General features: G+C 42.2%; 5 protein-coding genes, 2 long non-coding RNA genes, 1 other non-coding gene and 1 pseudogene across 29 annotated transcripts; 5 read left to right on the top strand and 4 right to left on the bottom strand.

Annotated features, from left to right (window-relative positions):
* Window positions 1-2,051: 2,051 nt before the first annotated feature.
* LOC129850215 (eukaryotic translation initiation factor 4 gamma 3-like) lies at window positions 2,052-67,887 on the bottom strand. Of its 18 annotated transcripts, none has more exons than XM_055916731.1 (36): window positions 67,322-67,887; window positions 49,824-49,923; window positions 48,443-48,610; window positions 45,672-45,764; window positions 45,231-45,281; window positions 45,006-45,038; window positions 42,064-42,084; window positions 40,332-40,511; window positions 40,108-40,219; window positions 36,778-36,884; window positions 31,555-31,689; window positions 28,951-29,122; window positions 27,996-28,763; window positions 27,606-27,694; window positions 16,535-16,808; window positions 16,284-16,408; window positions 15,028-15,165; window positions 14,469-14,633; window positions 14,066-14,263; window positions 13,668-13,811; window positions 13,245-13,481; window positions 11,371-11,475; window positions 10,828-10,966; window positions 10,422-10,570; window positions 9,800-9,890; window positions 9,563-9,689; window positions 9,261-9,472; window positions 9,023-9,138; window positions 5,985-6,157; window positions 5,754-5,879; window positions 5,321-5,402; window positions 4,971-5,069; window positions 4,726-4,866; window positions 4,446-4,527; window positions 4,199-4,345; window positions 2,052-2,687 (listed from the first exon to the last, which is right to left on the bottom strand). In XM_055916731.1, the coding sequence occupies exons 1-36, from the start codon at window positions 67,480-67,482 to the stop codon at window positions 2,506-2,508; spliced, it is 5,442 nt and encodes a 1,813-aa protein (XP_055772706.1). In that variant the 5' UTR covers window positions 67,483-67,887; the 3' UTR covers window positions 2,052-2,505. The 18 variants fall into 18 exon arrangements, with proteins under 18 accessions (XP_055772706.1, XP_055772711.1, XP_055772708.1 ...); XM_055916736.1 differs by having other exon boundaries at window positions 14,469-14,630; XM_055916733.1 differs by having other exon boundaries at window positions 27,996-28,760.
* On the top strand, window positions 67,834-106,302 carry LOC129850398 (uncharacterized). Its single transcript, XR_008758791.1, has 4 exons — window positions 67,834-67,922; window positions 71,576-71,684; window positions 76,158-76,398; window positions 105,410-106,302. It is a non-coding gene; the product is annotated as an uncharacterized LOC129850398 (long non-coding RNA).
* On the bottom strand, window positions 69,763-121,277 carry LOC129850350 (endothelin-converting enzyme 1-like). 4 transcript variants are annotated; one of them, XM_055916822.1, is made up of 21 exons: window positions 121,069-121,277; window positions 102,655-102,811; window positions 95,034-95,150; window positions 94,657-94,740; window positions 89,460-89,598; window positions 81,683-81,895; window positions 80,465-80,589; window positions 80,083-80,229; window positions 79,629-79,694; window positions 76,225-76,413; window positions 75,173-75,315; window positions 74,843-74,957; window positions 73,413-73,523; window positions 73,207-73,305; window positions 72,847-72,924; window positions 72,535-72,638; window positions 72,119-72,229; window positions 71,833-71,900; window positions 71,234-71,424; window positions 70,907-71,002; window positions 69,763-70,727 (listed from the first exon to the last, which is right to left on the bottom strand). In XM_055916822.1, the coding sequence occupies exons 4-21, from the start codon at window positions 94,738-94,740 to the stop codon at window positions 70,551-70,553; spliced, it is 2,256 nt and encodes a 751-aa protein (XP_055772797.1). In that variant the 5' UTR covers window positions 95,034-95,150; window positions 102,655-102,811; window positions 121,069-121,277; the 3' UTR covers window positions 69,763-70,550. The 4 variants fall into 4 exon arrangements, with proteins under 4 accessions (XP_055772797.1, XP_055772790.1, XP_055772776.1 ...); XM_055916815.1 differs by lacking the exon at window positions 95,034-95,150; XM_055916801.1 differs by lacking the exons at window positions 95,034-95,150; window positions 102,655-102,811 and having other exon boundaries at window positions 94,657-94,878.
* LOC129851622 (U1 spliceosomal RNA) lies at window positions 71,515-71,693 on the bottom strand (annotated as a pseudogene).
* Window positions 121,278-123,326: 2,049 nt separating the features above from the next.
* LOC129850197 (alkaline phosphatase-like) lies at window positions 123,327-137,402 on the top strand. 2 transcript variants are annotated; one of them, XM_055916730.1, is made up of 13 exons: window positions 123,327-123,456; window positions 125,110-125,295; window positions 125,905-126,033; window positions 127,246-127,365; window positions 128,190-128,305; window positions 128,703-128,877; window positions 129,324-129,499; window positions 133,230-133,370; window positions 133,548-133,617; window positions 133,757-133,891; window positions 134,070-134,261; window positions 134,401-134,520; window positions 134,680-137,402. In XM_055916730.1, exons 3-13 carry the CDS (start codon window positions 125,964-125,966, stop codon window positions 134,943-134,945), a joined length of 1,581 nt encoding a protein of 526 aa, XP_055772705.1. In that variant the 5' UTR covers window positions 123,327-123,456; window positions 125,110-125,295; window positions 125,905-125,963; the 3' UTR covers window positions 134,946-137,402. The 2 variants fall into 2 exon arrangements, with proteins under 2 accessions (XP_055772705.1, XP_055772702.1); XM_055916727.1 differs by lacking the exon at window positions 125,110-125,295.
* trnat-ugu (transfer RNA threonine (anticodon UGU)) lies at window positions 129,794-129,866 on the top strand. Its single transcript has one exon. It is a non-coding gene; the product is annotated as a tRNA-Thr (tRNA).
* Window positions 137,403-158,556: 21,154 nt separating the features above from the next.
* LOC129850187 (alkaline phosphatase-like) lies at window positions 158,557-185,371 on the top strand. The gene is made up of 12 exons (XM_055916721.1): window positions 158,557-158,677; window positions 179,371-179,499; window positions 180,643-180,762; window positions 181,138-181,253; window positions 181,651-181,825; window positions 182,782-182,957; window positions 183,170-183,310; window positions 183,493-183,562; window positions 183,702-183,836; window positions 184,015-184,206; window positions 184,336-184,455; window positions 184,602-185,371. Exons 2-12 carry the CDS (start codon window positions 179,430-179,432, stop codon window positions 184,865-184,867), a joined length of 1,581 nt encoding a protein of 526 aa, XP_055772696.1. The 5' UTR covers window positions 158,557-158,677; window positions 179,371-179,429; the 3' UTR covers window positions 184,868-185,371.
* A 2,491-nt stretch (window positions 185,372-187,862) lies between these two features.
* LOC129834701 (uncharacterized) lies at window positions 187,863-189,255 on the top strand. Its single transcript, XR_008756293.1, has 2 exons — window positions 187,863-188,955; window positions 189,045-189,255. It is a non-coding gene; the product is annotated as an uncharacterized LOC129834701 (long non-coding RNA).
* Window positions 189,256-220,984: 31,729 nt separating this feature from the next.
* LOC129850176 (guanylin-like) lies at window positions 220,985-222,334 on the bottom strand. Its single transcript, XM_055916712.1, has 3 exons — window positions 222,192-222,334; window positions 221,667-221,865; window positions 220,985-221,434 (listed from the first exon to the last, which is right to left on the bottom strand). The coding sequence occupies exons 1-3, from the start codon at window positions 222,267-222,269 to the stop codon at window positions 221,376-221,378; spliced, it is 336 nt and encodes a 111-aa protein (XP_055772687.1). The 5' UTR covers window positions 222,270-222,334; the 3' UTR covers window positions 220,985-221,375.
* Between the last annotated feature and the right edge of the window lie 9,416 nt (window positions 222,335-231,750).

The raw sequence follows: 231,750 nt of genomic DNA, 5'->3' as shown, positions 1-231,750 counted from the left end.
TAGTCTCTCCAAGATTAGGCCATCCCATACCTGCAGCTACCAATGAAATCCTATCCATTAAGTATTTTGTTATCAAAGCTGTTTTGATAAAAGCTGGTCTTTGTCAGCTCCATTCTAGATTTCAAATACCATTACTGGTTTCCAGTCTGTCAAAATTAGAAATCATCTGAAATGTGATCAAAGGCAATGGTAGACACAGACTTGCATTTCTGCAGACTGTATGTGAATGCCCTTTGCAGAGGTTTCCTCTCATCCACTACAGTGGAGTGTAACTTCAGTAACTACATCTGAATCAGAGATCACATGAGCATTACATAGGAATGCTGGCAAATGTCATAAGGCTATTTAAGACATGCAAGATATGACTTGTCCTGCCACAATCATGCCCCATCTTACATCGTGTTTAGCTAGTTCATTACAATATTTCCTCACTCTAATACAGGGTATAAGATACGGTCAATCCCGTTGAGGAAAAGTTTGTCATTAATTCGCTTTTCAACCAAGTTGCATGAATGGAGAACTGGCAACTCTTATTAGAAAAGGTTCAATAATAGATGCTAATTGTTCTAGTTAACTTCATTGGTCCTCCAAGAGTTGCTTATATACACAAAAAGTATGGACACCCCTTCAAATGAATGGATTCTGTTTTTTCAGCCACACCATTTTCTGACAGGTGTATAAAAGAGTACACAGCCATGTAATCTCCATAGACAAACATTGGCAGTAGAACACCCTTCCTGAAGAGCTTAGTGACATTCAACGTGGCACTGTCATAGGACGCCACCTTTCCAACAAGTCAGTTCGTCAAATTTCTGCCCTGCTAGAGCTGCTCATCAACTGTAAGTGCTGTTATTGTGAAGTGGAAACGTCTAGGAGAAACAACGGCTCAGCCGCAAAGTGGTAGGCCACACAAGCTGCCTGCCGAATGCCAACTAAAGTTTGGTGGAGGAGGAATAATGGTCTGGGGCTGTTTTTCATGGTTCTGGCTCATTAGTTCCAGTGAAGGGAAATCTTAACACTACAGCATACCATGACATTCTAGACGATTCTGTGCTTACAACTTTGTGGCATACAGTTTGGGGAAGGCCGTTTCCTGTTTCTGCATGACAATGCCCACGTGCACAAAGCGAGGTCCATACAGAAATGGTTTCGGTGTGAGATCGGTGTGGAAGAACTTGACTGGCATGCACGGAGCCCTGACCTCAACCCCATCGAACACCTTTGGGATGAATTGGAACCTCGACTGCAAGCCAGGTCTAATCACCCAACATCAGTGATTAACCTCACTAATGCTCTTGTTGATGAATGGAAGCAAGTCCCTACAGCAATGTCTCAACATCTAGTGGAAAGCCTTCCCTCTTAGAAGAGTGGAGGCTGTTATAGCAACAAAGGGGGGCCCAACTCCATATTAATGCCCATGATTTTAGAATGAGATGCTCGACGAGCAGGTGTTCACATACTTTTGGTAATGTATCTTTTACAATTCCTATACTGTAGTCTCATTTTAGAGATGACACTTAACACAAAATTCACTTTCCACTTCAGACTGCAATGTTAAAACAAAGTTAAAAAAAATATCTTCTTGTAGTGCAAACATCACCACTCAACAAAATAACCACCATTGATTGCATTTGCTATGTTTTTTTAAATACCTTTTTTTGTCTTTAATGTATTTACAAGCTTTTAATTTGCTCTGTAGGTCTGAAGTATTACAAGCGCTTCATGTTCAGCAACCCTTGCATTTGCTTTTTAAACTTGCGTTTTGCTTATTTCATTTGAATGCATCTATTGTTCATTGTTGTTTATTTATGTTCATGTGATGTTCTTTTGTGGACTGATTTGCATTGCTTCTTGAATGCATACCGCTGCCTCTTGGGAAGTTTATGTACATATCACATAGATCAAGCCAAAGCAGAGGAGACACTTCCTGTGATTAATCACTGATAACCAGTGACGTCTTATGACGTTAGTTGTCCCTGTGCATTCACTCTCTGCCTTCCCCTACATTCCAAAATAACTTTTTACCCTGTTTTCAACCAAACAACATGGAATCCAGGGAGGCTATTTATTTCACAATTATTATTGTTATTATAATTAATATTGTTATTTCTATTCATCATCAATGTTCTCCTCATTGTGAGCATCTGCAAATGTTAGATAAACGTCCATATTTGCAGTCCTTAAAAAAATAATAAATTAAAGAGTCCGGAACCTATGTATCTTTTAGTCTCTTCTTAAAAAGTAACAAAAGAAAAGTAAGTTAAAATTTAAAACAAAAATATTTTCTATGTATAATACAGGTATTTAGTGCTTCCGCCATTAGAATTCAAACTCAAAATGGCGGCGTGTCTCAGAACCATACCGCAGAAAAAAATTCCAGCCGTATACATGTCATTCTGCCCGCACGCATTTTGTAGGTTTGTCCGTTTGTTCTGCTACGAGGATGCAGTTATTCTATGTAGCAACAGCTGTCCTGGAGGCTTGCAGCGGTCACCTGCTCCCTTGTTAATTATCCTCCGACTCTTCCTCGGCCTCCCTCAGCCAGGTGAAGAAAGCGGTTACAGACTTGAGAGCCACACCTTTGCCCAGCTGCTCTGCGGGGTCCTTGCTGGTCTCCCACTTGTAAAAAGCGTCCTCCGAGATGACGTCCTCGTCATAAAGACAGTCAAAGAACATCCGGAGCAGGTCTGGAGAGACAGAGACAAAAGGGATATAATAACCAAATCCCATGGCTTAAAGCTAGAATCCTTAATTGAATGTTTTGGTAAAAAGCTGAGGGATGGGCCTGGAGAAATGTAACCACTCAAATTCATAGACAGAGCAAGGACTAACCATCCATGATATCAACATTTGAGTGGTTAAATTCAAAGATTTAACCATGTTACATTCGCACCACCCGATGTCACAGGAAGGCCATAGAGATCATCAAGGACAACAACCACCCGAGCCACTGCCTGTTCACCCCGCTATCATCCAGAAGGCGAGGTCAGTACAGGTGCATCAAAGCAGGGACCGAGAGATTGAAAAACAGCTTCTATCTCAAGGCTATCAGACTGTTAAACAGCCACCACTAACATTTAGTGGCCGCTGCCAACATACTGACTCAACTCCAGCCACTTTAATAATGGGAATTGATGGAAATTATGTAAAAATGTATCACTAGCCACTTTAAACAATGCCACTTAATATGTTTACATACCCTACATTACTCATCTCATATATATATATACTCTACTGTATCATCCACTGCATCTTGCCATCTTTATGTAACACATGTATCACTAGCCACTTTAAACTATGCCACTTTATGATTACATACCCTACATTACTCATCTCATATGTATAGACTGTACACTATACCATCTACTGCATCTTGCCTATGCCGTTCCGTACCATCACTCATTCATATATCTTTATGTACATATTCTTTACACTTGTGTGTACAAGGTAGTAGTTGTGGAATTGTTAGGTTAGATTACTTGTTGGTTATTACTGCAGTCGGAACTAGAAGCACAAGCATTTCGCTACACTCGCATTAACATCTGCTAACCATGTGTATGTGACAAATAAAATTTGATTTGCATGGTTTACAAACATTGGAGTAAAACAAGCTTATTTCGGGTTCTGATGGGGTACAATAATTAAACTAAGCTCATGAGGGATTTATAAGATATATTATTAAAGAATAACATTTTATTTTAAATTTTTTATTTAACTAGGTAAATGGGTATATATATATCATTCATTTATAAGTCAAAAAATTGATGTAGCAACTAAGGATTCTAGCTTTAAATGAGTCTGTTTTCATAGTAAGTTCATGAAGACATTTTTATATAATAGCAATGGCTGCATGAAATAAAACCATAAAAGGATGTCTTCAGGGCGGCAGGTAGCCTAGCATATAGAGCGTAGGGTCAATAACAGAAAGGTTGCTGGTTCAGATACCTGAGCCGACAAGGTGAAAAATCTGTCGTTGGGCCCTTGAGAAAAGGCACGTAAGCCCAATTTGATCCAGGGGCGCCGTAAAACCAAACAATTTACGGCCCTGATCTGGTGTATGTGACAAAAAAACATTTTAGTTTTGTCAAGAATAAAAAAGTAAATGTAAAATGGTTCTGTGCAGGGCAGGAGACAGAACCGTGCTTATATCTCTATAGTGAATCTTCAGGTTTAACGTTCTAAGTGGGATGTTACTTACTAGGAGGCTGATCCAGTGTGACTATCAGCGCCTGAAGTGCATAAAGTGCTTGTAGCTGTCGCTCAGTGTCTGAGTTAAGGTACTTGAGTAATACAGGCAATCTCCTCTGAATGATGGCTACGTCCACTCGACAGGAAGTGTTTTCATCTACACAAGAAACAAAGATGGAGAAAATGATTGAACTGCTCTAGCTATATAATATATACAAAACAATGGACTGTCCCTAGCTAAAAGAATGACAGCTTACCTTTCACCGCTGCCTTACACACAGCAGTCATCAGAGCTCTCAGGAACGGAGACGAGCTCATCTGAGATTCATCTAGATTTGCCTGGGATGTGGCGGACAACAGTGGAGCACAAAGGAGCTCCGGTTAGACAAGGGAAAGCTGCACAATATCAGTGTCTTTATCTCTGACACTTCACTTGAAATATGTAACACTATGTATTTATAATCCAATATGTGTATGACAAAGCCTAATGTGGCTGTGCTGGGCTGTGTGGTGGGCTTTTAATGTTACAGTTCGTACCTCTACCCAGTCAAAGATCTGCTCATCACTGGCCATGTCCTCCAGCAGGAGTCTCTCCAGCTGCCGGTTGAGCACCTCGGGGGACAATTCCGTCGCAGAGAGGGCTGGGCTGGAGCACTCCGCCACAGTGAACTGGAGCTTCTGACAGGAGGAGGGGAGACGGAGAGGAGAGAAGGTTTAGATTGCTGTGAAACCGTTTGTTGGGATGCCTCCATGCCGTAATACAATGTGTCTCTCTCACTAACCTGCAGTGAGATGAAATCCTGGACGTCCTCTTCCTCTGGCAGGAAGTCACTCCAGCTGAGGCCCGACTTTCTCCACAAGGTGCCTACTTTCCTATGGCTCTGTGTGGGAGACAGACAGGACAACATGTCAGAACCCTGGCATCCAATAGTTAATGGGTTTGCTGACTTGATATGCACTTGGTAACTCACTTGCACCCCGACAAAGTCATGCTAAAATATCCAACAGCTATATTAACAAGATGCTATGTGAAATTCTCTCAGGTCAGAAGAGCTAAAGGGGTAAAACATTCTTTCAGAAATATTAGAGAAAAAAATAACTAGAGGAGTAAAACCCACACAATGTAACTTACCATTTGTTTGCATAGTATGTGCAGTATTTCAGAAAATAAGACCCCAGCTCTTCCAACAGGAAGTAAAGGTTTGCTTAATTCACTGTGGACAAAGAGAAAAGCATTAGATGTCTCCAGCGGTTCCATCCCACCCAACTGTTTTCCTTCATATCACAGTTTACAGAAAGCACGGAATGGAGGTGTGAGAGCCAACATCAACACTCCATAATGAAAGAACTGCGATAGCAACAAGCAGCAATCCTTGAGAGGGAACAAAATGGGGTACATTTTACTCATCTTGCAGACTATGTGAGATCTGAATAAATGTGGGTTGCATGTGGACTGATCTGATCATATAAGATCTGTTGATGCAATAGTAACACCCTCTTTATCCCCATAGCTTTACAGGGAGATAACAATACAATATTGTTGTGCTGTAGAGTAGCAGTGTTACCTAAAGAGCTCTCTCATAGAGAAGCCCCCATCTCTCAACACAGGGCTGAGCAGCTCAGCCAGATACAGCCAGATATGGGGAATGTCAATGGCCATGTCGTCCGCCAGTTCAAGGGTGTCAGCAAACCTGAAGGAAACACAGATATTCTGATGAGACAGCCATTTTAGTTACAGGACAGTTGTTCGATGACACAGCTTGAATGAGAGCAGACGGATATGTAGGCAGGCTGACCCTTTGAAGAACTGGGGCTTGGGCAGGGTGCCCTGCTGCACTAACTGGAAGAGAAGCTGGCCCATGTGGTCCCGTGTGATCTGACTGCGCTCAAGGGTGGACTCCACCCCCACACGAACAAACACATGTAGCTGAGAGGACAGGTCCAGCTCGTTCACACACTGCACAGCCTCCTACAGAGAATACAAACACACATCTTGGTGTTACAAACTTCCTGTAGAGAGTAAAATACAAAAGCATGCACATACAGTATGCAGCATTATTAAAGAAGACCGGGTACAGATTAAGCACCATCAAATGGAAAGAATATGACAAAAGAAAATCATTGTGACAAGTGAGCACATACAGTAACAGTCAAAAGTTTGTACACACCTACTCATTCCAGGGTTTCTTTATTTTTAAAAACTATTTTCTACATTGTAGAATAATATTGAAGACATCAAAACTATGTCTATGTCACATATGTCAAATAAATTACATTTCTTTGTATCAAAAATAATTGATAAAGAACTGGCCATTGCATTGTGTGCCTTTATGCAGATCCACAAAGAGAAGCTGAATACACTCTGTAAGCAAGTCAATAATGTAGGAATCATGTAGTAACCAAAAAAATGTTAAGCAAATCAAAATCTATTTTATATTTGAGATTCTTCAAAGTAGCCACCCTTTGCCTTTGACAGCTTTGCACACTCTTTCTGAGAGTTTGTGCAAACCCACAGTTTCAGCGCTGTCCGGGTGGCTGGTCTCAGACAATCCCGCAGTGAAGAAGCCGGATATGGAGATCCTGGGCTGGCATGGTTACATGTGGTCTGCGATTGTGAGGATGGTTAGACATACTGCCAAGTTCTCTAAAACGACGTTGGATGTAGCTTATGGTAGAGAAATTAACATTCAATTCTCTGGCTACAGCTTTGGTGGACATTCCTGCAGTCAGCATGCCAATTGCACGCTCCCTCAAAACTTGAATCATCCGTGGCATTGTGTTGTGTGACAAAACTGCACGTTAGAGTGACCTTTTATTGTTCCCAGCACAAGGTGCATCTGTGTAATAATTATGCTGTTTAATCAGCTTCTTGATATGCCACACTGGTCAGGTGGCTGGATTATCTTGGCAAAGGCGAAATGCTCACTACCAGGGATGTAAACAAATTTGTGCACAAAATTTGAGTGAAATAAGCTTTTTGTGCATTTTTTTATTTTTATGGATGCCAATTAGCTGCTGCAAAGGCAGCATCTACAATTCCCGATGTCCAGCAAAATTAAGGCAGTTATATAATTTTAAAAACTTTACAATACATTCATAACAGATTTCACAACACACTAAGTGTGTGCCTTCAGGTCCCTACTCCACTGCCACATATCTACAACACAAAATCTATGTGTACGTGTGTATAGTGCATATGTTATCATGTGTGTTTTCAAATATAATTATTTTAGTTTTTGAAATACTTAGGACTAACTTATTCCTTGCCACCCATTCTGAAACTAACTGCAGCTCTTTTAAGTGTTGCAGTCCTTTCAGTCGCCGTAGTAGCTGACGTGTATAGTGTTGAGTCATCCGCATACATAGACACACTGGCAAAGCCAGTGGCATGTTGTTAGTAAAGATTGAAAAAAGTAAGGGGCCTAGACAGTTGCCCTGAGAAATTCCTGATGTTATCTGTATTATGTTGGAGGCTTCCATTAAAGAACACCCTCTGTGTTTTGTTAGACAGTTAACTTGTAATCCACAATATAGCAGAGGGTGTAAAGCCAAAGCCATAGCAAGTTTTTACAGCAGCAGACTATGATCGATAATGCCAAAAGCCGCACTTAAGTTCAACAAAACACCCCCCCCCCCCCCCCCCCCCCCAATTTTTATCATAAATTTCTCTCAGCCAATCAGTAATTTGTGTAAGTGCTGTGCTTGTTGAGTGTCCTTCCCTATAAGCATGCTGAAATGCTGTTGTCAATTTGTTTACTGTAAAATAGCATTGTATCTGGTCAAACACCATTTTCCCCCAAACTTTATTAAGGGTTGGCAACAGGCTGATTGGTTGACTTGAGCCAGTAGAGGGCTTTACTATTCTTAGGTAGCAGAATGACTTTTGCTTCACTCCAGGCCAGAGGGCACACACTTTCTAGTAGGCTTCAAATGAAGATATGGCAAATAGGAGTGGTAATATCATCCGCTATTATCCATCCAAGTTGTCAGACCCTGGTGGCTTGTCATTGTTGATAGACAATTTTTTCACCTCTTCCACTCACACACTAATTATTTTCTTTCATAATTTGGTCAGATATACTTGGATGTGTAGTGTCAGTGTGTTTTGCTGGCATGTCCTGCCTAAGTTTGCTAATCTTGACAATGAAAAAAAGAATTATTAAAGTAGTTGGCAATATCAGTGGGTTTTGTGATGAATGAGCCATCTGATTCAATGAATGATGGAGCCGAGTTTGCCTTTTTTCACAAAATGTAATTTACTTCTCCAGACAAAGAGGACTCCATTGGAAAACTCATCTGGGACTAACTTCGTTAGCTTGATGGCTAACGTTAGCATCCATTACCATTTCTGGGATCTTTTAATTCAGCTCATGAAACCAACACTTTACATGTTGCATTTATATTTTTGTTCAGTATAAATAGATAAGCTAGCTATAGGCTTAGCCATGTAACAAGACTGCATAGCTAGATTGATTGTGTTGAGTTTCCCCAAGCAATTTACTTTTTTTCCCTCTCAAAATATTGGGTCAGTGAAACTGAAACAGTTCATCCCCTGAATGGATGGAGGCAGCAAAGAAATGTACTAGCTGTGATTTACAACCTGATAGCAATATTTAATAGACTATCTAGCGATTTTTTGGTGAATTGTATTAAGCATCCATTTAATTCTGCTAACAATGCCTTACTCTATGTAATGGAATTTTGAGTCAAATAAAACCTCTTATAAAGTTGGTTTTGAAGCATTAACTGCGAATTTGATATTTTAGACCGATATTATGATTATTTGTGTTTAAAGCAGTTCAAATGGTGTCAGTTTCACTTTAAATGACTGTACCTTATAGTCGTTGATGTGCAAGAACTCGTCAATGATAGCTTTGGACTTCCTCTCCATCTCCTCCTCAGAGAGGGCAGGTCTGTCTGGAGACTGGGCAACCACAGGCTCTGCTTTCACTGCAGGGGGAAACAACATTGTTACAAGAGTACTCCCCTGCTAGAGAGAGAGTGTGTGTGTATCCACTGACTCTGTGTGTTTAGTCATTGTATGTCTCTAGAACTGGGTTTTGTTGCCTTACCAGGCTCCCTGGCTCTGCTGCACTCTGGCTCAGTCTTGTCCTCGCTGACGCTGAGCCTCCTGATGCTCTCCAGCTCTCTGCGGGGCTCCTCGGGACTCAGGGCCGGGCTCGCCAGCAGCTCTTTGGCACTGACGCCTCGAACGAAGGAACCAGGCCGCAACGGGGCGGAGGTTGAGGGCTTCTCGCTTCGCTCTCTCCCTGCACTGCTTCGACTGAGGGAGGAAAAAACACACAACACAAATGTTTTGCCTCAAAATAAGATGACCAAACCCATTTTACAAGTTTCAAAATGTGATCATTACCTGCCCAAGGTTCTTCTAGTGTCATACTCTGGGTTTTGTGCAGGTGGGGTGGTGGGTTGAGATGGGGTGGACTGGAGTGCAGAATACCGGTTTAAACTGGCGCCACCACCACCAGCCCGGGATAATTCTGATGGGAGACAAGATGAAGCAGCAGACATTACATTTCAACCAGAACACAATTACAGCTAATTCAACTGGATCACCAATGTGTGTGTGAGACACGGTATGTCTCCTCACCGGAGTCACTGGCTTTGGCCCCTCCACTGCTGCCCTTCATCCAGTTGAGTGAGGCCCGTGGTCCTAGTTGGATCTTCTCATCCATCTGAGGCTAGACAGGATGATGACAGACAGAAACAGTTCACCTTCCAATACACATATCATGTGATCTGGGCCTACAATGCAATAATGACTACAATCTCTGAGAATGGAGAGCTGCCTCATTCATCATTGGTACTGACACACAGAGGACTGTCTGGGTTTCTAACATCTTTCCTCCAACAGGGGGTGCCATGCTCCAGTATGCAAGGCTTTGTGTGGTTGTACCACAACTATCCAGCACGTGGACATGTATTATTTCACCACTAGTACAATATCATGAGGACATGGATGTGTGCCACATAGAAGTATTAATGAAGAACCACAGGATTCCTATAAGTGAGAAAATAGCTGATGCGGTGTAATGTCTACAGTACAGCACTGTAGTGTTTCATCTACTAGTTGGCATTGTATGGCAGTTGGGAAGACCATGTACCTACTCAAGTGTAAAATAGAATACACTTAAACACCAGTGAACCTCCATGGTAAACCATCCAAAAGAGGAAGTAAAAAGTTGAGGTCTACAGGTGTTTTTGGGGCTGACCTTGGAGATCTTGGGGATCTTGGTGGGGTCGATGGTCCTGCTGTTCTTGGTCATGGGCACAGTGTTCCAGGTCTCCTCTCTCTGCTGCACACGCTGCTCCCTCTGCTGTTCTCTCTGCTGCTCTCTCTGCTGCTCTCTCTGCTGCTGCTCTGGAGGACAGAGGGAACACACGGGGGATGAGATGTTAATGGGTTTATTAAAAGACAACTCAAATAGTGACAACATCAACTCCTCATGCCCCAGGCTTGAGAGAATACAATGGGGTGAGTTGACAGGTGGGAGAGAGTAGGGGAGCCTTCTGTCCACTGTGGGCCACTGTAGCATCTCTGAGTCTGCAAGTTATGGGGAGGGGATTCCAGTGTGGCTGTAAGCCTTAAAGAGGATTTAGCCCATGGGCCTGGCTGACCTGGCCTTCTCTTGGTGTCTTTGGAGAGCAGCTGCTGGTGCACCTTCCTCTGCTCCTCCTGCTCTTCGATCTTGGCCTCTTTGTGGATCTGCTCGATGGTCTTGGGTCCCTGGTCAGCTCTCCTGGACACCCAGTTGTGCTGGAGAAAAAGAGCAGTGTTAGACCTACGCAAGGAGTTTCCTCAGAGAAACAATCTGGTGTTTTGAATTAGTGAACTGTGTACAACATAATTGGCCAACAGTCACATAGCCCCAATGGCACAGTAGTATTGTGTGGAGGGCTGTGCAGAATGTTTAATTCTATGCTCAAATCTCACTGATTAGAATCTCACCGATTGTTTTCTTCCTCAGATCTAATTATTGGTGTGCTCAGGGAGCCTGCGTGAAATGGAGGTACTGAAAATGAGCATTCTGATTCACTAATGGAAAATACATCCTCACCGAGCTGGGCAGAACACACAGGCAAATTTCAAGAATGCATGCATGCACAAATCCCCACCGCTCCCGCCCCACCAACACAGAGGGAGACGCACACACAACTTACCAATCGGAGATCTATCACGTCTTGCAGCATAAACCGTATCCGAGACGATGTCTTCCGCTCCTTGACAATTTTCTCCATCTGATTGAAATACTGATCCATGCGAGGCTATGACAAGAAAGAGAGAAATTAAGGGTCAATGCAAAGTGGTGTATTAATACAACATTTTCACGATTCACTCCAGTGGACAGCCAGACGCTCTCAATTAATTTCACTCCACTCCATTAAGCAATTCAATGTGCACTTTATTTCTTGGAACAATAATTTTGATATACACGGAACAAAAATATAAAACACAACATGCAATTTCAAAGATTTTACTGAGTTACAATTTGAAAACGTTGATCCAGAGCATCCCAAACATGCTCAATAATTGACATGTCTGGTGAGTATGCAGACCATGGAAGAACTGGGACATTTTCAGCTTCCAGGAATTGTGTACAGATCCTTGCGACATGTGGCTGTGGTTTATCATGCTGAAACATGTTATGGTGGCGGATGAATGGCAAGACAATGGGCCTCAGGATCTCATTGCATTCAAATTGCCATTGATAAAATTCAATCGTGTTCATTGTTCGTGGCTCATGCCTGCCCATACCCCCACCATCACCATGGAGCACCCCGTTCACAACATTGACATCAGCAAACTGCTTGCCCACATTACGCTGTCTGCCCAGTACAGTTGAAACCGGGATTCATCAGTGACGTGCACACTTCTCCAGCGTGCCAGTGGCAACCGAAGGTTAACATTTTCCCACTGAAGTCGGTTACGATGCCAAACTGCAGTCAGGTCAAGACCCTGGTGAGGACGACGAACACACAAATGAGCTTCCCTGAGACGGTTTCTGAAGGTTTGTGCAGAAATTCTTCAGTTGTGCAAACCCACAGTTTCATCAGCTGTCCGGGTTGCTGGTCTCAGACGATCCCGCAGGTAAAGAAGCCGGATGTGGCGGTCCTGGGCTGGCATGGTTACACGGGGTCTGCGGTTGTGAGGCCGTTCGGACGTACTGCCAAATTCTCTAAAATTATGTTGGGAGGTGGCTTATGGTAGAGAAATAAACATTCAATTATTTGGCAACAGCTCTGGTGGACATTCCTTCAGTCAGCATGTCAATTGCAATTGCATTGTTTTGTGAAAAAAACTGCACTTGTTAGTGGTCTTTTTTTGTGCACCTGTGTAATGATCATGCTTTAATCAGCTTCTTGATATGCCACACCTGTCAGGTGGATGGATTATCTTGGCAAAAGCTCACTAACATGGATGTAAACAAATTTGTGCACAAAAAAATAAGTTTTTTGTGCATATGGAACATTTCTGGGATCTTTAGACTTTACAGTGAAATACTTTACTTACGAGACCATTCCCAACAGTGCAGTTAAAAAGAGACATATATTTGCTAAATAAAAAATAAATAGTAACACAAAAACATTAACAAGACTATTTACAAGGAGAACCAGGGGTAATACAGTATGTACATATGGGTAGGGGTAAAAGTGACTAGGCAAATCAGGATATATAATAAACAGAGTGACAGCAGCGTATGTGAAGTGTGTAAGTGTGTTTGTGTGCGCCGTCAATATGGATGCGTGTGTGTTGCAGTGTCAGCGTAGTATGAGTGAGGACCACAGAGTCTTAAAACTCTGGCAGAGCCCAAAAGGGAGAACACTTCTGTACATGTCTAGGAGCCATTCCTTTGGCCAGCAGCAGGTTAAAACAGGCCAGAAAACAGCAGACAAGAGGGAACAGTGAGATGTCTTCAACCATGTCTCTTCACCCACATCCCTGCAGCCCTCAGAGGCATCCCCATACCACCAGCTGGAATTAATTTAAGCTCCCTCCTCTCCCCTGCCCTCTCCAGCCCATCCCTATGGCTCACCTTGGCCTTCTCAAAGTCCAGGTCTTTGCCAATGGTGGTGAGCAGCCTGCACAGGCACTCCAGCGATTCCTCGTCATGGTTCTTCAGCAGCTTGACCACACAGTCGTGCATGATGGCCTCTGTCAGCATCTTGAGTTTGAACAGCTCCCCGATGAACCTGATATTTCCTATGGAGCGCCGGCGGGCCTTGTCCTTGGCCTCCTCCAGCTCCAACCGTAGTCTCTCTTGATCACTGGACTGGAAAGGAGATGGAGAGTAGATTGTCAGACCTAACAGCAAACCCCACATTAACTATTCAACTAACATCAGTAACTGACTGGATCCCATAGAGTTCTCTGCTCTGTATTCCCCTACTAGGGACAGTAGGTGACAGACCGGTTGGTGATCTGGGTAGTGTGTGTTTGTGTCAGGTGATCTGGGTACCTGTGCAGAGTCGAGCTCCTTCTGTTTCCTCTCAAACACCACGTCGTCCACCTTGTCCCGCTCAAACTCCTTCTGACAGCGGTTGAGCAGAAGCTTACGGAAGTTCACTGTGGTGTTGGGTTTGTCCGTCATGGGCACTTTGAGCTGGAGAGCAACCGAGATAAGTAACAATTTGCTTAGAGGGGAAGAAATATGGGGGAAACACTGAATTGAACGGGAGATGGTGTCGAAAGAGTGAAAAGGTGGGCAGAAATATACATTTAGGGACATTTTGCTGAATGTGTATGAGGCTTTAGAGGACCCATGCATATACAGATTATGTTTTGATGTTGGCTAGCAGCATTCAGAGGAACCACAAGTAATCATGTCTGAACGATAAAGAACTGAGCATAACATACCGTGGTGAGGCAGCGGCACATGTTCCCGTAGGCCACAGAGAAGCCGGGCTCATCGATGGCCTTCTCAAAGACCAGGTCGATGACGCCTTTGAGGCGCTCCTCCGTGTCGATGGTAAGGTCCGTCACCTGCTTCATCAGCTGGTTGAACATCTGAGGCGTCAGTTTGTTGAGGATGCTGCGCACCTTCCGGAAGAGCTCCTGACACGGCAACAACATCATCATTTATTGAGGTGAACATTCATTCACTCACACTTCATCTCCGGTCTCTTGACAACTCCTTGATCACAACATTTCTTTCCTGTGTGGAGCGACTGCTGAAGAAACTCATAATATCTTGTAGTTGAGTAGGGTGTGTGTTTTTGACTGTGTGGTTGTGTCTGATGAAAGGTTGGGCTCATCCTACCTGTGTTGTAATGACCTCAGGGTCGTCTGATGACCCCGCCTTCTTCATGCCAGGTTTCCAGGCGTTCTCGGCCTTCTTCAGCTGCACCTCGTCGTTTGCCGACACGTTCAGGATAATCTTCCTGGGCGGGGGCCGCCGGGCACCGCCCCCCATGTTCATCATCTGCTGGAGGACAGAGAGGAGACAGCACAACTCGTCACTTCTGCAGTTCACTACCAACAAAACACAATATCGCCAAGACTCCTCAGATAAGGGATTGGGTTGTGCGCTGATGTTCAATTTACGACTTTCATTGAATGAGCACGACTTTGGGAAATGGCTCATCTTTAGCAAACCAACAAGAGCTGCAAATAATTCCCCATGATTAATTTATCTCACTATGATACCAGCCCAACAATCTTGTTTGTTACCATACCAGAAGACTATGGGGGAAATTAAAGGCACAAGGTAATATTCTGTGAGTGCGTGTGAGAGAAAGATGAGAAACACAAAGACAAGAGACATTATTTGAGAGAAAGAAGGGTGTTGTGTTGGTGTCAGGTGGAGGAGTAGTAATTACGTGTGTGTGACTCACTGCAGCGCCGCCGCGTCCTCCACTCATCTGCCTGCCAAAGTCAGCGAAGGCAGGTGTGAAGTCAGGGCCACGAGAGATCACCCTGGATTCCACCACCCGTGATGGCAGCTTGTTTTGGTTTATCTGCAGACACACAGGGAGCGAGATGGTGAGCTGACAGACCAGCAGGGGGAGCAGTGATTCTCTAACACTGTGGGCCTAGCCATAGAGGAAAAGCAGTGGCTGTATAATCCAAATCAAATAATGTTTCACTGTCACATACCTCGGATAGGTGCAATAATGAATATGATAATATAATGATCAATATGGTGAAACCACTACCAAGCCCATCAGAGGGAAAGGTAGGGTTACTACCATATTGCATATACCCATCAACTCTTTCAGATCTACATGAAGTGCCTGAGGTAGGGGCTGGGAGTTGTTTCTGGCCTACCACTGGGGAGAAAGACTGGCCAGACCCCCCTCCCTTAGGTCTATCCCACTGGTTTTTACTGAGCCGTGGTGGATTCTCAATAACAGTCCTAGATCACCACCAACTTTGTATGTTGTTTTGTGTTTCAGCTATGCTTTCGATAAATTATGTTTAAACACATTTTGTGACTGGCACAGAGAGTGAAGTCGGAACCAGATGTGGAAGGAAGACTGAGGGGAACATTATGGGGGAATGGAAGGGGGAGAACAACTACAGCTCTCTCAGCTGTCCTTGACTTCCCTTAGTACACTCCTCTAGCGAACATTTTCTCAGGGAGAAAAATATGACTCCTGGGACTGTACATCAATCATTGCCAGTCTTAATGCTCCCTTTCTGGGGCTGAATTATCAACACTGCCAAGTGTGACATAATGGCAATGTGATTTTAATCAAAACAGGATGTCTATGGGCTAGCCATTATAGGCTCCAACAGTATGTAGCTTATGTGGAGACGAGGGAGATTCATTTACCAGAAGCCTATCATTTCATGAATGACTATTAAACAATAGCTGAAAAAAACCTATACATCTGGTCTTGTGCTTACTAAAAGAATCACATACGGCTACTCATACTATTTGTTCGATATAAATAAATAATCCCTGTACTTGCTTTTGAAAAGGGCTTTTCTTTCAACTTACTTTGCTAACATCTTACACTATCAATTTATAGTCCTGAATATTTACTGAACCACTGTGGGGTTTAGGGGCTTGCTCACAACTCATTCTGTCCACTAGGCTGAAGCTATGCTCAGACCACTCACACACACACACCTTGTCCAGAACTACGTCACTGATCTGAGGTAGCCCGTCTGGCTTCTGTGTACAGGCAGCCATGAACTGGAAGCCCAGCAGGAAGTCCCGGTTGTACTGGCGCTTCCCGTTGGTCTCCGGCAGATCTAAGGAAACAACGAGAGGAAGAAAACAGCCCTGCTCATCTCATACTGTGCAAAGATTGTATGACTTGATTGTGAAAACGAAGTGAAAAACACAAATGAAACTGAGGCTAATAACTGCCCTCATACCTTCCTGGAAGAGGTCTGGGGGTGCTCCTGTAGAGCCCTCCTTGTCCCCAGGGGTGGCCCCACTGTCACTGCTCTCTGTCTCCGAGGTGTGCCCAGCCCCGTTCCTCATGGGCTCCAGCTCAGCCTCCCCATTTTCCTCTGGGGCAGGGGGCTTCTCCTCTGCCTCCATGGCTGGAGGTGCTGCTGAGGGTGGGGGCGGGCTGCTGCTACTATGGGGCCTGGCGGGCTGCAGGGCCTGGTCTCCAGCAGCCTCCTCCACAGGCTTGAGCTCGTCCTGGGGGAGGCAAGGGAGGTAGAGGGGGTGAGATAGAAAGACAGAGTGGACTTCACACAGGGGGTTTGGAACACTGATCATGATGGATAACTCCTTGCCGAGTCTTAGCTCTTCATTATAATCAGAGGGATAAAATCAACACTATGCATGCCAGTCTCTCTTGGCTAAGAGTTGAGGAACGACTGACTGCATCACTTCTGTTTTTTGTAAAGAAACATTAATGTGTTGGAAATCCCAAATTGTTTCCATAGTCAACTTACTCCCCCCCCCCCCCAACAGGGGTCTTTTCATTGTCCCCAGGTCAGAATCAAATTAAAGGAAATGTACAGTATTATACAGAGCCATGATTGAATGGAACCTCCATCTCATATAGCACAACTGAACATGAAACCTGGTTAAAAAACAAAGCAACACCTCACAGAACAACGCCTCTCCCCCATGTGGCCTACTTTTTGTGTGCATGTATTAACATGTATGTGTAACTGATCGATGTACACCCGGCTGTGTGTGTGGAGCGGAGCTGGAACGTGCCCAATTTGACTGGAGCGCGGAGCGAGTTTCCCAAAGGCTGGGGTGTCAGCCTTCTCACCTGCTCCAATTTCGCTCCAGTAGCACTTACTTCACGAGCTCAGGACATGCCCGGCCCAGCATGCATTTGTAGTCTACTTGCGTGCTGCTATAGCCCCTTGCTATAGCTACTGTCATGGAGTTTAAAGAAACTGAAACGACGCACGTGCAAAATCAAAGTGACTTACAAAGATGAGGATTGTAGCAAAGTATTAAAAACAAAAAAAAATCTGATCTCTTAAAAGTTTCTCTTTAATGTTCATTCTATTATCTACACAATAGGCTATCATTGATTTTGGCCCAATATGCCTGACATATTACCTCTTTCAATGAGAGGTTGGAAAGAGATGTGGAGCGTCAGAACGTTGTGTAAGCACTGCTCCGTGAGCGACGAGCGGGATAATCACTCACACACGTTTTTAAATGTGTGTAAATCGTTATTTTGTCTGTAATGTATTTTTTGATGCATGCTGAACCCCAGTAAGACTAGCTGTCGCCATTGGCGGCAGCTAATGGGGATTATAATAAAAATCAACAAAATCAGACGATAACACTTCAAATCATTAATAACATCTAATGTTATTTATAGGGTTGCACATTTTGGGGAATATTCAGAGGTGGAAACTTTTTGTGGGAACTAACAGGAATATATGCAAATGAATATAAATACCATTTAAATGCAGATGTTTTTTGCATTGGATATATTTACCAAATCAAATGGAGACAGAAGCAAACCTTTTACCTTATAAGTAGAAATAATTGCTAATGATTAAATCCTTCCAATAGAAATAAAAAAAGCTGTTTAGTCACGAATTGAACCTTAATTAAATGAGTTGACTCTTCACATGGGATGATTTCACTGAACAATAAAAGGGAATATTGAATGATCCCCAATGATCCATCGCATCTCCCAAAAACATTTAACATACATCTGCAATACGATATTCTAGAAAGTAAAGCTATGGTTGTCTTCCTCTCAGACTTCCATGTCTTCTCCCTGGACCTCCTCAATGTCTACCTCTTGAACATCAAACTCTGAGACCTCATCTTCACTGTCACTTTCCAACCTTGTTGAGGATGGCTCGTTGTTAGGCTCAAAAAGCCTCAAATTTGCCCGGATGGCCACCAATTTTTCAACCCTTCTATTGGTCAGCCTGTTCCGTGCTTTGGTCTGTGTGTTCCCAAACAAGGGCCAGGTGCCTACTGAGGTGGCTGATGTTGGTAGGATTTGGAGGATGATTGAGGCAACAGGGGAAAGAGCCTCAGCTTCACAAAGTCCCTTCCACCAGGTGGCTGATAAGATGTGTTGGCACGACTGCCATATTGCATCTCCATCCCAAAGCACTTGGAAGTGTACATCGCCAGACTGCCAAGAACCTTGCCCTCGTTCATGCCAAGGTGGTGAGACATTGTAGTGATGACACCATAGGCCTTGTTGATCTCTGCACCAGACAGGATGCTCTTGCCAGCATACTTGGGGTCCAACATGTACGCTGCAACGTGTATGGGCTTCAGGCAGAAGTCTTCATGCTTTTTGATGTATTTCAGAACTGCAGTTTCCTCTGCTTGGAGCAAAGGTGAAGTGGGCAGGGCAGTATGGAGTCGGAACATCAGACAGGATGGCATTGTCTCCCGCAATCCGTGCAATGGCTACTGCTATAGGTTTCAGGCTGCTTACCACTCTCTCCCAAAATACATCATCCAATAGGATCCTCTTGATGGGGCTGTCCATATAGGCAGACTGTGATATGGCCATTTATTGGAGAGACTCCTCCCCCTCCAGGAGACTGTGAAACATGATGACAACACCACCCCAACGGGTGGTGCTCTTATTCTTCTCACTTTGCTTGGTGAGGTAGATTGCTGCTTTAACTTGATGACCCTTCACATACCTAACCATTTCCTTGGCTCTCTTGTAGAGTGTGTCCATTGTTTTCAGTGCCATGATGTTTTTGAGGAGCAGATTCAATGCATGAGCAGCACAGCCAATGGGTGTGATGTGAGGGTAGGACTCCTCCACTTTAGACCAAACAGCCTTCATGTTCGCAGCATTGTCTGTCACCAGTGCAAATACCTTCTGTGGTCCAAGGTCATTGATGACTGCCTTCAGCTCATGTGCAATGTAGAGACCGGTGTGTCTGTTGTTCCTTGTGTCTGTGCTCTTGTAGAATACTGGTTGAGGGGTGGAGATGTAGTTAATTATTCCTTGTCCATGAACATTCGACCACCCATCAGAGATGATTGCAATACAGTCTGGTTTCTCTATGACTTGGTTGACCTTCACTTGAACTCTGTTGAACTCTACATCCAGCAAATTAGTAGAGGGGGGTATGCTGGGTGAAGAACATTCAGAAATCTCTTCCAATACACATTGCCTGTGAGCATCAGAGGTGAACCAGTTGCATACACAGCTCGAGCAAGACATTCATCAGCATTTCTCTGACTACGTTCCTCCATTGAGTCAAAAAAACTTCTGATTCCAGGAGGACCATGAGCTGTTGCTATCGATAAGGTGTCTGATTCATCATTTTCACCTCGAATAGAAGTAGAGGGACTTTTGTCAGAGGTTGCTTGTTGTGAGCGCTGAGGGAACTTTATGCACTTGGCCAGATGATTCTGCATCTTTGTTGCATTCTTCACATATGATTTGGCACAGTATTTGCAAATGTACACAGCTTTTCCTTCTACATTAGCAGCAGTGAAATATATCTCCACACATCAGATAGTGCCCATGGCATTTTCCTGTAAAGATTAGGAAAAAATTTGTAAAAAAACAAACAAATATAAGGATAAATAGTTAAGCAGTTAGATTAAACAACTCCTTTGTAAGATAAATGTTTTAAAATTAAACGTGTATGGAAACAGGTGAATTAACACTCCTCAGTTAGCAGGCTCAAGCAAGCTAAAACCCACATGGTAGCAAGAACTAACTAGCAGAAATTGTTAACACGTTAGAGATGATTTAAACACACTTTGCTGTAGGCTACTATTTACTAGTTAACAATAAATCATGTATGTCATATAAAATATATTCACCCCACCCAGTATTATATTCAAAACTTACCAGAAAGCATGTAGTCCTTGGCTCAGACAGTGTAGTAGTGTGGGCTCAATAGCATCTCATTAGAGTGCAAGATCTTGAGAATCAGCTGTACATGTGATGGAAGAGTGCACTGTGCATGCAAAGGGTTGAAATTCCATTGAATTGGGGATAGTTTAACCAAAATATGCCACAAGACCTAGAATTGCCTTGTGTATCCCACAAAAAAGGTTCACTGTAATAAGCTAACATTTTTTGACGAATTTAAGCAAAATTCCCAAAATTCCAAGGCTTAACTTCCTATGGAAAATTTCAGGGGAAAAGGAAATTTACCGGAAAGTTTGACCCTTTGCTACCCTAGTTATTTGTAACATGTGCTGAATACAACAGGTGTAGACCTTACAGTGAAATGCTTAATTACAAGCTCATAACACTTATTTTTCTTGAAACGACATTGTTGTTTCAGTAAAAAATAAATATAACAAATAGTTAGAGCAGCAGTAAAATAACAGTAGCGAGGTTACAGGGGATTTTTTTTTTTTTTTTTTTTTTTTACCTTTATTTAACTAGCCAAGTCAGTTAAGAACAAATTCTTATTTTCAATGACGGCCTAGGAACAGTGGGTTAACTGCCTGTTCAGGGGCAGAACGACAGATTTGTACCTTGTCAGCTCGGGGATTTGAACTTGCAACCTTCCGGTTACTAGTCCAACGCTCTAACCACTAGGCTACGCTGCCGGATACTGCCGGATACTGGTACAGAGTCAATGTGGGGGGCACAGGTCAGTCGAGGTAATTAAGGTAATATGTAAATCTGGGTAAAGTTAAAATGACTTTGCATAGATAATAACCAGAGAGTAGCAGCAGTGTAAAAGAGGGGGTGGGGACAATGCAAATAGTCTGGATAGCCATTTGATTAGCTGTTCAGGAGTCTTATGGCTTGGGGGTAGATGTTGTTAAGTCTTTTAGACCTAGATTTGGCGCTCCAGTACCGCTTGCCATGCGGTAGCAGAGAGAACAGTCTATGACTAGGGTGGCTGGAGTCTGACAATTGTTTGTGCCTACCTCTGACACCGCCTGGTGTAGAGGTCCTGGATGGCAGGAAGCTTGGCCCCAGTGATGTACTGGGCCGTTCGCACTACCCTCTGTAGTGCCTTGCAGTCGGAGGCCAAGCAGTTGCCATACCAGGCAGTAATGCAACCAGTCAAGATGCTCTCGATGGTGCAGCTGTAGAACCTTTTAAGGATCTGAGGACACATGCCAAATCTTTTCAGTCTGCTGATGGGGAATAGGCTTTGTCGTGCCCTGTTCATGACTGTCTTTGTCTGTTTGGACCATGATAGTTTGTTGGTGATGTGGACACCAAGGAACTTGAAGCTCTCAACGTGCTCCACTACATCACTGTGGATGAGAAAGGGGGCGTGCTCGGTCCTCCTTTCCCTGTTATCCACAATCGATCTCTTGGTCTTGATCACGTTGAGGCAGAGGTTGTTATCCTGGCGCCACACGGCCAGGTCTCTGACCTCTTCCTTATAGGCTGTGTCATCTTTGTCGGCCTACCACTGTTGTGTTGTCCGCAAACTTGATGGTGTTGGAGTCGTGCCTGGCCATGCAGTCATGAGTGAACAGACAGTACAAGAGGGGACTGAGCGCACACCGCTGAGGGGCCCCCGTGTTGAGGATCAGTGTGGCACATGTGTTGTTACCTACCGTCAGGAAGTTCAGGACCCAGTTGCAGAGGGAGGTGTTTAGTCCCAGGGTCCTTAGTTTAGTGATGAGCTTTAAGGGAACTATGGTGTTGAACGCTGAGCTATAGTCAATGAATAGCATTCTCACGTAGGCGTTCCTTTTGTCCAGGTGGGAAAGGGCACTATGGAGTGCAATAGAGATTGTGTCATCTGTGGATCTGTTGGGGCGGAATGCAAATTTTGGAATAATGGTGTTGTGAGCCATGACCAGCCTTTCAAAGCATTTCATGGCTACAGACGTGAGTACTATGGGTCGGTAGTCATTTAGGCAGGTTACCTTAGTGTTCTTGGGCACAGGGACAATGGTGGTCTGCTTGAAACATGTTGTATTACAGACTCGGTCAGGGACAGGTTGAAAATGTCAGTGAAGACACTTGCCAGTTGGTCTACGCATGCTTGGAGTACACGTCCTGTTAATCCGTAGGGCCACGTGAATGTTGACCTGTTTAATTTCTTATGGCTGGGGGCAGTATTGAGTAGCTTGGATGAATAAGGTGCCCAGAGAAAACTGCCTGCTACTCAGCCCCAGAAGCTCAGATATGCATATTATTAGTATATTTGGATAGAAAACACTCTGAAGTTTCTAAAACTGTTTGAATGATGTCTGTGAGTATAAGAGAACTCATATGGCAGGCAAAAACCTGAGAAAAAGGTTTGAGGTTTGTAGTTTTTCAACTCATTGCCCATCAAATATAGTGTGATATTGGTCATATTGCACTTCCTAAGGCTTCCACTAGATGTTAACTTCTTATGGCTGCAGCCCGACGCCGGTACACTTATGACAACAGCCAGCTCAAGTGGAGGACGCGAAATTCAAAATATATATTTTTTTCAATATTTAACTTTCACACATTAACAAGTCCAATACAGCATATGAAAAGGTACACATCTTGTGAATCCATCCAACATGTCCGATTTTTAAAATGTTTTACAGGGAAGACACAGTATGTAAATCTATTAGCTAACCACGTTAGCAAAAGACACCACTTTTTTTTACTCCAACAGTTTTTTACTCCATCAGTAGCTATCACAAATTCGACCAAATAAAGATATAAATAGCCACTAACCAAGAAACAACTTCATCAGATGACAGTCTGATAACATATTTATTGTATAGCATATGTTTTGTTAGAAAAATGTGCATATTTCAGGTATAAATCATAGTTTACATTGCAGCTACAGTCAGAAATTGCACCGAAAGCAGCCATAATAATTACAGGCACCAACGTCAAATACCTAATTACTCATCATAAAACATTTCTGAAAAATACATAGTGTACAGCAAATGAAAGACAGGCATCTTGTGATTCCAGCCAATATTTCCGATTTATTAAGTGTTTTACAGCGGAAAAAAAATGTAGCGTTATATTAGCTTAGCACAATAGCCAGAAACACTTGGGCGCCGGCGACTACGACAGATATATGAAATAACATCATAAATTGGGTCTTACTTTTGCTGATCTTTCATCAGAATGTTGGACAAGGTGTCCTTTGTCCAGAACAGTCGTTGTTTGGATTCAGAACGGACACTTTCCCTCTTCATTTAGCAAGCGCGCTAGCCGGGTGGCACGACACTCTCCATGTCAACAAACGGAAGAGAACGGAACACGGCAAAACTCCCGAAGAAATTTCAATAATCTGATGAAACCATATTGAAAAAACATACTTTACGATGATATGGTGACATGTATCCAATAAAATCAAAGCCTGAGATTGTAGTCGCCTATAACGGCAGCTAAACAAAAGGCAATTCCACTATCCAGCCCGCGCACTTCAGAGTACCGAAAATGGTGGACACGTCATTCCAAGATGATGTGTTCCAACTCAGACCAAGATAATCAACTAATTTCTTCTCTCACAGCCTCTTGACACCCAGAGGAAGGTGTATGACGTGCATGTATACTAATAAGTATTGTGCCCATTTATAGGCAGGAAGAAGAACAGAGCATCGATTTCAGACTTTCCACTTCCGGGTCAGGAAATGTGCTGCAGAATGAGTTCTGTTTCACTCAGAGAAATAATTCAAACGGTTTTAGAAACTAGAGAGTGTTTTCTATCCAATAGTAATAATAATATGCATATTGTACGAGCAAGAATTGAGTACGAGGCCGTTTGAAATGGGCACATTTTATCTGGCTACTCAATACTGCCCCTTGCAGCCCAAACAGGTTAACAGTCTTTAGAACCTTGTTTGATGCCTCTACTGTGAAGGAGGGGGGAATGAGGGCTCTTTGAGTCAGGGGTCTGGCAGAGTGCCATGAGCTGACCATGCGCGTTCACGTGAGAGTTAGCTTGCGTTCCAATTCATTTCTGAAGACAAAAGAATTCTCCGGTTGAAACATTATTGAAGATTTATGATAAAAACATCCTAAAGATTGATTCTATACTTCATTTGACATGTTTCTACGAACTGTAACAGAACTTTTGGACTTTGTCTGCTCGCACCTCATGAATTTGGATTACTGGGCTAAACGCGCAAACAAAAAGGAGGTATTTGGACATAAATGATGTACTTTATCGAACAAATCAAACATTTGTGGAACTGGGATTTCTGGGAGTGCAGTCTGATGAAGATCAAAGGTAAGGCAATATTTATAACGCTATTTCTGACTTTTGTTGACTCCAACATGGTTTTGTTGTCTGAGCGCTGTACTCAGATTATTGCATGGTTTGCTTTTTCCGTAAAGTAAAAAAGAAATATCGGACACAGCAGTTGCATTAAGGAGAAGTATACAGTAATCCCTCGTTTATCGCGGGGGTTACGTTCCGAAAATGACCCGCGATAAGTGAAATCCGCGAAATAGATTTTTTTTTTTTTTTTTTACAATTAGCAACTATTACATGTATACAAATACAGTGACTCACGTGTAGGCCGTTTCACTGCTCTTCAGACTGGGCCGCTGCATCCTGACTGCGCTCTGCAGTGTTCTCTTCTTCTGAAGCCCGCGGTGCAGGTGTGTTTGTTCGGGAGAAGAACATAGTGATAGGCAGCTGTTGTCGCTCTTTTTTCTTCTTTGCAAAAAGATCCTTGTACACCGACATGCCACCATCGATTACGTTGGAGAACTGTAATGAACGGCTCATCAAAGGGTCCCATTCCTCAGCTACTCGCTTAAGTTCAGTGGCCATTCGCACCATGGTTGCTAAGCGACCAAGCGTTAGTCCTTCCTCCTCATCTCTCGTGTCCTCTTCTCCCTCTTCTCTTTCATCGTCGCTTTGTGGCTTTGTCATTTCTGCCAGCTCTGCATCGGTCAGCGGCTGTGCGTCTCCATCAATCAGGGCGTTTATGTCATCCGGACTCATGTCATTAAAGCCGTCTCCTCCAATCTGTTTAGCCAGATTCACAGCTGTTTCTACGGCAGAGTGGTGGACCTCGTCAAGCGAGCCTCCGGTTGCGTTTTGCACTGCCTCTGGCCATAGTTTTTTCCAGCAGGCCTTCAGAGTTTCCGTTTTCATTTCCTGAATGGCCCTCTGAATGTTTTGGAGACACGATGCGATGGTGTATCCACGCCAGTAGTCCTTCAGTGAGAAATCTTGATCCGAGTCCATAGCGTCAACAAGATGTTGCAGGGTGTTGCGCGTATAGAGAGCCTTGAAAGCACGGATGACTCCTTGGTCCATGGGCTGAATCAGGGATGTAGTGTTTGGTGGCAGAAATTCGATTTGCACACCATCATATGCCAAATCATTACCGTGACCTCCGGCGTTGTCAAGGAGCAGAAGCACTTTAAAGTTCAGTCCCTTTCCTCTCAAATAACACTTGACCTCCGGGATGAAACAGTTTTTGAACCAATCCAGATTGAGCGCTTTTGTTATCCAAGCCTTTGCATTGTACATCCAGTAAACAGGCAAATCATCCTTATTTTTGTTTTTCAGCGCCCTGGGATTTTTAGACCTGTAAATCAGCCCCGGTTTAATCATGAAACCTGCGGCATTTCCGCACATAGCCAGGGTCAAACGGTCTTTGTGAACTTTAAATCCTGGGGCTTTGGCTTCTTCCTGCATGATGAAGGTGCGGGAGGGCATTCGTTTCCAAAATAAGGCAGTCTCATCCATGTTAAAAACTTGTTCGGGCTTATATCCCCCCTCAATGATCGCCTTGAATTTATTGTTCACGAAGGCTTCTGCCTCAGCGGTATCCGCAGACGCCATCTCACCGTGCAGACAAACATTTTTAAGTCCAAAGCGTTTCTTAAACTTTTCAAACCAGCCCTGGCTTGCATTAAATGCGCTTGGCACTTTGTCAGCAGCACTTGCTGGGGGCCTGGCATCCTCTCCCACTGTGTCAGCAGCACTTGCTGAGGGCCCGGCATCCTCTCCCTCTTCCCCGTCACTGACAGCAAAGTTTTCATACAGCATTCTCGCTTTTGTGCAGATAACGTTTGTATCCAGGGTTATGTTTTTTTTCCTGCAGTCATTAATCCACAGAGCTAATGCCGTCTCCATCCGTACCATGGTCTTGTTGCGGACAGTTACAACCCTTTTTGCATTCGTATTAAAATTGACTGCTGCTGTCGTCCTTATGTTTTTTTCCTCCTTCTTTATGTAACGAACGGAAGATTCATTGATTCCGTAATGGCGAGCAACGGCTGCATAGCTTTTACCTTCCCTTAGCATGTCCAGAAGTTTAACTTTATCTGAGATAGGTAGCATCTTCCTCCGTTTGGGCCCATCCGCAGGTGCTTTTGTCGGTCCAGGCCGTTTCGTCGACATTATGGGTTTAGGAGATGTTCGAAATTACAAGATAATTTGGCCAACTTAATGTAAATTTGCCAAGCTGTTTTATGTACGTACACATAACTGCACGAGACGACAAAATGATAGCACAATTCGTAGCATGTTTTGATACAAGAAGCGGGAGTGAGTTTTTAGCGAATCAGAATGCAGAGCACAATGCACCAAAAAAAAAAAAAAATGCATTATGAAAATCCGCGAAATAGCGAATCCGCGATAAGTGAACCGCGAAGTGGCGAGGGATCACTGTATCTCTAATTCTGTGCATAACACTTGTATATTATATTAAAGTTTATGATGACTATTTCTGTAAATTGATGTGGCTCTCTGCAAAATCACTGGATGTTTTGGAAGCAAAACATTACTGAACGTAACGCGCCAATGTAAACAGATTTTTGGATATAAATATGAACTTTATCGAACAAAACAGCTGATGCGCTCATACATGCTTCAGTGTTGCTTGCCTCAAAGAGAGCATAGAAGTAATTTAGCTCGTCTGGTAGGCTTGTGTCACTGTGTAGCTCGCGGCTGTGCTTCCTTTTGTAGTCTAATAGTTTGCAAGCCCTGCCACATCTGACGAGCGTTAGAGCCGGTGTAGTACGATTCAATCTTAGTGCTGTATTGACACTTTGCCTGTTTGATGGTTTGTCTGAAGGCATAGCAGGATGTGCACCCCCACATAGAGTGAATAGAAAGCATCATTGCTTACCTCAGTCTCCCTCTGTGATGCATCTCCAACAGGACTCCCTTCATTTGGTTTCTTCCAGGTCTTTGGTGTAGCAGAAGCAGTCTGACATACTGCAGAGAAAACAGCAGCAAATACATTTTGAAGTCAGCTATAGGCTGGGGATTTACCCCAAATTGCTTCCATTAAATATCAATGACTACACTTATTATACTAGCAGAAAAGTGGCCTTCTCCCCAGAGTAAAAATTAAATCCAGGGTTTAGTGTAAACACTGTGCTGTTCTCAGCAGTCAGCATTGAGTTCAGTCTGGCTGATCCAAGTCTTGTCTATCAGCAACCTTTAACTGTTTATTTATAGTATACACACATAGGCATCCATGCTGTCATGTCTGTATCCATGGCTATGCACATACCTGTAGTGGGACTCTTTCTGAAAAGGGCTTGTAGCTGTGGTTCAAGCTTGCTGTTTGGTGTGATGAGAGTCTCTGTCCCTGCTTTGAAAGGGATGTCTTTAGTGTCAGAGAGCTTGCTGGTCTCTGCTGTGGCCTGCACTAGCGGCGGAAGGCCTGGGGGAGGCGCTGGAACAGCAGGCGCAGGGCTGGAGGTCAGAGTGACTGGCATTACAGTGATTGGTGCGATAGGGTCTATGACAGCAGGGGGCATCTCTGCCCTCACCTCACTGGGCACAGCCTCACTGCAGTCTTCTCTAGAGGCCGGGGCTGAAGCCTGGGGCTGGGTTGGGGATAGGGAGGGAGCAAGGGGGGCGGGCTCCTGAGACTGGGTGTCCATCTCAGCCCCAGTGTCAGCATGGCCATTCAAAGCCTTAGGGGTTAGGGCTGGTGAAGCAGCCAGGGTGCGTGGGGCTTCTGGAAGAAGTTCCTCTGTGTTTGAGGTCTGGGACTGAGTCGTGAGTGGCAGGTGCTTGGGGTCCGCTGCAGAGGAGGGAGGGGGAGCAGTGGGCTCCACGGCAGAGGGCTGCTCAATGGGGCCGGCAACAGGAAGAGGGGCCGGGATGGGGGAAACCACCACTGGGGCTGGGAAGGGAAGCTCTGGATCCAAGTGGGGAGAGGGAGCAGTTACAGGTGCACTGGCCTCTCGCCTTTCCAATGAAGGTTCTGATTGACCAAGCCCGGGAGAGGAAGACTTCTGGACAAGCGGCTCCAATTTTGGCTTATCATCTACTGGAAAAGAGAACGGATAACATAGACATTAAACACAAAAGAAAACACAATTCTTTGTGCCAATCTCTTAACTGAGTCAACATTCAGGTTCTAAAAAACGTTTTATTCCTCAGGCCGCTGCTCTCAAAGCAGGGATGTATTCTGCCTGAAGGATGGTGGGGTGAGGGCCGGGGGTAGAGGGTCAGACCTGGCCCTGGCTTGCTGGCTGCAGCCCCAGGCGTGAGCTGCTGCTGGGGGAGCTCCAGGCTGTAGGCTGAGTTGGCCTGGCCCTGGCCTTGCTCCGGAGTATGGCTGCCACCCGGCTGCTGCTGCGATTTGAGGTAGAAAATGTGAGGATAATGAGGGTGCGTCCATAAAAACTAGCAACACAGACAGACAAATAAGCACAAAAATAGAATTAAGCGGAAATAAGGATACCAGTGGTTATGGTTAGATACATTAGCCAAGGAAAAGACAGGGGGAGACAAGCAAGGAGACAGCAACCAAGGAAAGCAGGCAAAAGGGAGGAAAGGAGAAGAAGCAAAAAGAACGTGCAAGAGTAGGGGAGGTGGAGTGCGAATGACAGGGAAATTGAGGCACACAAGGTTAAACAAAGCAAAAGAAGGGAGAGTAAAAAGAAAATGGACAAAACACAGAGAGGAGAGAATGTTAAAGTCCAAGGAGAGGACAGGGAGGAAGTGTCACAAAAGCTTTCCCTCCACAGAATCCAGAACAAGAACTGTAACTTAAAGATAGCCTATTTCTATAGACGGGTTGGTTGTTTAACAACAACTGACTTGTACGCAACTATGGGGCAATACAGACGGGGTTGGCTTAAATTGTTGACAACATGTCAACTATAATTCGTTGACAACATTGTAAACTATAATGTTTATTAAGAATATAAATATATTTGCACAACGAGCACTTGTCTCAAATACATCGTGACAGTTATTGGTTGGCAAGCTAGCCAATTTGAGTCATATTAGTAGTATAGACGTGACATCAGTCAAAACACCTCAAAACAAGACATGGTATCAAGAACAAGATAAAACCTACGACTCCCCACATGTCAGCTTCTTGTCATTGTTGCTAGCTATCTGACCACCCAAAATCACAACACTCAGACTTCTCAGACTTCTGCCCCATTGAAGCGTGAGCATAGTTTGTGACGTTGTCAGCTAACCCATCTATTAAAATTCTCAGCAATGACTCATTTTGTTTGAATCAATGAAGTATAGAATCTTATTTTGGATTCATCATGGAGGGACAAAAAGCATAAACGATATGTTCCACAACAACATTTACTGCACAAGTGAGGGAGGAGATATAGTGATACATGCAGGTAGGTACTAATAATAGGTAATATATATATATATATTTTTTTTTTAATATATTTTTTTATTTATTAGACATGTGTGTAAGCCATATACAGTGGGGCAAAAAGTATTTAGTCAGCCATCAATTGTGCAAGTTCTCCCACTTAAAAAGATGAGAGGGGCCTGTAATTTTCATCATAGGTACACTTCAACAATGACAGACAAAATGAGAGAAAAAAATCCAGAAAATCACATTGTAGGATTTTTTATGAATTTATTTGCAAATTACGGTGGAAAATAAGTATTTGGTCAATAACAAAAGTTTATCTCAATACTTTGTTATATACCCTTTGTTGGCAATGACAGAGGTCAAACGTTTTCTGTAAGTCTTCACACACTGTTGCTGGTATTTTGGCCCATTCCTCCATGCAGATCTCCTCTAGAGCAGTGATGTTTTTGGGCTGTTGCTGGGCAACACGGACTTTCAACTCCCTCCAAAGATTTTCTATGGGGTTGAGATCTGGAGACTGGCTAGGCCACTCCAGGACCTTGAAATGCTTCTTACGAAGCCACTCCTTCGTTGCCCGGGCGGTGTGTTTGGGATCATTGTCATGCTGAAAGACCCAGCCACGTTTCATCTTCAATGCCCTTGCTGATGGAAGGTTTTCACTCAAAATCTCACGATACATTGCCCCATTCATTCTTTCCTTTACACGGATCAGTCGTCCTGGTCCCTTTGCAGAAAAACAGCCCCAAAGCATGATGACTTTTGTTATTGACCAAATACTTATTTTCCACCGTAATTTGCAAATAAATTCATAAAAAATCCTACAATGTGATTTTCTGGATTTTTTTTCCCTCATTTTGTTTGTCATGGTTGAAGTGTACCTATGATGAAAATTACAGGCCCCTCATCTTTTTAAGTGGGAGAACTTGCACAATTGGTGGCTGACTAAATACTTTTTTGCCCCACTGTATCTGTGTGTCAAAGATGACTATGATAACACATTTACTATGAACAACGAAAGTGTTTAGATCACTTTTGTAAAATAGCCATGGTTGTCTGTTACTCAAATTGGATAGCAAAGGTTGTGAAGGCGAGGCCAGATAAGGCCAGGTGAGTGTTTGGGCCTAGTTGCAGAGCAATGGGTGGGGGGCAGGGAGTAAGGGACAGTGGCTGAAGTCTGAGTGGCTGGCTGTGTCTAACGCAGCATGGCAGAGGATGGATTGCAAACACAGAAAATGTGCTGTGCCTGCATGCATGGCTCTGTCTGTCGTGGTGCCAAAGCCCTGGTGGCTTAATTGCCTGTTCCCTCCCAACACCAAGCAATTTGCCCATGGCACAGATTACACAGACATGGGTGACAGGCTAACAGCTCAGTGGGCCAGTGGCATACAATGGCAACCTGTGTGTGTGTGTGTGTGTGTGCGTGTCTGCGTGCGAGAGAAAATAAGCTGAATATCAGGCAGCATGAGAGAAGATGTGTCCTTACTTGCGGAGGGGTGGGGGTGGAGGAGGGCCGTCCGACAGGGGGGGTTGGATTTCGGCTCCCTGTGCCCCCTGCCATGATCTCCTCTGTGATGTCCCTGCCACCCTGGTTGGGATCCCGGATACGGATCTGGGAGGACAATGATACGAAAGGAGCGGCATCTCACTAAAGTGCCAGCGTTTCAGAGCAACCCTCACTCAGCCATTCAAAACAGTGAGTGTGTTGTGTACAGGAGTGCATCTGTGACCAAAAGTTTGACATTCTTATTCAGCTTGTACAAATGTAGAGAGAAAAAGCTTATCAGTATTTCAGCAGAGGCACTTGAAAGGGTTTCTGGCAAGATAATATATTTTCATGTGAGTCTTAACAAGTGGGTCATAAGAGTCCAAACGGAACAGCACTATATTTCTGAATACCTTAAAGTTTCCCACTGGCCCTGGATCAAAGGTTCTCTGGCAGAAGAATAAACACTAGAAGCGCAGAGGCAGTCATTTTGACAGCATATTAATTTAAAATTAAAATACCTCTGCCATTTTTAAAGTCATGCCACCTCTGCCCTGGACTTTTCCTAAATACGCTTATTTAACACATGTATGTTGTTAGAATTTCGATATCAATGTGTGTTATAAGAAGTTAAGAGGACAGATCATCCCTTCCCCTTGCCACCCCTCATTAACCAGCAGTCAGCCTGCACAGCCAATGATAGCTAGGGTTGCAAAGGGCTGGACATTTTCCATGGGAAGTTAAGCCTTGGAATTTCGGGAATTTTGCATAAACTCATCAAAAAAGTTATATTATAACAGTGAACCTTTTTTTGTGGGATACACAAGGAAATTCTAGGACTTGTGGCATATTTTGGTTAAACTATCCCCAATTCAATGGAATTTCAACCCTCTGCATGCACATTGCACTCTTCCATCACATGTACAGCTGATTCTCAAGATCTTGCACTCTAATGAGATGCTATTGAGCCCACACTACTACACTGTCTGAGCCAAGGACTACATGCTTTCTGGTAAGTTTTGAATACTGGGTGGGGTGAATATATTTTATATGACATACATTAATTTTTGTTAACTAGTAAATAGTAGCCTACAGAAAAGTGTGTTTAAATCATCTCTAACGTGTTAACAATTTCTGCTAGTTAGTTCTTGCTACCATGTGGGTTTTAGCTTGCTTGAGCCTGCTAACCGAGGAGTGTTAATTCACCTGTTTCCATACACGTTTAATTTTAAAACATTTATCTTACAAAGGAGTTGTTTAATCTAACTGCTTAACTATTTATCCTTATATTTGTTTGTTTTTTTACAAATTTTTTCCTAATCTTTACAGGAAAATGCCATGGGCACTATCTGATGTGTGGAGACATTTCACTGCTGCTAATGTAGAAGGAAAAGCTGTGTACATTTGCAAATACTGTGCCAAATCATATGTGAAGAATGCAACAAAGATGCAGAATCATCTGGCCAAGTGCATAAAGTTCCCTCAGCGCTCACAACAAGCAACCTCTGACAAAAGTCCCTCTACTTCTATTCGAGGTGAAAATGATGAATCAGACACCTTATCGATAGCAACAGCTCATGGTCCTCCTGGAATCAGAAGTTTTTTTGACTCAATGGAGGAACGTAGTCAGAGAAATGCTGATGAATGTCTTGCTCGAGCTGTGTATGCAACTGGTTCACCTCTGATGCTCACAGGCAATGTGTATTGGAAGAGATTTCTGAATGTTCTTCACCCAGCATACCCCCCTCTACTAATTTGCTGGATGTAGAGTTCAACAGAGTTCAAGTGAAGGTCAACCAAGTCATAGAGAAAGCAGAATGTATTGCAATCATCTCTGATGGGTGGACGAATGTTCATGGACAAGGAATAATTAACTACATCTCCACCCCTCAACCAGTATTCTACAAGAGCACAGACACAAGGGACAACAGACACACCGGTCTCTACATTGCACATGAGCTGAAGGCAGTCATCAATGACCTTGGACCACAGAATGTATTTGCACTGGTGACAGACAATGCTGCAAACATGAAGGCTGTTTGGTCTAAAGTGGAGGAGTCCTACCCTCACATCACACCCATTGGCTATGCTGCTCATGCATTGAATCTGCTCCTCAAAAACATCATGGCACTGAAAACAATGGACACACTCTACAAGAGAGCCAAGGAAATGGTTAGGTATGTGAAGGGTCATCAAGTTAAAGCAGCAATCTACCTCACCAAGCAAAGTGAGAAGAATAAGAGCACCACCCGTTGGGGTGGTGTTGTCATCATGTTTCACAGTCTCCTGGAGGGGGAGGAGTCTCTCCAATAAATGGCCATATCACAGTCTGCCGATATGGACAGCCCCATCAAGAGGATCCTATTGGATGATGTATTTTGGGAGAGAGTGGTAAGCAGCCTGAAACCTATAGCAGTAGCCATTGCACGGATTGCGGGAGACAATGCCATCCTGTCTGATGTTCCGACTCCATACTGCCCTGCCCACTTCACCTTTGCTCCAAGCAGAGGAAACTGCAGTTCTGAAATACATCAAAAAGCATGAAGACTTCTGCCTGAAGCCCATACACGTTGCAGCGTACACGTTGGACCCCAAGTATGCTGGCAAGAGCATCCTGTCTGGTGCAGAGATCAACAAGGCCTATGGTGTCATCACTACAATGTCTCACCACCTTGGCATGAACGAGGGCAAGGTTCTTGGCAGTCTGGCGATGTACACTTCCAAGCAAGTGCTTTGGGATGGAGATGCAATACGGCAGTCGTGCCAACACATCTCATCAGCCACCTGGTGGAAGGGACTTTGTGAAGCTGAGGCTCTTTCCCCTGTTGCCTCAACCATCCTCCAAATCCCACCAACATCAGCCACCTCAGTAGGCACCTGGTCCTTGTTTGGGAACACACAGACCAAACAGGCTGACCAATACAAGGGTTGAAAAATTGGTGGCCATCCGGGCAAATTTGAGGCTTTTTGAGCCTAACAACGAGCCATCCTCAACAAGGTTGGAAAGTGACAGTGAAGATGAGGTCTCAGAGTTTGATGTTCAAGAGGTGGACATTGAGGAGGTCCAGGGAGAAGACATGGAAGCCTGAGAGGAAGACATCAAAACTTTAGTTTAGTTTATCATTTTACAGATGTATGTTGAAAACCTTTTTTGGGTGATGCAATGGATCATTGGGGACCATTCAATATTCCCTTTCTTTTATTGTTCAGTGAAATCATCCCATGTGAAGAGTCAACTAATCCAAAATTAAATCTAGAATCTGCTTCCTCTTTCGCAACAAAGCCTCTTTCATTAATGCTGCCAAACATACCCTCGTAAAACTGACTATCCTACTGATCCTTGACCTCAGCGATGTAATTTACCAAATAGCCTCCAATACTCTACTCAGCAAACTGGATGCAGTCTATCACAGTGCCATCCGTTTTATCACCAAAGTCCCATATACTACCCACCACTGCGACCTGTATGCTCTTGTTGGCTGGCCCTCGCTACATATTCATTGCCAAACCCCCTGGCTCCAGGTCATCTATAAATCTTTGCTAGGAAAAGCCCCACCTTATCTCAGCTCACCATAGCAACACCCACCCGCAGCACACGCTCCAGCAGGTATAATTCACTGGTCATCCCCAAAGCCAACACTTCCTTTGGCCGCCTTTCCTTCCAGTTCTCTGCTGCCAATGACTGGAAAAAATTGCAAAAATCACTGAAGCTGGAGTCTTATATCTCCCTCTCTAACTTTAAGCATCAGCTGTCAGAGCAGCTTACCTGTCACTGTACACAGCCAATCTGTAAATAGCACACACAACTACCTCATCCCCATATTGTTATGTATCTTCTTGCTCTTTTGCACCCCAGTATCTCTACTTGCACATCATCATCTGCACATCTATCACTCTAGTGTAATGCTAAAATTGTAATTATTTTGCCTCCATGGCCTGTTTATTGCCTTACCTCCCTACATTTGCACACTGTACATAGATTTTTCTATTGTTGTATTGACTGTACGTTCGTTTGTGTACTCTTGTTTTTTTAATTGAAGTTCAATTCGTAATGAAATTGTTTCTTTTTTCCTATTGGAAGGATTTAATCATTTGCAATTATGTCTACTTATGATAAGATAAGTTATGTTTCTGTCTCCATATGACATGGTAAATATATCAAATGCAAAAAAAATCTACATTTAAATGGTATTAATATTAACTGGCATATATTTCTGTTAATTCCCATATATTCCCACGGAAAGTTTCCACCTCTGAATATTCCACTAAAATGTGCAACCCTAATGATGGCCACTCGAAACTACACCAACACCCCATTGAAACTAATTTCACATATAGAGTTAGCCTTAAGACAAGATTAAATTGACAATCATCAATTGTCAAACTGTATATGAAGCGCAGCTTGTAATTGACCGAGGCAGGGAAATGGAGCAACAAAAGTGACTTCTTCAAATCCTCCTAGTCACATGCAGGTAAGACATTTTGATTTCTATATAGTATCTGAAAAAGCAGATTCTGGAGGTTTCAACAATGTTTACCTTTGCCCAAAAAAAACTCAAATTTGAAGAGATGAGCGCCATTTCAAAATATTAAGAATAACAGCTATTCCAGGCGCTTCACGAATGAGCATGCAGCAGCAGACGGCCTACAGTAACAAACTAATCAAAATGATATTGTGTTCTTTGAAATAACCAAAACCTTTATAAACACAACCAAATTATTATTTTTTCGATGGCATATATGAAATGTATTTATTAATGTTAGAATGTTACAGTCAAAATGACTGCTAATAGGCTCAAAGTGGGGTCCCTCGAGGCCGAGCTCCCAAGCGTCAGAGCTAGATTAAGGCCTGGCATACATTTCAAACCAACCCTCCTTCCACACACAGAAACACTCTCCTGGCAGCCTTGATCTAAAATCAACCCGTCATCCCTCATATACTTTCTCTGTAAAATAATGAATGCGTTTTAAAATTTAACTCAAAAAGGCTGATGGATCCAGAAGTGTCTCTTATCAGAAACATCAGGGATCATTTCTCATATCCTCTCACAGTATGCATATGGAAATAGAAAAGCTGGTGTGTAACTGAGCAGATGGCATCTACTAGTGTGTGTATCTGTATGTGTATGCTTACATACATGGGGAGTGTATGATAGGAAAATGTTTGGTAGACCATGGCATATGTGTGTCTGTGTGGAGACGGCAGCGTGCTGAGATACTCACTGGTTTCTTCTCACGCTTGGCTGGTGGAGGTTGCTGCGGTGTAGGCACTATGATGGAGGGTGAGGGGGGGTACACCTGCTGTCCTGGATAGTATTGAGGTCCAGGAGCTTTGTCAGGGAGGACAAAGAAAAGGGTAAGCAGAGTACAGTATATATATATACACTGCTCAAAAAAATAAAGGGAACACTTAAACAACACAATGTAACTCCAAGTCAATCACACTTCTGTGAAATCAAACTGTCCACTTAGGAAGCAACACAAATGCACATTTGTGGCCTGCTGGAGGTCATTTTGCAGGGCGCTGGCAGTGCACCTCCTTGCACAAAGGCGGAGGTAGCGGTCCTGCTGCTGGGTTGTTGCCCTCCTACGGCCTCCTCCACGTCTCCTGATGTACTGGCCTGTCTCCTGGTAGCGCCTCCATGCTCTGGACACTACGCTGACAGACACAGCAAACCTTTTTGCCACAGCTCGCATTGATGCGCCATCCTGGATGAACTGCACTACCTGAGCCACTTGTGTGGGTTGTAGACTCCGTCTCATGCTACCCCTAGAGTGAGAGCACCGCCAGCATTCAAAAGTGACCAAAACATCAGCCAGGAAGCATAGGAACTGAGAAGTGGTCTGTGGTCACCACCTGCAGAATCACTCCTTTTTTGGGGGTGTCTTGCTAATTGCCTATAATTTCCACCTTTTGTCTATTCCATTTGCACAACAGCATGTGAAATGTATTGTCAATCAGTGTTGCTTCCTAAGTGGACAGTTTGATTTCACAGAAGTGTGATTGACTTGGAGTTACATTGTGTTGTTTAAGTGTTCCCTTTATTTTTTAAAGCAGTGAATATATGAGGTCGACCGATTAATCGGAATGGCCGGTATTTTTGGACACCGATTTGGACGTTTTTTCTTTTTACAGCTTTATATAATCTTTATTTAACTAGGCAAGTTATTTAAGAACACATTCTCATTTTAAATGACGGCCTAGGAATGGTGGGTTAACTGCATTGTTCAGGGGCAGAACAACCTTGTCAGCTCAGGGATTCAATCTTGCAACCTTACAGTTAACTAGTCCAACGCTCTAACCACCTGCTTTACATTGCACTCCACGAGGAGCCTGCCTGTTACGCGAATGCAGTAAGCCAAGGTAAGTTGCTAGCATTAAACTTATCTTATAAAAAACAATCAATCAATCATAATCACTAGTTAACTACACATGGTTGAGGATATTACTAGTTTATCTAGCCTGTCCTGCGTTGCATATAATCGATGCGGTGCGTATTCGTGAAAAAGGACTGTCGTTGCTCCAATGTGTACCTAACCATAAACATCAATGCCTTTCTTAAAATCAATACACAGAAGTATATATTTTTAAACCTGCATATTTAGCTAAAAGAAATACAGGTTAGCAGGCAATATTAACCAGGTGAAAGTGTGTCACTTCTCTTGCGTTCATTGCACGCAGAGTCAGTGTATATGCAACAGTTTGGGCCGCCTGGCTCATTGCGAACTAATTTGCCAGAATTTTACGTAATTATGACATAACATTGAAGGTTGTGCAATGTAACAGGAATATTTAGACTTATGGATGCCACCAGTTAGATAAAATACGTAACGGTTCTGTATTTCACTGAAAGAATAAACGTCTTGTTTTCGGAGATGATAGTTTCCGGATTCGACCATATTAATGACCTACGGCTCGTATTTCTGTATGTTATTATGTTATAACTAAGTCTATGATTTGATAGAGCAGTCTGCCTGAGCGGTGGTAGGCACCAACAGGCTCGTAAGCATTCATTCAAACAGCACTTTCGTGCGTTTGCCAGCAGCTGTTTATGACTTCAAGCCTATCAACTCCCGAGATTAGGCTGGTGTAACCGATGTAAATTGGCTAGTTAGTTAGCGGGGTGCGCGCTAATAGCATTTCAAACGTCACTCGCTCTGAGACTTGGAATGGTTGTTCCCCTTGCTCTGCATGGGTAACGCTGCTTCGAGAGTGGCTGTTGTCGATGTGTTCCTGGTTCAAGCCCAGGTAGGAGCGAGGAGAGGGACGGAAGCTATACTGTTACACTGGCAATACTAAAGTACCTATAAGAACATCCAATGGTCAAAGGTATATGAAATACAAATGGTAGAGAGAGAAATAGTCCTATAATTCCTATAATAACTACAACCTAAAACTTCTTACCTGGGAATATTGAAGACTCATGTTAAAAGGAACCACCAGCTTTCATATGTTCTCATGTTCTGAGCAAGGAGCTTAAACGTTAGCTTTCTTAAATGGCACATATTGCACTTTTACTTTCTTCTCCAACACTTTGTTTTTGCATTATTTAAACCAAATTGAACATGTTTCATTATTTATTTGAGGCTAAATTGATTTTATTGATGCATTAAGTTAAAATAAGTGTTCATTCAGTATTGTTGTAATTGTCATTATTACAACAAAAAAAAACAAGTTTTATTATTATTATTTTTTTTTTTTAATCCGTATCGGCTTTTTTGGTCCTCCAATAATTGGTATCGGCGTTGAAAAATCTAAAATCGGTCGACCTCATATATATATATATATATATATATATATATATATATATATATATATATATATATATATATATATATATATATACACACACACATACATACATACAGTATATCACAAAAGTGAGTACACCACTCACATTTTTGTAAATATTTGAGTATATCTTTCATGTGACAACACTGAAGAAATGACACTTTGCTACAATATAAAGTAGTGAGTGTACAGCTTGTATAACAGTGTAAATTTGCTGTCCCCTCAAAATAACTCAACACACAGCCATTAATGTCTAAACTACTGGCAACAAAAGTGAGTACACCCCTAAGTGAAAATGTCCAAATTGGGCCCAAAGTGTTGTTACATGAAAAGATATACTCAAATATTTACAAAAATGTGAGGGGTGTACTCACTTTTGTGATATATATATATACACACACAGTGGGGAGAACAAGTATTTGATACACTGCCGATTTTGCAGGTTTTCCTACTTACAAAGCATGTAGAGGTCTGTAATTTTTTATCATAGGTACACTTCAACTGTAAGACGGAATCTAAAACAAAAATCCAGAAAATCACATTGTATGATTTTTTTTTTAAAAACATGCAAAATCGGTAGTGTATCAAATACTTGTTCTCCCCACTGTATGTATGTATGTATGTATGTATGTATGTATGTATGTATGTATGTATGTATGTATACATACATACATACATACACATGTGCTTGGCTATATACACACACACACACACACACACACACACACACACACACACACACGTGCTTGGCTGAGACTTACCGTACTGAGCAGGGTACTCCCCTGGGCCAGGGCCAGGATAGAAGGTGCCAGACCCTGGCGGCTGCACTGAAAACTGCTGGGGCGGCCCCACATAGGGCGTACTGTGGCGATACTGCAGAGACGAACGGAGGGGATAGAATAGAACAAAAGGTTAAAGGCAGTGTGGGACAATAGGAGAGGAATGCCTACTGGAGAGTAGCAGCAGCCTGGTCAGTCAGTCTCACCTGTGGGATATAGTACTGGGCAGCCTGTGGGGAAGGGAAAGGCATGGGGGCCATCATCATCATGGTGGGCTGGTTGGGGGGGTACACCGCCGATGTGGGGTTCTGAGAGCAGGGCCGCATAGAGGGAGCGTTGGTGGGGATGGTTGGCCGCGCTGTCTGCATCTGAGCCCTCTGGAAAAACTGACACACACAAAGATAATAAATGTGGCAAAAGTTAGTCCCAGAGCAAGAGAGGATCCACAACTGTCCCAACAGCAGTGTTATCTCTTCATGCCTGTCCTGTGCGGTCTCATTTCAGCTTTGGGGATGCAGGGGCTCTGAGAGAATAGCCACTAAGGCCTAAGGGACAGAAAGCATCATCTCAGAGGACCAGGTGGATGGCACTTCCACTCCATCACTCTGTTCTGGTCTACAGAGAGAAACTGAAACAGTCAGAGCACATCTTTCCCCAGGCAGCATTAAACCCATAGCACACTCATAGGACTCCTGACCCCTCCAGCTGGGTTCACTCAGCCCTCTCATCAGAGAGATGGAGGTTGTGAAAGGTCTCAAAACACAGCGGTCTACCAGCCACCTCTGCCTCCAAACCTGCTGTGCTGTTACAACAGGGCTTTGGAGAGCACTGTGCCATGCTGCCAGAGTCCACCACCAACCAGGAACACCTGTACCTACTCGCCTATCTCCGCAGCCACACACACTGTTACACACCACAAATGCTGACTCTATATGCAACCAAATGGCCTTTACAATGCAGTGTCTACAACAGTCACATTTGGAAAGGGAAGTGCTCTAAGATAAATTGTTACTGTTTATGCTATAGCTAATGTAGACAAACTGGGGATACAGTGTATTATTGTTCTGTGTATAGATTGTGTTTACGATTTGGAGACAGCTCTTCACGCATCATAAAACACAGAATCATGAAAATGTTCTCATGACTGCAGAAGTTGTGCTGTTTGCAGGAGACTAAATATTACAATCAATGGGAGGCTCTGTGCTGCCAGGCTCTTTTGGGGGAACTCATAACATTTTATGCAGCAATCAACGTACTCTGGGCAAGATGAAAGACTCTTAACAACAGCTGTGGCCGACATCCTAACGACTAGAGCTCAAGTTTACCACACAGTTGACTCAACTTCCAATAATTCAGAGATTCAGGTACCCTGAAGTGTACACAAACTTCCTGTAAAATCAGGTTATTTTTATTGTAAAAAATTTGGGGGGACCACAAGTCCCATAGGGTGGCGCACAATTGGCCCAGCGTCTCTGGGTTAGGGGAGGGTTTGGCTGGGGGGGGCCTTTACTAGGCTCACGAGACAAGATCGTTATCATGAAATTGGGGAGAAGGTGGGTAAAAATTACAACAAATATAAATAAAATGGGGGGAGGAAGAGTTATCAGCTCTAAAAGGAAGAGTTAACAGTTCTAATATTCTGCATGCAGTTCAGCCAAACTAAGCAAAGATGAGGAAAGAAGAATGGATCAAAATGATAGAATTATTTAAAAAAGGCTTTGTTTGTTAAAGAAAAGACGACAGCATGAGAATGAGTGCGGTGGTCTTAGATTGTTATGTTGGGGGGGGGGGCGTTTTCTACTTGAAGTGAAGTAGTGAAGATAATGGCCACAGGAGGGCTCTGGGGTTAAAGGTTAAATGTTAGGACCAGTAGGTGGTAGGTAGGAGTGTTCCTCATGCCATGCATCTACAGAGAGTTATGATAAGAGTCATTATTACCTGGATGGGCCTGAATCCTCCCTTGAACATTGAAGCAAGAAAGAGAGAAAAGCCAATGGGAGACTGCACTGATGAGTGTGGAGCCCAACACAGCGGGCAATCATTCACAACACACACACGCACAAACCGCAACATTATGCAGCCGGTGGGCCCTTTTGCCAACTGGGTAGTTCTCAGTCCCAGTGAGGAGCCGACAGCAATGACTTAGTAACACAGACAGGGTGTGGAACGCTGCGAGCCAGGACCTACCCTCTGGAGTTATGTGACATCACAGAGGTCTTTCTATCTAGCTTCTACCATTCACCTAAACTCAGCCAGGCTCACCAGGTGTGACCGCAGTACTATTCCCAACACCACGGAGTGAAGACAGAGAGGGAGGCGGGAGTCCGAGTCAATCCTGATGGGAACGCTCCTTTTTCTTCCCTTTCAGTTTGCTTTGCTCTGGCAACATGCACGGTAGACCAACTAGGATTTTGCTCAAATTTAGCTGGCAGACATGAGCTTGTTGTTACTATCAGGGAGTGACAACAATGATAGCTCTGCTCATTTCTAACAGAGCACGATGACATGGCCTCAATTGTGCAAGTTAAATGTTAATGCAAGATGCAAAATGTTGATGCTAATATCTGACCATTCCATGGCTGAATTTGAACTCTTACTAGAATAACTGGAAGAAAACCGCTCACAGTAAACACCAGCTCAAAACCAATACTGATACAATTTACTTGGATGTCTCTAAAGTGGAGATAGAGGCTACAACTAATGTTGTCCAACCAAACAACAACTTTATGCTTATGTCTGACCTCTTGGTTTGCATTCTTAAAGAGCAATAAAGAGCAAACGACTGAAGTTCCTTTAGAAAAGAGAAATCAAGAGTAACACTGAGAAGTCCGAATGAGATCACTATGTAACCATTTTGTGTGTGGGGATTGCAATTTATATCAGAGACAAGGCCCATTTTCTCTGGCCGTATAATAGCCCTTTAGTTCTGCTTCATCTGCTTTCCGACTCCACTTCCGTGGCGGCACAAGAGAGGCCAGTGCCAGCACAGAGCAGAGCCAGTATGTGACAGGGCATGTACTGTGTACTCTGTGCCAGTAAACAGTTCAGATTCAGACACACTGAGCCTGACTGACATAGGAGGCTGACTATTAATAGTCTGTCAAAATGACCAACACAGAATGATCCAGAAGGTGAGAATGTTGGACAACAAGTTACGGACGGGGTGGGGGTGCGCCTGTCTGCCTGTGGGACCCAGTGTCTTTAAATGGCATCTGCTTCTCAGACAGGGAGACACCAGGAAGACTCTACGGGCTCCGTTTCTGTGCCCAGGATCACATAGTTATGCTCTCACACACACACACAATTCACAAACAAAACATGCAATCACATTCATATCAAGCATCTAAATCATCAGATAATCTAAAAATGCAGTTCAACCCTCTTTAAAAGGAGAAGAATCGAGTACATAAAGTATGCCAACGTCAGAAAACAGGACAAGATATTTCCAAAATGTTGGCGCAGTACCACACTTGTTGACACTAAGTCTGATCAACAGCTTGACTAGCAAGTCCACAACATGAGAAGAAAAGATAGTCATCACTATAGTATGGCAAACATCTAGCATCCTTGCTCGACTGGCAGAAAGGCAACAGTCTTCTTGGATATGCCTTTAAAAACAATGTGGCAAAAATCAAGAGAATGGTTGTTGACAAACACAATCAGACTGTTGCATGCCTGGGTGGAAGGCAGGCGGGAAGGGGAGCCATATATTCTCATTAACTTAGGGCAGTGTTTCCCAACTCCTGTCCTCAAGTACCCCTAACACTAGGGGTGTAACGGTTCACCAAAAACACGGTTCGGTACGTATTGCGGTTTTGGGGTGACGGTTCGGTTTCGGTACAGCGGGAAAATGAAATGCAAAAGTTACTGCAGTTAATTTTTGTTTATTTAAGAAAATACAACCTACTGTTATTCCTGATTCCATACATGATCATGAGTCATAATGCCTGATAAGAGCACAAATCAGGAATACCAACACTTTGTATTTTCACAATTACTCACCAACACTAAAATATAGTGGAATATGCATGTGAAATCAGGCAGTACCCGCTCTATATAAGCAAGTTAAACCCGAAGTTGTCAATGAATAAACATGGCTCAGATATTGTATAGGCCTATGCTATAATGTATTCTTACAAAAAGAAAAATATGCACACTTGTGTGGCACTCAAACGGGGAATGTCTGTAGCTCATTTCCCAGTCTGGGATAATGTGATGGGCTTTCATGGTTAAGTATCTCTGTGTAGCCCTGGAGGTCCATCCATCTGTAGTAAGTCAACACAGGGTGCGCATTGGCCAATTCATTGACAACTTTGGGTTTAGCTTGCTTATATAGAGCGGGTACTGCCTATTTTCTGAAATGGGTGCGAGAGGGTTTATAACATGGCTCGAGCACTTTCACGAAGTGTTGAAACCTCTATTCTTCTCAACCACGAGAAGGGGCGCATTTCCGTGGCCATAAACATACCTCTCTCTATTGTAATTCCTTTGGCCCGGTCTGAACCAGCTGAGAAGGGATGCTTGAATGCAGAGTTTTTTTGGGCATTTCTGTCTTTCTCCGGTGGTAGGAATATTGGGGTCACGTCGGCGTAAATGTGTCAAAATGTTTGAGGTGTTGCCAGCTGCATAGGCTATTCTCATTGCGCAGTGGCAACATACTCCATCGCCATTTGATCTACGTAATCTACTGGGAAGCCAAAATGTACTTGAGGAATGGAGTTGGGAAACACTGACTTAAGGGACACATCCTATATAAACAGGGCCTATTTCCACCGAGAGCAGAAGCTCTTTGCCAACCAATAACAGTAGTGTGGTAAAGTGCACGAAGCAGCTCTAGCTGAGGGAAAACAGACGAGGACAGACGAAATGGGGTAAGTTACCTGATGGTGGGTTGGTCGAGGGCCCGTCGCAAACTGATGGGGGAGAAGGTGTGAGGTCCGGCAGAAAGAGAGTGTGAGGCAGCGATGGCAAAGCAGAGAGGACAGTAACAAAGAGACAAGATGAACAATAAAGGGGAACACTGAGGCACGGTAATACAAAACCACAGAGAGCAGTAGAGCTGCCACGTTGTCATGTTTACTGCCATTAGAGGAGATGATGCAGACCTGGTGGTTCCACATGACAGGGGGGCTGGGGCTGGGGCTGGGCATGGATGACTACATTGAAAGTGCAGATAGAACAGTACAATACTTTAAGTATATCATCTTAAAGTCATTGGCACACTGAATAAATGCATTATGACAATCTAAAATTAGGTAACACAAAATGATTACAACATTTACAGGAATGATTATCAACAACTATTAGATAACTCAAAACTGGAAAGCATCTCAGACACAGCAGATGCCAGAGAGTGTGTAGAGGACTGCCTGACAGACACGTCATCAAGACTTATCATTATTGAACCCAGATCATGTCGATCACTACCTCAGACGACACCGTACCCCTCCAGGCCAATCAAAATGAAACATGATCTGTCTGGGTTTCCCAAAGCACACCAGTCATAATACATACAAATGACGCAGAGAGAGAGAACAGGCACTTACCGGGCGACTCTGCGGTTGCGTGTTCATTTGCTGCGTCTGAGGAGAGTACACTAGAGGTGCTGAGCCAGAATTCTGTCCAGTGGTGTATGGAGACTGTCATAGGGGAGAGACAGAGGGATGGATGTAGAAAAGAGAGGAAAGGAGAGGAGGACGTATTTAGGACAGAGAAAAAGGAAAGCGAGATGGAAAATGGTAGTTAAGAACAAGCTAAGAAGAGATTGGATGACTCATCAGTTTGGGCATTTTACCTGAGTTCACAATTATTTAGACCAACCAAACTGTTGCTCTCCTCAGCAATGGAGAATAACGGACAGTGCTAGCATGGTAAATCTATAGTAGTAGTCTAGTTAAACACTGAACAAGACCAATGTCATAGCCTATCTTGTACTTTCTGCAGGGGTTAGCCCTGAGAGCTAAATATGGGGATATCTTGTGCTAGACTACAGTCGTGGCCAAAGGTTTTGAGAATGACACAAATATTAATTTCCACAAAGTTTGCTGCTTCAGTGTCTTTAGATATTTTTGTCAGATGTTACTATGGAATACTGAAGTATAATTACAAGCATTTCATAGGTGTCAAAGGATTTTATTGACAATTACATGAAGTTGATGCAAAGAGTCAATATTTGCAGTGTTGACACTTCTTTTTCAAGACCTCTGCAATCCGCCCTGGCATGCTGTCAATTAACTTCTGGGCCACATTCTGACTGATGTCATCCCATTCTTGCATAATCATTGCTTGGAGTTTGTCAGAATTTGTGGGGTTTTCTTTGTCCACCCGCCTTGAGGATTGACCACAAGTTCTCAATGGGATTAAGGTCTGGCGAGTTTCCTGGCCATGGACCCAAAATATCAATGTTTTGTTCCCCAATGTTCTGTTTGTCACCAAACTGTTCCTGGATGGTTGGGAGAAGTTGTGTTGTGAAGTTGTGTTGTGTTGGTACCATTCTTTATTCATGGCTGTGTTCTTAGGCAAAATTGTGAGTGAGCCCACTCCCTTGGCTGAGAAGCAACCCCACACATGAATGGTCTCAGGATGCTTTACTGTTGGCATGACACAGGACTGATGGTAGCGCTCACCTTGTCTTCTCCGGACAAGCTTTTTTCCGGATGCCCCAAACAATCGTAAAATGGATTCATCAGAGAAAATGACTTTACCCCAGTCCTCAGCAGTCCAATCCCTGTACCTTTTGCAGAATATCAGTCTGATATTTTTCCTGGAGAGAAGTGGCTTCTTTGCTGCCCTTCTTGACACCAGGCCATCCTCCAAAAGTCTTCGCCTCACTGTGCGTGCAGATGCACTCACACCTGCCTGCTGCCATTCCTGAGCAAGCTCTGTACTGGTGGTGCCCCGATCCCGCAGCTGAATCAACTTTAGGAGACAGTCCTGGCGCTTGCTGGACTTTCTTGGGCACCCTGAAGCCTTCTTCACAGCAATTGAACCGCTCTCCTTGAAGTTCTTGATGATCCGATAAATGGTTGATTTTGGTGCAATCTAACTGGCAGCAATATCCTTGCCTGTGAAGCCCTTTTTGTGGAAAGCAATGATGATGGCACATGTTTCCTTGCAGGTAACCATGGTTGACAGAGGAAGAACAATGATTCCAAGTACAACCCTCCTTTTGAAGCTTCCAGTCTGTTATTCGAACTCAATCAGCATGACTGAGTGATCTCCAGCCTTGTCCCCGTCAACACTCACACCTGTGTTAACGAGAGAATCACTGACATGTCAGCTGGTCCTTTTGTGGCAGAGCTGAAATGCAATGTTTTTTGGGGGATTCAGTTAATTTGCATGGCAAAGAGGGTCTTTGCAATTAATTGCAATTCATCTGATCACTCTTCATAACATTCTGGAGTATATGCAAATTGCCATCATACAAACTGAGGCAGCAGACTTTGTGATAATGTATATTTGTGCCATTCTCAAAACTTTTGGCCACGACTGTACATCTCCAAGGAGCTTTTATAACACCAGCCCCTGTGTCGCATCACTACACGTGTGCATCGTAGGGAATTAAAGCAGCACTTCTTGCCCTTGTGAGTGGCTGGTGGTGTGGCTATGTAGCTGGGATAATTAGTTGTGCCACCGGCTGCAGACACTTATTAGGCCAGAGAGCAGCTCCTTCAGACCGAGGCAATGTGTGGGCTGGGGTGACCATGGTGAACACACAGGGTCATGGGAACCCTTTCAACACATACCTTCTGCAAAGGCTGACTCAGTCTGGAATTGCAAACAAGTGTGTGTGTGTGTGTGTACACATGTGTACACACACACACACACACACACACACACACACACACACACACACACACACACACACACAGTGTGCACCCGTGTGCACTTCCAAGCCAGTAGGAGAAACTAGCAAATCACAGCAAAGGCAATATAATTGACTTGCTGTCTCAGTGACAAATTGATGACCCCTTTAGCAGCCTCTTATGGAGAGCAGAGAAAATAAGAGAGCGCCGCAGCAGTCGAAGTTGCTGATGTCCTGTGGAATTCAGATCATTAAGACAAATGGTCTTCTCTTGGACTATTGACAAACAGTACAGAACATATAGAAAAAAAAAAAAAAAACACAACATCCGACCAATCAACAGGCACTCAGTGTATTTAATCAATTTAACTCACACAAGAAGCACGCCGCAACAGGCATTTTGATAAAGATGTTAGAGAGAGAAATACAGACAAACACAGAGGCAGGCAGACGGACGGACAGACCAATGGTCAGACGCAGAGAGGATGACGGCGGAGACTCGGCTACACTCACCACTCCACCTGCCTCCCAGCCCTTAGGGTAGCGATATGGGGTAGCTGTGGGTAATGATACCTGAGAGAGCGCCTGCGAGTGGGCATGTCCTGGCGGCGTGCCCGCCAAGTTAGGGTGTCCCTTTGTGTAGTCGTGAGCTGTGTAGGGAGGACCAGGGTGCCTCGGTACCTACAGCACACAGAGCAAGATAGAGGACATCAGATGATTCCAAAATGAAATGGAGTCACTGAAGACATAGGAAAATAGAGGGTATATGCTTGTGTGTGTGCTGAGTTAAATGATATCCGGTATATATTAGTGTGTTGAAGCGGTATAATTTTGGCAAAGATTCACCCAGGGATGTTCACAGTCACACACGCACAGGATTCCACAGGTCATTAGACCTGCTCAGGAATGTAAATAAGGTGCTACGGCAGGGATTAACTCCTGTGTCTTTGTGCAGAGGAGCAGACCTATACTGGACATGAAGTGTGTTGTGCCCTGCTGTGCAGAATCAGGCCCGGCCCTGGCTGTAGAGTGCTGCCCTCTCCCTTTGCAGGCAGTGTGCTTTGTGCTGTACCATCCCCATGCCCTGCCACTGTGATGTACTGTACTGTGAGCTGTAACCCACTGCAGGTGTTGCTGCTGCAGCAAGCCTGGCACAGCAGATAATGCAGGCAGCAGGCAGGCCGGCCGGCGCACCTCCGCTCCCCTGGGCTTTGTGGTGCCTACATCGCTGCTGCTTCTGCACAGGAACCTCTGTGCGGTAGAGGCAATACTATTCTGTTTGTTATACGACAACATCACTGTTTTTCCTCTTAACACTGGTTTACTCTCCCTAGCATCTCTCTGTGTGGCCCATTTCCGCTGGTTGACCCAGGATAAAGCAGCTAATCTGACTTCTGTTGCCAGAGGAGGAGTCTCTGCCAGTGACTGACTCCACTGACAGGCAATGTGACAGTCGGGGTGGGGGAGGGAGAGTCCAGAAAGCATCCCTCTCCTCAGCAGCAGAGCAGAGCCTTCCAGACTGCTAACAAACCCCAAGGGTGGTGAAGTGAGGGCAACACACACACACACACACACAGCAGGGGGTAGGTGGGTGATGATGCTGACGGTTATTATGAATCACTATGTTGCAGAGGTGACAGCTACATCTTTCCAGCTGCAGGCTGAGGTCAGGTTGAGAAGTGATCTCCCATCCGTTTCTGTCATACATTACACGCACACACACACCAGGCTTTCGTTTTCTAGATTTTATGTCAGAACTAAACAGACAGTGCATCAGACCTGTGAGATGTGGTTGAGGTATGCTTGTGAGGTTCACAACTAGTGTGTGTGGTATGAGCGTATGTGTCTGTGGTGCAGTAGGAATGTGTGTGTGTGGTGCAGGGTATGTACTCACGCTATAGATGGCAGCGACACCGGGCTGTGTGGGGAAGATGCGGTCATCCAGGGATGGCTGAACCCGAGAGAACCTGGGACGCGTCATATTAAGGAAAATTCTGAAAAAGTGTCAACTTAAGGCCAAAACGGGTAAAAGGTGGGGGCATCAACAACCTCTACAGCAGCAGGAGCAGCACACATTCACATGCTTTGGGACATTAATGCACTGTTTTAAACAGACTACGGCTAACAAATCTTGCAAAACCATTCAAGTCTTTCAATTCAAACATCGCAAGTTTATCACATCTTTGTTCTCTAGTTCCTTTAGCAGGTTTTTAGCCAATGTTTCCCCATCCCCGACACTGCTGGCCCCCCTCCCTAAAGCCTCATCTTCAAGAGTACACTGTGTACCTTTACCAGGGAGCATGTATGTGTCAAAGGGAAATCCCAACATGGATTTCCAAAACTCAAACTCTAGGAATGATCATGATCATGGCCCATTTCCATTTTACTCAAGGCACCAATTTCAAAGTTAATTTTAGAATCTATTACTAACTTTATAGGTCAATCATGACAGCTGAAAATAAATTCCTGAAATGTACTGTCTCACATCTAGGCCTAGTTTACTTAAACAGCCCCTTAACCAGGGACAGCCCGGTCTTTCTATTTCCTGATAGGGTTACCATGTGATCACGGGTCATGACTGATGTTAATCAGGTTGCATTCACTTTCACAGTATATTCTTATTGTGTATATATTTCCAACATCACTACTTTTTATTATTCATTTGTTAATATTTTGATCAAGTGTACTGCACTGCTGAGACCTTGCAAGTAAGCATTTCACTGTACTGTTTACACCCTGTATCCTGTGCATGTGACAAATAAACTTTGATTTCATCAATGACTGCTATGATGGAGTGATGAGGAGAATGAAAAGAGGGAGAGGGGAAATGCCAGACAGATAGAAGAGCTCAGTAACCTGCTCAGGCAGTTTGTTGGGTCTTAGAGGCACACACACTGGTCACATGATTTCAGGGAAATAGAACGCCTGGCTTTCTTCTTTCCCCTCTGACACTTTGTAGTCATTCCCCAAATCCCGCCCTCCTCCCCTCAATCCAGCTCCCCCTCTCTTTCCTTGCCTGCAGGGGCCCTAGTCTCCCCTGGCTTCCCGCCAAAACCAACACTCCTCTCAATACATTTTATAACAGTGGAACTGGAGACAGCAGCTACACAGCATAACGAGGGTCTGCTATAGGTTTCCACACTTAAAGCGCGCAGATCTACGCGTGTACTGGGTGGAGTCAGATTGTTTAGAGTAAATGTGCACCTTTTGGTAACATGATACCTCGCAGGTCCAGACTCCCAAATAGCAGCCTTCACAACAGGGCGACAGAGGTTCTCGTCGTCTTCTCATTTGTTATGAAAGCAAATTCAGAGTCTCTTGTCTTGTTAAAGTCTAAATCATGTTGCCAGATGCATCAATGGATCAATGTATTAACAACATAGCTTCTTTATTGAGGTAAAATGTACTTACTATGACTGATACCTGGTTGTCCCTCCTTGCTATTTTAAAGATGAATGCACTAACTAACTCGCTCTGGATAAGATCATCTGCTAAATGACTAAAATGTAAATGTCTTCCCTTGCTAGCAAGTTGGATAAACACTGCAAACTACGTAGCCTTTTAGTTTCCCATAATCTGGTGTATAATGAAATAATATGCCCTAGCAAATATTTTTATACTTGCCGATGTAACCTACAACATTATGCCAATTTGATAAGCTGCTTCAATGTATTCACTCTCATATTTAAAAATATAATGTAAAAAAGAGAAGAACAAATCTGTTTAAGTTTCCAAATAAACTAGAATAAATGTATCACTTCTAAACAATATACTTTTTGGGGGGATTCTAATAAGGCTACAATGTTGTTCGGCTTATTGTTTGAACAGTCGCTGAGATTATATTTGGTTATCAATGCAAAATAGGCTGCTTATTTAATGTCAATCTAAACCGAGACAGCAATCTTGAAATTGGAGGTTATTTTGAAGTTGATTAGCTTCCCACATCGGCATATTCTCACATGTGAAATAATCAGATTTAGAATGAAATAAAATGCCCTGGCAAATATTCGTATACTTGCCGGTGTAACCTACAACATTATGCCAATTTGGTATGCTGCTTCAACCTATTTAAAAACTAGAATGTCATCCTGTTTTGGTCACATAGAAAAAGCACATCTCACAGTTCTTTTTACCAATAGCCTGGAATAAATAGTTATTTCTTCTAAACAAAATACCTTTTGGGGGGATTCTAATATGGCTACAATGTTGTTTGATTTGTTTGAACAATCACTGAGATTATATTTACTTATCAATGCAAAATAGGTTACTTTGATGTATAGCCTATAGATCAGATTAAGGAACCAAGCAAGTTTAATTGCCTACGCAACCATGCCACCATGGCTATGCAAGGAATGATATGGCACGTGACATTTTTCTTGTGGTACCAGGTACAGAGAACGTCACAGCGCACAAGGAGCCGCCCCTGTTGTGACAAAAAACGACACTGCGCTACAGTCTCCGTAGGGTATTAATTAATAGCCCTTATGTGGAAGAGAAAATACAGTATAAAATTAAAATAAAACACTTGGAGCTACTAAATAAAGCCAAAACAAACAAAAAGAGTCTGAGTGGAGATCCCTACTGTGAGTGTGACTTCACTAACCTTTAACATGGGCAGAGTGATAGCTGTAGCCACAGTCTAGGGATAAAACAGACAGGAGTGAATCCTGATGCGGTGCGGTCTTGTGTGGTGTGTGAGGGGCTGGAGGGAAGGAGGTAGTGACAATAAGGGAATCTGATTCGCAGGCAGCAAGGACGTTTCCTCCAGGGGTCAGAGGTTAGCAGGCCACGCAACGGCAGATGGGAAAATGATCAGATGAGACGAGACAGCTGACACCACCAGGGATTTGGCTGGAGGGACCACATGACTCTTACTGGAATTACAATTTGATCTGATTCCTGCAATTGCTATGTAGTGAGGAATTGCCTAACCAAATCCCTTCGCATGTGCAAAGCAAGATTTTGTTAACACAAATATATATATTTACACCTTTATTTAACTAGGCATGTCAGTTAAGAACAAATTCTTATTTACAATGACGGCCTAGAAATAGTGGGTTAACTGCCTTGTTCAGGGGCAGAACGACAGATTTTTACCTTGTCAGCTCGGGGATTCGATCTAGCAACCTTTCGGTTACTGGTCCAACGCGCTAACCACTAGGCTACGAGCCCCACAATGATTCATTAACTAGTGTAAATCCATTGATGCATTCGGCAACATGTGGCTTAGACTTGAATCTAAAGGGCAACTGGAGGGGAAAGAAGATGGCGCCGATAGAGATGGCAGCTTCGCGTCAAGTCTTTAGGAAACTGTGCTGTATTTAGTTTTTTATGTTTTATTTCTTACCTTGTTAGCCCAGAAAACCTTAAGCGTTATTACATACAGCCGGGAAGAACTACTGGATATCAGAGAGACGTCAACTTACCAGCACTACGACCAGGAATACGACTTTCCCAAAGTGGATTCTTTATCTGCACCTCCCAGGGTATTTGAACTGATTTCAGAGGCTGACTCAAAACAACGCCGTCGGAGGAGAGGGTGCCAGAGCGGTCTTCTAGTGAGGCTTCAGATGTGCTCACACCACCCACCGCTTCTGAGTATATTACTCGCTAACGTCCAGTCCCTAGTTAACAAAGTAGACTAAATTAGTGCAAGAGTTGCTTTCAAAAGAGGTATCCGGGATTGTAACATACTCGGTCTCACGGAGACATGGCTAGCTGGGGACATGTTGTTGGAGTCCGTACAGCCAATGGGATTTTCAGTGCATCGCGCCAACAGGAACAAACATATCTCTCTGGTAAAAGGAGGGCGGGGGTGTATGGTTTCATGATTAACGACTCATGGTGTAATTGTAACGATACACAATAACGCAAGTCCTTTTGTTCACCTGACCTCAATCAAATGCCGACAGTATTTTCTACCAAGAGAACTCTCCTCGGTTATCGCTGCAGCCTTGTATATCCCCCCCGCAAGCGGATACGAAGAGGGCCATTAAGGAACTTCACTGGACTTTATGCAAACTGGAAACCATATATCCTGAGGCTGCATTTATTGTAGCTGGGGATTTTAACAAAGCTAATCTGAGAACAAGGCTACCTAAATTCTATTAGCATATCGATTGCAGTATACGAGCAACACGTTAGAGTAGCAGTGGTCGAGCTTCCGCGATGCATACAAGGCCCTCCCCCGTCCTCCTTTTGGAAAATCTGACCACGACTCAACTTTGTTGCTCCCCTCCTATAGGCAGAAACTAAAACAGAAAGGGCCTGTGCTTAAGTCTATCCAATGCATCAAGATTGCGTCGATCACGTGGACTGGGATATGCTCCGGGTAGCCTCAGAGAACAACATTGACGTATATGAAGACTAGGTGAGCGAGTTTATAAGGAAGTGTATAGGAGATGTTGTACTCCCTGTGGCTATTAAAACCTTCCCTAGACAGAAACCGTGGATTGATGGCAGTATTCGCGCAAAACTGAAAGCACGTACCACCGCATTTAATCATGGCAAGGCGACTAGAAAGATGGCCGAATACAAACAGTGTAGTTATTCCCGCCGTAAGGCAATCAAACAAGCAAAGCGTCAGTATAGAGACAAAGTGGAGTCGCAATTCAATGGCTCAAACACGAGACGTTCGTGGCAGGGTCTACAGACAATCACGGATTACAGAAAGATAACCAGCCCCATCGCAGACGACTTGCTCCCAGACCAATTAAACAACTTCTTTGAGTGCTTTGAGGACAACACAGTGCCACCGACATGGGCCTGCTACCAAAGACTGTGGGCTCTCCTCCGTGGCCGACGTGAGTAAAACCCCCATAGGGCTGCCGGCCCAGATGGCATCCCTAGCTGCGTCCTCAGAGCATGTGCAGACCAGCTGGCTGGTGTGTTTACGGACATAATCAATCCTTATGCCAGTCTGCTGTCCCCACACGCTTCAAGATGGCAACTATTGTTCCTGTTCCCAAGAAAGCTAAGGCAGCTGAACTAAATGACTAATCGCCCCATAGCACTCACTTCTGTCATCATGAAGTGCTTTGAGACTAGTCAAGGATCATATCACCTCCACCCTACCTGTCCCCCTAGACCCACTCCAATTTGCTTACCGCCCCAATAGGTTCACAGACGATGCAATCTCCATCACACTGGCCACTGCACTATCACATCTGGACAAGAGGAATACCTATGTAAGAATGCTGTTCATTGCCTACAGCTCAGCATTCAACAGCATAGTACCCTCCAAACTGATCATTAAACTTGAGACCCTGGGTCTAGACCCCCGCCCTATGCAATTGGGTTCTGGACTTCCTGACGGGCCACCCCCAGGTGGTGAAGGTAGGAAACAACATCTCCACTTTGCTGACCCTCAACACTGGGGCCCCACAAGAGTGAGTGCTCAGCCCTCTCCTGTACTCCCTGTTCACCCATGACTAGGTCTATGTGGAAAGCGGCATGAAGATAGAGTGTGGAGAGGGATGACTCAAGTAGCGGAGTAAACTATAAAAATGGACGTTACACACAGCGTATCACATTTAACAAACCAAACATTAAAATACCGTTATAGAAAGTAAAAACCCAAACCGGTCCGTGCATAAATACAGGTATATAGACAAATTTGGTATACCGCCCAGCCCTACCTCCAGGACACATACAACACATGATGTCACAGGAAGGCAAAAAAGATCAAGGAAAATAACCATCCGAGCCACTACCTGTTCACCCCACTATCATACAGAAGGCGAGGTCAGTACAGGTGCATCAAAGCTGGGACAGAGAGATAGAAGCTGTTTTTCAATCTCAAGGCCATCAGATTGTTAAACAGCCACCACTAGCACAGACAGGCGGCTGCCTACCTACAGACTTGATATCATTGGCCACTTAAATAAATGGAACACTAGTCACTTTAATAATGCCTCTTTAAGAATGTTTACATATCTCGCATTACTCATCTCATATGTATATACTGTATCCTTCACTATCTATTGCATCTTAGCCACTGTCACTGCTCATCCATATATTTTAGACATATATTCTCATTCCTTTCCTAGATTGTGTGTATTAGGTTTTGTTGTGGAATTGTTAGATAGATATTACCTGTTAGATACTGCTGCACTAACAGGTAATGTCTGATCTAGAAACATAAGCATTTCGCTCCACTCGCAATAACATCTGCTGACCATATGTATGTGACCAATAGAATTGGATTTGAACTGTTAAAAGGCCATATTGTTTTAGCAACCATATTTTGTTATACAAGCCCAATTCCACTGGGCCTTATAATTACATGCATAACCACATATTACTCAGAGGCACTAGCACTAGGCCTGTGATGGTCATTACATTTTAGATGACGGTTACTGGTCAGCCAAATGACTGCAGTCCCCGAAGACTTGCTTGCTACAACACCTTGCTTGTTTCAGCAAGGAGAAACAAGTTTCATCACGTTGTAAAGAGTTCATCCATGTTCACCCAAACAGACTCTGCCTAGAAGGCCAGCATCCCGGAGTAGCCTCTTCACTGTTGACATTGAGACGGGTGTTTTGCGGGTACTATTTAATGAACCCGCCAGTTGAGGTATTGTGAGGCGTCTGTTTCTCAAACCAGACTCTCTAATGTACTTGTCCTCTTGCTCAGTTGTGCACCGGGGCCTCCCACTCTTTCTATTCTGGTTAGAGCCAGTTCGCGCTGTTCTGTGAAGGGAGTAGTACACAGCATTGTACGAGATCTTCAGTTTCTTAGCAATTTCTCGCATGGAATAGCCTTTATTTCTCAGAACAAGAATAGCCTGACAAGTTTCAGAAGCAAGGTCTTTGTTTCTGGCCATTTTGAGCCTGTAATCAAACACACAAATGCTGATGCTCCAGATACTCAACTAGTCTAAAGAAGGCCAGTTGTATTGCTTCTTTTATCAGAACAGTTTTCAGCTGTGCTAACATAATTGCAAAAGGGTTTTCTAATGATCAATAAGCCTTTTAAAATGATAAACCTGGATTAGCTAAAACAATGTGCCATTGGAACACAGGAGTGATGGTTGCTGATAATGGGTCTCTGTACGCATACGTAGATATTCCATTAAAAATCAGCCATTCCAGCTACAATAGTCATTTACAACATTAATGTCTACTCTGTATTTCTGATCAATTTTATGTTATTTTAAAAAATTGACATTTTTTTTGTTGCTTTTCTTTCAAAAACAATGACATTTCTAAGTGACCCCAAACTTTTGAACGGTAGTGTTGCAGTTATGAGGGTTATTTTATTTTCATGACAGTCTTCATCCATAACCGTCAGTTACACGGTTAACTGTAATTGTGCCAGTCCTAACTGGCACCACCCATTCAACCCTGCAAGCACCAGCTACAGCCATGAGAGTTGCTGACCACACTAATTAGTAATTAGTCTTGAGCTTCATTTAGTTTCTGCAGCGAGAGCGGAGGAAAATATATGTCATCTATTAGAGTTACAAAAGGCCAAGGGATCAGATGAGAGAAAATTAATGTCTGTACAATTATGCACAGCCAGGTAATCAGCTCATTGCTACATGTGGCCAATAGGGACTGAATAACAAGTGAGCTTTAGCAACCTAGGCTACAACTTCATTAGAAAACATGTCATGTTTTGATGCAGCACACAGAACACAGTGAAAGTAAGGAAGGGAAACCCTGGTCTGCCCCAAACAATAACCTTTCTACATACATGTAAAACACTCTGATCTGTGAAGGGCATAGAAGGGCACCCATCACAGCTCAGTAGACACTGATGTTAACAAAAACCAACCCCTCTAAGTCACTCTGCTCCTTTGCCTCCTGCCAGGACAGCCCAGACCTGTAACCTAAACCCTACGCCCATCTCAAGTACAGGTTCAGGTTTCCAGGCTCTGATACAGATCATCAGGTTCTGCAAGTCTAGCAGTTCATTACCAATCATTTCGGGGCCACTGCTACAGGCACTCTATCCCGATCCCTATTTTGCCTTTGAACGTACAGTAGCCAAGACCCTCCACCGACCAGTCCCATTTAGAGCCAGCAACGGGGGGAAAGCCACTGTGTCCCTGTATCATCATGTAAAGCCAATTATGTGCGGAGTGTGTATGTAGGAAGGAGCGAGAGAGAACGAGAGAAAGGTGCTGATAGAATAAGAGAAAGGAAAGGGAGTAGTTCAGTGTTAGAAAGTCAAATAGGATTTTCTGCTGACTTGACGGTTCTGCAGACAAATTAGATCACCTAAAAAAAGTGTTTCTGTGAGAACATATTCAGGACAAAATCTCAAAATGACCTTCTGAATCACCAGACTACACAGAATGCCCAGAGAAAAAAGGAGTCACTTGCAAGAGTTAAGAATTCCTTACACTTTACAATGACAAGAATCAGACAATTACTTTTGTTATAGAATTGATATGCTAAGTTTATCTACTAGAGCATCTTCGCCTCTACCCATCTAATAGCATAGTGACTAACCCTGAGGCTCCCTCCCAGTCTGTAGTTGTATCAGCCTGGAGCTATAGCCTACCTGAGGCTGAGTGCACTGGGTTCAGAGTGGAAGAACAGGAAGTGACTGGAGACAGCCAAGATAGTGCAGACACAAAACCACCCCTTCACTGTGCTCCGTTGTCCCACCAGACCAGGTTCTCACAGCACTGAATAAACACAAGGTTCAAGACGCTGTCTGCTATGGCCTGGGACTGCCATCTCACTACAGTTACTACTGACAATGCATAGGAAGATAACTTAATCAGACAGCTTTAGCAGATCTTGGAGCAAGGTTCTTGAGAAAAATGTATGGTTGACTTGACTAATTTTAACAAGAAGTCTCCTGTGTTTAGTAAGAACCCTCAGAGGCATTTAGAAATTATACTGAGGTATTTAGAAATGTTCAATACCTTCAATTTGTTTGTTTGTGGTGCCCTAAAGCTCATGCTATGCATCTCAACATCAGGGCTCCAGCTATGCATTTGGTTGGCTAACTTCATAGCAAAGTGGTTAGCTTGCAAAATCAAGCTTCTTGGTTACAGCAAAGACAAATCAATCCCCTCCTGGATAAAGATCCCTGCTTCCCGAATTAGTTTAATGAGGCCCTCCCCCATTTGGAAAGAAATATAATTAATTTCATAATAATAAAATAATCTCAATCTACACACAGTACCCAATTAATGAAAAATAGAAAACAGGTTCAGCCATTTTTGCTAAATATTTATTTTTTTATTGTTAAAAAATAACAAAAACAGGGCCTCCCGGGTGGTGCAGTGGTCTAGAGCACTGCATCGCAGTGCTAACTGCGCCACCAGAGTCTCTGGGTTCGCCCCCAGGCTCTGTCGCAGCCGGCCGCGACCGGGAGGTCCGTGGGGCGACGCACAATTGGGCTAGCGTCGTCCGGGTAAGGGAGGGTTTGGCCGGTAGGGATTTCCTTGTCTCATCGCGCTCCAGCGACTCCTGTGGCGGGCTGGGCGCAGTGCGTGCTAACCAAGGGGGCCAGGTGCACGGTGTTTCCTCCGACACATTGGTGCGGCTGGCTTCCGGGTTGGAGGCGCGCTGTGTTAAAGAAGCAGTGCGGCTTGGTTGGGTTGTGCTTCGGAGGACGCATGACTTTCGACCTTCGTCTCTCCCGAGCCCGTACGGGAGTTGTAGCGATGAGACAAGATAGTAATTACTAGCGATTGGATACCACGAAAATTGGGGAGAAAAGGGGATAAAATTTAAAAAATAATAAAAAATAATAAAAAAAATAACAAAATAACAAAAACAGACTCGAAATTGAGCTCAGGTGCATCCTATTTCCAGTGATCATCCTTGAGATGTTTCTACAACTTAATTGGAGTCCACCTGTGGTTAATTCAATTGATTGGACATGATTTGGAAAAGACACACACCTGTCTATATAAAGGTCATACAGTTGACAGTGCATGTCAGAGCCAAAACCAAGCCATGAGGTTGAAGGAATTGTCCATAGAGCTCCGAGACAGGATTGTGTCGAGGCACAGATCTGGGAAAGTGTACCAAAACATTTCTGCAGCATTGAAGGTCCAAGAAAGCAGTGACCATCATTCTTAAATTGAAGAAGTTTGGAACCACCAAGACTCTTCCTAGAGCCGGCCTAACGGAGCAATAAGGGGAGAAGGGCCTTGGTCACCGAGGTGACCAAAAACCTGATGGTCACTCTGACAGAGCTCTAGAGTTCCTCTGTGGAGATGGGAGAACCTTCCAGAAGGACAACCATCTCTGAAGCACCCCACCAATCAGGCCTTATTGGTAAAGTGGCCAGACGGAAGTCACTCCTCAGAAAGGCACATAAGTCTGCTTGGAGTTTGACAAAAGGCACCTAAAGACTCTCAGACCATGAGAAACAAGGTTCTCTGGTCTGATGAAACCAAGATTGAACTATTTGACCTGAATGCGAAGCGTCGCATCTGGAGGACACCTAGCACCAACTGTACGGTGAAGCATTGTGGCAGCATCATGCTGTGGGGATGTTTTTCGGTGGCAGGGACTGGGAGATTAGTCAGGATCAAGTGAAAGATGAACGGAGCAAAGTACAGAGAGATCCTTGATAAAAACCTGCTCCAGAGCGCTCAGGACCTGACTGAGGCGAAGGTTCACCTTCCAACAGGACAACAACCAAGACAACACAGGTGTGGCTTTGAGACAAGTCTCTGAATGTTCTTGAGTGGCCCAGCCAGAGCCCGGACTCAAACATCTCTGGAGAGACTTGTAAATAGCTGTACAGTGATGCTCCCCATCCAACCTGACAGAGCTTGAGAGTCCACAAATATAGGTGCGCCAAGCTTGTAGCGTCATATCCAAAGGCTGAATACTTTACAAGAGAAATTATATACAGTTGAAGTCGGAAGTTTACATACACTTAGGTTGGAGTCAATAAAACTAGTTTTTCAACCACTCCACAAATTTCTTGTTAACAAACTATAGTTTTGGCAAGTCGGTTAGGACATCTACTTTGTGCATGACACAAGTCATTTTTACAGCAAATGTTTACAGACAGATAATTTCACTGTATCACAATTCCAGTGCGTCATAAGTTTACATACACTAAGTTGACTGTGCCTTTAAAGAGCTTGGAAAATTCCAGAAAATTATGCATGGCTTTAGAAGCTTCTGATAGGCTAATTGACATAATTTGAGTCAATCGGAGGTGTACCTATGCATGTATTTCAAGGCCTACCTTCAAAAATTGTAGACCTCCACAAGTCTGGTTCATCCTTGGGAGCAATTTTCCAAACGCCTGAAGGTACCACGTTCATCTGTACAAACGATAGTACGCAAGTATAAACACCATGGGACCACGCAGCCGTCATGCCGCTCAGGAAGGAGATGCGTTCTGTCTCCTAGAGATGAACGTACTTGTGCGAAAAGTGCAAATCAATCCCAGAACAACAGCAAAGGACCTTGTGAAGATGCTGGAGGAAACAGGTACAAAAGTATCTATCCACAGTAAAACAAGTCCTATATCTGCATAACCTGAAAGGCCGCTCAGCAAGGAAGAAGCCACTGCTCCAAAACCGCCACTGGGAATGTGATGAAAGAAATAAAAGCTGAAATAAATAATCCTCTAATATTATGACATTTCACATTCTTAAAATAAAGTGTTGATCCTAACTGACCTAAGACAGGGAATTTTTACTAGGATTAGATGTCAGGAATTGTGAAAAACTGAGTTTAAATGTATTTGGCTAAGGTGGGTGTGTATGTAAACTTCAACTGTACACCTTTACACACACAGAGAATTATAACGCAACACGCTAAATTTTTACTGATTTACAGTTCATAAGGAAATCCGTCAATTGGCAGTCCTTTAGGCTGTCGTAAATAAGAATTTGTTCTTAACTGACGTGCCTAGTTAAATTAAATAAATTCAAAAGTTTGGACACCTCATTCAAGGGTTTTTATTTTGACTATTTTCTACATTGTAGAAAAGATATCAAAAGTATGAAATAACACATAGGGAATCATGTAGTACCAAAAAAGCATTATTCAAAGTAGCCACCCACTTGGTAAACAGATGATCTCCGCACGCGTGGTTCCCATCATGAAGCATGGAGGTGTTTGTGTAATGGTGCTTTGCTGGTGACGCTGTCAGTGATTTATTTAGAATTCAAGGCACACTTAACTTCTCTAGAATAGGGGGCAGCATTTTCACATTTGGATGAAAAGCATACCCAAATTCAACTGCCAGCTACTCATCCCCAGAAGATAAGATATGCATATTATTAGTAGATTTGGATAGAAAACTCTTAAGTTTCTAAAACTGTTTGAATCATGTCTGTGAGTATAACAGAACTTATTTAGCATGCGAAACCCCGAGGACAAACCATTCAGATTCAGATTTGAGGTCACTCTCTTTTCAATGGGTTTTCATTGGGAATACAGATTTCTAATTGACCTTCTTGCAGTTCCTACCGCTTCCACTGGATGTCAACAGTCAACAGTCAACAGCCAACAGCCCAACAGCACAGACACAAACTAATGTTCTTATTTAAGCAACAATTAAGTACAAGCATATTAAGGTTGTAATATTGTGAAGAACAATCTAATGAATAATTGTATGTGATTCATAATGACATAGGCTACAGAAAACAAGGTTTAGACATACATTTTGGAGCACCATCTTAAATTTACCCATATTTCATTTGAGCGAACACCCTACACACTTTTGGGGCATTGAGTAATGGAAGTGAATGAGGGAAAAAATTATATCCCCACATTACACGTTAAAATAGCAAACTTGTAAACAATGCCACGATGTGCGGCATATGGATGCAGTGTAGAAAATGTGTATAAAATATACTTTTTGGTCTATACCGCTGTTGACAGTTTGAGCCATAGCAACATGTAAGCAAAGGTCCGTGTATGGTAGCTAATTTACATAAGGGTCTGAATACCTACATAAATAAGGTGTTGTTTACAGTTGAAGTCGGAAGTATACATACACCATAGCCAAGTACATTTAAACTCAGTTTCACATTCCCAGACATTTAATCCTAGTAACAATGACCTGTTATAGGTCAGTTAGGATCACCACTTTATTTTAAGTAAGTGAAATGTCAGAATAATAGTAGAGAATTATTTATTTGAGCTTTTATTTCTTTCATCACATTCCAAGTGGGTCAGAAGTTGACACACTCAATTAGTATTTGGTAGCATTGCCTTTAAATTGTTTAACTTGGGTCAAACATTTCGGTAGCCTTCCACAAGCTTCCCACAATAAGTTGGGTGAATTTTGGCCCATTCCTCCTGACAGAGCTGGTGTAACTGAGTCAGGTTTGTAGGCCTCCTTGCTCACACACGCTTTTTCAGTTCTGCCCACATATTTTCTATAGGATTGAGGTCAGGGCTTTGTGGTGGCCACTCCAATACCTGGGCTTTGTTGTCCTGAAGTTATTTTGCCACAACTTTGGAAGTATGCTTGGGGTCATTTTCCATTTGGAAGACCCATTTGCGACCAAGCTTTAACATCCTGACTGATGTCTTGAGATGTTGCTTCAATATATCCACATAATTTTCCATCCTCATGATGCCATCTATTTTGTGAAGTGCACCAGTCCCTCCTGCAGCAAAGCACCCCCACAACATGATGATGCCACCCCTGTGCTTCACAGTTGGGATGGTGTTCTTCGGCTTGCAAGTGCCCCCCTTTTTCCTATTTTTGTTTCATCAGACCAGAGAACATTTCTCCAAAAAGTACAATCTTTGTCCCCATGTGCAGTTGCAAACCGTAGTCTGGCTTTTCTATGGAGGTTTTGGAGCAGTGGCTTCTTCCTTGCTGAGTGGCCTTTCAGGTTAAGTCGATAGATGACTCGTTTTACTGTGCATATGATACTTTTGTAACTGTTTCCTCCAGCATCTTCACAATGTCCTTTGCTGTTGTTCTGGGATTGATTTGCACTTTTCGCACCAAAGTACATTCATCTCTAGGAGACAGAACGCGTCTCCTTCCTCAGCGGTATGACGGCTGCGTGGTCCCATGGTGTTCATACTTGTGTACTATCGTTTGTACAGATGAACGTGGTACCTTCAAGCGTTTGGAAATTGCTCCTAAGGATGAACCAGACTTGTAAAGGTCTACAATTTCTTTTTGAGGTCTTGGCTGATTTCTTTTGATTTTCCCATGATGTCAAGCAAAGAAACAGAGTTTGAAGGTAGTCCTTGAAAAACATCCACAGGTACACTTCCAATTGACTCAAATTATGTCAATTAGCCTATCAGAAGCTTCTAAAGCCATGACATAATTTTCTGGAATTTTCCAAGCTGTTTAAAGGCACAGTCAACTTAGTGTATGTAAACTTCTGAACCACTGGAATTGTGATACAGTGAATTATAAGTGAAATAATCTGTCTAAACAATTGTTGGAAAAAATTACTTGTGTCGTGCCCACAGTAGATGTCCTAACTGACTTACCAAAACTAGTTTGTTAACAAGAAATGTGTGGAGTGGTTGAAAAATGAGTTTTAATGATTCCAACCTAAGTATATGTAAACTTCCGACTTCATCTGTATATTTAATACATTTGCAAAAATATCTTTAAAAGTATTTTCACTTTGTCATTATGGGGTATTGTGTGTAGATTGAGGGGTAAAAAAAAAACAATTGAATCCATTTTAGAATAAGTCTAACGTAACAAAACGTAGAAAAAAATCAAGGGGTCTGAATTCTTTCCGAATGCAATGCAAATATTTTGCCTTGCCCATTCACTTCTGAATTGCACACATACACAATCCATTTCTAAATTGTCTTACTTAAATCCTTCTTTAACCGATCTCCTCCCCTTCATCTACACTGATAAAAGCAGATTTAACAAGCTGGTTAAAACCTGTTTTATTGCACTGATGTAGGTTGGGAAGCTATACCGTGGCACAGTTGTCCAGGTTAGTTATCATGGTGGTAGTAGATAGTCTCCAAGGGCATCCTCCTGACAAAGTCCCTTTACCTTTTTAGAGCGCCAAGCACAGAAATCCATTTCCCTGTGACCAGGCCAGCATGTTCATTCCAGTGTAGGTGTCCAACTTCTTCACCAGGTACTTTAAGCAGTTTACTTGTTTGTACATTTTTTGTCTGTCTGTTATTGTGATAAATTTGGCTGTGTCTCTGCTTTTGTGGGATGCCAAACAGCATTTCCTTGGTCTTGAGGGTGTAGGGAGAGCTTGTTATCAGCGAACTAAGACGTTTCCCTGTTGATGTCGTTTGACACTGCCTCCTTACACTCCCTGGTGTATTTGTTGAGTAGTATAGGATAGTCTCATCTGCAATTATGTATGCAGCATTTCTCCAGCACTGATGGAAAGTCATTTATGTAAATGCAGAACGGCAGGGATCCAAGCACATTCCCTTGTGGGACTCCACCACAGGTACCTGGGCTAATTGCGTGCTCTGCAGTTTGTACTGACTCCTCCCCGTAAGTATGATGTGAATCACTTGATTGCAGTGCTGTCAAAGCCTACTTTCACAGGCTTCCTCTGGAGTGTGGGGTGGTGTAGTGTCAAAAGCTTTCTCCATATCCAAGAAGAGCGCTGCTGTGACCTGGCTGTTACAAGCCGACCTGATGTCCTCCACAACCTTTTGCACTGCTGTAGATGTGTATCTTTCTAAAGCAGCGTTGATAGGCTGTAAATAGGCCGTTGAGTGAGAAATAGTTGGCCACCTGTGTCTGCACCAGCCTTTACAACACTTTGGAGACAGCACAAAGAACTGATACTGGATGGTAGTTGGCCACATCCGATCTATCCCGACTTGGTGTTATATAAGCTGTTTTCTATTGACATGTGATTTCCCCAGTTGAGATTAACAGGTTGAGGATATGAGTCAGCCGACTAGCTATCACTGTGGCAGAGTCCTTTAGAAGCCTGTAACGTTGTTAATGTTATTAAGAATGGATGAAGTGGTGATTAATGTCTAAAATGTAACTGTTCTTATGGGATTTTCTAATAGTCTTTTCACAACTTGAAGAAATGCCTTTCAATTGATTTTGTTATGTTTAAGTCACTCAGATAGCATAAGAACGGCATAAGCTATGGCAAAATGTGTAGAATTGCAGGAAATTTTCTTTAAAACTGGAAAATGTTCTCGGCCTCAAGGCTAAATGTGTAGAATTGCAGGAAATGTGCTTTCAAACAGCAACATTTTGTCCCTGCGGCCAAGAGGGCGTCCTCTAAAACTTCTGGTCGGAGGCTGCACCATCGAAGGTTAGACAGACTAGCCCTCTGAAAAACAATACTTCCATTATGACTGGACATTAGATCAAAATCATAATGTTTTAATCATAAAAAGCCACTAGATCCTAACTTTAAATGGCCGGATCAAATGAATTAAGACTCAAAGTTGATATTCACAAAGTTCATACAAATCAAGCAAGGCACGTTTGTTAGGAGATCCAATTTGGCAGAACAATTCCACTGGACAAGAGGTTTCTGAAGTGAGGAAATTGCTCTTGATCGATTTCTGTTAAAAAAATTAGATACCAGTGACTTGACATAGGCTTACTGAATGTCATTCATACAATCATGAAGCATGCATATCCCCAAATAAAATAGGAATACCGGGAAACCCATACTGGATCAAATTCATTACACTGTAACGTTACTGCAGTTGCTAACGTAGCCAACGTTACCAGCAAATATGTCTGTGGCGTCACTACCGTGTCAATATGGGTATACCGGTGTGGCACCGGTTGCCATCTACTGCCCGGTTTAACTACGGCCTAGCTAGCTAGCTAAATACCGACAGTTAGCATCCCTTTTATGGATACCGGGGAGAAGGCCCAACTTAGTTAGCTATGTTTCTAATGGACCCAGCTAGTTTACATTCACTCATACGAGGTAGCAATAATATAGTTTAGGATGATTAACTAGTAACGTTTTGATGCCTACAAAATCTAGTCCACCCAGACCCTCTTACAAAATACTGCCTGACCCGAATAAAATATTTCGCCAATATTTTAGCCGGATTAGCTAGTTATGAGTCTACAGCAGCTAATATGAAAGTGGCTGACTAGTTAGCTAGCTACCGGTAAACCGAACAAAGCCGGTGAGGTGGCCTTCTAGAGTTAGCTAGCTAACGTTACGCCAACTCGTGAAATTGTGTCTAACGTTAGTCGGCCCGCTTTTCTGATCCCCACATGCACAACAGTTAAAATGCATTAGCCAACACAATTATTTATCTGCAGTTTAGCGAATTTGACTAGCTAGCCATTTTAGCAGATTGTCAAACTATAGAAATGTTAGCTAGCTAAAGTAAGCTAACTAACTAGCAAGCTAAATGTCTCCTCCCTATTCTTCAAAACATCAGTCATTGACCCGCACCCAACCGCTCACCAATACGTTACCTAAATGTTTTTCCCCCGAATACCTGACCAAGAGATGGCAGGGGTATTCTTGTCAACGAAGGATACTGAGGCGGCAAGGTGTTCAGTTGAGAAGCGCCTGGGGCTCCCGACGGTAAAGACACCGAGGTCAGGGTAGCCCGCAGTTGGCTCGACGGAGACGGGCCAGTTGCAGGTCCACTTACTGCGACAGTGGCGGGTTTTGGGACTATTTTCGCCGGCAAACTCATTGCAAAAAAAGAAACCAAGGAAAACAATACACTAATAAATACTGATACAAAATATATCTAGCTTTCATAAATATAGCAAGCGTTGAATATGATTGAAACAGGCCGCAAATCCTTTAGCCGACACTAGGGCTAGCTAGCTATTATAGCAACTCAGATTAGCTTTTTTTCATGGAAAGTCGCTGTTCGGGTCTGTGGTGCTATTCATGGGGACGGTGGGAGGTTTGCCTCCCTTGCCCGCCCGGGACCTCTGCAGATCCGTTTCAGTTCTTCCGAACACTATCGCCGGCGTCTTTTCTCCTTCGATAATTTAACATTTGTTTTCAACGACTGATTTTTCTATATTCATTTTTCCACGGAGATGGGAGACTTCGTTAACATGGCGTTCCGGCCGCTTCCAGTCCGGTAGGACAGATGATTCGGCTATTCTCGTCCAATTACGAGTATGTACGTCTTAACTACAGCTATCGAAAATGACGCTTCATTTGTTGCATTCATGTGCCCAATTATCTATACTGACTGGCACATAGGCCTACATTCATGTATATTGAGTACTGCATTATTTTTGTTCTAAATAACTACGCTTTATATTTTTTTATAGAATGTATGTTATTTATTATTTTAACTGTAGTGGCTGTCTTGAAGTGTGTGTGTGTGTGTGTGTGTGTAAAATAAACTCTCTCCTGCTATATGTATGGGGTCATTCTCAAGAACCACTCACTCAATATATAAAAATGTAATCAGGTTCAAGTACAGTCGGTCTGCACACATAATGATGGACCGATGGTATTTACTGCCAAAAGGCAGAAGTGAAGTTTGTATTAGATCGCACAGTACTCGGTACTGTATTGTTTGTGTGCAGCGACATCTAGCGTTGATAACCACTATTAATTTACTTTTATTGTTTGGGAATACAACGGAGGCTCATCATTACGTTAAAGTTGTCGTTATGAAGCCTCAGATGGGCCCTCGAAATAGATGGGTCATACAAAATAATGGTTACAACATTTCTATGAGATAAGAACAATTAGAGAAGTAATGTCACAGAGAAGTCATGTCATGTATGACCAGACAGAACAGTAAAACTATTTTTGTTACGTGACTTGTTCAATGGTTAATATACTGAACAGAAATATAAACACAACATGCAACAATTTAAAAGATTTTACGGAGTAACAGTTCATAGAAGGAAATCAGTAAATTGAAATAAATAAATTAGGCCCTAATTTATGGATTCGACATGAGCAAAGGAATGGTCAAAGGAATGGCCAAGATAATCCATCCACCTGACAGGTGAGGCATATCTATTTTTTATTTAAATAGGCAAGTCAGTTAAGAACAAACAACATTAGGGCCTAATTTATTTATTTCAATTTACTGATTTCCTTCTATGAACTGTTACTCCGTAAAATCTTTTAAATTGTTGCATGTTGCGTTTATATTTCTGTTCAGTATATTAACCATTGAACAAGTCACGTAACAAAAATAGTTTTACCGTTCTGTCTGGTCATACATGACATTTATTACAGACATAAATACCCCACTCCCCTCAGACAATCCCACAGGTGAAGAAGCTGGATGTGGGGGTACTGGGCTGGCATGGTTACACGTGAGCTGCGGTTGTTGGATGTACTGCCAAATTCTCTAAAATGACATTGGAGGCAGCTTATGGTAGAGAAATTAACATCCAAATCTCTGGCAACAGCTCTGTTGGACATTCCTGCAGTCAGCATGCTCCCTCAAAACTTGGCATCTGTGGCATTGTTTGACAAAGCTGCACATTTTAGAGTGGCCTTTCATTGTCCCCAGCACAAGGTGCACCTGTGTAAAGACCATGCGGTTTAATCACCATCTTGGGGTGGCAGCGTAGACTAGTGGTTAGAGCATTGGACTAGAAACCGAAAGGTTGCAAGATTGAATCCCCGAGCTGACAAGGTACTGACAATCTGTCGTTCTGCCCCTGAACAAGGCAGTTAACCCGCTGTTCCTAGGCCGCCATTGAAAATAAGAATTTGTTCTTAACTGACTTGCCTATTTAAATAAAAAATAGATTTGCCTCAGCTGTCAGGTGGATGGATTATCTTGGCAAAGGAGAATTGCTAACTAACAGGGATGTAAACAAATGTATGCACAACATTTGAGGGAAAAGCTTTTTGTGCATATGGAATATTTCTGGGATCTTTTAATTCAGCTTGTAAAAAAAATGGGACCAACACTTTACATGCTGTGTTTATATTTTTGTTCAGTACTTGCGTAGTTAAATAAAGGTTAAACAGTACATCCTTGAGTTTCAGAATGCTCTGATTTAATATGTCACTTATATCAGGCATTTAGCAATTATGTGAGGGTCACTTCCTTACAACACCACTACTGCATAAACTGGAGACATTAACCCAAATCAGTGTTAGGTTTAGTTGATGCAGAAACAAGCTAGACCTACACATAGGGCTTATTGACCAGATCAATCATGTGCAATAATAAAAAATATGGCTTTTACAATCCACTTATGACAGTAACTTGTATTATACTGTAGATGTGATTGACCGTTTCCTCTGGATTATATCTCAATCCAAGTCCAGGAATTGCAACTCGTCATTTTCTTTTTCAGTCTAGAAATATACAATAACTGAAGACACAACACAGAGGTGGATTGATATAACTGATAAACAACAAATAAATATCACTATAATGCATATGACAACTTATTAAAATCTGATTGAGAGAAGTTCCCATTAGTTTTCACCTTTTTATAACCATTCCTTTGGTTTCCAGTGTTAAAATTGTCCCTCAATTAAGTGAACACGAAGGCCCATTTTCAGAGTTCCATTGGGGAAAGAGAGGCTGATTTCTATAACAAATCTTCTTTATGAAGAGAGTTGGGTCCGGCTCAACTTCCAGCTTCAGTCCTCATAAGGACACTGAGAAGGGTAGTGGGTAAGACAGTTGGATTTTCAGTGGTATCGAGACCAGTACTCTCCTTCCTTAGAGACTTTACCTCTGCATCTATTTTTGCTCCATGTCCCCAGTGTCCATTTTGCCACCTGCCAGACCTACCAATGTGTAGCTAGGCATCACCAAAGCTCACACTTGTGTTTAGGGTTCATGGGGGCATCTGCCTTGCAGCCAAAATGCTCGGAGAACTCATGGGAATTGGAGATGGTGCCAATAACTCGAAATCTCGACGGACTGTGTGGATCTGTGATGATGCCCTCATGCGAGCTTTCCGGAGTTCGAACTGAGCACCATACCTACACATAGCAGGAAGCACAGACACACATTATTAAGGACTTTAGAGTGAATAATCCTTCATTTACATTATCAATGTAATAGGTCATTCAAATTAATACATAATGTTATAGGGCAGGCATGCTCGAGAATGCATTACTAAATTTGCCACAGACATGGAGATACTGTAAGTGGCACAAACCTGGGCGAATCCAACAAAAAATAACTGATGATTAGTCATCCCCAGGGCGGGCAGAGTGGCCTCCTCTCCATTCTTTGTAATCCAGTTCACATAAGCCTTCAAAGCAGACAAGGATCATATTACAGGCAGCATGCATTTGTTCTCCATGGCGAGAGGATGTTTGAATATTTTTTTGAAGTATCTTTCTTGCCCTCAAACCTTCCAAATACTGCATCCCACATTGTTAATTCTGAAACGTCTGCACATTTACTGTATGTGTGCTTGTAAGTTGAATTGTCAAGTCTACTTTCCCCTTAGCCCACCCTAACACCTCCCCATCATACAAACTTTGTAGGCAGCCTTCAGGCCACCATTGTCAGCTATGTTCTCTCCCAAGGTGTGTTTTCCATTGAGGGCTTCCTTGTTGATGCTGTAGTTACTGTACTGCTCCACCATACACTGGGTCTGCTTCTTAAAGGCCTCCACAGACGAGTTCTTCCACCAGGAGCGGAGGTTCCCATCCTTGTCGTACTCCCTCCCTTTAACATAAAGCAAAATATGCTTCAGAACAGGAGACCTAATTTGAAATCATAATGTGCCATATTTTTGATTGGTGGGATGCTTACACTCACAGAAATTACAGCCTATAATATTTTTTTTTTGTCCCCCACCCCACCCCAACTTATGCAGTAGAGATTCCCACATCTGGGGAATTCGAGGGATCAGCTCGTCCAGAGTGCAATGACCGAACCTCGCCCTGGGTGAATCTCCTTCGTGATCAAGGTGTCTCCCCTGCCAGGTACTGTAAGTGTACAGCCTAGCTGTATTTCTAAAAAGAGTCTTAGTTTGTACCAAACTTCTATATTCACATAATTTTATTCTGAGTCTCCCATATAAAGTAACAAGAGTTAAGACACTACAATTTATATGAAAATACAAAGTCTTACCTTGGTCATCAAAAGCATGTGTCAACTCATGTCCCATAACTACACCAATCCCCCCAAAGTTCAGGGCCCTGGAAATGTGTTTAACAAAATATTTTCAAGTAAATAAAAGCATTTTATAACAAAGCAATTACATTCTGGGCTATGTGAAGACACCACACACACACATACTGTATACAATTCACACAAGTACAGCGTGCTCACACACAAATGTGGTGTACTTGTATTTTTTCCTGAGATGGGGCGGTATTAAGGAACTGAATAGGCTGAAAAGGGAAGAGGGACCTACTTTGGCCATGAGCGGCTATAAAAAGGAGCTTGAAGGATTCCTGCAGGGAGCACCATCTCATTCTTGGTAGGATTATAGTATGCATTCACTGTAGGAGGGGTCATGCTCCACCTGTATATGCAAGACAAAGTATATAAGACAGACATAGAACATAAGTCTGAGATGAGGGTGATAACCAGTCGTTGACTCTCCCCTATCCCCTTAGCTAGGCTGTTGACTAGAGATCAGTGTGAAAGCATTAGAACCCTAAGCTGCTCTCTTACACTATGTAGTGAGAGAAAAAGATCAGTTCGGCTGAGGGAAATTGGTTGCCAGGGAACGTTTCTGGGTGCCAGTACTATTCTACAGAGTCAGCAGAATGGGAATTTGTAACTGTCAGAGAATTTGACCTCCTCTTTGGAGAGGCGAGCACTCACTGATCTCTGTTGGGGGTTTTCCTTAGCTGGTCCGCAGTCACTCTGGCAGAGAAGTTGTAGTACTGCATGACATTTTGAAAATACAGGTCAGACACCACCTCAAACTGAGAGAGAGGGGAATCAGGTTAGAAGGCGAAAGAGGTTTACACACAAGCAATGCAAACAGGAGATACTGTAAGATTGGCAACCCTCCCCAGAACCAGGGTGTCTTACAATAAGACAACAATGAGTTGGGTCTTTTAATCAACATATGAGACATGGACTTCATAATATAGAAGTATGCATATTCAATGTAATTACATATTTACCTACATCATTGAACACTTTGTCAAGCTCCTTGGGGTCCATTATAAATTTTGGATATCCAACCATGTTGTAAATGGCTTCAGCCTATAACAAAGCAGATGAGGTGAATTGAGACATGCTTACACCAGATGGCCCTGCAGAGTTCTGTTTCACTAGCTGATGATAAAGCAATAAGGACTATGTTTTCTGTGTCCTGTCTGGCAATCTCTTATGGAATACAATGGAAATCCTATCGCTGCTACATACCTTATGTTAGTTATAAGGCAAGAAACTTTTCCAGAGTTGCTAATTTGTGTAATGACAAGTCCCTCACCCCAGCAGTGGAACACTTTCTACAAGTTAGTCAAAGCAACCCATCTCTCCCACCTTCTCTTTGGCTGCCTTTTTGGTCTCCTGATCCATCCAGTCCACATACTTCAGGCTGTCCTCAAATGCCCATTTGATCTCAGAGACCATATCTTCTGCCTGATAGAAATATAGAGAAAAGGAGAAAAGGAAAGGCTTGTCAAAATCTCACCATGGAGCAGTTCACAGTCTAGGTAGGTGTGTAGGCGATACCTTGAAACACTTACAATTGCCTTGCTGTCCTCAGCAAAAGTGGCTTTGACAAAGAGGGCCCCAAGAGCAAAGCCGAGGGCACTGTCTGTGTCGCTGACGCACAGCTTCCAGCGTGGGGTGCAGCTCTGAAACATCACACCAAGCACATGAGAACTATGACACCAAACCACCTACACACAAGATCACTGCACCACCTACACACAGGAGTAATGACACCACCTACACACAAGATAGCACTGTCTCTCAGACTTGAAAACACTGCATGATACTAACACAGTATCAACCCGGTCTAACTGTATTAGCTTTTAAAATGCTCCTCAAGCATGGAATAAGTAGTAAAGTGTTGGTTTTCCTTTTGAAGTAAACAATATTTCCTTGGAATCCATAACCTTGCTGCTATGCCTTGGAGTTGAAGCCAGGCCTTCATCAGAGTGTAGGGAGACAGCACGTTCCCCTCTAAAAGGGCTGACTTGTTTTTGTGAGACTCTCCAAGATTGGCAACAACAGGACAGCCCTCTCGCCTAACTTCCCCTCGATTACAGAGAATATTAGAATCAAATTGAGACTGCAGACAGAGGAAGGGGGAAAGGGAGAGGTCAGAGTGGAAACGGGTGAGTTAGAGAACAAGAGATATGAGTAGAGACAGGGAAAACAATGACAGTGAGTGAGGGGTAGAAAGGGAGGGGTGCTAAAAGTGTAGTTTAGAGGGTCTCAGGAATTGTGCACACACACACTCCCCAGGACAAGAATGCTCTTGGTATATTCTGACGGTGTGACTCCAGAGCAAAGCAAGGCGAACAGGATCTTTCTCAGATAAGGGTTTGGACAACAAGGATTCTGCTATGTGCCTAATGATGACAGTGACTCAGCTAAAGTATTTCTTATCAGCTCCTTGTTTAATTAAAGGGACACTTTGGGATTTTGGCAGAGACCCTTTATCTACTTCTCCAGAATCAGATTAACTCGTGGATACCATTTTTATGTCTCTGCGTGCAGTTTGAAGGAAGTTGCTGACTAGTGCTAGCACAATTGCTAACTAGCATTGCTTGTAGATAGACTTTGTCATTGCACTATGGGTAACACTAGTTGGCATTGGCTCACAAAATTACCTCCAACTTCATTCATACTGGACGAAGAGACATAAAATGGTAATCCACGAGTTCATCGGACTCTGGAGCAGTAGATAAAGGGCCTCTGTGATTTTGGCAAAGTGTCCCTTTAAGTTTGCCCCTAACAAGTGCACATCTCATTAAGTTTTATCTACGCCAATTTCTGTTTACAGCCACTAATTTATTTTTTTATCTGTGCTATAAGCAAGTATCACTTTACTTCTTGACTGAGGCAGCAGGAAAAGCCGGTCCCCCTTGAGTACCCTTATCTGTAGGTCTGTTGACAATTTCCCTGCCAGCTTACAGCCCTGATGTTTTCCCCATCTCTCTCTCACCTTCTTGGTTCCATACATGACTTCAAAGAAGCGCTGCTCAGCATCCTGGAACTTCTTGTCCAGGATGGACACCATCTTCCTCACCACCTTCATGATCATGTAGTTGTTCAGAACACTGCTCAAGTAGGAGTAGATTCATTCATTACACCATATTAACATTTCAGCAAAGGAAGCAAAAGGTTATATTCTATATGTAGTTTGCATAACATTTTATAATATCCCTATCCAATTGATATGAAATCACCCCAATGGTTACCTTAATTACAAAGCGTTGTCCATCAGCATTTAAATATGAATGAGTGGAAGGCAGGGCTTGGAAGTGATTCTAACCTCTTGTTAGTGCTTGCAATGAGGTCAGAGACCTTCTGGAGGTATTCCTTGGCATACACCACCACAGGCTCTGAGTCATTTAGAAGAACAGGAGCAAACACGTCTGTGAGGTAAGGCATCCAGTCCACCGCAGGAGCCAATGTCTACAGACACACACAGAAACAATGATACTGTCAACATCTACTCGTGCACAGATTTGTATATATATATATATATATATATATATTTTTTTTTTTTAAATCAGCAGGTATGAACAGAAAGTAGGAAGAAAGACCTTGGAGAAGCCACTGTTAAACCAAAAATGCAATCTATGCAAAATACACTTGTTGATTGAGACCGCCAGTGGTGGAAAAAGTACCCAATTGTCATACTTGAGTAAAAGTAAGCATACCTTAATAGAAAATGACTTAAGTGAAAGTCACCCAGTAAAATACTACTTGAGTAAAAGTATTTGGTTTTAAATATACATAAGTATCAAAAGTAAATGTAATTGCAAAAAGATACTTAAGTATCAAAAGTAAAACAATAAATCATTTCAAATTGCTTATATTAAGCAAACCAGATGGCACAATTTTCTTGTTTTTTAAATTTCTTTAAGGATAGCCTGGGGAACACTACAACACACAAACATAATTTACAAACGAAGCATGTGTGTTTAGTGAGTCCGCCAGATCAAAGGTGGTAGGGATGACCAGGGCTGTATTCTTGATAAGTGCGTGAATTGCACCATTTTCCTGTCCTGCTAAGCATTCAAAATGTAACAAGTACTTTTGGGTGTCAGGGAAAATGTATGGAATAAAAAGTACATTATTTTACTTAGGAATGTAGTGAAGTAAAAGTTGTCAAAAATATAAACAGTAAAGTAGATACACAAAATGACTTAAGTAAAAAATACTTTAAAAGTACTACTTAAGTACTTTACACCACTGGAGACAGCTCAATCTGGAAGTCATCTACTATATGTTTGTATCTGGTGATACTGCAGGTGGACATGGTGTTGATGTTTGGATCATCTGAAGTGGCAGAGAGATGCAAGTCGTTCTGGGACTGACCGCCAGATCCTTTGCCTGGATCTTGTGGTAAATTAGCTCCTCGTCCCTCCTCTCCTCCTGGGGTACGGTGATGTTGGCCAGGGTGGTCTCAAAGTCCACAATTTCCTGCATAAGCGATCTGGACGTCTCCTGTGAGCCCCCCAACAGGACCCCTAACTCCACCAGGAAGTCTAGGTATGCATTCAGATACTGCCAAGACCATGTAGGCAGCACAGAGGGAGAGATGTTGGTTAAATTCAATTAAAAACACAATCCAGGACTAGGAAAATACTATTACAAGCAGAGCATTATCCCTTGAGCTATACATTCTCTAGTATTTCTTCATTTTCTGTCCAAGTGGCATACTGTAGGGTTTGTACTGTCCCTTTGATTGTTTTCTATTCCTACTAACCAGGTTTCCATCCAACCTTTTTATGCGAGTAAAGTACATGTCAGATAATGGAAGCAGCAAATTTGTCGACAAAAAAAAAAAGTGGGATCTTTTAGTGTCTAAAATTATTTGTGAAAGATGGTGGTAGAAACACCTTTTATGTGTCAATATTGATATAATAACTATCATATCGAAGTAAACGTTGAGTCACGCAATGATATGATGTGTGGTTCTTCCACTACGACTCGGAAAAGCATGCCGTTTATTAGGCTACAGATTAAATAAGTAATGAAGGTGGTGAAAGTGCATGGTGATGAGCTTGATGCTCTTTTCCCAAAATTATTGTCTTATTCTAGTGACAGGATGATTGATTCTTGGCTGCTGTTTGACAAATAAATATTCTCGCTCTTTTGTCCATAATTTTCTCATCATATAGGCCCCTCAAACTGAACCTCGAAGCCAGATCCACTGCATTTTTTCGTTTTGCCCCTCTAATAAGGGACTGATTTAGACCTGGGACCCCAGATGGTGTGCAATTCATTATCAAGTAGAACAGATAACCAGCAGGCTCCAGAACTCGTAGGGTAAGAGTTGAATGCCCCTGATTTTGGCTATACTCGCACTGTATCTGCAAACTGTTGGCTAGAACGCAAGTGCCAAGACATTTGCTATATAAAACTTTTAGTGACAAAAAACAAAATCAGTAGAGTTGAAAATACAATGGAAACCCATTTAACTTAAAAAAAAAAAAAAAAAAAAATTCGGTACATGGAATTTAACCGCAAAAGTTATTTTTATGTGCACTCGCTCATCCCGGACAGCCTTTTATCAGCAACAAGTAAATTTGATGAAAATAACATTATTTATAACCACTACCGTTCAAAAGTTTGGGGTCACTTAGAAATGTCCTTGTTTTTTAAAAGAAAAGCTATTTTTTTGTCCATTAAAATAACATCAACTTGATTAGAACTACAGTGTAGAGATTGTTAATGTTGTAAATGACTATTGTAGCTGGAACGGCTGATTTTTAATGGAATATCTACATAGGCGTATAGAGGCCCATTATCAGCAACCATCACTCCTGTGTACCAATGGCACGTTGTGTTAGCTAATCCAAGTTAATAATTTTAGAAGGCTAATTGATCATTAGAAAACTGTTGTTCTGATTATTTAAGCTATAAAACTGGCCTTCTTTAGACTAGTATCTGGTGCATCAGCATTTGTGGGTTTGATTACAGGCTCAAAACGGACAGAAACAAAGACATTGCTTCTGAAACTCGTCAGTCTATTCTAACTCATTTTTCAACCACTCCACAAATTTCTTGTTAATTAACAAACTATAGTTTTGGCAAGTCGGTTAGAACATCTACTTGTGCATGACACTAGTCATTTTTCCAACAATTGTTTACAGACTAATTGACATGATTTGAGTCAATTGGAGGTGTACCTGTGGATGTATTTCAAGGCCTACCTTGAAAAATGGAAAAGGAAATCAGCCAATACCTCAGAAAACAAAATTGTAGACCTCCACAAGTCTGGTTCATCCTTGGAAGCAAATTCCAAACGCTTGAAGGTACCAAGTATAAACAGCATGGGACCACACAGCCGTCATACCGCTCAGGAAGGCGACGCGGTCGGTCTCCTAGAGATGAATGTATTTGTGCGAAAAGTGCAAATCAATCCTAGAACAGCAGCAAAGGACCTTGTGAAGATAATGGAGGATACAGGTACAAAAGTATCAATATCCACAGTAAAATGAGTCCTATATCGACATAACCTGAAAGGCCGCTCAGCAAGGAAGAAGCCACTGCTCCAAAACCGCCATAAAAAGCCAGACTACGGTTTGCAACTGCACATGGGGACAAAGATTGTACTTTTTGGAGAAATGTCCTCTGGTCTGATGAAACAAAAATAGAACTGTTTGGCCATAATGACCATCGTTATGTTTGGAGGAAAAAGGGGGATGCTTGCAAGCCGAAGAACACTATCCCAACCGTGAAGCACGGGGGTGGCAGCATCATATTATGGGGGTGCTTTGCTGCAGGAGGGTCTGGTGCACCTCACGAACTAGATGGCATCATGAGTCAGGAAAATTATGTGAATATATTGAAGCAACATCTCAAGACATCAGTCAGGAAGTTAAAGCTTGGTCGCAAATGGGTCTTCCAAATGGAAAATGACCCCAAGTATACTTCCAAAGTTGTGGCAAAATGGCTTCAGGGCAACAAAGTCAAGGTATTGGAGCATGTGCGAGCAAGGATGCCTACAAACCTGACTCAGTTACACCAGCTCTGTCAGGAGGAATGGGACAAAATTCACCCAACTTACTGTGGGAAGCTTGTGGAAGGCTACCCGAAACGTTTGACCCAATTTAAACAATTTAAAGGCAACGCTACCAAATCGAGTGTATGTAAACTTCTGACCCACTGGGAATGTGATGAAAGAAATAAAAGCTGAAATAAATCATTTTGACATTTCACATTCTTAAAATATAGTGGTGACCTAAGACAGGGAATTTTTACTAGGATTAAATGTCAGGAATTGTGAAAAACTGAGTTTAAATGTATTTGGCTAAGGTGTATGTAAACTTCCGACTTCAACTGTAGATATTCCATTCAAAATCTGCTGTTTCCAGCTACAATAGTCATTTACAACATTAACAATGTCTACACTGCATTTCTGATCAATTTGATGTTATTTTAAAATTGACCATTGTTTTTGCTTTTCTTTCAAAAACAAGTACATTTCTAAGTGACCTACAACTTTTGAACGGTAGTGTACATTTTAGAATATTCGCCTGCAAATCTGTCGCCACTGGATGGAAACCTAGCTACTGAAACAAATATCTAGCGAGATACATTTCTCAGAAGTACTGTGCCAATTTATGAAATTAATTTCCTAATTTAATCTGGCCTTTGTGTCAAGGCACTGATCTATTTTAAGTCCTCCCTTCCCCTGTCTTTAAATGCTACAATTTTTAAGCTCCTTCACCCAGTTAAACCCCTTGAGCCATAGTGCAGCCACCTGTCAGTACCTTTGCATTGGCAGTTTTGTTGAGGTAATAATCCCGAGAGGGGAGCCCCAGCCCAGATTGATCCACCTGTACAGTAGGTAAGAGGAACAGTGCATGACTACCAGCTCACACCCCATTGAAACATTTCAGTGCTCTGAGCAAAGTGAGCCTGGGTCTAGCTTTGAGAGTGTAGTATTGCAGGATCTACAGTATACTGCAGCTTCGATTAAACATACAATTTCTAACATCCCCTTAGAAAGAAAGAGCAGGTAAATGTGCACGTAAATCCTCTCTGATTAGATCTGGGGATAAGTGATGTTTGATGAATGTTCTACCAAATGTAAAGATGAATGTAAATCAACAGCTAAATAAGTGAGGAGAAGGCCTCTGGGAGTAGCTGGGCCTAGAGCCACTGTGTGGGCCTGAGGCCACAGTCTGAGCCTGGAGCCACTGGGGTGACTGGCTATCCTCTCACCTGGATAATATTGTGGTTGGAGCACTTGGAGTCTGTGCTGACAAACACAGTGAAGAAGGGGGAGCAATGGTAGTTGGCTGACACTGTGCGTAGAACCTCCTGGAAATTGTTTTTGTCCCAGGAGCCAGTTAGGGCCCATCCTCCTGTCTGTAAAATAATATGTATGATCTCCTTCAGAGAGAGGCTAACTTAACCTGAGAGTTCCTTAATATCAGGGCAATGGATACATCCAAGGATAAATTCAAATAATAAAAAAAAAAAAATGGGTTAACTATTTACATTAACTATGTCAAAGAACACGTTAGCACATCAAATGTGACATTATAGCTACATTGGGCCATGTTAGACGACTGGATGAGGATGCCTCGAGGAGTGAACTCACCTGATTGATGAGCTCCTGTAGAGGCTGAGCTCCTAACTCCTCGATCTTAGTCTCATTCATACATGCCTTGTAATACATCTGGGCATTCTCCTCAGCCTTGCTCAGCCCCTTCATGGTGGTATTCTCTGCCATATACAACATTTTACAGTTAAGTTTTCTCCAAACTTCTCTTACAATGACAGGATAACTGTTATTGGCTTTCGTTTTTCCATTTGTTTTGAGGTTGGACTTTAGAACGTATAGCTCATTATCACGTAGGGCGCACCGATTGGGGTCACCTTGTTATAGTCAGTATATGCTACACCTGTGCTGGTTGCCATCTTGTTAGTGGGAAGGTGTTTCACCTGTGCAGGCCCAGGTGCTATTTCAGAGTGGCTGGCCCAGTGCTCCATTTGTCTTGAGAGATGTGGATGGTTAACAGCTTAAGTTGGTGCTCCCTGTTTTGATTTCTAGACAAACAATCCTTTATCGGATCTTCCATGTTCGTTTTGCTTTCTGTCTTTAAGTTTAGTATGTTTGCCTCTTCTTGGGCAAATGTAGTGGGTGCTCATGGTGGGTGAATTTTAGGTTCCAGTTGTTGTTGCTAGTCATCTTTCAGTAGACACCCCTGTAAGTGTCTTTCAGATCCACACTGGTTTTGTTTTAGTTGTTGGTTAGTGACTCTTTGTTAGTTCACCCTTCTGTTTGAGCAAATTGTTTGGTTTTCTTGCTGGGGAACGTAACTATAACACACATGTAGAAAGAACACTGAGGCAATAAGGACTAAACTACCAGAAGCGGGCGAGCGGAGCAAGCAGAGCGAGGCAAGTGGAAAGGATGGGACATGCAGAGCAGTGACCATGCTAGCAGGATAGTTCATATCTCCAATCATCTTTGTTTATAGTGAGGTTGTTTCCATAAGTGGATAAATTGGTCTAATTTACCATGTACGGTAAAACCTTAAGCAACCTCTCCCCATTCAAATTAGCTAGAAAAAGGTGAATGACAATTTGTTATGTGTGACTACAGTGCCAACAATAAAATAGAGAAGCGTTCTAATTGAAAGTGTCAAAGTGGACAACCCATCCACCTGGCTTCGGTTGGGTCATTATAATTCAAAACGATGCATTCTAAACTAAATCACACGCCTCGCATGCTCGGCTATGGTGAGTGTAGGCCATAACTGTTTGAATGTATTTCTCTAGGTTGGTGAGCGGGGCAGCTAAGGAAGAATCTTACCTAGCAGGTGCTTCATGATGGCCATGTTGCGCTCCCATAGGTTGCTGAAGGGACCCCAACGGGACTTTCCCTCAGGGAGGGGGTTGTTCCTTACCCATCCCCCACAGGCAAAGCTGTAGAAGTCGTGGCAGGGGTCCACAGAACGGTCCAGGGCTCCAATCACAGCACTGGCCACAGTAATGCATGTCTCTGTCCGACACATACCCGGGTGAGCTGCCAACGGAGTGGGACAAGCAGCTAAACATACTGTATCAAATATATTTTACAGAAACTGCTACTTCAGCCTCAACAGTTAGACAACACTATCGCTTTGATTAAACAGCTAGTAAACTAGGGCCTCCCGGGTGGCGCAGTGGTCTAGGGCACTGCATCGCAGCGCCAGCTGCGCCACCAGAGTCTCTGTCGCAGCCGGCCGCGACCGGGAGGTCCGTGGGGCGACGCACAATTGGCCTAGCGTCATCCGGGTTAGGGAGGGTGTGGCCGGTAGGGATATCCTTGTCTCATCGCGCTCCAGCGACTCCAGTGGCGGGCCGGGCGCAGTGCGCGCTAACCAAGGGGGCCAGGTGCAGGTGTTTCCTCCGACACATTGGTGCGGCTGGCTTCTGGGTTGGAGGCGCGCTGTGTTAAGAAGCAGTGCGGCTTGGTTGGGTTGTGCTTCGGAGGACGCATGGCTTTCGACCTTCGTCTCTCCCGAACACGTACGGGAGTTGTAGCGATGAGACAAGATAGTAATTACTAGCGATTGGATACCACAAAAATTGGGGAGAAAGAGGGGTAAAATAAAAACAGCTAGTAAACATACTAAAAAAAGAAACGTTCCTTTTTCAGGACCCTGTCTTTCAAAGATAATTTGTAAAAATCCAAATAACTTCACAGATCTTAATTGTAAAGGGTTTAGACACTGTTTCCTATGCTTGTTCAATGAACCATAAACAATTAATGAACATGCACCTGTGGAACGTCATTAAGACACTAACGGCTTATAGAGGGGTAGACAATTAAGGTCACAGTTATGAAAACTTAGGGCACTAAAGGAGGCCTTTCTACTGACTCTGAAAAACACCAAAAGAAAGATGCCCAGGGTCCCTGCTCATCTGCGTGAACGTGCCTTAGGCATGCTGCAAGGAGGCATGAGGACTGCAAATGTGGCCAGGGCAATAAATTGTAATGTATATACTGTGAGACACCTAAAACAGAGCTACAGGGAGACAGGACAGACTGCTGATCATCCTCACAGTGGCAGACCACGTGTAACAACACCTGCACAGGATCTGTACATCCGATCATCACACCTGCGGGACAGGTACAGGATGGCAACAATTGCCAGAGTTACACCAGGAACGCACAATCCCTCCATCAGTGCTCAGACTGTCCCCAATAGGCTGAGAGAGGCTGGACTGAGGGCTTGTAGGCCTGTTGTAACGCAGGTCCACACCAGACATCACCGGCAACAACGTTGCCTATAGGCACAAACCCACCGTCGCTGGACCAGAAAGTACTGGCAAAAAGTGCTCTAAATTGACGAGTTGCGGTTTTGTCTCACCAGGGGGGATGGTTGGATTTGCGTTTATCATCGAAGGAATGAGAGTTACACCGAGGCCTGTACTCTGGAGTGGGATTGATTTGGAGGACAGGAATGCAAGATAGGAATGTCAGTGTTCTGCCATGGCCAGCGAAGAGCCCGGATCTCAATCCCATTTAGCACGTCTGGGACCTGTTGGATTGAAGGGTGAGGGCCATTCCCCCAAGAAATGTCTGGGAACTTGCAGGTGCCTTGGTGGAAGAGTGGGGTAACATCTCACAGCAAGAACTGGCAAATCTGGTGCAGTCCACGAGGAGGAGATGCACTGCAGTACTTAATGCAGCTGGTGGCCACACCAGATACTGACTGTCACTTTTGATTTTGACCACCCCTTTGTTCAGGGACACATTATTCCGCTTCTGTTAGTCACATGTCTGTGGAACTTGTTCCGTTTATGTCTCAGTTGTTGAATCTTGTTATGTTCATACAAGTATTTACACATGTTAAGTTTGCTGAAAATAATCGCAGTTGACGGTGAGAGGACGTTTCTTTTTTTGCTGAGTTTATATTTAAGGGCCCTTAAATAAATCCCCTAAAATATGAGATCAAAAAAAGCACATGGGTGTTTTCAGACCATCTGGAAACCATTGTTTTCTACAGGTAACTGCCAAAACATATAACCCCTGAGAAAAATTACTTCTCTATCTAAGCTCTAGAAATGAACAGTGAAAAATAGATAGATGGAGCTTCTATAGAGGAGAGAAGGGCTGCCCCTCGAGAGGTTGTGTCACAGACGAGGTCAGAGTCAGTCATTGTTCCAATGTATACAAAGGGTAGGTCTAATCCTGAATGCTGATTGGTTAAAACCGCATTCCAGCCGGTGTCTATTCCACAAATTACACCTAAATCTATGATGTAGAAATGCCCAGGGGTGCAACTTTGGTTTTAGAAGTGGGGGGACATACTGTGTATATACATTTGAAGTCAGAAGTTTACATACACTAAGGTTGGAGCCATTAAAAAACTTGTTTTTCAACCACTCCACAAAACAAACTATAGTTTTGGCAAGTCGGTTAGGACATCTACTTTGTGCATGACACAAGTCATTTTTACAACAATTGTTTACAGACAGATTATTTCACTTATAATTCACTGCATCACAATTCCAGTGGGTTAGAAGTTTACATACACTAAGTTGACTATGCCTTTAAACAGCTTGGAAAATTCCAGAAAATTATGTCATGGCTTTAGAAGCTTCTGTTAGGCAAATTGATATAATTTGAGTCAATTGGAGGTGTACCTGTGGATGTATTTCAAGGCCTACCTTTAAACTCAGTGCCTCTTTGCTTGACATCATGGGAAAATCAAAAGAAATCAGCCAAGACCTAAACAAGTCTGGTTCATCCTTGGGAGCAATTTCCAAATGCCTGAAGGTACCACGTTCAGCTGTACAAACAATAGCATGCAAGTATAAACACCATGGGACAATGCAGCCGTCAAACCGCTCAGGAAGGAGATGCATTCTGTCTCCTAGAGATGAACGTCCGCTCAGCAAGGAAGAAGCTGCTGCTTCAAAACCGCCATAAGAAAGCCAGACTACGGTTTGCAACTGCACATGGGGACAAAGATCGTACTTTTTGGAGAAATGTCCTCTGGTCTGATGAAACAAAAATAGAACTGTTTGGCCATAATGACCATCGTTATGTTTGGAGGAAAAAGAAGGATGCTTGCAAGCCGAAGAACACCATCCCAACCGTGAAGCACGGGGGTGGCAGCATCATGTTGTGGGGGTGCGTTGCTGCAGGAGGGACTGGTGCACCTCACGAAATTGATGGCATCATGAGGTAGGAAAATTATGTGAATATATTGAAGCAACATTTCAAGACATCAATCAGGAAGTATAAACTTGGTCGCAAATGGGTCTTCCAAATGGACAATGACCCCAAGCATACTTCCAAAGTTGTGGCAAAATGGCTTAAGGACAACAAAGTCAAGGTATTGGAGTGGCCATCACAAAGCCCTGACCTCAATCCCATAGAAAATGTGTGTGCAGAACTGAAAAAGCGTGTGTGAGCAAGGAGGCCTACAAACCTGACTCAGTTACACCAGCTCTGTCAGGAGGAATGGGCCAAAATTCACCCAACTTATTGTGGGAAGCTTGTGGAAGGCTACCCGAAATGTTTGACCCAAGTTACATAATTTAAAGGCAATGCTACCAAATGTAAACTTCTGATCCACTGGGAATGTGATGAAAGAAATAAAAGCTGAAATAAATAATTCTCTCTACTATTATTCTGACATTTCACATTCTTAAAGGAAAGTGGTGATCCTAACTGACCTAAGACAGGGAATATTTACTAGGATTAAATATTAAAGGATTAAAAAAAGGATTAAAAAACTGAGTTTAAATGTATTTGGCTAAGGTGTATGTAAACTTCCGACTTCAACTGTGTGTATATATATGTATATGTATATGTATATATATATACATATATATATACATATACATATACATATACACACACACACACACACACACACACACACACACACACACACACACACCAGAGTTATATACACCTTAGTTATATATATATACACCAGATAAGTTCATTAGAGTTAACTGCAGCTCAGATTGCAGCCCAAATAAATGCTTCACACAGTTCAAGTAACAGACACATCTCAACATCAACTGTTCAGAGGAGACTTCGTGAATCAGGCCTTCATGGTCGAATTGCTGCAAAGAAGCCACTACTAAAGGACACCAATAATAAAAAGAGACTCGCTTGTGCCAAGAAACACGAGCAATGGACATTAGACTGGTGGAAATCTGTCCTTTGGTCTGATGAGTCCAAATTAGAGATTTTGGGTTTCAACCGCCGTGTCTTTGTGAGACGCAGAGTAGATGAACAGATACGCCATCCCATCTGATTAGAGCGTAGTGGGATTATCATTTATTTTTCAACAGGACAATGACCCAACACACCTCCAGGCTTGGTAAGGGCTATTTGACCAGGAAGGAGAGTGATGGAGTGTTGCATCAGATGACCTGGCCTCCACAAATCACCCAACCTCCACCCAATTGAGATGGTTTGGGATGAGTTGAACCGCAGAGTGAAGGAAAAGATGTGGGAACTATGTGGGAACTCCTTCAAGACTGTTGGAAAAGAATTCCAGGTGAAGCTGGTTGAGAGAATGCCAAGAGTGTGCAAAGCTGTCATCAAGGCGAAGGGTGGATACTCTGAAGAATCTCAAATATATTTTGATTTGTTTAACACTTTTTTGGTTGCTACATGATTCCATGTGTGTTATTTCGTAGTTTTGATGTCTTCACTACTATTCTACAATGTAGAAATTAGTAAAAATAAAGAAAAACACTTGAATGAGTAGGTGTGTCCAAACTTTTGACTGGTACTGTATACAAATAACTATCAATAGAAAACAGGTAAAATTAAACGTAGTGCAGCTAGTTTGCTGTCTTTCCAGCTTCAGTTTATAGTGATTGTGTTAGCTGTGTTGTTGGCTAGCTCCTCTGAACAACAGTGTCCTGACGAGAGAGCACATTTTCTACGCCAGGCAAAATCGCGCATCATTAGCTCATTGTTATGATGTATCCAAATAAATGTCACTACTAAACATCTTAAACAAACACAAATGCAGCTACATTGTTGTTATTCTGGCTACAATGTTTGAAGTGACTAAGTTAGCTGTAGTTGGCTAGCTACTAAGCAAGGGATAAGAACATTGCCAGCCAGTATTGCAGTGGAACATTTAGAACGAATGACTGGGTCGCATCCATAGATACAGAACAAAAAGACTGAACGATTGGGTCGCGTCTTTCTGGCAACTGAACCGATAGAATGAATGACCAGCCGGCTAGGGTAGGATTAAATAGTATGAATACATTTATCAAAATAACATTCATGAAAATATGTAAATCATTATTTGAATATGTTGGTAACTAGTTGTATAAAAGTGATATTGTCCTCGAAGCCAGTGTTTGGAGGATATATTGGCACAGTTTGCCAACCCTCGACTTTATCACGGCCCTAACACCCGTGCCAATATCTTCCACACCAGCTTCTTTGGCGTTATCACTTAATTATCCCCATTCCAACAGCTGTTCCTGTTCTTGCTCCTGGCATCTACAGTGCATTCGGAAAGTATTCACACCCCTTGAATTTTTCAATATTTTGTTATGTTACAGCCTAATTCTAAAATGTATTCAATTGTTTTTTTCACCTCATCAATCTTGACACAATACCCCATAATGACAAAGCAAAACCAGTTATTTTTGATTTTTTTGCAAATGTATAAAATAAACACTTAAACTAATGACATTTACATAAGTATTCAGACCCTTTACTCAGTACTTTGTTGAAGCACCTTTGGCAGCGATTACAGCCTCGAGTCTGCTTGGGTATGATGCTACAAGCTTGGCATACCTGTATTTGGGGAGTTTCTCCCATTCGTCTCTGCAGATCCTCTCAATCTCTGTCAGGTTGGATGAGGAGCGTGGCTGCACAGCTATTTTCAGGTCTCTCCAGAGATTTTAGATCGGGTTCAAGTCCGGGCTCTGGCTGGGCCACTCAAGGACATTCAGAGACTTGTCCTGAAGCCACACCTACGTTGTCTTGGTTGTATGCTTAGGTTGTTGTCCTGTTGGAAGATGAACCTTCCCCTCAGTCTGAGGTTCTGAGCGCTCTGGAGCTGGTTTTCATCAAGGATCTCTCTGTACTTTGCTCCGTTCATCTTTCCCTCAATCCTGACAAGTCTCCCAGTCCCTGCCGCTGAAAAACATCCCCACAGCATGATGCTGCCACCACCATGCTTCACCGTAGGGTTGGCGCCAGGTCTCCTCCAGATGTGACGCTTGACATTCAGGCCAAAGAGTTAAATCTTGTTTTCATTAGACCAGAGAATCTTGTTTCTCATGGTCAGAGTCCTTTAGGTGCCTTTTGGCAAACTCCAAGCAGACTGTCATGTGCCTTTTACTGAGGAGTGGCTTCCGTCTGACCACTACCATAAAGGCCTGATTGGTAGAGTGCTTCAGAGATGGTTGTCCTTCTGGAAGTTTCTCCCATCTCCACAGAGAAACTCTGGAGCTCTGTCAGAGTGACCATCGGGTTCTAGGTCACCTCCCTGACCAAGGCCCTTCTCCCCCAATTGCTTGGTTTGGCCAAGCGGTCATCTCTCGGAAATGTCTTGGTGGTTCCAAATTTCTTCCATTTGAGAATGATGGAGGCCACTCTGTTCTTGGGGACCTTCAATGCTGCAGACATTTTTGGTACCCTTCCCCAGATCTGTGCCTTGACACAATCCTGTCTCAGAGCTCTATGGCCAATTCCTTTGACCTCATGGCTTGGTTTTTGCTCTGACATGCACTGTCAACTGTGGGACCTTATATAAACAGGTGTGTGCCTTTCCAAATCATGTCCAATCAATTGAATTAACCACAGGTGGATTCCAATCAAGTTGTAGAAACATCAAGGATGATCAATGGAAACAGGGTGCACCTGAGCTCAATTTCGAGTCTCATAGCAAAGGGTCTGAATACTTACGTAAATAAGGTATCTGGTTTTTATTTTTAATACAATTGCAAACATTTCTACAAACTTGTTTTCGCTTTGTCATTATGGGGTATTGTTTGTAGATTGATGAGGATTTTTTTTCATGTAATATACTTTAGAATAAGGCTGCAACGTGGATAACAGTATTTTTGTTAGAAAGTGCTCTGGAATTTGGGACTAGTTGCAAAAGCTGAGGGACAGCCCACGTCATTTGGCAACTCCCTCTGCGTTATTTCAGGAAAGGATGTGGAAAACATGTTTATATTTTTAGAGCGATAATAATTCATAACCCAAAGTCCAATTCGTCCATTCTCATTCTGTCTCATGTCTATGTTTAAGGCTGTTTATTTCGGATAATACGTTTTAGGTTTTTTAATCAACAATTAAAATTATAGCTGAATAAAAGGATTGGAAAGGTGAATGGTCTAGTAAAAGCACATTCTTGTGCCGATTCTTATAACAGACGACTGTGATTTGTCATGTGGGCTGATTGGTGGTTGAATATGAGCAAGTGGCATTTGGCTCCCTTTTCAAAATACAAGGAAATTAATACTGAGCTGAGAAAATGTGTACCTAAGAAAATGTTGGCAGATTATATGAACACAAAAGAGCAATCATAGGTTGTTTGGTCAACTCTTCTCAGGATTATTTACCTGAACCAGGCTTAATAATCTTAGCCACTCACTCTCTTTGTAGAAGATCCCAACAGCGATGAGAGAGAAGAACAAGGCAACAGACAGAGCACACACTAGGACCAACAGCCTCCGCTCAGTGTATGTCTTCTCAGCCCAACACCTGGGACCAGGACCATGTCGCAGTGCCACCTGTACACACACACACACACACACACACACACACACACACACACACACACACACACTGCAATGAGCACAGGGCACCACAGTGTCATCTCCATAGATACACATACACTGGTTATGTGAGTAAAGGTTACAGAGATTGGTACACAAGTCACCCTTAACCACAGTACTCAGGCAAACAAACCACTATGTTCTATGATCCGATGATGAATGGTATCCGCTGTCTGGTCAGAGATGATACACTCAATACCACAGAGGCATTGGGGCTAGTACTGTGTGAATGTTCTGGTTATGGTTGAAATGACTCGCATGGTTTTAATAACAGATTATATACCATATCACCTTTCAACACCCCTCTATATAAAGGTAATGTATTCATCTTTTGTCCATAATTTTCTAGTTCTTCAGAAGGTATCATTAAAATAAATGGTGCCACTGCCCCAGATAAGGGGAAGGCAGAGCACTAACCAAAATGGATGAACTAGGACATTGTCATGTTTTTTAACTGAAAGAGCCAGCAGTCGGAAAAATATAAACACAGACCCCACAGAAAACATGTCATTATTATCCAGGGGAAATTGTGAAAACAATTTTGCCTCGAGTTTCAGCTTGGTAATTAAGAAATGCAGCGGCCATGACTGAATCCAAACAAGAGTGGTCTTGGGGGGGGATGGTTTAATGTGGGTGTCTCTTGTGTGTGTGTGTTTGCATGTGTCAAGCGTTTGTACATTCACTCTGCCTAAACAGTAGAGTTACATGCTGACCAGACCGGACACGTCACGTTCGTCGCAAAATAAATTTAGAAATCCACGTTATTCAATTATTGCACCCACACTGCTCGCGCGCGCCAACAAGCGTCTGCGTCGCCAAGGGCTAAAATAGAACTAATTCCTATTTCTGACGCAGATCGCGCTGCAAGTCCTGCCTCTCCCATCTCCTCATTGGTTTATAGAAGCAGGTACCCACGTGCCATCTCCTCATTGGTTATACCCACGTGGGTGATTGAAAGACGAACTTTGTTGCCGGTTGTCGTGGTAATACAATGAAAGTTTAGATGCGATCACCATATAAGTTCAAAGATGAAAAAGCCTGGAAGGAGGAGAGATGACTAGAAACGATTCGGTTGGCCGTTTTATGTGTGGATTAATTGTCGGAGTAGAGGTCCTTGTGCATTTCAGGTAAAATAACAACTCAATGTTTATATCCCAGGACAAATTAGCTAGCAACAGCAAGCTAGCTAAATAGGAAAAATTAACATTAGTTTGCAAATGCAAGCTAACTAGCTACATTGCCATACATGTTTAATGCTTTTCGACCTGTCCCCAAATTAATGTCATTGGTTCAGAGTTTGTTTTGATATTTTAACCTGTGTCGTGATTGTGTTTGGTGTGGGGGGGAAAAATAAATGTATGCACGATAGCGCACGATGGCGCACGTGCGCAGCCGGTTTGGGTTCTGTGTTATTAGTCACTCACCCTTCTAGATAACTTAAAACAGTCTAACCAGGCCTTGTGTCTTGAAGTCACCGTTTAGCTTCAGTCAGCTGGTGCGCAACTGTGGTAATGTTGGTTTGACATTCGATAGCTTATCTCTGGGGGGGGGGGGGGGCAGTCAATAAATTACACTAAGTAGGCCTCCCGGGTGGCGCAGTGGTCTAGGGCACTGCATCGCAGTGCTAACTGCGCCACCAGAGTCTCTGGGTTCGCCCCCAGGCTCTGTCGCAGCCGGCTGCGACCGGGAGGTCCGTGGGGCGACGCACAATTGGGCTAGCGTCGTCCGGGTTAGGGAGGGTTTGGCCGGTAGGGATTTCCTTGTCTCATCGCGCTCCAGCGACTCCTGTGGCAGGCTGGGCGCAGTGCGCGCCAAGGGGGCCAGGTGCACGGTGTTTCCTCCGACACATTGGTGCGGCTGGCTTCCGGGTTGGAGGCGCACTGTGTTAAAGAAGCAGTGCGGCTTGGTTGGGTTGTGCCTCGGAGGACGCATGGCTTTCGACCTTCGTCTCTCCCGAGCCCGTACGGGAGTTGTAGCGATGAGACAAGATAGTAATTACTAGCGATTGGATACCATGAAAATTGGGGAGAAAAGGGGATACAATTTATTTAAAAAATAAAAAATAAAATAAAAATTACACTAAGTAAAAGGGACAATATTTTCATGCTGCACATTAAATGCGTTATATATTTCATTGAAATTTTGAGCTATTGACATTTTAAAATATTGTCCTATGTATATTGTGTAATTTACTGATGATCCCTAACTAGCCCCATAGGGATATCGAATGTCAAACCAAATTTACCATGGGCATTACGATAGCTCATGTGCAGCTCCTCTCCGAATTGATGATTACTTGGGTGCTGCCAGCTGTGGGCAGGATTGAAATAAACCCAATCCAAGGAAAACTGCTTTGGTACCCTTCATTCCGTGACATAACATTTTTTCCCCTATCTAGCAAATCTCCATTTTGGACAAGACTGACTTCATTACCGAAAGTCTCCTATTTGCACTTTGTAGTACATTTTTACACTAGAATAAATGTATCTGCCTGATAGAGATACCACATAGGCGTTTTCAAAACAAGATGTTTTACACACCCTGTGAAAACCAATTATCCCAGACCTGTTAAAAAATGTGATTATGTCCCATTAGCTAAGGCAAGAGTTCAAATGTCACACTGAATGTGAGCAGCTCTGGTGCCAAAGCTACAACAGGCTTTGTAATCCTCCAGACTTTGATTTTTACATTTACATTTTAGTCATTCAGCAGACAGAGGCAATTAGGTTTAAGTACCTTGCTCAAGGGCATGACGACAGATTTTTCCCCTAGTCGGGTCGGGTATTCGAACCAGCGACCTGTCGGTTACTGGCCCAACGCTCTTAACTGCTAGGCTACCTACCACCCCCACTTTCAGAGGTTTGGGTGTTAAAAAAAAACTTTCATCTGTATTTCTGTGTGCATTTGAGAAGCTACTTCTGCCAACTCAGTGTGGTTGAGGTCTGTGCTTTATCACAGACTCTCACAGTAAAAACCACTGCACAATGTGATGGTAGAAAAATAGTTTTGGAAATTAAACGTCAGAAACATACTTTATTTCTTCTCTTAGCCATGGGAAAATATGTTAGGAATGATCTGATTTCAGAGGAAGCTCAGATTCTCAGCAGAAGGAAAAGAGCTGGCTGAAGTAAAATGGAAACATTGAAACCATGAAAACAGAAATGATTTAGTGTAACAGACTTCTAGCCAGACATGTGTGAAGCCACTGACTCAGACAGCGCAGGTCCATTGTATAACCTGTTATGATTCTCAGTTACATAGTTAATGTTGTTGCAGCCTCTAAAAAGTTAGGCAACAATGTCTTCAAAGGACCTTTATCTAGTGATACCTTTGTCAACAGTCCACAGCAGGTGCAGCGTGTTGTTCTGCTTTCTCCTACTTAATCAGTTGTGGATAGTGGATATGCACTATATATACAAAAGTATGTGGACACCCCTTCAAATTAGTGGATTCGCTATTTCAGCCACACCCGTTGCTGACAGGTGTATAAAATCGAGCACACAGCCATGCAATCTCCATAGACAAACATTATCAGTAGAATGACCTTACTGAAGAACAGCCACACAAAAGCCTACGATCACCATGCGCAATGCCAAGCGTTGGCTGGAGTGGTGTAAAGCGTGCCGCCATTGGACTCTGGAGCAGTGGAAACGTGTTCTCTGGAGTGATGAATCACGCTTCACCATCTATCAGTCTGACGGACGAATCTAGGTTTGGCGGATGCCAGGAGAACGCTACATGCCCGAATGCATAGTGCCAACTGTAAAGTTTTGTTTTTCACTGTTCAGGCTCATTAGGTCCAGTGAAGGGAAAACGTAACGCTACAACGATTTTGTGCTTCCAACTTTGTGGCAACAGTTTGGGGGAAGGCCATTTCCTGTTTCAGCATGACAATGCGCCTGTGCACGAAGCGAGATCCATACAAAGATGGTTTGTCAAAATCGGTATGGAATAACTTTGAGCCTTGACCTCAACCCCATCGAACACCTTTGGGATGAATTGGAATGCCGACTGTGAGCCAGGCCTAATCGCCCAACATCAGTGTCTGACCTCACTAATGCTCTTGTGGCTGAATGGAAGCTAGTCCCCGCAGCAATGTTCCAACATCTGGTGGAGGTTGTTATAGCAGCAAAGAGGGACCAACTCCATGTTAATGCCCATGATTTTGGAATGAGTTGTTCAACAAGCAAGTGTCCACATACTTTTGGTCATGTAGTGTATCTCTGTTAAACATTTGTGATTATTGGTGACTTTATTTAGTGCAGGGGAGAAAGAAGAATCCTGCACAGGGATTCAGCGTTGTAAGCATTGAATTAGGAATTAAAATACTTTAATATGATTTCTATGGTTAGAAGACTGTTGTATCCGTAAGGTAGAAAGTAAGAATACAAATGGAATGTGTTTATATACTTACATCTGTGGGCTGAAAATCCTATCATAACAGTGCAGTTATCCACTTACCAGTGCAGGTACAGTGAACACATTGGTTTTCAATGTGATTAACTACAGTATTAATCTGACAGAGTTTGTATCAACAGAAAACCTAGGATACCACAAGCAGTGAGCTCCTCCTTGCCTGTCAAATAGTATAGAAACACATGCAACTTGAGACATCTGTTCTGTAGGATGGGCTCTGCAATTGATTATCCAAGCTTTTTGAAGCACCCAGAAATGCAGATACTGTATGGGCCTCTATAAAGGGTAGTTTGTTTAGTCTACGCATCAGGAGATAATAGTCTTTCTCCTCAAGTAGCTCTCTGTGTTAAATGTAGCACATGGCTGACAGAGAATAGCAGGCTCTCAGGAAATAACATGATGCTCAAAGTCCTCACAAAGATAATAGAAGAACTGGAATTTGATTAGCTCAATGCTAATGTATTTATTTGGAATGGAATGTAATTTGTCATACAATGCAAGCAGATCATAACATAACAGAAGCAGCTGAATGAGTGCATCTAGACAGACTAGACAGGGCTCGTCCATTATTTTTATACAAAGGAATAGTTGTCCTACCTGCATGGCAGGGGGGTAGATCTCATCCCTGTTGGAATCTACCAGGTCATCTTCGTTCAGAGTGGCCCTCTTGTACGTTGACATCTGAAAGGTCAAATGCAGAAAAGACTCCCTCAGTGCTTCCATGCTCCTTAAGGCCTTCTCCTCTCCTTTCCTTTCCTACAGTCAGGATGTGTGTGATGTTTACTCTTTAACAGTCTTTGGGAATCCTGGGTTTCCCCCCTAAGATCAGGGGAAGGAATATTAAATTCAGCGCCCCAGTATTTCCTACCCTCTTCTCACCACCTCCCTACCCCCTAACCCTCTACTCAACCACCCCCCATTACGTCATTCGGCTACTCCTGGGGTCTAATCTCGTGGGCGCCGTCAAAACTCACCACTTAAAAAGTCCTGTAAAGGTTTTCAAAGAAACAGCCCTTCCTCTCTAGCAACTATGTTGTTCTGCTCAGCCCTCCTTCAGTACACGCTCTCCTGGAGCTCCAATTTAGCCCAACCTAGTCAAACAAGAAACAAAACAGAGAGGGAACTCGCGAAAAACAGGAAGGAGCATTGACTTAATCGACTTATGTGACTGAGAGTGAGGGTGTGTGAGAGGGAGTGTGTGCATTCCACAGAGTGGTTTCATATAGATTTAGGGAGGAAACTTTTGTACGTTAGTTCCTTCCCACTCTCCTATCCATAGGACTTTCAAGACCAGAGGGTGGAGTCTGGATGGAAATGCCTTCCCACTGCATGCTTTCAGTTGTTGCCCGGGTTACCGTCACCCGATACGCATGACAGTCGATTGTTTCAAATCTTACCTTGTCTAACCCTCCACCCAGAAAGACATTGAGAAATCTTAATTTCTTAAAAAATTATGTTTTTACTGCTTGGGGAAAGGTTTGATATTGGAACTGACCTTGGTAATTAGGTAAACTGCTATAATTTAAAAGTGTAGTACTAGTTATTCTCCTGTATTCAATCTAATCCATGACACTTCCCCTAACTCAAGCTTAGTTACCTACACCTATAAATCATGTTAACAGCTATGCATCTTCAGACACCAAATAGGCAGCTGTAACTGCTACACCAGCCTACAGCAAAACTGCAGACTCCACTCCTACCAAACCAAACCCAGCTTTCTAGTACACGGACAGGGCCAGTCAAATCTACCGGCAGTATCACAAGGCCTGAACACCACAGCGGACAGCCACCAATGTTCTGTTAACCTCCACAAGGCCACTCATAAAACATGCCCACCAACGCCCACACTGATATACTTGGCTCTCCTTAACAAGGTCCTGCTCAATCCTATCATCACCCTGTGGAGAGACCATTCTGATGAGAGAGAGAGATGGAGGGAGACACACAGAGGTGATGAGAGGGATGAGAAAAAGACTGGGAGACGACTTCTGTAGCAACCACTTATTTTGAGTGGTTTTCAAGTACATTTTCAGACTAAAGTGAGCTTCAGTTCTCAGCATCATAATGCCTACTACTGTATGTGGAAGAAGATGGCGCTGCAGTGGATAACTGCCGTTTTACGGGCTCCTGACCAATTCTGCTATTTTGTGTGTTTTTACCCTCATCTTAACTTTTTTATTTTTGTATATTTCCACCATAATTTCTTATGACCGAAAATTACTTTGGACATCAGAACAGCGATCACTAACCTCGATTTGGATTAAGATTTCTACTTCAACAAGTCGGCAATATACTGCTCATTCCGGACCAAGCCCCTAATCCCCAGGACTTGAAAGAAGAAGAGACGGCGCAAGAGAGTTAAACAAGCGGGCTCCCTGAAGAACTGTAATATCCTATGTTTCTTGGAGTCTTGGCTGAACAAGGACATGGATAACATACTGTTTTTTCTATGCATCGTCATGACCAAACAGCAGCTTCGGGTAAGGTTAAGGGGAGGTGTGTGTCTCTTTGTTAACAACAGCTGGTGCTGATCTTTAATGTTAAGGAAGTCTCAAGGTTTTATTCGCCTGAGTTAGAATAAAGTGAGGGAAAAAAGTATTTGATCCCCTGCTGATTTTGTATGTTTGCCCACTGACAAAGAAATTATCAGTCTATAATTTTAATGGTAGGTTTATTTGAACAGTGAGAGACAGAATAACAACAAAAATATCCAGAAAAACGCATGTCAAAAATGTTATAAATTGATTTGCATTTTAATGAGGGAAATAGGCCACTCTAATTTTTACTAGCATGTCACATGGACAGCTAGAGGCGAAAATACTCTAGATCACCTTTACTCCACACACAGAAACGAAACGCAAATCTGATCACAACTCTATCCTCCTGATTCCTGCTCAAACAAGTGGTCTGATGAAGCAGATGCTAAGCTACAGGACTGTTTCACTAGCACAGACTGGAATATGTTCCGGGATTCATCCGATACATTAAGGAATGTACCACATCAGTCACCGTACTTCATTAATAAGTACATCGATGACGTCGTCCCCACAGTGACCGTATGTACATATCCCAACCAGAAGCCATGGATTACAGGCAACATCCGCACTGAGCTAAAGCTTAGAGCTGCCACTTTCAAGGAGTGGGACACTAATCTGGACGCTTATAAGAAATCCTGCTACGACCTCTGATGAGCCATCAAACTGTCAAAACAGGACTAAGATCGAATCCTACTATGCCTGTCGGATGTGGCAGGGCTTGCAAACTATCATGGATTACAAAGGGAAACCCAGCCGAGAACTATCCAGTGACACGAGCCTACCAGATGAGCTAATTTCTTTCTATGCTCGCTTCGAGACAAGCAGCACTGAACCATGCATGAGAGCACCACCTGTTCCAGATGACTGTGTAATCTCGCTCTCTGTAGCCAATGTGAGTAAGACTTGTAAACAGGTTTTTATTCACAAGGCTGTGTGGCCAGACGGATTACCAGAACGCATACTAAGAGCATCTTCCCTGAAATGTTCAACCTCTCCCTGACCCAGTCTGTAATACCCACGTTTCAAGCAGACCACCATAGTCTCTGTGCCCGAGAACGCCAAGGTAACCTGTCTAAATGACTATCGGTAGCCATGAAATGCTTTGAAAGGCTGGTCATGGCTCATATCAACACCATCATCCCAGACACCCTGGACCCACTCCAATTTGCATACTGCCCCAACAGATCCACAGATGACGCAATCTCTATTGCACTCCACACTGCCCTCTCCTACCTGGAAAAGAGGAACAACTACGTCAGAATGCTGCACCAAAGTGCCCTCCAAGCTCATCACTAAGCTTAGGACCCTGGGACTGAATACTTCCTTCTGCAACTGGATCTTGGACTTCCTGTTAGGCAACAACATATCCGGCATGCTGAACCTCAACACGGGGGCCCCTCAGGGGTGCGTGCTTAGTCCCCTCCTGTACTCCCTGTTCACCCATGACTGCATGGCCACACACGACTCAAACACATTTTAAGTTTGCTGACAACACAAAGGTGGTTGACCTGATCACCGACAATGATGAGACAGCCTATAGGGAGGAGGTCAGTGACCTGGCAGTGTGGTACCAGGACAACAACCTCTCTCTCAAATGTCAAAAAGACAAAGGAGCTGATCGTGGACTACAGGAAACGGAGGGCAGAGCATGCCCCCATCCACATCAGCAGGGCTGTAGTTGAGCGGGTCGAGATCTTCAAGTTACTCGGTGTCCACATCACTAAGGATCTATCATGGTCCACACACACTAACACAGTTGTGAAGAAGGCACAACACCTCTTCCCCCTCAGGAGGCTGAAAATATTTGTCATGGGCCCTCAGATCCTCAAAAAGTTCTACAGCTGCACCATTGAGAGCGTCTTGACTGGCTGCATCACCGCTTGGTATGGCAACTGCTTGGTGGTGTCAGAGGAAAGCCTGAAAAAGTGTCAAAGACTCCAGCCACCCAAGTCATAGACTGTTCTCTCTGGTACCGCACGGCAAGCGGTACCAATGCAGAAAGTCCGGAACCAACTGAACCCTGAACACCTTCTACCCCCAAGCCATAAGAAGGCTAAATAGTTAGTTAAATAGTAACCAATAGCTACCCGGAATATCTGCATTGACCCTTTTTGCACTAACTCTTTTGACATCACATACGCTGCTGCTACTGTTCATCATCTATCCTGTTGCCTAGTCACTTTATCTCTACCTATATTTACATATTTACCTCAATGACCTTGTACACCCTGCACATCGACTCGGTACTGGTACCCCATGTATGTAGCCAACTGTGTATTTATTCCCTATTTTTCAATAATTTCTTGTTCCTTCTCTCTGTATTGTTAGGAAGGGCCAGTAAGTAATAATTTCACTGTTAGTCTACACCTGTTTACGAAGCAGGTGACAAATACAATGGGATTTGATTTGCATAGCTGATGACTGAGATCCCAATGACATACATTTTCTTATCCTTTTCGGTTTTATATATGGCTGTCCATAAACCTCCTTGAATGGAGAGAATGCATTTTACACAAAAAAAACATCTGCAACTCTTCAGTCACAATCTACAATAAATACATGTTGTCAATGAGTTGAGGCACCACGTTACAGTACTAAGCCTAAATAAGCTGGGATAATCACTGGCACAAGCCCACCTAACGTACAGTCATTCCCAAGAGCACACACTCATATTTAGACACTATCCTGACTGCAGATGTGAATGTGTCTGCAGATGTGCCCGCATTCCCCCATGTTGCCACAGATTGCCTCAGTTAACACTGCATCAAAGGACCAATGGTGATGGGGTCTTCCGTTTCCTGCTGTTGAGAGTTGAAGGAGTGACTAATGTAAGGCTAGTCGGGGTTAAGGGGTTATTTTGTGAATCACCAGAATCACCTGTGTAAGTGTGTATCCTGTCAATAGGCTTTGTCAATGAGAACACCTCTATATTTCAGGAGTCGGATGCTACCAAGGCCACAGATAGTGGTAGTGTGAGATCATAGGCATTCCATAACATAATAATTACCGTAATTTCCGGACTATAAGCCGCTACTTTTTTCCCACGCTATGAACCTTGCGCTTTATACAATGACGCGGCTAATTTATGGATTTTTCCCGCTTTCACAAATTCATGCCGCCAAAAAACTGAGGACCGTCACATAATGTGAAGTAAATCGAGCGCGCTCAAACTTTCCATCATTCTGATTACGGTAGTCATTTTGTCACCCTCATCATGGCAAAGACACGGAGAAATGCATATGATGCAGCTTTCAATTTGAAGGCGATCGATCTGGCTGTTTGAAAAGGAAATAGAGCTTCTGCACGGGAGCTTGGCCTTAATGAGTCGATGATAAGACGTTGGAAACAGCAGCGTGAGAAACTGACTTAGTGCAAAAAGACATCAAAAGCTTTCAGAGGAAAAAAAAGCAGATGGCCCGAACTAGAAAATGGATTGGATGACAAGTGGGGAGAAATCCTTCACTAAGACGGGCCGCATGCGAAGAGCGACTTATGGTCAAGTCTGCCAGTGGGTCCTGACAGCGTGGAGCTGCTGCGTATTGAAGAGGGCAGCATAAGCTCAGCGGGGAATTTGCCTCCGGATGAAAGTGAGGAGAGCACAATGAAAACGATCCAACATCGGATGAAGCAATTCTGAGGCTATTCAACTCCGACACCAAAGGAGATGACTTCAGTGGTTTCAGTGCACAGGAGGAAGATAGTGACCAAGGACTTTCTTGGTAGGCTACTGTTTACTGCTATTTAAAAAAAAATATATATGTTACAAGCCTGTTTCGTTAAAGCCTATTTATTTTTGTTACAAGACGTGTTTCGTTAAAGCCTATTTATTTTTGTTACAAGCCGTGTTTCGTTTAAAGGCTGTGTAAAGTTAATTTGTTTCAATGTACCGGTAGGCACCTGCGGCTTAAAGACACGTGCGGCTTATTTATGTACAAAATACATTTTTTTTTTTAAATTCAGTGGGTACGGCTTATATTCAGGTGCGCTTAATAGTCCAGCAATTACGGTATATGAGATCCTAACAGGAAGAAAGGACATATTCACTCTGATTTCTTAAAGCCTGTCTGGGTTTGGTGCATAGAATGAAAGACAATGCTAGCTCACTGTTTTGCTGCACCCAAAGGTGATTATTGATTAACGTCCTGTGATACACAAACAACAGTTCAACTGACATGGTCTTTGTCAGGTAAATTAACCCCACATGACCCACAACAACCATATACAAGTGATCCCTTGGTCCCGTGGTGTTATTATTTGTTTATTACGATCCCCATTAGCTTTTGCAGAAGCTATTCTTCCTGGGGTCCACAAAAAACACAAAACATGACAAGTAACAAAACACTGGAGGACAAGGACAGTCACACAAATGTAAAATACAATGATATACAAAAAATAAGTAAAAAAATACAACAAAAAAATAGTGTTTGCTTTTGTTTGTCCCCTCATAGTCCCCCGGCGTTTCATGAGTTGTGTCACGGCTGTTGAAAGGAGAGGACCAAGGTGCAGCGTGGTGAGCTTACATTTTCTTTATTTTAATCAAAATGCCACCGAACAAAACAATAAACACTACAAAAACAAACCGTGAAGCTCAAAGGCTATGTGCCCTAAACAAAGTCAGCTTCCCACAAAGACAGATGGAAAAAAGGGATACCTAAGTATAGTTCTCAATCAGAGACAACGATAGACAGCTGCCTCTGTGTTTGGCCGGGTGTGGTTCTCAATCAAAGAAATACACAACATAGAACATAGAATACCCACCCCAACTCATGCCCTGACCAAACCAAAATAGAGACATATAAAGGATCTCTAAGGTCAGGGCGTGACAAGTTGTTGTTTGATCTGTTTTTAAAGGGTAATTTTGCTGTATGCTTGAGTAATTGAAGATGGGAGTTCCATGCGATCATGGCTCTGTATAAAACTGTGCATTGCCATGAATTTGTTTTGGACTTGGGGACTGTGAATGGTCCCCTGGTGGCATGTCTTGTGGGGTATGTATGGGTGTCTGAGCTGAATTTTATTTGATTGTGCAGACAATATGGAATTTTCATCACAGTAATATTTCTCATAAAAACTAGAAGAGAAGCAGGTAATCTCTCGTCAATCCTCAACCAGGAAAGACTGGGATGCATGCTGTTGATATTAGTTCTGTATGTGCAGTTAAGGGCAAGGTGTGCTGCTCTGTTTTGAGCCAGCTGCAGCTTTACTAGGTCTTTCTTTGTTGCACTTGATGTATTACCGGACAGTAAGACCAGAGACTGAACAACTAGTACAGTTGATTTGTGTCAAAAACGCAGAACATCTTTTTATAACAGACCACTCCCCATCTTCATAACAATTCCGTTTATTAATAATCGCCCATTCTGATACTGACTGTAACTCCTTATTTAGAATTTCAGAGAGCTCACTGGCTTTGGGTGCTGAAATTTAGAATCACCCACATACATAGTCATTCTAGCTTTGTGTAATATCAGTGGCAAATCTTTAGTAAAAACTGAGAATAGTAACGGCCCCACTGCCCTGAGAAACACAACACTGTACATATCTGATGTTAGAGAAGCTTCCATTGAAGAACACTCTCTGGGTTCTATTGGATAAATAACTCTCCAACCATGTGATTGCAGGTGATGTAAAGCCATCGCAAGGGAGTTTTTTTTTAAAACAATGTATTATCAATAACATCAAAGGATGCACTGAAATCTAACAATACAGCTCCAACTATCATCTTATTAACCATGGACTATTATTTCTCATGGTCTCATTGAGTAGGTCTGGGACATGACTCTACATAGTGTCTTTGCTTGTGTTCCTCCACAGCATGTGGGGATGTGTCTCGGAGCAGCAGATGGCTATGAGAGGTCAATATTCCAGGATTCTTGGAACATAGTGAAGCCATGGCTTCTGAGCATGGCTGTAAACCACAAGCATGCGTCAGTAATTCAACACTGATCCTGCAAACCAGAAAATTATGTGTGGCACAGGAGCATTCGCCAGGAATAACTACATATCAAATCAAATTGTATTTATCACATGCGCCAAATACAACAGGTGTAGACCTTACCATGAAATGCTTAGTTACAAGCCAAACCAACAATGTAGTTCAATAATGTCATGACGTGGCCCTCTTTGGGTATAGCGAGTGCCTTCGCCCTCTCTCCTCTCCTACACCCAGGTTCTGTTATCTCAGGTCGTAAATTCCTGGAGGAGACTCTCTCCCCCTGCAGAAAGAGACACATAGAGAAAACAAAGGAATTTATTCTACATCACAGAACTTGAGAACTGAACAATATCCATGTTTTGGAGAATGTGTAAACGGTCAGTGGAGAAGCCAGCTACGACCCGATCCGTTTTGTTTCATGTTCGTGACCTCATGAAAGACAACACAGCCACATTACCATAACTCTGTTTATACAGGAGCCTACGTTGAGGTTTGCGTCTAATTATTGTATAAAATAAATGAGTAAAGATTAAACTATTTGTGAAATGATGTGATGCTATGTTAAACCGTTAATGTGAGACAACTGTATTCCCTTTAAAGTTTAACTAAGTCATTGGCCCGCCCCCAGGAGCACAGACATGATCTGGCTCATGGGACAGCCCTTTTCTACTGTTACGAATAAAAACCCCACCTGAAGAAATCCTCGTCAGACCACGCGTACCTCGGTCAGCTGAGGGGGCGAAGGTTGAGTAGAGACCACAAAAACATCAGTATAAGCTAAGGTTGTAATGGTTGTTGAATTCCTAACCATACCACGTGGAGCATTGGCTACACGGGTGGAAATTGTTCAACTCTGAGACTATCGATCCCGACAGAATAAGAGCACATCTTTGATACTAATTACTATTCTGCAGCTAGAAATTATGTGAACCTGAGATGTGAAGACCGACAACCGCCGAAACATCTATTCTATAAGAACATTTCTGAATGGTACTCTGAAGTATCCATTCTAACCATGAAAGACTCCAGGGAAGCAGAGACGCTTGGATGAACTTTCCAACAGAAAGACGGAAGATTCCAACAGAGATCATGACGACACACTGAGCGTAAATATATATTGATTGCAATTATTCCCGAATGAATGAGCATTCATGTGCAAAGGATTAGCATTTCAATTAATATAATTATCAACTGTGTAGTGTCTCTGTCTTTCCCGCCCTTCTCAGTCCACACCTACTTCCCTTTGTCCACCGAGCTGTCATATCGGCTTAGCCCACTAGGGAACCTACCCTATCATTTCCTTGTAACCATATCTACTGTTTGTTTATGCGTTTCTGTGATTATTTACTTATTTAGTAAATAAATGATTAAGACAATTGGTGTATGGATGATTCATAGTAAAGGCTGGGTTCGTGCAGATAACCAACAATTTATGACGTTTGGAATGAGACTAACGTGAGGTAAAGAATAATTCATTAATTAGAAGACTAATTGATCAGATATTAAAATATCTGAAGAGTTATATTCCGAAAATTATATCTTTGTAATCTGAAGATTTTCCTTGGTGCCCCGACTTCCTGGTTAATTACATTTACATGATTAGTTTAATCACGTAATAATAATTACAGAGAATTGATTTGATAAAATAACAGTCTTCAATTTAATGATGCCAAAGACACGACAATATATAGAGGTAAGAAAATATTTACAAAATAAACTAAAGTAAAAAATTATAATAAATAAAAAAGTAACAATAAAATAACTTTAACCAGGCTATATACAGGCGGTACCGGTACAGAGTCAATGTGCGGGGGCACAGGTTAGTCAAGGTAATTTGTACATGTAGGTAGGGGTAACGTGACTATGCATAGATAATAAACAGAGAGTAGCAGCAGTGTAAAACCAAAGGTGACCATTTTGATTAATTGTTCAGCAGTCTTCCGGCTTGGGGGTAGAAGTTGTTAAGGAGCCTTTTGGTCCTAGACTTGGCCCTCTGGTTCCACTTGCAGTGCGGTAGCAGAGAGTTCAGTCTTATGACTTGGGTGACTTGAGTCTGACAATTTTTTGGGCCTTCCTCTGACACCGCCTAGTCATATACAGTGGCAAGAAAAAGTATGTGAACCCGTTGGAATTACCTGTATTTCTGCATAAATTGGTCATCAAATTTGATCTGATCTTCATCTAGGTCACAACAATAGACAAACACGGTCTGCTTAAACTAATAACACACAAATAATTATACGTTTTCATGTCTTTATTGAACACACTGTGTAAACATTCACATCAAGAGTGGGAAATTAGGGCCTCCCGGGTGGCGCAGTGGTCTAGGGCACTGCATCGCAGTGCTAACTGCGCCACCAGAGTCTCTGGGTTCGCGCCCAGGCTCTGTCGCAGCCGGCCGCGACCGGGAGGTCCGTGGGGCGACGCACAATTGGCATAGCGTCGTCCGGGGTAGGGAGGGTTTGGCCGGTAGGGATATCCTTGTCTCATCGCGCTCCAGCGACTCCTGTGGCGGGCCGGGCGCAGTGCGCGCCAACCAAGGGGGCCAGGTACACGGTGTTTCCTCCGACACATTGGTGTGGCTGGCTTCCGGGTTGGAGGCGCGCTGTGTTAAGAAGCAGTGCGGCTTGGTTGGGTTGTGCTTCGGAGGACGCATGGCTTTCGACCTTCGTCTCTCCCGAGCTCGTACGGGAGTGGTAGCGATGAGACAAGGTAGTAATTACTAGTGATTGGATACCACGAAAATTGGGGAGAAAATGGGATAAAAAAAAATATAAAAAAAGAGAGTGGGAAATTTATGTGAACCCTTGGTTTTAATAACTGGTTGACCCTCCTTTGGCAGCAATAACCTCAACCAAACTTTTTCTTGCCACTGTAGGTCCTGGATGGATGGAAGCTTGGTCCCACTGATGCCGAGCAGTTGCCATACCAGGCGGTGATGCAACCGGTCAGGATGCTCTCGATGGTGCAGCTGTAGAACTTTTTGAGGATCTGGGGACCCATGCAAAATCTTTTCAGTCTCCTGAGGGGGAAAGGTGTTGTTGTGCCTTTTTCACGGCTGTATTGGTGTGTTTGGACCATTATAGTTTATTGGTGATGTGGAGACAAAGGAACTTGAAACTCTCGACCCGCTCCGCATCATCTGACCACTTCCATATTGAGCGAGTCATTGGTACTTCCTGCTTTAATTTTAGCTTGTAAGCAGGAATCATGTGTAAGGGGAGCGTGTGTTTGTGCAAGTATTTGGGTATGTGTTTCTGGGATGTGGGCATGCATGGCTAGGACCACAATTTGCTAAGAATTCTAAGTTTCACAAGGCAAAATGTCTATGGATTATGACAGAAGATTATGCGGTTTTGTTCCACGGCTGACATTGGCATCTTGTTCATTTGGCGTAAACATAGCTATCCCTGGATTGCAAAAAACAAAGAAGATTATTCTCTCCATCTATTACATTAATTTCATGACTGACAAATGAGTAACAGATTTCCTTCAATCTCCTTAACCTTTTACACTCGTACCTGGGTTGGAAATGGCAAATCTGGGTACTGATAAGTGCTTTAATTGTATGGGTTTTGACTGACAGTTGTTCTGAACTTGAGCACAGCACGCAACAAGAAGTTGCCCCCATCCCTCCCACTAATTGGGCAACGTTTGAAAATGCTTTGTTGTCTGGAGTGAAGGAAATGCTGTAAATTAAGAGGACTCTGTATTTTGAAAGATGAGAAGTTGAGGATTATATTAAATACCGCTTTGATGTCATACAAGCAAGCCAAATACATGAGTCCAAATATGTGCTTCACATTTCCCAGTTAATCCGCTCACTCAAACCCTTGTCATTTTTCTGTCAGTTAAGAACACATTCTTATTTTCAATGACGGCCTAGGAACGGCAGAATGACAGATTTTTACCTTGTCAGCTCGGGGATTCGTTTTTGCAACCTTCCGGTTACTAGTCCAACGCTCTAACCACCTGCCTTACATTGCACTCCACGAGGAGCCTGCATGGCAGGCTGACTACCTGTTACGCGAGGGCAGCAAGAAGCCAAGGTAAGTTGCTAGCTAGCATTAAACTTATAAAAAACAATCAATCTTCACATAATCACTAGTTAAACTAGTAATATCATCAACCATGTGTAGTTATCTAGCGTGTCCTAAGTTGCATATAATCGATGCGGTGCCTGTTAATTTCTCATCGAATCACAGCCTACTTCGCCAAACAGGTGATGATTTAGCACTGTCGTTGCACCAAACCTAACCATAAATATCAATGCCTTTCTTTAAAATCAATACAAAAGTATATACCTGCATATTTAGTTAATATTACCTGCTAACATGAATTTCTTATAATTAGGGAAATTGTGTCACTTCTCTTGCGTTCCGTGCAAGCAGTCAGGGTATATGCAGCAGTTTGGGCCGCCTGGCTCGTTGCGAACTGTGTGAAGTCCATTTATTCCAAACAAAGACCGTAATTAATTTGCCAGAATTGTACATAATTATGACAAAACATTGAAGGTTGTACAATGTAACAGCAACATTTAGACTTAGGGATGCCACCCATTAGATAAAATACGGAACGGTTCTGTCACGGTTTTCTTCCTGGGATGAAGGAGAGGACCAAAATGCAGCGCGGCTAGTGTTCAACATGTTTAATAGACAAATAAACGGTAACACTACTAACAGGTAACAAAATAACAAAATGTGAAAAACGAGACAGCCCTATCTGGTGCAGACAAAACACAGAGACAGGAAACAATCACCCACCAAATCCCAACACAAAACAAGCCTCCTATATATGATTCTTAAATCAGGGACAACGATTGACAGCTGCCTCTGAGAACCATATTAGGCTGGACACAGAAACAGACAAACTAGACACACAACATAGAATTCCCACCCAGCTCACGTCCTGACCAGCACTAAACAAGCAAAACGCATAAGAACTCTGGTCAGGATGTTACAGGTTCCGTATTTGACTGAAAGAATAAACGTTTTGTTTTCGAAATAATAGTTTCCGGATTCGACCATATTAATGACCAAAGGCTCATTTTTCTGTGTGTTATTATGTTATAATTAAGTCTATGATTTAATATTTGATAGAGCAGTCTGACTGAGCGATGGTAGGCAGCAGCAGGCTCGTACGCATTCATTCAAACAGCCCTTTTGTGCGTTTTGCCAGCAGGTCTTCGCAATGCTTCAAGCATTGAGTTGTTTATGACTTCAAGCCTATCAACTCCTGAGATTAGGCTGGTGTAGCCGATGTGAAATGGCTAGCTAGTTAGCGGGGTGCGCGCTAATAGCGTTTCAATCGGTGACGCCACTCGCTCTGAGACTTGGAGTGGTTGTTCCCCTTGCTCTGCAAGGGCCGCGGCTTTTGTGGAGCGATGGGTAACGATGCTTCGAGGGTGGCTGTTGTCGATGTGTTCCTGGTTCGAGCGCAGGTAGGGGCGAGGAGAGTAACAGTAGCCATACTGTTACACTGGCAATACTAAAGTGCCTATAAGAACATCCAATAGTCAAAGGTATATGAAATACAAATGGTATAGAGAGAAGTAGTCCTATAATTCCTATAATAATTACAACCTAAAACTTCTTACCTGGGAATATTGAAGACTCATGTTAAAAGGAACCACCAGCTTTCATATGTTCTCATGTTTTGAGCAAGGAAATTAAACGTTAGCTGTTTTACATGGCACATATTGCACTTTTACTTTCTTCTCCAACACTTTGTTTTTGCATTATTTAAACCAAATTGAACGTTTCAGTATTTATTTGAGGCGAAATTGATTTTATTGATGTATTATATTAAGTTAAAATAAGTGTTCATTCAGTATTGTTGTAATTGTCATTATTAAAAATTAAATGTTAAATATTTTTCTTTTTTCTTTTTTTTCTTTAAAAAAAAAAATCGTCCGATTAATCGGTATCGGCTTTTTTTGGTCCTCCAATTATTATTATTTTATTTATTTTTATTTCATCTTTATTTAACCAGGTAGGCTAGTTGAGAACAAGTTCTCATTTGCAACTGCGACCTGGCCAAGATAAAGCATTGCAGTGTGAACAGACAACAACACAGAGTTACACATGGAGTAAGCAATAAACAAGTCAATAACATAGTAGAAAAAAAAAAGAGAATCTATATACAGTGTGTGCAAAAGGCATGAGGAGGTAGGCAATAAATAGGCCATAGGAGCGAATAATTACAATTTAGCAGATTAACACTGGAGTGATAAATCATCAGATGATCATGTGCAAGTAGAGATACTGGTGTGCAAAAGAGCAGAAAAGTAAATAAATAAAAACAGTATGGGGTGAGGTAGGTAAATTGGGTGGGCTATATACCAATGGACTATGTACAGCTGCAGCGATCGGTTAGCTGCTCAGATAGCAGATGTTTAAAGTTGTTGAGGGAGATAAGTCTCCAACTTCAGAGATTTTTGCAATTAGTTCCAGTCGCAGGCAGCAGAGAACTGGAAGGAAAGGCGGCCAAATTAGGTTTTGGCTTTAGGGATGATCAGTGAGATACACCTGCTGGAGCGCGTGCTACGGGTGGGTGTTGCCATCGTGACCAGTGAACTGAGATAAGGCGGCACTTTACCTAGCATAGCCTTGTAGATGACCTGGAGCCAGTGGGTCTGACGACGAACATGTAGCGAGGGACAGCCGACTAGAGCATACAGGTCGCAGTGGTGGGTGGTATAAGGTGCTTTAGTAACAAAACGGATGGCACTGTGATAAACTGCATCCAGTTTGCTGAGTAGAGTATTGGAAGCTATTTTGTAGATGACATCGCCGAAGTCGAGGATTGGTAGGATAGTCAGTTTTACTAGGGTAAGTTTGGCGGCGTGAGTGAAGGAGGCTTTGTTGCGAAATAGAAAGCCGACTAGATTTGATTTTGGATTGGAGATGTTTGATATGAGTCTGGAATGAGAGTTTGCAATCTAGCCAGACACCTAGGTACTTATAGATGTCCACATATTCTAGGTCGGAACCGTCCAGGGTGGTGATGCTAGTCGGGAGTGCGGGTGCAGGCAGCGAACGGTTGAAAAGCATGCATTTGTTTTTAGTAGCGTTTAAGAGCAGTTGGAGGCCACGGAAAGAGTGTTGTATGGCATTGAAGCTCGTTTGGAGGTTAGATAGCACAGTGTCCAAGGAATTGCCAGAAGTATACAGAATGGTGTCGTCTGCGTAGAGGTGGATCAGGGAATCGCCCGCAGCAAGAGCAACATCATTGATGTATACAGAGAAAAGAGTCGGCCCGAGAATTGAACCCTGTGGTACCCTCGTAGAGACTGCCAGAGGACCAGACAACATGCCCTCCGATTTGACACACTGAACTCTGTCTGCAAAGTAGTTGGTGAACCAGGCAAGGCAGTCATTAGAAAAACCGAGGCTACTGAGTCTGCCGATAAGAATGTGGTGATTGACAGAGTCGAAAGCCTTGGCCAGGTCGATGAAGACGGCTGCACAGTACTGTCTTTTAATCGATGGCGGTTATGATATCGCTTAGTACCTTGAGCGTGGCTGAGGTGCACCCGTGACCGGCTCGGAAACCGGATTGCACAGCGGAGAAGGTACGGTGGGATTCGAGATGGTCAGTGATCTGTTTGTTGACTTGGCTTTCGAAGACCTTAGATAGGCAGGGCAGGATGGATATAGGTCTGTAACAGTTTGGGTCCAGGGTGTCTCCCCCTTTGAAGAGGGGGATGACCGCGGCAGCTTTCCAATCCTTGGGGATCTCAGATGATACGAAGGAGAGGTTGAACAGGCTGGTAATAGTCAGTATCGGCGTTGAAAAATCATAAATCGGTCGACCTCTAGCACCTACCACACATTTTCCAGGAATATTCTTATGCTACTGAATGTATCCAGAGTACTTTCAGATTTCGGCCAACAAATGCGGCGATAAGTACAGTAAATGTAAAATGCGCATACAATTTCTACCAATCTGCATGCCAGTTATGGTTTCCATATGCACATTTTTGTGGAATAGTTTAATTTCATTTATTATAATCAAAATACTATTCAAATCTAAATAAAAATTATACAAACCTAAAACGTAACTTCTATTGCCATTGCCCACTATGTAAAAATAACCTATACAAAGCCAACAAATAAAAACATTGCAGTCTGCAAATAGAAAATATCCCGACAAAAATAAATATCCTATAAATCACATTGTCTACGCCTGGACTGTATGCTACAGTTTCCCATGCCAGTGAGCTCAGGACTGTAGGCTATTTTCGCAAAGGATAAGAAGCAGTGCTTGAATTGGGCAGGAGCTCACGTGAGCTGAGTACAAGCACCTTAAATGTTCTACTGCTTGAGCTCCTCTTCATCTTATAGAATATTAGCTCAAAAGTATTGTGAAGCTCCTGCACCTAAATATAAACACTACCAGCACCCAAAATGAGTACCGGAACCTATTTCAGTCGAAGTCAAGCACTGATTAGAAGTAATCAGGTAGGCCTATTTACCACTGGATCAGAGCATGACATTTTTTTAAATACATTGAGGAACTATTGTCATTCTCAATATATATAAAACAAATATTTTGTTTGCTTGCTCTTTGGGGTGAAGAAAACATTACTTTCAAAAGCTCATTAGTGGTGGTGCCCTAATCCAATCAGAAATACTATCAGATCTCCAAATGAGCACATTTATATGCCAACATTTGCACGCAGGCCAGGTAACCTATAAACCTACTTCTATGTGTAATCAGGTGTGCTTCCTTACTCAACATTGTATTTTGTTTGAAGTGCTCCTGACGAAGAATAAATTGACAAAAAAAACTCCTAAAAGGAAGAAAATAAACCAATACTTATTTCTCACAAGTGTAGCATAGGTTATGCACGTTGCAAACATTGTGTCCACTCTGACAAGAACGGTAAAAGACTGGAATGATAATATTTTTAATGCATTACCAGAAATGACCGTAACCAAACAAACATTGTAGATTAGAAGTTATAGTAATTAACGGTAAATGTACTACTGGTGATATATGTAATGTGGAATCGATAGACACTAACAATCAAACGCAAACAATTCACACAATGAAGTTATGAAACAATTAATGTGCACAAATTGATGGGAGAGAGAAGTGCATTGTGCATCTGGGCGTGGCATGGTCAATCTGACATCTGCATTGGCCATGCAGCATTTACGATGGTAGGGCCTCTGCAGAAGTCATGGCAATCATACTTCTTGCGATTCGCGGAGCAGTGCAGAGCTGTTCTGAAGGAAGTTGTCAAGAAAGTGAGTTTGTGTTTATACAGGATGTACCGCCCCCACCTGCTGTCACGGCATTGCGGTACAGAGCTCGATTTGGCCTCTGCATTTCTCTGGAGGAGCCGCAATTGCGTCACACACTCCATATGGAGCTTCCGACCACATTTCGGGTCAAGCATAAATTTGCTTTTAGTCTAGGCCTCCGCAATGTATTAGCTCAGTATTCACTGAGATGGGTGCACATTTACAGTACCAGTCAAAAGTTTGGACACACCTACTCATTCAAGGACTTTTCTTTATTTTTACTATTTTTTACATTGTAGAATAATAGTGAAGACATCAACACGTTGAAATAATGCCACAGGAAAGGAAGACCCAGAGTTACCCTTGCTGCAGAGGATACGTTAGTTACCAGCCTCAGAAATCTGAAATTAACTGTACATTAGATTGCAGCCCAAATAAATGCTTCAGAGTTCAAGTAACAGACACATCTCATAATCAACTGTTCAGAGAAGACTACATGAATCAGGCCTTTATGGTCAAATTGCTGCAAAGAAACCACTACTAAAGGACACCAATAATAAGAAAATACTTGCTTGGGCCAAGAAACACAAGCAATGTAGTTTAGACCGGTGGAAATTTGGCCTTTGGTCTGTTGAGTCCAAATTTTAGATGTTTGATCTCCGCATGTGTGGTTCCCACTGTGAAGCATGGAGGAGGTGTGATGGTGCTTTGCTGGTGACACTGTATGTGATTTATTTATAATTTAGGCACACTTAACCAGCATGGCTACCACAGCGATACACCAACCCATCTGGTTTGCGCTTAGTGGGACTATCATTTGTTTTTCAACATATAGGCCAATTCCCACAAGTGTAAAGGTTTAAAGTTTTCTTCTCTCCAAATGTATTAATCAAACACAGTGCGACTATGGCAAGAAATCTCTGTTGATCTTACTTACAAGTTAAGCATCATATCTGGAGATCATGATAATGTGCTGGACAAGAGTAGTGAGGGAAAATACCATTCAGTTCATATTTTATCTTACCAAGCTGTCCGAATGAGTTCTCCACACCTGTTCTAAGACCTGTAGGCCTATCTTTCCGGAGTTAACAGGGTTACAAGCAGGTCACAGAAACTGCAGCCTATAAGTGATCGTCCCTACATGTGAAGCCAGTTGAGAGATAGGTAGGCCTGTCCTACATATTTTATTAAACTACTGATGTTCCTTTACATAAGGAACTGAATTCCTGAAATGGCCAAGTCATTAATAAAAGTAATGTAGTAAGTCTCTAACTGTCACCTACCTATTCGAACCATAAAGTATGGAACCTTGGTTCATGGGATGCGGTATGTATGAAATGCAGTGATCTACTGCAGTTACAGTTGAAGTCGGAAGTTTATATAAACTTAGGTTGGAGTCATTAAAACTCGTTTTTCAACCACTCCACAAATTTCTTGTTAACAAACTATAGTTTTGGCAAGTCGGTTAGGACATCTACTTTGTGCATGACACAAGTCATTTTTACAACAATTGTTTACAGACAGATTATTTCACTGTATCACAATTCCAGTGGGTTAGAAGTTTACATACACTAAGTTGACTGTGCTTTTAAACAGCTTGGAAAATTCCAGAAAATTATGTCATGGCTTTAGAAGCTTCTGATAGGCTAATTGACATCATTTGAGTCAATTGGAGGTGTACCTGTGGATGTATTTCAAGGCCTACCTTCAAACTCAGTGCCTCTGCTTGACATCATGGGAAAATTAAAAGAAATCAGCCAAGACCACAGAAAAAAAATTGTAGACCTCCACAAGTCTGGTTCATCCTTGGGAGCAATTTCCAAATGCCTGAAGGTACCACGTTCATCTGTACAAACAATAGTACGCAAGTATAAATACCATGGGACCACGCAGCCGTCATGCCGCTCAGGAAGGAGACACGTTCTGTCTCCTAGAGATGAACGTACTTGTGCAAAAAGTGCAAATCAATCCCAGAACAACAGCAAAGGACCTTGATGAAGATGCTGGAGGAAACAGGTACAAAAGTATCGATATCCACAGTAAAATGAGTCCTATATCGACATAACCTGAAAGGCCGCTCAGCAAGGAAGAAGCCACTGCTCCAAAACAGCCATAAAAAATCCAGACTATGGTTTGCAACTGCACATTGGGACAAAGATTGTACTTTTTGGAGAAATGTCCTCTGGTCTGATGAAACAAAAAAATTGAACTGTTTGGCCATAATGACCATCATTATGTTTGGAGGAAAAAGGGGGAGGCTTGCAAGCCGAAGAACACCATCCCAAATGTGAAGGAGGCCTACAATCCTGACTCAGTTACACCAGCTCTGTCAGGAGGAATGGGTCAAAATTCATCAACTTATTGTGGGAAGCTTGTGGAAGTCTACCCAAAACATTTTACCCAAGTTAAACAATTTAAAGGCAATGCTACCAAATACTAATTGAGTGTATGTAAACTTCTGACCCACTGGGAATGTGATGAAATAAATAAAAGCTTAAATAAATAATTCTCTACTATTATTCTGACATTTCACATTCTTAAAATAAAGTGGTGACGCTAACTGACCTAAGTCAGGGAAGTTTTACTTGGATTAAATGTCAGGAATTGTGAAAAACTGAGTTTAAATGTATTTGGCTAAAGTGTATGTAAACTTCAGACTTCAACTGTAAATGTAATAAAAATGTGTTCCCTCCTTCTGTGAACCGTGACCCAAAAACCGAGGTACAGTATGTACCAAACTGTGGATTTAGTTAACCGTTACACTCCTAGAATGTAGGTTAATTAAACCGGGACTGGTGAACTTCACTGCATGTGCCCTACATTGCATGTAGACTTACTAGGAGTCTAATGAATGTGTTCTTAATATTTATCTATAATTGTCTTAACCTGCTTTTGTTTTAAACTCACAGAGCTACTCCGAGGGATCATGGGCCATAGCCTGTCCCTGCCACCTGTAGGTTGTCCAGAGTCAGTGAGCCACACTACAGTACTATATAGATACTGCCCCTCAGCAGTCAAACACATGTTAACCCTTTAGTGTACCCTAGGGGGAACCACTGTAGCCAGGAACATATTTAAAATATTCAAACATTACACCCACAAACACAGCCATGTAAATTGCTCCATTGGAATTTGACACAGTTGTCACAGCCAACCCACAACACAAACCAGTCCAACACATCACATAGGCCCAACATTAGGTCTAATGTTTTACTACCCCAGTCTTCTTGAAGGCCATAGATGAGACCAACTGCATTGCTGAAGACTGCAGCTCATGACCTATGACATCAAACAAGCCCTGGTGGTAAATGTCTTTCTCTGCCTGTTTCCTTTGGAAAAAAAACACCCTGATACTGTCAGGTACCGACTGAAAACAAATATCCTTATCAGCCGGCACCTCGCAATATGTGGGGGTTTTCTCCAACACAAGCTAAACATTCAAAACTATAGGATAACCCTTATTAGCCCAGAACATAAAATCAATACGACTTAGAGGTTCTGCAAATTCTGACACCCAGGTGCGTCCTCTCATACGCTATTCTCTTATATATATATATATATATATATATATATATATATATATATATATATATATATATATATATATATATATATATATATATATATATATATATACAAATAAATATATATGCACACACACAGTGTCCCCAACATCATTATCATCATAAAGATAATGCATTAAATCCCCAAATAATGACTCCAATAACAGCTTTAATGTCAGTAAATAACATTTTTAATGATTCAAGCATTAATAAAGCAATGATTGTAGAGTTAGTTAAACCTTTATAACACTTCAACCCCACCCATCCCCTATAAACCATCACAAAACTCCTGGATAATGTGATTCCCACATCTCTGTCAAAGGACACAATGAACTTGGTGTCCCTTCATGATTTTCATTACAGAACCCTTATGCAGTCATGTGTACAGTTAAACAATACTGTAGTTTAGTTTAGATATGATGTCAGGGACATAACCCTAAAATCGCCACACAAAAAAAAAACTTCCCACAAAAAGCAATAAAGTCTACTGCTCAATGAATGAGAGACATCATGTAGGCTACTTTCCAGGTTTTACATGAGAATACCTATGGAGAAATATTTGATCTGCATGATGTGAGATTTAAAGAGAAACTGACTCTAAAATACAACTTCGCATTTTGAAAGCCTGTGTGGCATTGATATGAGTCAGCAACATTTATTCTACTGTCAAAATTGACTACAAAGTGTAAATAGGTTAATTTTGGTCATAAAGTCAGTTGCATCCAAAACAGAGACTTGTGCTCGTGACTGCATCACAAAGTATACTGTATGAAGGTTGGGTTTGTATTAATCCTGTCCACATGCCCACAGCTGGCAGCACATAAGTAATCATACATTCTGATTGCAGCTGCACACGACCTAATCGTAATGCCTGTGGTAAATTTGGGTTACTTTGGATATCCCTATGGGGCTAGTTAGGAACCATCGGTAAATTACACAATGTATATGGGACAATGTAAAAATTCCAATAGCTCCAAATTTCAATGACTTAAAAAACCTCAAGCCAACTAGAAATTGTGGAAATGCATATACAAATATTGAAAGCATTTAATAAGAAAACAAGTGTGCAACATGAAAATATTGTCTCATTTACAGTACATTGGGCAATCTATTAACGGTCTGTAGCTAGCCCCGGAGATAGGCTATCCAAAGTCAAATACATTTTTCCACAGTTGCACACCAGCTGGCTGAAGCTAATTGGCTAAATAATTTGTCTAACTCTTCCCACCTGCGAACACTTACAAGAGACACCCACATCAAACCACACCCCGAAACCAACTCATGTTTGAATTCAACCATGGCTGTTAGCATTTCTTAATGAACCAAATCTAAAATGAGGCCAAATCAGGAAGTGCAGTTTGCCGTCGTGTGATTAGTGAAGATGCTGTGATGGAGGATATGGAGAGAAGGTTGGAGAAGTAACAGCTGCGCTTAAATGCAATCATTATGGTTGATAGTTCTGAGGATATGGGTTGGGAGAATGAGTGTCAAGGACAGTAACAGGAAAAAGAGAAACCATGCTACTGAAAGCAGTGATGCTTCTAGTGCAGAGAGTGTGAGGGTGAAGATGGGAAACGAGTAATGATGTGTTGGAGTGTAAAGTTGTGATGGTGTTTGATGTGACCACAGGGCCGCATCTACACCCTATCCTATTAACGTAAAGAAAGAAATAAACTCAGCAAAAAAAGAAACGTCCCTTTTTCAGGACCCTGTCTTTCAAAGATAATTCATACAAATCCAAATAACTTCACAGATGTTGTTTATGGTTCATTGAACAAGCATGGGATACAGAGTTTAAACCCTTTACAATGAACAAGAAGAACATGCACCTGTGGAATGGTCATTAAGACACTAACAGCTTACAGACGGTAGGCAATTAAGGTTATGAAAACTTCGGACACTAAAGAGGCCTTTCTACTGACTCTGAAAAACATCAAAAGATGCCCAGGGTCCCTGCTCATCTGCATGAACGTGCCTTTGGCATGCTGCAAGGAGGCATGAGGACTCCAGATGTGGCCCGGACAATAAATTGCAATGTCCGTACTTTGAGACGCCTAAGACAGTGCTACAGGGAGACAGGACAGACAGCTGTGTAACAACGTGTAACAACACTTGCACAGGATCGGTACATCCGAACATCACACCTGCAGGACAGGTACAGGATGGCAACAACAATTGCCCGAGTTACACCAGGAACACACAATCCCTCCATCAGTACTCAGACTGTCCCCAATAGTCTGAGAGAATGTAGGCATGTTGTAAGGCAGGTCCACACCAGACATCACTGGCAACAACGTCGCCTATGGGCACAATCCCACCGTCGCTGGACCAGACAGGACTGGCAAAAAGTGCTTTTCACTGACGAGTCGCGGTTTTGTCTCACCAGGGGTGATGGTCGGATTCACGTTTATCATCGAAGGAATAAGCGTTACACCGAGGTCTGTACTCTGGAGCGGGATTGATTTGGAGGGTCCGTCATGGTCTGGGGCAGTGTGTCACAGCATCACCGGACTGAGCTTGTTGTCATTGCAGGCAATCTCAACGCTGTGCGTTACAGGGAAGACATCCTCCTCCTTCATGTGGTACCCTTCCTGCAGGCTCATCCTGACATGACCCTCCAGCATGACAATGCCACCAGCCATACTGCTCGTTCTGTGCATGATTTCCTGCAAGACAGGAATGTCAGTGTTCTGCCATGGCCAGCGAAGAGCCCGGATCTCAATCCCATTGAGCACATCTGGGACATGTTGGATCGGAGGGTGAGGGCTAGGGCCATTCACCCCAGAAATTTCCAGAAACTTGCAGGTGCCTTGGTGGAAGAGTGGAGTAACATCTCACAGCAAGAACGGTGCAGTCCATGAGGAGGAGATGCACTGCAGTACTTAATGCAGCTGGTGGCCACACCAGATACTGACTGTTACTTTTGATTTTGACCCCCTTTTGTTCAGGGACACATTATTAAATTTCTGTTAGTCACATGTCTGTGGAACTTGTTCAGTTTATGTCTCAGTTGTTGAATCTTGTTATGTTCATACAAATATTTACACATGTTAAGTTTGCTGAAAATAAACACAGTTGACAGTGAGAGGAGTTTTCTTTTTTTGCTGAGTTTAGGTGAAGTAAAACTAGTCTGGTTCATTGGAAATGGTAGACTGATAATATTCTGTGGTCAGCAGCAGAAGATTCTTCAAATGGAAACTCTCAATCGGAAGAAGATCAATAGCCATGTCCATGGAGTGTATGCTATGTTGAGGAGAATCATTTCTGGGGTCCCACTATCTATGTCCAATAGACTATATTAAATAAAATGTGAAGGGAGGCATAGTGTTTGAGACCAAAAGTTTGATTTGTAGGAAAGAGCGTCAAAGTTTGAATATCCAAGAATTTATTCCATCCCCATCGTGGTGTTTTAAATGCCAAAGATTGGAACATGTAGCTGCTCACTGTAAAGAAAAGAAAAGTGTGGAGTGGGGGAATAATGTGAAGGCTAAGTGTTGTAATTGTGGGGTGGAACACAGTGCAACATTTGGTGGATGCCAGGTGCAGAGAGAGGCAGGAGAGGCCCAGAGATAAAGAATCATGATTTTTCATATGCAGAGGCTGTAAAACAGATTGGTAGAACTATAGGCGGACTGATGGAACTACCATGGTTTCTCCCGTAGTAAGTGGACCTAGTGTCAGAACTGGTGCTTCTACTAGTCCTGACATGGTTTTGAGGCCTGTTCAGAAATCTTGTTTCCACAAATGTGCTGTGTCAAAGGACACTTTTGCTAGTAAATAAAATTGACTTCATAGCTTTCATTGGAAAGGTTATCAACACGGCTTGGGTTATGGAAAACTGAAATGCCAGGTTGAAGATTATTGTGGATATGGCAACAGTTATTAGGAGTAACAGGTGTTACTGTTGACATGATTTTTGAAATGCTGGATAATTCTCAGGATGGATTGTCTCAGTATGATAGAGATAAATTTGAAAAGGTTGTATGGGGGCGTGAGCATAATGGTTAAGAGCGTTGGCCAGTAACCTAAAGGTTGCTGGTTCAAATCACCGAGCCAAGTAGGTGAACAATCTGTCGACATGCACTTAGCCTTAATTGCTCCTGTAAGTCACTCCGGATGAGAGTGTCTGCTAAATTACAAAAAATATTTAGAAATGGGGAGAGTTTGTTTGAAGTTAGTAGGGATTTATTTGTTTATTTATATTAAACGTTTGTTTGTGGACCGCCATTATACCATAGAAGTGCTGTCAAAGATTTTTTACAACTAACCCAAGATAGACCAGCGCCTCGTTTCCAATGGGAGCAAATTATTCATAGTAGGCAGAACCAAGCATGAGATAGTGAGATCCTATTGGCACGTCTAGCATGTATTTGCATATTTATGTCTGGGAACAGCTACTCTGGGAAGTGCGCATGTGCAATAACTTAATCTGCCCTTGCACTTCTTCTAAACAACACAGTTTGTCAAAATTTGTCAAAGGGTAAAGTCTACAAAATGAAATCCACTCTGTTTGTTACAGATTCTACTTTTGGAAACAGAAAACTGTATGCAGATCAAGTGTTTCATCTAAGAGAAAATGTGCAGAATGTTGGCCAAAATCCATCTCGCTGGGCTTCTTATCACCATATCTGGTAGTGAGTGGAAACGCCAACCGGCTGCTTCACATTTATACATCCATCTGTGGTGCAGTCGCTCTTTAAGGAGTGGCATATGGAAGCTTGTTTACACCTGGACATTACAGCTCAGGTAGATAACCTGTGTCTGTTGCTGCATGTAGGCCTAAGTTTACTGCCAAGAAACTCTCATGCTTACCCCTGGGCCCTAGGTAATGAATAACCACTATGCAAACAAGGATGGTGACAAGTACAAACTAGCCGAATAAACTCAACTCCACGATTTACCATGGTGTTGGGTGGCGACCAGTGTGGGTGAACTGCACAGGAGGTTGGTGGCACCTTAATTGATGAGGACGGGCTTGTGGTAATGGCTGGAGCTGGATTAAGTGGAATGGTATCAATAACATCAAACACATGGTTTGATGCCATTCCATTTGATCTGTTCCAGCCATTATTATGAGCAGTCCCCCACTCAGCAGATTCCAATGGTAGATTGGAGCTCAGACTTCACATTATGTGTTATATTTTTTAATAAAAAATGATGGATTTCAGCACCAAAAGAATAGCCCGCATTTACACATGACATAGTATTGTGTAAATGCAGCGTTTCTTGGGGCGCTGAAATCTGTAGTTTTATTTTATGTGACTTCAGAACTCCAGTCCGCCTACACTAGTCACTCCTCAACTCCATCATTAATCGTAGAGTTGAGTTCAGTCAGCTAGTAACAAACCAACTATGGATTTAACATTAGCCTATATATAAAAAAAAAATACAACGAAAGAGTGTGTTCAAGACATAAAAGGCTTATCTGCCCACATGATCATAATAAGGCAACAATTATTAAGTTAGGGAGTAGGCCTAAAATGCAGAGAATTACTAGTTTTGGTAATGCAGAACCAGTTGCCCCGGGAATTATGCTAAAGATATTACCTCATGTCATGATCGCAAACGTTAATAGAAATCGTAATTGCACACAATTTTTTGCGCACCGTGTAATCACACGTTGATGTTCCAAATGTAGATTTACAGCAACGACAGCCAATAAATTCAGTTCATAAACATAAGGTTTGTAATTAAGATACATTTGATATGGAACAGGTTCTTACCACCATTATTTCAGCTCACTCCGTCTACTCTATACGTTCCTCTCAGGTACCTTCAGCAGACAGCTGTTGGTGTGCCAGACGCAACAAATGAGTAACGAACTGTATTTTCGGTCATATAGTGCGAACATATAACGCGAAAGTATCACGTAAATATTGAGTTTCCACGCTGACCCTGAAATAACATGTCCAACCAACAGCAAAATGAGAAGGGACGGTTCACTATTATTCTAACCAATAGGATTTGAGAAATGGGTGGGTCTTAATAAAACATTTTTATTACCCTTTCTAAGAAAATTCCACACTTTGTGGTGCAATTAATGTACAAAAAGTTCTGAGGAAAAAAATGGTTGCACTTTACTAAGTATCCACAACAGTGGGCCTATGTATTTAAAGTACATGCTTGCCTAAACTATGTAGGTACAGCCAGGTACACATTGTTATATTTCCCTACTTAGGTTCTAACTGCTACCTGTTTTGGTTTATGCAATTGGCATGGATTTGCAAATAAACTATTCATACAGGAGATATTTAATTGATCTAAGGCAATAATTCTAGGGTGAGGGGTGGTTTAGCTGAAAATAATTTCAACGTGTTTATATAATACATAAACAATTGTCAAGGATTACAGCATTTAAGGATTAAGGAACATGTATTGTTGACTGGGCGTTTCTTTCCAGTCTTAACATGCAGAGCAATCACTTAAGGTGTGGAGATTAAAGAGAAGAAAACTGCAAAAAGCTTCTAAAGTAATCGAGTGCCTAATAGGATCAGAGGGATTATAATGCCCTCATTTTCACAGGTCCACAGGAAATATGTGAAAATTGGCCTCATGTGCTATGCTACTAGTCCTAGTGGTAATGTAGAAAGTAACAAATTCTTGGCTCTGGCTGGTCCAGTCTTTGTATTTATCCATTGCTATAATAGTATTGTATTTTTGCTTTAAAAAAAGGAATAAAACAAAAAGGAATAGGAATAGCAGAGGGACTCCGATTGTAACGGTTTTCTTCTGTGGACGAAGGAGAGGACCAAAGCGCAGCGTAGCCAATGTTCATCATGTTTAATAAAGACCATAAACGTGAACACTACAAAATACAAAAACGTGAAAACCGAAACAGTCCTATCTGGTGCAGACACAGAGACAGAAAACAACCACCCACAAAACCCAACACAAAACAGGCTACCTAAATATGGTTCCCAATCAGAGACAATGACTAATACCTGCCTCTGATTGAGAACCATATCAGGCCAAACATAGAAACAGGAAAACTAAACACACAACATAGAATGCCCACTCAGCTCACGTCCTGACCAACACTAAAACAACGAAAACACAAAAGAACTATGGTCAGAACGTGACGCCGATGGTGTTTTAACCTATACTAAATAGGCCTTCTATTATTCAGTTCAGTAAATCATTTTATCCAAGCAATTCATTGCTACTTAAACAGAAGATATGTATATTTTTCACATGAGCAAAGACCATGACAAATACTCTAAAATGTTGTAGCCTCCCTCCCTCACAACGAAAATTCAAGTCCTGCTATGTCTATTCCCTCTCAATTGACACATTGATGGCAGCGGTCAGATAATCCCAGTAGTGTAATTGTTTGCCTGTTCACACTGTGCATTTGTGTGTGGGATGCTTGGAGAGAAAGGGCAGGTAGTGTAGCTTTCCTGTATGAGAGATAGCCAATATAACGTTGTGTGAATAGTCACTGGTCTCTAGTGACATCTAAAGGATACAAAATTATGAACAAAAATCACTCAGGGTAAATTGGTGCATTATGCCGCGTTCGGGTGCTAGTCGGAACTAGAAAACTTCTGACTTGTTTAACTGGTTGTAGGAGCCTATACATGTGCTGCATTCAACCAGTTAGCAAGTCGGAAGTTTCCGAGTTTCCTATTTCCGACTGGCACATGAACGCGACATTAGGCAATCAAGGTTAATAAATAGCAATATACTAATAATAGTAAAGGTCAAAATTGTGCATTAAATTTGGCAAGCAACTGTATTCTTACACATTTATAAACGAGGCTATAAAGTAATGACAATGATAAGCTACTTATAAACCTATATATTAAGTATGTAGACCAATATGTTTCAGTTTAGTATTTCACATGCTGACAATGAACTCGACTGATTTAAGGTTTGAATTAAATATTTTGAGTAGTCTAAATGCAACAGTGAAACTGGTCAACAGGCGGCACTCACGATCCAGCTCTTCATGTTATGATGCCATTATTTATTGGGTGGTTTCTCGCCATCGTGGTGGGATATCAACCGCTATTCTCAGCCTTCAAAACAGAGCTGGTGCACAGGCGTATAAAAGTGCGACAGGATGACACAGACATAAGTGTTTTGCTAAAGAAGCTTAAATAGAACCCGAAGTAAGTGTATTCCTTTAACTATTTGTATTAATTGTCTATTTTTGGAATATCAATGGTTTATCGTGTGCAGGCTATTTAGAAAATATCAACATAAAATCTTGCAATTGGCTGCATTGTCAGGAAAATCGGTGCAATTAAACATGCCACTAGCACCACATGCGTATTATTTATCGCTTTCCATCTCTTTAAATTAAAGTAATATTACCCTATAAGTGTAGCTGTGGTAGAAGTTTTTGTGATTGCAGATTCTTGTAGGTAGAACTCGCAATCTTCCCAACTTTCCAACACGTGATTGAGCATCAATACAACAATAGCAGTACCCTCCATAAGGATGAAGTTTTTTTATTAAACCAATACTACACTAAATCACATAGCTAGGCCTATAGCCAGTTTCATTAATTTTGGTTGATATCCTATGCTGTTGGATGTTCATTTTGATTATAAAAATGTCAACTAGCAGTGAGTGCTCAGCTATAGTAATATTAATGTCAGAATTCACAACACAATAGTTCTCCAGAAAACAATTGTCAGAAGGTACCAATATAGCTGAAAAGGTGGAGAATACACTGACAGACAGACCGAATTATTGAAATATTTGTTTTATCAATACATTTGGATAGAGCATTCTGCAATTTACTCAATTTGGCTGACAATTAATGTATACACTGTGATGCACAATACCTAAATTGGTTGGATACGCTCACCTTTTACAGGTAAACAGAAAAAAATAGAACATATGGCAAGCCTTTGTTCTTTTCGGTTTTCTTCTTGTCAGTCATTGTTCCCTAGACATGGCCATTGTACCAGTGATGTAAAGCACATGGATAATCTTTCAAGTTGATTTGTGATTGAGTTGGCATTAATAGGGTGGAATGTTTAGCCTATGCTAAGGAGAGGATGATATCTCATCTACAATTGAGCACTTAAAATGTTTCCTGTAGGGGCGGCAGGTAGCCTAGTGGTTAGAGCATTGGGCCAGTAACCGAAGTTGCTAGATCGAATGCCCGAGCTGACAAGGTAAAAATCTGTCGTTCTGCCCCTGAACAACCCACTGTTCCTAGGCTGTCATTGTAGTTAAATAGAAGAATATGCCTTATCTCATGACAGAATTAAAAACTCATAGTAGTATGGTCTTATGGAGCCTTTATAAGCACAACAGGCATTCAATCTTATCAGCTCCTCAACAAGGCAATGGTTGTTTGGAGGGGAAAGAATGCCAGTGCTAGAAACATTTAAACATAAAAAATATCACCATAGATATCATGTGTACAGCATACCCTAGGATAAAGCCAAAACCCAGAGTTCTTGAAAGTAAAAGATTCAAACAGGCCTCCCATCCTTCTCCTCCCATTACATTTTGGATGGGCCAAGGTAATCTGTTTGGGGGAATGTGTCTGAGGTCAGTGTTTTCCCAGAATGGAGGAGCCTGTGTCACTAAGCCCAGAGCAAAAAAAGAGAGAAGGAAAGCAAAGAAATAAAGTCACACACTCTAATTATGATCCAAAACCCTGACCTCACGAACATTATTAAACCTAATCCCAGCTCCATTCAAACAGATCGAACCCTGTACAGGGACCCAGTTTTCATCTCTTAGCGGTCAGCTACAGAGCTGGCAGGTGAAACAGGAAACATCTGCCTCTGTTTTTGATACAGATTGGTATTCCAACCGGGATGCTTTTCTCCTTGACACCCCTCCTTTTCTCTGGCATTCTCCTGGTGCCCATCCTGGGACTGCTCTGCTTCTTCACCTGCAGGCTGGCTAGTCTGCTGCTGATTGGTGGGCCCGGCCACTTCTGAGCTTTACTTAGAGGATAGGCCTAGGCCTGCATCTGTGGCACGGTAAAACCTCTCCTCTCCTCAGACACCAGCCTAGCAGCTTTATGTGAGCTCAACTACAGCATATTGTATACTAATGCTGTAGGACTTGCGTTGTCTGTTTTAATAGCATAAAGTAACAAGGCTCATTTGCACACAGTTTCAAGACGTTATGAAATACCATTTTATTTCAAGCACATGTGTAACAATACATTTGCCAAACTCTCTTCTTTAGAAAACTGTAAACCTTGTTTAAAAAACATTTATATTGGCTTTGTTATGACTGTTAAATCTCTGTACTACGGCCCACAATCCCATTAACGCTCCCATTGAAGCGACCTTGACCACAGCACAGGGGAGAGACAGAGGTGGGACAGGGGTGGGTCAGGGGAGTGACAGGGGTGGGACGGCGTAGGAAAAGTGGAGGGACAGGGGTGGGGGGTGTAATAATAGATGAAGTCTGGCTGCTCAGGGCCCATGGGGCCGTGTTAGGACTACACTACAACAAAACCACTACTTATGTTCACTGTGAATGTCTAAGTTGAAACCTACCTACTTTCCACATCCTTTGCTGCACTTTAAATCAAACTCATCGTCAACTTTCATAAACACTGATTTCTCCTTATTTTACAGACTCCCTCTAGTTTGGGACGTGGTATGTGATAACACTACAGCGATAGAGCGAAAGCAGCATGAAGGTGACAATCCTGCTCATCTGCTCCTGTCTGGCCTGGGGAAGCCTGGGGAAGCCACAGTTTCCTGGTAATACACACACCTGTCAATAAATGTAATGTCTCTTAACAGCATCCAGCTGTTTGACTGAAATCCACCAGGAAGAGCTTAGAGGGGACACATACTAACACAGATCTATTTCGTTCTCTCTTCTCGCTGAAGTGTGCACTTGTTCACTCCCGTTCATATATTTGAAAGGAAAGGGACAGGTTTAGGAAATGTAGTGGAATGATCCTTTAGCACATGCTGAAACCAATCCAATGCTCCTATAATCCTTGAGGAGGAGTGAATGAGTGCACAATTCAGGAAGAAGGGTAGAAATTAAATTGGGCTTTGATTTATTGGAGATGTGACAAATGCAGAAGTCTTCAACTGCTCTTATTAATGAAGTTCCACTTCTCTGTTGTTTATGGCATCCTGTTTAGAATAACACGTTTTTTTAGAGTTATAACTGTCAGTCTATTGAACCCACTGAACAGAATTCACACTGCATTAACAATACGATGGCTAGTGAACCTCCATTTTCTCTGTTCTCTCTACAAAATGACCAGAATCATTTAGCTCCTGAAAGATTATGTACAAATCAGGAGAGGTTCACAAAATGGATTCAAAATGAATTCCAGATGTGTAATATTTGTCCCTAAACAGTTATAAGATTAGGTTCCTTCTTATCGTAACATCATTAATGTATGTGCTAGTGTATAATAGGCAACGTGATTTCAGAAATAAGATGCTTACGTGCTGGAGATGTCCAAGGTCATATGGTTGGCAGTGGCCGACCCTACAGAACATGTCATTATGAATACAGTACATGTGTATGTGCTTATGGTCATCCTGTTGGTCCCTGATATTATCGTCCATACTTGTTGATATTATTTGTCATGCTGAGACTTAAAACCAGTATAGAAATAAGTTACTCACAAAGGAACTTTGACATTGTCTGGCAGTAAAACATTAATTAGAAAAGTTATAACTAGGTTATGAAATACAAGTGAATAAGGAAGTGATTAATGCCAATGTTCTGTACATTACCTTGGAAATAATGGACAACGCATCTTTTCTGTGTTAATCAAGTTTTTGTCCATCAAAGAATGCTTCACAGGTTGAACCTCAACGTGTTTTCCATTTAATTGGGGCATATTCCGTCCCACTTGTCCCAGTACTTTCGCAGGTGTTACAGATCACTTCTGCTGGCCTCTTTCCCTCCTCATTTAAAACTAAAACCCTACCTCCGTGTTGCAGACCAAGAGAAAGATCCCCTGTTCTGGAACACATGGGCCCAGCGTACTTTGAAGAATGCCCTCACACTTCAGAAGCTCAATCAAAACACTGCAAAGAACCTCATCCTCTTCCTTGGTGATGGTAAGCCATGACTACAGGAGTCTTTTTCATTCCATGAGTATGTGCCATACTGTATGATGAAGTGAAGTCTTAACTCTATGAGCTTATGTGCAGCATACAGATGTAATATTTTTATACATTTCCAGATTATCTTTCCTAGTGGTTGTAGAAAACGAGTATTTTGATGATAAGTATATCCTCCTCATCAAACACAGTCGTTTCCATCAAAACATTCTGGAGGATTGACGTAATCCAGTCAGAAGTAAATAGTATTTTTCAGACTTTCTAAATCGAATGTTGAATATGGGAGCCATCGAGCATTAAACCAACATGCTTACAGTGCCAATGGATCACTTTGCTTCTGCTTAATATTATGTTATGTATTGACCCATTAAACTGTCCCCCCCCCAAAGGATCTTAACTGTTTATGTTTTACATGCAGCACCATACAATGTACCTTACTCTATCATGTATGACAACCATGCTTAAAACAATCATGCTGGATAAAGTGAAAGTGCACGTCAGTTCACATCCTCTACAAAAGCATCCATATTGATACCCATATAAAAACAAAGGGAAAATAGATAGTCATTTCTAAAAATACAAATTTTGTTGACTTGTGAAAAGGCAGATCTCAGGTAAAAGCTCTTTTGGCGGGGTTCTTTACCACCAAATGTAGAGTTGTCTGTTCAGTGGTAGAGCAGCTGCTGTGAAAAGTGACCACAGAGCCATGTTAACCAGATAGAAAACCAAAAGGTGTTAATGCATGAGATGGAAACGCTTTCTATCCCTTAAATAGAATCACACCATAACAGACCGAGCACTGCTTTGCTTTTGTTGTGTAGGAATGGGCATTCCCACAGTGACGGCAGCACGAATACTGAAGGGGCAGCTGAGCAGACAGAGCGGGGAAGAGACCCAGCTGGAGATGGACAAGTTCCCCTTTGTTGCGCTTTCCAAGGTCTGACCTGGTCTGTTATCATATAGAAAAGCTATAGAATAGCATGCATTATTGATCTGGAAGTAATGAATGGTTCACCAAGAGCAAGACCAATATACCTGGTCACATACTGTCTATGTCATACGATAATAATGTGTTATTATGTTACATACTTGGCAAGAAGCCACACATCATAGAACTGTCTTTATAGTTAAGGGAGCAGCACATTCCACACATGATTGATCATGTAGTAGTCTGTGTCAATAATTGTGTAAGAGTTTAGAATGTAAAAGAAATGACACAATCTGAGCGTTTCAGGGTGATGCTTGGAGGTGTGGATAACACCAACACGGAATGCAGAACAATGTCTCCTACTACAATTCTATATAATTCACACGTTACTGTCCTGTCTCTGCAGACATATAACACCAATGCCCAGGTGGCAGACAGTGCGGGTACGGCCACAGCATACCTCTGTGGGGTGAAGGCCAACGAGGGCACGGTGGGTGTGAGTGCAGCTGCCGTCCGTTCCCAGTGCAACACCACACAGGGCAACGAGGTCACCTCCATCCTCAGATGGGCCAAGGAAGCCGGTACTGTCTCATTATAACTCATGTTTTTTCACAGATCTATTAAGCCTTATTTGGCCAACCTGAGTTTAGCCGTAGAGACACACCATGATAACATTGTAATCGTAGGCATGCATGGATATCAATGGGGAGTTTATAGCTGCAGATGTATTTTCTCAAAGGCAGAGACTCCCTAGCAGGCCCCAATGACTTAGAGACATGGCAAGAATGAAAACAAGACTTCTGGAGTAGAGGTCAGGGGTCAGAGAGGATCAGGGATCCAACAAACAAGAAAATACATAAATAGTTTTCTCATATTTCTCAAATGACTGAAAAATGAATTGACACTCTGTTCAAGTTCAACTAGAATTAGCAGATTCTTTGGAGCTAATCGTTGTCTTCAGATCTGGCGGACTATTGCACAGAATCCTAGTAGCAGGTTCAAAAATGTTTGTGTGTTTGTTACCCAGGCAAGTCAGTGGGAATAGTCACGACAACGCGTGTGAACCATGCCACCCCCAGTGCGGCTTATGCCCACTGTGTTGACAGGGACTGGTACTCCGATGGAGAGATGCCCACTGAGGCAGTACAGGCGGGCTGCAAGGACATCGCCAGGCAGCTCTTTGAGAACATTCCTAACATTGATGTGAGTCACAGCATATACACAATATATACAAAAGTATGTGGACACTCCTTCAAATTAGTGGATTCGGCTATTTCAGCCACACCCGTTGCTTACAGGTGTATAAAATCGAGCACACAGGCATGCAATCTCCATAGACAAACATTGGCAGTAGAATGGCTTTACTGAAGAGCTCAGTGACTTTCAACGTGGCACCGTCATAGGAAGCAACCTTTCCAACAAGTCAGTTCATCAAATTTCTGCCCTGCCTAAGCTGCCACGGTAAACTGTAAGGGCTGTTACTGTGAAGTGGAAACGTCCCGTGTGGCTCAGTTGGTAGAGCATGGCGCTTGTAACGCCAGGGTTGTGGGTTCAATTCCCACGGGGGGACCAGGGTTCAATTCCCACGGGGGGACCAGGATGAATATGTATGAACTTTCCAATTTGTAAGTCGCTCTGGATAAGAGCGTCTGCTAAATGACTTAAATGTAAATGTAATGTCTCGGAGCAACAACAGCTCAGCCGCAAAGTGGTAGGCCCCACAAGCTCACAGAACGTGAGTGCTGAAGCACGTAGCGCGTAAACAATCATCTGTCCTCTGTTGCAAAACTCACTACTGTGTCCCAAAATGTCTCTGGAAGCAACGTCAGCATGATAACTGTTCGTCGCAATGCCAAGCGTCGGCTGGAGGGGTGTAAAGATTGCCGCCATTGGAAACTGGAGCAGTGGAAACACCTTACCTGGAATGATACATCACGCTTCTGGCAGTCAGACGGACGACTCTGGGTTTGGTAGATGCCAGGAGAACGCTACCTGCCCCAATGCACAGTGCCAACTGTAAAGTTTGGTGGAGGAGGAATAATTGTCTGGAGCTGTTTTTCTTAGTTCCAGTGAAGGGAAGTCTTAGCAATAAATTACATTATAGACGATTCTGTGCTTCCAACTTTGTGGCAACAACTTGGGGAAGGTACTTTCCTGTTTCAGCATGACAATGCCCCCGTGCACAAAGCGAGGTCCATACAGAAATGGTTTGTCGAGATCGGTGTAGAAGAACTTGACTGGCCTGCACAGAGCCCTGACCTCAACTCCATCAAACACCTTTGGGATGAATTGGAACGCAGACTGCGAGCCAGGCCTAATCACCCAACATCAGTGCCGACCTCACTAATGATCTTGTGGCTGAATGGAAGCAGGTCCCACCAGCAATGTTCCAACATCTTCACAGAAGAGTGGAGGCTGTTATAACAGCAAAGGGTGACCAACTCCATATTAATGCTATAATTTTGGAATGATATGTTCAACGAGCAGGTGTCCACATACTCTTGGTCATGTAGTGTATATAATATGGATCCTGATATTACAGAAAATATCCAGTAATCATGCTAAAAACAGAGCATTTTTATAAGCAACAGCTATTGTTGAAAACAATGATTGCTCTTTATTCTGTATACATTGTTCAGACAGTAATGTTGAGCAACTTGCACCTGTAATGTAACGACTCACAGATAATTCCTCTCCTCCTGCCATGGATTAAGGTTGCATGGCGGGAACCCGGTTACTGAGATTTATTGTGGATTTATTGCCCAAAACCACTCCCTTTTCCCAGGATAAATAAATTTGAAAAACCTGTAAATTATAATAAATTATTTATATGAACAGCATGGGGTGAAATGGAACTATTAAATTATATGCAATGTCTAAATCTGGCTTCTCTATGGCCTGAATACTTGTGTAAATGTCATATTTCAGTTTTAAATGTGTTATTAATTTGCAACAAAAAAAACTGCTTTTGCTTTGTCGTTTTGGGATATTGTGTGTAGATTGATTAGGGGATTAAACTATTTAATCCATTTTAGAACAAGGCTGTAAAAGTGAAGGAGTCGGAATACTTTCCGAATGCACTGTATATACAAGTCCTAGCCTTCTTGTTTCATGTAATACTTTCAATGCAGTGTTATACTTATATTTAGCTAATTAATGATGGGTAATGCATAATAAGCTTCTAATTTATAGCCTCTGTGTCTTGCACAATACGCACGCACCTGTGCTCCGCAGGCCTCTCTCCATAAACAAAGTTCCTTAGCTATTGGAGTCCCATGCAGGAAAAGCTACATTTACATTTTAGTCATTTAGCAGACGCTCTTATCCAGAGCGACTTACAGTAGAGTGCATACATTTTTATTACATTTTACATACTGAGACAAGGATATCCCTACCGGCCAAACCCTCCCTAACCCGGACGACGCTATGCCAATTGTGCGTCGCCCCACGGACCTCCCGGTTGCGGCCGGCTGCGACAGAGCCTGGGCGCGAACCCAGCCCAGCCTGGGCGCGAACCCAGAGACTCTGGTGGCGCAGCTAGCACTGCGATGCAGTGCCCTAGACCACTGCGCCACCCGGGAGCTAGACTAGAATAGCTTGTTAAACAACGTTCCTTAGCTCTTGGAGTCCCATGCAGGAAAAGCTAGACTAGAATAGCTTGTTAAACAACGTTCCTTAGCTCTTGGAGTCCCATGCAGGAAAAGCTAGACTAGACTAGCTTGCTAGACTTTATTTTTTTTTGCATTTCTTATACCAATAGACAATTCGAAGATTGATGCAAGCTCTTGTTTGCTGAATGTTAAATACAGCAGCCAGAATTCACGGGTAGTTTGAAAGAAGAGTGAACGCGGTAGGCTACAGCAGTTATTTATTCAGAACCATAACCATTCAATCTTTGTGATGAGAAGTGAAAGCTTTCTGCATCTAATTTTAGTCCTATATTATTCAAAGTTGTACTTAGAATGATGAAGTTAAGGACAACAAAATGTATTTAATTCAGCCTACCTGTTGAATGCGAGGAAGGAATGAAGCAACAAGAGAGAAAGAGGAGGTAGGCTAATAACATTAGGGGAAATACTTTGAAAGATACTGTATGCATCAGTCTACTAATTATATACAACAAACATATAAACGCAACATACAAGAATTTCAAAGATTTTGCTGAGTAACAGTTCATAATAAGGAAATCAGTCAATTGAAAATAATTCATTAGGCCCTAATCTGTGGATTTCACATGACTGGCAGGGGTGCAGCCATGGATGGGCCTGGGAGGGCATATTGTAGGCTCACCCACTTGACAGCCAGGCCTAGCCAATAAGAATTAGTTTTTACCCACAAAAGGGCTTTATTACAGACCCCCCCCCCCCCATACAATCCCACAGGTGAAGAAACCAGATGTGGAGGTCCCGGGCTGGTGTGGTTACACATCATGGTCTGCGGTTTTGAAGCCGGTTGGATGTACTGCCAAATTCTCTAAAGCGACGTTGGAGCCAGCTTATGGTGGAAAAATTAACATTAAATTATCTGGCAACAGGTCTGCAGTCAGCATGCCAATTGCACGCTCCCTTAAAACTTGAGACATCTGTGGCATTGGGTTGTGTGACAAAACTGCTCAGTTTAAAATGGCCTTTTATTGTTCCCAGCACAAGGTGCACTTGTGTAATGATCATGCTGTTTAATCAGCTTCTTGATATACCACCTCTGTCAGGTGGATGGATTATCTTGGCAAAGGAGAAATGCTCACTAACATGGATATAAACAAATTTGTGCTTTTGAGTGACACTTCTGGTTTTGGCGGGAAATACCGGGTTACCCGGTAAAAAAGTGATTTGTTCTCGGGATTGAACATTTGTAAAATACCGGGAAAATATTTCACCCTACCGGGGATGTCCATAGAGAAATCAAATGTTTTATCTCTGTGGTGGATGTCTAGGTGATTATGGGAGGAGGGAGGAAGTACATGTTCCCCAAAAACCAGTCAGATGTGGAGTATCCTGGAGAGAAGAAACACTTCGGTACGCGCATCGATAGAAGGAACTTGGTGGAGGAGTGGAATAACAGAATGAAAAACAAGGTCAGCTGCTCTATCTTAGTTCTTCTCTCACTCCTCTTCTACCATGTCTGCTGTTTCTTCCTTGTTCTTCTCTGTCTTCCTTTCTCTATTTTTCTTATCAACATTTGAATAGTTTTAGGTTGTCACAGGGTTAGATCAATGCCATATGATGTATTGTTTTATCTATTAAATAAACAGAACGCCCACTATGTATGGAACAAGAAGGAACTTTTATCGCTAAATCCTAATAGTGTGGATTACCTTTTGGGTGAGTTCTTTTTTTAAATAGTTTGCTCTTTATTGATTTCACGACCTGCCTGTTTCATATTTTGTATTCATGTTAACCACTGATCATCTTCTCTACCTATTTTGCAATATTTTAAACCCTGCTTCCTGTGTTAACACAGGTCTGTTTGAGCCTGGAGATCTTCCCTATGACCTGGAGAGAAACAATGAGACAGATCCTTCACTGACAGAGATGGTGGAGGTGGCCATCAAGATCCTAAAGAAAAACCCCAGCGGATTCTACCTGCTGGTGGAGGGTGATTGTTGTGTTACATTTACTCTGGCACCAGTAAATACTGTATCTGTTGCATAAGCTTAATAATGTATATCATGTTGAATGTGAAGTTTGTATAGCTGAGGCTGATTTGCCAGTGCTGATGCTAGATTTTCTCATCTGCCTGAGAGAGAGAGGTTAACCAGGCTGTGCGTTGGCAGGGGGGCGCATCGACCACGGACATCACGAGGGTAAAGCCAAGCAGGCCCTGCATGAGGCAGTGGAGATGGACCGGGCCATTGGCCACGCCGGCCTCATGACCAGCATATATGACACAATGACTGTCGTCACTGCTGACCATTCTCACATGTTCAACTTCGGAGGCTACACTCCAAGGGGGAACACAATTTTTGGTGAGCAGTGGATGATTTTGCAACAATGTATTGTACATTGTATGTGGCTACACTCAGTCATCAGTCACTTGGATGTCGTGGATGTTGTAATTAATGGTTTGTGATGGAGGTGGTTCATTATTTTCCTCTCTGTCTACAGGACTGGCTCCCATGTTGAGTGATGTGGACCAGAAGCCCTTCACTGCCATCTTATATGGGAACGGACCAGGGTTCAAAGTAGTCAATGGTCTGAGAGAGAACGTCTCCACCCTTGACTATGGTAAGTGAAATTTTATCATCAATGAAGTATTGTCATTTTGATAGTCACCTGTCATAGAGAACATCACTTGGTCTTTGGCATGCCAGAAAATCATCCATCTGATCTCTTTCTCCTTCCCTTTCCCTACCTCCACCCCTTCCCTTCCTTCTCTCTCTCCAGAGGAAAATAACTACAAGGCCCAGTCTGCAGTGCCGCTGAGTATGGAGACTCATGGAGGAGAGGATGTGGCTGTGTTTGCTAAGGGCCCTATGGCTCACCTGCTGCACGGTGTACACGAGCAGAACTACATTCCCCATGTCATGGCTTATGCTGCCTGCATTGGCCAGAACAGAGACCACTGCATGTCATCCAGTAGAGCCTCTAGTCTCAGCGCTGCTCTGCCCAGCCTGACAGCTCTCCTCACACTCATCCGCCTCCTCTGCTGACCTTTCACCCCAATCCCCCTCCTGCACTACCCCAACCCTCCTCTTAGTATACATGTATTACTCCCACACCTTTTTTATAATGTGGATATAATGCGGATTGGATTCTTCCTCTATTGTTGATTTTTTTTTATCATTCTGTACAGTTTAATGACTTTGGGACCAATGTAAGGGCATTTAAAAAGTGGAACCGACAGCGTTTTAACTACTTTGCAGCTATGGAACCGACAGACAATCATAATATCAGTCAACAATATCAAATTCCCAGTTAATCCTACAAAATCAACTTTATAAGAGATTTTAAAAATAGGTTCTATTTGACTCAACATTCCATGACGTACATTAAGGCATTGTTGGCAGAATAGATGGATGTAGTTCAAAGCATGATTAATATAATTCACCAATACATTTGGTGTAAATACATTATGTTGTAAATCACAACTGGCCTCCATTCGGGATGCACTGTTTCATTTTCAATGACTCAATATGTTGGACAAAAACTGACGAATGTAACTAAGGCAGGGAATGTCAATACAATCAAACTAGCAAGGGCAATGATCACAAGTCAGACATAATGTGGCTAATATGCTAGCGTATCTATTTATGTAGCTAGCTAAAAACACAGAGCCTAGCGTTAGCTAGATAGCTAGCTAGCTGCTAGGAGGACGTCATGAGTGAGTGAGGACGTTGGTGAGGACATTCACCGACTTTTCCCCCTCATATCATTTTTTTGGTGGCTACACAGCTAGAGATGCACGTGTCATTTGGTTAGCTAGAAATACATGTGAATCGCTTTGATTGGTAGCTATGCTGAATGCCTGTTATCCAGTTAGCATTTCTCTTGTGTTCGCAAATTCACTCTGGCTAGCCATCTACTCCGATTTCAGAGTGCTCCGAGTGTGCCAGAGCGCTGAATAACTGATCAATTTACGAACACGCAAGACCTGCTGAATATGACCGGTGTCAGTAACCGTAGGCAAAAAAAGTTATAGTTATTCACGAATGCTCTATATAACATGTAAACAGCCTAACCAGCTCTGCTCGGCGAGTAAAATTGTCAGTGAGGTGTTCTCTCATTTGTGTCTGGTAGTAGCTAGCTAGCAAGCTTATCAACTTTGGCCAGTTAGCTTGGGTGCTTGGTTGGGACAACGCATGCATTGGTAGGCAAGCTGTAGAAGGATGAGCAGGCTATTCCCAATCATTTATCAGTGCAATTTTGATGGCCAACAAGATAAAATATTTTAGAGGGTTGTTGTTGCTGTGCATATAGGGAAAGACACCCTACCTTTTTATGGTTGTTTGATCAATAGGACTGTAAAGTTCCCAAATGTAAGTGGACTCCTGTGGTATTTAGCTACATTTTTGCAGAAATCCATTCAAGTGTATTTTGTGGCTTTTGCAGAATGCGTTCTATCTAAAGTTGCGCTGTTGCAACTGCCTGTAAACACACAGTCCAGTTCAAAGTGAATGATGGCAGGCCCTTGTGGCAAATGGCTTGTTTGCATATAGGCCTACTGTACTTCTGATTGGCTATGGCGCACCGGTCTGCATAGACTCCGGTTCTGGATGAGACATGTTTTTATTAGGGTTTTATTTACTGCAGTGTTTATTATTTGTCCAAACACACGGCTGCTTCCCCACTCTATATTGCTACACTATTTTCACAAATACCTTAGTATATGTAATTCTCAAACATTCTAAGAATTTATGAAAACATGAAAATGGCCGTATCTAAGTCCTCACTTGTCATAAATTGTATAAAATAAGTTATTCTTCCTGTGGGTGCATATGGACATATTTTAATAAGATTTCATGTTGCTAAAATGCTGTCAGAATATTAGTAATGTTCAATCAGATTCAGTGTTAGGGAAAATAAGAGGATATCACTTTATTTCTATTGTAACATATAGGATAGGTTGTGTTATTTTACTTTGGTATTGATCACTATTCAGGTAACACCAAAACTATGTGAAGAATTCTGTCATATCAGTTGGTTTAAGAGAAGGGTATATCTCTGAATTTATATCAATCATTGTATGGGGTAAATAACCTCCCAGTATTAATGACAAAGCAATGTTGCTGCCCACCTATATATTTGTTGTCTGTCAATTCCATGACTGGATCAGGCAACTTTTCAAAGAAGCCAGTTCTTTTCCTAAATTAGAAACCTAATGTAACGTTCCCCTAGTTTTGAATAGGAATATATTAAAACAGTATATACAAACAGTAAACAGAATTTACTTCATAAGCTCCCATCAGATTCCCTAAACAATCGAGTAAATGTTACAATAAGGAAAGTAGATGCTATTTTGTATGTATGGTACAAACAAACAAACCAAAACAATTAATTCCATGTCCTTTGTACATACTTCCCGAAAGCACTGAATGAAAAGTCAACCCTTGTCAGAATTTCATAGAAATAAGTTAGCCAATAAAGGAAGTCCTGTTGGTTTCTGGAAATGTTGTGTTTACATTATTGGTGTGTTGACTGTAAATGGTAGATAATGTGTCAGTTTGCCAGGAATTGATTTTGGTTGCACTTTCAATAAGCATTATGGGTATGTTGTGTCTTTGGCATCATTAAACTGAAGACTTATTTATCAAATAACTCTGTAATTATTATTATGCGATTAAACTGATTAATCATGTAACTGTAATTAACTAGGAAGTCGGGGCACCAAGGAAAATATTCAGATTACAAAGATATAATTTTCCAAAAATAACTCCAGATATTTTCATATCTGTTCAATTCGTCTTCTTAATTAATGAATTATTTACTTTACCTCACGTTAGTCTCATTCTAAACGTCGTAAATTGTTGGTTATCTGCACGAACCTAGTCTTCACTATGAGTCATCCACACATCAATATTCTTAAATCATTTATTTATTACTAACTAAGTAATTCACAGAAATGCATAAACAAACAAACAAAGTAAATATGGTTACAAGAAATTATAGGAGAATGTGCCCTAGTGGGCTAAACCGGTATCGTGGCTTGGTGGACAAAAGGGGAAGTGGGGGTCAACTGAGATGAGACACTACAAAGTTGATAATTATAACAATTGAAATACTAATCCTTTGCACATGAACGCTCACTCATTCGGGAACAATTGCAATCAATATATATATCTACGCTCAGTGTGTCGTCTTGATCGCTGTTGAAAAGTTAGTTTCTGTTGGAGAGTTTCCGTTCTCTCTCTCTCTCTCTCTCTCTCTCTCTCTCTCTCTCTCTCTCTCTCTCTCTCTCTCTCTCTCTGTCTGTCTGTCTGTCTGTCTGTCTGTCTGTCTGTCTGTCTGTCTGTCTGTCTGTCTTGGTTAGAGGGGATAGTTCAGAGTGACATTCATTCATGGATGTTTCGGCGTTCAATGATACCGAATTCCTAGCTGCAGAATAGTAATTAATATCAAAGACTTGTTCTTATTCTGTCGGTATCGATAGTGTAAGAGTTTAACCACGTGCTATGGTTAAAAGATTCAGCAATGGTCTGCAACCTTTGTCCTCCCGTGATTGAGAGAAACATGGTCTAGTGATAATTTCTCAAAGTTGGGTTTTATTCGGAATTGCAGAAAAGGGCCTGTCCCAGGATGCCTGACCCTAACTGGTCTCATGGGCGGTCCTCTGATTTAGTTCAACTCAAAAGGGAATTCGAGTTTCCTTCATTAAACAGTCCAAAATCACATTACACAACTTTACAAACAGTATCATACTCACTCATTCATCTTATACAACAATTAGATGTAAACCTAATATCTGAGTCTATTATATAAACAGCGTTATGGTAATGTGGCCGCACCGTCTCCCATGAGCTTCCCCAAGTTGTAACAAACGGACCAGTTCATAGCTGGATTCTTCACCGATCTTTTATACCTTCTCCGGAACGTAAATGTTGTTCGGACCTCAAGTTTTGTGAGGTGGAAGAAATTCCTTTGTTCTCTATGAAACTTCACTCTATCTGTATACTGTGTGGCCATGAGGCAGGGTCTTCCCTAGGAATGTACGACCTCACTGACCACAGCAGCCTAGTTGTAGGGGGCAGGGAGAGGCAGGGAGACGGGGATGGGGTTTGCTGTACCCAAAGAGGGCAACGTCATGACAGGTACCATTTGGGATGGAATATATATTGGAACAGATGTGTCACCTCATTGAGGAATGTTTAATGCTACACAAATTAATTGGTTCCATTTTTCATATTGGAATTATTCAATACCTTGTCAAAAGGTATATTTGAACTATAAAAAAAATACCAAATAGTTGGTAGTGGGTTGAAAGAAGAAACAGAAAATGTAGAATAGCTGGAATGTTATGTTTAAACAAACCCATTCTCAGCATTTGATATATGTGGTTTGTGTGGAATGTGAATAGCACTTAGGTACTCACGGCTGGAGCATGAACATGGAGGATAAGCTAAGATGGTTATGAAATATAGTCCACACACGCTGGGGCATTCTTGATATTGGTGCTGCACATTTTGCCTGCTTGGACTCTGGACTCTGGGGGGTCTGTGTCTGGTGTCTTCCCCTTACAAACCAATCAAATTTGATTGGTCACATACACATGGTTAGCAGGTGTTAATGTGAGTGTGGCGAAATGCTTGTGCTTCTAGTTCCGACAGTGCAGTAATATCTAACAAGTAATCTAACAAATTCACAACGACTACCTAATACACACCAATGTAAAGGGATGAATATGTACGTACAATATATGTACATATAAATATATGGATGAGTGATGGCCGTACGGCATAGGCAAGATGCAGTAGATGGTATAGAATACAGTATATACATATGAGATGAGTAATGTAGCATATGTAGACATTATTAAAGTGACATTATTTAAAGTGACTAGTGATACCTTTATTAACTGACGCTAGGGGTCAGATTTCTTTGTATTTTTTAAATAACGTTTTCAAGGTAAACAGACTATTTCTCAGGTCCAGATCGTAGAATATGCATATCATTTACAGATTAGGATAGAAAACACAAAATATTGTCTGTGAGTATTACAAAACTGATTCTGCAGGCGAAAACCTGAGGAAATCTAACCCGGAAGTGATTTTTTTATTTTTAAATCTGTGTTTCCTGGCCCGTCTTTCTTCCATTTAAAGGGGTATCAACCAGATTCCTTTTCCAATGGCTTCCTCAGGCTGTGACCAGGCTTTAGACATAGTTTCAGGCTTTTATTTTGAAAAATGAGCGAGATTTTTCAAAACTAGTCAGGTGTCCTCTGATTAGTTCCTGCGCGCGAGAGGGTAGCTCTCCATTTTCTTTTTCTCTCTTATTGAATAGGTTACGGTCCGGTTGAAATATTATCGATTATGTTTGTTAAAAACAACCTGAGGATTGATTATAAAAAACATTTGACATGTTTCTACGACCATTACGGATACTTTTTGGAATTTTCGTCGAACGGAACGAGGCTTTGGTTTTCTGAACATAACGCGCAACCCAAATGGCGTTTTTTTGTTATAAAAGTAATATTTATCCAACAAAAAGAACATTTGTTGTGTAACTGGGAGTCCCGTGAGTGCAAACATCCGAAGATTAATTAATTAATCAATTAATAAGCGATTAATTGTATTGCTTTTCTGACTTTCGTGACCAAGCTAACCAAGCTAATATAAGGCTAACTGTTCTAGCAATGATTGATACACTCACAAAAGCTTAGATTGCTTTCGCTGCAAAGCATATTTTCAAAATCTGACACGATAGGTGGATTAACAACAAGCTACGCTGTGTTTTGGTATATTTCACTTGTGATTGCATGATTATAAATATTTTTAGTAATATTTTTGAATCTGATACGTTTGGGAATTTTCTTCTGCCTTTCAGGACTGGAACGAGGCTGTAGTTTTCTGAACATAACGCGCAACCCAAATAGCGTTTTTTTGTTATAAAAGTAATATTTATCGAACAAAAAGAACATTTATTGTGTAACTGGGAGTCTCGTGAGTGCAAACATCCGAAGGTTATCGAAGGTAAGCGATTCATTTTATTGCTTTTCTGACTTTTGTGACCATGCTAATTTGGGGCTAGCTGTTCTAGCATTGATTGATACACTCTCAAAAGCTTGGATTTCTTTCGTTGTAAAGCATATTTTCAAAATTTGACACGATAGGTGGATTAACAACAAGCTAAGCTGTGTTTTGGTATATTTTACTTGTGATTGCATGATTATAAATATTTTTAGTAATATTTTGCGCCCTGCATTTCAGCGGTTGTTTAGGAAAATGATCCCGTAAAAGGGATCCGTAGCGCAGAGAAGTTAAATCTATTTATAAAATGTATTTAAGTGGCAAGAGATTTGAGTCTGTATGTAGACATCAGCCACTCTATGTTAGTCATGGCTGTTTAACAGTCTGATGGCTGTGAGATAGAAGCTGTTTTTCTGTCTCTCTGTCCCAGCTTTGATGCACCTGTACTGACCTCGCCTTCTGGATGATAGCAGGGTGAACAGCAGTGGCTCAGGTGGTTGTTGTCCTTGATTATCTTTTTGGCTTTCCTGTGACATCGGATGCTGTAGGTGTCCTGGAGGGCAGGTAGTTTTCCCCCAGTGATGCGTTGTGCAGACCTTGCGGTTGTGGGCGGAGCAGTTGCCATACCAGGCGGTGATACAGCCCGACAGGATGCTCTCGATTGTGCATCTGTAAACGTTTGTGCGTGTTTTAGGTGACAAGCCATATTTCTTCAGCCTCCTGAGTTTGAAGAGGCGCTGTTGCACCTTCCTCACCACGCTGTCTGTGTGGGTGGACCATTTCAGTTGGTCTGTGATGTGTACGCCGTAGAACTTAAAACTTTCCACATTCTCCACTACTGTCCCGTCGATGTGGATGGGGGGCTCCCTCTGCTGTTTCCTGAAGTCCACGATCATCTCCTTTGTTTTGTTGACATTGAGTGAGAGGTTATTTTCCTGACACCACACTCCGAGGGCCCTCACTTCCTCCCTTGTAGGCTTTCTCGTAGTTGTTGGTAATCAAGCCTTCTCACTGCAGGAGAGGCTGTACTCTGATCATCTCATCTTCCACCAGCCAAGATAAGACAGCAATCTATCTGATGATATTTCTGTAATCTTATCTTATCTTTTGTTTGAATAATTGGGGGAATTTAACAGTTTTAAGATTTAAAAACACACTTTTAACTACCTCCCCTACTTAGTAATTTGCTTTTTTAAAGTACAGTAATAGAAAGTTTAGAATATATGGTTTCTTCTGTAATGCACATACGTAACTACTTTGCCTTGAGGCCAGGTTCACCAACTGTTTTCATTTCCTTCTCCATCTCAAACAAGGTTAATCATGAACCAACTAGGCTGATAGTAGAGTTGTTGGTTTTCTTTACATACTTTATACTGTACCTCCCCACCCATCACAGCACCAGTACTGTCTTCCCAACAGGAGAGGATCACTTTTCTCAGTTAGCACCAAAGGAGACCACAGCAATCCTGCAATCACAGTCCTTGGATTAATCCGGAATGTGAAATGTGGGTTTTGTATTCTCGAGAATGCATTCCAGAATTGTGATTGGATTCCTATTGTTTCCCTGACCACAACTCGATCTGGTAATAAGCATGTGATCTATCATCCAATCAGAAAGTTCCCCTCCCTGCTACTCCCTCTAAAATATCTGTTTCAACACCTCTTCTGGAAATCACTATTTTATTTGCTTTTTGTAAAGTCATTGGCATGGTACAAATATTATATTAGTTGTGGATTGTTCACCAGATGTTACATTTTATATTTTAATCATTTATCAGACACTCTTATGCAGAGCGACTTACGGTAGTGAGTTCATACATATTCATACCTTTTTCGTACTGGGTCCCCCATGGGAATCGAACACACAACCCTGGCGTTGCAAGCGCCATGGTCTACCAACTGAGGATGTGAAATGTGGGTTTTTGGATTCTCAAGAATACTTAGTGAGTCACTTTTGAGTTGTGGATTGTTTAAGCTCAGCCCTAATTTATGTGCTCTGTCACCTGGAGCTGAATGGCAAATGGTCCAGGGACACAAGGAAAGCACAAAGGACAATTCCCAAGGACTAGTCAGCCCTCCCACCTCTGAGGCGAAAAACTATCTCTGTTACAGTATCCAGAGGACTGACTATTGAATATGTGATACAATAACAGTGTCCATGTTTGGTATCTATCTGAAACTTGTTCACTGAAGATAACTCTGATGCTATCTATATGGAGGTATTATTTCTTTGCTAACTTGTATCTGTACAGGGTGAACTCTGAATTGCTCTATGCAAAGTGTTTTCTTGTCTTCTCAGGAATTCTTCTCTTATTTATGTTGGCTTCATCCCCCACACAAACCTTTTGATGCTGTGACACCCAGTGGAGATTGGGCCTTGGTGGTTAGGTTACACTGTAAACTGGTTATCGTTTGATTGGTCAATGGTCGTTGGTTTTGGTTGTGAAGGTTACACTTTCAGATGTTATAAATGGAATTACATGTCTTTTTCAAGAATACAAAACAATACATTTTATACTGACTTCCCACGCACACACATTCACACAACCATACGCACACACATACACACAAACATACGCACACACTGTCCTGCTACGCACACACTGTCTCACTACCCAGCCGACAGAGATTAGGGAGACCTTGTCCTTGAGACGTACTCCCCGTTCTCTCCCAAATCTCTAGTCAGGTCGGCACCGAGCTCAGACAGTCTGTGTTTATAATACCATACAGACATATTGTTTTACCCTAATTCTGACTAGGACTACACATTTATTGGTTATGATTTTATACATTCTAATCAATTCCATACAATTATATGTTTCAGGGCGGAATATTCTAATCATTCAATTAACAGATAATTCTCAACTAACACTAGGATAATGCTTTAATGTCAGTATTGCCAAAGTGTTATGCCTTGTGTGGTAATTCATTCATTTTACAATGTAATTAAATATCTGCTTTTGATATAGACAATTCTCAGAACAATTCTTGCTAGTCAACGTCAACTCATTTCCTAATGTTTCCTTGTATATTGTTATTTATCCTATGGAGTCAGATTTTTTATTTAATGGGCTAATTCGTATTAAGTCGTATTACGAGTCACCTGTGAGTTTTACCGTATATTATATACAGTACCAGTCAAAAGTTTGGACACACCTACTCATTCCAGGGTTTGTCTTTATTTTTTTTACTATTTTCTACATTGTAGAATAATAGTGAAGACATCAACACTATAAAATAACACATATGGAATCATGTAGTAAGCGAGTGTTAAACAAATCAAAATATATTTTATATTTGAGACTCTTCAAAGTAGCCACCCTTTGCCTTGATGACAGCTTTGTGCACCCTTGGCATTCTCTCAACCAGCTTCACAAGGTAGTCAAATGGAATGCATTTCAATAAACAGGTGTTCCTTGTTAAAAGTTAATTTGTGGAATTTCTTTCCTTCTTAATGCATTTGAGCCAATCAGTTGTGTTGTGACAAGGTAGGGGTGGTATACAGAAGATAGCCCTATTTGGGCTAAGACAAAGTCAAGTAAGCAAAGAGAAATGGCAGTCCATCAGTACTTTAAGACATGAAGGTCAGTCAATCCGGAAAATGTCAAGAACTTTGAACTTTTCTTCAAGTACAGTTGCAAAAACCATCAAGCGTTATGATGAAACTGGCTCTCATGAGGATCGCCACAGGAAAGGAAGACCCATAGTTACCTCTTCTGCAGAGGATAGGTTCATTCGAGTTAACTGCACCTCAGATTGCAGCCCAAATAAATGCTTCACATAGTTCAAGTAACAGACACATCTCAACATCAACTGTTCAGAGGAGACTGCGTGAATCAGGCCTTCATGGTCAAATTGCTCCAAAGAAACCACTACTAAAAGACACCAATAAGAATAAGAGACTTGCTTGGGCCAAGAAACACAAGCAATGAACATTAGACCAGTGGAAATCTGTCCTTTGGTATAATGATTCAAAATGTGAGATTTTTGCTTCCAATCGCCATGTCTTTGTGAAATGCAGAGTAGGTGAACAGATGATCTGCGCATGTGTAGTTCCCACCCTGAAACATGGAGTAGGAGGTGTGATGGTGTGGGGGTGCTTTTCTGGTGACACTGTCTGTGATTTATTTATATTTCAAGGCACACTTAACTAGCATGGCTACCACAGCCTTCTGCAGTGATACTCCATCTGATTTGTGCTATCATTTGTTTTTCACAGGACAATGACCAAAAACACACTTCCAGTCTGTGTAAGTGCTATTTGACTAAGAAGGAGAGTGATGGAGTGCTGCATCAGATGACCTGGCCTCCACAATCACCCGACCTCAACCCAATTGAGATGGTTTGGGATGAGTTGGACCGCAGAGTGAAGGAAAAGCAGCTAACAAGTGTTCAGCTTATGTGAGAACTCATTCAAGACTGTTGGAAAAGCATTCCAGGTGAAGCTGGTTGAGAGAATGCCAATAGTGTGCAAAGCTACCATCAAGGCAAAGGGTGGCTAATATATTTTGATTTGTTTAGCACTTTTTTGGTTACTACATGATTCCATATGTGTTATTTCATAGTTTTGATGTCTCACTATTATTCTACAATGTAGAAAATAGTACAACTTAATTAAAACCCTTGAATGAGTAGGTGTGTCCACACTTTTGACTGGTCCTGTACATATGAAATATCACCCCACTACAATTGTTCCCAAGATGTTCTCATGTCCTGCATGTAAAATGTGGGTTTTGGATTCTCAATAAATCTTTTTTATACACCTCTCCTGGAAATCAGAACTGTATTTGCTCTTTGGAAAGTCGTTGATGGTTAACATCTTATATAAGTTATCACTATTGAGTTGTGGATTGTTCACTAGAACAGTTGTTCACCAGTGGATTGTTCACTCCCAATCGTAAAGACAAGTAATTGTAAAATGTAACAGCCCCTGACCCTGCTTCACATCTCCAAGTCTGCCTTCTAGACATAAGCATGCCACACCCGATCAACTCCCTCTCACCCAGTTCAGTTTTAGCATGGTCTTTGAGAGTCCAGTTTTAGTATGGTCTTTGAGAGTTCAGTTTTATCATGTTTGAGATTTCAGTTTTAGTTAGGTGTTTGGGAGATGGAATAGTACACAGAGATACACCGGGTGAATAAGTGAAAGCCAGCCATTCACTAGGCAGCTACAGTAATCTAATAATTGCTGTTTATTATATCACAAAGCCATATTACTAAAGGGAATTGAACAAGTTCACATTGTTTATTTGAATGTAGGCCCTTTCGACCTCTGTCGGGATTGACAACTCATGTTTCTTATGAATAGGAAAGCTAATCCCTCTCCAGCCCTCTCTCTGTGTTGGTTTTTAATGAGTGTGGAAATACCGGAAAGCCCTGCCCCTCCTGTGCATAATTATTTCCATTTGGTTTCTTTTAATTCTCCTCCCTACAGCCTCCCTATTATGATAATTATTATAATTATGATAAATAAAGGCCTAAAATGCCCTGTGATGTTAGGAAACTGGAGCATCCAATTTTTTGAAGTCAAGAATGAAACCAAAACTTAGGTCACATTTAGAGAGAGGAAATGCGCAATCGGAGGAGGTAAAGCACATACTCAGCAAACCTACGTGGTTAATTACAAACACACTTTACACAATAAATAAAAAATGCAACTGCAGGGAAAAAATCGAATTAACTGTAACAAATATATGTATTTAGACGTGAGAGGTTGAAATGGGTTATTGTTTTTTTTTTTTTTTTAAACTAATGAAACACACTCAAAATAGTGAATAATCAGTGTTCTGAGTTTAAGGTCAATTCTGTCCCCAGTCCTAAGTCTTGCTGCCTCAGAGCATTCTCTTCAATAACATTGTAATCCACTGTCATTAATGTTTATTATATCTCAGCAAGATTAATATAGTAAAAGAAAACTGAAACAGAAATTCAAAATAAAATCTGAAAAACTTTCGTAAACAAAAATAACACAACTTTACTGAAAACTATTCTCTAAATATAGAGACCTGTTCCAAACGGACCCGAGGAAAACTAGATCCATTCTGTATAGACCTGGGTAGATCCAGACCCGGTCCGCGTGAGGGAAGTAGCAGAAAAGTAATTTTCTAAGCTACTTTATTAACCAGAGCTAATAAAGCGTGTGAGGCGGGAGAGAGGTACCACTCTAGCAGGTGGGGGAAGGGACGTATTGTGAGCTGGTGACATGGGGTGCAAGGAGGAGGGAGGGAGAGAGAGCAACCAACCAAGTCTACTCACGCTAAAGTAGACTAATAGCTGCCATGCCTAGGTTATTTATCATTAAATATGATTACGTTGTACCTGTCTTGGACTGCATCAAACCGGGAGAAGCTAGTTAATTAAACTAGCTAACGTTAGCTAGCTAGGCTAATTGAGGCTGCAGTGCATGGGCTTTCTCATCATACAGTTACAAATAACAACAACTCTATTCAGAATATTAAGTAGCAGCCTACTTACCTGTTGGCTCTTGGTCGTTATAGTCTATCCTTCTCCTTTAACTTTTCATTCCGTCCTTCTAATTCCATCTTCCATTGATTAGTTATCTCCTAACTTTTGCCACACATGGAGCGAGGCTCTATGACTGTAGCCTATTGCCACTTTGATGACTTATGATTGGCCAACAACAAGCTACATGCGCAGGAGAGAGAGAGAGGTCCTGAGCAGATGAGCTCCTGTCACGGATTCCTCCGGAACTTTCATTACGCACACCTGTCCCCTATTCCCACTGATTAGTACTTTTATAAGTGTGCTCTTTGGTTTCCATTGGGCTGTCGATTATTGTTACAATGTCCGCTAGTGCGTGTGAGTACCTGCGCTGTGTGTTTTGGGCTTTCGTTCCCTTGTGGATTGAGCAGATGATTACGGGTCTCGTCCCGTGTGATAATCATTGTGCGTGTGTGTTATTTATTCAAGGTACTCCTCGCTCTTTTGTTTGGGTTTCAACCTTGTGTTTTTGTTACGTGTTTGTTTGGTCTTCGTTCCCTTTGCCTTTTACACGGCACGCCGTAATTTTGGCTTAATAAAAAACCCTATTACGCATTCCTGCCGTCTGTTCTCCCGATGCTTCATGCCAATGTGACAGCTCCCACATTTTTCAGCATGTTTTTAAAAAAATAGATAGATTTATACATTGCTCAAAAAAATAAAGGGAACACTAAACTAACACATCCTAGATCTGAATGAATTAAATATTCTTATTAAATACTTTTTTCTTTACATAGTTGAATGTGCTGACAACAAAATCACACAAAAATTATCAATGTAAATCAAATTTATCAACCCATGGAGGTCTGGATTTGGAGTCACACTCAAAATTATAGTGGAAAACCACACTACAGGCTGATCCAACTTTGATGTAATGTCCTTAAAACAAGTCAAAATTAGGCTCAGTAGTGTGTGTGGCCTCCACGTGCCTGTATGACCTCCCTACAACGCCTGGGCATGCTCCTGATGAGGTGGCAGATGGTCTCCTCAGGGATCTCCTCCCAGACCTGGACTAAAGCATCCGCCAACTCCTGGACAGTCTGTGGTGCAACGTGGCGTTGGTGGATGGAGCGAGACATGATGTCCCACATGTGCTCAATTGGATTCAGGTCTGGGGAACGGGCGGGCCAGCCCATAGCATCAATGCCTTCCTCTTGCAGGAACTGCTGACATACTCCAGCCACATGAGGTCTAGCATTGTCTTGCATTATGAGGAACCCAGGGCCAACTGCACCAGCATATGGTCTCACAAGGGGTCTGAGAATCTCATCTCGGTACCTAATGGCAGTCAGGCTACCTCTGGCGAGCACATGAAGGGCTGTGCGGCCCCCCAAAGAAATGCCACCCCACACCATGACTGACCCACCGCTAAACCGGTCATGCTGGAGGATGTTGCAGGCAGCAGAACGTTCTCCACGGCGTCTCCAGACTCTGTCACGTCTGTCACATGTGCTTAGTGTGAACCTGCTTTCATCTGTGAAGAGCACAGGGCGCCAGTGGCGAATTTGCCAATCTTGGTGTTCTCTGGCAAATGCCAAACGTCCTGCACGGTGTTGGGCTGTAAGCACAACCCCCACCTGTGGACGTCGGGCCCTCATACCACCCTCATGGAGTCTGTTTATGACCGTTTGAGCAGACACATGCACATTTGTGGCCTGCTGGAGGTCATTTTGCAGGGCTCTGGCAGTGCTCCTTCTGCTCCTCCTTGCACAAAGGCGGAGGTAGCAGTCCTGCTGCTGGGTTGTTGCCCTCCTACGGCCTCCTCCACGTCTCCTGATGTACTGGCCTGTCTCCTTGCAGCGCCTCCATGCTCTGGACACTACGCTGACAGACACAGCAAACCTTCTTGCCACAGCTCGCATTGATGTGCCATCCTGGATGAGCTGCACTACCTGAGCCACTTGTGTGGGTTGTAGACTCCGTCTCATGCTACCACTAGAGTGAAAGCACCACCAGCATTCAAAAGTGACCAAAACATCAGCCAGGAAGCATAGGAACTGAGAAGTGGTCTGTGGTCACCACCTGCAGAACCACTCCTTTATTGGGGGTGTCTTGCTAATTGTCCATAATTTCCACCTTTTGTCTATTCCATTTGCACAACAGCATGTGAAATTTATTGTCAATCAGTGTTGCTTCCTAAGTGGACAGTTTGATTTCACAGAAGTGTGATTGACTTGGAGGTACATTGTGTTGTTTAAGTGTTCCCTTTATTTTTTTGAGCAGTGTAGTTAGAAAAACATAGATTTTTTGGGCAGAGACATATACAGGATGCTACCCTAAACAACATAACCTTCAACCTGATTTTGGACAGTATTACCTGGAATGCTTCCTACGCTCAAGGATTATTATTCCCAAACTATACAGCAAATGCTCTGGGAAACAAACAGAAACCTGAAAACACCATCCAACCTGGAGCTGAGTGAATCTGAAGCAATTGTTTTACTTTCAAAAGCCAATAAGAAAAATACGTTACAATGATATTTTAATTTAAAAGGACTGAATGCTAAAGCTACCAAGCTTGCTAGGACAAAGAGATACAATTTCAATTTGCACTGACGTGTGAAGCAAAAGGTATCGAAGCCTTTGAGTCCAACAAATGGCAGGCTACCCCACCCAAGTCCAGAGGCATTGAAGCCCCCTCCTGCTGTTCAAAGACTGACATTTTCTACAAGAAATTTGCCTCCAGAAATAAAAGCTTCTCCCAAGTGGGTGTGACACCTACTCCCGTTGCCTGCTGCACTGCTGCACTGCTGCTTGGATTCCACCTGGCGATCTGTTCATCGTCTGTTCCACAGGCACTGTTGGGGAGAGTGACTCTGAACTTACAATGGCTAGCCCAGAGTCGTTATTAACATAAATAATCAATAATATTTCAACCGGACGGTAAACTATTCAATACAAGAGAGAAATAAAATGCACTGTCGCACGCATGAACTAATCGAAGGACATCTGGCAGTCCACTGACGCGATGTGATAAATCTCGCTCATTTTTCAGAATAAAAGCTTGAAACTATGTCTAAAGACTGTTCACACCCTGTGGAAGCCATAGGAAAGGAATCTGGTTGATATACCTTTAAATGGAGGAAAGGCAGGCAATGGAACAGGGATTTTTCAAAATAAGAGTCACTTCCTGGTTGGATTTCCTCAGGTTTTCGCCTGCAAAATCAGTTCTGTTATACTCACAGACAATATTTTGACAGTTTTGGAAACTTTAGAGTGTTTTCTATCCTAATCTGCCAATTGTATGCATTTTCTAAAATCTGGGCCTGAGAAATAGGCCGTTTACTTTGGGAACGTTATTTTTCCAAACATAAAAATACTGCCCCTAGTATCAAGAGGTTTAACCGAGTCTCAGTAATGACCAACCCTTCTGGATTGGAGCTGTGAACGCACACTTTCAATTGATCCAGTTTAGGTAATAAGTTTCTAGTGTTAACGTGCAGAAAACCCAGCCTTTTACGAGAGCAGAAATCAGTGAAGCAGATATCAGAGCACAAGTCAAAATTGTGGCTAGCAACAGTAGATGGGCCAGGGTGTACACGCACATTTCCAGATATCATCATATCAATAGTAATACAATCAAGGCACGGCAGAGGACAGGGAGAGCTCTGTAACAATGTGCATCAGATGGCAACAATATCATATTGTACAGCAATTTCATCAGGTAACATGAATACAAAAGCCAGTGAGAGGTGGTTAGAATGGGATGGGAGGCCAAAAGTCTGTGTAACCAATAGAGTCAGAGTCCTGAGCGTGGGAACAAACAGTCTGTCCCACTGTTGGGTAAAGAAAGTTCATAGTCAACAAAGCATGCAGGAGTCATGAGGAAAAGAGCAAAATGCACAAGAAAAAATATATATTTAAGGAAGAGTGTTTTGAATAATGATGTTAACCTTTCTGGTTATAATCTTTTTCGGCAAGACAGATATTCCAAAGGTGGGGGTGTGGCAAACTTTACCAAGGATCACCTTCAGTGCTCGGTTATCTTCACGAAGTCTGTCCCCAAACAATTTGATTTGCTGGTTTTAAGTATTAAACTTTCAAATAGCTCTTTGTTGAATGTTGCTGGGTGCTATCATCCTCCGTCAGCACCGGCCTGTACCCTACCTGCCCTAAGCTCTCTCCTGGCCCTTACACTAAGTCTGAATTTGTCCTGCTAGGTGACCTAAACTGGGACATGCTTAAACCACCTGACCAAGTTCTAAAGCAATGGGACTCCCTAAATCTTTCTCAGATTATTACCAATCTCACAAGGTATGACTCCAAACATCCAGAAAAGGCTACTCTCCTCGATGTTATCCTCACAAATAATCCTGATAGGTATCAGCCTGGTGTTTTCTGTAATGACCTTAGTGATCACTGTTTTACAGCCTATGTTCGTCATGGCTGCTCAGTGAAACAACTTGATCTGATTTGTCATAAACCCTTGCTAAAAAACTCAGCCATGCCTCCTTGCCCTTCCAACATTTTCTCATCTCCCACCCCTTCTAATGCGACCTTCTAATGCGACTTCTAATGCGACTATTTATGACATCTGAATGTGCATCAGATGGCAACAATATCATATTGTACAGCAATTTCATCAGGTAACATGAATACAAAGCCAGTGAGAGGTGGTAATAATGGGATGGGAGGCCAAAAGTCTGTGTAACCAATAGAGCTCTTTCCCCCCTGCCCCGCTACAAAGTTTCTCCCTGCAGGAAGTCACTGAGTCCAAGGTGCTAAAGGAGCTCCTGAAACTTGACTCCAAAAAACCATCTGGGTCAGATGGTTTAGACCTTTTCTTCTTTAAGGTTGCTTCCCCCATCATCTCCGACCTTTTTAACCTGTTTCTCCTTTCTGGGGAGGTTCCCATTGCTTGGAAGGTAGCTATGGTTCGTCCTTCATTTAAAGGGCGAAATCAAGCTGATCCTAACTGTTATAGACCTATTTCTATTTTGCCCTGTTCATCAAATGTGTTGGAAAAACTTGTCAGTAATTAACTGACTGGCTTTCTTGATGTCTATAGTATTCTCTCTGGTATGTAATCTGGTTTCCGCTCAGGTTATGGATGTGTTACTGCAACCTTAAAGGTCCTCAATGATGTCACCATTGCCCTTGATTCTAAGCAATGTTGTGCTGCTATTTTTATTGACTTGGCCAAAGCTTTTGATACAGTAGACCATTCCATTCTTGTGTATTGGAGTAATGGTGTCTCTGAGGGGTCTTTGGCCTAGTTTGCTAACTACCTCTCTCAAAGAGTGCAGTGTATAAAGACAGACAATCTGCTGTCTCAGCCACTGCTTGTCACCAAGGGAGTACCCCAAGGTTCAAGCCTAGGCCACACGCTCTTCTCAATTTACATCAACAACCTAGCTCAGGCAGTAGGAAGCTCTCTCATCCATTTATATGCAGATGATACAGTCTTATACTCAGCTGGCCACTCCCCAGAGTCTGTGTTAAAGCTCTACAACAAAGCTTTCTTAGTGTCCAACAAGCTTTCTCTACCCCTAACCTTGTTCTGAACACCTCCAAAACAAAAGGTCATGTGGTTTGGTAAGAAGAATGCCCCTCTCCCCACAGGTGTGATTAGTACCTCTGAGTGTTTAGAGCTTGAGGTAGTCACTTCATACAAGCACTCGGGAGTATGGCTAGACGGTACACTGTCCTTCTCTCTGCACATATCAAAGCTGCAGGCTAAAGTTAAATCAAGACTTGGTTTCCTCTATTGTAATCGCTCATCTTTCACCCCAGCTGAAAAACTAACCCTGATTCAGATGACCATCCTACCCATGCTAGATTACGGAGACATCACATATAGATCGGCAGATAAGGGTGCTCTCGAGCGGCTAGATGTTCTTTACCATTCGGCCATCAGATTTGCCACCAATGCCCCTTATAGGACACATCACTGCACTCTATACTCCTCTGTAAACTGGTCATCTCTGTATATCCATCGCAAGACCCACTGGTTGATGCTTATTTATAAAACCCTCTTAGGCCTCACTCCCCCCTATCTGAGATATTTACTGCAACCCTCATCCTCCACATACAACACCTGTTCTGCCAGTCACATTCTGTTAAAGTTCCCCAGAACACACACATCCCTGGGTCGCTCGTCTTTTCAGTTCACTGCAGCTAGCAACTGGAATGAGCTGCAACAAACACTCAAACTAGACAGTTTTATCTCAATCTTCTTCATTCAAGGACTCAGTAATGGACACTCTTACTGACAGTTATGGCTGCTTTGCGTGATGTATTGTTGTCTCTACCGTCTTGCCCTTTGTGCTGTTGTCTATGCCCAATAATGTTTGTACCATGTTTTGTGCTGCTACCATGTTGTGTTGCTACCATGATGTGTTGTCACGTGTTGCTGCCTTGCTATGTTGTTGTTTTAGGTCTCTCTTTATGTAGTGTTGTGTTGTCTCTCTTGTCGTGATGTGTGTTTTGTCCTATATTTAGATTTGATTTTTACATTTTTAATCCCAGCCCCCGTCCCAGCAGGAGAACGTGTGCCTTTTGGTAGGCCGTTATTGTAAATAAGAATTTGTTCTTAACTGACTTGCCTAGTTAAATAAAGGTTAAATAATGCTCCACTCTTGTGAAAAGCAAGGTGGCAGCATAAATTATAAAATGTCTCTCTCTCTCTTTCTCTACTGCAGCAGTCGCATTAGGATCTGTACGGGCCCTTTCGGACAAGTCAGTTAAAATTACACATACCCGAGAACCGTGACAATCATATCAGATCCGACCCAGACCAGTGACATTATTTAGAATTCTGGATCTTGGGGATTCGGGTACAGGTGGATCCGTGAAGACCTCTAGTTGCAGCTGTTTTTATTAACCTTATTTGAAGGGGTTAGTCAGTGATACATGTTTAATATTGCATAAACATAACATGTCAAATGTACCATGACTTTGCTTGTTGTTTTTTCCTCTTTCTTTCGGTCAGACAAAGGAAAAGGTAGGCTACTTGATTCTTCTTACATCTACTACTAAAGTTTAAAAAGCATTGGATTAAATTAAAAAAAATTCACCTTTATTTAACCAGGTAGGCCAGTTGAGAACAAGTTCTCATTTACAACTGCGACCTGGCCAAGATAAAGCAAAGCAGTGCGACACAAACAACACAGAGTTACACGTGGGATAAACAAAAGTACAGTCAATAACACAATATAAAAATCTATATACAGTGTGTGCAAATGGAGTAAGGAGGTAAGGCAATAGATAGGCCATAGTAGCGAAGTAATTACAATGTAGCAAATTAACACTGGAGTGATAGATGTGCAGATGATGATGTGCAAGTAGAAATACTGGTGTGCAAAAGAGCAAAAAAGTAAATAAAAACAATATGGGGATGAGGTAGGTAGTTGGATGGCCTATTTACAGATGAGCTGTGTACAGCTGCAGTGATCGGTAAGCTGCTCAGATAGCTGATGCTTAGAGTTAGTGAGTCTCCAACTTCAGCGATTTTTGCAACTCGTTCCAGTCATTGGCAGCAGAGAACAGGAAGGATAGGCGGCCAAAGTAGGTGTTGGCTTTGGGAATGACCAGTGAGATATACCTGCTGGAACGTGTGCTACGGGTGGGTGTTGTTATGGTGACCAGTGTGCTGACATAAGGAGGAGCTTTACCTAGCAAAGACTTATAGATGACCTGGAGCCAGGGGGTCTGGCGACAAATATGTAGCGAGGGCCAGCCGACGAGAGCATACAGGTCGCAGTGGTGGGTGGTATATGGTGCTTTGATGACAAAATGGATGGGACTGTGAAAGACTGCATCCAGTTTGCTGAGTAGAGTGTTGGAGGCTATTTTTTTGTAAATGACATCACCAAAGTCGAGGATCGGTAGGATAGTCAGTTTTATGAGGGTATGTTTGGCAGCGTGAGTGAAGGAAGCTTTGTTGCGAAATTGGAAGCCAATTCTAGATTTGATTTTGGATTGGAGATGCTTAATTTGAGTCTGGAAGGAAAGTTTACAGTCTAGCCAGACACCTAGGTATTTGTAGTTGTCCACATATTCTAAGTCAGAACCATCCAGAGTAGTGATGCTAGTCGGGCGGGTGGGCGGGTGCGGGCAGCGATTGGTTGAAGAGTATGCACTTAGTTTTACTAACGTTTAAGAGCAGTTGGAGGCCACGGAAGGAGTGTTGTATGGCATTGAAGCTCGTTTGGAGGTTTGTTAACACAGTGTCCAAAGAAGGGCCAGATGTATACAGAATGGTGTCGTCTGCGTAGAGGTGGATCAAGGAATCACCCGCAGCAAGAGCGACATCATTGATATATACAGAGAAAAGAGTCGGCCCTCTAGATACTGACAGAGGTTCGGACAACAGGCCCTCCGATTTGACACACTGAACTCTATCTGAGAAGTAGTTGGTGAACCAGGCAATGCAGTCATTTGAGAAAGCAATGCTGTTGAGTCTGCCGATAAGAATACGGTGATTGACAGAATCGAAAGCCTTGGCCAGGTCGATGAAGACGGCTGCACAGTACAGTCTTTTATCGATTGCGGTTATGATATCGTTTAGTACCTTGAGCGTGGCTGAGGTGCACCCGTGAGCAGCTCGGAAACCGGATTGCACAGCGGAGAAGGTACGGTGGGATTCGAAATGGTCAGTGATCTGTTTGTTAACTTGGCTTTCGAAGACTTTAGAAAGGCAGGGCAGGATGGATATAGGTCTGTAACAGTTTGGGTCTAGAGTGTCACCCCCTTTGAAGAGGGGGGTGACCGCAGCAGCGTTCCAATCTTTAGGAATCTCTGACGATACGAAAGAGAGGTTGAACAGACTGGTAATAGGGGTTGCAACAATGGCGGTGGATCATTTTAGAAAGAGAGGGTCCAGATTGTCTAGCCCAGCTGATTTGTACGCATCCAGGTTTTGCAGCTCTTACAGGTCATCTGCTATCTGGATTTGGGTGAAGGAGAAGCTGGGGAGGTTTGGGCAAGTAGCTGCGGGGGGTGCGGAGCTGTTGGCCGGGGTTGGGTTGGTGTAAATATGAACAAGAGAGTAAACCTAACCAAACCTACATTCTGGTCATTGAGTTGTATTGTGTCCTCTAGTGACCAAAAGCCTGTATTAACATGGGCAGCGCCATTGAGGACTTTCACCATTTTGATTTAGTCAACTGGGCAGGGCTTCCAACTTCATTAGCTGATCCCTCCTGATGTCCGGTTGGAATGACCTGGTGACTCTTGGAGTTGTGACAGCCAGGTCATCAGGAGGGATACGCCAATTAATTTAACTTGTGAAGAAGAAAATTGACTATTTCAAGATAGCGCTGCCCATGCTCTCGCAGATGCCATCACGACACAGATACAGAGCACAGTAGATGGCAGCATGCACCTGAAATGTTTGTTTGCCGAACCGCCATTATACCATAGAAGAAGAAGACAAGCGCAGTCGCCCAAGAGGTGGCATTTGTTTACCTTGTTTACACCTTGCCATTACAACTCAGCTAGATAACATTAGATTACCTGTGTCTGCTGCTGTATTTAGGCCTATGTTTACTGCCAAGAAACTCTCATCCCTCAACCCTAGGTAATGAATAACCACTATATAAGCAAGGATGGTGACAAGTAACAAACATGCCAACTAAACTCAACTCCACGATTTACGATGGAGTTGAGCGGCGACCAGTGTGTGTGGACTGGAGCTCCGGCGGCACATAAAATATTTTTTTATCATCAAAAACTACAGATTTCAGCTCAACTCCATCGTGAATCGTGGAGTTGAGTTTAGTAGGCTTGTAACAAACCAACTATGGATTTAACATTAGCCTATAATTGTTTTTCTACAATGAAAGAGTGTGTTCAAGCCAATTGGTACAGTAGTTGGCTTTATCTGCCCACATGATCATAATAATAAGGCAAAAAGGAGGCCTAGGCTAGACTAAAGTGCAGGGAATTACTCGTTTTGGTAATGCATTAATTTATTCCGCACAGAGATGGTCCAATGGTCCAAATGTAGATGACTTCTTTACAGCAACAGCAGCCAACAAATTAAGTTAATAAAACACAGGCTAAGATACATTTTATACAGAACAGGTTTTTACCACCATTATTTTAGCTCACTCTGATTATGAAATCCTCTCATGTACCTTCTGGGACAGCTGTTGGTGTACCGGACACAACAAATTAGTGACATTAACTTGATTTTTCGGTCATATAGTGCGACCATAGACGGGTTAGTTGTAACAAAACCGACGTGTGCACAACTATGGGGCAAAACAGACAGGGTTGGCTTAGATTGTTGACAACATGCAAGCTATATTTCATAGCCAATGTTTATTGAAAAAAAAAACACATTTCCACAATGAGCTCTTGTCTCTCAAAAACGTTGTTACAGTTGTTGGTTAGCTAGCTAGCGAGTTTTATCATTTACATGAAATCAGTCAAAATACCTGAAAACAAGACATGGTATCAAGAACAAGATGAAACGAGCTACTTACGCTCCCCCAATGGCAGTTTCTTAGAATTTCTGCTAGCAATCTCGCCATCCATAATCACAACAGCACACTGACGTCTGCCCCATGGAAGCACGCACATCGTTTTAACCCATCCATACAATGCGAAAGTATCACTGTAAATATTGAGTTTCCAAAATGAGCCTTAAAATAACATTTCCTTCCAATAGCAGAATGAGAAGGGCCAGTTCTCTATCATTCTAACCAATATAATTTGAGAAAGGGGTGGGTCTTAATATGACATTCTGATGACCTTTTCTTAGAAAGTTCCACACTTTGTGGTGCAATTAATGTTCAAAAAGTTCTCCTGAGAAAAAAAGTACCTGGCTGTACCTACATGCCTAGGCTACATGTAGGTACAGCCAGGTACACATAGTTATATTGGCCTTACTTAGGTTACAACTGCTACCTGTTTTGGTGTATGCAATTTTCATGGATATAAATAAATAAATGAACTGTTCCTAATGGAGATAGATAACTCATCTAAAGCTATTATTCTAGGGTGAGGGGTGGTTTAGCTAAAATTTAATTGAATTTGTTTATATAATGAATACTCTATTTTCTCAAGTATTAAGGAATTTAAGGATTAAGGAACTTGCATTGTTGACTAGGTATTTCTTTACACTCTTAACATGCAGAGCAATCACTTATAGGCTGGTTTCTCGCCATTGTGTTGGGATACCGACCGCCCAGATAGAGCTGGTGCATATACTTATAAAAGGATTGTGAAGAGCGTCAGGAACAGACACATGAAAACGTGAATGTGCTTTATCAACGGACAGACGTGTTTTTGCTACAGAAGCTTAAGAACCCACAGTAAGTCTATTCCTTTAACTGTTTGCATTAATTAATTCTGTAATATTAGGCAATTTAAATGGTTTATTAATGGCATTGGTTGAAGCTCAATGTGAAATTAAAATCTCCATACCATCATACAGTATTTTAGCCAATATGACACTAATCTTGATTTGCAAATAAACTTGGTTGGAGGTACACAACACACTCCCCACCTCTTGTCATGAGCCGTCCGGCCATTACCGAGGATCACATACCAGAAAACAGGATCTTTAGCAATTTAATTTTCAGAGTATTTTCTGCATCGACCTAGCTCAAATTCTAGATGTCGGATTAAACTTAGACTATAACGTCCATAAAGTGACCAATGGATAAAAAAAATGTCAGATTGACAAAATTTGTAGGTGCAAAAGTTATTTAATGTATAATGTATCACTCTCACATGCTCATGTCTGACCATTAAGAACCAATGATGTGTTACCTTTTTGTAGCATCTGACAACGTTCACATCTTTTCAGCCGAAGCTGAGTTTTAAAACCAGGACAGCAACTCGGTTGCTCAGCAACTCAACAACACAAACAGCTCGCCGCCTGCACCAGCCAGGCAGCAGACAGGCAGCAGCCAGTCATGAAAAGTGGTTGAGGACTAACCTAGGCTACTATAGATAGCTATAGGTTGGCATTCAAAGAGGTGCATGCACACTGCCTTAGCCCAGGGCTAAGCAAGCGTTCACACTTGCACATTCTAAAGTGGGCTAGCACCAACCTTTGCCCAGGAATAGCTGGCACTCTTCCGGAGCAGGGTTAGCACTGACTTTTCAGGGCTAGCCCTGGAAACGTGGTGCCAAAATAGCTAGTGTGAACTGGGGGTCAAGAACACACATATCATTTTCACTGTCCAATCACAAAAGCTGCACTTACACTTTTTTGCTACATTGCTTTTGTCGAATATACCTTGGTCAATGGAAACCTGCCTAGTGACGAGGAAGAAACAGAGATCAACATTAGGAGTGTTTCCATAGACCCAGGTTTATTCGACAAAAGCAATGTCTCTAAAAAAAATCCTTGCAACATGTAATGGAAACAGCAAATATAGGAGGCTTTTTCTAAAGATCGACAATGTTTTTATCCGTGCGACAGAGGTGGATTTTTATTTTGTCAAACTTTCTTTACTGCGACAAATGATAAATGCCCAATAATTTTGAAGTTGATGTCACCGCGTACTTACTCACCTCATTTTCAAATGCTTTAAAACACAGAAGCCAAATGCAGAAACTATGGACACAACCAGAGAGGAAGAGAAAGAGAGAGGCCCAAATCTGTCTCCCTCCAGCAAGTGGCATTTTGTCCCGTTGTTTCGCCCACCAAGCAAGGAGTTTCTGTATGGAGATGGTGTTGATTTTGGTCAACAACAAAAATATATGGATTATTTGCTACATGAGGTTTAATTGATCTAACAGAAATTTCGTAATGCTTAAAGGCCATGTTGCAAGTTTAATTTGCCAATATAAATATAATATACAAACCTTGTAGATAGCAATAAAAAAAGGAAATCCCATGCTAAATAAAACAATTGTGAAGCACGTGCGCTAGTAAGAAATTATCCAGCCTGTGATTTTGCCTGTGACGTTCGTTCAGGTGAAGACTCTGGAACTGTTATCTGGTGAAGATGCCAGTTCTACAAACAAGTGTCTATTACTCCTTGAAGTCCTAAAATAAAACTAAAATTATCTGCTTGAAGGTAAGTGTCTCTTTTATATGTGTACATGCTTTTTATTGGTAAAAGGCATGAACTTGGCATTGCTAGCGGGCTTCTGACTTATTCATCCTCATTTACTAGCAACTGGCAAGCTGTGTCAGGCAGCTTTAGAAACGGGGAAAATTAATAGCTATATTTTCTAAACTCTCCATTTGATTGATAAAGTTGATACAAATGCCATTAGCTAGCTAGCTAGATTGAAACTGCTTGGGGAAAGTTAGCTAACGTTACTTAACTCCCACCATCAGTCTGAGTTCATCACCTTACCTAGCTTAAGTGGACTGTAGCTGTTTCTAGAAAATAACAACAATATTTGCTAGCTATAATACTGACATTTTTTGCCAAACTACTTGATTCACTGGTGACTGAAAAAGTTGGCAAGAAAAATACCCCTCACTGCAAATACGTTGTTGTTTTGGTATAATTTGGCTTAAATGATTGGGTTTGTGCACATTTACATGAGTGTTTCATTAGTTAACTAACCTACTGATTGACTGGCTAATTCTTATTCATGTTTTTAGTGTTGTTGCATTTCAGATGAAGAGGGAGATTATTCACTAGAAAGCAGCATGCAGACAGACCAGGGCCCGTATTCACAAAGCATCTCAGAGTAGGAGTACTGATTTTAGGATAAGTTTTGCATTTTATATCACATTGAATGATTACATTGACAAGTGGGAGCTGGTCCTAGATCACTATTCCTACTCTGAAAACACTTTGTGAATAAGGGCTCGGGAAGAAAGTTGTTGGCCAATACCTTGCACAGCAGTCTGTCACCACAGGACCCTAAATGTATTACAGTCAATACTTATGAACTGAACATTTGTATGTGAATTTCCATGTCAATGACACTAATAAAAGGATTGATTTGTTCCTCGACATGTGCAGTGAACATGGCTTTGGTGATGAAAGGTACAACATTTGTCATCTCCCTATCAGGACTGCATCCTGACACACATCTCAAGCTTCCTGACTGAATACTGGGGTCTTCAGTGGTTCCAGGAGCAAGGGCCTTACCTGGGAGTACAGCAACAGTCTCTCTGTCTCGCAGCCATTCTGTCAACATGTATTGTATGTAACCACTCAAATTCATAAAAACTGCTACGGACGCAAGCACCGACTTACAGTATATTCACTTTGTCCCATTCTTTAATCTTGTCTGGGATATATATTTTATTTGAGACACATGTATGATATACATTAATAAAAATGCATTCACTTTGGACATAAGACTTGCATTTATTTTAGACATTTTAAATCATAAGCTCTAAGTGTATTTTCTGTATGTTTAAGTTATCACAGAAGTTAGTAAAAAATGTGAAGACCAACATAACACACAAGCTATGAAAAAGTTAGTTTTGTAATCTTACAAAAAAAAAAGTTCTTTATAAAACAACTATTGCATTTGGTCATCCCCAAAATATGGCCATTGAAAGTCTACGGCTAGGGGTGACAAGTAGGCAGGTTTGTTGATGTCCATCTCTAGAGTTCCATTTCCTAGTAGACTCACATAGAAGAAAGGTGGATGGACACATGATAGTTTTGATTAAAGTCTGGGAGACTTTTACAGGGAGGAGAGAGCATGAGTTGGACTGAGTACAGTAAATCCAATCCAACCATTGGCCCTGGATAAAATGCTAGCATCACACAAGCAGACAGCCATAGTGAATGAGGTTTACATAGTGCATCAAGTATGAGTGGAGTTTACATCGCTGTGCCCTGGAGAGATCGCAGGTAGTTTGGCAGAAGGGTCTGAAAGCCCTTCGACCAGTCTGTCTCTGTAGCACCTGGAGAGAGATGGATAGAGGTAGTGAGTGTGCTTGAAAGAGAGAGCACTCACCCTTGACCTACCACTGGCCCCGGTCCTCCTGCCTAACTAACCCTCTTATCACAGTCTCTCTGACAGGGAGTTACTCCAGGAATAGAATGTATTATGGTGCATAGATAGGGCTTATACACTTCTTATATGAATGTAGTATTAGCTCTTGAAATGGTATAATGCAATGTAAAGGAAAAAATTACATCACAACTTCCTGGCACGGAGTGCTCCATGTTCCTGCTGATAGCAAGCCTCAACCTGGATGCATGATTGAAAATATAATGGCACCGGAGGGGATGGCTGCCGTTTTACGGGCTCCTAACCAACTATGCTATTTTGTGTTTTTTTTTCTCGCATTGTTTGTAACTTATTTTCTACATAATTCTTCTGCCACCATCGCCTATGACCGAAAAGAGGTTCTGGATATCAGAACAGCGATTACTCACCTTGAACTGGACCAAGATTTTTTCTTTAATGAATCCGACGGGAAATGCAAATCAATTTATAACATTTTTGACATGCGTTTTTCTGGATATTTTTGTTGTTATTCTATCTCTCACTGTTCAAATAAACCTACCATTAAAATTATAGACTGATCATTTCTTTGTCAGTGGGCAAACGGACAAAATCAGCAGGGGATCAAATACTTTTTTCCCTCACTGTATACCTGTGGATGTATTTCAAGGCCTACCTTCAAACTCAGTGCCTCTTTGCTTGACATCATGGGCAAATCAAAAGAAATCAGCCAATACCTCAGAAAAAAATTGTAGACCTCCACAAGTCTGGTTCATCCTTGGGAACAATTTCCAAATGCCTGAAGGTACCACGTTCATTTGTACAAACAATAGTACGCAAGTATAAACACCATGGGACCACACAACCGCCATACCGCTCAGGAAGGAGATGCGTTCTGTCTCCTACAGATGAACGTACTTTGGTGCGAAAAGTGCAAATCAATCCCAGAACAACAGCAAAGGACCTTGTGAAGATAATGATGGAAACAGGTACAAAAGTATTTTTATCCACAGTATATAGATTGACATGACCTATGAGTCCTATATTGACATGACCATAAAGGCCGCTCAGCAAGGAAGAAGCCACTGCTCCAAAACCGCCATAAAAAAGCCAGACTATGGTTTGCAATTGCACATGGGGACAAAGATGATACTTTTTGGAGAAATGGTCTCTGGTGTGATAAAACAGAAATGGAACTGTTTGGCCATAATGGCCATCATTATGTTTGGAGGAAAAAGGGGGAGGCTTGCAAGCCTAAGAACACCATCCCAACCGTGAAGCACTGGGGTGGCAGCATCATGTTGTGATGGTGCTTTGCTGCAGGAGGGACTAGTGCACTTCACAAAATAGATGGCATCATGAGGGAGGAAAATGATGTGCATATATTGAAGCAACATCTCAAGACATCAGTCAGGAAGTAAAAGCTTGTTCGCAAATGGGTCTTCCAAATGGACAATGACCCCAAGCATACTTCCAAAGTTGTGGAAAAATGGCTTAAGGACAACAAAGTCAAGGTATTGGAGTGGCCATCACAAAGCCCTGACCTCAATCCCATAGAAAATGTGTGTGCAGAATTGAAAAAGCGTGTGTGAGCAAGGAGGCCTACAAACCTGACTCAGTTACACCAGCTCTGTTAGGAGGAATGGGCCAAAATTCACCTAACTTATTGTGGGAAGCTTGTGGGTAGGCTACCCAAAATGTTTGACCCAAGTTAAACAATTTAAAGGCAATTCTACCAAATACTAATTGAGTGTATGGGAACTTGTGACGCACTGGGAATGTGATGAAAGAAATAAAAGCTGAAATAAATAATTCTCTACTATTATTCTGACATTTCACATTCTTAAAATAAAGTGGTGATCCTAACTGACATAATACAGGGAATTTTTACGAGGATTAAATGTCAGGAATTATGAAAAACGGAGTTTAAATGTATTTGGCTAAGGTATATGTAAACTTCCGACTTCAACTGTACGTCTGGTAAGATTAGGGGTGGGGGTGTGTGTCTTTTTGACAAGAACAGCTGGTGCTCAATGTCTAATATTAAGATCTCAAGGTATTGCTCACCTGAGGTAGAGTACCTCATGATAAACTCTAGACCACACTATCTACTGTTAGGTTCTTATTTTTCAGAGTAAATAACTCACGGACACTAGAGAAGCTTAACCAAGTGCATTTCTTCCCATAGGGTCGACACAGCTGTATTCAGACAACAAAACATTTCTCACCATCACAGTTATGTACATCCTACTGAATACACTCCTCCTTCTCTCCAATCCTTACATTTTATGGCTCTACAGGAAGATAATAAAGAGGGTAACAGGATACCAAACCTTTGTTACTCCCATAAGAGAATCTGTCCTCACCTCCTGACCTCAACCCCTCCTTCATCTAATCCACAGATGTCCATCTGTCTCCCCTGTTTCACACGTTGCTCTCCTCTCGTCCACCCAACACATTGCGACGCCATCTGTCTTTCTTCAGAGAACCATTAACTTCTGACATAAAACCCTGTCTCTTTCACTTCCTATCATTCATTTAATATCTCAATGATCAAAGTTTTGCCGATTCCAACAGTCCTTCCTCTTGCTCAATAGCGTCCTAATATTCAATTTACATAAACTTGGAAATGACTTAAATGGATAAACAATAATAAAACATGAATAATAAAAAAAACGAACAAATTATTATAAAACATGAATTAAACAAACAAACAAATTAACAAACAATGAATAAACATTCACCGCAAGGTTTACACATTCAGAGACTTATGGCCTCTGTACTTCTGTACTGCCTCTGACTTATGGCCTCTGATCACACAATTTTATTTCCATCTATCATCACACAACAAAATGCCATTCCAGCTGAATCTGCTGTCTCGTTCTATTGCAGATGGAGCAGCTTTAAGTTTATCCACTTTCCCCTTCTGGTTCCTAAGAGAGTAATAGCACAAGACTTGGAAAGCAACAAAAAGACAGCATCAATACCGTGTTAAGATATTCCCAATTATACATGAATGACAACTCAAAGTTTGTTAACATGACAATTCCCACTCTCTTAGCCTGACTATGCCTTCAGGATACTTTTCTGCTGAGTTTGGCAAAAAGGGAAGCGCTATAAGGCTTCCTCATGCTTTCACCCAGTCTTCCCCGTCAGACTACAGGATCCAAGAGGTGTTCAAGCCATGTCATTCTCACTTTGCTCCCCATCATCTACCTCCATAGCAACCCGATATATACGTGCGGTAGCCTTAATCAATTTTACCTCATGTTGAGGTAACTCAACACTGTGTATTCGTTTTAACATCAATGCCCTCAGCACATGATATCCCAACAATATCACCAAAGTAACCCCTGCTATTACTAACACTGCTCCTTACGCATATCTCACAATACCCCTCATTTGCTCTTTAGTCCAGTTCCATGCTGTCACTATAGCCTCCTGCGCTACTACTACAGCTCCTTCTGTTACTGTCCCTACAGCGACTGCTGTGAGAATAGCTATTGCTCTGAATCCGTCTCCTGCTCTCCTATTATCTTCATGGTTTACTGATATGTCTAGGACTGAGCCTTTCAGATACCCCCTACCTGCTTCCCAGTGGATCCCTTGGTCCCTAGCCACCAACATCTCCAAGGACCTCCTGTGTTCTGCTACAGTTGGTACCTGCGGATAATACATCCCTGTGCTCAAGCTAGGTACACATCTCTCATCCCAAGGCCGATCTACCCCCCACCCGTTTGTAAACACCCTTGTTACAATGTAGACTTTGGGCCGCAATGGTTGATAAGCAGCCACCTTCTGACACTTTCCGTTTACTGTGGTTCGGACCCAATCGACTGGGAGGTATGTCAAGTGTTTACTACCTGTCAGAAATGGGGGAGAGATCATATTGTGTTCCAAGATGGCGTAGCAGTGCAGACGTGTTTTCTTCGTCCTCTCGTGTACTTTGTATTTTTCAACCTTTTTGTACATATTTCCAATATCTATTCCATTTTAAATAAATTATACCTTCCGGTAACCTGCCTCACCCAATGTGTTACGGAACCGCTATTATTTTTTATTTTTTAGACCTTATAGCCAGAACCACCTAGCCATCAGGAGCTAACCAGCTAATTAGCTACAAGCTAATTATTTGGTCATTGTTAGCCACTGCTAGTGGCCTTTACCTTCTGCACAGATACCAGCCCTTTTTTTTAGCCTGGATAATACTCGCCAGCCTACCAGTATCGGACTGTTTCAACAACAACAACAATGCCGGATTCCTGCTGTAAACCCTGGACCATTACTCCTGATCTTTACAGCTAGCTAGCTGGCACCGAGTGACCCAGTACCGAAGCTATCCCTGAGCCAGGCCAGGCCTACCTCCCGGCCTACTCAGTTGTTCACCCGGACTCCACCCAAACACTGCTAGAATCCACTACTCCACCGGATCCTTGCCGTAAGCTCTGGACCTTGACACCGGATCACCGCTGCTACCGAGTGGCTATAGTGGCTAACGCCCTGCCTCGAAGCTAGCACCAGTCAGCCGTGAGCCAGGCACATCTCCCGACTAGCAAACTAAACTACTACAACTACAATACCTCTTTCACCATCTGGCTTGGATCCTTTGTCTACCACGACTGGTCTGCCGATGAATACTCCATCCGCTGTGCCTTCAACCGGCCTCCGTCGGACGTCGGAGCAGCTACTAACTTTAAACGCAGTGTCGCCCGGTTGCTAGCGTAGTAGCGACTACTCCGCGGCTTCCCTGTTCCATCTATTGCTGTCCCCAGGACCCTATGATCACTTGGCTACATTGCTGATGCCTGCTGGACTGTCTATTAAACATTCTGTTTATTTTTGTTTATCTGTCATTGTTTAGGTTAGTTATCGTTGTTTTAGTTTACAATGGAGCCCCTTGTTCCACTCATCATACCTCTGATACCTCCTTTGTCCCACCTCCCACACATGCGGTGACCTCACCCATTATAACCAGATTGTCCAGAGATGCAACCTCTCTTATCATCACTCAGTGCCTGGGCTTACCTCTGCTGTACCCGCACCCCACCATACCCCTGTCTGCACATTATGCCCTGAATCTATTCTACCACGCCCAGAAATCTGCTCCTTTTATTCTTTGTCCCCAGTGCTCTAGACGACCAGTTTTGATAGCCTTTAGCCTTACCTTCATCCTACTCCTCCTCTGTTCCTCGGGTGATGTGGAGGTAAACCCAGGCCCTGCGTGTCCCCAGGCACCCTCATTTGTTGACTTCTATGATCGAAAAAGCCTTGGTTCCATGCATGTTAACATCAGAAGCCTCCTCCCTAAGTTTGTTTTACTCACTGCTTTAGCACACTCCGCCAACCCTGATGTCCTTGCCATGTCTGAATCCTGGCTTAGGAAGGCCACCAAAAATTCGGAGATTTCCATACCCAACTACAACATTTTCCGTCAAGATAGAACTGCCAAAGGGGGATGAGTTGCAATCTACTGCAGAGATAGCCTGCACAGTTCTGTCATACTTTCCAGGTCTATACCCAAACAGTTCGAACTTCTAATTTAAAAAATTAATCTCTCCAGAAATAAGTCTCTCACTGTTGCCGCCTGTTATCGACCCCACCCCCCCCACTCCCAGCTGTGCCCCCCTCCGCTCCCAGCTATGCCCTTGATCGCCCCCCATCTAGCTTCAGAGTTCGTTCTGTTAGGTGACCTAAACTGGGATATGCTCAACACCCCGGCAGTCCTACAATCTAAGCTAGATGCCCTCAATCTCACACAAATAATCAAGGAACCCACCAGGTACAACCCTAAATCTGTAAACATGGGCACCCTCATAGACATTATCCTGACCAACTTGCCCTCCAAATACATCTCTGCTGTTTTCAATCAGGATCTCAGCGATCACTGCCTCATTGTCTGTATCCACTATGGGTCCAGGGTCAAACGACCACCGCTCATCAATGTCAAACGCTCCCTTAAATACTTCTGCGAGCAGGCCTTTCTAATCAACCTGACCTCATCCCGTCAGTCGAGGATGCCTGGTCATTCTTTAAAAGTAATTTCCTCACCATCTTAGACAAGCATGCCCCTTTCAAAAATGCAAAACTAAGAACAGATATAGCCCTTGGTTCACTCCAGACCTGACTGCCCTTGACCAGCACAAAAACATCCTGTGGCGGACTGCAATAGCATCGAATAGTCCTCGTGATATGCAACTGTTCAGGGAAGTCAGGAACCAAAACACGCAGTCAGTCAGGAAAGCAAAGGCTAGCTTTTTCAAGCAGAAATTTGCACCCTGTAGCTCTAACTCCAAAAAGTTTTGGATCACTGTAAAGTCCATGGAGAACAAGAGCACCTCCTCCCAGCTGGCCATTGCACTGAGGCTAGGTAACACGGTCACCACCGAAAAAATCCATGATAATCGAAAATTTCAATAAGCATTTCTCTAACGGCTGGCCATGCCTTCCTCCTGGCTACTCCTACCCCGGCCAACAGCTCCGCCCCCCCGCAGCTACTCGCCCGAGCCTCCCCAGCTTCTCCTTCACCCAATTCCAGATAGCAGATGTTCTGAAAGAGCTGCAAAACCTGGACCGGTACAAATCAGCTGGGCTAGACAATCTGGACCCTCTCTTTCTAAAACTATCCGCCGCCATTGTTGCAACCCCTATTACCAGCCTGTTCAACCTCTATTTCGTATTGTCTGAGATCCCTAAAGATTGGAAAGCTGCCACGGTTATCCCCCTCTTCAAAGGGGGTGACACTCTAGACCCAAACTGTTACAGACCTATATCCATCCTGCCCTGCCTTTCTAAAGTCTTCGAAAGCCAAGTTAACAAACAGATCACTGACCATTTCGAATCCCACCGTACCTTCTCCGCTGTGCAATCCGGTTTCCGAGCCGGTCACGGGTGCACCTCAGCCACGCTCAAGGTACTAAACGATATCATAGCCGCCATCGATAAAAGACAGTACTGTGCAGCCGTCTTCATCGACCTGGTCAAGGCTTTCGACTCTGTCAATCACCGTATTCTTATCGGCAGACTCAATAGCCTTGGTTTCTCTAATGACTGTCTCGCCTGGTTCACCAACTACTTGCAGACAGAGTTCAGTGTGTCAAATCGGAGGGCCTGTTGTCCGGACCTCTGGCAGTCTCTATGGGGGTACCACAGGGTTCAATTCTCGGGCCGACTCTTTTCTCTGTATATATCAATGATGTCGCTCTTGCTGCGGGTGATTCCCTGATCCACCTCTACACAGACGACACCATTCTGTATACTTCTGGCCCTTTTTTGGACACTGTGCTAACTAACCTCTAAACGAGCTTCAATGCCATACAACTCTCCTTCCGTGGCCTCCAACTGCTCTTAAATGCTAGTAAAACCAAATGCATGCTTTTCAACCGTTCGCTGCCCGCACCCGCCCGCCCGACTAGCATCACCATCCTGGACGGTTCTGACCTAGAATATGTGGACAACTATAAATACCTAGGTGTCTGGCTAGACTGTAAACTCTCCTTCCATACTCATATTAAATATCTCCAATCCAAAATCTAATCTAGAATCGGCCTTCTATTTCGCAACAAAGCCTCCTTCACTCACTCCGCCAAACTTACCCTAGTAAAACTGACTATCCTACCGATCCTCGACTTCGGCGATGTCATCTACAAAATAGCTTCCAATACTCTACTCAGCAAACTAGATGCAGTCTATCACAGTGCCATCCGTTTTGTTACCAAATCACCTTATACCACCCACTCCTGCGACTTGTATGCTCTAGTCGGCTAGCCCTCGCTACATATTCGTCGCCAGACTCACTGGCTCCAGGTCATCTATAAGTCTATGCTAGGTAAAGCTCCGCCATATCTCAGTTCACTGGTCATGATAACAACACCCACCCGTAGCACACGGTCCAGCAGGTATATCTCACTGATCATCCCCAAAGCCAACACCTCATTTGGCCGCCTTTCCTTCCGGTTCTCTGTTGCCAGCGACTGGAACGAATTACAAAAATCACTGAAGCTGGAGACTTATATTTCCCTCACCAACTTTAAACATCAGCTATCTGAGCAGCTAACCGATCGCTGCAGCTGTACATAGTCCATCTGTAAATAGCCCACCCAATTTACCTACCTCATCCCCATACTGTTTTTATTTACTTTTCTGCTCTTTTGCACACAAGTATCTCTACTTGCACATCATCATCTGCTCATTTATCCCTCCAGTGTTAATCTGCTAAATTGTCATTCTTCGCTATTTATTGCCTACCTCCTCATGCCTTTTGCACACACTGTATATAGACTTTCTTTTTTTCTACTGTGTCATTGACTTGTTTATTGAGTTATTGGCTTGTTTATTGTTTATTCCATGTTATTCCATGTGTAACTCTGTGTTGTTGTCTGTGTCACACTGCTTTGCTTTATCTTGGCCAGGTCACAGTTGTAAATGATAACTTGTTCTCAATTAGCCTACCTGGTTAAATAAAGGTGCAATAAATAAAATTAAAATTGAATTAGTGGCGTAGGAAGAGTATCCAACTGTACAAAACTCTGAGTCACATGTGATGCTATTATCACAGCAAACTTTCCTTCTGGCGATGTGGCCTCCTGAATACAGGGATCGGTTGTTATTCTTTCAAGTGTTATGCCTTCTGTGACAAACTCATTACTGAAAGTTGACAACAGTGTCTGAAATGACAACACTATCTCTGCTACTTTCACCATTATCTGGGTATGTGTAACGTTCAATTCCTCTTCATAATAGTCCCTATATTGTACGCAACTAGCCGTCCTCCCTTTCCTACGAGCTATTTCCTGTACCAATATACATAGAGGAGTGGTGTTGTTCCCCAGAGACTCTAGTACCCACTTCCTTAACTTACTACCCACACAAACTTCTGCCCCAGTCATATTAAATTCTGCTCTCCCAATTCCCTGTAACGTTAATGCCTTGTTTTTTGGGACCCCATAGAATGCACTGATATAGGTCCTGCCAGAATCTGCAACTAAGGACTGACCCTTGACCCCTCCATCATACCATCTACATTGATGGATGTCTGTCTCTGTCACTAGTTCAGGCCCTAAATGAGTTTGTAAGTATGCTTTCATCTGCTCATATGCATCTTCTTCCCCCTGTCGCTTGACAGTAAGAATAGTTTGCTTCCCATATTCTCCCCTTAGGACGTTGTCCAGAGTATAATTACCCCAACAAGCCTTCTTTCCCCAGGTTCGTGGTCTACTGGTGTCCAAAACATTCCCTGACCACTTCACTCCCTTAGTTGCTGTACTAAAGGGCATTACTGGTGAATAAAACCTCCTTTTACGAGATAGCACTTCCCCCACACTATCCTTTGCTGCTCCATCATCAGCAATGGTTGTGTCCACGCTATCAACCTTCTGAAATGTTTTAAGTTCGGGCAACATTAATCTGAAATTTATCGACTGAGCTTCAGCTGATTTTGAACCCTGACACATGACGTATATTTGTGGCAACAGAGAAAATCTAGATTCGTTCTGTAAACTCTCAGTATTACTACGTTCCTTCCACACTCCTGTCTGTAATAAAACCACACCTTGTTTAGAACATCCTTCGTCCTATGTGCTAGTTCTGTTATCAAGTGGCTCCATCCGTATCACCATACCATCATGATTAGTGACCTGTCTAGTAGTCGTAGCGTTAGTATCGACTTTACCCCAATGCATTCTCGCGTCTTCATATTTGGCAACCCATTCTATGTTAATAGTCAATCTATCATCTTTACATGGTTCATTAACCATCAGAGCAACCAACACTAAAATGGTGACAGTTAAAATCGCTCCCAGACCCACCCCAACTGCTTGTCTACAGTGGACTCTACTCTTTCTCTCTCGCTTTAGCTCCGCTTCAGCTATCATGGCGACTTCTAGCTCACCCATTATGCTGTGGGATCTCGCTTCACGTGAGAAGTGTGAACCCACCGAGGAGAGGCTGTGATCTTTACTGTTGCGGTTGCGGTAAGTAGTACGGTGTGTGGTCCTGACCAACGCTGTCCCAACACCCTCGCCTGGTGGATCTTGATGTACACTCGATCTCCAGGAGTCAGCCCGCGCTCTCGGTTATCTCCTGGCGCCTGTTCCTCGTGTGCAGCTTTCACCTGGGAATATACACACTGCAACGCATGGGTCATTTTCTGACAATATGACAACATAGATTCTCCCATTATTGCCAAATCACTCATTTGTGACATGTGAATAACAGCCCCTGGAGCCCTCATCGGTCTGCCAGTCACCACTTCGTGTGGCGTGAGTCCAGTAGTGGCGTTAGTTGACGCCCTCATTGACATCAGTACCTCGAGTACATTTGTAACCCAGTCTTTCCCTTCGGTACCTAAAGTCTTGGCCAATTTCTCCTTAATCGAATGATTCTGACGCTCCGTAATCCCTGCCGCTTGTGGCCTATATGGACAACGAAAAGCATGGGAGATTCCCAAAGCCTTACATACCGCTTGTAGCACTTTAGAAGTGAAATGCGTTCCTTGATCGGAATCTAATGCCCCAAATAAGCCCCTTCTCGATATCACTTCCCTTAACGAAGTTTGTGCCACAAAGTTCGCTGATGCTGTGGAAGTTGCAAATACTTCTGTCCATCTTGAAAATCTGTCCACCACCACCAATACATGGGTCTTCCCCCTGCTTTGAGGGAGTGGCCCTATAAAGTCAATCTGCAATGATGTGAATGGTCCTTCCGGCAAGGGTTGCTGTCGGGCAGGAGTAGGCATTGTTGGTGCAATATTATGTTGGGCACATATCCCACATCTTTTAACCCAGTCCCGAAATGTTCCTAACACACCCTTTCCCCACCACGTCTTCTTGAACTGGGAGTACATGTTCACAGCCGATTGATGAGTTGGTCCATGATACATTTCAGAAAGAGTAACATGTATCCCACTTGGCGCCAATGGCCCTCCAGTGGTAGGGTTATACCATAACCCTTCAATGTCTACTTGGCACCCCTGCTCTAACCACTCCCACATTTCTTTCTTGTTAGTTTGCTGCTGTAAATCTTTTAGACTCACAATCCCAGCCTTCTTATTCACAATATTTACAAGTGGTTCTCTAACACTTTCTCTCACCAAGGCAGCCGCCTTAGCCATTTCGTCTGCTCTACGATTACCTATGGCGATTTTATCTGTGCGACTAGTATGAGCTTCACATTTCAACACTGCTAATTTACTGGGTAACTGACATGCTTCTAATAATGCCTCTTCCTCCAGTCCATTTTTTATTGGTGTTCCTGTCGCTGTTAACATGACTCTTTGTGACCACAATGTACCATGAACTACTCCAAATGTATACCAATAATCTGTGTATATTGTTACTTTCTCCCCTTCCGACGACCTACAAGCCTCGGCTAGTGCACGTAACTCCTCACCCTGGGCTGACACCGAGGCCGACATTGGGTCAGCCTTTACTATTCCCCTGTCATTACACACAGCGTACCCCGTTACTCTCTTCCCTTCTGTGGTCATGTAACTAGAGCCATCTGTATACAATACTTTTCCCAATTCTAATGCTGTCTCTTGCAAATCAGGCCTAGGTTTTGGAGTAATCTGATCTGGGTTACATGTATGCGATTCACCTTCCCCAGGCAACGGCGTTAACGACACAGGATTCAAAGCACCAATCATATGAAATTGTAGATTTTCCCCATTTATCGTTAACTCCCATTTTGTCCATCTTGCACTAGTAACATGTTGTGCTTTCGTGCTGTCCACTATGGATGCTACTGCGTGTGGAACATACAAATCTACTTTTTGACCCATTGTAATGGAAGCCGTGTCATGCAACACCATTTCAGTCGCCTGTACCGCCTTAAGGCACAGTGGCATTCCTTTTGCCACCGAGTCTAGCGATTTACTCCAGTACATTACCCGTCTCTCTCAACCCCCATGATGTTGCATAACCACCGCACCACAATGTCGTTCTTGTTCATGAACAAACATTTTAAAAGGTAATTTTAGGTTTGTCAATCCCAATGCTGGCACTTGACACAATTGCTTCTTTAACTCGACAAATGCTTCCTCACACTCGTGATTCCACTCTATCCTCTCATGGGGACCCTTCCCCCCTTTCGTCAACTCTGTAAGTGGCTCAGCAATTTCAGAGAATGACGGAATAAAATGTCTAACAAAGTTGAAAACTCCTAAAGTTTTCCTGAGCATGCGAGGAGTGTTTGGCCGTGCCAAAGAACGCATGGTTTCTACCCAATCCCGGGTAATGTGTTTCGCAACCCCAAATATGTTACTTCTTGCTTTGCTAGTTGTGCTTTCTCATACGATGCCTTATGACCCTGTTCCGCCAAATAGTCTACCAATGCGGTGAGGTCTCGCATATGAGTTTCTTCGTCTTTTGACGCTAATAACAAATCATCCACGCATTGTACCAACACAGAACCTTCAAATGTACACCCTTTTAACAATTGTTTCAATGCAGAATAATACCAAGTGGGACTATTTGTAAATCCCATCGGTACTCTAGCCCACGTAAATTGCTCCCCCTGGCAACAGAACCCGAACCAGTTTTGTGACTCCTCAGCCACCGGCACAGACCAAAATCCGTTTTTCATGTCTAACACACTGTACCATTCTGAGTCTGAGGGAATAGATGCCAATAGGTCTGCCAAATCTGCTACCACTGGTGTGATTTTCACTGCATGTTTGTTTATGCCACGAAAATCCACAGTAATACGCCATTCTAGTCCTTTTTTTACTGGGTATAAAGGGCTGTTGCATCGAGCTGGTCCGCGGATCACTATGCCACGTTCAAGTAATATTGGAAGGTCCTCTGCCACCGATTTCTCAGCCTCTGATTGCTTCATTGGTGGCTGCGGTTCTCCCTCAACCACAAAAGGCTGATTAGCCCACAATCTAATGCGTCTTTTGCCCATAATGGATGGTCCTGAAACAACAATTGCTCTGCTTTTGCCGTTCTTACTGCCAATTTTAATTTGTTACCTTTTAGAATCCATTCCCCCGGCATCTTGCAAAGACTATCCAACCGAAACGGTGATCTCTATGAACCACTATTGATCGAACGGAGGCCATGTACTGCTATCCAAAATGTTCCTGTCCCGCTGCTTTTAAGAGGGTTTGCTGCTGCAGCGGCATTTCCTCCCAAGTCAGCAGGTTCCAGTACCACCCTACAATCCCTTTTCCAATGACCCTCAACACTACACCTAAAACAGGCCTCTGTTGATTTTCTTCCGCTCCGTTTCCCTTTGTCTTATTTGGGCCATTGTAACCACTGTTAGTGACTTTCACTGTGGCAGCATTAACCACTCATACTGCTGTGGAGTAAATGGAATTAGATTCTACTCTCAACGCTGCTTGTACTATTTCATCCCAGTGAGAATGCTGATCCACCAACCCCGCAATAGCCATTTTGATAACAGGTTTCAAACCTGTCATCAAAGCTGATGTACATATTCCCGCATTTTGATCATATCTATCCCCCATCGTCAGGTTAGTACGCAACGCATCATCCATCCAATCCACATAATCGCGTACTCCCTCTTTCACACCCTGAGTACAGTTTCTAATTTTACTAGCATCTGGTTGGAACAACACATTCCCAACCGTAGTTAAGAATCCTTACATTTCATCATTGGCTGTCGCTGGGTCACACACTTTTCGTCCTGAGGACCAAGCCGATGTTCTATACCCCTGTGCGAGTGTTGGCAACATGGCTCTTGGCAACAGCAAGTGTACAGTATGATCGTAATCACCAGCATGCATGGAACCCAAAAATTATACAGTGTCTACTCAAGAAACTGATAAATTCCTGTCCCTCTCTTACTGGATCTGGTGCTTCTTTCATAATACTACGCATTTCGCTCACGCTCAATGGCTGATGGTGATGCTGTATTTGTATCCGTACTTGGGGCTGCGCGTCATCTGGAATAGGGTTGTTCTCCCCTGGTACTATTTGTCCCGGAAAATATGTAACCGGGTTGCGTGTGTTCGTACCGGTCTCACCTCTCTATGATTACCTGGATCATGCTGATCAACTATCCAGTCCGGGACCATTATGTGCGGACTCGTAATGTGACTGTACCCCGCCTCTCGCAACCCATATCATGTTTAATTTGGTTTTGCCTATCCTCAAGATCTTTCTCTAACTCTTGATTTAGGTTTGGACTTTTCTCTAGCTCATTAGCCAATTCCTGTTTCTGTTCATCTAATCTATGTGCATGCCCTTCGGATGTTCCTAGTTCTTTTATTTGTCGCCTCATTCTTGTCTACTGCCTGGTCCATTTTACCTAGCAGATCTTTCTTTTTCTATTTTTCTATTTTTATCCGCTGCTGATAAAAAGCTGTGATTAGGATGCCTGCGTATTGTGGTTTGGACCGTTCTCTGATCTCAGTGTTCCACAGTACGATTGCATCCATACACTCTTGACTGTTTTTAAACTTTCCATCTACTGGAAAATGTGTACCAATTTTGTCAAATTTCGCTCATTTTCCCCACCATTTATTTGGTTCTTGGTTTTGATCATACACTTTTTTTTGTGCCTCTAAGGCTACGGTAACATTTTCCTTTTCTATTCCTCCCTCCCCGGGAGTTTCCTGTTTAGAAGCCATTTCTGTTTTCCTGTCTCAGCGTCACCCCCCATCAGCATTAATTGATAACAGTCTAGCCTATTAATAATTTGGACACTTTTGTACCTTTATTAGTGCTTGTTTATGCTATAATTTATCGATTCACATCCCGATAATCTTGAACCAACTGCTCTCTTTTTGATATCGTCTAATATTGGCCACACATTCATACACTCACACATCTCGCTGCCTCACGGCCCCCTGCGGCGGGGACTTCCTTCTCTTTTACAATTCTCGCAAGGGAATTCCCCCACTAGGGACCTATCCTTTACGGAACCTACCCTCCCTTGTATTGTCACTCCTGGCTCTCGCAGAGAAAAACCTCCACTTGGGACCTATCCTTTATGGAACCTACCCTTCACTTATTTAGCCTGGCGCTATGGATCTCGCAGAGAATCACCCCCACTCGGGACCTATCCTTATGGAACCTACCCTACACCATATTTTTATGGTCCGTATTCTATAATTATTCAGCCTACGATTCTCATCTCCCCAAGATGTCAACATGAGTGGTAACAGGTGTAGGAACTTGCCTACCTTATTTGCTGTGCCGGCTCCTGTTTCACTGATCTGGACTCGTTGGTTTGATTCAAATTCGTGGTGAATCCTGCTGACAACGCCAACTGTTAAAGGACTCTGAGGCCATGAGAAACAAGATTCTCTGGTCTGATGAAACCAAGATTGAACTCTTTGGCTGAATGCCAAGCATCATGTCTGGAGGAAACACTGTAGGGCTTGTGGACAGCTATACAGACCTGTTCAATGGAATCGGAAAGCTGAAATACACTACATGACCAAAAGTACACCTGCTCGTCGAACGTCTCATTCCAAAATCATGGGCATTAACACAGAGTTGGTCCCCCCTTTGCTGCTAGGACAGCCTCAACTCTTCTGGGAAGGCTTTCCACTAGATGTTGAAACATTGCTGTGGGGACTTGCTTCCATTCTGCCACAAGAGCATTAGTGATGTTGGGCAATTAGGCCTGGCTTGGAATCGGCGTTCCAATTCATCCCAAAGGTGTTCAATGTGGTTTAGGGCAGGACTTTGTGCAGGCCAGTCAAGTTCTTCTATACCAATCTCAATGGACCTCGCTTTGTGCACAGGGGCATTGTCATGCTGAAACAGGAAAGGGCCTTCCTCAACCTTTTGCCACAAAGTTGGAAGCACAGAATTGTTTAGAATGTAATTTCCCTTCACTGGAATTAAATTAAGGGGCCTAGCCTGAACCATGAAAAACAGCCCCAGACCATTGTTCATTCTCCACCAAACACTACAGTTGGCACTATGCATTCGGTGTCACACCCTGACTATAGAGAGCCCTGGTATTCTCTATAGGGGTTTAGGTCAAGGTGTGACTAGGGGGGTGTTCTAGAATGTGTACTTCTATGTTGGTGGTTTTGTATGGTTCCCAATTAGAGGCAGCTGTAAATTGTTGCCTCTAAATGGGGATCATATTTAGGAAGCCCTTTCTCCTACCTGCTTTGTGGGATATTGTTTGTGTTAGTGTGTTTGTGCACTCCGTCTTCACGTTCTTTGTAAGTTTTGTGGTTTTGTTTCTAGTTTCACTTTGTATTAAAAAGATGTGGAACTCAATGCACGCTGCGCCTTGGTCCGCTCATTTTGAAGTTCGTGACATTCGGGCAGGTAGCGTTCTCCAGGCAACCGCCAAACCCAGATTTGTCTGTCAGACGAAAGGTTTGGAAGGAAGTTTTGTGTCAACACAAACTCTTCAGCAAGAACTGCAGCTTTCTCAAGAGTGAGATCCTTGTGCTCATAAATGTAGGTAGCAACCCTGTCATGAAGGCAATTCTTGAACTGCTCGAGAAGTATGAGTGTCTTTAAATCCTCAAGGTCCTTGATCTTTTGAGAACCACACCACCGATCTCTCTTGTTCTCTTGTGAACTCAACATGGCTTTGTTATTCTCTACGGGCATAAACAAATATAACACAAAAACATACATTGAAATTAATCTAATTCATTCAATATATAGCCCAGCCGTAAACTCAACAACAGCATATTGTATACTAATGTTGGAGGACTTGTGGTGTCTGTTTGTATAGCATAAAGTAACAGGGCTCATTCGCGCACAGTTTCAAGAATTTGTGAAATACCATTTTCTTTGAAGCACATAATGGTTATGTAGAGCATGTGCAACAATCATTTTGAAACCTCTTGTTAAGGCTGTTAAATCTCTCTGTGATTTGGCCCACAATCCCATTAAAACGACCTTGACCACAGCACAGGGGAGGGACAGGGGTGGGACAGGGGAGGGATAGGGGTGGGAATTTGAGGAAAAAGGGAGGGACAGGGGTGGGGGTGTAATAATAGATGAAGTCTGGCTGCTCAGGGCCCATGGGGCCGTGTTAGGACTACACTACAACAAAACCACTACTTCTTTTCACTGTGAATGTCTAAGTTGAAACCTACCTACTTTCCACATCCTTTGCTGCACTTTAAATCAAACTCATCGTCAACTTTCATATACACTGATTTCTCCTTATTTTACAGACTCTCTCTAGTTTGGGACGTGGTATGTGGTAACACTACAGCGATAGAGCGAAAGCAACATGAAGGTGACAATCCTGCTCATCTGCTCCTGCCTGGTCTGGGGAGGCCTGGGGAAGCCACAGTTTCCTGGTAATACACACACCTGTCAATAAATGTAATGTCTCTTAACAGCATCCAGCTGTTTGACTGAAATCCACCAGGAAGAGCTTAGAGGGGACACATACTAACACAGATCTATTTCGTTCTCTCTTCTCGCTGAAGTGTGCACTTGTTCACTCCCGTTCATATATTTGAAAGGAAAGGGACAGGTTTAGGAAATGTAGTGGAATGATCCTTTAGCACATGCTGAAACCAATCCAATGCTCCTATAATCCTTGAGGAGGAGTGAATGAGTGCACACTTCAGGAAGAAGGGTAGAAATTAAATTGGACTTTGATTTATTGTAGATGTGACACATGCAGAAGTCTTCAACTGCTCTTATTTAATGAAGTGTCACTTATCTGTTTTTAAGGCATCCTGTTTAGAATAACACGGCTTGTTAGAGTTATAACTGTCAGTCTATTGACCCCACTGAACATAATTCACACTGCATTACCAATACGATGGCTAGTGAACCTCCATTTTCTCTGTTCTCTCTACAAAATGACCAGAATCATTTAGCTCCTGAAATATTATGTACAAATAAGGAGAGGTTCACAAAATGGATTCCAGATGTGTAATATTTGTCCCTAAACAGTTATAATATTAGGTTCCTTCTTATCGTAACATCATTAATGTATGTACTAGTGTATAATAGGCAACGTGATTTCAGAAATAAGATGCTTACGTGCTGGAGATGTCCAAGGTCATATGGTTGGCAGTGGCCGACCCTACAGAACATGTCATTGTGAATACAGTACATGTGTATGTGCTTATGGTCATCCTGTTGGTCCCTGATATTATCGTCCATACTTGTTCATATTATTTGTCATGCTGAGACTTAAAACCAGTATAGAAATAAGTTACTCACAAAGGAACTTTGACATTGTCTGGCAGTAAAACATTAATTAGGAAGGTTATATTTAGGTTATGAAATATAAGTAAATAAGGAAGTGATATTTGGAAATAATGGACAACGCATCTTTTCTGTGTTAATCAAGTTTTTGTCCATCAAAGAATGCTTCCCTGGATAAACCTCCCACTTGTCCCAGTACTTTCGCAGGTGTTACAGATCACTTCTGCTGGCCTCTTTCCCTCCTCATTTAAAACTAAAACTCTACCTCCGTGTTGCAGACCAAGAGAAAGATTCCCTGTTCTGGAACACATGGGCCCAGCGTACTTTGAAGAATGCCCTCACACTTCAGAAGCTCAATCAAAACACTGCAAAGAACCTCATCCTCTTCCTTGGTGATGGTAAGCCATGACTACAGGAGTCTTTTTCATTCCATGAGTATGTGCCATACTGTATGATGAAGTGAAGTCTTAACTCTATGAGCTTATGTGCAGCATACAGATGTAATATTTTTATACATTTCCAGATTATCTTTCCTAGTGGTTGACTTGTGAAAAGGCAGATCTCAGGTAAAAGCTCTTTTGGCGGGGTTCTTTACCACCAAATGTAGAGTTGTCTGTTCAGTGGTAGAGCAGCTGCTGTGAAAAGTGACCACAGAGCCATGTTAACCAGATAGAAAACCAGAAGGTGTTAATGCATGAGATGGAAACGCTTTCTATCCCTTAAATAGAATCACACCATAACAGACCGAGCACTGCTTTGCTTTTGTTGTGTAGGAATGGGCATTCCCACAGTGACGGCAGCACGAATACTGAAGGGGCAGCTAAGCAGACAGAGCGGGGAAGAGACCCAGCTGGAGATGGACAAGTTCCCCTTTGTTGCGCTTTCCAAGGTCTGACCTGGTCTGTTATCATATAGAAAAGCTATAGAATAGCATGCATTATTGATCTGGAAGTAATGAATGGTTCACCAAGAGCAAGACCAATATACCTGGTCACATACTGTCTATGTCATACGATAATAATGTGTTATTATGTTACATACTTGGCAAGAAGCCACACATCATAGAACTGTCTTTATAGTTAAGGGAGCAGCACATTCCACACATGATTGATCATGTAGTAGTCTGTGTCAATAATTGTGTAAGAGTTTAGAATGTAAAAGAAATGACACAATCTGAGCGTTTCAGGGTGATGCTTGGAGGTGTGGATAACACCAACACGGCATGCAGAACAATGTCTCCTACTACAATTCTATATAATTCACACGTTACTGTCCTGTCTCTGCAGACATATAACACCAATGCCCAGGTGGCAGACAGTGCGGGTACGGCCACAGCATTCCTCTGTGGGGTGAAGGCCAACGAGGGCACGGTGGGTGTGAGTGCAGCTGCCGTCCGTTCCCAGTGCAACACCACACAGGGCAACGAGGTCACCTCCATCCTCAGATGGGCCAAGGAAGCCGGTACTGTCTCATTACAACCCATGTTTATTCACAGTATCTTTCCACACCAGATCTACTAAGCCTTATTTGGCCAACCTGAGATAAGCAGTAGAGACACATCATGATAACATTGTAATCGTAGGCATGCATGGATTTCAATGGGGAGTTTATAGCTACGGATGTATTTCCTTAAAGGCAGAGACTCCCTAGCAGGCCCCAATGACTTAGAGACATGGCAGGAATGAAAACAAGTCTTCTGGAGTAGAGGTCAGGGGTCAGAGAGGATCAGGGATCCAATCCTTAGTGACCAGACCAGGCAGGCAGTGAACTTAATACCTGAGCCCTTCACATGCTGTAACACACAGAAATTGATAACTCACATCAGGAACAGGCTTTAACTCGTTAGTTTCTGACCCACTCATCCTCAGTGGAAATATTTGTACAACCATAATTATCTGTCTAACATAGTAAGTACTCTAAACATGATGGGTAAAAAACAAACAAAAAAGACAGAAATGGTCATATTTCTCAAATTAGTGAAAATTGAATTCAAATCAAATCAAACTTTATTTGTCACATGCACCGAATACAACAAGTGTAGACCTTACCGTGAAATGCTTACTTACAAGTCCTTAACCAACAGTGCAGTTCAAGAAGAGTTAAGAAAATATTTACCAAAGAAACTAAAGTAAAAAATAATAAAAAGTAACACAATAACATAACAATAAGGAGGCTATATACAGGGGGTACCGTTACCGAGTCAATGTAAGGGGGTACAGGTTAGAGGGAATTTGTAAATGTAGGTAGGGGTGAAGTGACTATGCATAGATAATAAACAGCGAGTAGCAGCGGTTTGCAAAACAAATGGGGGGGTCAATGTAATAGTCCGGTGGCCATTTTATTTATTGTTCATCTGGCAGACTATTGCACATAATCCAAGCAGCAGGTTCAAAACTGTTTGTGTGTTTGTTACCCAGGCAAGTCAGTGGGAATAGTCACGACAACGCGTGTGAACCATGCCACCCCCAGTGCGGCTTATGCCCACTGTGTTGACAGGGACTGGTACTCCGATGGAGAGATGCCCGCTGAGGCAGTGCGGGCGGGCTGCAAGGATATCGCCATGCAGCTCTTTGAGAACATTCCCAACATCGATGTGAGTCACATCATATAATATGGATCCTGATGTTACAGAAAATATTCCGTAATCATGTTAAAAACAGAGATTTTTTTATTGTTCAGACAGTAATATTGAACAGCTTGCACCTGTAATGTAAAGGCACACAGATAATAATAACAGGAAAATATTCAACCCTACCAGGGATGTCCATAGAGATAATTCAAATGTTTTATTTGATGGATGTCTAGGTGATTATGGGAGGAGGGAGGAAGTACATGTTCCCCAAAAACCAGTCAGATGTGGAGTATCCTGGAGAGAAGAAACACTTCGGTACGCGCATCGATAGAAGGAACTTGGTGGAGGAGTGGAATAACAGAATGAAAAACAAGGTCAGCTGCTCTATCTTAGTTCTTCTCTCACTCCTCTTCTACCATGTCTGCTGTTTCTTCCTTGTCCTTCTCCGTCCTCCTCTTTTCTCAATTGTTCTTATCAAGAACTTTGAATAGCTTTAGGTTGTCACAGGGTTAGATCAATGCCATATGATGTATTGTTTTATCTATTAAATAAACAGAACGCCCACTATGTATGGAACAAGAAGGAACTTTTATCGCTAAATCCTAATAGTGTGGATTACATTTTGGGTGAGTTCTTTTTTAAAATTGTTGGCTCTTTATTGATTTCATGACCTGCCTGTTTCATCTTTTCTATTCATGTTAACCACTGATCATCTTCTCTACCTATTTCGCAATATAACAAACCCTGCTTCCTGTGTTAACACAGGTCTGTTTGAGCCTGGAGATCTTCCCTATGACCTGGAGAGAAACAATGAGACAGATCCTTCACTGACAGAGATGGTGGAGGTGGCCATCAAGATCCTAAAGAAAAACCCCAGCGGATTCTACCTGCTGGTGGAGGGTGATTGTTGTGTTACATTTACTCTGGCACCAGTAAATACTGTATCTGTTGCATAAGCTTAATAATGTATATCATGTTGAATGTGAAGTTTGTATAGCTGAGGCTGATTTGCCAGTGCTGATGCTAGATTTTCTCATCTGCCTGAGAGAGAGAGGTTAACCAGGCTGTGCGTTGGCAGGGGGGCGCATCGACCACGGACATCATGACGGTAAAGCCAAGCAGGCCCTGCATGAGGCAGTGGAGATGGACCGGGCCATTGGCCACGCCGGCCTCATGACCAGCATAAATGACACATTGACTGTCGTCACTGCTGACCATTCTCACATGTTCAACTTTGGAGGCTACACTCCAAGGGGGAACACAATTTTTGGTGAGCAGTGGAGGATTTTGCAACAATGTATTGTACATTGTATGTGGCTACACTCAGTCATCAGTCACTTGGATGTTGTGATTAATGGTTTGTGATGGAGATCGTTCATTGTTTCCTCTCTGTCTACAGGACTGGCTCCCATGTTGAGTGATGTGGACCAGAAGCCCTTCACTGCCATCTTATATGGGAACGGACCAGGGTTCAAAGTAGTCAATGGTCTGAGAGAGAACATCTCCACCCTTGACTATGGTAAATTAAATCTTATCATCAATGGAGTATTGCTTCTGTCATAGAGAACACCACTTGGTCTTTGGCATGCCAGAAAATCATCTATCTGATCTCTTTCTCCTTCCCTTTCCCTACCTCCACCCCTTCCCTTCCTTCTCTCTCTCCAGAGGAAAATAACTACAAGGCCCAGTCTGCAGTGCCGCTGAGTATGGAGACTCATGGAGGAGAGGATGTGGCTGTGTTTGCTAAGGGCCCTATGGCTCACCTGCTGCACGGTGTACACGAGCAGAACTACATTCCCCATGTCATGGCTTATGCTGCCTGCATTGGCCAGAACAGAGACCACTGCATGTCATCCAGTAGAGCCTCTAGTCTCAGCGCTGCTCTGCCCAGCCTGACAGCTCTCCTCACACTCATCCGCCTCCTCTGCTGACCTTTCACCCCAATCCCCCTCCTGCACTACCCCAACCCTCCTCTTAGTAGAGGTTTGGTGTTTTTCAGTCAGATGTAGTGTTAGGGAAAATAAGAGGATATCACTTTATTTCTACTTTAACATATAGGATAAATTGTGTTATTTTACTTTGGTATTGATCACTATTCAGGTAACACCAAAACTATGTGAAGAATTCTGTCATATCAGTTGGTTTAAGAGAAGGGTATATCTCTGAATTTATATCAATCATTGTATGGGGTAAATAACCTCCCAGTATTAATGACACAGCAATGTTGCTGCCCACCTATATATTTGTTGTCTGTCAATTCCATGACTGGATCAGGCAACTTTTCAAAGAAGCTATTTCCTTTTGAAAATTAGAAACCTAATGTAGGGGAGAGCGAGGAATGTTGTCACACTTTTCACACTGTCTAACATTTACTGGGCACATCACATCACAATGGTATAAATGTCATACCAAATTAAAGAAGGAAGTCTTGGGCACATTTGTTGTATTCATTACATCTTCATGTCTTATTTCAGTACGGAGTTGTAGACCGTTAAATAGAGAGTGTGCACATGTGATAATTTGCTCCATCAGCGGGTAAATTGTCACACTTCGTCGGGTAATTTGTCACATTGGATTATCAACAAATAAGAACACAACTAATTAATTGTGAATATTGATTTTATTTTCAAATTCAAAACCAAATTCAATTTCATTAAAGAACTCAAAATAAAAACAATCATGCCTAGAGAATCTGGCAAATCATGCCTTTCAATCAAAACAATAATACTGGCAGAGCACACATAAATTAAGTGGCACGACCACTTTACTTCGAACTTTGAAATCGAACGTTCTCTGGCATGCACATAGATCCACGGTAATTGTTGCAATTGGAATGGAATGTAATGCTGCAGGTAACTTGCTTAAATGTTTAAAGTCTTAACAAAACAGATGTGGTGTTTAAACACACTAATGCACTAATGCACAACTTTGTAACAGCCTATACGACGTACATCCGTATCTGACTAATCCGACTCATCTTCAGAGTCACAGTTCTGGCACACATAAATTGCCTGGCCTGAGGTGCAAGCGTCATGGGCCCATTTGTTGCATCTCACACACTTCACCCAAGTCTTCTTTGGAAGGCTTTTTGAAAATGGCTCCACACAGACGAGGCAGAAGCACTCCTCTTCATCTGATGATGATTCTTCTATGATTTTTATTTTTTCAGCTGCCGCCTTGTTCTTTGCAGATCCAGATTTTGACTCCCCCCCTTGCCTCCCTTTCTTCGGAAACAGCCTTTTGCTAGATTGTGCCTTATTCTTTTAAATTTCTAGTGCCTGCTTCACTGGTGTGTCAGTTAGAATTGCGGTTTTGTGCCAATTTCTTCCTTTGCAAGCTTGTTTTCGGGGGTCAGCTTTTGAATATGGCCGGATGTCCTCTGGAGTTGGTAGTCTGCTGTCAGCAATGGCATTGCTGGGCAAGGGTGAGCTGGTGCTAGCATAAGAACTGGGCAGGTCTGTGTCTGAGCTCGTGCTAGGCAGGACTGGAATGGTGCTGGGGCCTGGCAGGTTGGTGCTGGGGCCTGGCAGGGCTGAAATGGTGCTGGGGCCTGGCAGGTTGGTGCTGGGGCCAGGCAGGGCTGGAATAGTGCTTGGGCCTGGCAGGTTGGTGTTGGGGCCTGGCAGGGTTGGAATAGTGCTTGGGCCTGGCAGGTTGGTGTTGGGGCCTGGCAGGGTTGGAATGTTGCTTGGGCCTGGCAGGGCAGGGTTGGTGCTGGGGCCTGATAGGGTTGGGTTCTGAATGGGGCGATCTGTAACGTAGGATGGCGCAAACTCGGTTTCCAGAAATACATCTCTGTTGTAATGTTGTACCCCAGCCACCCTAAAGCCAGCCTGAATGTTCAAGGAGGTTGCAGCCAAAGAATAGGTGATTGCCACAATCCCAGGAATGTCATAAATTGACATTGTCTTCCCGGGATTGTTCCTCATCCAGGCATCACAAGAGGTGTTGATGTGCCTCTTAAGCGGCCTGTAAACAGAACTGTCTAAGGTTGAAGCCGATGAGAGCAATGGGGTGGGAATGACAGCATAATTATGCCATTTACTTGGGCATAAGTGAGTCCATCAACGGACAGATAAGACTCGTGGTTTTGTCCAAAAGGAGTAAACAGGGCTTCTCCTTTGAGCATTTCGTATGCTCAACCAAATGTTTCAGGAAGTCAACAGTGCACATCTTTCATCCACCCAGAGGGATTTGTCCCTCCTTTCCTACCAGGTGGCCCGTTGATCAGGAAATGATTGCGGAAGTTGACACGGGGGAATATAAAATATGGAGGTATACTATTCCCTGTGGCTGAGACAGCACAGGCCAGTGTGACGAGGGCTCCCCTTTCAGCGGAGGTCAGTGACCCTACTTGTTTGACTCCACGTCTGCCCACCACTTTGTCAGGTTTATGTACAGTGGCCACCCCAGTTTCATCGACATTGCATATGTCTCCTGGCCCAACTTGATATCTCTGTAGCACTTATGCTACATTGTCTAAGAAAGCATTAACATTTTCTCTGTTGAACCTACTTGCCCTGGCAAGGCTAGTTTCCTCTGGCTTTCTCAGCAACAGCGTTGGGTGCCGCTTTAAGAAGCCTGTAAACCACTCCGAGCTGTCTTTTTCTTTTTCTGCCCACATTGGCGCGAACTTCAGCTGGTGTGCCACAGCAGACTGGTAGGCAAGTCTTCTGACCTCACTTGGCGACAGACCAAAATAAATGTCAGCTGACCTAGTACTATACTGAACAAGCTGCATCTCCAAATCAGGTGAAAAATGTATCAATGGTCACCCACCGTAAGGACATCCAGCCAACTTGACACAACTGTGGGAATTATTGGAGTGAACATGGGCCAGCATCCCTGTGGAGTCTATGCCCTGACAAATTGAGGCTGTTCTGAGAGCAAAAGGGAGGGGGGGGGGGGGGGGGGGGGGGGTTCAACTAAATTTTAGGAAGGTGTCCTTAATGTTTTGTACACTAAGTGTATATTTGAACAAATCTGTCACTTCATTGAGAAATGTTTAATGCTACACAAATTAATTTGTAAATGTGTTTGTATTGGAATTATTAAAATACCTTGTCAGAAGGAAAACTTTTACTGTTTAAAAAAAAAAGTTCAAATAGTGCAGTTGGAAGTGATTTGAAAATAGACAACAGAAACTTAAAATCTATAACAATGTAGAATAGCTGGAACGTTATGTTCAAACAAACCTATACTCAACCTTGAATGCATGAGGTTTGTGTAGAATGTGAATGGACTCAAGCCACATAGCCCTTCGGGACTCATGGTGACTGGAGCATGAACATTGAGGTTTAGCTAAGATGGGTATGAAATATAGTCCACACACCCTGGGGCATTCTTTATGTGGGTGCTGCACATTGTGCCTGCTTGGAATCTGGGCTCTGGGGGGTCTGTGTCTGGTGTCTTCCCCTTACATACACCTTCTCACTGCAGGAGAGGCTTTACTCTGATAATTTGATCTTCCACCAGCCAAGATAAGACAGCAATCTATCTGATGATATTTCTATAATCCTGTCTTATGTTTGTATGAATAATTGGAGGAATTTAACAGTTTCAAGCTTTATAACATACACATTCAAGTATACTTTTAACTGCCTCCCCTACTCATTCATATGCTTTTTAAAGTACAGTAATAAAAAAAATAAGTCCAGAATATATGGCTTCTTCTGTAAACACACACAGTTTCACCAACTCTTTTCATTTCCTGCTTTATCACAAACAAGGTTAATCAAGAACCAACTAGGGTGATAGTAGAGTTGTTCCAACAGGAGAGGAGTGTTACATCTGCTCCTGCCACGCTCTCAACTGCTCATCCGGTGACTCCTTGACCGGCCGCCACTCCCCCAGTGCTCTTTTCCTCTCTCTGTGTGTGTGTGTGTATGATTGTGTGGGCGGAGACAGGTGTGCTGGAGTCAGAGCAGATCCCCACCAGCTGCAACCTGTTCCATAATCAAGACTTCTACAAATACTCAGCCCTGCCACTTCCACGCTGCCAGATCGTAATCTCTGCTCAGTCAGTCTATGGTTCTAGCCATTTGTTCCTGTTTAGATCCTGTTGTGCCTTTTTTCCCTTGCCTGACGCTGTTTTCTTCTCCGCTACAGTTCTGCCCACTCTGACTCTGGTCCCTGTCTCCAGTCCTACGTCTCGTCAGTCCTGCTACTCTGTCCTGGATCCCCCACTCTATGGTTCTCTTGGATTCCCCTCCCGGATTCCCCTTAGCCTCCACACCTGGTTTCCTGCAACCCGCCTGAGCTTCCCCTGGCCTGACCTCAATCTTCCCCCTGTGTTTCAATAAATAACTTGGCTACCTCATCCCAGTCTCCTCGTCTGAGTCTGCTCTTGGGTTCACCTGTTCCGCTCCGCGTGACAAGGATAATTTTTCTGAGTTAGCACAAAAGGAGACCACAGCAGTCACAGTCCTTTTATGAATCCAGCATGTGAAATGTGGGTTTTGGATTCTCGAGAATGCATTCCAGAATTGTAATTGGATTCTTATTGTTTCCCTGACCACAACTCGATCTGGTAATAAGCATGTGATCCATCATCCAATCAAAAAGTTCCCCTCCCTGCTACTCCCTCTAAAATATCTGTTTCAACACCTCTTCTGGAAATCATTATTTTCTTTTTCTTTTTGGAAAGTTGTGAGTCACTTTTGTGTTGTGGATTGTTCACCAGATGTTCTCATGTTGACATATGAAATGTTGGTTTTTGGATTCTCGGTTTTGGATTCCCAAGAATATTTTGTGAGTGACTTTAGTTGTGGATTGTTCACAAGATGTTCTTATGTCGGGCATGTAACATGTGGCTTTTGGATTAACTACCTGTTTCAAATTTGCAACACCTCTCCAGGAAATCACAATTGGTTTTGCTCTTAGGAAAGTCATTGATTAACATCTTACATAAATTGTCACGTTTGAGTTGTATATTGTTCACCACGTGTCTCCCAGTCCTATAGTCAATTTGAAATTGAACTGCAAATGGAAAAACTCTGACTGCGCTGCAGTGAAACCGGTCTGTCAGGTCAGATAATGCTACCAATGTGAGACAGCTCTGTTCCTTCCCACGGACACTCGTTGACTGTCTGTGTCTTTCTCTCAAATCATCCTCCCTCTCACTGATTCTCTTTATCGCTCCATCTCCCTTTCTCCCTCTGGATGTCTCCTTCTATCTCTCAGTTTCTCTGGGATCCTCAGTTCCATCCGGCCGCTGACCTCCAGCTCTAGAGATTGACTCTGTGGGCCTGTGGAGCACAGCTGAATAATTGAAAAAAGTGAGAGTGTGTTTAGCCAGGCAGGGGCTCAGGCCTTAGTCAGATCAAACACAGACAGCAGGAGCAGGCTGACAGGCTGCTGTATAAAAGGAGCATTGAGACTGCAAGACGCTAATGCTCTCCTTTTTCAAAGCAGATATCCTCCTCTTACCCCCTCTGGGCCATTCAACAGCCCCTGAACCTGCTCCACATTTTGAGTGAGCTCAGGAGAGCACTGTTATTAATCAGATTCACAATGCTTCACATCTCCAAGCCTGCTTTCCAGACATAAGCATGCCACAGCCAGTCAACTCCCTCTCACCCAGTTCAGTGTTAGTATGGTGTTTGAGAGTTCAGTTTTAGTATGGTCTTTGAGAATTCAGTTTTAGTATGGTCTTTGAGAACTCAGTTTTAGTATGGTCTTTGAGAATTCCGTTTTAGTATGGTGTTTCAGAGATGGAATAGGTGTGTCTGTTGCCCATAGAACCTGTCTATCTTGGAAGTACACAGAATGACACAGCACTACACAGGGTGAATAAGTGAAAGTCAGCCATTCACTGGGCAGCTACAGTAATCTAATAATTGCTGTGTATTATCTCACAAAGCCATATTACTAAAAATATTTGAACAAGTTCTAATTTTTCATCATTTGAATGTATGCCCTTTCGACCTCTGTCGGGATTGACAACTCATGTTTCTTATGAATAGGAAAGCTAATCCCTCTCCAGCCCTCTCTCTGTGTTGGTTTTTAATGAGTGTGGAAATACCGGAAAGCCCTGCCTTTCCTCCTGTGCCTATTTCCATTTGGTTTCCTGTAATTCTCCTCCATACAGCCTCCCTATTATGAAAATAATGGTCTAAAATGTGCTGTGACGTTAGGAAACTGGAGCCTCCAATTTCATGAACTCAAGAATGAAACCAAGACTTAGGTCACATTTAGAGACAGGAAATTGGAGGAGGTAAAGTACGTACAGTACTCAGCCAATCTATGTCGCTAATTACAAACACAACACATAAAGCCATGGCTGTATACTTTACACACTAATTAATAAATGCAACTGCAGGGAAAACATCCTATTAACTTAAAAAAAAAAAATGTTTATTTAGACATGAGAGGTTGAAATTGGTTAATTCTTGTTTTTCAGTAAATAACGAAACATCTTGTAACGCTCGTCTTCCTCCTCGTCTGAGGAGGAGCAAGGATCGGACCAAAATGCAGCGTGGTTTGAATACATACTTTTAATAATATCAACGAAGACAAAAAACACTTGATAAACTACAAAACAACGTGAACAGACCTGAACATGAGAACTTAAAACATGAACGCACGAACAGGAACGAAACAGTACCGTGTTGCGAACAAACACAGACACAGCAACAATCACCCACAAACAAACAGTGAGAACAGCCTACCTTAATATGGTTCTCAATCAGAGGAAACGTAAAACACCTGCCCCTGATTGAGAACCATATCAGGCTAGTTGACAATGAACCCAACATAGAAACACATTACAAAGAATTACACATAAACACATAACATAGAACCCAGCTCACGTCCTGACCAACTAAACAATACAGAACAAAGGAAATAAGGTCAGGAACGTGACACATCTGTGTTCTGAGTTTATGGTAAGTTCTGTCCCCAGTCCTACTCCCCATGTACCCAGGCCTTGCTGCCTCAGCGCTTAGTGTTGCAAAATTCTGGGAACTGTCTCTAAATTCCCCAGTTATCCAGAAATCCTGGTTGGAGGATGTCGGATTTCCTGCTTGTTCCCTCCTGATTCTGGATATCTACCAAGGAATTTATTGCAAGTTCCTGGAATTTTGCAAACCGACTCAGGGCGTTCTCTTCAATGCCATTGTAGTCAACTGTCATTCATTTTGATAGGATCTCGGGTCTTTGAAACATCTTTGTGACTCCCCTCTATTATGTTGGATTTCAGTTGGTGATTGAAGGCTTTTCCAACCCTTCCATTCTATACTTTTTTTATTTGTCCATTCAGTTGATTTCACCCATTGTGTCCACCTTACAGTGCTAAAAAGGCTTATGTCTTTTGTTTCCTTCTCAGTTATCCCTTTATGTGATGTAGTTTATATGCATGGAAATGTTGTTACGGGTATAGTACACAAATAAAATATATATTTACTTATAACGAACCAAGTGAACTTTGGGAGATAAGTACACCGTACTACTAGAAGAAAAAAACTCTGTGGTGGTCTTAAATTTCCTGTGTTTGTGTACTCTGTTACATGCGGTGTACTTATAAACAGGACATGTTGAGAGGCTTATTAACCTGTCTAGGATCAGCGTGGCGCTAGCGGCACACCCCCCCCCCCCCCACTGAAAAACCAGTGCCGCGAAATTCAAAAAAAATATTTTTTTAAAATATTTAACTTTCACACATTAAAGTCCAATACAGCTAATGAAAGACACAGATCTTGTGAATCCAGTCAACATTTCCGATTTTTAAAATGTTTTACAGGGAAGACACAATATGTAAAGATGTACATCTATTACCTAAAAACACATTAGCATAATCCACCATCTTTTATTTGTCCACCAACACCAGTAGCCATCACCAATTCGGCTAAACTAAGATATTTATAGCCCCTAACCAACAAAAAAACTCATTAGATGACAGTCTGATAACATATTTATGGTATGGGATAGGTTTTGTTAGAAAAAAGTGCATATTTCAGGTAGATGGCATAGTTTACAATTGCACCCACCATCACAAATGGACTAGAATAATTACAATGAGCAACGTGTTTACCTAACTACTAATCATCAAACATTTCGTAAAAATACACAGCATACACGAATCGAAAGACACAGATCCTGTGAATACAGACAATATTTCAGATTTTCTAAGTGTCTTACAGCGAAAACACAATAAATCGTTATATTAGCTTAGCACATAGCAATTAGCAGCCCAGCATTGATTCTAGCCAAAGTGAGCGATAAAAGTCAACATCGCCAAAAGATATTAATTTTTTCACTAACCTTCTCAGAATTCTTCCGATGACACTCCTGTAACATCACATTACAACATGCATATACAGTTTGATCGAAAATGTTTATATTTAGCCACCAAAATCATGGTTAGACAATGTGAAATGTAGACAAGCTGGTAAAGAAAAAGTCCTTGCGCCACTTAGACAGTGATCTACTCTTATACATAAATACTCATAAACGTGACTAAAAAATATAGGGTGGACAGGGATTGATAGACAATTTAATTCTTAATACAATTGCGTTATTACATTTTTTAATTTATCCTTACTTTTCAATACAGTTTGCGCCAAGCGAAGCTACGTCAAAAAACATGGCGTCCTAAGCCACTAAAATGTTTCGACAGAAACACGATTTATCATAATAAAAATGTCCTACCTTGAGCTGTTCTTCCATCAGTATCTTGGGCAAAGGATCCTTTCTTGGGAGAAATCGTCTTTTGGTGGAAAGCTGTCCTCTTGCCATGTGGAAATGTCAACTGCGTTCGGGATGAACTGAAAAGCGTGCCCAACTTTTCACATCGTTGCAAAAATAAATGTCCCAAAATCGCACTAAACGGATATAAATTGCTATAAAACGCTTTAAATTAACTACTTTATGATGTTTTTAACTCCTATAACGAGTGAAAAGATGACCGGAGAAATATAACAGGCTAAACTAACGCTTGGAACAGGTGCGCGCCGGTGTCCTCTAGGCTCATGACGCAGCTCCCAAAGAATGACTAGCTTCAGGGTTTTTTCATTTGTAGGGCCTGTGAACGCGCAATCGACCCCGTTGGAATCGTCATCACGTAAAGGCATCCAGGGGAAGACGTAAGAAGTGTCCGTATAGTCATAGCAACGACAGTGCCCTTTTAACTGACTTCAGAAAAGTGGCCAACATTTCTCAAATCTGACTCCATGTCAGGGAAATTTGCTGTAGAATGGGCTCTGTTCCACTTAGAGACAAAATTTCAACTCCTATAGAAACTATAGACTGTTTTCTATCCAATAATAATAATAATATGCATATTGTACGATCAAGGATTTTGTGGGAAGCCGTTTAAAAAATTAGCCAAATTAGCATAAATAGTCTAAACAGCGCCCCCATCCCCAACAGGTTAAGCAGTTAATAAAATATTTAGAAAGTCAAATATTTATTCAGCTCTATTTATGGACCAGACACAGACTGGATGAGCAGAAAAAACTGTGGATTTACAGATGATTGTTTTCACAGGGTGATACTGTTCATAGATTCCCACCAGAACACAGGCTACACTGTGAAAGAACCAACCACAGCCTACACCCTGTGTGATCCCAGACCACACCACGATTATCGACAGCAGCAAGGGAATCAGAACAAGAGAGTGGATAGAGAGAGAGAACACAAAGTAGACTAACACCAGCTCTACTGCTGTTTGAAAAATCATACTGCTGTTCATAGCCCTTGGGAAGTAGAGGTGCTGAGGGTACTGCAGCACCCCCTAATAAATCGGAATAAAAAATTATTCTTATAAACATTTGTTTCAAATATTTTTTTTCTTTCACATAAGATAAGATAACGACTTGCGGCTCTGTGCATACATAACAACACATAATCAAAGATAGACAAAGGACATATACAATCAATAAATGCACGTGGAAAAGTGCAATTCATGAGCGATCAATGGTTCATGGTTCATCTGTACACTATACACAACAGAGCACTCTATCAACAGAACACAAGTAGTGCACTGGGCCTTTATTACTCCTGTATGAGTGGACCAAATTAGCGGACCAAAATTTCAGCACCGCTACCACTAAACATCTTCCGCGACCATACAGCTGTTGCTAGAGGACCACCAGAAGTTGTGCCTTGGACTCGACCCTGGCCTCATTGTAAACAGCAACACCTATGTGAGAATGCTATTCATTGACTACAGCTCAGCGTTCAACACCATAGTGCCCTCAAAGCTCATCACTAAGCTATGTACCCTGGGACTAAATAGCGGCCCCTCAGGGGTGCGTGCTCAGTTCCTTCCTGTATTACCCTGTTCACTCATGACTGCATGACCAGGTATGACTCCAACACCATCATCAAGTTTGCCTATGACACAACAGTGGTAGGCCTGATCACCGACAATAATGAGACAGCCTATAGGGAGGAGGTCAGAGACCTAGCCATGTGGTGCCAGGACAACAACCTCTCCATCAACGTGATCAAGACAAAGGAGATGATTGTGGACTACAGGAAGAGGAGGACCAAGCACGCCCCCATTCTCATCGACGGGGCTGTAGTGGAGCAGGTTGAGAGCTTCAAGTTGCTTAGTGTCCACATCACAACAAACTATCATGGTCTAAACACACTAAAACAGTTGTGAAGAGGGCACGACAAAGCCTATTCCCCCTCAGGAGACTGAAAAGATTTGGTATGGGTCCTCAGATCCTCAAAAGTTTCTACAGCTGCACCATCGAGAGCATCCTGACTGGTTGCATCATTGCCTGGTATGACAACTGCTCTGCCTCCGACCGCAAGGCACTACAGAGGGTAGTGCGTACGGCCCAGTACATCACTGGGGCCATCCAGGACCTCTATACTAGGCTGTGTCAGAGGAAGGCCCTAAAAATTGTAAAAGACTCCAGCCACCCTAGTCATAGACTGTTCTCTCTGCTACCGCATGGCAAGCGGTACCAGAGCGCCAAGTCTAGCTCCTAAAGGCTTCTAAACAGCTTCTACCCCCAAGCCATAAGACTCCTGAACAGCTAATCAAAGGGCTAATGTAAAGCGTCTGTGTGTAGCTGGTGAGATGAGTCAGGCGCAGGACAGCAGATATGAGTAATGAAAGCAATTTTACTCAAATAATAACAATACACGTCGTAAAAAGACAAGGCCACACATACGGACCGCAATACAATAAACAATTACTCACAAACAAACATGGGGGAACAGAGGGTTAAATAATGAACAAGTAATTGGGGAATTGAAACCAGGTGTGCAAGACACAGACAAAACAAATGGAAAATGAAAAGTGAATCGGCAATGGCTAGAAGGCAGGTGACGTCGACCGCCGAACGCCGCCCGAACAAGGAGAGGGACTGACTTTCGATCGGAAGTCATGACAGCCACCCAGACCACTTTTTTTATGCTGCTGCTACTCTCTGTTTATTATCAATGCATAGTTACTTTCTCTCTACCTACATGGACATATTGACTAACCAGTGCCCCACATATTGATCCTGTACCAGTACCCCTCGTATATAGCCTCACTATTGTTATTTTACTGCTGCTTTTTAACTATTTATTACTTTTATTTTCTATTTTTTACTTATGTATTTTTTACTTGACACTTAGTTTTCTTAAAACTTCTTAAGGCATTGTTGGATAAGGGCTTGTAAGTAAGCATTTCACTATAAGGTTGTAGCCTAAACATGTTGTATTCCTAATAAATAAATAATAATTAATTCAGTTTTATTCAATTTGATTTGAACAAATGTTTGGAGGTGGTGGAACTCAACTCACTGACTCCTGACTCTCAGATACCTCCTCCGATAGAGAGTTCCTGGTTTCCCCATATTCAACAACTGGAAGTGTCTTGAGAATGTCTTTATATAAGTAGTTATCAAACTATGGGTGTTGTTCAAGCAACTTTAATACATGCACAGGTCAGGGCCGTAGTGTCACAACAGCACTGATTATTCTCAATGTCGTTCTTAATATTTTAGTCAGCTCCTCTCACTCCTCTAGAATCCAAGCAGCACTAGCTCATAAATCACACTTCCTGAGAAAGAGGAGGCTTTGATGGGGTAGAGCTGTATGACCACTCCTTTGATCCCTGCCTGGGTCTGTCTGGGTCTTCCTGCCTGCCTACTCAGTGTGTTGGTTGTCTCTCACAGTTGCAAGCTCTTACAATTGATCCAAAGAGGAATGAGCACCATCCCCCAATCCCTTCAAACCCCACAAAGAGAGATGCCAAGTCTGTTTTTAATGAGCCTCTCAAGCCAGAGCGGAGTCACTACGAAGTAGTTTAACCCGAGAGATAGGGATTTAGTGAGCATACACATTATTTGAAGTAACTGTTGGCCACAGTAACATAGTCACATTTAGTCAGACAATGCAGGAGTATTTGGCTGAATCAAATGTAGTCAAACAAACAAAAATAACAGTAATAAAATAACTCTATGTGCCACATGCATCATGCACTCCCTTCAAGTCTTATTTCTCTCCAGCTTTATCATCCCTGGGATGTTACAGCTTGTTTATTGAAGGGGATAAACCAAGAGCAGCAGAGTGGAATAAGACTTGACAAGTCAATCATTATATTGGAAGGATTATGTATTTGTCATCTTTTACTTGTTGAATCTGAGTGTGTTTACTGAGGAGAACACAAGCCAGCCAGCTAGCAGCAACCTCAACTCAGATCAAGAACTGCTGTGCTGTGTTCACACACCTTCCAGGAAGACACAACTCTGCAATAATCAAGGGTTTTACCTCCATTCGCCAACTGGACCTCCAAAGGAGAGTTAATTTGAGGTCAGACAGGACATTGTGAGTAAGCTGTACATAAAGAAACTGGGTGGTAAATTATTGCGTATATAAATGTTTTTGTTAACGCTGAGGACAAACTTCCCTTGTGTTGTTGTTTTGGATCTGATGCAGCGGCTCATCTCTGTCAGCCAAATTAAACATTGGATAAAAGGGAATTCACATCAATAAAAATACCCTCTTTGGATTTAAAGTATTTTCCATTGACATGTGAATGTTTATTTGTGTGTTATGTGTTCATGTCACGTTCTGACCTTAGTTCCTTTGTTTTGTCTTTTGTTTTAGTTGGTCAGAGTTGAGTTGGTTGGGTAATCTATGTTTTCTATTTCTGTGTTGGTTTTCTGTGTTTGGCCTGATATGGTTCTCAATCAGAGGCAGCTGTCAATCTTTGTCCCTGATTGGGAACCATATTTAGGTAGCCTGTTTTCTGTTGGGTTTTGTGGGTGGTTGTTTTCAATCTTTGTGTGTCTGCACCAGATAGAACTGTTTCGGTTTTCACTTTGTTGTTTTTGTATTTTGAGTTGTTCACTTCATTAAATAAGACGAACAATTACCACGCTGCACATTGGTCCTCTGATCCTTCAAACTTCTCCTCCTCAGACGAGTAGGAAGACAGCCGTTACAGTTCAATGCTTGTGACTTCGTTTGGATGTTTGGATGCATGGTGTCTTATTGCACTTTTGTGCTAATAAGAATTTATTTTTGAAACACCATGGGCATTGGTCCAATTGGATTGAGCCTAGCGGTTAGAGTGTTGGGCCAGTAACCGAAAGGTTGCTGGATCGAATCACCAAGCTGACAAGGTAAAAATCTGTCGTTCTGCCCCTGAACAAGGCAGTTAACTCCCCGGTACGCTGTCATTGTAAATAAGAATTGTTCTTAACTGACTTCCCTAGTTAAATAAAAGGTAAAAACATTTTTTAAATGGGGCAGTTTAAAACTACCAGGTTACATGACCTAGCACAGGGTTTCCCAAAGTTGGTCCTAGGGCCGCCTGGGTTCACGTTTTGATTTTTGACCTAGCACTACACAGCTGATTCAAATAATCAAAGCTTGATGATGAGTTGGTTATTTGTATTAGCACTGATTATTCTCAATGTCATACTTTGCATTTTAGTCGGCTAACTAGTAGAGTTCACATGTCAGGAAAAGGATGACATTTTCATTCAGATACTGTATTGTCTTGCAGACTTTTGGACTCCTGTCATTCCTCTAGAACCCAAGCAGCCCTAACTCTTAAATCACACTTCCTGAGAGAGTGCAGGCTTTGATGGGGAGAGCTGCCTGACCACTCCTATGATCCATGCCTGGGTCTGTCTGGGTCTCCCTGCCTGCCTACCCAGTGTGTTGGCTGTCTCTCACAGCTGCAAGCTCTTACAGTTGATCCAAAGAGGAATGAGCACCATCCCCCAATCCCTTCAAACCGCACAAAGAGAGATGCCAAGTCTGTCTTTAATGAGCCCCTAAAGCTGATGTTTTCACTGACATGTGAACGTTTATTTGTGTGTTATGTGTTCAATAATGGTGACTTTGTTGGGATGTTTGGATGGAAGCTCCTCTTTGCTGCAGCTAGTCATATCTGGGCTGTGTTCATATACGGCATATTCATCTGATTATCTCCAAAGAGAATGACTTGCTAATAAGTACATTAATATCCAATTAACCTGATCGCTGAACCTGAAGTTTTCCTCCCAAATGGCTGCCACTTTTGATAGCATGCCCAATTACTGCAAATATTAAAATACTTTGCATTGTTAAATTGTAATGATCTAAACGGAACTGGTTACTGTGTGTCAGTGCAAAGGCCTCTCCTTTTCTCATTAAAGATGACAGCATGTGATTGAATGTTTGACATTCTTTTGAAACAGGGAACCCTTTCATTAGTCTCAATGAGTAACTGTTGGGAGACTCCTATAACTCTAATTCATCCATTGGTTCTTTAAATAAACAATTGCTACACAATGTATTTCTGAAACTCGCTAAATCTGACTTGAAAAGGAGAGATTACAATTTGACTTAATGGCTGAAAAAAAGACAACACATTTCACATTAACACGTTCCACTTCCTGCTATGTCCTAAACATCCGTTTATAAAGTTCACTAGGCTTCTCTGTTGATCTTCCTCTCGCTACTATTTAACAGAAGGGGCATTTATTCAAGGGCTTCCACTCATACGCTCAACCCCAAAGCATATTTCAAAGGAGAGACTTAGAGTGTTGTGAAGTGTCTTCAAACAAACAGGCTGTTCTCAGTTGGTAATTAACAGCATCTAATCCCTGATCTCTTTTCCCTATCTCTCCATCTGGTTATGAAATGGGATTGTTAATTGATTCCAGCAAGAGGAGGCAGGCAGCTCACCACAGAGGAAACTCGGCTCCAGAGAGGAACTGTACCCCTCCCTCCCATTGCTGAGGAAAACACAAGCCAGCCAGCTAGCAGCAACCTTAACCCAGGTCAAGCACTGCTCTGCTGTGTTCACACAGCTTCCAGGAAGACACAATTCTGACATAGTTTGAGTAAGCTGTATACAAAGAAACTGGGTGGTAAATTCTTGCGTAGATGGATGTTCTTGTTTGCGCTGAGGACAAACTTCCCTTGTTTTATGGTTTTGAATCTCATGCAGCGGCTCATCTCTTTCAGCCTAAACATTGGATAAAAGAGAATTCACACCAATAGAAATACCCTCTTTGGATTTAAAGTATTTTCCATTGACGTGACTGTTTATTTGTGTGTTATGTGTTCTATGCTGGTGACTTCGTTGGGATGTTTGGATTCAAGGTGTCCTATTGCACTTTTGTGCCATTATCAATTTATTTTTGAAACACCATGGGCATTGGTCCAACTTGATTGAGCCTCTGTAGTGTTAAATGGGGGAAATTTAAAACTACCAGGTTACATGATCTACAGTAGCAAAGGGTTCTGTTGGTCCTGGGGCCCCCCAGGGTTGACGTTTTGGTTTTGACCTAGCACTACACAGCCGATTCAAATAATCAAAGCTTGATGATGAGATGGTTATTTGTATTAGCACTGATTATTCTCAATGTCATACTTTGCATTTTAGTCGGCTAACTGTGAAACTAGTAGAGTTCACATGTCAGGAAAAGGATGACATTTTCATTCAGATATTGTATTGTCTTGCAGACTTTTGGACTCCTGTCATTCCTCTAGAACCCAAGCAGCCCTAACTCTTAAATCACACTTCCTGAGAGAGTGCAGGCTTTGATGGGGTAGAGCTGCCTGACCACTCCTATGATCCATGCCTGGGTCTGTCTGGGTCTCCCTGCCTGCCTACCCAGTGTGTTGGCTGTCTCTCACAGCTGCAAGCTCTTACAGTTGATCCAAAGAGGAATGAGCATCATCCCCCAATCCCTTCAAACCCCACAAAGAGAGATGCCAAGTCTGTCTTTAATGAGCCCCTAAAGCTCATGTATTTTTCACCGACATGTGAACGTTTATTTGTGTGTTATGTGTTCAATAATGGTGACTTCGTTGGGATGTTTGGATGGAAGCTCCTCTTTGCTGCAGCTAGTCATATCTGGGCTGTGTTCATATACGGCATATTCATCTGATTATCTCCAAAGACAATGACTTGCTAATAAGTACATTAATATCCAATTAACCTGATCGCTGAACCTGAAGTTTTCCTCCCAAATGGCTGCCACTTTTGATAGCATGCCCAATTACTGCAAATATTAAAATACTTTGCATTGTTAAATTGTAATGATCTAAACGGAACTGGTTACTGTGTGTCAGTGCAAAGGCCTCTCCTTTTCTCATTAAAGATGACAGCATGTGATTGAATGTTTGACATTCTTTTGAAACAGGGAACCCTTTCATTAGTCTCAATGAGTAACTGTTGGGAGGCTCCTATAACTCTAATTCATCCATTGGTTCTTTAAATAAACAATTGCTACACAATGTATTTCTGAAACTCGCTAAATCTGACTTGAAAAGGAAAGATTACAATTTGACTTAATGGCTGAAAAAAAGACAACACATTTCACATTAACACGTTCCACTTCCTGCTATGTCCTAAACATCCGTTTATAAAGTTCACTAGGCTTCTCTGTTGATCTTCCTCTCGCTACTATTTAACAGAGGGGGCATTTATTCAAGGGCTTCCACTCATACGCTCAACCCCAAAGCATATTTCAAAGGAGAGACTTAGAGTGTTGTGAAGTGTCTTCAAACAAACAGGCTGTTCTCAGTTGGTAATTAACAGCATCTAATCCCTGATCTCTTTTCCCTATCTCTCCATCTGGTTATGAAATGGGATTGTTAATTGATGCCAGCAAGAGGAGGCAGGCAGCTCACCACAGAGGAAACTCGGCTCCAGAGAGGAACTGTACCCCTCCCTCCCATTGCTGAGGAAAACACAAGCCAGCCAGCTAGCAGCAACCTTAACCCAGGTCAAGCACTGCTCTGCTGTGTTCACACAGCTTCCAGGAAGACACAATTCTGACATAGTTTGAGTAAGCTGTATACAAAGAAACTGGGTGGTAAATTCTTGCGTAGATGGATGTTCTTGGACCTACTTTGGAAAACCCTCTTCAAGCTCATATTATTTCCTTTCGAAACACTGTGACTTTGGACAACAATTCTACCACTACCAACTATTTACTAGTATGAAGAACATGTCTTCCAGATGTCTAAAATGCAGTTAAAGAACCAGAGAAGGTACAGAATTACTACATTTGAAGCATGTTAGCATTACCATGTTATTACCACTTTATTCCGTGCTGTGCAAAGTACAACCATATTAAAGTACAACCATATTGTTTTCTTCTGTCCCACACTCCTTGAATGTCTTTCATGGTATGCTTTATTTAAATCTTGCTGCTGTTTTCATGTGTGGTATTATCATAGGCCATCTTGATAAGCTTTGAATGTCCTCAAAGCTTCACCAGAGGAGCTGAGCAATTCAAGCTAATACAGCCAGTGCTAGGAATGGGGTTCACTTCCTAATACTGTACACCTTTTCCACAATGGACACAAGAGCTGAAACTTCTATTGGAAAAGGAATGTCAACCCTGATGTGGACCTCCTTGACACAGACTTGATAGAGGATGGAGTAAATGGATAAGGCTGATATACTACTAGGTCATGCTGCTTCTTACTTCCTGTCCTCCCAGGGAAACCATGTCTCTGCCTGCTGTGATGTCAATAGAGAGGGTCAAAACAACACTGACCTGTTTTTATTTGGGATTCCTCTCTTCCATATAAAACAACTCATGTAAAGTCTATTGTTGGAAGTCAAGTGACCTTGCTCTGTGCTCTGCACAATCTTGTTTCTTCCTTAAGCCTTCTTTTATCTATGTCATAGGGCTGAAGTTGAACCTCACAAACATCCTCAAATGCTACATTACTGTATTTGTGTTTTTTGAATGATGGTCCTTTGAAGTGATACCGTTATTTGATCAGTGTGTTCTTCTAACATTAATTGTTTATTGTTCAATTTATTTCAAATTTAACATTTACAATTGCTGTTATGAACCATCTTTGTCATGATAACACACATCCCCACCCACCAAGGGGATCATGGTTACTTTGAAAATAAATCCTAAAACCATTAAAAGAAAAGTAAAACTCCAGCATCAAAATTCAGTTGGGCATAATATATAATTAGGGTTAGTGTAAAGTGAGGTAGTAACCTGGTGTGAGGTGATTTTACATGGTTAAGTCTGCCCTCTGTTGGTTCCACAATATACTGCTATAATGCAATGTGTACAATTGACATGGAGCACCATTCAATGATGATGACATATTCATAATATAGCTGTTTCAATCTAGAATAACAAAATTAACAGTGTCAGTAAAGTAAAGTAGAAATCATATTTATTTAGAATCTGACAAAGATTTACAGAATCAGTCCTTTTACAGTCCATTTGGCAGAGTGCAAACTAATTTAGTCTGGTGGAAAAAGTGGGACAATATATTAGATTCAATTTGAATAGCAACAGAAATGTATATTATCTATACAAAACCCAATTTCAACAGTGAATGTATCACATATCCCATAGAAATCCATGGAAATTTAGACAATCTCCACAATGTTGCTGATTTAAAGCCTTTTGCTGAATAACAAGTAACTTAATTTTGACCATACAGCTCAAACAACTTCACATCTGGAGATCTGGAGAAGGTGAAGATGTGTGGTGTGAATAGGAGAGCTTCAGAGGTTGTGTGTGTAACAGATGGTGGCAGTCTTACGGTAGACTCCCAAAGCAGGCGGGGTGGGCACAGATCTCACAAGGATCTGGAGGCGTGATGGCATCCACTGGAGAGAGACAGTAAACACACAAGGTTTCGGTGCCTTTTGAGAAGTGTAACTTGGTTTTAAAAAAATGATTTCACTTAATTTTAACATTCTGTCATAAAGAGCACATGTACAACATCATCTCATAAGGTTAAATAAAATGACTGTAGTAAGTGCCTATTAAGTGACAAATAAAGTAACAGGGTTGACCGTAACAGGGTTGACCATAACAGGGTTGATGATTTCATCTTAAATCAGCCATTAATCCCCTTGTGACAGGGGGAATGGAAGCTTGTATTGCGCAACATGGAAGGCAATTGAATGCAAGCTTCACAAAAACATTTTAATTGCTAAAACACTTGTAGCCTGTCTATCTATGGGTAACAGGGTTGACGTGTTATGCTCGACCCGCTCAGTTTTATGCTCGAACCGCACACCACAAAAAAACAGAAAATTGCCAAAAAGTTTAGAACCACTTTGCATTATGATTTGACTATTAGATGTTCAATGTTTCTTCAAAGATCTATATTTTAAAAGAAAATAGTTTAACTATATTAAAACAAGAGCTCAGTTCATGTAACAGGGTTGACCTTAAAATGAGGGACAGACATAAACGAATCACATTAAATAAATAATAATCTTCAGAAATGACTTTGTCAAAGTAACAAAATAACTAGCACTTTACAATGATGGTGAAAACGTGAAGAAATGTTGGGATTAAGTGGGTAAAATTTTCCTAGAAGTCACATAGCGTGCACGGAGGGACATGTCAAATGCTTAAAAAAACAAACAATGTTTTATTGTCACATACAACAGAGAAATATGTTGTTTTACAGGGTGAGCCATAATAGTACAGAGCAACTGGAGAAAATTAGGATTAAGTTCTTTGCTCAACGGCACATCAACAGATTTAATAATACAATAATACATGCCTCCGACTGTCGGAGTGTCAGATACAATGCTAATATTGACAAAGGGAGGAATGAATCACCCTCGTGTTCGCAGAGCAATGGAGAAGCATGTACTCTTTGTTTCGCACACTTTATTGTACTCAAATGCTATTTGGTCAGCTTCCATTGTGCTCGTGAGTAGAATAAGTCGAGAGCCACACACAATAATCATGTCGCCTAGTGGCAGTAGTAGGATATCTTATATGCAATGGTGTAAAGTACTTAAGGAAAAATACTTGATTAAGTAGTTTTTGGGGGTATCTGTACTTCACTTAACTATTTATATTTTTTGACAACTTTTACTTTTACTTCAACATATTCCAAAAGAAAACGATGTACTTTCTACTCCATACATTTTCTCTGAAACCCCAAAGTACTAGTTACATTCTGAATGCTTAGCAGGACAGGAAAATGGTCTAATTCACACACTTACTGTATCCAAAAAAATCTCTGGTCATCCCTATTGCCTCTGATCTGGTGGACTCACTAAACATATGCTTCGTTTGTAAATTATGTTTGAGTGTTGGAACGTGCCCCTGGCTATCCGTAAATAAAAAATTATAGGAAAATGGTGCGGTCTGGTTTGCTTAGTAAGGAATCTGAAATGATTTATACTTTTAATTTTGATACTTAAGTACACTACTGTTCAAAAGTTTGGGGTCAGTTTGAAATGTCCTTGTCTTTGAAAGAAAAGCCAAATTTTTGTCCATTAAAATAAAATCAAATTGATCAGAAATACAGTGTAGACATTGTTAATGTTGTAAATGACTACTGGAAACGGCAGATTTTTTAAATGGAATATCTACATAGGCGTACAGAGGCGCATTATCAGGAACCATCACTCCTGTGTTCCAATGGCACATTCTGTTAGCTAATCCAAGTTGATCATTTTAAAAGGCTAATTGATCATTAGATAACCCTTTTGCAATTATGTTAGCACAGCTGAAAACTGTTGTCCTGACGAAAGAAGCAATTAAACTGGCCTTCTTTAGACTAGTTGAGTATCTGGAGCATCAGCATTTGTGGGTTCGATTACAGGCTCAAAATGGCCAGAAACAAAGAATTTCTTCTGAAACTCGTCAGTGTAACGCTCGTCGTTAGGTGGAAGAGAGGAGGACCAAATCGCAGCGTGGTACGTTTCCATATTTATTGGAACACTTCATAAACACGAACAAAACAATAAACAGAATGAAACCAACGACGCTACAGACCTGAACATGTGAACCTAGTGAAAACAAAGAACGCAATGAACAGGAACAATCACCCACAAACAAACAGTGAAAAACAGCCTACCTAAATATGGTTCCCAATCAGAGACAACGTAAAACACCTGCCTCTGATTGAGAACCATATCAGGCCAATCAGACACACCTAAACCAATGAGACACAAAACATAGAATATACCCACCCAGCTCACGTTCTGACCAACTAAACAAAGACTAAACAAAGGAAATAAGGTCAGGATCAGTCTATTCTTGTTCTGCGAAATGAAGGTAATCCATGCGAGAAATTGCCAAGAAACTGAAAATCTCATACAACGCTGTGTCCTACTCCCTTCACAGAACAGCACAAACTGGCACTAACCAGAATAGAAAGAGGAGTGGGAGAGCAAGAGGATAAGTACATTAGAGTGTCTAGTTTGAGAAACAGACGCCTCACAAGTCCTCAACTGGCAGCTTCATTAAATAGTACCCGCAAAACACCAGTCTCAACGTCAACAGCGAAGAGGCGAGTCCGGATGCTGGCTTTCTAGGCAGTTCCTCTGTCCAGTGTCTGTGTTCTTTTGCCCATCTTAATCTTGTCTTTGTATTGGCCAGTCTGAGATATGGCTTTTTCTTTGCAAGTATGCCTAGAAGGCCAGCATCCCAGAGTCGCTTCCTCACAGTTGACGTTGAGACTGGTGTTTTGCGGGTAAGGTGACAGGTTTATAGAGGTGATTCTCACAGCATGCTTCTTAAAAAATTATAATACAGATAATCTGGTTAACCTGTCTAGGATGAGGGTGCCGCTAGCGGCACTCCCCCCCCCCACTGAAAAGGCAGAGTCGCGAAATTCAAATTTTTTTTTTTTTTTTAATATTTAACTTTCACACATTAACCTGTCTAGGATCAGCGTGCCGCTAGCGGCACTCCCCCCCCCCCCCCCACTGAAAAACCAGTGCCGCGAAATTCAAAAAAAATATTTTTTTAAAATATTTAACTTTCACACATTAAAGTCCAATACAGCTAATGAAAGACACAGATCTTATGAATCCAGTCAACATTTCCGATTTTTAAAATGTTTTACAGGGAAGACACAATATGTAAAGATGTACATCTATTACCTAAAAACACATTAGCATATTCCACCATCTTTTATTTGTCCACCAACACCAGTAGCCATCACCAATTCGGCTAAACTAAGATATTTATAGCCTCTAACCAACAAAAAAACTCATTAGATGACAGTCTGATAACATATTTATGGTATGGGATAGGTTTTGTTAGAAAAAAGTGCATATTTCAGGTAGATGGCATAGTTTACAATTGCACCCACCATCACAAATGGACTAGAATAATTACAATGAGCAACGTGTTTACCTAACTACTAATCATCAAACATTTCGTAAAAATACACAGCATACACGAATCGAAAGACACAGATCCTGTGAATACAGACAATATTTCAGATTTTCTAAGTGTCTTACAGCGAAAACACAATAAATCGTTATATTAGCTTAGCACATAGCAATTAGCAGCCCAGCATTGATTCTAGCCAAAGTGAGCGATAAAAGTCAACATCGCCAAAAGATATTAATTTTTTCACTAACCTTCTCAGAATTCTTCCGATGACACTCCTGTAACATCACATTACAACATGCATATACAGTTTGATCGAAAATGTTTATATTTAGCCACCAAAATCATGGTTAGACAATGTGAAATGTAGACAAGCTGGTAAAGAAAACGTCCTTGCGCCACTTAGACAGTGATCTACTCTTATACATAAATACTCATAAACGTGACTAAAAAATATAGGGTGGACAGGGATTGATAGACAATTTAATTCTTAATACAATTGCGTTATTACATTTTTTAATTTATCCTTACTTTTCAATACAGTTTGCGCCAAGCGAAGCTACGTCAAAAAACATGGCGTCCTAAGCCACTAAAATGTTTCGACAGAAACACGATTTATCATAATAAAAATGTCCTACCTTGAGCTGTTCTTCCATCAGTATCTTGGGCAAAGGATCCTTTCTTGGGAGAAATCGTCTTTTGGTGGAAAGCTGTCCTCTTGCCATGTGGAAATGTCAACTACGTTCGGGATGAACTGAAAAGCGTGACCAACTTTTCACATCGTTGCAAAAATAAATGTCCCAAAATCGCACTAAACGGATATAAATTGCTATAAAACGCTTTAAATTAACTACTTTGTGATGTTTGTAACTCCTATAACGAGTGAAAAGATGACCGGAGAAATATAACAGGCTAAACTAACGCTTGGAACAGGAGAGGGTCGGTGTCTTCCACGCGCGTTACGCAGCAAGAAAAGACTTGCTAGCTAAAGGTTTTTTTCATTTGTAGGGCCTGTGAACGAGCAATCGAGCCCGTTGGAATCGTCATCACGTAAAGGCATCCAGGGGAAGACGTAAGAAGTGTCCGTATAGTCATAGCAACGACAGTGCCCGTTTAAATGACTTCAGAAAAGTGGCCAACGTTTCTCAAATCTGACTCCATGTCAGGGAAATTGCTGTAGAATGGGCTCTGTTCCACTTAGAGACAAAATTTCAACTCCTATAGAAACTATAGACTGTTTTCTATCCAATAATAATAATAATATGCATATTGTACGATCAAGGATTTTGTGGGAAGCCGTTTAAAAAATTAGCCACATTAGCATAAATAGTCTAAACAGCGCCCCCATCCCCAACAGGTTAAAGTCCAATAAAGCTAATGAAAGACACAGATCTTGTGAATCCAGCCAACATGTCCGATTTTTAAAATGTTTTACAGGGAAGACACAATATGTAAAGATGTAAATCTATTACCTAAAAACACATTAGCATAATCCACCATCTTTTATTTGTCCACCAACACCAGTAGCTATCACCAATTCGGCTAAACTAAGATATTTATAGCCCCTAACCAAGAAAAAAACTCATCAGATGACAGTCTGATAACATATTTATTGTATGGGATAGGTTTTGTTAGAAAAATGTGCATATTTCAGGTAGATGGCATAGGTTACAATTGCACCCACCGTCACAAATGGACTAGAATAACTACATAGAGCAACGTGTTTACCTACTTACTAATCATCAAACATTTCGTAAAAATACACAGCATACACTAATCGAAAGACACAGATCCTGTGAATACAGACAATATTTCAGATTTTATAAGTGTCTTACAGCGAAAACACAATAAATCGTTATATTAGCATAGCACATGTGCAAACATTACCCCAGCATTAATTCTAGCCAAAGTGAGCGATAACGTAAACATCGCCAAAATATATTATTTTTTTCACTAACCTTCTCAGAATTCTTCAGATGACACCCCTGTAACATCACATTACAACATGCATATACAGTTTGTTCGAAAATGTGCATATTTAGCCACCAAAATCATGGTTAGACAATGGGGAAAGTAGCACAGCTGGTGAGAAAATGTCCGTGCGCCATATTAGACAGTGATCTACTCGTATACATAAATACTCATAAACGTGACTAAAAAATATAGGGTGGACAGCGATTGATAGACAATTTAATTCTTAATACAATCGCGGAATTACATTTTTTAAATTATCCTTACTTTTCAATACAGTTTGCGCCAAGCGAAGCTACGTCAAAAAACATGGCGTCCTAAGCCACTAACATTTTTCGACAGAAACACGATTTATCATAATAAAAATTTCCTACTTTGAGCTGTTCTTCCATCAGTATCTTGGGCAAAGGATCCTTTCTTGGGTCTAATCGTCTTTTGGTGGAAAGCTGTCCTCTTGCCATGTGGAAATGCCAACTGCGTTCAGCATGAACTGGAAGCGTGCCCAGCGATTCACAGCGTTTCAGAAATAAATGTCCCAAAATCGAAACTAAACGGATATAAATTGATATAAAACGCTTTAAATTATCTACCTTAAAGTGTTTTTAACTCCTATAACGAGTCTTAACATGACCGGAGAAAGATTACTCCCAACACTAATGCTTGGAACAGGTGCGGGTCGGTGTCCTCCAGGCGCATGACGCAGCTCCAAAAGAGTGACTAGCTACAGGGTTTTTTAATTTATAGTGCCTGTGAACGCGCAATCGACCCCATTCAAATCGTCATCACGTAAAGGCATCCAGGGGAAGACGTAAGCAGTGTCCGTATACTCATAGCAATAACAGTGGCCTTTTAACTGACTCCAGATCAGGGGCCAACATTTCTGAAATCTGACTCCATGTCAGGGAAATTGCTGTAGAATGGGTTCTGTTCCACTTAGAGACAAAATTTCAACTCCTATAGAAACTATAGACTGTTTTCTATCCAATAATAATAATAATATGCATATTGTACGATCAAGAATTTTGTAGGAAGCCGTTTCAAAAATTACACGATTACCATTAATAGTGACAACAGCGCCCCCAGCCTCAACAGGTTAATATCTTTGTAAATTAGTTCAAAACAAGTGTAACGGTGCATGGATAATAGCTACATTCCAAACAAGAAGGAGTAAGCCCAGAATGAATTGCTATATGATAATTAAAACCAAACAAAAAGTACCTCGCTTTTTATTGCTCTATACATTTAAGAGACAGTCAGTCATTGTCTGGCTGTCATTGTAAATTAGAATTGGTTCTTGATTGACTTGCCTGGTTACATTTTTTGAAAGAAATAGAGAAGTGTGAACCAGTATCTCTAAACTCCAAGTAGATCTAGACACTTACAGATATTGTAAGTAGCCTAGTGGTTACGAGTGTTGGGCCAGTAACTGAAAGGTTGGTGGTTCAAATCCCCAAGCTGACTTGATTATAAATATGTTGATGTGCCTTTGAGCAAGGCACTTAACCCTAGTCAATCTGGGTAAGAGTATGTGTTAATCAAACCCTAATTTCTCCAGAATATTATTTTCCTCACATGTCAAAGAGTCACAGCACTAGCCAAACATTTCTGACCATGACCTGGACATAAAGAAGATTGCTACTCACCCTATTCTCCACACTCAGTGACCCCCCACAGGATACAGGAGATCAACACAAACACTCAGTGGTTTCATTTTTAGCTTCGCCCGGATGTCTAAGAGAGCCTTAAAATGCAGAGTAGACTACTCCTTGAATTGAGGTGTGCCTCTTTGCTCTGCTCTGCCCTTTATAAAGCCACCGCTGGTCACATTATTAAGTCACCTATTAATAAGGGGCTGGGGCCCCCTCTACCCGGGGTACCTGTCTGATAACAAACAAAGAAGGTTTACGCCACAGGATCCTCTTTTCTTTATCCACCTCTGTAGATGCCCCCGTCACTATGTTGTTTGTATGCTTTTATTGTTGACATGGTGTTCCATATTGACGTCCTTAGTGCCAATCAACTTCTCTAGGATAGGTGAGACGGTAGCGTCCCACTTGGCCAAAAGCCAGAAAAAATTGAGCGCGCCAAATTCCAATATATTACTAAAAAATCTATCTTTCATGAAATCACACATGAAAGACACCAAATTAAAGCTACACATGTTGTGAATCCAGCCAACATGTCTGATTTCAAAAAGGATTTACGGGGAAAGCACACCAAACAATTATGTTAGCTCAGTACATAGCCACAGAAAAACACAGCCATTTTCCCAGCAAAAGATAGTAGTAACAAAAAACAGAAATAGAGATAAAATTAATCACTAACCTTTGAACATCTTCATCAGATGACACTCATATGACATCATGTTATAAAATACATTTATGTTTTGTTCGATAATGTGCATATTTATATCCACAAATCTCGGTTTACATTGGCGCCATGTTCAGAAATGCCTCCAAAATATCCGGAGTAATTACAGAGAGCCACGTCAAATAACAGAAATACTCATCATAAACTTTGATGAAAGATACATGTTTTACATATAATTAAAGATACACTTGTTCTTAATGCAACCACTGTGTCAGATTTAAAAAAACTTTACGTAAAAAGCACACCATGCAATAATCTGAGACGGCACTCAGATTTAACAACATTTCAACATTGGAGTCAACAGAAATACGAAATTACATCATAAATATTCCCTTACCTTTGATTATCTTCATCAGAATGCACTGCCAGGAATCCTAGTGTCAAAATAAACCGTTGTTTTGTTCGATAATGTCCATTACTTATGTCCAATTAGCTAATTTTGCTAGCATGTGTAGTACACGTGTCCAAACGCTCACGCAGATGCAGGCAAACGTCGGACGAAAACTTCAAAAATTTATATTCCAGGTCGAATAAACTGGTCAAATTTAGTAGAGAATCAATCTTCAGGATGTTGTTATCATTTATATCCAATAACGTTCCAACCGAAGCATTCTTTCATGTCTGTATAAGTAATGGAACGCACGGCAACAACATGAGGAAAGCGCGTGACCAAGAACTGGCAATCTGCCAGACCACTGACTCATTCAACTCCCATCCGGTCCCACAAAACAGCATAAACGTCATTCTACGTTCTACTGACTGTTGACATCTAGTGGAAGGTGTATGAAGTGCAAACAGATCCATATATTACAGGGAATTGAATAGGCGATGACTTTAACAACGACCACTCTCAGAATTTTCACTTCCTGTTTGGATTTTTTCTCAGGTCTTTGCCTGCCATATGAGTTCTGTTATACTCACAGACATCATTCAAACAGTTTTAGAAACTTCAGAGTGTTTTCTATCCAATAGTAATAATAATATGCATAAATTTGCATCTGGGACAGAGTAGGAGGCAGTTCACTATGGGCACGTAATTCATCCAAAAGTGAAAATGCTGCCCCCTATCACAAAGAAGTTAAACATCCTATAAATCTAATTTATTCTGTCTCAACCACAGTCATTTATCATTAATCCCAGATAACAACGCAAAAGGCTCTCTGTCAAATGTATAGCGGATGGTTGTATTTTACTGATCTTGTCAAATTGTTTGGATAGGTCTGCCCAAATATTTGTTCAGTTCGCAATCAACGACGATTTGTTCAGTTCGCTCCACCTTTTTGAGACTGGAATTCAATCAAACCTGTTACATCAATGCGTATGCTGGATCTTTTTACAATCTACACATGACGCGCACATACTCCCTATTAGTGGGGCAGTTATGCTGACAAATTTGTCTCAATCCGTCTCTTTGTGATAAAAGACTTATGTACCCTGATAAGATTTAGATATGGAGCCACCCCTGATTTGGCAGCCGGGGTAGACGTTTGTCAAAATGGCCTGCGATGGTAACACTATTTTACAATTCAGTAGGACTGCTTTGAGGTAAAGGCACCAAATTAGTCAATGAGATAAAGTGATGAACCCTGAAAAGATTTAGATATGGAGCCACCACAGATTTGGTACCTGGGGGCCATGGCAGGCATCATAAAAATGGCCACTGTCAAAATTACAATGTTACAGTTCTGAAGTCCTTTTTTAAATAAATGCACCAAATGTGGTACAAAATTTGATTTATTTTCCTGGAAATATTTCGATATGGAGCTATCACAGATTTGGCCCCTGGGGTCAGTGCCAGCCATCTTTGAAAATGATCGCCTAGCAGTTCCAATATTTTTCAACTCACACGGACTAAAGGCTCCTAATTTGGCACAGAGCTAGACTAATAGATCCTGAAAAGACTTAGATATGGAGCCACCACACTTTTGGCTCCTTGGGCCTGTGACATTCCTCTTACAAAATGGTCTCTGTGGGTAATAAAATGTTACAGTTCTGAAGGCTTTATTTTATATAAATACAACAAATTTGGTAGAGAGATAAATGTATGTACCCTGAAAATATTTAGAGTCTCCACAGATCTGGCCCCTAGGGCCAGTGGCAGCAATCTTACAAAATGCCTTTGACCCCAATTAGGATAGATGTTCTACTGTATGTATGTTATAGTTTAGACACTGTTGTGTACATCTCCCACCATTTTTGTAACATGCCTGCTATTGGTTGAAGTACAGCATTGGTTGATGTACATTGTACAGCATACACTTGAATACAGGGTATCAGGTCAGGTCAGGTCCAAAGCCGCAAGATCCTTTTTCTTAGCAGCCAAAAGTAAGTTATCTGCTTGGTTCCAAGGCATTTGATGTTGTGCTCATCTCTTTTGATATTCTGTCTTGTGTTTGACTCCACTGGCCCAATAATAATTATCTTGAATAATGATTTTGGAGGTGCCATAGGGGGCAGTAAGTCAACCTTTACCTAATGTTACTTTAGATCAACAGTCACCACCAAAGTTCCATAACATACTAAACTGTGGCATAGCCTCTAATTTGTTCTAATAACAGAACATTATATTCAACTGCAAGTTCAATCTAGTACAGGCTTATCTGAATGAACAACAGAGACGGAATGCAGTATGACATTGAATAGTTTGGGGAATGGCGTCGTCTCAGAGGGAAGATCCTCGAAGCCAGATGATGTGATGGCAGGTAGACTTATGCGTGGCTGTGCAACCGGGTCCTGGACTTCCACGAGGAGAAGATAGGTAACAACACTTCCGCTATGCTTATCCTCAACACGGGGGCCCCACAAGGGTGTGTGCTCAGTGAAAAGCTTCAAGTTCCTCGGCGTGCACATCACTGACAACCTGAAATGGTCTGTCCACACAGACAGTGTGGTGAAGAAGGTGCAAGAGAACCTCTTCAACCTCAGGAGGTGGAAGAAATTCAGCTTGGCCTCTAAGACCCTCACTAAAGTCTACAGATGCAACATTGAGAGCATCCTCGGAATGTATCACTGCCTGGTACGGCAACTGCACAATCAGGGCTCTGCAGGGCTCAGCAGTGGGTGGTGCGGTCAGCCCAACGCACCACTGGGAGCATACTGCTTGCCCTTCAGGACATCTACATCACCCAGTGTCACAGGAAGGTCAAGAAGATCATCAAGGATGTCAGCCAACCAAGCCACAGCCTTTTCATCCTCTACCATCTAGAAGGCAGAGACAGTACAGGTGCATCAAAGTTGGGACCGAGAGACTGAAAACAGCTTCTATCTCCAGGCCATCAGACTGTTACATATTCACCACTAGCCGGCATACACCCAGTACCCTGCCCTGAACTTTAATCACTTTTACTACCACCCGGTACTCAACCCTGTACCTTAGAGACTGCTGCCCTATGTACATAGTCATTGAACAATGGTCACTAATTAATGTTTACATAATGTTTTACCGACTTCATATGTATATACTGTATTCTTGTCAAGGCTCATCCAATATACAGTGCATTTGGAAAGTATTCAAACCACTTGACATTTTGGCAAACCCCTTGACTCCCTTGACATTTTGGCTTATTCTGAAATAAAAAATGTATAAAATAAATCTTCATCAATCTACACACAATACCACGAAATAACAAAGCAAAAACAGGTTTTTAGAAATGTTTAGAAAAGTATTAAAAAACAGAAAACAGAAATACGTTATTTACATAAGTATTCTGACCTTTTGCTACGAGACCCGATATTGAGCTCAGGTGCATCCTGTTTCCATTGATCATCCTTTAGATGTTGCTACAACTTGATTGAATTTACCACCTGTGGTAAATTCAATTGATTGGACATGATTGGAAAGGCACACACCTGTCTATATAAGGTCCCACAGTTGACAGTGCATGTCAGAGCAAAAAACAAGCCATGAGGTCAAAGGAATTGTCCGTAGAGCTCTGAAACAGGATTGTGTCGAGGAACAGATATGGGGAAGGGTACCAAAAACATTTCTGCAGCATTGAAGGTACCCAAGAACATAGTGGCCTCCATTATTATTAAATTAAATAAGTTTGGAAACACCAAGACTTTTTCTAGATTTTCATGTTTTCTTATGATATTTCCACACACACAGAAAGCAGAAAGGGCCACGACAATATCTGTATCACAAAAAGGAAAACACAAAGCAGACCAAACTCTTTGGTCCTTTAATAAAAACCTGCTGTATGTAAAATATTGTGTGCTATAGCTTGGAAAATAAATAAATGTGACTCTGGATGGCAACATAATGAATTACAGCCTGTTCAGGTGGGATGGAACATTTGGCTCATGTCATGATGTCATAATGTGATCTGATTATAATAGACCAATGACTGTTCATCTGGATAAGGGGGTGGGCTCTAGACCATCCTATCAGCCAATCAAGGCTGTCTATATAAATATCTTCAAATTTGTTTCCTAACACCCACACGATCAGACTGACCATTTCAAGGGCCAAAGGAGGCTCAGAGAAATAAACAATCAAATATATTTTGGAGTTATTTTCATTAAATAAACACACACTGTGATTTATTAGACATACAGTAAAATTACAATGACTGGATGTGGGTTTTAATACCTGTCAAATACTTGCTTCCTCTGTCCTTGGGAGAATCTCAAATGCATTTCCTTGATTTGTCGCAATTTCTCTCCTCACCTCCTTCTCAAAACCCATTGGATGAGAAGGTCAGAGGGGTTTCAGACACACATAAACATACAATGCTTGAAAGGTTTACTGATTATAATGATTTCATTATTTGTTATTATCAATGTTTTTTTTAAATCAACACATTGTATTATAACATCTGCTTCCAACTCACACACGTAAATCCCCTGAACACAGCTCACCTGTATGTCATTTTCACACACTAGTTCAGTTCACCCCATCACTGTGAGGTATTATTTGTTTTGTGACTCACATTTTTCAGAGCACTAGATTTACTCCTCCCTTGTATGATAGCTTTTGCCTGCCTTACAAATGACAACTTTTGCCTGCCTCACTAATGACAACTTTTGCCTGCCTGTACTTCAGCCCTTTTGGACCCCCTGTGTATGACCTTGTGCCTGCCCCTGGACCTTTTTTTAACCTTTATTTAGCTAGGCAAGTCAGTTAAGAACACATTTTCATTTACAATGACAGCCTAGGAACAGTGGGTTAACTGCCTTATTCAAGGGCAGAATGGCAGATTTTTACCTTGTCAGCTCAGGGATTTGATCTTGCAACCTTTCAGTTGTTAGTCCAACACTCTAACCACTAGGCTACCTGCCACCCCAATAATAAACACCTGCTGCGCCCTGCACTTGAAACCAGCTCTCTGTCTCCCCTAGTGTTCATTACAATTATATAAACTATTAATCATATAGAAAAGCTGTTGTTTATTTTTTTCATTCTTCAGGAATGTTTATCATGGCTATACATGATGGAGGAGTTGACTTAAGCACAAAAGACCTGGCAACTAGGCATGACAAAGAAATGTGGTGTCCATGTTTCTTGTGCCATTTTGAATGACATGTAGATGTTTTGTTGTTGCTAGGTGGAGCAATGTTCTCATTGTAGCTACCTAGACTTGCATTCCTGTAACTACATATTTGAAGCTGCAAGAAAATCATGTTTAAATATATATCAAACCATTTTGAAATTTTTACCCTGATGTCACACATTGGCCCCTTTATTTATAGAAAGACCCATATACATTCCCACTATGCACATAGAATAGGAAACGATGTGAATTATATTATGCTTACTGTATGTATTACTGTATTATGCTACTGTATCTACATGATCATGTTACCTAAATTACCTCAACTACCTCGTACCCCTGCACATTGACTCAATACCAGTACTCCTTGTATTGAGCCATGTTATTGTTATTTTATTGTGTTACTATTTCCTTTTTTTGTTGCTAATCTTTTGCATTGTTGGGAAAAGGCTCATAAGAAAGCATTTCACAGTAAAGTCTACACCTGTTGTAGTCGGCGCATGTGACAAATACAATTACATTTTATTTATTAACTTAAAGCAAGCATTCAGACCAGCCTTACTGATTGAACTTTCGTGAACCACATTAGAACAACTAATGTGTTATACTTTTGTTAATGAAACAGGTTGAAAGTAAAAGATTCTGTGCCAGGCATAGTTCTTGTTTAACTGAAGCACAGCTTGAGAGAATTAACCACAGAAATTGTGAACTATTCCAACAATGTCTGGGATATTTTTCCAGATACAGCTGTAGTTAGTCTGTATTTGCTCCTGATTTGGGCATTGCAAAGTAGATTTAGTAGCCATTTGTTTAAATGCTCATGTAACTGGTAGGATGTGAATCCTGGTCTCCCGCTCTGGAACCCAACGTCTGGTTTTAAGTCGTAGTCAGGGCTATCTCATCAACAGTGTTGTAACTCATCTCTGCTACATGCAGTCTCAGAAATGTTCATGTTTGGCCTACATGGCTGCTTTGTTTCCCTCTGTACTCATTGTGTTATACTGTGTGTAACTGATAAACCTCTTGATTTTCAGGAGATCCATACCAAGAAGTATAGGCCATGACTTTTAAAATTCAAAGAAGTATAGGCTATGACTTTTGAAATTCAAAGAAGTATAGGCTATGACTTTTAAAATTCAAAGAAGTATAGGCTATGACTTTTAAAATTCAAAGAAGTATAGGCTATGACTTTTAAAATTCAAAGAAGTATAGGCTATGACTTTTAAAATTCAAAGAAGTATAGGCTATGACTTTTAAAATTCAAAGAAGTATAGGCTATGACTTTTAAAATTCAAAGAAGTATAGGCCATGACTTTTAAAATTCAAAGAAGTATAGGCCATGACTTTTAATAGATTAAAGGCTTGTAAAATAGTGGTACAGTCTATGGCCATTTAGTAAGATGGCTGCCATGGCCCCATGGGCCAAATCTGTGGTGGCTCCATATCTAAATCTTTTTAGGGTGCATAAATCTACTCCTGTCCCAAATTTGACGTGTTTATTTTTAAAAAAGCCATCAGAACGGTAACATTGTATTACAGACAGTGGCCATTTTGTAAGATGCCACAGCCCCTAGGGGCCAAATCTGTGGTGTCTTCATACCTAAATCCTTTCAGGCTACATAGATCTTCCTCGTGTCAAATTTGGTGTGTTTGTCTGGAAAAAGTCCTTCTTAACTGTGAAATAGTACTACTGTCTATGACCATTTTGTAAGATGGCCGCCATGGCCCCAAGTGCTATATCTGTGGTGGCTCCATATGTGAAACCTTTTCAGGGTCCATAAATCTAACTCTGTGACAAATGTAGGGCCTTCACCTCAAAGCAGTCCTTCTGAATTGTAAAATAGTTTTACAGTCGGGGGCAATTTTGAAATCTGGGGTGGCTCCATATCTAAATATTTTTAGGGTACATAAATCTACATCCAAATTTGGTGCTTTTATCAAAAAGTGAATGATTCATCAGCTTAACCGCCCTACTATATGGCTGGGAACGGAAAGCATCTACCTGTGATAAGTCTACCTGATAGTAATAGAGGTAGCAATATGTTTTTAGAGTGTCTAAACCATTCTGTGATTGTATTTGACCATGGAAAAACAACTAACTGCAATATAGGTTCGACTGAGTTGAGACCTCTGTTCATAGGCTACGTATGAATTACTTTTGACCCCTTAGAGAAACAAGGGCTATTAATTTGTTTTCTAACATTTGTCTCTATACTTGTCAGTGAACATCACAAAGAGACTGTGGCAGAATATATACTTAAAATGTTCTGTTACTTTCACGCTCGCATAGAACATTTAAATGGTAGAATGGCCTAAACACTGAAGGTCGCTGGGGATTGTTTCTTTGAGCTTGTAAACCATATCACTGTTTTTCTTTAATGCCAATAATATAACTGAGCCATACACAATTAGCATTGCCATGCACTGGGAGCACCAGCTAGAGCAGATGTTGACACTGGGCAGCTCAGGTCTTAAAACTTCTTCGGGATCGGTGTCCCATCCACAGGACAGTTGAGCTAACGTAGGCTAATGCGATTAGCATGAGGTTGTAAGTAACAAGAACATTTCCCAGGACATAGACATATCTGATTTTGTCAGAAAGCTTCAATTCTTGTTAATCTAACTGCATTGTCCAATTTACAGTAGCTATTACAGTGAAAGAATACCATGCTATTGTTTGAGGGGAGCGCAACAGTTTTGAACATGAAAAGTTAGTAATAAACAAATTAGGCACATTTGGGCAGTCTTGATACACAAATTTTTGCAATGGTTCATTGGATCAGTCTAAAACTTTGCACATACACTGCTGCCATCTAGTGGCCAAAATCTAAATTGCACATGGGCTGGAATAATACATTATGGCCTTTTGCATTTCAAAGATGATGGTACATAAAAAAATACAAAAGAACAGTTTTTTTTCCTTTGTATTATCTTTTACCAGATCTATTGTATTATATTCTCCTACATTCCTTTCACATTTCCGCAAACTTCAAAGTGTTTCCTTTCAAATGGTATCAATAATATGCATGTCCTCGGTTCAGGGCCTGAGTTACAGGCAGTTAGATTTGGGTATGTCATTTTTGGCTAAATTTAAAAAAAGGGGTGGATCCTTAAGAGGTTTTAAAGGGATGCATAGCTGACACACCTGATTAAACTAATGGGATTCTAAATTGAAGATTGCGATTAGTGGATTTTTTGAGTCAGGTGTGTTAGCTTGGGATGGGACAAGAAGACCACAGCTTCCCAACCCTGTCCTACATGTTAGATATAAGGATCAGAATCCTGAGGGGTGCTGATTAAAATCCCAGCACTGGCAACAGTGGGAGATGTACTAGCAACCAGAGGGTTGCTGGCCTCTATTGCTGTTGTGAAATCTAATCTAAGAAATCTAAGTACTATCGTCCTCTCAATGGACGTGTTGGGGAAAAGACACAAATGCCAAGTTTCAACCAAAAGTGGATGAAGTATTATTCTGTGTGTGTTGCCAATGTCCACTAGTTTATCAAATATATGCTCTATTCAAGGTTCACTCTCAATAAATATGTGGGGAAAGACACACATTTCAGGTTTCATCCAACTGTGGGTGAAGTGTTGTTCCAATTTCAGTCAGTTTATCAAATGTTCTATTCAAGATTTGCCGGCCAGTTACAGTTGGTAGACCACTCACTCAAACAACAATATGTGTTTTTCAATGCTTTTTTATTAAACATGAGGCATTCATAAACATACAAAAGAATACAAAACTCCAAAGACTTGTGTCAATGAAAACAAAAAGAACATTAAATAAGTACAAGGCCTTGTAAGATAGAACTGTAACAAACCCAAAACCCCCAAAATAAAAGTATATTGATAAAAAGAAAAACAGTCAAATAAGTGCTAAATATGCTCCAAAGTAACAGTTTCTAGAAAATGAGCCTCCATCAATTAATCAGTCTTTGAATTCTTGAGCAAATTATGTTTTCGGCCATCTGAAGATGGCAATTTTAAACATGAAATCGAAATTGTTGTCACGGTATGCAGAATGAGAATTGTGAGTGGCTTGTCTTCTGATGGCCGTCAGGTTGATATTTTAACTAACAGCCTGTGCAGGCAGCAAAGGCACAGATCTCACAGATGTCCATAGGCACAGCAGCTGGAAGAAAGAAGAGAAAGGTACAGTGTTAAAACATGTTCCAAAATCACTCAATCAATCAAACTACAACTGCATATTGCAGAGACCAACTAGATGTACATAAGAGAGACATGTTCTATACAATTCCGATCAATGACTCCATCAGCAAATTATTACGGTCTTATCACAATCTGGTCCGATCCACCAAGTTGGACTAAAGTGGATATTATGCTATAGAGTGGTCTTTTCTTACCTAGTCTTGAGAGAGACATGCTTGCCCCTCTCTTCATGCAAAGGGGCATGAACTCCTGTGGCAGGGAAGGGTTAGCACAGACAGAAGCAAAGCTGGTGCTGGTGAGACGAGGATTCTGCATCCTGTTTACATTGCTGCCCTCTGCTGTCAGTTCCTGGAGCTTCTTCACTGATTCCAGTAAGAAAAAAAAGTCTCCCTCCTACAGAGAAGAGAGGAGAGGACATAGACACAGGTTAGACAAAGCACCATATCTGTGGGTCATATTGGGGTCCCAGCCAATCATTGCGATGCTTTACACATTCTGAATGTGAGGAGGATGCCCATGCTGGCTTGCACCAAGTATATGCCTTGTTGCTAAAAAGAAAATGCTACACAGAATTTTGTCTGTTACAGCTACATACTGAGGGTTAACAAAACATTATTTCATTAGATTACCTTTGACCATTCTGACATATCTGCAGTCAATAGTCATCATGTTATAGTACATTATAGTAAGGTAAACCTTGCTTTAAGAGGAGCCCTTACCTGTACTTTGACAGCTTGGGCTTCAGACACCAGACAGAGAGCCAGGACCATGAGAGCAATGGAGAGAATGGTCTTCATCTTGTCTTTTGAGAGGTTTGCTTTGAGCCTTTAGTCTTGCTGTTGTTGGTGTGTTTGGAAGATTGCTCACCTCAGTTTCTGCTCTCCGTTCATCTCCCTCCTTCCTTTTAAAGGGTTGACTCTCAACTCAGTTCACTCATGCAGGCCTGGGATTGGCCGAGCTGCAAATGGGAGAAACGTATTTCTCACGGGTTAATGAGTAGTGATGGTGGATTTTACAATGTCATAAAGGTGGATTCATAAATCCTCTCTGACCTCATCCCAAGTCTGATGTTTTTATGGACACACTTGATGGTTTGTCTTCTACAGTCGGTCACACACCTCCACTTACCACATTGGTTAACAAGGAATCTCTGTTAACTGTCACACAAACGATCTTTATGTAAACTATCCACAATCTTTCTGCAAAATTAAAGCTCATCTACCCCCTAAATTTTTTTGTAATAATAATAAATAAAAAATATAAAAATAAAATTTACAGTACCAGTCAAAAGTTTGGGCAAACCTACTCAGTCCCGGGTTTTTATTTATTGTTGCTATTTTCTACATTGTAGAATAATAGTGAAGACATCAAAACTATGAAATAACACATATTGGATTACAGTTACAAAAAAAGTGTGAAACAAATATATTTTAGATTCTTCAAAGTAGCCCCCATTTGCCTTGATTACACCTTTCACACTCTTGGCATTCTCTCAACCAGCTTCATGAGGTAGTCACCTGGAATGGATTTCAATTAACAGGTGTGCCTTGTTAAAAGTTAATTTGTGCAATTTCTCTCCTTCTTAATGCGTTTGCGCCTATCAGTTGTGTTGTGACAAGGTGGGTGGTATACAGAAGACAGCCCTATTTGGTAAAAAACCAAACATATTATGGAAAGAACAGATCAAATAAGCAAAGAGAAATGACAGTCCATCATTACTTTAAGACATGAAGGTCAGTCAATCTGGGAAGTTTCAAGAACTTTGAAAGTGGTGTTGCAAAAAGCATCAAGCGCTATGATGAAACTGGCTCTCATGAGGACAACCACAGGAAAGGAAGACCCAGAGTTACCTCTGCTGCAGAGGATAAGTTCATTAGAGTTACCAGCCTCAGAAATTGAAAACTAAAAAATGCTTCACAGAGTTCAAGTAACAAGACACATTTCAACATCAGGCCTTCGTGGTCAAAATACTGCAAAGAAACCACTACTAAAGGACACCAATAAGAAGAGTCTAGCTTGGGCCAAGATACACGAGCAATGGACATTAGACCAGTTGAAATTGTCCAAAGTCCAAATTTGAGATTTTTGGCTCCAACCACTGTGACTTTGTGAGACGCAGAGTAGGTGAACGGATGATCTCCGCAAGAAGGAGAGTGATAGAATGCTGCATCAGATGATCTGGCCTCCACAATCACAATTGTGACTGCATCATCTGTGGATCTGTTGGGGCGCTATGCAAATTGGAGTGTGTCTAGGGTTTCTGGGATAATGGTGTTGATATACATTAGGATAATGTTGTTGGTCTACATTTAGGAAAGCATTGGATTGGTGTAAACATGGGCGAAAGAGAGAGTTTCATTACACCATATTTTTTTGCACCAGTCTTGGTGCCTTTTTAAATCCAAGTCACATTGTTATTGACTTTATCATTTTAACCTAACCTATGACCTGAACAATCACCTTTTGTATTACTGCCCCCCCAGTTTCAAAAAGTGACATCTGAAAAAAAAAAAAATAATCTATATAACACAAATGGTTCCTAGCCTCACATGCATTCTTTCTGTCCCTAACGCTTTAACTAAAACTGAAACTAAATAATATAAAAACAAAATATGAATATTTTATAAAACTAAATAAAAACTGGCAAATTATTCTTGAAAACTAACTGAAACTAAACTGAATTTCACATAAAAAATGAAAAACGAATAGAAATAAAATAATATAACACAAAACTATAATAACCTTGTGTAACCGATGTGAAATGGCTAGCTAGTTAGCGGGGTGCGTGCTAATAGCGTTTCAATCGGTGATGTCACTTCTTGCTCTGAGACTTTTAAGTAGTTGTTCCCCTTGCAGAGGGCCGTGGCTTTTGTGGAGCGGTGGGTAACGATGCTTCGAGGGTGGCTGTTGTCGATGTGTGCAGAGGGTCCCTGGTAGGGGCGAGGAGAGGGACGGAAGCTAAACTGCTCCACTTGCTCCATGAACATATTAACTCAATAATGTTAAATAACATCAATGAGCTGCATCCAGAGTTGTATCCATGAACTGAGAACATAATAATGCTGAACTACTCTAATTAGAATATTATTATTATTACACAGTCAGACATTTTATAAGCCTCATTTATCAGTCTATATCAGACACATCCAGGAGGCCATTTAGTTTGACCGAAAACATTATCACTGAGTTCTATATTAAAATGATTTATCAAAAATAACATTCCATAACTAATCTTTTTTTTGTTTAAATATAGATTGATTATAGTAATATGGAATAGCCAATCAGTAGTGGTATCAATTGTGAGTGGCATTTGTCATCAGGTCACTGCATGGATCCCTTACATGTTTTTGTCACTCATGCCTTTACCTCTAGTACAAAGAGCGGGGTGACGTTCCCTGACTAATGCTACGTCATATACTGAAAATACCATATCGGTGTGAAAAATGTGTAACTCAGTTATTGAACTGTGATCAGAGACACCCTTAGTAGGAGAATGCGTGCTGCTTTACACACACAGATGTTTTGAGATAAGGCCATTAGTCACTATCCTCTCCATAAAGTCTACACTCAACATTATGGACCAACAGTAGGAGAGTAGGCAGGGCATGCTCCATCACTGGAATACCAACATTACCAGCTGTATTTTATGCATTATTTATATATTCACTGAAGCTTAAATGTACATCTAATAACTGACCATCATATTGCCACTTTCCATACATGCTCCATGTAAAATAAGTGTTGATGCTGGCCATAAAAAACTCCACACTGTTTGTCTCCGGACACTGTTGATAACTGCGGGACAGTTAGGAGTGGCTCCCTTGCATTAAATCACTCTTCTTTTTACAGCTCTCAAAGTGTGCCATAAATTGTGCCCTTTGCATCAGAAGGAGTGGGCCTTGTCTGATAGCTTTGGAAGGAGGCCAACAGGTTAGTTTCAATGCAGGTGAAGCGGATGTGAGTGGATGACAATATCAATGTAGCTATTCACCTCACATTCTGTATAACATTGATATTATAGATTGAATCATGACATAGACTGAAACTAAATATTACCAGCTGGCAAGGCATTGGAGGCTGTCAGAATTATATGTTATGAATTGATCTATGAATCTGAGTGAACGTGTGTTCAGAATACCTTTCAAAAGTATTTTTTTCTCTAAATGTGTACATACCTTTTTGTCGCCACACGATGGTAAATATTGAAACAATTACCGATTGCATGTTATTTTTGACGGTCTAAACAAATACCTGCTTTCAGACACACAATTCAATCATTTAGGAAACTTTGCATGTTCTGATTACTGTGCATTACAGAAACGCAAGGGCAAATTCCTAATGGCTGGTAAATCAGGACCAAGGCTAGTGTTATTAAATGTATGAGAGAATATGTAGGGAAGGAATGAAATCTTAACAGTTTCTCTGTGGCTGTGGAGGCAGAGGGTAGTCTGGAAATGTCATTAAAAACAGTTAATAAACAAAATGCACAGAACTTAATCTAGTTGCAATGATTAATTTCAACCAGTTTTGCCCGCTGGGATAATTGTAACGTTGGTCTGGTGGTGTATGAAAGGACCAAGGCGCAGCGGGTTATGAATACATAACTATTTATTACAAACAGACGAAACACTGACAAAACACTAGAACAAACTACAAAACAATAAACGAAGGCAACAGACCTGGACTACGAACTTACACGTAACAAATAACGAACGAACAAGTACTGACTACAAACAAAACGAACTCACGATACAGTCCCGTATGGTGCAACAAACACTGACACAGGAAACAACCACCCACAAACAAACAGTGTGAAAACACCTACCTTAATATGACTCTCAATCAGAGGAAACGCCAAACACCTGCCTCTAATTGAGAGCCATACCAGGCAACCCATTAACCCAACATAGAAAACACATAACATAGACTACCCAACCGAACTCACGCCCTGACCAATTAAACACATACCAAACAACAGAAAACAGGTCAGGAACGTGACAGAACCCCCCCCCCCCTCAAGGTGCGAACTCCGGGCGCACCCCTAAAACTCAAGGGGAGGGTCTGGGTGGGCATCTGCGGCTCCGGCGGTGGACGAGGACACCACTCCACCACTGTCTTTGTCCCCCTCCTTAGCGTCCTTTGAGTGGCGACCCTCGCCCCCGACCATGGTCCAGGAACCTTCACTAAGGCCCCTCCACAATAGAGGAGACAACTCAGGACAAAGAGGTAGCTCAGGACAAAGAGGTAGCTCAGGACAAAGAGGTAGCTAAGGACAGAGAGACAACTCCGGACTAGTGGCAGCTCCGGACTGAGTGGCAGCTCCGGACTGAGTGGCAGCTCCGGACTGAGTGGCAGCTCCGGACTGTAGGGCAGCTCCGGACTGTAGGGCAGCTCCGGACTGTAGGGCAGCTCCGGACTGTAGGGCAGCTCATGACTGGAAGGCAGCTCATGACTGGAAGGCAGCTCATGACTGGAGGGCAGCTCATGACTGGAGGGCAGCTCATGACTGGAGGGCAGCTCATGACTGGAGGGCAGCTCATGACTGGAGGGCAGCTCATGACTGGAGGGCTTCTCATGACTGGAGGGCTTCTTATGACTGGAAGGCAGCTCATGACTGGAAGGCAGCTCATGACTGGAGGGCAGCTCATGACTGGAGGGCAGCTCATGACTGGAGGGCAGCTCATGACTGGAGGGCAGCTCATGACTGGAGGGCGGCTCTGGCAGCTCCTGACTGGCAGGCGGCTCTGGCAGCTCCTGACTGGCTGGCGGCTCTGGCAGCTCCTGACTGGCTGGCGGCTCTGGCAGCTCCTGACTGACGGACGGCTCTAGCGGCTCCTGACTGACGGACGGCTCTAGCGGCTCCTGACTGACGGACGGCTCTAATGGCTCGGGACAGACGGGCGGCTCTAATGGCTCGTGGCAGACGGATGGCTCTAATGGCTCGTGGCAGACGGATGGCTCAGAAGGCGCTGGGCAGACGGATGGCTCAGAAGGCGCTGGGCAGACGGATGGCTCAGAAGGCGCTGGGCAGACGGATGGCTCAGAAGGCGCTGGGCAGACGGATGGCTCAGACGGCGCTGGGCAGACGGATGGCTCAGACGGCGCTGGGCAGACGGATGGCTCAGAAGGCGCTGGGCAGACGGATGGCTCAGAAGGCGCTGGGCAGACGGATGGCTCAGACGGCGCTGGGCAGACGGATGGCTCAGACGGCGCTGGGCAGACGGACATTTCAGACGGCGTTGGGCAGACGGGCAGTTCAGGCGCCGCTGGGCAGACGGGCAGTTCAGGCACCGCTGGGCAGATGGGCAGTTCAGGCACCGCTGGGCAGACGGCTTAATATGACTCTCAATCAGAGGAAACGCCAAACACCTGCCTCTAATTGAGAGCCATACCAGGCAACCCATTAACCCAACATAGAAGACACATAACACAGACTACCCACCCAAACTCACGCCCTGACCAATTAAACACATACCAAACAACAGAAAACAGGTCAGGAACGTGACAATAATAGTGGACAGGTCCACATTGTCACATAATATTTGAATTAGACAAATTGGGCCATGTAATAATTTGCAAGAGGCCCCACAGCATTCTATCATATTATAATATTACTGGATACAATTAGGTGCAGCAGTGGAGGCTCCTCAGAGGAAGAAGGGGAGGACCATCCTCCTCAGCGAATTTCAGAAATACAAAATAGTGAAACATTAAAAAAGTTATTATTTTTTAGATAAAACTATACTAAATATATTCAGGTGACCAAATAATTGATTAAAACACACTGTTTTGCAATGAAGGTCTCCAGTTGCCTCAGCAGCACTCTGTAGGGTAGCACCATTGTGTATTTGGAGGACAGCTAGCTTCTGTCCTCCTCTGGGTACATTGACTTGAATACAAAACCTAGGAGGCTCATGGTTCTCACCCCCTTCCATAGACTCACACAGTAATTATGACAACTTCCGAAGGACGTCCTCCAACCTATCAGAGCTCTTGCAGCATGAAATGACATGTTGTCCACCCAATCAAAGGATCAGAGAATAACTCTAGTACTGAAAGCTAAAGCAATGCATTACTTAAGCAATGCAGAACTTACTTAGCTAGTGTGAAATGCAGCTAGCTAGTTTAGTCTACTTAAACACCTGGCTCTAACAGAGAGGGATGCTATGTTAGCTAGCTGGCTACGGCTATCCAACACTGGAACTCTTCCAAGTCAAGGTAAGATTTTAGCTTTATTAATTTATTGCCACCGGGGCCCGCCGGTGTAATTGCTTAACTGATTGCTGCTGACCACACTGTTCTGCATGATTGTAGCGGGTTTACTAACGCCTTAGTTTTAGTACCTATGCCTGTGCTGACTTTGACATGAAAACGATGTAGGCTGTGTGTAGCAGTCATGATATGAAGGTTAGGCTTGGAAAGGTTTTTTCGCCTGGTCACAGACAGCTGATGTGTTCTGCACTGAAGTCCACAAGCGAAGGGAAAAGGTGTGAGGAGGAGAGCGCATACAGTGGTTCCTCCTTTAAAAGTTGCGAGCTTACACTGCGGGACTTAGAGGTGCCCAGCGTCATGGCTTCATTGCTCCAGATCACCACAAGTGGGAGTTAGAGCACTCATTATGCATTTGGGTCCCAAGGTTTTTATATGACCAATCATATCGAGTGGTTCCAATGACGAATTTGACGCAGGCCACCCGTCACTGGTGACTTCAGCAAAGATGGCTGACAAAACGTTACAGGGAAGCAAATGTAAGTAATTATAACGTCATAACGAGTCAAGCAAAACATTTACAATTGAGAGAAATATGCTACTTAATGTAGAGGCTAACGATCGTGCATATTTTTTTGTCATAAAGTGTAATTTATGAAAATCGATATTTAGCAAGTTTTTTTTCAGCCATATCCATTACCAGGTGTATCAAACTCATTCATTATACACTTCCGCAGTGTTTACCACTCCTGCTCCTGGCTATTTGCTCTGAGACCGGCATAATATTGTAATGAAACAAGCAAGGAGCAGGTTTCTTACCCTCAACATTCTAGCCGAAGTCCAGCACGCTATCGACTGTGCCCTAATGTATTAATTGGGGTTGGGGCCGATTGTGGCTAAAAACACTTTATCAATTGGAATCTTTAACATGGAAAGAGGGAAAAGTATTATTATTAGTTTTTCACAAGCATAGCAGTATGGGCTATTAGCTGAACAATAGACTATTCAACCTTTACTAAAGAATTGTCTTATAGCCAAGCTGTAGATAGATGAGAGAAATAATTATATATACAGCGATCTGTTTGTATATGTCTGGTATGAAAGTGAACTGTGTTTGTGTGTGATCAGGGGTGTATTCATTGCACCGATTCTATTGAAAAACATTTCTTAAACGGAAGCAAACGGAACCAACAGGGATAAACATACCTGAATTTGTCCAATAGAAACTCTCGTTTGCAACTGTTGGACTAATGATTACACCCTAGATCAGCTAGATGCAGGCAAGATTGTGCAAGGCGGTATTGAATGTGTCACTGTCTGTTACCTTTATTACTCAAAATTCTCTCGACCTGTGCGCCTACGTTGTAAACTTTCATTCATAGGCTAGGTTGTAGCAACCTCATGATGGGTGCAAGGAAATTTGAGTATCATGTAATAGCCTAAACCTATTATTATTACATTGAGCTGGGTGATTGGAATATGAATGACAGTCATCCAATATGCTATAATAGTAATAAGGCCATGATCATAAAAAGAAAATCATCCTTCCTCATTGTAAATGGCACTAGCCACCACTGAGGTACAGCAAAGATGCCCATGTATAGTAGCTTGCAAAATAATTCACCCCCCTTGGCATTTTTCCTATTTTGTTGCCTTACAACCTGGAATCAAAATTGATTTTTTTGGGGTTTGTATCATTTGATTTACTGCCTACCACTTTGAAGATACAACATATTTTTGGGGGGTGAAACAAACAATAAATAAGACAAAAACTGAAACTAACTAACTAACCCCCCCAAAGTCAATACTTTGTAGAGCCACCTTTTGCAGCAGTTACAGCTGCAAGTCTCTTGGGGTATGTCTCTATAAGCTTGGCACATCTAGCCACTGGGATTTTTCCCCATTCTTCAAGGCAAAACTGCTCCAGCTCCTTCAAGTTAGATTAGTTCCGCTGGTGTACAGCAATCTTTAAGTCATACCACAGATTCTCAATTGGATTGAGACCTAGGCTTTGACCAGGCCATTCCAAGACATTTAAATGTTTCCCCTTAAACCACTCAAGTGTTGCTTTAGCAGTATGCTTAGGGTCATTGTCCTGCTGGAAGGTGAACCTCCATCAAAGTCTCAAATCTCTGGAAGACTGAAACAGGTTTACCTCAAGAATTTCCCTGTATTTAGCGCCATCCATCATTCATTCAATTCTGTTTTCCAGTCCCTGTCGATGAAAAACATCCCCACGGCATGATGCTGCCACCATCATGCTTCACTGTTGCACCAAACATAGCGTTTTCTTTGATGGCCAGAAAGTTCAATTTTAGTCTTATCTGACCAGAGTACCTTCTTCCATATGTTCGAGGAGTCTCCCATATGCCTTTTGGCAAACACAAAACGTGTTTGCTTATTTTTCTTTTTCTGGCCATTCTTCCGTAATGCCCAGTTCTGTGGAATGTACGGTTTAGTGGTCCTTTGGGCAGATACTCCAATCTCTGCTGTGGGGGTTTGCAGCTCCTTCAGGGTTATCTTTGGTCTTGTTGTTGCCTCTGATTAATGCCCTCCTTGCCTGGTCCATGAGTTTTGGTGGGTGTCCCTCTCTTGGCAGGGTTGTTGTGGTGCCATATTTTTAGCATTTTTTAATAATAGATTTAATTAATGGTGCTCCGTGGGATGTTCTAAGTTTCTGATATTTTTTTATAACCCAACCCTGATCTGTACTTCTCCACAACTATGTCCCTGACCTGTTTGGAGAGCTCTTTGGTCTTCATGGTGCTGCTTGCTTGGTGGTAAGCCTTGCTTAGTGGTGTTGCAGACTCTGGTGCCTTTCAGAACAGGTGCATATTGTCGTGGTAATTTCCTGTATTACTAAATGAGGAGAGTTAACAAACCACACACAAGTCAGAGTTATATTTAAACTTCATTTTTAATCAAATGAGCTTCACCATAGCCCTTTTGACTCTCAGATTTAAAAAAAAATAATGAATTCTGAGAGTCCCTATAAGAGAATACAAAGATCTTTTATAGCCAAGATACACCCCTCTCAATTTACATGACGAACCACAGATCTCAGGAACT

The sequence above is a fragment of the Salvelinus fontinalis genome, chromosome 3 (genome assembly GCF_029448725.1).
Source record: "Salvelinus fontinalis isolate EN_2023a chromosome 3, ASM2944872v1, whole genome shotgun sequence".
NCBI classification, from domain to species: domain Eukaryota; kingdom Metazoa; phylum Chordata; class Actinopteri; order Salmoniformes; family Salmonidae; genus Salvelinus; species Salvelinus fontinalis.
This window is presented reverse-complemented; position numbering and strand designations above follow the sequence as displayed.

Coding starts and splice junctions, on each gene's coding strand:
- LOC129850350 (XM_055916801.1), bottom strand. CDS start 94,782: ATGGAAGCACTGAGGGAGTCTTTTCTGCATTTGACCTTTCAGATGTCA. Junction 89,599..94,656: donor TCTACCCCCCTGCCATGCAG/GTAGGACAACTA, acceptor GTGTGTGTACAG/GTGGCACTGCGACATGGTCC. Junction 75,316..76,224: donor TCCAGGCAAAGGATCTGGCG/GTCAGTCCCAGA, acceptor GTGTGTCTGTAG/ACATTGGCTCCTGCGGTGGA.
- LOC129850176 (XM_055916712.1), bottom strand. CDS start 222,269: ATGAAGACCATTCTCTCCATTGCTCTCATGGTCCTGGCTCTCTGTCTG. Junction 221,866..222,191: donor CCCAAGCTGTCAAAGTACAG/GTAAGGGCTCCT, acceptor TCTTCTCTGTAG/GAGGGAGACTTTTTTTTCTT. Junction 221,435..221,666: donor CATGTCTCTCTCAAGACTAG/GTAAGAAAAGAC, acceptor TCTTTCTTCCAG/CTGCTGTGCCTATGGACATC.
- LOC129850197 (XM_055916727.1), top strand. CDS start 125,964: ATGAAGGTGACAATCCTGCTCATCTGCTCCTGTCTGGCCTGGGGAAGC. Junction 126,034..127,245: donor GGGGAAGCCACAGTTTCCTG/GTAATACACACA, acceptor TCCGTGTTGCAG/ACCAAGAGAAAGATCCCCTG. Junction 129,500..133,229: donor AGAACATTCCTAACATTGAT/GTGAGTCACAGC, acceptor GTGGATGTCTAG/GTGATTATGGGAGGAGGGAG.
- LOC129850187 (XM_055916721.1), top strand. CDS start 179,430: ATGAAGGTGACAATCCTGCTCATCTGCTCCTGCCTGGTCTGGGGAGGC. Junction 179,500..180,642: donor GGGGAAGCCACAGTTTCCTG/GTAATACACACA, acceptor TCCGTGTTGCAG/ACCAAGAGAAAGATTCCCTG. Junction 183,311..183,492: donor ATAACAGAATGAAAAACAAG/GTCAGCTGCTCT, acceptor TTAAATAAACAG/AACGCCCACTATGTATGGAA.
- LOC129850215 (XM_055916731.1), bottom strand. CDS start 67,482: ATGAGTTTGCCGGCGAAAATAGTCCCAAAACCCGCCACTGTCGCAGTA. Junction 45,765..48,442: donor GCTGGGAGGCAGGTGGAGTG/GTGAGTGTAGCC, acceptor CCCCTATGACAG/TCTCCATACACCACTGGACA. Junction 9,139..9,260: donor CAGCAGAGCCAGGGAGCCTG/GTAAGGCAACAA, acceptor TTCCCCCTGCAG/TGAAAGCAGAGCCTGTGGTT.